General features: G+C 41.7%; 3 protein-coding genes across 3 annotated transcripts; 2 read left to right on the top strand and 1 right to left on the bottom strand.

Annotated features, from left to right (window-relative positions):
* Positions 1-8,595: 8,595 nt before the first annotated feature.
* On the top strand, positions 8,596-63,944 carry LOC128071109 (leucine--tRNA ligase, cytoplasmic-like). Its single transcript, XM_052664072.1, has 31 exons — positions 8,596-8,708; positions 10,705-10,792; positions 11,187-11,267; positions 13,317-13,454; positions 16,718-16,879; positions 17,516-17,628; positions 18,290-18,353; positions 19,943-20,010; positions 20,114-20,339; positions 23,260-23,347; positions 23,431-23,507; positions 24,735-24,788; positions 25,872-26,012; positions 29,233-29,310; positions 32,908-32,993; positions 33,088-33,153; positions 33,383-33,465; positions 33,863-34,001; positions 34,917-35,129; positions 36,525-36,582; positions 38,608-38,671; positions 42,628-42,811; positions 46,704-46,794; positions 48,032-48,172; positions 49,183-49,323; positions 49,560-49,670; positions 51,814-51,924; positions 54,735-54,839; positions 56,814-56,909; positions 58,296-58,428; positions 63,553-63,944. The coding sequence occupies exons 2-31, from the start codon at positions 10,742-10,744 to the stop codon at positions 63,756-63,758; spliced, it is 3,369 nt and encodes a 1,122-aa protein (XP_052520032.1). The 5' UTR covers positions 8,596-8,708; positions 10,705-10,741; the 3' UTR covers positions 63,759-63,944.
* A 10,097-nt stretch (positions 63,945-74,041) lies between these two features.
* LOC128071111 (PLAC8-like protein 1) lies at positions 74,042-96,627 on the top strand. Its single transcript, XM_052664074.1, has 4 exons — positions 74,042-74,166; positions 81,361-81,497; positions 95,089-95,225; positions 96,487-96,627. The coding sequence occupies exons 1-4, from the start codon at positions 74,042-74,044 to the stop codon at positions 96,625-96,627; spliced, it is 540 nt and encodes a 179-aa protein (XP_052520034.1).
* A 21,256-nt stretch (positions 96,628-117,883) lies between these two features.
* On the bottom strand, positions 117,884-249,074 carry LOC128071110 (E3 ubiquitin-protein ligase SH3RF2). Its single transcript, XM_052664073.1, has 10 exons — positions 248,978-249,074; positions 247,381-247,870; positions 183,306-183,575; positions 179,489-179,584; positions 169,492-169,815; positions 133,103-133,194; positions 131,472-131,642; positions 123,981-124,231; positions 120,144-120,502; positions 117,884-118,147 (listed from the first exon to the last, which is right to left on the bottom strand). The coding sequence occupies exons 2-10, from the start codon at positions 247,756-247,758 to the stop codon at positions 117,884-117,886; spliced, it is 2,205 nt and encodes a 734-aa protein (XP_052520033.1). The 5' UTR covers positions 247,759-247,870; positions 248,978-249,074.
* Positions 249,075-267,286: the final 18,212 nt, after the last annotated feature.

Raw genomic sequence — 267,286 nt, 5'->3', positions numbered from 1 at the left:
TATGCTTATGGAAATTGTCCTATAGAAAGGGAAAATGGATATAGAAGAGAGCAGTGATCTTCTTGTATAGAATAGAGGAAGTGAGATCAGATCTACTAAGAAGTAGAATTTTAATTCATTTGGTCCCGTTCTGGAGCTCATTCTCTTAATCATTGTACTATCACAATTGTAAACTAATGGGGAAATTTCTTTTGCAAGCTCACTCCTATAATGAAAGTTTTCTAACTCTGATAGAACCCTTATAATAGTAAAGTGTATAAGGTAATAAACATGGAGTAGCATGGATGTTCTTGCCTGGAGAATCCCAGGGACGGGGTAGCCTGGTGGGCTGCCGTCTATGGGGTCGCATAGAGTTGGACACGACTGAAGTGACTTAGCAGTAGCAGTACAGCAGCATGGATGTAAAATTAGTTTTTACTTTATAATTGAATGTGTGAAGAGTAAGCAATATAATTTTCTTCATATCATAGAAATATTTTATAGAACTTTTGACACTTTTAATCCCTTTTAGTTACATGTCAGAAGACTTTTAGAGGGGACCAGGGGATGTGATGTAATAAAGATAATAGTCAACTTTAAAATTATTTTTAAACTTTTCATTTGGAAAATTTAAGTAGTGAACAAAGTAGAGATAATAATAGTATTATGTATTTCCATGTACCCATCACCCAACTTCAGTAATTGACAGTTTAGAGCCAGTCTTGTTTCTGTTGTATCTTTCCCGGAACCTCCACTTCCCCGTCTTAAGATTCATTTTAAGCAAATTTAAGGCACTGTATGATTTCATCCATACATATTTTAGTAAGTTTTAAAAAATATAATGAAAAATTCTCTTAAGACATAACCACAATCCCATTTTGACATGCAACAAGAAGTACCTGATGTCCAGTTGTCTCTGTGTGATAATGGTTAGCATTATTGAGCATTTACCATGGGTCTGGTAATATGCTAGGACTTCCCTGGTGGCTCAGACGGTAAAGCGTCTGCCTACAACGTGGGAGACCAGGGTTCGATCCCTGGGTCAGGAAGATCCTCTGGAGAAGGAAATGGCAACCCACTCCAGTACTCTTGCCTGGAAACTCCCATGGATGGAGGAGCATGGTACGCTGCAGTTCATGAGGTTGCAAAGAGCTGGACACGACTGAGCAACTTCACTCCCTTCACTCTGGTACTATGCTGGGCTTCCCAATTTGCATTAGTGGTGAAGAACCCATCTGCCAATGCAGGTAGATGTGGAGAGATGTGGGTTCGATCCCTGGGTTCCGAAGATCCTCTGGAGGAGGGCACGGCAACCCACTCCAGTATTGTTGCCTGGATAATCCCATGGACAGAGGAGCCTGGCAGGCTATAGTCCGTAGGGTCGCACAGAGTCTGACACAACTGAAGCTACTTAGTGTGCATGCACACTGGTACTATACTAAGTCCTTCATGTGTATTATATCTTTTAATCCTTATAATAATAGTAGAAGGTAGATATAATTATTACCTGTTAACCTCATTTTATAGATACGCAGAGAAATGGAGGGTTAAAGAGGTTAAGGGTCTTGTCTAGGTTCTATAGCCAATGGCGCTAGGCTATGGCCAGAGTACTAAGAGAAGGCAGAAATAAGACTGAGAAGATGAGAGTTTTTGTCCAGTCTGACCATTTGCTGGCATGATGATCCCCGAGCTTCAGATTCGTCATCTTTGAAATAGTAATCCCTGGTCTGCCCATTTCTTAGGGTGATTGTTGCCCATCTCTTAGGGTTGTTGTTAATATCAAAGAAGTTAGGGTTCAGTTCAGTTGCTCAGTTGTGTCCGACTCTTTGCGACCCCATGAATTGCAGCACACCAGGCCTCCCAGTCCATCACCAACTCCTGGAGTTTACCCAAATTCATGTCCATTGAGTCGGTGATGCCATCCAGCCATCTCATCCTCTGTTGTCCCCTTCTCCTCCTGCCCCCAATCCCTCCCAGCATCAGGGTCTTTTCCAGTGAGTCAGCTCTTCGCATGAGGTGGCCAAAGTATTGGAGTTTCAGCTTCAGCATCTGTCCTTCCAATGTGCATAAAAGTTTTAATAATTGCACAATGCTATACATGTATGACAAAGTTTATTAGCTAGTTCAGTGGTTCTTTACTGGAGGTGATTTTGTCCCACAGAGAACAGTTGGTCTGGAGACTCTAGATCAGGACAGTTGGAGGTATGCTACTGGCAGCTAGTGGGTAGGAGCTAGGGGTGTTCCTAAATATCTGGCAGTGCACATGCCAGTCTCTGAAAACAGAATTATTTGGCCCCAAACGTCAGTAGAGCTGAAGTTTAGGAACTTTGCTCTCATTAAATAGCCAATTGTTGGAAATTCCCTGATGGTCCAATGGTTAGGACTCTGTGCTTTCAGTGCAGGGGCCAAGAGTTTGATCCCTGGTTAGGGAACTAAAATCCAACAGGCTACGCAGCATGGCCAAAAAACCCCAAACAAAACTGAAAAAAACCCAGTTGTTTAGTTGAGTAACCAACGAAGAAACTAAGACTCAGCTTGATCAATGACTTGCTCAAAGTAATACAGCAAGTTGGTGATGGAGCCAATATCAGATTTCATTACAATTGACCTTGGTGGTTTTGAGAAACAAGGTTTTCTGAAAAGCAGAGACCTCAAAGAAGAGCTTTCCTACATTTATCATTCTCAGTACAGTGAAAAGAAACAGTACTAAGCAATTTATGAAGACTGTTGCTTTCATGCCCTTCTTTAAAGTGGGTGACATGGTCATTTTTAGGCAAAAAATATTTGTCATATGACTTCTGTGTCTGTTAGCATTGTATGTGGTGCTGAGGTGAGCATAAAAGTTCTAAAAGATGCTGTCTGCCAGAAGTTCACAACCCAGTTGGGTAAATGTCAGGAATTATTCGGTTGCATGCAGTGGAAGCCAACTTAAGTTGATTTAAGGAGAGAGGAATTTAGTAATGATACACTGGGATTTCATATGACCCATGACCCTAGCATAGGAAGTACAACTAGGCTTCATGAGGTCTTAGATACTTTTCCTTTGTGAGCTGCTTCCTTTGTAAAAAAAAAAAAAAAAAAAGTAATTATATTTGACAATTGTGTTGGTATAAAGACACATATGAATATTACATATTAAAGAGTTTTCTTCTATCCCCAAATTTATTTTTTCTCCTGATTTTAAAAGATACTAAAATATTTTGATGAGCCCCTAGAAGTATTATGGGCCCTATGCAGTGTGCCTGTTCCATCTATAGGTTAAATGGCTGTTAGGAGTTATACAGGCAGTTTTAAGGGCTGGGCGGAAGAGATTTACTTTCTTTTGCTGAAAACTGCTTTGGCAGAACCCAGAAGCATAGTTCCTGTCTGAATTCTCCTGGAACCATATGCTTAACTGCCTCTGATGCACTACCCTAAATAAGACTAGGCTTCTGTTGCTGAAGAAGAATGGGAAGGAATGGATATTGCATAGGCAAACTGCTGTCTCTGCCATAGCTTTTTTTCAAATGGTAGTCCTTGTATGTTGGAATTGAAAATTGGTCAGCATGTATAGGAATAGAGAGACTTAAAGGTTACTTGTTAAAAAGAGGATTTTGCAGTAAGAGGGGGCAAAGGAGCTGAGGTCTAGATGAAGTCTTTTAGAAGTCCTTCAGAAAAGACTGAATCCATGGAGGCCCTTATTCTTTCTTGGAAAAAGAAATTTCCAACTATGTAATACATACACACTTAATTTTATGGAAATTCTTAGGAAAGACTTCAGATTGTTTAGCATCTTAATTCAAAAATGCAACCCAGTTCTTAGTCTTATTTTCTATGGCCACAGTGTGCAAAAGCTGGCAATGTGTTGCTCACTTCTCCTTTCATTTTACTGTATTTTGTTTATTTGGTTGTGCCGGATGTTTGTTTCGGTGTGCGGGGTCTAGTTCCCTGAGCAGGGACCAAGCCCTGGCCGCCTACATTGGGAGGGCAGCATCTTAACCACTGGACCACCCGAGAAGTTCCTCACTTCTCTCTCTTTTTTTCCTCACTTCTCTTTTTAAATCTTTAAATTTTTGACAGGTACTTGTGAGCCTGTTATAAGCTCATTACTTCATGGCAAATAGAGGGGGAAAAGGTGGAAGTAGTGACAGATTTCCTCTTCTTGGGCTCTAAAGTCACTGCGGATGGTGACTGTAGCTATGAAGTCAGAAGACGTTTGCTTCTTGGCAGGAAAGCTGTAACAAACCTAGATGGTGTGTTGAAAAGCAGGGACATACTCTGCTGACAAAGGTCCATATAGTCAAGGCTGTGGTTTTCTCAGTGGTCATGTTCAGTTGTAGAAGTGAAGTGAAGGGTTAGTCACTCAGTCGTGTCCGACTCTTTGCAACCCCGTGGACTGTAGCCCACCAGACTTCTGTCCATGGAATTCTCCAGGCAAAAATACTAGAGTGGATTGCCATTCCCTTCTCCAGGGCTGTTTCCAACATAGGGATTGAACCCCAGAGTCCTGCACTGCAGGCAGATTCTTTACCATCTGAGCCACATGGGAAGCCCCACAGTTGTGAGAGCTGGACTGTGAAGAAGGTGGAGCACCAAAGAATTGATGCCTTCGAACCATGGTGCTGGAGAAGACTCCTGAGAGCCCCTTGGACAGCAGGGAGATCAAACCAGTCAATTCTAAAGGAAATCAGTCCTGAATATTCATTGGAAGCACTGATGCTGAAGCTGAAACTCCAGCATTTTGGTCATCTGATAAAAACAACTGACCCATTGGAAAGTCCCTGATGCTGGGAAAGATTGAGGGCAGAAGAAGAAGGCATCAGAGGATGAGATGGCTGGATGGGCATGAACTTGGGCAAGCTTCGGGAGATGGTAAGGGACAGGGAGACCTGGTGTGCTGTAGTCCATGGGGTTGTAGAGTCAGACCCGACAAGTGATTGAACAAACAAAATATAAGCTTAGATGTTGAGGATATAATGAGAGATGAGACACAGTCCCCACTGTGAATAAACTTAGAGTTGTGAGAAAGATAGATATGATACTGTGTGATGAGTGCTATCATAGAGGTAATACTGATAGGTAGGGACATAATAAGAATAGTACTTGATCCACTCTTGGGGATTCAAAGTAGGTGATTAGCTGAAAACTGAAGGATGAGCTAGTTAGGCAAAAAAGATTGGTGAGGAATGAGGGTGGAGAGAATAGCTTGAACAAAGGCCCAGAGGGGACGGAGGAAGTGTGACACACTTGGAAAAGTGCAGGTGGCTTGATAGGCCTGGAGTGATGGTGAGAGGGAAGAGGAAGGGACCTGGCAAGGATGAGATAAGAAGGGCCCTAAGTGCCAGGGTTACGAGCCTGGACTTTCTCCAGAGAGCAGTAGAGAACATCTGAAAGGGAATTGCATTGATCGTATTTGTATTTTGATATAATTTCCACGCATGGCAGTTATGATCTGGTCAGAATTTATAGAAATTAAAAAATTGCTTATTTTTATTTTCCTTTGGTTATTAAACTTACGTCCATGATGTTTCAAGCATGGAATTGTTTCTTATTTCCTTTTTGCCTTTGTGGCAAGGTCCTTTTAATCCATCACTGTACCTCCTCCTAGTAATTTGACATTTCATCTTTTCTGTTGCTTGTTCTCTCCTGTCTTAAACTTACTTAAAAAAATTAAAAGGAATAATAAATCATCCTTTGATTTAAAATGTAGAAAACTGAGGGAATTCCCTGATGGTCCAGTGGTTAGGACTCTGTGATTTCAGTGCCGAGAGCTGGAGTTTCATCCCCGGTCAGGGAACTAAGATCCTACAGGCAGTGAGGCACAGCCAAATGAAAAAAAGAAAAAAATATATATAAAGTTAAATAGTAAAACAGAATTGACAAATTTATGGTAGATTTATACTGAATCTTACCTAATTTTAATACTCTTATTTTTATCATACAATACAGAAGGTATATTTAAGATAGTTATTGAAGAAATAGTAGTACTTTTTTTTTAATTGCCCAGAAGTACTGTTTGCATCATTACTTCAAATTTATGTAACCATTAAAAAAAATAGCTGTCTAAAAATAGCAGCATATCTGTGAGCATATCTGTGATTCAAGTAGAAAGCATGTTTTGAGTTGTTGGGTGGAAGTACAGAGGGAGACATGACATGACTTGGCAAGGTTACCTGCCTAGTAGGTTGTAGAAGTAGATGTAGAGCCCAGGCATTTTCTCATTTAAAAACGATGCAGCATCTGGAAACGTTAGCATATAAGAAGGGGATGAAAATCTAATTTTGTTCAGGTAATTTTGTATAAGAAAATAGAACTCTAGACACTAATATTAAGTTTTCAAAACGGAATTAGATTTGTGTATGGTATCCAGCTTTCACACTTGGCAGTTGCATGAGTGCTGTGTTCTTCAGCACACCTGCTTTTAGCAGCTAATTCTTTTTCACAGAGTCACAGACTGAGAGGGAAGTTATAGCCCTTCTTTTTCAGAGTTGGAGTGATCATGTGTATTTTTTCTGTTTATTTTCATCCAAGGGTGGCATAAGGAATGATGGGAATGTTGCCAGATAGATCCAATATGCTGAAGGCATGCTTGCCATTTTGTTTCTTTTCTTTTTATTAAATATTTACTGATTTATTATAACAGATATGACTCAGAAACAACCAAACTGAAGAGGGGTGGAGGGCAAAGTGTGGTTGGGGACAGATAATTCAAAGAGCTTCCATGTCCTCTTCAGGCGGCCTCTCTCCCAATACCTCTACACGTTGACCATCCAGGAAGATCATCAAGTCTCCCCATTGAAGAGTTTTTATAGATCTTAATCTTCAGCACCTCCTTCTGCTTCCCCTTGTTAGAGATCAGTAGCCTGAATTTCTAAACCTCTAACTACTTGATATTTTTGATGATCAGCCCCATCTTAAGGCTATCTTAGGGTCTCAATCACCCCATTAGCACAAACTCAGGTTGTTCAAAAGCAGCTCGTTAGGAATAGCAAAAGATACTCCCATCACTCCGGAAATTCTGAGAGTTTTAGGAGCTCTGGCCAAGAACACAGGACAAACCACCAAATGTATTTCTTAATATGCCCCACTTTGTATCCTCTGTCTAGTAATCATTTTTGGTTTAAAGGCTATATTTCCTAATATCAATATAGTTACATCAGCTTTCAGTTAATTCAGTTCAGTTCAGTTCAGTCGCTCAGTCGTGTCTGACTCTTTGCGACCCCATGAATCGCAGTATGCCAGGCCTCCCTGTCCATCACTAACTTCAGAGTTCACTCAGACTCAGGTCCATCGAGTCGGTGATGCCATCCAGCCATCTTATCCTCTGTCGTCCCCTTCTCCTCCTGCCCCCAATTGCTCCCAGCATCAGAGTCTTTTCCAATGAGTCAACTCTTCACATGAGGTGGCCAAAGTATTGGAGCTTCAGCTTTAGCATCATTCCTTCCAAAGAACACCCAGGACTGATCTCCTTTAGGATGCACTGTTTGGATCTCCTTGCAGTCCATGGGACTCTCAAGACTCTTCTCCAACACCACAGTTCAAAAGCATCAGTTCTTCGGCACTCAGCTTTCTTCACAGTCCAACTCTCACACTGATACATGACCACTGGAGAAACCATAGCCTTGACTAGACAAACCTTTGTTGGCAAAGTAATGTCTCTGCTTTTTAATATGCTATCTAAGTTTGTCATAACTTTCCTTCCAAGGAGTTATTAAGTCTTTTAATTTCATGGCTACAGTCACCATCTGCAGTGATTTTGGCGCCCCCCAAAATAAAGTCTGACACTGTTTCCACTGTTTCCCCATCTATTTCCCATGAAGTGATGGGACCAGATGCCATGAACTTCATTTTCTGAATGTTGAGCTTTAAGCCAACTTTTTCACTCTCCGCTTTCACTTTCATCAAGAGTTCCTCTTCACTTTCTGCCATAAGGGTGGTGTCATCTGCATATCTGAGGTTATTGATATTTCTCCCAGCAATCTTGATTCCAGCTTGTGCTTCTTCCAGCCCAGCATTTTTCATTCAGTTAATTAGTATTAATTAATTAACCAGTTTTTAGTTAGTACTTGCCTAGCATATTTTCTTTTAATTAATAATATTGTTGTATAATTTTTGTTTCATTTAAATTTCATACTAATAGCCTGCTAACCATTTTGGGGAGAAGTTCTTCATCAGCTTTCTTGGGAAAAAAAAAAAACCATGTAGATGACTAATCCTCCTGCAGCCTGTATCTGCTGGGCCTCACCGTCCTCCTATGGTGGCAATAATTGTAGCTGAACAAGCAGACACTGTTCTATCCTATGCTTTTTTTAAGTATTCACCTATTTTAACTAAATAGGAATATTTGAAATCAGTGTTTTATTTATTGTAGTATCTAATTAAAAAGAATTTCAAAGCTTTTTTATGTATTTAAGTAAGTCTTTAATCATCCCTTTGAATTTGAAGTGGATAACCCTATCAGGTCATGATAACCCTAATTTTTAATCTTAACTCATTTAAATTTCAAGATAACCATGGAAAGATTATCAGTAAATGGCTCACTTCTGTGTGAACCCAGATCTTTTTTAGCTTTTTTTAAACAAGTTTACTGAAATATAGAGTGGATTATTCTGTATCTGTTGTGTCTAATAGGAAAGAAAAGGAACAGCCAAAGTGGACTTTTTGAAGAAGATTGAGAAAGAAGTCCAACAAAAATGGGATGCCAAGAAGGTGTTTGAGGTCAACGCGTCTAATTTAGAGAAACAGACCAGGTGAGCAATCATTTGTGAGGTTCTTCATGTTATACTTCCAGAACCATTGGCTCAGAAACTGCTGTGTGGCAGGAATAAAGCAGATTGTATTTATAATGGCTGAAACAGGCTGAAGGAGGTGACTTCCATTTTCTCTATTTCAAATTAGCATCCTCTTTCCTGTGGAATTCTTTAAGGATTTTTTCCTATGTAAAAGTTTTTTAAAAAACTATTATTTCTCATAGTTAGACAAAGGAGAATGTTTTTAAGTTTTGTCTTTGCTGACTGATAAAAGGATGTCGTTCTGTTACAGAGAATCATATTATAGTGATAATTATCTCCAAAGGCACAGAATATACATTTTGAAGGGTTTCTGTAATCTTATTTTATAAATGTATATTGCCTTGATGTTAAGAATTGACAATAACATAATTAAATGGTATTGGGGAAGAAACAAAAAGTAACTGCTGCTATACAGTACCATGGTAAATATGTGCATCAATTATAAGTTGAGTTGCAATTTCAGATATGTTGGAATGTAGCAAAATGTGCTTCTTAGAATTGAGGATATACGTGGACAATAACAATAATAGTAGTTATTATTGAACACGTGTTGTTCAAATGCCAAGGCAGTAGGAAATATACTTTTTTTAAACTGTGTGTTCTTGTTTAATCTTAATAATGCTTTAAGTTTGCCAATATTTTAATTCTTGTTTTATTGATGAGTATACTAAGACCAGAGAGGTTAAGTAACCGGCTTAAGGTTGCATAGCTAGGAATTAATTGACAGGGCTTGGACTTCTTATCAGGACTTTCTAATTCCAAAGTCTATCTTTGCTGTTAAGCTGCACTCCAATGGAATTCTTTTTCTAAGAGAGGAGAAGGATTTGCTCTAAGACAAAGTTTCTGATGTTATACTTTATTTTTTCCAATTTTTTGAAAAAAATTTATTTGTTTATTTGGCTGTGTTGGGTCTTAGTTGCGGCGCCCGGGATCTTCGCTCTTTGTTGCTGCATATGATCTCTTAATTGAGGCTTGTGGGGTCTGGTTCCCTGACTGGACATGGAACCTGAGTCCCCTGCATTGGGAGCATAGAGTTTCTCTAGTGTTATAATTTAAACTAGAATTTGAAGCTTCTGTTTGGTTCTAGAATTTTGGTCAACTCTAAAGTAATTTAAAATAATCTAACATGAATTTGAAAGCTCTTTTGCTCAGTGAAAGAAAATGAACTGAAGAAATTTAGAAATATAACATTGAGTGAAAAAAGAGAATTGAGGAATCTGTGAAGTAGACCGTATTTAAAATAAAGCTCACAAGTGAGTGAAACTAAATGATGTTTAAGGGCATAGACATATGTGCAACTTATTAAAAAACAAAGGAATGTCAAAAGTAAATTTCAAGATAAGGTGATTTCTGGCGGGAGGATGGGGAGGAGCACACAGGTAGCTTCAGTGAATTTCTAAGTTGGATAGGGTGCTTACAGGTGTTCATTGTGTTTTATAACTTACATATGTCTGCTTGATATACTTGATTCATTAAAAAAAGGACTAAAACATAATTAAGCAGCTTTTAAAAGGTGCTTTTTTAAGTGAATTTGCCACATACGTATTTTGAGGATGTTTTATTTTACTTGAGGGACTTCAAATTGCTTTATGTATAGTGAAAGCATATCTCATTTAATCAGTAAAACATTAAGGTTTTCTATTAATTTTTTTTTGTATATCTTTTTTATTCAGTGTTTTAGCTTAAGTTAAACCCTTCAGTATTTGCTACAAGGATATTTATTTCTTTAATAGCCACCTATAAATATCTTATTTTTTTCTAAATCAAAAATATATTTCAATTATAGAGACCTTTTAATTTCTGGATTTATAAATTTAATTTTCGGTATATTTTAAATAACTAAAAGTTAAGCAAGTTACTTACAGTAAAGTGTTCTCTTGACCACACCCTTAATTGTTAAAGGAATTTAACATTTTCTTTTTTGTACTTTCTTTCTTACATGATTGTTTTGCAGCAAGGACAAGTACTTTGTAACCTTTCCGTATCCATATATGAATGGGCGCCTTCACTTGGGACACACATTTTCTTTATCTAAATGTGAGGTAAAGCTTCTTTTTTGTTTAATATAATGGAATGGAGGGTCTTTAATGAATACTCTTTTGAAGAAAATGACATCTATAGAATTTATTTCCTGTTAAGGGAACTTAGAGTTCCTTAATTTTAAGCATGGTTTTTATATTTAAATAATTTAAGTTTTCTATTTTCACATGCTGTATGTGTGTGTGCACAGTGTTCTAGGTATGTGTATATGTTCAAAAGTAATTCTTAGGTTGGTGAAGACATAGAAAAAAAGTGTAACTCTGGAATGACTAGAACATCTAACTGGTGCTCTAAAGGAAGATGGGAAGAGGAAAACAAAACTAATTGTGAAAAGTCAGAATTTTGTATTCATCTAGCATTTAAATTTGTAGTTTAAAATTGATTTTCTCTCTGTAGTTTGCAGTTGGGTACCAGAGACTGAAAGGGAAGACTTGCCTGTTTCCTTTTGGTTTACACTGTACTGGAATGCCCATTAAGGTAAGATTGCTTGGGGATTGTTGTGTACTCTTTTTAGCCTAGAGCAAATAGTAATATCCAATTCAAGAATTTGAAATAGGGTTTTCAAATACATACTTCTGTACTATGTTAAAGTATTTTTTTGAAATGAATTGAATTTATTATAGTAAAATTAATTTTTAGAAAACATTTGAAGAAGTGCTTAAAGGGCAAACATTAAGGTCTGAGTGATTTCTAACTTATTTTGATATCTTTTGGTTACCTTATATATTCACATTTCTGTTTTAGAATTAGATAATGACTACTAACAAGTACAGTGGACACTGTTTTGTGCATTCATGGCATATATAGGCTGTTGGTCTAAAATAATGAACAGTTCTATTTCAGTCATTTTAGTAAGTGTCTTAAATTTGTCATAAATTTATATTAAAAATAATTTTTAATATAAAATGGGCAAGAAAAACACATTTGAAAGGATTCCCTAAATCCTTGGGAGTTGGGAAATTTAACTTCTTTTTATGCGCCAGTCTTTTATTTTGAAAAATGTCCTACCTATAGGGAAGGTAAAAGGACGGTACAGTGAACAGCCAGATACCCTTCACTTACAGTTACCAAATATTAACATTTGCACAGTTGCTCTAGTTCTGTCTCTCAGCATACAATACATGCATGCTTTTTTCTTTCTTCGTCTATGAACTCATTGAAAGTAAGTTGGCAGACTTCATGGCGTGTCACCCCTAAACACTCCAGCTTTTATCTGTTGAGAACAAAGCCATTCTTCTACATTGTCACTATCCCATTATCCTCTCCAAGAAATTAATCATTGATGTAATATTATCATTATCTAATCTATAGTCAAATCTCCCTAGCTGTCCCAAAATGTCTTTTCTGACAGGTTTATACTTTTTATGCTTCCTACTGTCTGACATCAAAAGCCGTATGTCAACTTGTATCATTTTAGTAATATTAATAATGTCCATGTTTCTTCATTCTAAAGTTAACTTTTCTCTTTTTTCATTAAGAAGTCATTTATGGAATGATACCTTAAGACCCTTTGAATATCTGGTTACCCAATAACTCAGTGGTTTTAGCATCCTTTCATGATCCTTGTCTTTCAGTAGTTGAATTTGTGGTTGTAAAATGATGACTTTCTAGTTGTCTTGTTTTTTCCCGTTTATTAACTGAAATTCTTCTTTTTAGAAGCATCCCTTCCCTTTTTGAAGATTCACAACTCTATATTTGTATTTTTTTTTAAACTTTAACACTGTATGCTGCTGCTAAGTCGCTTCAGTCGTGTCCGACTCTGTGCGACCCCATAGATGGCAGCCCACCAAACTCCCCCATTCCTGGGATTCTCCAGGCAAGAACACTGGAGTGGGTTGCCATTTCCTTCTCCAATGCGTGAAAGTGAAGTCGCTCAGTCGGGTCCAACTCTTATTGACCCCATGGACTGTAGCCTACCAGGCTCCATCCATGGGATTTTCCAGGCAAGAGTACTGGAGTGGGGTGCCATTGCCTTCTCCATTAACACTGTATACGTGGTGTCATCTTTGTTTGTGACAGTGAACTCATTATACGGTACACTTGAAAAGAGCTGAAGTTGAGAATGTAGGTTCATGTTATAATTTCTGTAGCTCACTAGCTTTATAACCTTGGATAAATCACTTCATCTTTCAGTGTCTGTTTTCTAGCATATTATCTCTCATCCTACCTACCTAGTAGCCTTGTGATGATAAATAATATAGTATATGTGACAGTAATCTTTAAATTGAGAAATGTAGTTTTTAGAGTTGTTTTCAATATGATAATAATATATCTTTATTCTTGTACTTCTGACGCCTAACATAAATTATATTGCATTGAGTCATTGCCAAGTAAATGAAGTAAATTAGTGAATTTTTAGGTACATGATTTGTATCATGAGTTTTCTGTAATGATCTACACATCTATAGATGTATTGCTAAAAAGTTCAGAGTCAGTATTAGTTGGCCATGGAAACAACAAAAAGACTCAAAGTGTTCTACCTTGGAATTTTTAACTTTACTGCCTCTAATGTTGTGTTTTTTGTAGGCATGTGCTGATAAATTGAAAAGAGAAGTAGAACTTTATGGTTGCCCCCCTGATTTTCCAGATGAGGAAGAGGAAGAGGAAGAAATCAATGTTAAAACAGAAGATATAATAATTAAGGATAAAGCTAAAGGAAAAAAGGTTTGGTAACTTGATGATACTTATTTTGGTTGAAGTTTTATTTATATTTGTCAGATTTATATGTACATTCCCAGAGTAACAATATAGTAGTGTCTGACACATAAAGTGTAGTCACTAATTTTTAAAAAGTAATGAAGCAAAAATATCTTTCTCACCTTTTGATTGCCTTTTCCCCCCTTTTTACTTTATTTTGAAATAATTTTAGACTTACAGAATTGCAAGATTGCATAGGGTTTGTTTACATCTTATATAACCATAGTACAGTCCTCAAATCTAAGAAACCAACATTTGAACAATACTGTTTGAGAAACTACCAACTTCATTTGGTTTCACCAGTTTTTCCTTAGCATTCTTTTTTGTTCTAAGATCCTATCCAAAATCCCATCTTGTATTTGCTTGTCATGTCTCTTCTGTCTTGTCTTCCTGATCTTAGCACTTCTGAAAAGGACTGGTCAGATAACTTATAAAGTATCTCTTGTTTTAGGCTTGTCTAATGCTTTCTCATGAGTAGATTGAGAGGTGTTGTATCTTCAGTGAATCCAATCAAGGAGTATAAGATATTGATATGTCTTATTACTGGTGATGTTAACCTTGATCATTTGGTTTAGGTGGTATCTGTCAGGTTTCCTACTGTGAAGATTTCATTTTTCCCTTTGTGATTCATGTATGGTTTGGGAGAGATACTTCGAGACTATGGGAATAACATCTTGTTTTTTTAAAAAATATATATTTCCTCACTAATTTTAGCATTCATCAGTGGATCTTGCCTGCACTGGTTATTGCTGTTTTGTTCTAATGTTGATTTTTTGTTTCCCTCATCCTTCTACACTTATTATGTGGAGTTCTTCTGTTTCTTCTTCATTTACTTATTTCTTTTTTGTATCAGTGTGGATTCATGCATATTTATTTATTCTTTGAGTTATAATCTAATACTATTGGTTTTTGTTGTTGTTGTTGCTGAGTTATTGTTATTGCTCAGATTGTTCTAGCATTGGCCATTAAGGGAATCTTTAGGTTGGCTCCTTTGTCCACTTGACATGCGCTCATCTTTTCTTTTATTCCTTTTTTTTTTTTTTCTGAGCACTTCTGTACTTTCAGGTGCCACAAGATGCTGCAAGCTCATTTTCTCTTCTCCCTATTTTAGCCCTGGAGTTAGCCACTTTTCCAAGGAGTCCTTTTTCCTTTTATTGAAAAATGGTACTTAGAAACTAAATTCTGAGTGCTAGGTATGCTCATTGTTTCTAGGTCTTCTCTGTAGAAAGAGCAAGGAAATATGTGTATGTCTACTGCTAAGTCACTTCAGTTGTGTCCAACTCTGTGCGACCCCACAGACGGCAGCCCATGAGGTTCCACCGTCCCTTAGATGCTCCAGGCAAGAACACTGGAATGGGTTGCCATTTCCTTCTCCAATGTATGAAAGTGAAAAGTGAAAGTGAAGTTGCTTAGTCGTGTCTGACTCTTAGCGACCCCATGGACTGTAGCCCACCAGGCTCCTCCATCCATGGGATTTTCCAGGCAAGAGTGCTGGAGTAGGGTGCCATTGCGTATGTATGTGTCTGTATTTACTTCTTTGTATTTTTTTAAAATGAGGTTTTTTCTTTTTTTTTTTTAATGTAAACACTTTATTTATTTTTGGCCATACCAACCAGGAATCTTAGTTCCCTGACCAAGGATCAAACCCACACCCACAGCAATGAAAGAGCCAGATCTTAACTACTGGATTGACCAGGAATTCCTATATTTTTTCTTTATTTAAAATATTTTTTCCTTTTCTGTTATGGTTTTTTTTTTTTTTTGCAGCATATTGAATATAGTTCCTTGTGCTATATAGTAGGACCTTGTTGTTTACTCATCTGTGTATAATAATTTAAATCTGCTGATCCCAAACTCCTAAACAACCCCTCTCCCACTCCCCTTGTCTTTGGCAATCACAGATCTATTCTCTATATCTTTGAGTCTATTTCTGTTTCAAAGGTAAGTTCATTTGTGTCATATTTTAGATTATCCACATATAAGTGATATCATATAGCATTTGTTGTTCTCTTTCTGTCTCTATTTTTTCTAAGTGCATACTGATGCCTCTGGCTCTATTTTAGCACCACAGGGCTCATTCTAGCATTCTTCCTTTGCTTATTTGTGACTCCTTTCTCCAACAGTAGGGAACCTAGCTCTCATTATTTACAGCATATCTGTTATTTGTTCAGTTGTCTACCAGTAGTTACAGAACAGTTTTACCAACTAAAATACATTGGTTGGGTATAGTTCATTTTGTCTTTAGAATCTAGTCAACACGCTATTCCCTACTCCAGTACTCTTGCCTGGAAAATCCCATGGGTGGAGGAGCCTGGTGGGCTGCAGTCCACGGGATCGCTAACAGTCAGACACGACTGAGCGAGTTCACTTTCACTTTTCACTTTCCTGCACTGGAGAAGGAAATGGCAACCCATTCCAGTGTTCTTGCCTGGAGAATCCCAGGGACGGCGGAGCCTGGTGGGCTGCCATCTCTGGGGTCGCACAGAGTCGGACATGACTGAAGCAACTTAGCAGCAGCAGCAACACGCTATTTTCCGGTTACTTCTAAAGTTCTTTCTTTCCTACCCCTTTAGTGTGGTTATAGCGTGCATTTGTAATACAGTTAGATAACTTTGTCACAGTCTGCTTTCTATCTTGAGTTCCTCCAACATCCTGGTCAGTTTTTTTTTTTTTAATTTACATAAAGTAAAATTCACTCTTTGGAATATATCATTGCCTTGGTTTGACAAATGCACAGAGTCTTGTTTCTGCCACCACGGTACATAGAGATCGGTTTCCTTAGTCCCGAGATTCCTCCTCCTACCTTTTTATAGTTTTATGGTCCAACACCTTTGCCCACCTTCAGTCCCTGGCATGTGGTTACTTTTTTGATATTGATAAATGTTGGAAAAGGAGGAAACTCTAGTTAGTGGTTTATTCATAACTAAAAAAGATTCATGTGGTATTTGAAAAAAGGAAATAGAGAAGGTTTGGTGCTAAGAACTTATCTTTGTGATGATAATTTTTTTATGGTTCCATCCATTTACTTACCTTTGGTGTCAGAATACAGGTTTGGCATATAAAACAGTACATCCAGATTCTGCAGTATTCCTATATGTCAGTAATATTGTTTTAGAGTTTAAAAAAACTACCAAATAGGATCATTCATTTAAAATTATTATGGTTCTGGAGTTTGTTAACTGGTTGTTAGTTGTTCTTTAATGGAGTTTGGTTTTGCTGGTTATTTTCAGAGTAAAGCGGCTGCTAAAGCTGGATCTTCTAAATACCAGTGGGACATTATGAAGTCCCTCGGCCTTTCTGATGATGAGATAGTCAGATTTTCTGAAGCAGAACATTGGCTTGAATATTTCCCACCACTGGCTGTCCAGGATCTGAAGAGAATGGGTTTGAAGGTATGCTGGTCACCTCTGTAGTTTAAGGCAATGTGAAGAACACAGTTTTATTCGTGTGACTATACAAGATTTGGACCGCCTCTTGATTTAGAATAATATATTCCATCAGTATTCCACGAGTGGCTTGGTACTGTTATTTTCTGATTAGAACCACATGGGCCTTGAGGTAAGCAATGAAGTACTTTAATGTTTGTTGTTTTGGAATATATATAGATATACTAGCAATTAGTAAAAAGGAGTACTGTTCAAGTGAAGAAACCCACAACATTGTAAATTAACTGTATTTCAATAAAATAAAAAAAAAGAGATTTGAAGAAACCCAAGTGTAGCTTGAATATTTAGGGACACAAAAAGATGTTGTTTCAGTGTTCCTTCTTAATTTATTATAATTCCTATGTGTTTAATATGTAAATATATATGTTTAAAAGCTTACCTATTAAGCATAAATTAATGTGATAATTGTGACATATATTTAATAGATGGAACTTGAAGTTTTTTGGTTTGCTTTTGACATTTGATATAATTCTACATTGAAAAGTTAGGAGTAGGCGAGTAAATAATTGATTCATGGGAATTCCTTTTTATAGAGACTATATAAATTTCTAAAAAATTACCATTTCCTTTCTCCTCCTGTAGGTAGATTGGCGCCGGTCCTTCATCACCACTGATGTTAATCCTTACTATGATTCATTTGTCAGGTGGCAGTTTCTAACATTAAAAGAAAGAAGCAGAATTAAGTTTGGGAAGCGGTGAGTTTGTTGTCCTTCAGTTTAATAAAGCAAAATCATATAATTCCTGTATTGTAATTCTCTGTGCCCAGAGCCTACTTTTTTCCATTATCTTTTCTCTTTTTATAATTCCTCTTTTTGTTCTCTTATTTCTTTTGGTTTCCTTTTTGTCTGGCCAGTGTCTTAATTTCTTTGAGCTGCTTAGTGTTTGTGACAAGTAGAACCTGGGAGAATAGGGGGTCTCACTAAAGATTCTACTTTTATCGTCTCAGGAAAGATTCTCTTAAGTATTCTAGCCAAGTAGAAAAATAATTGTATTTGTGTTTTAGTTTATCCTTTTTCTCTATAAATTGTTCTGTAAAGTTCTCCCTTGATCATATGGGCTCATTAAAAGGTATTTGCATTTCAAAAGCTTATTTATATTCTACAGTCTTCTGTTTCATACCACAAAGCCAAGATCAGTGAATATTTTTCAGTGGTATTACCTTTGATGAAGGCAAAAAGCTTTCATTGAGTAACTGTGTTGGCAACAAAATTTCCCATAAAAGCATAAGAATGATATAGACATTTATTCAGAAGTTTTAGTTAGAAGAAATATTGTGAGATGTTAGGAACAACACTGACAAATCCATTAGGATAAAACTTGTACAGTGTAATGTTTGTCATTTATTTTTTATTTTAGGTATACCATTTATTCTCCAAAAGATGGACAGCCTTGCATGGATCATGACAGACAAACTGGGGAGGTAATTATTTGTGACATAGAATATTTATTGTAATAATTCTTAATGTGGTCACAGAGTTTAAGAAATAAATCAGAAACCTAAAAATAGCTTTATTCCAGTATTGAGGTGTAAGTCATGATACTCTGGTGGCTGTTAAAGAGGGAGGCAGATTGTCATCATAGGTACCTGTATCTTCTCTAGAACCTTTTCTAGAACTTTGGTGGTAGGTTTAGCTGCATCAACTTGTGCTGGAAAAGCACATTCTTGGATTTTTTGTTTTTTTTTTGGTCACTCAGCTTGGCTTGCAGGATTCCCAGATCAGGGATTGAACCTGGGCCCTTGGCAGTGAAAGCGTGGTGTCCTAACCACTACACTGCCAGAGAATTCCTAGAGAAGTAGATTCTTGAACCTCACCCCTAAATTGCTGAATCAGAAGCTCTGAGGGTGGAGACCAGGAATCTGTCTTTTAATGTGTTCTCTGTGTGATTCATATGCCTGCTCATGTTTGAGAAACACCACTTGGAGAGTGCATGGTTCTAAAAAGAGACCATGAGGAAAGATAATGAGATATGTGGTTCACTCATGTACACAGATTCCATTTATACTTGCTTTGGTCACATGCCTGCTTATTTTCAAAGTACTTCAAGTCATGCATGACATCAGTTCATTCTGCATTCCTGGAAGACACATTAGTGACATTGTTCCCTGTAATACTTGGATGAGGCAAGGGTAAATCATTCGTCTAAATCCTTGGCAGAGTAAATCAACAACAGTGAACTTTGTAGTCCCTATGAGTGTGTCATTCTCTGTTACCACCTTTGAACACATTCATAGGCTAGTGACTACCTTTCAAAATCAGCCTTCAATTATGATATAACTTATCTGACAGAAGTGAGAGTTGATCAAAATTTTGAAAGATTTGAGAGCCTTCAGAAGGCTAGTGTTAAGCTTTAATATAGTCAATGATAGCAATATCTTAAGTTTCAATAGTACATTATAGTTTTTCAAAGCATTTTGTCATTATCATTATGTGTCATTATCTTATGTGTTCCTCAGGACAGTGCTGTGTTAGGCACAGCACAGTTTTTTATTTTTTAAATTTTTAATTAATTAATTTTATTTTTTATGAAGAAATGAAGGTTCAGAGTGATTGTGACTCCTTGTGGCAGGCCACAAGTGAGGGCCCAAGCTAGGTTTTGAATACACATCATTTGATCCCTGGTCCATCGTATGTCTGTGATGACTGCTCTGTAGGATTGATATTGATTGTATCTTCTAACTCCCATTTTGGCAAACACTGTTTTGGCTGATTAATCCAAGTCACTCTCCCCTTGTTCTTCCCTCTCGAGAGAGCTCTTAGCAAACCTTACTCAGTAGTCTGGACCTCCTTGACCAGTTCTGTCTGGTGTGGGGTAGGATGGTGGTCTCTCAAGTCATTTCTTACACATTAGGCTTCCATGTGGTCAACACACCACTGACAGTCTTTTCATTGGAAGGAAGAATTATTCTAGCAGTGCAAGAACCCATCTTAGAAATTTGAATCAGATCTCTTGCATAGATTAGTAGGTTTAATCCAACTCTTTCCTCTTTCAAATTTTTATTTTGTTTAGGGTGTTGGACCTCAGGAATATACTTTAATCAAGTTGAAAGTGCTTGAGCCATACCCATCCAAATTAAGGTAGGTTTGTCAAAGAATTGTGGCTTCATCTTTTTGAAACATCAGATAGTTGTGATAGAATCCACAACATATTTTGTGTAAATGTGTGTTTTTTTCTTCTTAGTGGCTTGAAAGGGAAAAATATCTTCTTGGTAGCTGCTACTCTCAGACCTGAGACTATGTTTGGACAAACAAACTGTTGGGTTCGCCCTGATATGAAGTACATTGGATTTGAGACAATGAATGGCGATATATTCATCTGCACCCAAAGAGCTGCAAGAAATATGTCATACCAGGGCTTTACCAAGGACAATGGAGTGGTACCTGTTGTTAAAGAGTTAATGGGAGAGGTAAGTTGGGTAGTGGAATTTATTTTAGGGCATGCATTTAGAGGAAAATGTCAGAAATGAAATTTGAGAAAAGAATGTTTAAAAAAACATTTTAGTTGAGGTATATGTACAGTCAAGTGTGTAAGTCGTAAGTGTGTATTTTGGTATGTCTTCAAATGTTATGCACCACTTAAATCAAGGGATGTACAGTTGGAGCATTCCAGAAGGCACTCTCCTGTCCATTTCACATCCTTGCTTCTGCAGAGGTAACCACTAACATGACTTAAGTCACCAAAGATGAGTCGCTCTTCATGAACTTTACATAGTGAAATTGTATAGTCTGTACTCTTTTATGTCTAGCTTCTTTGGCTCAATGTGATGCCTGTGAGATTCACCCATGTATATGTAGTAGTAGTTTGTTCTTTTTGTTTGCTTTTTAATTGCTGCGGTATATTCATTGTGTGACCACATCAGTAAAACAGCATTTTTATTTATGTATTTATTAGAAAATATTTTTTTTTGACCATACTATGTGGCTTGTGGGATCTTAGTTCCCTGACCAGGGATTAAGCCCCAGGCCCCTGGCGGAGGAAGCATGGAGTCCTAACCACTGGATTGTCGGGGAATTCCCTAAAATAGCATTTTTGAATCTTATGTTTCTGCTCAGTAATTATCTGATTGAAAAATACAGTTCTCCTCAAGAGATTTAGTATATAGCTGCAGTAGACATTATATTACTCCTTTTGAAAAATGGGTCATTTTTGCTGTGCGTGGGCATTCTCTAGCTGCAGTGAGCAGGGGCTGCTCTCTAGTTGTGGTGCTCAGACTGCTCACTGCGGTGGCTTCTCTTGTTGCAGAGCATAGGCTCTAGACACATGGGCTTCAGTAGATGTGGCACATGGGCTTAGTTGCTCCATGGCATGTGGGATCTTCCCTGATAAGGGATTGAACCTGTGTCTGCTGTATTGGCAGGTGAATTCTTAACACTGAACTACCAGGAAACTCCCGATACTACTTTTTTAATATGATTACCCGTGTTCCTGGTATGCAGTAGCAGCTGCTTTTTTTCTGGAAAGGAAGTCTTGATCTTAACTAAATTCCCGATGGCTCAGCCAGTAAAGAATCTGCCTACAATGCAGGAGACCCAGGAGACTTGGGCTGGATCCTTGGGTCGGGAAGATTCCCTGGAGGAAGAGATGGCAACCCACTCTAGTATTCTGGCCTGGAGAATCCCATGCACAGAGGAGCCTGGTGGGCCTCAGTCCGTGGGGTCGCACAGAGTTGGATATGACTGTGCATGAGCACGTGTAGTATCCTTAGAGTTTATTTTACTTAGGTTTATTTTACTTATTTACTAGGGTGTTTTATTCCCTTTGGTTAAGTGCTGATCTTTGGTATCTTAATAAAAAATCTTTTAAAAGAAAAAGATGAGTAGAATACCATCTCAATTCTCCTTTTGAATTGGACTTTTATTTCTTATTTTGTAAATTTATTTTTTGTCTAGATTACTAAATATTCATAAGACTCAAAATTTAAAAGACAAAAAGAAGGGATTCCCTGGTTGCCCAGTGGTTAGGACTCTGTGATTTCACTGCCAAGGACACATGTTCCATCCCTGGTTGGGGAACTGAGATTCTGCAGGCTGTGCAGCCAAAAAAAAAAAGAAAAGGTACACAAAATACTCCCAATCACTCAGTTCTCTCTTCCATAAGCAGTCAGTGAAACCAGTGTCTTGTGAATCCTTCCAGAAGTATTTCATGTATATACGAGCAAATACATACATATATATTCTTTAGCCCTCTTTTTTTACACACAAATGGCACTGTATTTCATCACATTGTTCAGTGTTTTACTTTCTTTTTTACTTAGCTATTTCTTGGTAATAAACATCTTGTTCTCATTCTTTCTTTTTTTTGGCTATGCCATGTGGCTTTTAGGATCTTAATTCCCTCACCAGGGGTTGAACCTGGGCTCTTGGCAGTGAAAGTAGAGTCCTAACCACTGGACTGCCAAGGAATTCCTTTTGTTCTTATTTTTTACTGTTACACAGTATTCCATTGTTTGGCTGTGCCACAAATTATTTAATGACTCTGTATAATGGATATTTGAATAGCTTCATCTGTTATAAGCAGTCCTGCCACATCTCATTAGTTCCTAATGTTAGAGTTCCGTCTGAGAGGTTTTGGGGAACAGTATTAATGACAAAAGTTTTTTTTTTCTTGCTCTTACATGCAACTTCTTTCCTTGTTAATTTGAGCAGATTCTGGTATGAGGGAAATGGGTGATATAATTTTAAAAATAGCTTTAAACTGTTAATGATATTTAGCCTTTATCAGTATGGCTCCTAATTCTATAAGCAACTTATGTATATGGGTAAAGGAAACTATATGGAATTGAAAAGTGCATTTCTGTAGCATCTTTTTTTTTTTATTTTAAAGAGAAACTAGATATGTCTTCTTAACTGTCTTTTTAATTATTGTTTAAAATAGAAACACAGAGACATAATATTCTATCTTGCTGATGTCTCATATTTAATTAAGTGATTAAAAAAAAATCATTTAAAGTCTTAGTTGTTTCCAGGTTTTGCTAATGTAGTTAACACAGCATTGGGCAGATTCTCAAAGAATCTTTTGAGGTAAATTCCTAGAATTGGATTGCTGGGTCCAAGCTGTGTGAACATTTTTGTGACTCTTGCTGTGGATTCCTATATTGTTTTCCTCAAGGAGTGCAAAGTTAGAAGCAATGTTAGTGTACTAATTTCCTCACAACATTACAAGATTTGGGCTTTATAATTATTTTCAGTTATTTCTAGTCTAGTAGGTAAAAAAGAATGAGTATTGCTGATTACTAGCTTCTCATGGCTTGAAATATAAACATAGTTTTAAAATTTAATGATTAGAATAAATTACTTCCTCTTTATACTGATCTTTTTCTTACATAGGATATTCTTGGTGCATCACTTTCTGCACCTTTAACATCTTACAAGGTGATCTATGTTCTCCCAATGCTCACCATCAAGGAGGATAAAGGTAAAGAATTTACTTCTTTGTAGAAATTCTTTGGTGGACACATTCTGGTTGTTATTAGTTAATTCCACATTTTCCTTTACAAGGCACTGGTGTGGTCACAAGTGTTCCTTCTGACTCTCCTGATGATTTTGCTGCCCTCAGAGACTTGAAGAAAAAGCAGGTAAGTTTCTGTGTTTCATGTTCACATTTCCTCTTTCTCATCGCATTTGTTAGGCACCACTGAACTATTGGATTAGGCTGAAAAACTATGCAGATATCTTTTTTAATGCTATCTTTAACCTGTTTCTTGATACTTATATGTTTTCCTGTGACTTGAATTTTAAAAATAATATTTCATAGAACCTTGTTTTTTTTTTGGCTGTCTCACGAGGCATGCGGGATCTTAGTTCCCCAACTAGGGATTGAACCTGCGCCCTCTGCTGTGGAGGCGTGATGTCTTAACCACTGGACAGCCAGGGAAGTCCCCGTAGAATCTTTTTTAAGACTTTTTTTTTTAGGGCAGTTTTAGGTTCATAATAAAAATAGAGAGGAAGGCACAGAGATTCCCATGTAATACCCCCTGCTTCAACACCTGCATAGCCTCCCCCATTGTTAGTGTCACTCACTGGAGTGGTACGTTTTTATCAAAGGTGAACCTACATTGACGTCATAACTGCCCAGAGTCCATAGTTTACCTTAGGGTTCATTCTTGGTGTTGTACATTCTGTGGGTTTATGCAAACATTTAATGACATGTGTCCATCATTATGATACACAGAGTATTTTCGCTGCCTTAAAAATCCTCTGTGCTCTTGTTCATCTCTCTTCCTCCCACTCCTGGCAACCACTGATCTTTTTAATTGTCACCATAGTTCTACGTTTCCCAAAAGTCGTGTAATAGTTGGATTCATATGGTATGTAGCTTTCTTAGACTTTCTTTCAGTTAGTAATAAGCATTTTGGTTTCTCATGTCTTTTCATAGCATGATAGCTTGTTTCTTTTTAGCACTGAATAATATTCTGTTGTCTGGATGTATGTTTATTCATTCACCTGCTGAAGAGCAACCTGATTGCTAACAAGAGAAAGTTTTGTAAAAACAAGTTTTCTGATACTTGCATTTTCATTGCAACTGGAATGTGAACTTCATTTTAAGTGATATGTGTGTGTCTGTGTGAACTTTTGCTTTTGACTGTATAGTTTCATCATTTACGCTATTCAGTCTAACTTAAGCTGTTTAGTTTTTAAAAGTCATACATCCCTTCTTGAGATTTTTTTCTATAAAATTAAAAAATTGGTCGTTATGGAGAGAAGAAGAAAAATACTTCAAGAAAATTTTAGAGGGTACTTCTCATAATGATAATACCAGAAAAATATTGATCATTAGTGTTAACTTTTTTCTGTTTTTGTAGGCTTTACGAGTGAAGTACGGCATTAGAGATGACATGGTCTTGCCATTTGAACCTGTGAGTACATAGATGATTCGGGATATTAATGTCCATCTTTTCATTAGAGGAAGAAAAGAGCTAACACTCGTAACAGAATTAAATAATTGGTTCAGTTCAGTTCAGTCTGTTAGTCGTGTCCGATTCTTTGTGACCCCATGGACAGCAGCACGCCAGGCCTCCCTGTCCATCACCAACTCACAGAGAATGAAAATAAGAGGGAGTTTAAGAGTTTACTTACTTTAATTTGATATCTGCTGTGATGGATAAGAGCAAACAAAAAACTTTAACAGTAGGCATTTTCTTAGCTCTTGGCACCTGCAGTTCAAGAACAAACAAATAGTTTGCCTTTTAGTATCACGAATTCTGTAGTAACTTATTTTCTAATGTGGCAAATTTCCAGGCTTCTAAAGATAAAATTTTGCCATGTTACACATGAATGTTTATGTTTTCATGTTAGTGTCTTTAGAAATGTAAATTACTAGTTAATAATTTTCATGGAGACTCCAGAAGACTTAATATAAATCAGAAAAAAGACCATCCATAAATTTAGTTGTTTACCTGATTTCGCTGGCTTCCCAGGTGTCGCTAGTGGTAAAGAATCTGCCTGCCAATGCAGGATACATAAGAGACTAGGGTTCAATCCCTGGGTCTGGAAGATCCCCTGGAATAGGAAATGGCAACCTACTCCAGTATTCTTGCCTGGAGAATCCCCTGGAGAGAGAAGCCTGGCAGGCTACAGTCCATAGGGTTGCAGAATGTTTGACATGACTAAAATGATTTAGCACACATGCATGCATCATTTTGCCAGTTTTGAACATTATTCAGTAAATTATATGCCCAGTGAGGGCTTGAGAGCTGTGGAAGCTATATGTGTAGTGAGGAAAGGACACTGTGGGGGTTGGTGCAGAGAATTTGGGTGGTTCCCATGGACAGTAGGAAGATAGATTCACATCTGGATGTTTTCCCTAATGTGTGGAGCTGACCTAATGATATATAAAATCTCATATGACTTCATTGGACAGTGGAGGCAAAGGACTATGCCCATAAGGCTGTTTTTATGTTCATTCAGTGTGAATAGTTTCACATTTCTCTTTTTTGCAGGTGCCAGTCATTGAAATCCCAGATTTTGGAAAGCTTTCTGCCGTAACTATCTGTGATGAGTTGAAAATTCAGAGCCAGAATGACCGAGAAAAACTTGCAGAAGCAAAGGAGAAATTGTACCTAAGGGGTTTTTATGATGGTGTAAGTAATATTTTTGTTATCATTTTTGTTTGATTTACGTACTCCATGATCTTTGATTTCCTTCTTAGTGATTTAGGAAAAAATATAGAAAAATTTAATATTATTTCAGCTGTGTCCTGATTTGAGAGGGATTACTATAAGATATGAACAAAGCTAGTGGAGGTGATGGAATTCCAGTTGAGCTGTTTCAAATCCTAAAAGATGATCCTGTGAAAGTGCTGCACTCAATATGCCAGCAAATTTGGAAAACTCAGCAGTGGCCACAGGACTGGAAAAGGTCAGTTTTCATTCCAGTCCTAAAGAAAGGCAATGTCAAAGAATGTTCAAACTACTGCACAATTGTACTCATCTCACACACTAGCAAAGTAATGCTCAAAATTCTCTAAGCGAGGCTTCAATAGTGTATGAACTGAGAGTTTCCACACATTCAGTCTGGATTTAGAAAAGGCAGAGGAACCAGAGATCAAATTGCCAACATTCCTTGGATCACTGAAAAAGCAAGAAACTTCCAGAAAAACATCTATTTCTGCTTTATTGACTATGCCAAAGCCTTTGACTGTGGATCACCACAAACTGGAAAATTCTTCTAGAGATGGGAATACCAGACCACCTGACCTGCCTCCTGAGAAATCTGTATGCAGGTCAAGAAGCAACAGTTACAACTAGACATGGAACAATGGACTGGTTCCAGATTGGGAAAAGAATACGTCAAGGTGGCATACTGTCACTCTGCTTATTTAACTTATATTCAGAGAACATCATGTAAAATGCCGGGCTGAATGGAACACAGGCTAGAATCAAGATTGTCAGGAGAAATATCAATAACCTCAGATATGAAGATGACACCACCCTTATGGCAGAAAGTGAAGAGGTACTAAAGAGCCTCTTGATGAAAGTGAAAGAGGAGAGTGAAAAAGTTGGCTTAAAACTCAGCATTCAGAAAACTGAGATCATGGCATCAGGTCCCATCATTTCATGGCAAATAGATGGGGAAACAATGGAAACAGTGACAGACTTTATTTTCTTGGGCTGCAAAATCACTGCAGATGTTAACTGCAGCCATGAAATTAAAAGATGCTTGCTCCTTGGAAGAAAAGTTGTGACCAACCTAGACAGCATATTAAAAATCAGAGACATTACTTTGCCAACAAAGGTCCATCTAGTCAAAGCTATAGTTTTTCTGGTAGTCATGTATGGATGTGAGAGTTGGACCATAAAGAAAGCTGAACGCCAAAGAATTGATGCTTTTGAACTGTGGTGTTGGAGAAGACTCTTGAGAGTCCCTTGGACTGCAAGGAGATCCAACCAATCCATCCTAAAGGAAATCAGTCCTGAATATTCATTGGAAGGACTGATGCTGAAGGTGAACTCCAGTACTTTGGCCACCTGATGCAAAGCACTGACTTGTTAGAAAAGACCCTAGTGCTGGAAAAGATTGAAGGCAGGAGGAGAAGGGGATGACAGAGGATGAGATGGTTGGATAGCATCACTGACTTGATGGACGTGAATTTGAGTAAACTCCAGGAATTGGTGATGGACAGGGAAGCCTGGCGTGCTGCAGTCCATGGGGTCGCAAAGAGTCAGACATGGCTGAGCAACTGAACTGAACTGATTATAAGATTATGTTCTTCTCTTTCCAAATTTCTTTTTTTAAATCTATTTTGGTCCAATAGTATTACAGAAGTTCCATTTTTGTGCCCCTAATCTCTGAGTGAATTTCTCAAGAACATTTTTAAGGTTAGTTCGTCTTATTATGCAATACACGCCAAAGGTTTATTGCATGGACAATACCCGGTCCCTTTGTTCTCTTAATGAGATGAAATTTTAAATAAGCAGTTTCATTCAGTTCATTAATTTACTTGTTAATACAACTACTGCATGCCATCTTAGCACCATTTTTGAGCCTCTCTTTTCTCCTTACTGTACATATATTAATGTGGCTTACATTTCCATGGAAAGAAGGCGAGGCTAGTGAAAGTAAAAACCCAGTCAAGTTGTTAGTAACTTGAGGTTGAAATGAAGATTTTTAAGGCTGTAAATGAGAATGTTTTTTACTTTTGCTTTCTATTTCTCTGTATGACCAAATATTGTTTATATGTTTTCTTTAAAACTCAACTCATCCATGTTTTAGATGACACTAAAAGCCAACACTAATATAGCACTTACATATTCACTTATTTATATCTCAAAATGACCTTGCAAAGTAGGCACTTATTCCCATTTAACAGATAAGGAAATTGAGGTACTAAGACACTAAGTAATTTACCCAGTATCAGCCAGATAGCCAGGTCAAAGCAGAGCTGGAACTGAAACTAGGCAACTTGGCTCTAAGATTTGTGCTGTTAACCCCTGTGCCATGATAATCAATAATCTATAATTTCATAATGATGAATTAAATAGATGTGGAGCATTTTGGCACGTTAGAGGATTGGAGGTGAAAATAGAAAACATGTCTTTCCACTTAAGGTAGAAAGTATTGGGAATTCCCTGGTGATCCTGTGCTTAGTACTCTGCATTCTCATTGCTGAAGGCCCAAGTTTGATCCCTGGATTGGGAACTAAAATCCTACAAGCTGTGAGGTATGGCCAAAAAACCCCCAAAATCTCAAAAAGATAAAACCTATTTGAAAGAGTCAACAGGAATCAGATAGATGGAGGTCAGTATCAGTCGGAAGGGAATGGTGTCTTAGCTCTGTGACAGCAATGGGCAAGGCAATACTTTGCCTGAGAATTAAATCTCCCCATTACATAAAAGGCAGAGTTGAGAAACCGTAGGCCTTCCTCTCAGAGCCAAGTTTATCACATGGCCAGGCAAAGGAGAATCCTTGCTGGCAACAGATGGAGTTGAAAAGAGAAACCTAATTGGGGCTGAGCTGCATTGGTTCTGTTCCTTCCCCCAAAGCCTTCGGGAGTGATGTGAGTTAGGGCAGAGGAATTCTCTCCACATGGAAACCTAAGAAGTGGGAAGGAAGGAAGTGAACTTTTCTTTCTAATCATGTTCATAATACATATCCTGGTTACACTAAAAGAAAAACAAGTGTGTTATAAGTATTAATTGTCCAAGCTGTGCCAAAATAAAGATGTATGGTTATAAATATGATAAATTTCACACTAAAAATATCTTGGTTGTTTGTGGAGGTAAGTTTAGGTAGGAGAAAGTTGAAGGGGGGACCCAAAGCAAATTTTAATTGTATGTGTTTTTACACTTCTTATCCTTCTAGGTAATGTTGGTGGATGGATTTAAAGGACAGAAGGTCCAAGACGTAAAGAAGACTATTAGAAACAAGATGATCGACACTGTATGTAATAGACTGTCCCCTGAAGGCTGTTTTAGAAGCGCTTTTGGTTCATAGACTTTACAATGTTAATTAGCAATTTTCTGTAGTAGAACCTGGAGCTGTATTAAAGACATACTTTTATTTACATATAAAATTGAAGACCTGTTTAATAATAGCAATTCATTTAACCTGAACATCCCACCTGTGATGTTGATGAAGGTAATGGTCTAAAGTTGGCATGTGTAGATTACATACAGTGAACTTTAATGATGCTTTCTGGCAGTGACCATTTGCAGGAGTGGTAGTTAACAATTCTTTCTGTAGTGCTTTACTTTTTGCTTTCATCCTTTTGCCCCTCTTCACTTTTGTTTAATTTTTTTTGTTGTTGAGTTACTTAGCTGCTGAACTTTTGAAATTGAATTTTTGTTTTTGATAGTTACATATCCCTGTAATACAGAGAGACTGTGGACTGTAAGACTTGTTAAAAAAAGGCAGCAGTTTCCTCTCCATTCATCCACAGCCTCTTAAATTTCTATTGCTTGGACAGGCTTACTTTCATCTGTTTTGTTATTTATTTTAGTATCTCCACCTCTCTTACAGATCTCTAATCTAAATGCTTGAAGTGTAATTTAAAATTTTTTCAGTTTTAGGCATTAGCCATTGATTTCCTGCTATGAAAGATCACGATTTAACTCTTCTCCAACCTGTGTCTTCCCCTCTAACCTCACATTTGTATATACTTCTTCACCCCACATCTTCCTAGTATAGGTATATTATAACTTAGGTTAGAGAGGTAGTCAGTGTGTTGAGACATGGCTGATCCATAATGTAGTGTACAATGAGAATTTCTCTTCCTCAGCTTTTGATTTTCCTTGGAGTTAATAATTGTCTTTTTTTTCTTTCTCTACCTTTTTTATTTTTAAATATAATTATAGACACTTCATCCCCAAACTCTGTCCAACTGTTTATTTTTCTTTTCTATACTTTCAAACATATCAGTGTGCTATTGTTTACATCTTAGAGAAAGCTCTCTCAGAGCCTTCCAGCCTGTTGTAGTCATCTGGACTGGTTGCTTACTGTAGGCGTGCACAAATGTCATCTGGGATGTTCCTCCACTGTTACTTAGGATTTCCTTTGTTTTTCTTGAGTTGAATCTCCTTGACCCCATGGCTGCTTCTTTCTTATTTACTTTCTTGCTTTGTTGAAGCTCTGCCTCTAGAAATGTTCCTGGAAAAGGGTGCTTGGAAGGTAAATTTTGTGACCTTCTATATCTGAAATATCTTTATTCTGTCCTCATACTTGAATGCTTGGATGTAGGATTCTGGGTTAGAAATAATTTTCCCTTAAAAATTTGAAGGCCATTACCCATGGTGTTCTGGTTTGGTGATGCTGTTAAGAAGGCCAAAACTGGTATGGCATGATCTATGTCTCCCCTCCCTCCCCAAGTGTATAGAATCCTCTCTTGAAATTTCATGATGATTTATTTGGTGTAGATTAGTTTTCATTCATTCTTCTGGGTGTAGGATTGGCTCCTTCAGTCTGGAAACTTTTTGTTCTTCAATTCTGGGAAAATTAACTTTTTGTTTAGTTGTTTTATCCCTTCTTATTTTTTATTTTTGTTTTCAGAATTCTTACTACTCAGATATTGGCTCTATTAGACTCTGGAAGTTCTTTTGCTTTTCCTTCTGGGGGAGTCCCTCAACTTTTTCTTCCTATGAGTTTTTGTGCATTTGTTTACTGTGTGTTTTTTATATCAGCTCCACATGTGCTTGTGCATGTATGTATAAATAAATATTCCTAAAAAATCACTAGATTTTTTTCTTTGTGTAGAAAATTTCAAACATAAAAAAGTAGAGTAGTGTAATGAATTCCTGTATACCTCTTACTCAGCTTAAGCATTTACCAACTCAGAGCCAGTTTAAGGACTTACGTTTGTTATCTGATCTTTCGTGATAGGATGCTGCAATTCTTATTTCATGAATATGAAATTTTAATTTCTTATTAGTCTGAGGAAGGCTATTGATTTTTAAGAGTGCATGCAAAAAGATGATTGGAACCTTTTTGGATATAGGTAGGACTTGTCACTGGGAGAGATCTGGAAGGTCCATTTGGGCCAGAGGGAAGCCCTGATGTTAGCCTTGTTGTTAATGAGGGCTTTGTGGTTTGTTAGGTTCCCCTCAGAAGATTCTTCAGTTTCTGGCTTAAAGGGTCTAAGCTAAGTGAACATTCTGGGAGCTAACGTGAAGGAAGATTGCTAGAGTGGGTATCAGTACCCATGTGCTGACTTTCCCTTAATCCCCCTCTTTTCACTATGAAACCCATTCCCTCAGCTTTGTCCTCCGGTTGGGAAACTGTGTTGTCCTCTCTGGAGCGTAAACCCTCATTGCTCTGCAGGCACAGGGAGAGGCAGCTACTGGTTTCCATAGTGTGGGATTAGGGTATCTGGTTCTAACTTCTTTAAAAGACTTCAGTTAGTCTTTCTCTTTCCAGCCTCATGTTACCTCCTTTTCCAGAACTGTCTTGTGCCACAAATCTTGAGTCTTTTGGAGGTTCTGTAATGCAAGTGAAGTGAAGTGAAAGTTGCTCAGTCGTGTCTGACTCTTTGCAACCCTATAGACTATCCAGTCCGTGGAATTCTCCAGGCCAGAATACAGGAGTGGGTAGCCTTTCCCTTCTCCGGGGGTTCTTCCCAACCCAGGGATTGAACCCAGGTCCCCTGCATTGCAGGCAGATTCTTCACCAACTGAGCCACAAGAATTCAGCTTTCTCTCCTGTGGGCTTAGGATTCAGCTAGCTTCCTTTGGTCCACTAATACAATTGTCAGTCATTCTGCTTTTTAGTTTCCAAAATTTGGTTGATGTTATTTCTCTCCCATTCTTGTCTTTATAACTTCATACCATTAAAAAGAAAACCTCTTTGTTGTCATTTGTTCCAATTTCGAGAAGGAGCAGAGTTAATTGAATGTCTGTTTTTAATTTAGCATTGTTAAACCAAAGTCCTACCTGTTTCAGTATGAAGAACTTGCATTAAGTACACAGAGCAGTGAATCATTTTATGAATAACAATGCTGAATCTTATTTTAAAAAACTATCCTAATAAGCTTGGGATTGTAACACCTTAAGAGATAATTGTTTTAATATTAAAAAAAATAAAATTTATGGTCAGTTTTCTAGTGGGAATTTTTCACGATACTATAAATCTTTAGTAATATTATTTTCCATATCTAGTTTTCATGCATGTGTTTTTTTAAAGGCAGTTCCATGCATTTAGTTTCCAATTTTTATGTTTTTCTTATAACAAAAATAGAAGGCTGCTATAGCCTTCAAACCATAGTAGTAGAAGCTGTCAAACATTTTTTACTCTGCAAAGGAATAAGCTGTACCTAGGGAAGGTGATCCACCTGATTAATAAAGATGCAGGCCTTTTCAGAAACAAGTGGTATACAGAAAGAAAGGCAAGTAACTTCTACTCTGGGAAGAGGGAGGACATAGTGAAAACTTGCAATTTAGTTATTGGTGGTAGAGCATTTATTTTTTTAAGTTACTTCTTTTCTTATCCTTGAGGAATAGAGATTGCTTTGACATAGTATCTGACATATTTTTATTTACTTTCATCTAGGGAGATGCATATATTTACATGGAACCAGAGAAACAAGTTATGTCCAGGTCTTCAGATGAATGCGTTGTGGCCCTGTGTGACCAGTGGTTAGTTTCTTTTATAGATAGCAAGCAGAAATTTTTTCCCGTCACTTTGCTTATCCTTGACTTTTTTTTTTTTAATCAATTTGTCCACTCCCAGGTACTTGGATTATGGAGAACAGAACTGGAAAAAACAGACATCCCAATGCTTAAAGAACCTGGAAACGTAAGATGGGAGAAGGTGCTGGGGAAGGGGAAGTGTTAGTTGCTCAGTCATGTCCAACTCTGTGAGTCTGGACTGTAGCCTGCTAGGCTCCTCCTTCCATGGAATTCTTCAGGCAAGAATACTAGAGTGGGTTGCCATTCCCTTCTCCAAGGGGAAGGGGAAGGAGATGAGAAACGAGGAAGACAGTGAAGCTGAAGAGGAGAAACACTTTATATTCTGCTCTGTCCAGGTACTGTGAGGAGACTAGGAGGAATTTTGAAGCAACCTTAGATTGGCTGCAGGAGCACGCTTGCTCGAGAACTTACGGCTTAGGTAAGCAAACTTCAGGTTTCCGTGTGAATGACTTTTCCGGTTACATAGCAGGTTAACCCTTTGCCATTTTCCCTTCTCTTCTATTGTTTTTCTGAGCTGGAAGTGAGAGGTTTTTGGTTAGAGGGTGAGAGAAACTAGGATCTGGTCCCCCCTCCTATTCACCTGATGGTAGAAGTATCTAACCCATATAGTTTTATGGTGCAGTTATTTTTAATAGAAAATTTCTAGTGCTTCACCATTAAAAAAAAAATTTATCAGTTTCTATTATTCAAGTAAATTTAAGAACCTACAGAAGTAGCTTTGTCAGTGCTAGAGACCTGGTTTTGAAAATGTGAATTCTGGGAATGAAGTGTCTCTTAGATTCATCTTACGCGAATTTTCTTCCTTTTACTTGTAGGTACTCGTTTGCCGTGGGATGAGCAGTGGCTGATTGAATCGCTCTCTGACTCTACTATTTACATGGCCTTTTACACAGTTGCACACCTGCTGCAGGGAGGTAACTTGCGTGGGCAAGCAGAGTCTCCGTTGGGCATCAGGTTGGTAAATGGATAGAGGAAGAAAGGTGATTTGTTAGCATGAGATACCATCTTTTGATTTATATATTGAAAATGCTTTTTTAAAAAAAAATTAATTTATTTTTGGATGCATTTGATCTCAGTTGAGGCAATATCTTTGTTGTGGCGTTCCGGATCTTTAGATGCAGTGCAAGGACTTTTCAGTGCTCAAGCTTTCTCTCTAATTGTGGTGTGCAGGCTTCAGAGCGCATGGGTTCTATAGTTGCAGAATGTGGTCTTATTTGCCCCTTGGCAAGTGGGATCTTAGTTCCCCAACCAGGGATTGAATCCATGTCCCCTGCATTGGAAGGCAGATTCTTAACCCCTGGACCACCAGAGAAGTCCCTGAAAATACTTTCTAATTATTAGTTTTTATAAGAATTCATTTAGTGGAATTTTGTTATGATGGTTTTGCTGTTGAATTGAGAAAAAGTAATAAATAACCCCTCTGTTACTCACTCTTTATCCTTATGGGAGTCTCTTGTTCTCATTTGTTACTGTAGAACATTGAGAAAATGATTTCTGGGACTTCACTGGTGGTCCAGGAGTTAAGAATCTACCTTGAAATGCACGGGATGCAGGTTTAATCCCTAGTCGGGGAACTAAGATCCTACATGCTGAGGAGCAACTAAGGCCGAGTTGTGCAACTACTGAGCCTGTGTGCCACAACTAAAGAGTCTGTGTACTGAAATGAAAGATCTGGCACGATGCAATGACAATCCCCCATGCCACAGCTAAGACTCAGCACGGCCAAATAAATGAATAAACAGAATAAATACTTAAAAAAAAAAAAAAGATTTCTACTTTATGGTTGGATTAGAATGCTGTTTTTTTTCAAAGAAACTATATATATATATGTTCTATTGTTGTTTATTCGTTACTTTTATTTTAATACAGACCACAGCAAATGACCAAGGGGGTTTGGGATTATATTTTCTTCAAGGAAGCTCCATTTCCTAAGACTCAGATCCCAAAGGAAAAATTAGATCAGTTAAAGCAGGAATTTGAGTTCTGGTATCCTGTGGATCTTCGAGCCTCTGGCAAGGATCTTATTCCAAATCATCTTTCATATTTCCTTTATAATCATGTGGCTATGTGGCCAGAAGAATGGTGAGTGCTAAAAAAGATGTAAACTAAACGTATTGATTATTGACAAGGGTTCCTTGTGGCTTCAAATATACTGATGTTATTATAGAGGGTAAGGTTAGATTTGCCAATACATTCTTTCTCTTACATTAAATGTACAGAAGGAGAAAGCACACCTTCTCCTATTATATCCAGAAATTCTCGTACCTGCTTTGGGCTGCCAAAGCATTTCACATTTCAGATACTTTGATGGTCAGTCAGTAATATGCTTGACCTATTACATGACTCATTTGACCTGTTAAGATGCTGAAATAACAGGCAATTTCAAACAGAGCCTAGGTCATTAGAATGGGAAGGAAACATCCCTTTAGAGCTGAGAGCCCCAAGTTTCCAGTATTAAGTCATGATGTTCTGACTAGAATCTGGATCAGAGATGCATTTTTAATACAATGTGCTCAAGAGTATTCCTTCTGTCATCTTCCCTTTTGACCCAGACATGTCCCTGTGTCTTTCTCTCCTGTCTTCAAGTAGCTGGAGAAACAAACCCCTCCCACTATTCAAATTTTATTTTGCAGAACCGAAGCAATCTCATGGAACTTCTTGTATTTAGGGTGAGATTGCATTTAGAATGAGATTACATTTTCTTTCTCAAGAATAAAAGAGAGATTTTGAAGAAGAGGAATAAAATAAATCTGATGTGGTTCTTGTCATTCAGTTAGTTTTCTCTGTTGGTTTAAATGTGTTTTTGGAGAAATCAGGTGTCTTAGAAGTACTTGTTAGTAACATGGTTGAATATTTATCCCATTGCATCAAGTTTTGGACATATATGAGGGTGTTAAAATTATAGATAAGTGATAGCTTCAGGTGCTTATGTTACCACTGTTATAATCACTTTTAGTAACTCATGTGATTTTCACTGCAACTTTTCATGGAAGATGATCTATCCCTGGTGGCACAGTGGGAAAGAATCCACCTGCAATGCAGGAGATGTGGGTTCAATCCCTGGGTCGGGAAGATCCCCTGGAGAAGAAAATAACAACCCATTTCAGTATTCCTGCCTGGGAAATCCCATGGACAGAGGACCCTGACGGGCTGCAGTCCATGGGGTTGCAAAAGAGTCAGACACAGCTTAGTGACTAAACAACAAAGATCTTTTTATATCTCTATATATAGCCCGACCTGTATTTTTAAGATAGTTCATAGTATTTCATCGTATGATTGCACCATAATTTATAAACCAGTCCTTTTACTAATGGATACTTGTTTTCATTTGTTTCCTGTTATAAACAGGACTCAATAAATATCCCTGCACATTTGCCTTAAGAAATGTTTATGACTGTTAGCATTTACCTCAAGTTTTTAAGGCTAAACCATAATCTTTAAATTTTATTTTCTATCTTTAAACATTTACCTGTCAAGTGATAAATGGCCTGTAGCTGTGAGAGCGAATGGACATCTCCTCCTCAACTCTGAGAAGGTAATGCTTATTACCTCTTGAAACGTTAGAATTCTGCAGAAATGTTTTTCAGATTTAGGATGTTGTACTTTCTTAAAGAAATAAAGAATATGAAAATCAGAGAGTTAAAAATCTTGCATTTAAAAGTTTTAGTACTACCAATGTAAATTAAAGATTTATCTTTAAAATTGAGTTTAAGTGGAGTAGATGGTATTAATTGAGAGGTGGAATGAAGAAAACTTTCCTATATAATAATTGTCTTAGAGTGACAGAGTGACGGATTGTTATCAGAGAAGAGAGACAGAGAAAGGGACAGGAAATATAAAGATTTTAGCTTTGTGATCCTACAATATCTTTCTCATTAAGTTGAGAAAATAATTTGGTGGTTTTTTGTTTTTTACTGTGACTAGCCTCTAAATTAGAATAATAGAATTCTGGAGCCTGTAGTATTCTTAAGTGTTATTTAATGCTTCTTTCCAGACAGTATCTCTCTCCCTATACTACTGCAACTTCCCCTATTGCTACTAATATACTACAGTTACACTAGTAGTATCATAGTAGTATAATGATAGTACATATATTAATATATATGATTTTTTTAATGCTTCATAAGTATCTGATTATTCAGTATCCTCAACAGGAGTTATACCAACCTCTTGACAAGCCCTTTTGTGCCCCTATAATGCCTTTGTGCACATGAGAAAGGGGCACGCTTCCTCAACTAAACAAAAAAATTAAATTGCAATGTTATATATTTCTCATTAATAACAATTCTAACAAGTTGGACCTGGTCCAACCATTGAATCTTGATATATCTGATGGAATATTAATGATTAAAGAATATTCATTGCTGTATCATAATGAAAATAGTTATAGATTTAAACAAATAGCAGATGAGATGAATTGCAAAATGAGATATTTTTTTAACCAGTGCCCTAACAGGGAATAAAAAAAGTTCATTTAGGATAACTTGTACATTAGGCTGAAAAATAGCTACTTTATAGATTTTGTTAAATCAGCAAGGACTTTTGATTGTTGAACTCATTTTTTCTTTGTAGGCCAAAGTGGAACTGTATATGTATTTACATATATATGTGTGTGCATGTGTGTATATGAGAGTACAAATATAAATCCTGCTATTAATATAACATGTTTCCTTTGGTCTCCACATTGTTGTGTTATGTATACACTGTATGTTCCTGGTAGAGGGCTTTCCTGGTGGCTCAGACAGTAAAGAATCTGCTTGCAATTCAGGACATCCCATATTCAATCCCTGGATCAGGAAGATCTGCTGGAGAAGGGAATGGCTACCCACTCCACTATTCTTGCCTGGAGAATTCCATGGACAGAGGAGCCATAGGGTCGCAAAGAGTTGGACATGACTGAGCGACTAACACTTTCACTTAAGTTTCATACTCATTTTATTACAAGATTTTACTGCTCTGTAGTAGAAACTTGATAGAATGGCCACTTCTCTTTGGTGTTAGCAAAGTTACCAAGCACAGCAGTTTTTTAAACAATAAAGATTGGTGGGCTGTGCACAGTGCCTACTTACTTGTGCTGCCCTGAGGCAGAGCACAACTTGAGTAAGCAACTGTTGTGACCCTAATGATAAGAAGTTTCCTAAAGTCCTAATTTTGACCTAGTGAGCTTGTCCATTCATTTCTGAATGACTCTAATTGTTACAAAGCTCTTATAACCAGCTGAAGTGTTCCATAGTTATAGTGTAATCATTGCACAGGTCTAAACCAATTCCCAAGCAACAGTGTCAGTTAATGGAAAGAGCCATGGACTGAGTGTCACACAGGAGATGTTGTCCTGGCTTTGTCACTGACAAGATTAGTTACTCAGGCAAGTCATTGTATTGACTGGATTTCAGTTTTTTCCTCTGTAAAATAAGTGTAAGGTGTCTTTTCCTTTGCATGTTTCTAATCCTTTTTATCTTTATCTAATTATAGCCTGCTCATTTAATTTGATGTGGCTGATCTGGTTTATTTTATTTATATATACTCTTACTAAAGCCTTATCATTGACTTTCTTTTTCAGATGTCAAAATCCACAGGCAACTTCCTCACTTTGTCCCAAGCTGTTGATAAATACTCAGCTGATGGTGAGTATAGGTTTTTGTCCTTGCTGCTGTTTAGTGTCCCCAGTTCTCCTCAGACTGCAGAAGACAGTTAGCATTCTTGTTTCAGTTTCATTGCTTTTCTCTTTAGCTTTTACCAGTACTTTAAAATATTCATGTTTTCTTTGTGTACAAGCGACATAATTTTTAAAATGTAAGAATTGCTAATATCTGTTTAGAAACAAATTTAAGCTAAGATTATTAGAGTCTTCTTTCAAAGGAAACTCACTGTTAGTGCGGCCTGATTTGTTCCTAATTTCATGCTGGGGTAAGTTGCTTCAGTCATGTCTAACTCTTGGCGACCCTATGGATTGTAACCACCAGGCTCCTCTGTCAGTGGAGTTCTCTAGGCAAGAGTACTGGAGTGGATTGCCATGCCCTCCGCCAGGGGATCTTCCCAACTCAGGGACTGAGCTCACATCTTTTATGTCTCCTGCATTGGCAGGTGGGCTCTTTACCAGTAGTGCCACCTGCAAACCCAATTTCATGCTATTTCTAAAATTAAATAGTTGGTTTGTAGAGACGTTAAGACATATTTGTTTGAAAAATATGTTTCCCTGACTTCATTGCTATTTCATTTAATCATTACTTTGTCAGGAGAAAAAATGTACTCTCTAACCTGCAGGAGCCAGTCCTTCCTTATGTAACCTAGCCTTTGGTCAGCATGGCACTTCTTTTTGTTGATCAAGGCTACCACAGTTTGAGACTGTACTGAAAGGGATAGGGAAGAACTAACTAACCTAAGTTGCTTAGAAAAACAGTATTTTGACAACATAGTAAGACGAAAAGAACTCTACACAATAGTAGTTAGTTTTTTTTTTAAAAGAAGTGTATATTAGCAGTTCTGGAACTTTTGTATGTTTACTGGGATTGAACAAATATTGTTGGTGAGAGCTCAGTGTCAGAAGCTATAAATAAGTTAAGAGGAAATGCTCAAATGAACTCCCTGGTGTTGGATTGAAATTGGCAGTATCAGCATAAACTCATGGGTTTTACTTTTTATACAGACAGACATAAAAATAAACATAGGGATTTCCCTGGTAGTCCAGTGGCTAAAACTTTCTGCTCCCAATGGAGGGGACTCCAGTTCAATCCCTGGTCAGGGAATTGGATCTTAAATGCCGCAGTGGAGACTGAAGTCCCGCATGCTGAAACTAAGACCCAGTGCAGCCAAATAACATAAATATTTTAAAAATAAATAAAAATAAACATAGATTTATGTGTGGGTTAGTATACATGCATTTATTTCCTAGTTTTGTTGAGAGCCTGTGGATACTGAAACACTTGTTAACGGTGAAACACCTGGCATTCAGATCTTGGTTTCTAAATACCATTCTCTAGTAAAAGGAACTAGGGTCCTAGGAGCAGGGATTGATTTGAGGTCTGGAGTAGGGAAAATACAAAATGCACATGGAATATTTTATGATGCCAGAAAATGAGAAAATGTTTCAGAAAGGATGGGGACAGTTTCAAAGGGCACAGGAGCCAGCTTGAAGGGGCTCCCAATTGCCCAAGCAAGAACTTTTTAAGAGACAAAGTAAATAATATAGTATTGAATTATAACCCCTTGCATAAATTAAATATTCATGAACCCTTAGGGATATATAGTAATTATTGAATAAGTAAGTTGGGGAGTAGGGACTGTTCTTCTTTTCAGAAGAATTCCAACTAATAAATGTGGAAGAATTGAGTGAAATATAAAATCATCATTAGAGAAATATCATAGTAATATTGTCACAGACAAGATCCATCAGTTCAGTTCAGTTCAGTCACGTCCAACTCTTTGCGACCTCATGGACTGCAGCATGCCAGGCTTCCTTGTCCATCGCCAACTCCTGGAGCCTCTTCAGACTCATGTCCATCTAGTTGGTGAAGCCATCCAACCATATCATCCCCTGTTATCCCCTTCTCCTCCTGTCATCAGTCTTTCCCAGTATCAGGGTCTTTTCAAATGAGTCAGTTCTTCGCATCAGGTGGCCAAAGTAGAGTTTCAGCTTCAGCATCAGTCCTTCCAGTGAATATTCAGGACTGATTTCCTTTAGGATGGACTGGTTTGATCTCCTTGCAGTCCAAGGGACTCTCAAGGGTCTTCTCCAACACCACAGTTCAAAAGAATCAGTTCTTCGGCTCTCAGCTTTCTTTACAGTCCAACTCTCACATCCATACATGACTACTAGAAAAACCGTAGCTTTGACTAGACGGACCTTTGTTGGCAAAGTAATGTCTCTGCTTTTTAATATGCTGTCTGCTGCTGCTGCTGCTAAGTCACTTCAGTTGTGTCCGACTCTGCAACCTCACAGACAGCAGCCCCCCAGGCTCCTCTGTCCCTGGGATTCTCCAGGCAAGAACACTGGAGTGGGTTGCCATTTCCGTCTCCAGTGCATGAAAGTGAAAAGTGAGAGTGAAGTTGCTCAGTTGTGTCTGACTCTTTGCGACCCCATGGACTGCAGCCTACCAGGCTCCTCCATCCGTGGGATTTTCCAGGCAAGAGTACTGGAGTGGGTTGCCATTTCCTTCTCCAGTATGCTGTCTCGGTTGATCATAACTTTTCTTCCAAGAAGCGTCCTTTAATTTCATGGCTGCAATCACCATCTACAGTGATTTTGGAGCCCACAGAAATAGTCTGTCACTGTTTCCATTGTTTTCCTATCTATTTGCCATAAAGTGATGGGACTTGATTCCATGATCTTAGTTTTCTGAATGTTGAGCTTTAAGCCAACTTTTTGACTCTCCTCTTTCCCTATCATCAAGAGGCTCTTTAATTCTTCACTTTCTGCCATAAGGGTGGTGTCATCTGCATATCTGAGGTTACAACAAGATCCATCAGTGGTTGCCAAAATCAATGGATGAAAGTTTAGGAAAAAAAAAAAAAGGTTATTTGCATATTCTCAGAGTATTTATCCCAAGACACTTCTTTATCACAAAGGGAAAAATATTAACTTTACAGTGGAGAGACTTGGCAGACACTACCTGACCACATGAGGAGGGTTTGCAATAGCAATAGTAAATCATGTCAATATCATGTACCTCCTGATAATGATGCACTGAGAAGACATACAGCACCACTCTTGTGATATTCTTGCCAGAGGTTCATAACCTCCATCTAATCATGCGAAAACATCAGATAAACCCAAGTTGGGGGAAATTCTGTTAAATTCCTGACTACCCATCAGTAGTCAAGGTCCAGGACAGACTGAGAAATGGTCACGATTTGAAGAGACCAAGGAAATAAAACAATCAAATGCAAGGTGGGATTCTGGATTGAATCCTAGAACAGAAAAAGGATATTAGAGAAAAGGCTGGTGAAATTTTGAATTAAGTCTGTAGTTCAGTTTAAGTTTCCTCTTTTATAGCAGTATAGTCTTCCATTGCAAGGATGTCCTGTAATTTAATTGGTTAGACTCTTACAGATGGGTGGGTTGTTTTTGTTTTTTTAAAAAATATTTTAGGATGGAAGATTTTGTTTTAAAAATTGTATTTTGTTAATAAGAAACCTGGAAGAATCTGCTTTTAGAAGTAAGAAAATATGTATTTGTGCACACAAGGCACCACTCTATTTTCTTATGCATTAAAATAATCATAATATTTTGCTGCCTTTAAATGAGGCTGAGATGTTGATAGGGATATCTTTCCCAAGTTTATCATTTTTTCCTCTGCCTCATTAAAGATCACTTTATCTCATTAGCACAACATGCCTGAGAAGAAACGCATATTGATGCTGAGTGTCTGCAAATCAATATAGAAATTCAAATATTTTAACAATATCATTATGGATTCTGCTTTTGGTGATCTTTATTTTTGCTGTTGATCCATGCAGTGGTTTAAAGCACTTGCTGTTTCTTAATTTATATGTGGGCTTGGCAGTGTACCCACCTGGGCACATAGTTTATATTCAGTAACTACATTTTTAAATTATCAATTAATTTTTTTTCTTCTTCAAGGAATGCGCTTGGCTCTAGCTGATGCTGGTGACACTGTTGAAGATGCTAACTTTGTGGAAGCCATGGCAGATGCAGGTATTCTCCGCCTATATACCTGGGTGGAATGGGTGAAAGAAATGGTTGCTAACTGGGATAGCCTAAGAAGTGGTCCTGCCAATACCTTCAATGATAAAGTTTTTGCCAGGTAATGTATAGTCCCCAACCACTTTTACTTTAAAGACTTGCTTAGTCCTGGTGTATTTTTAAATTTTCTTTTTTTTTTAACACTTAAAATAAATTTAGATGTTAATAATAGCAACTCTTCATTGAAAGCTTACTTGTGCTGGGAACTATGCTAAGTACTTTGGATCCATTATCTGATTTTAGCCTTATAGCAATTTTATATAATGAAAATATTATTAGCCTTCTTTCTTTCTTTCTTTGGCAGCGTCAGGTCTTAGTTGTGGCATGTGGGATCTTTAATTGCAGGATTTTTTATTAACAGTTGCAGCATGCTAACTCTTAGTTGCAGCATGTGGGATCTTGTTCCCTGACTAGGGACCGAACCTGAGCCCCCTGCATTGGGAGTGCACGGTCTTAGCCACTAGACCACCAGGGAAATAATGGTTCAGTTCAGTTCAGTCGCTCAGTCGTGTCTGACTCTGCGACCCCATGGACTGCAGCACGCCAGGCCTCCCTATCCATCACCAACTCCTGGAGTTTACGCAAACTCATGTGCATTGAGTTGGTGATGCCGTCCAACCATCTCATCCTCTGTTCTCCCCTTCTCCTCCTGGCTTCAGTATTTTCCAGCATCAGGGACTTTTCCAAGGAGTCAGTTCTTCGCATCAGGTGGCCAAAGTATTGGAGTTTCAGTTTCAACATCAGTCCTTCTAATAAATATTCAGGACTGATTTCCTTTAGGATGGACTGGTTGGATCTCCTTGCAGTCCAAGGGACTCTCAAGAGTCTTCTCCAACACCACAGTTCAAAAGCATCAATTCTTTGGCGCTCAGCTTTCTTTACAGTCCAACTCTCACATCCATACATGACTACTGGAAAAATCATAGCCTTGACTAGACGGGACCTTTGTTGGCAAAGTAATGTCTCTGCTTTTTAATATACTGTCTAGGTTGGTCATAACTTGTCTTCCAAGGAGCAAGTGTCTTTTAATTTCATGGCTGCAGTCACCATCTGCAGTGATCTTGGAGCCCACAAAAAAAAGTCTCTCATTGTTTCCATTTTTTTCCCGTCTATTTCCCATGAAGTGGTGGGATCAGATGCCATGATCTTAATTTTCTGAATGTTGAGTTTTACCAATTTTTTCACTCTCTTTCACTTTCATCAAGAGGCTCTTTAGTTCTTCTTCACTTTCTGCCATAAGGGTGGTGTCATCTGCATATCTGAGGTTATTGATATTTCTCCCGGCAATATGATTCCAGCTTGTGCTTCATCCAGCCCAGCATTTCTCACAATGTACTCTGCATATAAGTTAAATAAGCAGAGTGATAATATATAGCCTTGACGTACCCCTTTCCTGATTTGGAACCAGTCTGTTGTTCCATGTACAGTTCTAACTGTTGCTTCTGGACCTGCATGCAGATTTCTCAGGAGGCAGGTCAGATAGTCTGGTATTCCCATCTCTTTAAGAATTTTCCACAGTTTGTGGTGATCCACACAGTCAAAGGCTTTGGCGTAGTCAAAGCAGAAGTACATATTTCTGTTGTTTTTTCAATGATCCGGTGGATGTTGGCAATTTGCTTTCTGGTTCCTCTGGCTTTTCTAGATCCAGTTTGAACATCTGGAATTTCATGATTCATGTACTGTTGAAGTCTGGCTTGGAGAATTTTGAGCATTACTTTGCTAGCGTGTGAGATGAGTGCAATTGTGCGGTAGTTTGAGCATTCTTTGGCATTGCCTTTCTTTGGGATTGGAATGAAAACTGACCTTTTCTAATCCTGTGGCCACTGCTGAGTTTTCCAAATTTGCTGGCATATTGGCATATTTCCAAATTTTCTGGCTAGGGGAGTCCTAGCTCTATTTTATAATTAAATAAATTGAAGCCTAGAAAAATTTTAATTTTTCATTAAATGCCTCAAAGCTAGTCATTTCAGACTTGGGATTTGAATTTGTTTCTGTCTCCAAAGCCTATTTTCATGACCATTGCACCATGCTGTCTTGCATTAGAGGAGGATGGAATGGTTAAAGGAAAAGTAGCTTAAAAGAAAAGAATTGTCTTTTTTTCCTGCTTCATTCATAAGATATATATCAGTCTGTTTGTATCAGGAACCATCCTAAGCGCCAGTGTTGCAAAGATGAATTAAGACTTGATCATTCATTGTAGGAGGAGAGAAAAACACTTCTCTGACCAATTACAATAGTAGGAATAGAGGGAAATTAGAGGAGGTGGTATGTGAGTTCTGAGTTTCTTAAAAAATAAACTGAAATTTTGAGGGAGAGGAGAAATCCATGCAAAGAGTGTGGTATTTCTTTGAAGTATAGTGTGTGGAGGGCAGAAGTAGAAGATCAGACAAATTGGGGCCACATTAGGCCCAATTCTGAAGGGCCTGAGGTAGCATAAGGAATATCTTTTTTATTCCGGTGTCCATTGTTTAAAATGCAACAATTAAACCTGACTATAGTCTTATTAAAAGTATTTTCATATTGCACTTTTGACTTCATAATCAAATTTATTGTGTTCTCATAAATAGGATCTCTAAGCAGTGTCAGATGACAGTACTCAAGTAGATAGACAGTGGGAGGCTATAATAGTTTTAAGGAACACAAAGATGGTTTTGTGATAGAGCAGTATGAAATGTTTCAGGCATTGTTCTCATATTCAGTTCAGTTCAGTCGCTCAGGCGTGTCCGACTCTGCGACCCCATGAATCACAGCACGCCAGGCCTCCCTGTCCATCACCAACTCCCAGAGTTTACCCATACTCATGTCCATCAAGTTGGTGATGCCATCCAGCCATCTCATCCTCTGTTGTCCCCTTCTCCTCCTGCCCCCAATCCCTCCCAGCATCAGAGTCTTTTCCAATGAGTCAACTCTTCGCATCAGGTGGCCAAAGTACTGGGATTTCAGCTTCAACCTCAGTCCTTCCAATGAACACCCAGGACTGATCTCCTTTAGGATGCGCTGATTGGATCTCCTTACAGTCCAAGGGACTCTCAAGAGTCTTCTCCAACACCATAGTTCAAAAGCCTCAATTCTTTGGCACTCAGCTTCCTTCACAGTCCAACTTTCACATTCATACATGACTACTGGAAAAACCATAGCCTTGACTAGACAGACTTTTGTTGGCAAAGTAATGTCTCTGCTTTTGAATATGCTATCTAGGTTGGTCATAACTTTCCTTCCAAGGAGTAAGCATCTTTTAATTTCATGGCTGCAATCACCATCTGCAGTGATTTTGGAGCAAAAAAAAATAAAGTCAGCCACTGTTTCCACTGTTTCCCCATCTATTTCCCATGAAGTGATGAGACCAGATGCCATGATCTTCATTTTCTGAATGTTGAGCTTTAAGCCAACTTTTTCACTCTCCTCTTTCACTTTCATCAAGAGGCTTTTTAGCTCCTCTTCACTTTCTGCCATAAGGGTGGTGTCATCTGCATATCTGAAGTGACTGATATTTCTCCTGGCAGTCTTGATTCCAGCCTGTGGTTCTTCCAGCCCAGCGTTTCTCATGATGTAATCTGTACGTAAGTTAAACAAGCAGGGTGACAATATACAGGCTTGACGCACTCCTTTTCCTATTTGGAACCAGTCTGTTGTGCCATGTCCAGTTTTAACTGTTGCTTCTGGTCTGGTATTCCCATCTCTTTCAGAATTTTCCACAGTTTATTGTGATCCACACAGTCAAAGGCTTTGGCATAGTCAATAAAGCAGAAATAGATGTTTTTCTGGAACTCTCTTCCTTTTTCGATGATCCAGCGGATGTTGGGAATTTGATCTCTGGTTCCTCTGCCTTTTCTAAAACCAGGTTGAACATCTGGAAGTTCACAGTTCACGTATTGCTAATATATGTGGAAGTTTTTTTTATACCTATATACACTTGCCTTTAAACTCAGTTACCTTTTTTCCATACTCCGTAGTGAAATGAATGCAGGAATTATAAAGACAGATCAAAACTATGAAAAGATGATGTTTAAAGAAGCTTTGAAAACAGGTTTTTTTGAGTTTCAGGTAAGCTGTTAATTTTCATAGCATAAAATATTCAATGTAAATATTGTACATTTCTTCTTTTTCCTCCCGCTATAGCATAATGACTCATCTTTTAAATGGACAGTGAAAACTTGTAAAGTCTTCAATAAATTATGATTTTAAGTAGTTTTCTTGGGTACTTTTTCTATTATGTTCCTTTATATAAATAATTCCTTAATATAAAGAATTCTGTTCCTAGTTGAGCTGTGAGTTAATTGAGGTTAAATCTGAAACTTAGTCATGTTTTCCAGAAAAGCATTTTTAAATTGATTAAAAAAAAAAAAGGCCTAATTGTAAACTAATTGCTGGTAAGTTTGAAAGCAAATGTTTTCTGAGATTTTCCACAAGGTGTCAGTATATCCTCAAGTTTGACAGTCCAAGTGGTTGAAGTAAAAACGTAGGTTTTCTCAGTTTTGTAGAATATCACTTTGGGATTTATGTAATTTGGTTTCCAGAAATGTGGTTAAATAAGGATAAGTGCTGAGCATATCAGTGTATCATATTTATAGGCTTTTTAGTACTTAATATTTGTTACTTAGAGCATTCACCTTAGTACCCAGTTTAAATTGTTCAATTTTTATGTCCATTACAAAATGTCTTTTTCAGATATTTCTTTTGGGAATTAGTAATATAAAAGTGCAATATTCTTTTGTTAGGATTGATAAATTTTTTTTTTTTCTGAAAAACGGGGTTAATCAAACATTTATTTGATCTTGTAATTAAGAGATTTCCTAATCATAAAAACAAAAGAATGGAACAATCAAAAAAAATACTGATGAATCTGGCAACACAGGTAAGAAAATCACAACTGAAATCATCTTAAAAATACACAATTGGAAAATTACTTACAGTCTGTATTTTAGTATTTTTGACACATCAAAAAAAAAAATACAGATATCCAAAGAAAAATAACCAAAGGATGTGAACAAACAGTCCCTCTAAAGAATCCTAAATGGCTAAGAAGTGCTTAAAAACTGTTTAATAGTAAAGGTCATCAAAGATGTACAGATTTAAACAATTTATTGTTATGGACCTAAGGATTGATACACATTTATTTTCAGAATCTTAAAAAGAAAGCAAAACCTTTTCAGAAATTATGAAATTTTTAAAGACTAAGTACTTAAAAATGCATTAAAATAGAGATATTGAACTTTTTTCCTTTAATTTTATTTCAAAGAAGTAGGGGGAGAGAAATGATAAAGAATTCCAAATTTTGTAGGCCGCAAAAGATAAGTACCGCGAATTGGCCATAGAAGGGATGCACCGAGACCTCGTGTTCCGGTTTATTGAAGTTCAGACGCTTCTCTTGGCTCCATTCTGCCCGCATTTGTGTGAGCACATCTGGACACTCCTGGGAAAGGTAGCGTTCTGCATTTAAGATGTTCTGTGTGGTTTTGATTTTTGTCTCATTAAATAATGTTACTTAAAAGAAAAAGACTGAAAATGAGTACTGTTAAATATAATGTTGGGTTCATCATCTTATAATTATTACAGCAGCTTAAATTAAAGCTGTCTCCTTTTTAGATAGAAACATCATATATGAGTCTTTATATACACACTATGTATAATTTACTTTATGTGTGTTGTTTATCACCTTCTTATTAGGAAATATTATAATACATTTGAATACATTCAAATATATATTTTAATATATGTATAACTAATAATGTTTTTCTAGCTGTTTGTTTTTAAGGTGAAAATATTGAAAGATATATATAACTGTTATGAACTGCTTATAAACAAAGGTAGAAGTGTATATTTGCATAAATATTCTTATATTTATAAAATATAAAAAAATTTATATAAAATTCCTGGCATATATAGGGCTGCATATTCAGGGATATTATATTAGCATTCTTACTGTGAAGGTAAATTTAATTATTTCTCTCAGGCTTGCAGATAAACAGATTGGTTGGTTTAATAACTCCTTTCCAGCCTTATTAGCCAAGCTCTTCTGTGTTTTTCACTGTGTGAAGAATGCAAAAACGTGTTCATGAAATATATTCCAAATAGCCATACTTTCAGTACTAGATGTATTAATAGGGTAAAAACTGAGAGTGTGTGTAATTTATATAATAATGATTAAATTTAGGCAAATTAGCATTACATAATTTTCTTTGAAAGTGAGCATATGTGTGTGGGTATTAATATGCTTGTACAAATGGATGCTAATTAAGGATGTAGAGTCAGACTTCACAGCTTGAATTCTAGGGAACATTAGATCAGGGGCTGAAAGTGTGTTCTATGTAGTCAGGTTTGAACTTTGAGCACACAGTTACAGATGGTAGCCTTGGTATGAAACTGTAACCAAGAATCATAAAATAGTTCTGTTGTCTAATCTCAGTGAACCTTTTGTTTTTTTTTTTCAAGCCTGACTCAATTATGACTGCTTCATGGCCTCTGGCAGGTCCTGTGGATGAAAGCTTGATACGTTCCTCACAGTATCTCATGGAAGTAGCACATGACCTTAGGCTGCGACTCAAGAACTATATGATGCCTGCTAAAGGGAAGGTGAAGTCATTTTTTTAAGAGTCATTACTTAAAAGTTATTGGTCAAATAACATCTAATAGTGATGAAGATAAAGACAACTTTCATTAAAATGTATAGGGCTATTTTCATTATTAATGCAGTTCTATAATTGATTTTTTTTAATGTTAAAGGAAGTAGTGGTATACACTGGAAGTTTATTTCATTTTTGGTGTATATAAAAATAAGTAGATGTTTTTTCCTTTCTTCTGCCCTATAGAAGACTGACAAGCAGCCCCCTGAAAAGCCTTCACATTGCACCATCTATGTAGCAAAGAACTATCCGTCTTGGCAACACATCACCCTGTCAGTTCTACGTGATCACTTTGAGGTAATTCTCTCAGTAGACATTCCCCCTCCAAGCAGTGTTGTGTACTGCTTATACTGTTTTTGTTTTCAGGATGTTGGCAATGTCTAGGGGAAGGAAGAACAGCGTCTTCGTTTAATTACCTTTAGATGTGGAGTGTCCTTTGTGGCTCTTAAATGGATGCTGAGGGAAAAACTGTTTCATTTCTGAAACTTTCATACAAAAATACTGGATCTAGTAGTATGTAATAAGAGATGTGGAACTTTTTCATATATTGGTTAAAATTATGAAGCAAAAGAACTAAGTTTGCCTTTTGGTTTCATTGTACCTTGAACACTGGGATTCATGAAATCTTAACATTATGATGTTTGAAGCTTGATGCTTGAGTAATTTAAAAGAAAGTGGCCAGTTTGATAACTACCAGTAGAAATGGAGAGTTTGGTGTTTCCTTTTTTTTTTTTAAGACTGTCAGGTAAATCGCTATTACATATGATAGTTATATTTGAAGGAAACTCAATATTTAAACTTAATTCTAGGTTTTCCTAAAGAAAAAAATTTACCTACCTTTTTCCTTTCATGTTCAAAATATGGAAACAAATTTATATGTTGTGGAATTTTTGTCTAGGTTATAAAGAATAGTTATTGGTGGACAGAAACCATTAAGGTACACTTGAGAAAGAGACAAAATAGGGATTATGGCCAAAGCATAAAGTGATAATATAAAGGAGAAGTCCATAGCTTTGATTTTCTAGACCTTTATTGCAATTTTGTCTCACTACTTTTCATAGTTGCCCAAGAAATACTTATGAGAATTTTTAGATTTGTAAGACTTGATGGAAAGAGAAGAGCAAGTGTTTTCGTAATCTTTGTGAACCTGACTTTATGGGGAAGTATTTCTTCCCTTGATTGTATATAATAGAAAGAGAAAGTAGCTCTTAGAGTCTGCTTATAGATTTTTGACTTATGGTAAATAAAAGAGTAAAAGCTACTTTGGTAGTCAGAAAAATGAAATTGTGCCTCAGTGGTTTATATATTCATTATCAGCATTTTCAAGGAAACAGCAGAAGAATTCAATATGGTATGGAATATCCCAGGTATTAAAAAAGACCCATCACCACTGTTCTTTTAGAAGTTATACTTTAATTTATATTCATTGACTAGATTATATAGTTTGGACTCAACATCAGAATGACCAGCTTCCTTTAAAATTATCATTTGTTTTTATCCTAAAGAACTCAAAGAGTGTCAGTTTATAATCCAGAGGAATGTTCTTATGTTTAGTATGACACTTATTCAGTGACATAGGGAAAAGGAATGTGTCTCACCCTCTCCTTTTCTCTTCCTTATGTATTTCAAAGCAACATTTTTGCCAGTGGAGAAAATATTTTTTCCTGTGTACTCTAGTAAAGGTTAGAATTGAATGTCAATAGATTATTGGAAATCTTACTATATGTTATTTTTCTTTTAGATTTATTCCCAACCCTTGGCTTTGGTGCAGTGCTTTTATATTAAGGAGAAAACAGGTCATCCAAAACTCTGAAAAGGCCACTTGCTTTATTACTCCTCTGTTGATGTTTGTACGAGTGAATTTAAATTTAGGCAGCACATTTGGGACGGTGTGCATATTAGTGCTTATAATACTTTTAGGTAGATAGAAATTATTATTATTATTATAAAGAAATTATATTCTTTTTTCACATTTGTGGTAATAGTTTATAAGAAGAGTGCTCAAAAACACAAATTATATATATCTTGTATGATAGTTGTATAATCTTCATTTTGCTTGACTAATGAATTGCTTTTAGAAGTTAAAAGACAAATGAGATCTTTATAGACCATTTTATCACCAGGTAGGACTAATGTTATGATCCTAAAAGTGTCATTAACATAAGGAAAAATTCAATACTTTGCATGACGCACTTGCTTTTCTCCTCTGTCCTAAAACACATGTGTCCTTTGAATTTAGAGGAAACAGGAGACTCTTTTCTGTATTATTCATTTACCTTTCACTTCCCGATGATGCTGGAGTGTGCCCCCTTTTCTGCTCTTCTCTATCAGGCTGGTGGCCACTGTTTCATTTCTGGCCAGTTTCTTATAGGCATATCTACTATCTTACATTATTTTAAAAATATTTTCCCTCATATTCCTCTCCCACTCTTTTTTTTAGAACAACAGTGGAAAATTGCCTGATAACAAAGTCATTGCTGGTGAACTAGGCAGTTTGCCAGAACTGAAGAAATATATGAAGAAAGTGATGCCATTTGTCGCCATGATTAAGGTAAGCTGTGGATCTTGTGCAGCTGTGATCACATGGGTAATGATGGTTAGCTAGGATCGTAGAAGGAAGAGGAAAACTCTGGGCAAGATCTCTCTCCGGAAATCTGCTGAAATGACTTTTCAGTCAGTGGTTGTGGCAATGAATGATTATATTTGGGTTTTACCTGTGAAATTGCTGAGTGTGTTAAAATATGTATTGTGAAAGAAAAATTGGTTTAGAATTACTGCACTAAATGATTCTCTTCATGTTCTACCTGCCCTTCTTTTCAGTTTGAGGAGGAAGCATATTCTTTGGCTTCCATTAGGGTCTTTTTACTAGATCCTATTACTGGAAACAGGATTCTACGTTTGTATAGGTTTAACTTATTAACAGGGTAAATGTTGTTTGTAGCGGTTAGACTAGGGTTTCTCATTAATGGCTCTATTTGTATTTTAGGTTGGATAGTTCTTGGAAGGCTGTTCTCCTGTGCACTATAGGATGTTTAACAGTGTCTTGACTTCTACCCACTGGATGCCAGTAGAATTTCTCCCTCCCCAACTCAAGTTATGACACTTAAATGTCTCCAGACATTGGAGACATTTATTTCCTGGTTGTCTGCTCCCCAATTCCAGCTTCCCCATTGAGGGCTTCCCTTGTAGCTCATTTGGTAAAGAATCTGCCTGCCATGCAAGAGACCTGGGTTTGGTTCCTGGGTCAGGAAGATCCCCTGGAGAAGGAAATGGCAACCCACTCCAGTATCCTTGCCTGAAGAATCCCATAGACAGGAACTTGGCAGGCTACAATATGAGGTCGCAAGAGTCAGACACGACTGAGCAACTTAGCACACACACATTGAAAACCTTTGGGTTAAACTCTTAGCTTTCTTCATATAGATAGCTGATCTATTGGATTTCTTGACAGAGAAACAGAAACAAAACTGAATGTTGCTTAAGATCCCAGACTCTGGGGGCAGACAGATCTTGGCCCCAATCCTATTTTCTGTTACTTCTTAGTTTGGAGGCCTTAGACAAATCACTTGAATTCTCTGGGCCACAGGTTTTTCATCCATAAAATAGGAAATTAATAGAATCTACCTTTTAGGAGTGCTGTGAGGAGTAAATGAGTTAATACATATAACACATTTTAATACTACTTGTCAAAAAGTAAGCTCAGTAAATTAAAAAAAAAAGTTAATCAGTGTCTTCCGCCCTATTAAGCATGTAATGATTATTATGCTTTAGATTAATTCTTCAACCTTGGAGGCTATAGATGCCTTCCTGATAAGAAAGCAAAACTCAGAGCTTGTCCTGTATTAGGGTGAATTGCTTCTAGGAGAATTAAAAGGCTTTCCTAAGGACACATAGTCAACTGTCTGAACCTTATGGTATTTGAAGTTTCAGAAATAATTGAGAATCTTGGCTTGACCTACACTAATCAAGTTATGTTTGTGGGTATACTCATAATTCATTGGTTTTCAGCTAGTGCCATCGGTCCAATGTCAGATCCATTGTCAATATGGGAATCAACAAAATATCAACAAATATCAACAAAAAATCAACAAAATATTGTTCATTGCACAGGCGATAAATTTTGGTGACATGCTTTACAGAATCCAGTAAAACCGATTTTAAATAATGTTAGATTCAAGGGTTGGCTTTTCGAAAAACCAGTGTTAGAATTTTCAAGTAGTAAAATATTTTTTCAGTAATGATGATTTACCAGGCAAATTAGTGGTTTGTAACTTTGAAAAGTATTTAATAAATCTGGGAATAAGAATAGTTTTCTAGCACTTTATGGGAAAAGAAACAACTTGGATGATAAATGAAGGTAGTGAGCATCAAGAATCGTGTCAGGTCACTTTCATATAAATAAAGGAAATATGTTCTAGTCAGGTTAGCTATATTTGTGCATTTGAGCATAGTTCTTGAAGGTTGCATCTTGAGCAGCAAATACTTTATTTAATGTTAAAGAAAATTAAGAATAAGGAATTTTTTTTTAAAGAAATGGTTTTTATGTTTTAGGATTATCCGAGTACCCATTTAAATCAAGGTTTTAAGATATTTTAAAATTTATAGGGATTTTTTTGTTTGGTTATATACTTATTTATTTCATTTTGGCACCCTTATTATTTTTTTAATATTTATTTTTAATTGATCAATGATTGGTTTATAATATTGGTTTGATTTCTGTCATATATCAACATGAATCAACCATAGGTGCACATATATACCTCCCTCTTAAGTCTCTCTCCCGCCTCCCACCCATTCCCACCCCTCTAGGTTATCACAGAGCCCCAGTTTGAGTTCCCTGAGTCATAAAGCAAATTCCCATTGGCTCTCTATTTACATATGTTTGTATATGCAACCATGCTACTCTATGTCTGGTTATTATTAATTTACTGTTCCTTGAAATAGTCTTTGATGTGGTACCTTAGAAACTTTTAATTTACTTTTTTTTTTTTTAGTTAACTGAGCAATATTTTAACACACTTGTTTGATTCCTTGTCAAAGCAAGTTCTTTGGATCTGCTTGTTAAGTCAGGCTAAATAAACAATGATGAAATCATATTTCTTTTATAAATCTGAAAACCTGTCCTCTAGTCTTTTCCGTGCTGTCTTAATCTTATCATACTTTAAATTATAATTACTCTCAGCTAGTAATTTCATTAGTGAGCAAACATAGATAAGGGAAACCATGAGTCCAAGGCCTTTCCTTTAACTGTTCAAATTTGAAGATTTTATCACTTGAGAGACTGATTGCTTTGGCGGAAACATGTTCTTTTCAACATATTCTTAATGTGATTTTGCTTTTCAAAACCACTTTGGCTGTTAGGAAAATCTGGAGAAGATGGGACCTCGTGTTCTGGATTTGCAATTAGAATTTGATGAACAGGCAGTGCTCATGGAGAACATAGTCTACCTGACCAACTCTCTTGAGGTAAGAGGGGCCTGGGGTTATAATAACTAACTGACTATAGTAAACAATCCAGTTCTGTTGTTTTATAATAAGCCTTTTTAAAAACTTCATCTTCTATGTTTAGTACCCTTGCCAAATATATTGTAGGGGGCAAGAGAATGGGTAGTACAGGAGTTACCGGAAGAAGAAATTATCTGTTACCTTATTTCACTTATCAATTATTCTGTATCTAAAATACTAACTGTATATGCCCAAGTTTTCTCTTCAAAATGAGGAAGAGACCTTATAGTCATATACTTTCAAAATCTCTTATATTATGGAACGCTCTGAATTGCTTCTTTTTCCCACTTCCCTTTAAGACCTCAGATTGACAGATTTGGATTAAAATCCTTGATTCATGATATATCATCAGTGGTCCATGTTTGGCCCTTTTTTCCCCCTAGTTAGTAATACATGAACATCCTTGAATCTACTGCCCAACTCAGGAAACAGAACACTACCAGTAGCTTTCACATATTTGAGTTTCTCCCCATCCCATCTTCATGCACCAGGGACAGTTTAATATATAGATTCTAAAAATGCTGTCTCTCATTCAACTTAGGAAGAAGGAAAGATAATTATCTATAGAAAATTGTGTTAGAGGACTCAGAAAGTGGTTCTAAGAATAATGAAAACCTGGTGGCTCAGATGATAAAGAATCCACCTGCAATGCAGGAGACCTGCGTTCGTTCCCTGGTTTGGGAAGATCCCCTGGAGGAGGGCATGGCAACCTACTCCAGTATTCTTGCCTGGAGAATCCCCGTGGACAGAGGAGCCTGGCAGGCTAAGTCCATGGGGTCTCAAAAGAGTCCGACACAACTGAGCAACTAAGCACAAAAACAGAACAGGTTTATATTTCAAAAAAATTGTTTTATGAAATATGGGAATGAAAGAAACAATCATTTCTAAGTAAATATTTTATGTCATGTAATTATAAGTGTGTGGGTTTCCCAAAGAATCTGTCTGCTAAACAGGAGACACAGTTTCGATCCCTGAGTCAGGAAGATCCCCTGGAGAAGGAAATGGCAACCTACTCCAGTATTCTTGCCTGGGAAATCGCATGGACATAGGAGCCTGGCAGCCTACAGTCCAAGAGGTTGCAAAGAGTCAGACATGATTTAATCACTAAACAACAGAAACAACAATTATAAATGCATAATTAAGTATTAGTAGACATCTATTTTATGTATTTCTAAATGTTCATATGTATTCATGGAAATAAAACACTGCTTGGATATTTTCATTGGGACAGTGGGAACACTTTTTATTTAGGGTCATCTTATATTCATATATATATGCAATTTGCTACATATATTGAGCTTTTCCGGGCTTCCCTGGTAGCTCAGCTGGTAAAGAATCTGCCTGCAATGCGGGAGACCCTGGTTTGATTCCTGGGTTGGGAAGATCCAGTGGAGAAGGAATCGGCGACTCACTCCCATATTCTTCGGCTTCCCTGGTGGCTCAGCTGTTAAAGAATGTGCCTGCAATGTGGGAGACCTGAGTTCGATCTCTAAGTTGGGAAGATCCCCTGGAGAAGGGAATGGCTACCCACTCCAGTATTCTGGCCTGGAGAATTCCATGGACTCTATAGTCTATGGGGTTGCTAAGAATTGGACACGATTGAGCTACTTTCACTTTGAGCTTTTCCATTTATTTGAGTGAAAGCCTTTTATCCTCTTTATTGTTTTCTTGTAGGCAGCAGGTAAATGTCAGATTTCCATATAGAAGATGGTAAACATGATTATATAAATAACATACTATGAGACATCCAAGATGAGTGTTAAATAATTGATTATAGATTTCATTTAATGTTTATATGGAAAATAATAAAATTGCATAGATCATTTCATATCAAGTGGAGAACCTAGTTTTGCTGTTTGGTGAAATGAGGTGATGATTAATTTCAATCATATTAAGTGATACTAATGACTTCCATTTTTTCCCCTCTCTATTTAGCTAGAACATATAGAAGTCAAATTTGCCTCTGAAGCAGAAGATAAAGTCAGGGAAGATTGCTGTCCTGGGAAACCACTTAATGTTTTTAGAACGGAAGTAAGTTGAAAGAATCTCACTAAATCATTACATTTTAAAGCTGGAAGAGACCTTACAGAGCTTTACATCTAAACCCATCATGTTGAAGATGGAAGCAAAGTGAGGTCCAGAGAAGTTAAATGATTAGTTTGACTTAGGCCACATAGTTGGTCAGGAGTGGGACTGGGTTTCAGATCCTCTAATTCCCTAGTTAGTCCAGTCCTCACTTTTCCTTACTCTCCTGTTACGGTTAGCATCAGATATTGCTTGTGATTTTAAAAATAAGAATATGATTTTCAAAACGTGACTTAAAAAAAGATAGTGGACATTGAAATGTGAGACTTTTAAACAGAGAGAGGGAGCTTTCATATTTCGGATGAGTTTTGGTTTGATAATGTTATTTAATTTAAGACTTTTGGCTTCTGGCATAAACCAGACTGATGAATCATTTCATATTTTGCTTGTAATGCTTTTTATTAACTCTTAAAGAATCCATTCAGAATGGCAGCATTTGGTAAAGTCTGGTGGAGTGCCATTGTGAGACTGCATGAAATGCCCTACTTTTCTTAATAAGCAGAAGAATTAACATAGATCCTGCTACTCTTACCACATTTCATCAAAGACCCAGCAAACAGAAAAGGTCTCTTTTGAAAGAATGAGGTAATGATGATCATGCAGACCTCCTGAGTTTATCATCAGATTATAAATAGTCTCATTACATTAAGATATGGTGGCTTCAAAAGTATAGTCATTTGAGCCATGGAGACAGGTACATGAAATAGTGTTCCCTATACAAATGTGTTTATTTCAAGCTACTTTCAAGCATTCCCTTAAGCTACTATGTATTTACGTTTCATAACGCTCAGTTAACTTCTTTCACTTAAAATAATGAGTATTGTCTTTAACTATATAGCTTATACAATGTGGAAAGTAGTATGATATAGAACTGAGTTTATGCTCAGTAATGTGAGGCTCTGTCTCTTTGTAGCTATGTGACCTTGGGCTGCTTTATTAATCTTTCTGGTTTTCAGCTTTTTATCTGTGAAAAGAGGTCTTAAGGAACTGCTTTTCAGGATATAGGGATGATGTCTATAAAGTACCATCATCTGGTACCTAGTAGGAATTCAGTAAACGGTGGTAGTTGTGGAAGAGAAAATAGAATCGTTGTTACTATCCATCATCAGTACAGATATGTGTACTCATAGTCACTCTTATGCAGGCATTTGGTTATAAGCATGAGCTTTTGTACATCTTTTCCTTCATACTTGAGTATCCTTTGATCTTGATTTTAAAATATCAGAATTAAGTCTGTATTTCTTGGACATTAAAAGTCTAGCAGACACTCCTCTCTCAGCAGTATTCAGATTTGATTTCTAATTAATAGTCATTTTCTCTTTATTTTCTTAGCCTGGTGTATTAGTTTCCCTACTGAATCCTCAACCATTCAGTGGCCACTTCTCAACCAAAATTGAAATCAGGCAAGGAGATAACCGTGATTCTATACTCAGGCGTTTAATGAAAGTGGACCGAGGAATCAAAGGTAAATGGCTTCCCTGAAGTGCACGTTTGGCACTAGCTCATGGATTTGTGAGTTCTAAGCAGCAGGAAGAAGGAAGAGTAACTGGCTTGCTTAGGGACAGTCATGTAATGTGGAAAGAATATTGGACACAGAATTAGGACACCTATCTTCTCTTTTGGGACCTTGTGACTAGGTAGCTTGGTGACTTGGACATGTCACTGAAGCTCTAAATTGATTTCTCTTTTCATAAAATGAGCACTGGATTACGTGGTTTTCCAGGATTCCATCTAGCTTTATTTTGAAAAATATTGATTGATTGGTTTGGCTGCTCCAGGTCTTAGTTGCACTATGTGGGATTTTAATTCCCTGACCAGGGATTGGACCTGGGCCCCCTGCATTGGGAGCATAGTCTTAGCCACTGGACCAGCAGGGAAGTACCAGGATTCCATGTAGCTTTAAAATTATAACAAGCAATTTCCATCTCTCAGGGATATTCAGAATTAAGCAACATATTCCCTTAATATTCCAAATTAACCTGCTTGACTGAATCTGTTCCTGGGGAAGGAAGAGAAAAATAATAAAATTTTTTGTGTGTCTGTCATGTGTTCGGAGAAGGTGATGGCACCGCACTCCAGTACTCTTGCCTGGAAAATCCCATGGATGGAGGAGCCTGGTGGGCTGCAGTCCATGGGGTTGCGAAGAGTCAGACACAACTGAGTGACTTCACTTTCACTTTTCACTTTCATGCATTGGAGAAGGAAATGGCATCCCACTCCAGTGTTCTTGCCTGGAGAATCCCAGGGACAGGGAGCCTGGTGGGCTGCCGTCTATGGGGTTGCACAGAGTCGGACACGACTGAAGTGACTTAGCAGTAGCAGTCATGTGTTAGTCATTTAATCCTTTTACAACTGTCTAACATTGAGGGTGTTATTTCCCTTTTGCAGATGATGAAGTAGAGGTTTGCATGGCTAAATAACTTACAAAGTTCATACAGCTAGTAAATCTTGAAGCTGGAATTCAAACAATTCAAACATAGGTCTTTGTCTGCAAAGCTCATATTCTTTCTTTTAGACAATATGCCTCTGGGTAAAATATGTAAATAGTCTTAATTTATTAGCAAGATTAAGTCTATATCTTTTATGATTAGATTTGATATAATAATTTGTAGTTCTTTTTTAAAATCACTCAGCTGATCTTATGCGTGGAGGGAGTTAGTGTGTTTCTAAATTATTTTTCTTCCAAATTACGAAGACAAATTAATGTTGAGATTCCCTGTTTTGCATGATCTCTCCCTTCTCTTCTTGGTGGCAATCAAGAGTTGATTGGGCCACATACCATCAGTATAAAAATTTCCTGAAAAGATTTAAAGATCCCATACAGTGACCTAGTTTTTCAAACTGTATTCAGGGTAACAATATTCCATTTACATAGAAGACTTAAAATAGCCCTGTTTCATTCTGCCGTGCATTTTTTGTTCTCTCGAAATTTTTGAGAGACTATTGTAGAGATAAAGTATGTGTAGAGATAAAGTACCTACTCCTTGTAGGTACTAAGGGTTTTGGGGAGTCCACAAAGTACTGTTCACTAGGAGACTGCATCTCCTGAAGGAGTAGGGGACTTAACTACTGGAGTACATAGTCTCTAAGGAGAAGCTGCTGATACAGTAAGAGAGGTGCAGGTACGACTTGCAGCAGAGAGAAAGGCGAGCTTATTTATTTCCAGCTGTGGTGATCAGGGCTGGTCTGATGGAGAAAACATCGTTTGGATGGGCCCTGTGAGGGTGAAGGGAACGTGCATGAGGGAAATGCTGATAACTTGTTTCACTGTGTACCAGCAATATGTTGCTGCTGCTGCTAAGTCGCTTCAGTCGTGTCCAACTCTGTGCGACCCCATAGACGGCAGCCCACCAGGCTCCCCGTCCCTGGGATTCTCCAGGCAAGAACACTGGAGTGCGTTACCATTTCCTTCTCCAATGCATGAAAGTGAAAAGTGAAAATGAAGTCGCTCAGTCATGTCCGACCCCCGGTGACCCCATGGACTGCAGCCCACCAGGCTCCTCCATCCATGGGATTTTCCAGGCAAGAGTACTGGAGTGGGGTGCCATTGCCTTCTCCAAGCAATATGTTAGGACTGGGAATTTTTGTTTTTTGTAGACATTTTAAAAAATTGAAAAAATTGCAGTAAAATATGCAAACCATAAAATTGAACACCTTAATCATTTTTCTGAGTGTGTAGTTCATTAGCATTAAATACATTCATATTGATGTGCAACCGTCACACTATCCATTTCTAGAACTTTTTCATCATCCCAAACTGAAACTCTATCCATTAAACAATAACTTCCCAGTCTTCCTCCTTCTAATCCCTGGCAAGAGCTCTTTTATTCTGTGTATTTGACTCTCCTAGTTACCTGTATAAGTGGAATCATACAATATTGTCCTTTCGTGTCTGTCTTATTTCACTTAGCAAAATGTTTTCAAGGTTTATCTATGTAGACATTTAGCATGTTCCCTCAATAAACCAGGTACTGTAGAATGATAGTGCCATTCTTGCAACTTATAGGCCACAAAAAGCAGAACTTGAAAATTTTGAAGTGTGAACATACAGGAAGCCATTTTGTGGCCTTCCTTTTTGCTGTTTTATGTTGCATATATTGGTCATGAGAAAATTTTGTAATGGGAAGAACTCTTAACTCTGAAGAACAATATAATAGCTTCTAAAGAAAATAGGTATTTGTGTGCACCCACTGGATAGGATAATTATGAGGTTGTAGTGCATAAGAGGCTTTATTCGTGTATTGGAAATTGGATTATATAATATGTTAAACCTGATTTACCTTTAAATACTCTCAGATACAGCACTGACTAGGTTCTTCGGAACTGTACCGATGTGTTTTGTTCAGCTTGTCTTTTCTCACTGAGCTTCTGGCATAATTCTTACTTCCTTTGTTATTCTAGCTGTGAATAATGTTATCATAAAGTGCTTTAAGTTTGATATTAGTAGCTGCTGTGAATTTTGGAAAATAGATAGAGAAATATTAGGGGGAGTTTGCAATTGATATTCCTCCAAGTATCTACAGAAGAGCTCTAAACTTAAGACTTTTCCAAAAGCCCTCAGGATACTTTGATATCTAAGAGAACTGAGTATGTGAAATGAGAAAGGAGTGAAATTCAATAACATACTTCTCTGTCTGCTATGATAGCCAGCAAGTTGTCCAATTAGTGCCAGTTGTATTGAGGGTGATTATGATCTAGGTCCAGGAGGAACTAGGAACTAAAATCATCATTTCACTCCACAAAGGCTGTGGAGTAACTATTTGATGATAATAACTTTAAATCACTCAAAACTCATGCCACATATGAACTAATAATTTGGAGGTGAAAAGCTCCATTTTGCATTATCAATCCCTAGGGACTTTCAATCATTCTCATCTTTTCTCTAAGTGCCTTAAATCTTGTGTAGTTGCAGACTTAAATTTCAACATTTTCAATGATAAGACAGGTCTGGGATAAGAAAAGATAGTAAAGCCACTAAGAAAGCCCCAAGAATTTTTATTTGCAGTGATGAAGTACATGGGGAAACATCAAAGCAGATGTGTTTTGTCACTTAGGAGCCTGATTGGGTATTAAGGCTTCTTTGAAATAGTTTAATTCCGAATTGCTTGGAATGATGAGGGAGGTCTGTTTCAGAGAGATTGAGACAGAAAGACAGAGGCATATCTGCAGTAAAAGGCCTTGTTCATAAAATCTGCTGGCAGGACTTGTCATTGCTTCCGTAAGAAAATAATTTGATACCACTGATGTGCATGTTGAATTACAATAGCTATTAAAGTGAATTGTATTCTTCCACTCAAATAAGACCATGGCTGTCATGAAAACTCGGCCTGCTTCTTTCTCATTTTAATTTTCAGGGCTTGTGCTGTATCTGGGGATAGATTATATGGCCTCTGCAGAACCTCTGTAAAGACTCTTAGGCAGGATTGCCTTCATGGTAGTTGCAGGTAATTGCTCTGTAAACCCTCAGATCCCTACTCTAAGCTTGTCATCCTTTAGTCTTTGTTTCCCAAGGATAATAGAAGGCCTGGATAACTTGTACTCCTCAAATAGCTGCCAGCTGCATTAATGTCTCCTTTTATCTTTTTTTAAAAATCTTATCCCTCTCATGCTAAGAGTCATAGTCTTAAGGCAGCATGAGGGAGTATGGCTTATGGACCACCCAGCAATCTACTTTAGAAAAGGGTGGGAAATAAGTCAGAAGGTATCTTCAGTTTCCATAGATAAGTTAAGCATAAACTAGCCATGCTACGCTTAGAATGAGCAATAAGCCCAGAATCAGCATTTGTAGTTATTTATGGTGTTTTTCCACCTTGTAAAATAAAACCATTTGATGTTGAAAAGTCTCAGAATTGCTGAAATAAATACATTTCTTTTGGGCTCAGTTGTTGGCAGGATTGTTGCATCATAAATTTGTTCAAGGGACAAGCGCTTTCTTTGCCAGGAGCTGTCTTATCATCTTGGTGCAAGAGCAGATCAGGAAAATCTCAAGCAGGGGAGGGTTGGAGCTCATCCAGAAGCTCAAAATTCTAAAGTCTGTGCCCTTTCCCCCTGTTCTCCTTTCGTTGTCTCTCATCAGCTTGTTAATACACTTTTCATCATTTAAGCAAAATAAGAATCTGATAATGCTGTTTCTTAGGGCAGTAATTCTGTTTCCAAAATTATCTTCCAAAAGAAAGCTACAATTCTTGCACTTTAAAATATTCCAAGAAGCAAGACAAGAAAAGGAAAAAAAAACTTTTAGGTTTTTTAATGTTCTGAAAAATGGTTAATTGAAGTGTATTAAAAGTGATTTGAGAGAGCATGTAGGATAATGCTCAAAAATATACTCAGTCCCTCCCCTTGGTTTATAATTCCAGAAGATGTGTTATACAGAAGTTCTGCCAGTTTTTGATCTGGGTGAAAGCTGACAGAGGATGAAGATTTGTTAGATTTATGTTTGCTTTCTGAGTTTGGGTCCTGTTTAATAACCTGATGAAAATATTTTTTAAGATATAATGAGTGTGTTTAAAACATGAATTATGAGACTCAGCCATGGGTTTGCGCTAGTGACTGTAATTAATGTTCGTATTGCTACTTTATTTTGCTGTAGACGTTTCCAAAGTGAAACTGATGAGATTTGACGATCCAGTGTTGGGGCCTCGGCGAGTTCCTGTCCTGGGAAAAGAGCACACTGAAAAGACCCCCATTTCTGAGCATGCTGTTTTCCATGTGGATCTCATGAACAAGAAAATTCATCTTACTGAAAATGGGCTACGGGCAGATATTGGTGATACAATGATCTATTTAGTTCATTAAACAAAGGCACAGGAGATTTATCCTGGTTTCTGAGGATATTACTGCTATGATTGTGCCTGTAGGTAGGCTCCGAGAACCTTAGGCTGGACCTAAATAGATTTAATTTCTGACCATCAGATTCTGCATGTACTCGTAACTATACCAAATTTTCTTCAATTCTTGGACCTAATAAATTTTTTTTCCTTATTGAGGCCTCAAATAGAAATAGTTTGTACCATACTTTGTTTTTGTTTTTGTTTTTTTAACAGATGTTTGCTGTTTCCCAGAAGCTTGTGAGTACTTCAGGTTAATGCAAAAGTGTCAGTATGCTTCTTGTATGAGGTGTACTTCATGTTATTTATGAGGGGTAAGGAGTAGCTAGCAACTTTTTTATTACATCCATTATGGAGTTAGCTGTTTTTCTTTTTTAAAAAGAAGAGTAATTAGATAATCAGTTTTGATTTTAAAAAGAACTCTCATGATGATTTTAAAAGAACAAATGAGAATATTTTGATTTGATTGTGATCACTCAGTATTTTGTATAAAGAACAAATAGGTCTTAAAATAATTTTTTTTAGCTTTGATATATTCAGTTAGCCACCAGTAATATTTTCTCAAGGCTAGTATTGATAATTTATAAATAGTTATTTGATTATACTAAATTTAGGTGTTTTAAAGGAGAGGATTTTTTCCGCCCTCAGAAATCTGCATCTATCAGATTTGCTTTTAGTTCAGTTGTGTTTAAAGATCAAGCCAACAGTGTTGCATATTTATTTTTTTATTCTTTCTGGAATGTCTTTAGATATTGTCTGTGTCATCTCTTTTCATATGAGGAAAAAATATTAGATATTGACTGATAGCAATAAAAAATTTGCATTTCTTGAAGGATTTCATGTGGAGAAAGACCAATTCTGATAATCCTAGGAAACCTGAATTCTAACTTTCAGATCATGTGAAGAGATTTTATTGAGCTTCCTTAGTTTGCTTCATACAATTTGAGATTACAGGGCCTAGCTGAATTCTTTATTACAGAGTCATTAAGACAAATCATAGAATGTTAGAACTGAACTATCCTTCAGAGAGCATCAAGTACATATCATTGTTTATCTGCTAGGAGCAGGCAGCATAGCAGAGTAGATAAGATTACATGCTCTGAGGTCAGACTAGCTAAGTTAGATTTCCATTTCTTCCACTTGCTACTTGTGTCCTTTTGGCCAGTTACTCAACCCATTTCTACATCTATAAAATGAAACTAATAATGTACCTACTTTCTAGGCTTATTGTGAGATACTCAGAGGAAACAATGTAGGAAAATCTTACATATATATTAATAGTGTAGTACCTGCCAAGTGGTAAACCTTCTGAAATGCTGCTGCTGACCTTCAATGATTGGTACTGAATACTACTATACTACTATATCAGGTTATAGTAGTAGTAGTGATAATATACTTAGGACTAATAGGATTATTGTGGCTAATAATCATATCATATTTGTTTGGTTCTTTTGGGGCAACTAATTCGTTTGCCCTCCATTCGATTCTTTTGTTGCTTCCTCAATCTGCATAGCTATAGTTACTCCCTAAATCAAAGTAAGTAATCCTTCCTGAGGCCTAAACAAAGGCTACTTGGGTTTAACTTGGCAAATTAAATGAAATGTGCTTGGTCAAAAAAAGAAAAAGGAAAATAATTTTAGTATTGTGAGTAATTGTGCCTGTTTTAATAAGTGAGCCTATGAACCTATGCTTCCTTGGATTACAGGTGAGTTGGGATTCATGGATTCTCTGTTCCCTCAGTCTCAATTCCAGTCTCTCTCTCTTAGAATAGATGTCTTGCTAGACTGAATATGTTTTTTGTGTTTAAAGATATGTAAGTTTTGTATAAGGAAGCCTCTAAATGTAAGCCTATAATTTTATTTGATGTGCAACTGAAAAAAACAGCAATTAATTGAAATACTGAGGGAAAAACAAGTTGCATTGGGTTTATTGTATTAATATCATAGGAGCTGGTTACCTTCCTAAAATGAACAATGAAACAGAATTCATCAACAAAGCAAAAACCTATGTAATCACCTCACAGTCAAGGAATAGCACGATGCCAGCACCTCAGAAGCCTCCACGCATAAAGACAGACTTACGGCCCAGTGTATGAACAGTCTTTATACATGTTCCATGTGAGATTTTAAAGAATGTTTATTCTGCAGTTGTGGAGTTCTACATAGTGCATTAGGTCATAGATGCAGATTGAATTGTCCAAATCTGTATCCTACCTTCTGTTTTCTTAGTGTACTCTCCATTTTGGAGACGTATTAAATCTCACGACCCCGGATTAATACATTTCTCCTCTAGTTCAGACAACTTTTGGTTTATATATAATATTTTATGCTGTGTTTGATGCTAAATATATTTTGATCTATATAAAACAGTTTTTGTTTTATATATATTATGATGCTTCTGATGTTATTCAGAAGATTGAATAACATCAGTCTTCTTTTGGTTAGTGTTCATATAGAATATCTTTTTCTATCCATTTACTTTTAACCTTCCATAGCTTTATTTTATTTTTACATTTTATTTTGCCAAATTTTAAACCTATCTAAAAGTTAATCAGCCAGTAAACACCCATATACCTATCAGTGAGATTTATCAGTTATTAACATTTTGTTTCATTTGTGCTCTCTCTTTAAACTTACATTTTAAAAATTTTATTTTGGAATAGTTTTAGCTTTATAGAAAAGTTGCATCTAATGTATGGAAGGGAGAAGGCGGTGGCAACCCACTCCAGTACTCTCTCTTGCCTGGAACTCCCATGGATGGAGGAGCCTGGTGGGCTGCAGTCTATGGGGTCGCTAAGAGTTGGGCGCGACTAAGCGACTTCACTTTCAGTTTTCACTTTCATGCATTGGAGAAGGAAATGGCAACCCACTCCAGTGTTCTTGCCTGGAGAATCCCAGGGACAGAGGAGCCTAGTGGGTTGCCATCTATGGGGTCTCACAGAGTCGGACACGACTGAAGTGACTTAGCAGCAGCAGCCGCAGCAATGTATGGAAAGTTCCAGTACACCCTTCATTAGTTTCCCCTAATGTTAACATTTTATGTAACCTTGATTCAGTTGTCAAAAATAAGTAATATTGGTACACTGCTATTAACTAAAGGCTTCATTAGGACTTTACCAGTTTTTCCACTAATGTCTTTTTGCTATTATAGGATCCTATCCGTGATACCACCTTGCACTTAGAATAGACTTTTTAAAAAATTTGAGCCATTTGACAGTAAGTTGCAGAAACCATGACAATTCATTTTTCAGTACTTTAGCATGGCACCCCTAAGAACTAGGACATTTTCCTGTGTAAAACACAATATACACATATCTTGCCCGAGAAATGTAACATTGGACATATATTTTATATGCACAGTATAGTTTAGCAATATTAGGTAATAAGCATTCCTAATACAGGAATAATAAAATTTCCAAAATATCTCATCAATAAACTTTTTTCAGGATCTATTCAGAGAGTAGGCATTACATTTTGTGTTCATGTCTCTTGATCTCTTTCGCACTACGACAGTTTCTCGGCTTTTCTTTTTTAGTCTTTTGTCACAGTAAAATTTTTGATGGGACTCTATGCCAGTTGTTATTAAGCTTGCCTCACAATCTAGATTTGTCTATTTTCTCCTGGTTGAATTCAGATTTAAGTCTTGGCAAGAGTACTACATGAGTAATATTTCCCATTGCATAATGTATTCATGATTGCTGGATTCATATATTGTTGGCATATTCCTATTACTGATGATGCTAAGTTTGATCATTGATTAAAGTAGCATCTTCAGATTTCTCAACTGAAAAAGTGATTTTTCCCTTTTATAATTAATAAATATTTTAAAACTTATGTGAATATCCTGTTTGCTGGCAAACTTTCAGGAAGTGGTTGCACTCATGTATCATTTTTCTGCCAGTAACTACACTGGTATGAGAGTTCTTAATTTTTATGATTTTTTTCTCCATTTATTAGGTATCATTCTTCTGTAAAGAAGAGATTTCCCCTTTGTTTCCAATTTTTGTCTTTCTTCATTCTTTACAAACCGCTATGGACTGATGGATTCTTTTTTCATATATGCCATAACATATTACTATCATTATGCTTTGACTGCCCAAATTTTCCTGAGTTATTACCCAGTGGGAGCCCCTTCAAGCTGGTTCCTGTGTCCTTTTGCTGTCTCCTCATCAGTCTTGGAACATTTCTTTGGTTACCGGTACAAGAAGTTTCCAGCTCACCGTGTATTGTCCTGTCCCAGAGCAGAAATCAGTTTTTTTTCTCCTGGGAGCCCTGCTTCTTTTTAATGGAGAATGGTATTAAGAAATCAAGATCTGGGTATTTTGTGTGCTCATTGCTCCTAAATTTTTTTTTTTTTAGGACTTTCCAGTGGACAGAGCTAAGAAATATATGTATACATATTTTTAAAATCATAGTTTTATCTAACGTGACAATTCTTCCTTGCCTTCTTCCTGAAAATATTTGTATTTTCTCACAGAGTGAGAACTCTGGCTCCCAAGAACCTCAGTATATTTACTCATTTGGTCTGTTAATAATTTTAAAATTACCAATCCAGGGCTACTATGAACAACAAGTTTACTAAGTAGAGTTCAATATAGATTTTTTTTGAAAAATTTTGCAGTTGTTTACGTCCTTAAAATGTTCCATACTAAAACATATAGACAAAGCATATAGACAAAGTTCAAATGTTACCTGAATGAATTGCTTTTCATTTGTGGTTTTAATACAGTCATTTGTTTCTCTTTTCATTCAATTTTATGCTTTGTTTTTTCCCTTTTTATTTATTTTTTGAGTAATTAAAATACTTCAGTTCAGTTCAGTCGCTCAGTCGTGTCCGACTCTTTGCAACCCCATGAACTGCAGCACGCCAGGCCTCCCTGTCCATCACCAACTCCTGGAGTTCACTCAAACTCATGTCCATCGAGTCAGTGATGCCATCCAGCCATCTCATCCTCTATTGTCCCCTTCTCCTCCTGCCCCCAATCCCTCCCAGCATCAGAGTCTTTTCCAGTGAGTCAGCTCTTCGCACGAGGTGGCCAAAGTACTGGAGTTTCAGCTTTGGCATCATTCCTTCCAAAGAGCACCCAGGACTGATCTCCTTTAGGATGGACTGGTTGGATCTCCTTGCAGTCCAAGGGACTCTCAAGGGTCTTTTCCAACACCACAGTTCAAAAGCATCAGTTCTTCTGTGCTCAGCTTTCTTCACAAATACTTAACACTGTTCAAAAGCCAAAATTACAACCATTCAGAGAATTTTTACTTTTTTGCACCACCTTCCCATATTCTATAGCTAACCATTTCATTAGTTTCTAGATTATCTTTCCTGTGTTTCTTTATCCAAAAGCAAGCAAATGTTTATTTTTATGTACTTCCTCTTTTCTCATTAAAAAGTATGTATTGTTTTATACCTTGCTTTTTAAACAACTTTATTTTTTGATTTATATATATGTAAATATTTTTCTATTTTAGTTCATGGAGATCTCTTTCTTTCTTTGTCCTCCTCCTTTTCTTCCTTTGTCCCCTTCTGTCCCTCCTCTTCTTTCCTCTGTGTTGTAGTATTGTAAAGGTGTACCATAATTCATTCAACTAGTCTCTTATGGAGGGGCATTTCGGTTGTTTATAAATTTCTGATGTTTCATAGAATCTGTATAGAATTATATAGTGACAAACTGAGGATATGTAGTTTTGTATTTGTGGAAGTGTATCTTAATAAATTTAGAGAAGTGAGCGTGTACATTCAAGAGTAAATGTATATATAGTGTTGTTAGCAGATAATTTGGGCCGAGGGTACAGCAGGTGTGAAAGCTCTGAGGCAGGGGCATGCAGCGTGTTCTAGGAATAGAAAAGAGGCCACATGAAGAACAGGCCTCGGGAGAACAAGTGCCGTGGCCATAGCCCATACACCAGTGGCAGAGCTGAGTTAGAGTCCTGGCCTCCCTGTCTCCAGTCTGTTGAAGCACGCGTATTAGACAAGGGACAGAGGAGCCTGTTGGGCTGTCTTCTGTGGGGTCGCACAGAGTCGGACACGACTGCCACGACACAGCAGCAGCAGCAGCAGCAGGCATGAGAGACAAGAATACATTTGACCAAGGCCAGCGGTATCAGGGCTGTTAGGTCAGAAGAGGGAAAAATTGGTTGGATTTGAGTCAGATAAGACTTCGCAGATGAGGTGGGACATGAAGGGCGATTAGGATTGGAGCAGCAGCTAGGAGAGAGCAGAGCCGTGTTTCTAGCTTTTAGAACTATGTGTGGATGGGGTGAAAGCAAATGCATGGCTTGTTTGGGAGATGATGCTGGGAATGGAGTGTTTATCTTGGCAGAATGAGAGAGAAATTGGAAATAGATAAGTTAGCAGTAAATTGGGCCTTGTAATGATTCTTGGATTCTAGGCAGATGTTCGAAGTTGATTTAATTACCTCAAGAATCATTGCGAATTTCTGAGGTGGGAATAAGATGACATGTTCCTTCATGTGTTTTACAGTTTGTGGTAGTTGTGTCTGTTTTTCTTTTGAGAAATTCATTCACTTAGTCGTTCTAGTGACTGTTTACTAGTTATCTATGTGCCTGGTTCTCAGTGTTAGCTGATACTTTGTTATGCTGTTTTCTGTTAGTTTCTTTGGACATTACTTCACCTCTGTCTTAGAGAATACTGAGTTCCCACCCAAGATTTGTAGCATCAATTAAGTTTTCTAATTGCTCACTGCTCTCCTTAGAACTTAATTGGTTTTAAGGTAGGGAGGAAAAACCTTGCACACTTGAAAAACAAACAGGATAGGACATGATCCTTGCTGCCAAGTAAGGGCTTGAGGAATGTGACAAAGGAGTACGTCATGTCTCTTCACTTTGGAGAAGTAAGTGGTAGTTTGTTGTATCCCTTGTTTTCCTTATACTGGAGTTAGGTCTAGAACTGTGCTGTCCAGCCATGTGTCTATAGAGGACTTGAAATGTGAGTAGTCTGAATTGAGCCGTGAGGTAAAAGCAGAGAATACACTTCAGGTTTCAAAGACTTACTGTGATGAAAAGAACATAGCATACCTCAGTAATAATTTTCTTTTATGTTGATTATATGCTGAAATAATAATTTGAATAAATTGGATTAAATAAAATATATTAAAGTTAATGTCATTGATTTTGTTTTACTTTTTTAAAAAGGGCTACTGGGAAACTTTAAATTGCATAGGTGACTTGCATTTTATTTCTGTTGGACAGCATGGTCTGTAGATAATGAGGTTTAGGTTAAACATTACTTCCTGTTGTCCCACTCTTAGTAATGCTAAATTTTATAATTTTTTAAACCCTTCATTTTAAGGATACATTTTGATTTTGATCACTTGCAGAACTTTCCATTGTAAAGGTATATATTTTTAAAGTCACTTACAGAATTTTTCTTGTAAAGGTACATTTTGAGTATTTCTCCAGAGTTAAGATTGGTTATTTCTTTTACAAATGCAAATCTGTAGAGTGATGATTTGGCATCTTGGGAATATCCTATTCTCAATTATTTATCTCACGGTTTTACTACCCCAGTGCTTTCCTGAATAAATTATGTTGGAGACTGTGAAAATGGTGATTTTCTATTGCCAAAATATTACTAAACCAAACGTGGGTTTGCTTGTGCAGCAAAGCCAATTTACTGACACTGGGTTGCGGTGAAGGGAAGTACAGCATTTATTTGTGTGGTGCCAAGCAGGGTTAATGGGCTTTGCTGCTGGCTCAGATGCTAAAGAATGTGCCTGCAGTGCAGGAGAACCAGGTTCAACCCCTGGATCGGGAAGATCACCTGGAGAAAGGAATGGCAACCCACTCCAGTATTCTTGCCTAGAGAATCCTATGGACAGAGGAGCCGGGTGGGCTATAGTCCATGGGTTCACAGAGTCGGACACGACCGAGTGATTAACACACAGGTAGGGATAATGAACAGGCAGCTTGTGCTCAAAAGACTGGAACTCTGATGGCTTTTAAGTAAGAGTTTTTACAGACAACATTTGGGGTGAGGGTTGTAGCTCCTTCACTTTCTTCTCATTGGTTGATGGTGAAATAACAGGCTAGCGTTTTGGGAATCTTAATCATCAGCTTTCTCGTTCCAGCTAGTTTCAGGTTTCTGTGCTTATGATTAGTAGATAATCACTATCTTCTACCAGGTTGTGGTGGGGGCTTAGTTTCTGCAGAAAAACTTGAAGATATGCATCAGATTGTTAGGTATATCCTTTGAGGAGCTAGGCCTCTGTTTTCTCACTGAACTGTTTGCTTTTCCTTCGTTTTTGCATTCCCTCACTTCCCTAATTAGTAATTGCTTTAGTCTACTTAGTGGGAAGGCCTAGGAGACTAAAGGCATTTACTGCAAATAAAAAAAAAACAGGGAACATGGAGGGATTTCTGTACCTGAGAGGCCCCTGCAATATCCTGCTCAATTTCAGTTACCCCCTTCTTTGATACACCTTAATCCTGAGGGGAAGAGGGGCTGAACAAGAAAAAAAAAGGCTTTTTTATAGCATGGTAAGTCATGAACTCAGCAAGGGAACTCTGTTTTAGGGGACTGGGTTTCAGCTGTCATTTCTTTTCCATAAATAGTTGTCATTCTTCTATAAAGAAGAACATTCTTTTTTCTTCTTTCTCTTTTTCATTTATTTTTTGGGTAAAAGAGCTGTGTGGCATGTGGATTGGTCACTTTATTCAACAAATGCTGTGCTGTGCTCAATCACTCAGTTGTGTCCAACTCTTTGCAACCCCATGAACTGCAGCCCACCAGGCTCCTCTGTCCATGGGGATTCTCCAGGCAAGAATACTGGATTGCAATGCCCTTCTCCAGGGAATCTTCCCAACTCAGTGATCCGAACCCAGATCTTCCACACTGTAGGCAGATTCTTTACTGACTGAGCCACCAGGGAAGCCCTATACAATAGATGTTTGATGAGAGAAGCTGGGACAAATTAAATTTTAAAATATGGAATTAGCTTATGTTGCTCATTCTTCAAAGGAATCTTATTCTAAATCTTTTTGCAACACTAGTACTCATTTCTTAATTTCTGTTACTCTTATAACCTTGAATTTTCATAGATAGCACATTTATTCAACAAATTATGGAGTGCTTATTAATATTGTTTTAGACAGCTGTGTTAAGCACTTGAAATAGAGTGGTAAGCAACATGGCTGTCCTTCATGTAGGATTCATCCTTAGAGTTAACAAGACAATGAGAGCCGCCCGGACCTAGTGAATGAAGGCAGTCATGAAGCTATATCTGAAGTATGTTGATTAGGAGGGATTATATAGGCTTTTGCTAACAACTGTGTTCATGTAAATGCTTTGAAGTTCAGAACCCTTCCTTATGGTCATTCTTTATGGTTCTGATGGGAAGAAGGTACAGTGTAGTTGGCTGCTGTTTTCTTTCTAGTGTAACACTGAATTGTGATTGCAGACCTTTCCCCTCAGTGTGCAATTTTCTTGAATTTTTCTTCTCCAGGAACATTTTTCTAGTGTTTCTGGTGTCCATGTCTCTATACGGTGTGCTTCAGAGGCTCCTAAGACCATGAAGAAGCAGAACAGTAGGGAGGCAATCACTAGCCAAGCCCTGCCTTGTTCACTAGATTGCATTTGGGCCACGTAGGGAAGAGGCAGTACCATTCTCCTGCTGTAATCAAAGAAGTCCATGGAAGAGTAGGAGACTTCTAGAAATTGTGAAAATCCTTAGAGGCTTGGGACAACTTAGCATAGCTTAAACTTTAGAAAACCATCTTTTGTTACGTGGTTTCAAGCATGATCTCTGGGCTTAAATACCTTCTGTCTCTGTTCTCAGGTTCTGGGACTCATGTCTTGCTGAATTGGACCAGCAGCCTTGGGGATGGTGAGAGGCCCCTCCCTATCGCTTCTCAGCTACAAGGCATGGCTGAAATCTGTAGCCTCTGAGTCCCCTAAGGAAAGGGCAAGTGATGCTTAGCTAGATAAATGTTTGCTAGTTATCTCTTAAAGGGATTTTTCCACCGAAGAGAAGTTTTCTTTTTATTTAACTGACACTATATCTTCAGCAGTATCTCCTTTCATGTTAGTAAGATGGCCTTGCCCACAGTTAGGTGTGTACCTGTCTTTAAAAAAATAAGATGTCTGTCAGTTACACTGCTATGACCTCAGGTTCCAGAATATCAAGGCAACATTCTTTAGGTGTTTCATTTTGGATTGAACCAAAGTTTAGAATCAATCAGCTTATTGTTGAAGGGAAAAAGGATACCCCAAGTGACAAGAAAATACCTATTAACTATGGATTGGTTTGGAAATTACTTCTCTAAGTTTCCTGAGGATGTTTCCTTTCTCAACACACATGCACCTCTGTTGCTTTCACTCGTATCATCTAAGGATGAACAACATTTTATCTCCAACTTGAGGTACGAAGTAGGGTGATTTTACCCCCAACTTTTGCTCTTTGGTTGGAATATCAAATCAATCTCTTATAGGGAGCCAGGAAAAAGAAAACTGGGCTCAGGAAGAAAGTAGCTGCTATCATTTCCCATGTGTACCTGAAAGGGGGGAAACTGACTAGTTTTTCCTGGCCTTGCTTGGCTGGTGAAAAAAGAGCTGACTTGGATGAAAGGGTGTCCGTATATTCTTAACTTAAAATGATGAACTCTGATCAAGCGAAACTTTATTTCTGGTGACTGCCAGTAATTTCCACCCTTTTGAAATCAAAACTCAAGAGTCTTGACTTTAGTGAAGAGTTTGAAATAATCAAGGAGGCCTCAGTGGAAGGCAGAATAAATTCCACGTGCTGCAAGTCTCAATAAGGAGATGGTGACATGAACACCCTCTGCCCCCAACCCCCAGTCAAAGCATCAGATGTGTGGGGACATGCAGTGGGGAGTGCATTTAGCTGCCAAGAGAGGTGAAAGAGTGAGGGTGAAATGGGGAAAGGCTGTGTATGTCATCCAGCTCTCAGCACTCACTTATTAGGAGCTGATAATGAGAATGACTGGAGTCAGCCTCCTGCCTTCCACCAGCTGAAGCCCCTCTCTGCTTCTTTCCCTTTCGGTGACCAACCCTCTTGGTCTGCCTGGGACTCTCCATCCTGGGAAAACCCTTAGGCCAGGGCAGACTGGAATGATTAGTCCCCCTGATTGAATTTTGAGGTATTTGGGTAGCACACGTGACCACTGAGAAACTGCCCCGGGTCTGCTTCCTCTGTTACTAGTTTCTCAGAGAACAGTATATACGTGCAAGATCCTTAATTTAAATAATAACAGTAGCTGCTATCTACTATATGCCAAGTACCTGGTGTTTAATCTTCAGTGCAACTATGTAAGTAGGATATTTTAAACCCAGTTTAATGCAAGAGGAGACCAGAGCTAAGGGCTGGGGCAGTTTGTGTTTTCCAAGGTCAAACAACTAGGATGCAGCTGAACCACATTTGACTTTGTCTAAATCTAAGCTCTGTTCCCTTTGCACTAGTTGAAGAAGTTGCTGGATTTGATGGCAAACGGTTAGCTGCTCAGGTTGAGAAACTCTGACCATCAGCTTTACCCACTGCTTCCAAACTCATTCCTCTTAATGGTAGTATAAGATTCTACCTATAGAATATAGAGTAATATACAGAGATAAAAGCTGGGCATGTGTGTGTGCTTAGTCATGTCCAATTCTTTGCAAACCTTTAGACTGTGGCCCTCCAGGCTCCTCAGTCCATGGGATTCTCCAGGCAAGAATATTGGAGGGGATTGCTATGCCTTCCTCCAGAGGAACTTCCTGAGCCAGGATCTGAACCCATGTCTCCTGTGTCTTTTGCATTAGCTGGTGGGTTCTTTTCCTGCTGAGCCATTGTGTGTGTGTGTGCTCAGTCGCATCCAACTCTTTGTGACCCTATGGACCATAGCCCATCAGGCTCCTCTGTCCACGGGACTCTCCAGGCAAGAATACTGGAGTGGGTTGCCATGTCCTCCTCCAGGGGATCTTCCCGACCCAGGGGTCTAACCCTTGTCTCCTATGAATCTTCCATTGGCAGGTGGGTTCTTTACCGCTAGCGCCACCTAGGAAGACTGGGGAAGCCCAAAATCTGTGCAGTTCAGTTCAGTTGCTCAGTTATGTCTGACTCTTTGTGACCCCATGGACTGCAGCATGCCAGGCTTCCCTGTCCATCATCAATTCCCAGAGTTTACTCAAACTCATGTCCATTGAGTTGGTGATGCCATCCAACCACCTCCTCCTCTGTCTTCCCCTTCTCCTCCCGTCATCTGTCTTTCCCAGCATCAGGGTCTTTTCAGATGAGTCAGTTCTTCACATCAGGTGGCCAAAGTATTGGAGTTTCAGCTTCAGCATCAGTCCTTCCAGTGAATATTCAGGACTGATTTCTTTTACGATGGACTGGTTGGATCTCCTTGCAGTCCAAGGGACTCTCAAGAGTCTTCTCCAACAGTTCAAAAGCATCAGTTCTTTGGCGCTCAGCTTTCTATTTATAGTCCAACTCTTGCATCCATACATGACTACTGGAAAAACCATAGCTTTGACTAGATGGACCTTTGTTCGCAAAGTAATGTCTGTTTTTTAATATGCTGTCTAGTTTGGTCATAACTTTTCTTCTAAGGAGTAAGCGTCTTTTAATTTCATGGGTGCAGTCACCGTCTGCAGTGATTTTGGAGCCCCCCAAAATAAAGTCTGTCACTGTTTACCCTGTTTCCCCATATAATTGCCTTGAAGTGATGGGACTAGATGCCATGATTTTAGTTTTCTGAATGTTGAGTCTTAAGCCAAGTTTTTCACTTCAGTCGTGTCCAAAATCTGCAGGAAGCTACAATAACTACTTTAGTTTGATGCCTGTAGCAGCCCCTGAATAACTATTCAATTTTTAAAGGAACTACGAAGTAACTGGCACATAGTGGATGCTCAGTTAAGGGTAGCTATGGTTATTTTAATTTTGACACATGAGCTGTTATCTTGAACTGAAATGTTTTAGCTAATGCATGTCAATTCAAACATAAAAATGGCCAAAGATTCAGAATATCCAAGGAAAGAAAATAATACAATTCTTCAGTTCAAAATTAAGCAAACACATACATACAAAACCCAGTCTTTTCCCCCCCACCAAGGAAAAGCTATCTCAGTTATTTGATTTGGAATAGAGGAGAGGCTTCCTTGCCGTAATGGGGTGTTACACATATAATCTGAGGTAGAAGCAGAAAATTCTCTTCTAGGGCTCCAAGCTATAAGTACATTTCTGAGGCAAATCTAATCTAGGGGCTCAGCTCTAAGAAATTCCTTTACTAAAATCATTGGAAATTCTTAGTGTAGTAATGGAAGTCCCAACTTGTAGGGATCACGTTAAGAGGTAAATGCACTGGGTTGTGTGGAGGCATATAAGAAGCTTTTAGGCTACTCTCAATAAAATCTTGATGTTTTTATGTAATCAGTTCACACCTGAGAGTTGTGCCTTTACTAGAGGATGAAACACAGTTATGGTCACATAATTTATAGCTATATTTGAGGAGGACTCATATAACAGATGTAACTTGTTGAAGGTAAAAGAGGAGAGTGAAAAGGCTGGTTTATGACTCAACATTCAAAAAACTAAGATCATGGCATCCAGTCCCATCACTTTAGGGAAAATAGAAGGGGAAAAAGTAGAAGCAGTGATAGATTTTCTTTTCTTCAGCTCCAAAATCACTGTGGACAATGACTGCAGCCATGAAATTAAGACATTTACTCCTTTGGAAGGAAAGGTAGGACAAACCTACACAGCATATTGAAAAGCAGACATTACTTTGCCAACAAAGGCCCATCTAGTCAAAGCTATGGTTTTTCCAGTAGTCATGTACAGCTGCGAGAGTTGGACCATAAAGCAGGTTGAAGGCCGAAGAATTGATGTTTTTGAACTGCGATGTTGGAGAAGACTCTTGAGAGTCCCTTGGATTGCAAGGAGATCAAACCAGTCAATCCTAAAGGAAATCAATCCTGAATATTCATTGGAAGGACTGATGCTGAAGCTGAAGCTCCAACACTTTGGCCACCTGATGTGAAAAGCCAACTCATTCAAAAAGACCCTGACGCTGAGAAAGACTGAAGGCAGGAGGAGAAGGGGATGACAGGATGAGATGGTTAAATAGCATCACCGACTCAATGGACATGAAATTAAAGGAAACTCTGGGAGATAGTGAAGGACAGGGAAACCTGGCGTGCTGTAGTCCATGGGGTCGCAAAGAGTTGGACACGACTGAGCATCTGAACAATAATAACAATATATAACAGAAGAGATACGTGAATTCAGTTTTATCCAATTCAGCGAATGTTGTGTACCCACTAAGTTTCGAGGAATGTGCTAGAGCCTGGGGATACAGGGAGAAAGCACAGGTGCCCCCTGACTGCAGGGAGTTCACATGGAAGCAGAGGAGATAAGATACATATAGAGGTAGTTTTTCTAGGGCCAATCTGAAAGCTTCATAGGGCCTTAGTCTGCTCACTTTCATAGCAAAATACCACAGACTGGGTAGCTCACAGAACAGATACTTTTCACAGGGCCAGAGGCTGGAAGTCTAAAATCAGGGTGCTAGCATGGTTGTGTCCTCATGAAGACTCTTCCTGGTTTGCAGCCTTCTCATTGTGTTTTTACATGGCCTTTCCTCTCTTATAAGCCAGTAGTCCTTATGGACCAGTATCCCACCTCTATTCCTCATTTAACCTTAATTGTCTCCTCAAAGCCCTGTCTCAAAATGTGGTCACATTGGAGGCTAGTTAGGTCTTCAGCATATGAATTTGGGGGGATATGATTCAGTCTATAACAATAGGCCCTAACCCATATCACAACAAATATATTAAAATGCACCCATACCAAATGTTATACCCATTATTATTATTATTTTGCTGCATAGTAAGTGAAAGAATTTTTATAATTCTGCTTTTGAAATTATTGGGCTCTGAGTAATTTATGATTGGCTGCTACTGCTTACAGAGAAGGCAGTGGCACCCTACTCCAGTATTCTTGCCTGGAAAATCCCATGGACGGAGGAGCCTGGTGGACTGCAGTCCATGGGGTCGCTAGGAGTTGGACACGACTGAGCAGCTTCACTTTCACTTTTCACTTTAATGCATTGGAGAAGGAAATGGCAACCCACTCCAGTGTCCTTGCCTGGAGAATCCCAGGGACAGGGGAGCCTGGTGGGCTGCCGTCTCGGGTCGCACAGAGTCGGACACGACTGAAGAGACTTAGCAGCAGCAGCAGCTACTGCTTAGCAGTCAGTCATTCTTGGATTTCTTTTTTTTTTTTACAAAATTAGAAAATCATCAATTGTTTTCAAATGTAGTGAGATACTACGTCTGAATTCCAAATTTGACCTTAATGAGATAGATATGATACTAGATTTTTATGTTTAATTGAGCATTTACTAATTTATACTTTGCAGTTTTTATATTTTGTAGCCAATATATTTTTTCCAGGTCTTAAACACTTCTGTAGGCTCTTGTAAAGCTTGCTAGGCCCTATGCCTTGTCTATAATGTCAAATGGACGAAAGGGTGAGATGTCTCTTAGCTCTGCTTCACACTCCTAGGTAGGTCACTCCTAACTTCCTTTGCTCTTCCAAACTGGTGTGGCGTTCCCAGCTGACGTGTCTCGCTGGCACTATAGCCTGGCTGGTTCCGAGCACCCTTATCCCTTCCACCCTACCTCATAGTCTTGTTTTCCTTGCCATCTCTGGTACATTGACATCACCATCTACCTGGTAGGAGACTCAGAAGCCATTGCAGTGATCATAAGTCTCCCAAGTCCACCTGTTTCAGGTTTCAAGCTGTTATGAGGATGACTACATGGAAATTGCCTGGAAACATTGAATATCAATTTCTATGCGTCGTCCCTAGAGTCCTGTGTAGTGGTCTTGGGGCTTGGGTATAATAGGGCTTGGGAATTATTTTTTTTTTAACAAGCTTGGAAATGACTCTGATGCGGGAGGGATTGGGTGCAGGAGGAGAAGGTACAACAGAGGATGAGATGGCTGGATGGCATCACTGACTCGACAGACAAGAGTTTGGGTGAACTCCGGGAGTTGGTGATAGACAGGGAGGCCTGGCGTGCTGCAATTCATGGGGTCGCAAAGAGTCAGACATGACTGAACTACTGAACTGAACTGAATGTGCTGTAAGGTTTGAGAAGGTTTGGACTTGGGCAATATTGGTGAAATGAAAAAAGAGATGTGGATCTTTATAACAAGAACAATGTCCCTATATTATGATAACATGAAATCCCATTGGCTTTAATGTTCCAAATCAGAGGTTCTCAAAGGACTCCCCAGCTGTTTCCAAAATGCCCCCAGAGTGTTGCCTTAAGGATGTTCAGGAGCATTCTCTCCTGGCCTCTAGTCTTAGTGTTCCAGAATAGGAAATGGCAGCCCACTCCAGTATTCTTCCCTGGGAAACCCCACGAACAGAGGAGCCTGGCAGGCTATAGTCTGTGGGGTCACAAAGAGTCAGCCATGATTTAGCGACTGAGCATGCACGCCCTGTAGCAACAGCTATTATAGGAAGAAATTCTGCTGTCTCTTTATTTTCTCTCGAGTATGAGGCAGGCTCTGTATTTCTTCATAACACATCAGCAGAGACCAAGTGCAAACTCATAATGAAGCTTGCTAAAAGAGCAGAGGGAAAAAATAGCTCCTATTATGTATAGGCTTAGATGCATTTTCAGCCCCTCTACCCTACTCTTTACCTGCCCCTTCCAAGGCCAGACGACAGCTTATCCTTCACTCTAGTACTCATTCCAGATATATCCCTATGGTAAGAGTTCAGGCAAAACTAACTTTCAGTCCAAGAAAGAGACAGAAATTTTTTCTCACCTCGCTGTTGAAGCCTGTCCCCTGGGCCTGGTTTTTTATTTCAGAATGATTGAGCAGAGTATCTGTGCCCTTCAGGGGAAATCAAACCAAAGCTGTACTTTGTGGCTGCACTAGGACAATCCTACATACAGTAGTATGGTATTGAGATATATTCTAAAGCCGAGATTATTCACTTAAATGATACCATCTGTTCAGTAGCCTCGTCCAGATTTAGATGTATGTACACTTAGTCTAATTCTTTGTCTTTTCAATAAAGGTTCAAAATCCTTGCAATATAGTCTTACTCATGGTCACCTAGTCACACATGCTGTGGGCACAGTAAATGAATTATGTGCCCTTCAGTTGATATAATAACTGTATATGGTAGTTTTTTCTTCTTAAATTTTAACAAACAGAAAGCAGAGAGGTTAAGCAGCTTAACCAAGGTCAAACTTCCAGGAAGGGGCACACTGAGGTTTGAGCTGAGGCCCCTTGGTTCCAAATCTGTGAATCTAACTATTATGAAACACAGAGAATTGCTGAGGTAGTAGACTGAATATTGAGTTTGAATAATGGGACTTGGAATAGTAATGCATTAATTAAAATGGGGCAAAAAATCAGAAGAGGTGGTGTGATGGAGGAGGAGGGAGGGAGATGGTAAGGTCAGCTTGGGCTATGGAACAAGAGCCACTGGGGATCATTGGGTCCTTGTCTCTTGGTCACTCTGTCCTGGCTTGATGAGTATATTTCTGAATCATCTTCTTTGTTTCCAAGTTAATCACCATCCTTGACTCTCCAGGAGCTGTGCACCAGCCCAGGCTGTGGTGAAGCAGCCTTTCCGGGGAGCCAGCAGCAGGACAGCAATCACATCCATTGTCCAGACTGGTGGGGACTGGAGCACTGGCCTCTTCAGTGTCTGCAGAGATAGGAGAATCTGTATGTTTTTTTCTCTTCCTTTAAGTTCTTTACTATTTTCTTTCCTGAGACACCAGTAGGTAGAAAAACTATGTTAGGTGCAAGGACAGAAATTAAATGGTTTCAGACTAACTGGACTAATATTCTAGTGACTCAGATATACTCCTTGGCAGGAAGAATTTTGCTTTCAGTGATGTGGATGTTTTGAAAGAGTAAGTGGTGACTTAAAAGATTTTTTAAGTGACAAAATCCACTGTAAACAAAGATGCACAAAATGGGCTCCTTTGTCTGCGGCTGATGGAGCATAAATTATTACAGGTTTCTTGGTGAATGGCTAGTAATACCTGTAAAAACAACCTCAAGTGTAATGTAGCCTTTGGCCTAGTAATTACATTTTTAGGCATTTAGTCTAAGGAAACAAATCATGTGCAAGGTTTTAGCAATATCATTAAAATTGGCAGCACTGGTTATTGTAGCAACAATCTAGAACAAACCAAGTATTCAATGGGGGCTTCCATACCATGAATTATACAGCCATTAAAAGTCATATTGTAGAATGATACTTAACTGAAATGGAAAAATGTTGGGATACATTTTTAAGTTAAAGAATCAGATTGTAAAACCATACATATTAGACATTATTTGGAGGAGGATATTTAGAGAAATATCTGGAAGGATACAAATACAAATACTTATAGCAGTTGTCTCCAGATGGTATGCTAATGAATAATTTTTCTTTTTGCTTATTTCTAGTATTTCTGTGAGGAAAGTGTATTACTCTCATAACAGTAAGACCAATCATAAAAAGAAGCTCCCTTTGTTGACTGAAATCTTCAGATGCTGGTTTAGCTGTGAAGAAGCACCAGCAGCACTGTCCTGTACTGCATGATTTTCCCCTGGGTTAAAGTTCAGAGCACATGGATTCTATTTCTACCTTAGGACATTCTGACTGGTCTCTGGTACCACCTGTCAGTATCCTTTTCCAGGACCTGATGCTCTTGCCCTAAGGAGTAACTTGGTCACAGAATCTTCTTTTTTTAGGGGGTGGTTGCCTTTCTGATGGATGAGGGCTAGTTTCTTAAGTTCAATAGACTTTAATATTTTCAAAGAATATGGCTTCCCACCCTGTAGAGGCTCTGACAAGATCTGAATTTGTCCTAAAGCCTCACAGGATGTATCAACCAGAGAGCTCTGAGCCATTATCCAATCCAAGGCTTATTCAGCTGGGTCTGGCTGAGTCAAAAGCTCTAAACCATTTCTGGTGTTCTGATCATCCAAGCCTGAGCCTTCACTGTTTGCCTGGGCCTCACAGCCAAGAGACCTCCCAGCTCTAAACCATACCTTCTGTTGCTATCCCTTTGACCATCTGACCCAGAGCCCAGCAGATTTCTTCCTGCCACTGCTACGCATGTGAACTCCTGACCAGACAATTATGGCAGCTGTTCTCTGATTCTCTTAGGATTCTTCCTGGTTCTTGTCCACACTCTCTGATTTTGGTTGTTACCCAGTGTTGTAGTTACAGAGAAGGCAGAATAACCATAGGGAGATATGGAGACTGTACCCCAATTTGGGAACTGGACGATTTTCTTTTCATAGCTTGTAGCTGGTGATTGGGAGTTGGGGTATCAATGCATTTCCAAGTAGAGCAAAGCTTGAAATATAATGTAGTGGTTAGGAGAACACATTTGTGTTGGGTATAGTCCTCGCCTTGAATCTTAACTCTGCTTCTTACTGGCAATTTGACTTTGAACAAATTCTCAGAGTCTTCATTTTTCCACCTCTAAAATGAGGGTAAATAAATGTGTCCACCTTAAAGATTGTCAAGATTAAAGCAGATAATGCATAGAACCTACTCAAGAACACTGGTCTGGGAACACAACTGGATCAGAGTCTTTTTTGGTTGCCTACTATATTGGGTTAAACACTGTCCCCTCAAAATTCCTGTTCACCTATAGGCTCTGCATGTGGCCTTATTTGGAAACAGTCTTGCATTGTTGTCAAGTTAAAAAGAGGTTATGCTAGATTAGGGTGGGCTCTAATCCAATGACTGGTATTCTTAAGGAAATTTGGACACACACACAGCAAAGATTGCCATGTGAAGACAGGCACAGATTAAATAATGCATCTATAAACCAGACACGGTCAGGGAGCGCCAGCAACTACCAAAAGTTTGGAGACAAGCATGGAAAAGACTTTCCCCAGAGCTTCTGGAGGATCAACTCTGCCAACACATTGACTTCAGACTTCTAGCCTCCAGATTCTCCAGTGAGAAAATACTTTCTATTGTTTGAGACATCCAGTCTGTGGTATTTTGTTATGGCAGCCCTAGGAAATTAATACTGAAGCAAACAATGAATTTCATTAGGAGGCTATGGGGCAATTCACAAAATCAGGAAATAAATGAAAACCTGTGCTTACGAGGGACAAGATGCATTATCAGGAGATAGTTGACAAACTGGTCAACTCCAAACATTTTAATCCTTATGCTTTCCTGTCTGAGAATTACTCTGTCAGCAATGGAGCCCAATTTGCCTAGCCTAAGTCATACCTGCTGCTTGACCAGCCCAGGGCATTTTGAGTGACAGTTCTCCCACTACGGCTGGCAATAGTGAAGGGGTATTTTCCCAAATTCACTGCTGGGGTGTGTTATCATGAACACCCCCCTCCCCACTGCAATAATACACAGTAAAGACCTTAGTAGATCTCAAGTATTAATATTGTTAGTATAAATTTTTATCTTCCAGCATGTTGAGAGCAAAGAGTAGAATCAGGAGACTTAGACTGCTGCTGCTGCTGCTAAGTCGCTTCAGTCGTGTCCGACTCTGCGACCCCACAGACGGCAGCCCACTAGGCTCCTCTGTCCCTAGATTCTCCAGACTAGCTGCTGCCTAATTCCAAGAGTACTTTAAAAAAGTTGATCAAAGAAAGGACACTCCACCACCCCCTCTGCCTTAAACATTGTTTCACTGCTTAGCTCTGCACCCCACCCCCAACAATGTTCTGGAGATCCAGAACACTGGGTCTTCTGGGTCCCTGCTTGTCCATTTGAGAGCCCATTCTAGGGCCAGGGAGGAAGGAAGGACATGTGAAGAATACAGTATTCTTTAGAGTTGGACGTCACCTGCACAGGAGAGACCATGGATATTATAGTACCAGGTGATCGTGAATGTTCTGTGTCCTAACTGATCTTCCCTGGATGGGCCTCTGCTTCATGACTGCTCATAGTGTCTCTAAGCTCATTGTCTCACCAGAAAATTTAAAGGCAGTAGGACTTTATACGCTGGTTGTCTGCACCACAGTTCCCAGGACACAGCTGGAGCACTAGTGCCATGAGTGGTGGATTTTTTTCCTTCTTTGTCTAAAAGGGCTACTTCAACCACAAAGTTTTATTTCAAGCAAATCACTGTGACAGTAGTTGTGGCAAACTTGGAAACAAAATGGAGATCTTCTTTCCATGACTTTGTTTCACATCAGGTTCCCACCCTGGGAACCGTTTTTTGCATTAAATGTTGAGAATGACTGCTACAATTTGTCATCCATTAAGCAAAGGGTACATTATGAGCAGTGATGATTTCCATTTATTTCTGACATTTTGATTCTTCATTTAATTGCGATTCTATTTTTTAAACTGCCTCCCTCTTCCCACCTCGGCTCTTTCATCTGAATTCACACCGCACAGGGATTAGAAATAGGTGCTTCTATGTCCTTTGAAGATGTGGCTTCTGAAAGCTCAGATGAGAAGATGAAGCCAAGATGAAATAAGTGGCTGTGAAATGGCTTCACGGGTGAAAGGCTGGCTGTTCCAGCTGGGGATGTTTGTGATGTTGTCTCAGAGGAGGTTGATGTGGAAGGTGTAATCAACCTGGGTTTATAATTCAGCCGGTATTTACCTATGTATAGTCATGTGATAGGTGTTACAGACATAATAGTGAACAAGACAGAGATGGTTTCTGAGAGGAGATGGGCAATAAGCAAACAGACAAATAATTGTAGTGGGGCTAAGTGCCATGGAGGAAATAAACAGGGTGTTTTGAAAGGAAATTATAGGGGTTAAGTAAAGGATGGCAACTCTGGGGAACTGACTTAAGCTGATTTCTGAAAGATGGTAAACAGCCAGCCACTAAAACCACCTTCCCTGTGGAGGCACCATAAGTGTCAGGCAGCAAAGAGATTTGTGTGGACGAGGAATCATCAGATGCCCAAGATGGGGAGGGGGAAACAGGCCAGGAATTTCTCTTTGGTTTTCTGGAAGAGGAAGAGGCATGAAAAGGCCCCAGACTTGGAGTCACATCCCTGAACTGTATTTTGGGTACACTGTATACCATCTGCAAGCAGTCACAACTGGTCATGCTCACTGGTCTTGCCCAGCAGAGATCTGACAAACAGGAGGTGCTTATGAATATTTCCTGAACGACAGACACATCAATGAATGAATTTTAACCTGTATTCTCACTTGTTTCCTTCTTTACTGCACTTCCCTGAAACAATCATACAAACAGAATCAGAAGGGATATTGAGGTCACCTGGTCTGGGCCCTCACCAGCTTGTCTAAGTTCCCGCTACAGGAGGCCTGGCAAGGACCTGACAGCCTTGGCTTTCTGAACATTTCTAGGGAGGAGGGCTCCTCTCCCTTGGAGCCTGCTCAGTGCTTAAAAAATGGTTTTAAATAGATTACCAGGCACATGATACAAAATTCAAAAGTACCTGTCCCTTTAGTATATGAAGAGCAGGAAGTCCATCCCTGTTCTCCCGTGCTGCCCAGTTGTTCCCAGAGCCCATCACTCTTACCTGAGCCCCAATGTAGTCTGTAAAGATATAAACCATTTTAGTGAAGATAGATTAATTTTTTAATTAGAAAAGTATCATATAATCATAGGAATAAAGAAAAATATAAAAGGCTATAAAGGAAGAAAGCAGTACCCTATAATTCCAGCCACCAGAGATAAACAGTGTTAATATTTAAGTATCTATCCTTCCAGATTTTTCCTGTATATGTGGTATATATAATTGATGCAAATAATGGAATTATAAACACGCAGTTCTGTGTTTTTATTTGGTTTTAATTTAACAATATAGGTGATCAGGCCATATCAGCTCTTCTGGAGCTAATATTTTAAATGGCTGCATAGATTCCATTGTATGAAAGTACCACAATTCATTTATCCACAGTTCTTACTAGCAGACCTTTTTGTGGTTTCCAGATGTTTTGCTATTCAAACCAGTGCTCTGTGAGTATACTCGTATCGGCGCCATATGTGTGTCCACTGACCTGTCGGGTAATTGCTGAGGAGTAAAGAGATGGCAAGAATACACAGAAGAACTGTTCAAGAAAGATCTTCACGACCCGGATAATCACGATGGTATGATCACTCATCTAGAGCCAGACATGCTGGAATGTGAAGTCAAGTGGGCCTTAGAAAGCATCACTACAAACACAGCTAGTGGAGGTGATGGAATTCCAGTTGAGCTATTTCAAATCCTGAAAGATGATGCTGTGAAAGTGCTGCACTCAATATGCCAAATTTGGAAAACTCAGCAGTGGCCACAGGACTGGAAAAGGTCAGTTTTCATTCCAATCCCAAAGAAAGGCAATGCCAAAGAATGCTCAAACTACCACACAATTGCACTCATCTCACATGCTAGTAAAGTAATGCTCAAAATTCTCCAAGCCAGACTTCAGCAATACGTGAACCGTGAACTTCCAGATGTGCAAGCTGGTTTTAGAAAAGGCAGAAGAACCAGAGATCAGATTGCCAACATCTGCTGGATCATGGAAAAAGCAAGAGAGTTCCAGAAAAACATCTATTTCTGCTTTATTGACTATGCCAAAGCCTTTGACTGTGTGGATCACAATAAACTGTGGAAAATTCTTCCAGAGATGGAAATACCAGACCACCTGACCTGCCTCTTGAGAAATCTGTATGCAGGCCAGGAAGCAACAGTTAGAACTGGACATGGAACAACAGACTGGCTCCAAATAGGAAAAGGAGTACGTCAAGGCTGTATATTGTCACCCTGCTTATTTAACTTATATGCAGAGTACATCATGAGAAACGCTGGACTGGAAGAAACAAGCTGGAATCAAGATTGCTGGGAGAAATATCAATCACCTCAGATACACAGATGACACCACCCTATGGCAGAGAGTGAAGAGGAGCTAAAAAGCCTCTTGATGAAAGTGAAAGAGGAGAGTGAAAAAGTTGGCTTAAAGCTCAACATTCAGAAAACAAAGATCATGGCATCTGGTCCCATCACTTCATGGGAAATAGATGGGAAACAGTGAAAACAGTGTCAGACTTTATTTTTTTTTGCTCCAAGATCACTGCAGATGGTGACTGCAGCCATGAAATTAAAAGATGCTTCCTCCTTGGAAGAAAAGTCATGAGCAACCTAGATAGTATATTCAAAAGCAGAGACATTACTTTGCCGACTAAGGTCCGTCTAGTCAAGGCTATCGTTTTTCCAGTGGTCATGTATGGATGTGAGAGTTGGACTGTGAAGAAGGCTGAGTGCCAAAGAATTGATGCTTTTGAACTGTGGTGTTGGAGAAGACTCTTGAGAGTCCCTTGGACTTCAAGGAGATCCAACCAGTCCATTCTAAAGGAGAGCAACCCTAGGATTTCTTAGGAAGGAATGATGCTAAAGCTGAAGCTCCAGTACTTTGGCCACCTCATGCGAAGAGCTGACTAATTGGAAAAGACTCTGATGCTGGCAGGGATTGGGGGTAGGAGAAGAAGGGGACGACAGAGGATGAGATGGCTGGATAGCATCACTGACTCGATGGACATGAATCTGAGTGAAGTCCGGGAGTTGGTGATGGACAGGGAAGCCTGGCATGCTGCAATTCATGGGGTCGCAAAAAGTCGGACATGACTGAGCGACTGAACTGAACTGAAACCTGCTGGTCAGAGCACATGTCCCATTTTACGTCTCCACGGATGCTGCCAAACAGCTCTCCGTTTAGAAGCTGTACTAATTTACACTCCCACCTGCCTCAATGTATGAGCAAGCTCTATTCCTTTTTTAAGCATCTTTTTCTGTTAGGTGATTCTGCCTTTTTGTAATAACTGATCTGAAATGTGCCTCACTGTAGTTTCCACCCACTTTTCCTGCTTCTGCTCCCTGGGGCTCCACATGGTTCTCTGTGGCTCCTTTTTATCTTGACTCCCTCTGTGAGTTAGAGGGATGAATAGTGAGCCACATTCCATGCTTGAGGGTGGAGTTCATGTCAGAGAACAGGCCAGGAATATTTAGGCGATGGGAGCTGACATAACCCACAGGCCTTTGAGTGTAAGAGGAAGAGGCTGCATTTATGGCTTGGATCTTTCTTGACCCTGAGTTTCTTAAAAAAAAAAAAAAAAAAAATATATATATATATATATACATACATATCTATATATGTATGTATTGGAATATATGGGGCTTCCCTTGTGGCTCAGATGGTAAAGCGTCTGCCTACAATGTGGGAGACCGGGGTTCGATCCCTGGGTCGGGGACTTCCCCTGGAGAAGGAAATGGCAACCCACTCCAGTATTCTTGCCTGGAAAATCCCATGGATTGGAATATATGTGTGTGTGTGTCTGTATATATATATATACACACACACACATGCATACACAAATAACATGAATATGCTTATTTTATTAAAAAATGGAACATTACAGAAAACAACCATGTCACTCTTTTTCATTTACATATGCATCTATTAGTAATATATACTACTGCTTTGTAGCTCTTTAAACAAAGCATAAATGGTATTATGCTATAATATTATTATGCAGTTTGATTTTTTTAGCTCAAAATATATCTTAGAGATTTATCTCTGTTGTTACTTAATTTATCTTTCACTGCATTCTTAATCATTCCCTAGTATGATTTACATCATCATGATCTATTTATGCTTTTGTCTATCAATATACACGTTTTACATTTTAAGTCACAAATAATGCAGCACTGGATATCCTTGTACCTGCCTCTTTGTGTACATGTGTCAGCATTACTTTTATACGTGGAATTACTGGATCCCAGAGTATTTAAAAATTTTACTTGATTCAGCCAAGTTGCTTTTGAAAGTGTGCCAATTTCCACTCCCATCTGTGTGGGGAGTACCTATTTCTTACAGTGTCCCACATTTGATATTAAAAAATTAAGAAAAATTTGGCACTCTTATTGGTAATAAATGGTTTCTGATTGTCAATATGCAATTCCCTGATTACTAATGATGTTGAACAACTTGTCATGTTTGTTATTGGCCATTTGTGTTTCTTGTTGAGTGAATTACCTATTCATGTCTTATGTTCGTTTTCTTTTGTTTAATCCTTTATATATTGATTTGTAGGATTTCTCTGTATATTCTGGATACTAAACCTTGGTCTATGATATAGGTAGCAGAATTTCCTCCGAGAGTCTCCTTCAGACAAAGGATTCCATCATCCTGCCCTGAGCAAAGATCTTTCATTTCCTAAAGAAGCTGCATAATTTCAGCCTGTCCCACAGGAAAAAATACCAAGTGGTGGTAGTGAGGGCACTGTCTTGGAACACACAACTCCACAGTTGTTTACTAGATAAATACATAAAACGTGAGATCATATGGCATATGTGTTATGTGTAGTAGTTGAGACTTTGGCGTCAGACTTATTTGAGTTTAAACGTGGCCTCTGCATCTTCCTAATAAATGTATGAACTTGGGCAAATAGCTTCAATCCTCTGGGCTTTAGATTGCTCATCTGTAAAATGGGCCTAGTAAGAGTAAATTTCATAGGATTGTTGTGAGAATTAAGTGAGTTAATACATGTAAAGTACTTTTAGCAGGGCTTGGCACATGGTAAAATCTGTGTAATTACCAGCTATTATGTAATAAAACTTTGGCTTTTATAGTGCTTTGTTTTTATTATATCTGGCTTCTGTCCCAAGGTAATTGAATTTTGGGTGTGTTTCCTCAGTATCTATTACTGCCTCATAATGAACACTAAGATAACGTGGCTATACAATGGGAAGGCTTAAAAATAAAATTAACAGCATGTGTTATTTAAAAAGACATATGAGTCATAAAAATAAGGTACAAGAATTCCAGTGCACAAAACAACATCTTTACAAAAGGCTTATGAAGGATGGTGGGCATTTCTTTGTCAGTTAAAGTGGTACGGTGCAGGCAATTGTATAAACACAATTTATTACTCACTTAGCTTGCCAGCTTTATAATTATGCAACTTTGATTAATTTTTTATTTGCAGAGATACACACTACTGTATTTTGTAACTGATGCATAAAATTAGTTTTGGTTGACTTCTATGTACTGTGATTTCAAAGTTCCCTAAATCAGGGCTGCATACCATATTACCACTCTGAACTTACGGTAAGTTCTTGGGCCACTTGTTATCCCTTGACCTGTTCGTACCAGTTGTCAGTGCTGTGTGGGGCTTGCTGATCTTGCTAGGAGTAATGATCTTTTTAACTGTGGGCTGAAACATCCTAGACTTAATCAAGGCTGAATTTAGTGTTTGCTTTGGGCCAAGTGATGACTGCAATACATAATCTAGCAATTATCTCAAGATTCCTGATGAAAGAGAGGAAATAGACATTCTGTTCCTGGAAGGTAGGCTGCTCCTCATCCTCCTCCCATTCCAGCCTCATGCCCGTTGTGTGCATGTGCTCCCTCACCCCTTACATGAAATGGAGGAAGTCCAGAATCCAGGCACATCCCCTGGAGGTTATAAGATAAAACAGCATTCCTAGATTTCTGCTTCTTTGTCACTGAAACTAGGAGTGGGATTCTGTACTCCTGACTGTTGAAGAAGGAGGGAGGGATGAAGAGTCAGAGACTGGTCTTTGACAGGGCATTTTTAAAAATTAATTTATTTTAATTGGAAGCTAATTACTTTACAATATTGTAGTGGATTTTGCCATACATTGACATGAATCAGCCATAGGTGTACATGTGTTCCCCATCCTGAACCCCTCCTCCCACCTCCCTCCCCATCCCATCCTGGGTCATCCCAGTGCACTAGCCCTGAGTACCCTGTCTCATGCATCGAACCTGGACTGGCGATCTGTTTCACATATGATAATATACATGTTTCAATGCTATTCTCTCAGATCATCCCACCCTTACCTTCTCCCACAGAGTCCAAAAGACTGTTCTGTACATCTGTGTCTCTTTTGCTGTCTCACATAGAGGGTTATCGTTACCATCTTTCTAATTCCGTATATATGCGTTAGTATACTATATTGGTGTTTTTCTTCCTGGTTTATTTCACTCTATAAAATAGGCTCCAAGTTTCATCCACCTCATTAGAACTGATTCAAATGTGTTCTTTTTAATGGCTGAGTAATACTCCATTGTGTATATGTACCACAGCTTTCTTATCCATTCGTCTGCTGATGGACATCTAGCTTGCTTCCATGTCCTGGCTATTATAAACAGTACTGTGATGAACATTGGGGTACACTTGTCTCTTTCAATTCTGGATTCCTCAGTGTGTATGCCCAGCAATGGGACTGCTGTGTCATATGGCAGTTCTATTTCCAGGTTTTTAAGGAATCTCCATACTGTTCTCCACAGTGGCTGTACTAGTTTGCATTCCCACCAACAGTGTAAGAGGGTCCCTTTTCCCCACACCCTCTCCAGCATTTATCATTTGTAGATTTTTGGATAGTAGCCATTCTGACCAGCATAAGATGGTATCTCATTGTGGATTTGATTTGCATTTCTCTGATAATGAGTGATGTTGAGCATCTTTTCATGTGTTTGTTAGCCATCTGTATGTCTTCTTTGGAGAAATGTCTGTTTAGTCCTTTGGCCCATTTTTTGGTTGGGTCATTTATTTTTCTGAAATTGAGCTTCAGGAGTTGCTTGTATATTTTTGAGATTAGTTGTCAGTTGCTTCATTTGCTATTATTTTCTCCCATTCTGAAGGCTGTCTTTTCACCTTGCTTATAGTTTCCTTCGTTGTGCAAAAGGTTTTAAATTTAATTAGGTCCCATTTGTTTATTTTTGCTTTTATTCCCATTACTATGGGAGGTGGGTCATAGAGGATCCTGCTCTATGATTTATGTTGGAGAGTGTTTTGCCTATGTTTTCCTCTAGGAGTTTTATAGTTTCTGGTCTTACGTTTAGATCTTTAATCCATTTTGAGGGTTTTTTTTTTTTTTTTTTTTTTTCTGTGCATGGTGTTAGAAAGTGTTCTAGTTTCATTCTTTTACAAGTGGTTGACCAGTTTTCCCAGCACCACTTATTAAAGAGATTGTCTTTTCTCCATTGTATATTCTTGCCTCGTTTGTCAAAGATCAAGTGTCCATGTTGCTGCTGCTGCTAAGTCGCTTCAGTCATGTCTGACTCTGTGCGGCCCCATAGATGGCAGCCCACCAGGCTCTGCTGTCCCTGGGATTCTCCAGGCAAGAACACTGGAGTGGGTTGCCATTTCCTTCTCCAATGCAAGAAAGTGAAACATGAAAGTGAAGTCGCTCAGTCATGTTTGACTCTTCACAACCCCATGGACTGCAGCCCTCCAAAGTTCCTCTGTCCATGGGGTTTTCCAGGCAAGAAAGGAGTGGGTTGCCATTGCCTTCTCTGAAGGTGTCCATAGGTGTGTGGTTTTATCTCTGGGCTTTCTATTTTGTTCCATTGATCTATATTTCTGTCTTTGTGCCAGTACCATACTGTCTTGATGACTGTAGCTTTGTAGTATAGCCTGAAGTCAGGCAGGTTGATTCCTCCAGTTCCATTCTTCTTTCTCAAGATTGCTTTGGCTATTCCAGGTTTTTTTGTATTTCCATACAAATTGTGAAATTATTTGTTCTAGTTCTGTGAAAAATACCGTTGGTAGCTTGATAGGGATTATATTGAATCTATAGATTGCTTTGGGTAGCATTCTCATTTTCACTATATTGATTCTTCTAGTATGCTAGTGACATGGTATGTGAGCCTTTGTGTCTGTTGCACTAGAAGGCTATGAACACTACCATGTCACACTCAGTAGAGTGAATAAGATAAAAAAAGACTGATGATAGCAAATGTTGGTGAGGCTGTGGAACAACAAACTCTCATATGTTGCTGGTGGGAATATAAAGTGGCACAAATACTTTGAAGAACTCTTTGTGAATTTCTGGTAAGATTAAATTTACATCTACCCCATGACCTAGCAATTCCACCTGCAGGAATCCACCCAAGTGAAATGGAAATGTCTGTCCACATAAATACTTGCATATGAATGTTCAAAGTACTTAACCATAATAGCAAAAAATGGAATTATCAGTTGGAAAATAGATAAATGATTTATAGAATATTTATACATTGGAGTTACTCCTCAACAATAAAAAGAACAAAGTACAGATGCCTATAACAACATAGATGAATTTCAAGAAACATGCGGTTGAACAAAAGACAGTTACAAAAGTAAACATGATCCATTTATATGAAGTTCACAAAGAGGTAATACCCCTTAATGGGAATAGAAATCAGAATAGTGATCATGACTGGAGTGGGGTGGGAGGACTGGGATCATTTGGGAAGGGACACAAGGGAGCTCTCTGGGGTGAGGGCAGTGTTCTACATGTTTGGGTACTTCAGTGAATGTGATTGTCACAACTCATCCAACTCAAAGTTTATGGTCTGTGGATTTTCTTGTATATAAATTATGCCTCAATTACGTATTTATTGAATACATTTTTAAAAGTTATGGTTAATTTTTTTTTTCTCTTTCACAGTTCAGATTACTTGTATTCATCAAGGTTGTGATCTTTTGCTGTGATGTTAACATCTTAATCATTTACCAGGGATTTATAACCTGCGGTCCAATGATAGCTTTCAATGGATCCTTGAACCCTGTGAAACTGAGTGCACAATTTTGCATTTCTGTGTGCATGTATTTTTCTTTCCCCTTAAAAGTTCATAGCTATCACCGTATACTCAAAAGGGTCCATGACCCCAAAATGTATTTAAAACAGAATCTCTGTATTAATGGCTCATGCAGGATGTGTAGGGAATGGTATCAGTAAGTTAAAGATGAATGAATGAATAAATGATCAACTGTTTCCAGTACATGTTTGAGGAACCAAGCTTCTACTAGTTTACAGATTAAAACTGGCAGATGTCAGTGGCTCCATGAAACTGCAAACATTAGAGAAACCTTCAGGCCTGAGATACAGAATAAAGTCCTGATAAGAATAGTAGGCAGAATCAGTGTATCATAAAAGAGCTTTCAATCACATATATAAAAAAGATGCCTGCTATTCAAAAGTATTATATACTGTGTCTATTTTAAATATTGAAATTAGATAGATGAGCATAATAGAAACAACACGTTTCAACTATAAAAATTATTTAATACTTTACTCTTGACAGTAAAAACAATTACTGTAGTGAATGTTAACAGAATTGTAGCAGGTTCAGCTTCACAAGTGTTTAACAAAAGAAGACAATTTTGATGTGGCTCAGTTATGGCAATTTTCATACACTGAGTTTTGAGAATTGGTTATTCATCCTCAATCCCTGATTGTAGGGAGACAAAGCAGCATTAAATTGATGGCATAGGGTTGTAAATGCTCTTTGAGATGTGAAGTGACTCCAGGCACCTCTGAGCACCTTGACTTGCTTTTATGTGGTTATTGACAGGTTTCTGTGGCCTCTTTTGTCCCATATGTCTTGAGTGCGACATCGCCAGGCATTATGGAGAGTGTTTTTGTTGGCCACTGTTACCTGGGTCCACCTTGGCGCTGAGAATTGGCACCAGAGAGAGACTTAAAATACGGGTAAGTGTGTTTGGATGTATATGTATATGAGAACCTGGATGGATGCCTTTCAAACCTGTGATTATTTTTATAAATGAGGTGTGGGTGAGGATATTAAAAACACCATACATAGTGGAAGGCTTTGGGAAAGGAAAGGGAAGAAATTTCTCATTTCACTTGTTACTAGGATGTATATTAAACCAAAGTGCCACATTTTGAAGGGTATTTCCAAGGGAGACCTATTATAATTAGATTGTTGGCCAGTGAGCCACTTCTGTTTCTCTCTTGTTACATCAAGATAAGACAGTTGTTGTTGTTTAGTTACCCAGTTGTGTCTGACTCTTTGCGACCCTATAGACTGCAGCATGCTAGGCCTCCCTGATCCTCACCATCTCCCAAAGTTTGCCCAAGTTCATGTCCATTGCTTCGGTGATACCATCCAGCCATCTAATCTTCTGTCATCTCCTCCTCCTGCCCTCAATCTTTCCAATGATGACAGGTCGACATGCAACAAATTTGAAGGATAAACTTGGGATAATCTCACTTAAAATGTAGGCTCTCTGGCATATACAGAATTCACTTAGGGGATTCCCTGAGGACACTTCAAAGAACCAGAAAATTTCTAGTGTGGTTGAGACTGAGGTACAAGGAAAGTCTGAGGACAGACAAGTCATACCTACTCAGATGTGTACAGATAAAAAGGCATCTTTTTATCTGTTCTTGTGGAATGATCCCTAAGATGTATATTTAGCAAAAGAATATATATATATGTAAAATGTAATATGTACATATCTTTACATATCTGTATGCCTAGACTTAGAATTTATCTGGAAGTCTATATAAGGACTGCCCACAATGGTTGTGTCCTGACAGGTAACTGGGTGGCCAGGGGGGGTTACTTTTTACTTCCTCTCCCTTCTTACTGTGGGAATTTTGGATCATGTACACTTATTACTCCAGATAAGTAAATAAAATAATTATAAATATTAAGTTCTAAGAGAAAAAAGAGATGTTGACAGAGAATTTTCTGTTAGTGAGACAGTGTTTTTCAAGTATGAAGTCCTGAGGGCCGGTCTCTGAATTGCAAGGATTGGTTAGCAGTCGAGGTGCTTGGCACCCGAGTAAGCCCAGTGGAGTTGTGTCCATGAGCAATGACTTCAGGGTGGTGGTGGGTCTTGGGAGCAGTGGGTGGGATGGGCCAGGAGGTAACACTGCGGAGGCCCCCAGGTCGCGAAACTGAGCCTGTGTGACGGCACCAGAACACACACGGTTTCTCCCCTAGGGCACCCTGTGTGAGGACTGGCTGGCAGTGCACTGTTGCTGGCCTTGCTCCATCTGCCAGGTGGCCCAGGAACTCAAGGTGAGAACCTCCCAACTCTATGAAATCTATATGGCCCCTTCAACCAAAGAAACTGTTATTTGATAGAGCAAGAAAACTTCTCCTTTCTCACTTCCCCACACCCTCCTCTTAAATCCCTCTTGGTGGAGAGATTGTTCTTAAGTTTTCACTGAAGTAGCATGAAAGTAAATGGTTTCCCACTACTGTGTTTACTGTTGTCCTTTCTTCACACATACCCCCTGCTGAAGACACTTATTGGTCTGAAGTTGCTGTCCCAGCTCGGCCATGTTAGGCAGGTTAGAGAGGTAAATTTGTGCCCTCCACACCCTGCCTGGAGTTTGGAAGGTTGAATTGGCCCCCCTCACCCCCAACCATCTTCCCCTTTCACAAGGGATGTCTGGGAAGCTGGAAGAATTGTTATATGGCTTTCTTATGCTAAGCCTCTTTTCCCAAAGTATCAATGATGGGGCAGAAGATGGTTAATTACATTTTAATGTTATATTTTCTTATTTTTAAATTTTTATTGGAGTATGGTTGATTTACAGTGCTGTGTTAGTTTCAGGTGTACAGCAAAGTGAATCACATAGGATCTGGACTGGGCCCTAAATACCACTGTAATACAGGAGCATTGCCCTTCCTTTGTCCTGACTCCTTCAATCCTGATTGCACAAAGGAGAGAGCCTCAGCTTGTTGCTGAATATGACCAACTCTCCACCATGTGTAAATCTTTAGCTCCAGACTCAAGGCCTTTAGGTGGGCAGCTGTTGAATTGTTCCCCTCCCCCAACACCTTCCTACCAAAGATATGTTTAAGTCCTAACTCCTGGTATATGTGAATGTGCCCTCATTTGGAAATAGTCTTGCAAATGTAATTAAGATGAGTCATTAGGGTGGGCCCTAACCCAATATGGCTATTGTCCTTACAAGAGGAGATGAGACACAAAGGTAGAGACACACAGAGAGAAAGCTGTGTGAAGGCAGAGACTGGAGTGATGCTACCACAAACCAAGGAATGCCTGGGGGTACCTGAAGGTAGGAGTTGTTGTTCAGTCGCTCAGTTGTGTCCAGCTCTTTGCCACCCCATGGACTGCAGCACACCAGGCTTCCCTGTCCTTCACTGTCTCCTGGAGTTTGCTCAAACTCATGTCCATCGAGTTGGTGATGCCATCCAACCATCTCATCCTCTGTTGCCCCCTTCTCCTCATGTCCTCAATCTTTCCCAGCATCAGTGTCTTTTCTGATCAGTCAGCCCTTCACATCAGTTGGCCAAAGTATTGGAGCTTCAGCTTTAGCATCACCTCTTCTAGAGGTTTCAGAGGGAGCACTGCCCAGCCAACATCTTGATTTTGGACTTCCAGCCTCCAGAACTGTGAGAGGATAAATTTGTGTTGTTCTAAGCCATCCAGTTTGTGGTTCTTTGTTACAGCAGCTGTAGGAAACTAGTTCACTCACCATCTACCACGTGAGTAGAATACTCTTGTTTTTGTTAGCATGGCAGCATAGAGCAGTGCTGAGGACCCTGGGGTCTGAAGCTGAACTGCCTCCTTCATTTACTAATTGTGTAACTACAGGCAAATTTGCGAATCTGTCAGTACCTTAGTGTCTTCCTCTGTAAAATAACAGTACTAACTTCACAGGGTTGTGAGGATTTTAACAAGTCAAGACACTTAGCTCAATGTTCAGAAAGGAGCAAGGACTTGGTAAATATTAGCTACTATTACTATTTACTATTACCTTATATTCATAGTAAATGATATACTTTTCCATTTACAGTTGGGATATAAAGTTTTCTATCAAGTTTTAGATTAAAATTAAGTTAATTAGAAGAAGAACATTAAGTAAATGATAATATAAATGGTTGGTGGATAGGGCAAATATTATGAAGGTGGTAAAACATGAATTGAGCACATGTATGTGTCAGGCACTATTCAAAGCACTCTACATATTTTAGGACATTTAATCCTTAATATTCCTCAGGAAACTGCTATTATAGTTCCATTTTCCAGACAAGAACCACAGAGACGTTAAGTAACTTGCCCAAGGCCACACAGCTAGCAGGTGACAGGCAGTCAGACTCTTGAGGCTGTGCATTAAGCAAGCAGAGAAGGTTTCTGGCCAAGAGGCTGTCTTGGTCCCCTTGTGGTTTTACAAACTGGGATTTGTTCTAAGGAGGTGAACTCAGCCTGGTGAGTGTGGAAAGGAAGTGTCACTCACTCTGCCCCCAGTCATCCCCACTGAAAATAGTCAATTCCTATCTGACAAAGTCGCTCCTCTCCTCCCAGCCCTGCTTTTGGATGTCCAGGGAAGCTGCCAGCAGCCAAAGCCCTTTGGGAACAATAAAAGGCTCAGTGTTGACATTTAATACATGATAAAGTACTCCCCTCTCCAAGTCAGCTACTGAAAAAAAAAACAGGCCTGAGGGATGAGTCTATTAAGTGAAAAATAAACCTCTTTTATTGTTTTGACCGAAAACACATACTGCGTTTCACAAGCTTATAGCTGGGAACAATATGAAATTTTGGCAAAGGAGACTGGGGTGACCTCTCCACTCTCACATGATGACCCCTCACTGTGTGAAGAGCAGATGGCAGATCATGCACTGGCTACTGGCCGAGGGCTTCTCTCAGCTGTGGTCAGAGGTGGTTAGAGGTGTGAGTGAACCTCTCCACAAGGAAGCCCCCCTCCACTTCCACCACTTTCCCTTTGCTTCTTCTAATCAGCCCGGGCGGTAGAGCAAACTTAACACTTCTTTAGAGCCACAAATCCAAGAAAGTAAAACTTTGGGCTCTAAAAGCATTGCCAGTGAATCATGGAATATCAAACGGAATTAATACATGGACGGTTCTTTGACAATGGATGGTGGAGAGTTGTCTTGAAGCAAGGTGGCTTAAGGGCCATGACTTCTGATTTCCCCTAGAACTTGTCAAGTCCATGAAGAAAGAAATTAACAAAAATCTGTGCTTCCTTCCCAGGAGAAAAGTTATCCAACATCCAGTGTTTAAGTGAGAGACAACAGCCTTGATCTTGAGCTGTCTATTTCCTCGGACTTACGAGACACTGTCAGTGGTACAAATCTGAGTTACCCAACCGTGGACGCTTCTTCTATGTATTTTTCCTCTCACTAGAAAATTCCTTTTGATTTTCTAAGATACAAAATGTGGAAAGGATCTCTGATAACTCCTTGTGGGCAAACAATACCCATACATAAGCAACAGACATTTCAAAGTAATCCATTCAGATCATTATAAATTACAAAACCAGAAAATAAACACATGAAACCCCACCACACCTTTTGGCTTTCTAGTGGCATGTACTAACAAAGAAATAAGCTGCCAGCCCTGTAACTCTCTATGTTTTAGAACAAAGATATGAAAAGTGTCCCTGGCTCTATAAAATAATTTTTATAATATATTTTACATGTCTAAGGTTTATTTATACAATTGTCCATAATGACTAACATGTAATACCCCTTCTATAAACATTATTCACATACATATTACCTCATAAAGATTCTCTTTTGGTCTATTAAAAAACACTGTACTGAAAAAACAAGCAGAGACACAAGAGTCTATAGATTATCTGCTGATATTTCCATGGAAAGGTGAAATTTTCTCTTCTGTTTTCTCTTTCTTCTTTTTTCCTCTAAATAATACCCTCTCCCCGACCCAATATAAGAAGCAATAATTCCAGAAGATGAAACTCAGAACTAATGATTAGCAAACTATTCTCAGGTGCATTTCTGGCCTGACCTCATTCTAATCACTCAAATTCATCTGAATCTGCCTCCTCATACCTCTACCACTTTTGACTCATGGCCATTTGAAATCTATATTCTGAAGCTGACAGTCCAGAGATGAAAACTTTAGGGAATGGGGAAGCTTTTCTTAAGCTTCTAATTTGGCTGGGAATAAATCAGGTTCTTTAATTTGTGCTTTGGGGAAAAAAAAATTTGTTTTACTGGCTAAGCAGGTTCAAAGGAAAAGCTAAATCTTCATGAAACCCTCCATGAAACTGTAAGCTGTGAAAAGATTCCAAAGATGAAAAAAGCAGCATGTATAAATATTGGGAGTGGTGCTTTCTTGCTGTTCTAAATGTGAGAGGCAGAGGCCAGTCTGCTGCTGCTGCTGCTGCTGCTAAGTCGCTTCAGTCGTGTCCGACCCTGTGTGACCCCATAGACAGCAGCCCACCAGGCTCGCCTGTCCCTGGGATTCTCCAGGCAAGAACACTGGAGTGGGTTGCTATTTCCTTTTCCAATGCATGAAAGTGAAAAGTGAAAGTGAGCTCAGTCGTGTCCGACTCTTAGCATCCCATGGACTGCAGCCTACCAAGCTCCTCAATCCATGGGATTTTCCAGGCAAGAGTACTGGAGTGGGTTGCCAGTGCCTTCTCCAAGGCCAGTCTAAGAAGAAGCAAATCTGAACAAGAGAGCCTTGAGGACATATTTATAATTAGCCAACGTGAACTAATGGTTCCTGGGAATTAAAAGTTGTATTGTTTTCCCCAATCCAGTTTATACAACTTGCTTTTGAGTGGACAGCTTACCTATACCTAACGTTTTGGTATATCATCTACAAAGTTAAAATTCCTCCCAACTCTGACATTCTATGAGTGCCCTGAAAAGTGAAGTCATTGAAACCTATCTATAGGTGAGCTGGAGGGCTTCATGGCTGTAACAAGTAGATTCCAGAATCTGAAGGCAGCATCTCCATATTCATTGCTTCCAACGCTAAAGAGCAGCCAACCAAACCCACATTGACACCAGAGAAAATGGAACCAACATTTAGTCATGGTCGTTGAGAGGAAAGAGATGACTGACAACTGGTGGCACCCTCACAGACCATGTGTGAGAAGATGTCATCACTGCATTAGCCTTTCTGTGGTCTCATTGTGCCTCTTGCCTCCTCCCTTACCGTTTGGCAGATAAAGCCAATGCTGTGGGGCTTCTAACAAAAACTCTCTGGATCAGAGATTGTCAGGGTGAAAAGACAGAATGGAATTGGAATGGAAAAGAATGCAGATGTAGTGGAGTGATGCAGCGTGTGTGGTCAAGGGAGGAGGTGAAGGCTGGGGACATTGTGAAGAAGCCCTGGCCTCTCTGGCTTGAACACCTGAGAGGAGATTATGATACCACCCCCCTGCATTGGTCTAAACCGAGCTGGAAGCAACAGGCCAGACACAACTCTGGGAGGCATTTGATGTCTGGTCTTTTCTTTTGTCGGTTAGGTGCCAAGGTGTGAGAAATTGGCAAGAGGAAATTTGGCTTTGACAGCAGAACAGAAAAACAGGAGGGCCAAGGGTCTTGTGTAACCTGTAATGTCTCATGGCTCCTGTGTTTCCTCCAGCCTGGCCCACCACCCATTGATATTGTGGGAAGACAGATTTACTTTTTCTCCTATTCTCCTTCTGTCTTGGAGACCAGCCTATTGGTATTCCTGTACCGTCCCTGATGTCCAAGGAGTATCACATGGCCCAGAACTCTGCACTGAGGAGTTTCCATCCAAGCAGACGGTTTGTTCTCTTCAGCATCCCGTTATTACTACTCCTCCAAGGAAGATTTCCAAGGCGGGATCTGTGAAGGTGAAAAGGATTTCAGAATCTATTGTGTGTAAATGTAGCCCGGTTCCAACTACAGTTCTTTAACATTCTTAAGTTGTTTGGGCAGTAATATGTCTTTTAATTTCACAAGAGAGATATGGTGTTGTCCATTCATCATATCAGGAGACACATACTCTCTATTTTCCCATTTTTGTGGATGCCAACTTGATCTTTGGGTTAAGGTGGTTGTTTACCAGCATTCTCCACTATCAAGTTGCTATTTTCCACTTTGATTAATAAGCATCTTTGGAGGAGATACTCTGAGCTCTTCAGGCTTTTACCTACTACTTTTAATATCCATGGGTGACTCTTGCCCAAGCCAGTGGCTACTGTAGTGGTTACCAAATGGTGATTTTAATAAAATTCCATCATTCCTTCTATATTTTGTAGCTGGACTCTACTGTCAGGAAGAGTTTCTCCTTCTCTCTCATAGTATAGACTCAAGGATTCCTATTTGATTACTTGTAAGGATTATTATCCATTACTGCCAAAAATGAACAATCTGAATCTATTGATGAAGAAATACCAGGCAAACCCTAATTGAGAGACATTCTGTAAAATAAATGGCCTATGTTCTTTGAAATGCCAGGATCATAGCAGACAATGACTCAAGGAACTGTTCCAGATGAAAAGAAACTAAAGAGACAAATGTGTGGTCCTGGATAGGATCCTAGACAGGACATTAAAACCTTTCTTCTCCGTAAAGGAATAGGACAATTGGATAAGAGCTGTAGATTAGTTAATAGTGCCATATCAATGTTAATTTCTTGATTTTGGAATAATATTGTGGTTAGGTAACATCCCTGTTTTTAGAAAATATACACTGAAATATTTTAGGGGACAATGAACATTTTTAGCTTGCTCTCAAATGGTTAGGAAAGATTATATATATAATTTATATTAAATTTTAATTTGACATTTAATTAGTATATATGTATATACATATTTAAAAGAGAGAGGGTCAAAACATACATAGGAAAATGTTAATATCTAGGGAACCTAGTAATGAAGGGTATACAGGAATCCCTTGTACATTTTTAGCAACACTTATAGATATCTGAAATTATTTCAAATAACTTAAAATTCACAAGGCCTCAGAATTTCTCCAAAGCCTGAAATATTGTATTTTGATTTCCAAACTCAACCTGCATCCCTATTACCCCCACACATGTAGCCAATGTCCTCCCCTCCCTGTGTGTCCCTTGGGGCCTCTTCTCTTCCTGAGCACATTCAGGAGGAAGTGCAGCCAACACTTCCGGCTTTCCCTTGTCCAGGTGAGGGCAGGCGGTTTGGATGGGCATCACAGGAGCTGGCTGCTCTCTACGACTTTGCTGCCAGTGCTTGGCTCTTGGCCCTTCTCAACGCAAATGAAGTCCCAACCGACTATGCTGAAGGGGCACAGGAGAAAACTAAGAGGGTAATGGGAAAGTGGTCCCAGAACATTGAGAAAGACTTGTTTTCTAAAAGACCCAGGCTCAGGATTTGTCCACAAGTCAGTTCCATGAAAACCTAGTAGAACAGGACATAAGTAGGAGAGGGAATTTTCCATCTCCTGTCCAATGTCTTTCCTTTGGAGCCTGATTTCTTTTCTATCCAAGGACTCCTGCTGATTTAACAGGCCAGTTTTCTCCTTGGGGAAACTTTAGTGATGATCACAGCCTCATTCTTTTCAGGGTGACATGGGACAGTTGGATCTTGCAAGCAAAGTTTACGGGAAACAGCAATCTGGGGAGTCTGACTCGAACTCCCAACTCTCGAAAGGCCAAACTATGATTTGTTGTTACAGAGACAGAGTGTACTGAAGGAGGCTGAGCTTTCAAGCAGGCAGCCACATCTGGGCTAACCACTGAGCTTTTATACCCTCTCAGGGCCTGCCAGTGAATTGCAGGACTTACTCCTTTGTTGATGTGCTTCACTCACCATAACAGCAGGTAAGAGCCATGAGGGGCTAAATGGGACTGCTTCTTATTCAGAGGGAGAAGCAGGCATAAATACAGAGTCTGCCTCCCATCAAGATAATCAGTTACACAGGATCTGGAGTTAACGCTGTCTCCATTGTCCACCCCCAAACGTGGGCAGGAGTTTCAGCCTGCTGTTCACAACTTTTATTTATTATTTAAAATTTTTTATTATTATCTTTTTTGGCCATGCCATACAGCAAGCGGGATCTTAGTTCTCTGACCAGGGGTCAAACTCATGCCCCCTTCATTGGAAGCACAGAGTTTTAACCATTGGATCACCAAGTAACTTCACAACTTTTAGTCCTTAAAAGGGAAAGTGCCTGTGTTAGTCATATCCTGCTTCTTTTATCTTTGCCTAAGTGGGTACTGGCTCTGAAGCTGGGCACCTGCCTTTGGAAATGGGTCAACCCATAGCTATCACAGTGGGCCCAGAAATGACGGCTTTGGTCTGCACATCAGGCCTGACATCAGCACCTGGGGGCATATCCCTCTGAGACTGCAGGCAAGGTGATTTGCGTCGACTGCTTCTTGATCTCAAGGGAGTAGTAGCGGTTTGTTAGCTCTTTAAGTACCTTTATTGTGATGTAGCATTTCTAAGAGTCAGCACAGGGACAGGCTAGTGATAGGAAATAACTGCCAGTCAAGGGCTGACTGCCACATGAATCTGACCTTCCAGGTTGTGCTAAGTGATATAGAAAGAACTTCAACTCTAGGATCCACTGACATCTTAATAGACACCTCAAAATCCCATCAGTGGCAGGAGGTGTGAATTTACCTGTGGCTGGCATTGTGCTATACTGGGTAGCAGCTCATATCAGTCCTGTATCTACAGGCCAGGGGCTTTAGGATTAGGCAGGTGATGATTCTTTGTTTATTAAGTGATCAGGGGACAGGTCTACCTGAAGTAGAAAACCCTGATGTCTGCAGGAAAACTTTGGTGTCTCATCTTAAATGAGGTGGCAAGTAGCTTCCAGTGAACACTAGAGTCCAATTGCCTGGATTTATTCCCAAGCTCCACCAAGTCCCAGCTGTGTGACCCCATGGGAACTATTTAATCTCTCTAGGTCTTAGTTTCCTTATCTGTAAAATGGGCACAGTGATAGTGTTTACTTTGTCTGGTTATGGTGAGATTTTAAAATCAGTCAATATATCTTTTTCTTCTCTCATTGCCATGGCTAAGACTTCCAGAACTATGCTGAGTAAGAGTGGTGAGAGTGGGCACCCTTGTCTTGTTCTAGAAAAATGGTGCTGATGAACCTATTTCCAGGGTAGAAATAGAAATGCAGATGTGGAGAATGGACTTGTGGACACAGTGGGGAAAGAAGGTGGGATGAAATGAGAGAGTAGGATTGACATATACACTACTGTGTGTAAAACAGATAGCTGATGGGAGCTCAGCTCTGTGCTCTCTGATGTCCTAGAGGGCTGGGATAGGGAGGTGGGAGGCTCAAGAAAGAGGGGACATATGTATACACGCAGTTGATTCACACTGTTGTACAGCAGCAACCAACACAACATTGTAAAGTAATTATCTTCCCATTAAAATAAACAAAAGATGAAAATTTAAAAATATCAGTCAATATAAGTAAAGCACATAAAAGAGTGTCTGGCACAAGGCAGCGGGTCTGTCTCTCATTATTGGCTCAAAAGCATTGCTATAAATTAAGCGACCTCTTCAAGGTTATGTATTAAAATCCTGCTTCTTGATTATCTCAAAGAACGGAAAACCATACAGGTGGATACAGACCATTAAACTGGCTCATGATCACACTCATTACTGGAGTTTCTTTTGCCTTAAAAACCTAAATAGAGTTATTAAAATCTTATATCCTAATCAACAAAATGAGGATAACAATAGCTCAGTATTTATTATACTTTATATGATAGTCATGAGATGGCCTCTATTATTCTTCTCACTATATAGATGAGAAAACTGGGACTCAGAGAGGTGAAATGACTTACCCAGAGTGACATAGTGAGTCACATTTGAGGTACAATGGGTGTTCTGATTCTATAGCCTGGGCTGTTCATTGCTATCCCAGAGAGAGGAGAGCGGAAGAGGGTGAAGGAGCTGGGGGTGGGGAGGGGGAAGGAGGAAGGGAGGGAAGGGGAAAGGGAGGCTGGCAACTGATAATAAGTATTCTCGGAATGAGTACGTGGGCATGGGAATTCAATAAACGTATCCTAATGATAACAAAGGAGATGACATTTTATGCCTTGTCTACATAATTCCAAACAACCATTTGACCACTTAGAAAAATGAGATTGCTTTTTGCATGCTGCAGAGTCGTGGCTTTAAAGAGCTGCGAGGGCCAGTCCCTTTGGAAGGTGAGTTTTTATGATCCTGCAGTCCTGGAATGCTAATACCTGATCCAAGCCCCTTGTTTGAGGGATGAAATGGGGCCGAAGAAAAGGGAAGCAAATTGCCTCTAAGTTAGTGGCATCTCCTTTAAGTTCATTCTTCCTGTGAAGATCCTTCTTGGCAGGAAAAGGGAGGATTCATTTATTCTCCAGTTGTTCATTCAACACATAATTGATTGATGACCAAAAATGTTTGATAAATGAATGTATTTTCTTGACACCTTGAGCTTGTTCCTGTTCATCTCGTCACTGTGCATGTCTGAGTTTTCAGTCTTCGAATCTCGGTTCAAAGCTGGCCTCCTTGGAGAAACCTTTGTTGTCCACTCTACCTAATGTCACTCATACCTTCCAGTCATTGTCTGTCCCACCAGCTTGTTTCCTTCATAGCATCTGTCATATAGAAATAATCCTGTGTGTTTAATCATTTTCCATTTATTGCCCTTCATGGAGGCAGGACCATTACTTGCTTTGCTTTGTTCACTGTTGTGAACTGTATGGAACAAAACCTCACACACAGTAGATGCTCAATATTTGTTGAATGAAGATGAATGAATAAGTGAATGAGGTGACATTGATTTCTACCCAGGAAGAAAACATTCTGTGACTTTAAATGGAGATGGAGTGAGAGCTGGGATGTTGGCCTGGAGCCCCTTGGTCATAATGGCATGTCCAGCAGGGGTTTAACTAATCAGCACATACATTTCCTGAATTACAAAGTGTGCCAGGGACATTTAATTTCTGTTAATTGGCACTGAGGAGGAGGGGTTGTTATTGAAATCACCAGCCAGCTGGAAGCATGTCTGTGTCAGACCTGTTTGCAAATCAGAATGGACATTTCATAAACCTTGTCAACCTTGTGAGGCTGCAAGTCCCCAGAGGGGCCACACCAAGGTGCTCACTAGCTGCATTCAGGGTCATACACAACCTTAAACCTCAGACCTTCAACAGATGGGAGGTAAGGTGTAGGGACAACCAGAAGACAAAGGACTGATGAGGGTTATGGCATGAGATGCTTTTAAAAATAACTGTCATATTGCCTCAACCCTGGCACCATTCACCAGCTGATCTGAAAAGTGAAAAGAACAAAGACGCTGAGATTTTCTAGTCTTGCAGAGCCAGCCCCACTGCTTCCTTTATGTGACCTTAGACAAGTGATTGATCCTCAGAGCCTCAGATCTGATCTACAATAGGGGACAATAACACCCAACTCATGGGATTGTTGTGAAGGTTAAGTGTGAAAAGGCATGTGTAAATAGTCATGACAGCTAACGTCACAGAGTGTTTTCTATGAGCTGGGCATTGTGCTAGTGACTTCACGCCCCTTATCTCATTTAATCCCCACCAAACCATCAAAGAAAGCACAATTAGAACCTGCATTTTACAAACAAGGGGACCAGAGGTTGGGAAGATTAAATGACTTTTCCGTGGTAATACAGGGAAGAGACGCAGAGTCTGGATTTGAATCCAGGTCACCTGCTTCACTATGTTTGTAACCTCCCTGTAACAAGCCTCTAAGGCAGTGGCCCCCAGCCTTTTTTGATAGCAGGGACCAGTTTCGTGGAAGACAATTTTTCCACGATTTAGGTGCAGGGGGATCATTTTGGGATGAGTCAAGTGCATTACATCTATTGTGCACTTCATTTCCGTTATTATTTGGGTTTCCTGGTGGCTCAGCTTGGAAAGAGTCCGTCTGCAGTGTGGGAGACCTGAGTTCAATCCCTGAGTTGGGAAGATCCCCTGAAGAAGGGAACTGGCTACCCACTCCAGTATTCTGGCCTGGAGAATGCCATGGACTATAGAGTCCATGGGGTCACAAAGAGTCGGACATGACTGAGTGACTTTCACTTTTATTTCCACTATTATTACATCAGCTCCACCTCAGATCATCAGGCATTAGAGGTTGGGGACCCCTGCCCTAAGGGATTAGACCAATGCCTCGCATTTAGTGCACGTGTAATGAATGGCAGCTAGAAGGATCTTTTCTTATTCTAGCATTTCTCCTGATCTTGCATCACGTCTTTGTCATAACTGCAAAATTCACTGCTAGGGTCCCTTTTGCACACCAGCACCTGGCCTATGTCTTACTTCATCTTCCCAATGACTTTGTGAAGTGCTGATTATTGTTTTCACACTTCAGATGAGTAAAGAAAGTCCCAGAGAGGTTAGTTAACTTGGTTCAAGATTAGACAACCACAAAGTGGTAGGGCCAGGATCTGAGCCCAGGGACATATGATTCTAAAACCCAGGTGGTTTCCTCTCTATGTAATAGCCATTTTCCATGCTACCGTCTTTCAGAATCTCTTTCTGCTCAGTGGAGCTCTCCTGACAACTAAAACATTCCTTCTAGGACTTCCCTGCTGGTCCAGTGGTTAAGATTTTGCCTTCCAATGCAGGGGGTGTGGGTTCGATTCCTGGTTGGGTAGCTAAGATCCCATATGCCTTGTTGGCAAAAAACTGAAAACACAGAACAGAAGCAATATTGTAGTAAATATATGATTTTGCTCAGTTGTGTCTGACTCTTTGCGACCCTATGGACTGTAGCCTGCCAGGTTCCTCTGTCCATGGGATTTTCCAGGCAAGAATACTGGAGTGGATTGCCATTTCCTTCTTCAGGGGAGCTTTCCAACCCAGGGATCAAATCCTGGTCTCCCTGATTGCAGGCAGACTACTGTCTGAGCCACCAGGGAAGCAATAAAAATAAAAAATGGTTCATATTAAAAAAATAAAAACAAACCAAAAACCCCACTTCTTTATCACTCCTTTCTCGCACATCTGTGTGTTTGATCGAGACTAGCTCTTTCTTATACTCCATTTCTGAATTGTGCCTCTATGTATGTATGGGTAATAGCTACTGTTTATTGAATAGTTTGATGTACTGCATACCACAGTCGGGGCTGTACATGCAGGATCTTGTTTAATCCTTCTGAGAATCCTATGAGGTGGAGATTCTGATTCCCATTTTATAGATGAAAAAGCAGGTTTAGGGAGGTGGTGTAACTTTTCCAAGTTGCTTTAGTCATTTGCCAAAGGAAACATAACTAGTAAGTGACAAGCTGGGGCCAAACCCCAGATAATCTGATTCCAAAACCCACCACTCTAGCTATTATGTTTTGTTGTTTCTCCATATCTTGTTAAGTTCCAGTGGGTTGGGAACACAGCTAGAATAGTTACCCCCAAATCCCTGTTGACTGATGTTTTAAAATTTAGTTCTTTACTGGAGGTTTCCATGAAGAAGGTCCAAGCTATCAAATATGCCAACATCTAAATTGAATGTAAGCTTAAAAAAGAATTCAGTTTATAAATAGAACATGCAGGATGGAGTATTTGGAAATGTGGTTCTGATATCTAAAAGAAGCCTTCCCTTCCATATAGTATGATCCCCTCTGTTTGACCGCTCTGTCCTTTGTCATGGAAGCTGTTGCCATCACTCTTGAGTAGTGACTACCATGTCTTCCTCAGGGAGTGTGGTCCTTTGGGTCTCTTCTAGACAGAGAAGAAAAACATCTCCCAATGACCAGGCAAGAATGGGGTGGGAATCTAGGTATGATCCTTTGAAGGTGATATTTATTTGAATTCTTCTTTGGTCCTTCAGGTGTTTTTGCTGCCTCCTTATGTTTTGATTCAAGCTTGCTTTTGCTAATTTGTGAGTCTCCTGACTGCAAATAGTTCTCACAATCCACTTGGATGGTCCAGGGAGGAGTCCTTGTTTTCATGGGAAAGGTGTTAGGATGGCTCTGGCCTCTAGGACATGTGTGGGCTACAGCAGTCAAACTCTGACATTGCAGATGGCCTTCATCAAGTCAGTCGGTCACACTAGCATGGTTTCTAACAGCATTAACCAAGGATACACAGAGTGGCCTTTGCAAATGTGTTTTGCCTTTCTCTCCGGGTCTTGGCTGGCATCGATTTAGTCTTTACCAGACTGCAGCTCTTGTCCATCCAGCAGTGACCCTATTTGCATAATTAGCTTGCATCTGTGGGTGTGTATTTACTCCCCCAAAGCAATTGCCTTTGAACTTTGGATAAATATCAGCATGGAACACTGGAAGATGTCAGCTCTCTGAGCCCTCTTGTTCCCACAGAGAAGATGAAAGTGGGGGTCATTTTGGAAATCATAACCCCCTTCTTCTGAACTGTATATTATTTAGAGTGAGGACAGGCAAAACCAGAAATAGACTTGTGAAGAGGGAGAGACCTAGAGACCACAGAATGATCATCATGTTCTGATGTCAATGATCCAGAACCACATTGCAAGCTTTGGTTCTTTTTCAAGTTGGCTGTGCCTGGCCGCCCTTGCAACAGGGGTAGATGTGCTTCTCAGATATCTCTGTACAGAATATTCTCAGTCACCTTCTTTCCCACCCCTACTTCTTGGTTGGTAAGACCCATAGACTAATTCTCTGGGAGGGCTTCACCCCGAGTTAAACCATCCCCCCACTCCCATCTCCATCTTCATCCCTGTGGTTTCTGCAGAACACACACATTTTGCATCCTCTCCAACTTCAACATGTTGTGTGTTTACAGTTGCCACTGAAGAAGAGGGACATGATGACTTCTTTTTTTTTTTTTTTTTAATGGATCTTTCTGAGTCAGGGATTGAACTTGTGTCTCCTGCATTGGCAGGCAGATTCTTTACCACTGAGCCACCAGGGATGCTTGGGACATGGTGACTTTAGATTAAGGTTTGGATTTAAGAGTTCTGGGTTCTAGTCCTTGTTACCTTGGACAGATCGTTTGACCTCTGGGCCATAATTCTACTCTCTAAAATGGAATAACAGCAGTACCTGCCATCATAGGGTTGGGTAGGATTGAATGGCATGCCACATGTACAGTGCTTGGTACACAGCAGGTGCTCAGTAAATGGTAACAATTATCACTGGATGAGAGTTAGTAGTCTCCCTTCCATTTCAAACTCATTATGTGACCTTAGTCAAGTTGCTGAAACATCCTGAGTCTCAGTTTCTTGATCTGTAGTCTGTGGACAAAGATAATTTTTCTCTGAGCATTTCATGAAGTTCTTGGAAGGATTTGGCAGCAGCAGCAAGATGTGTTTTAGTTTCAGAATCTGAGAAGCTACTCTGGTTTCTGCAGTTGGCTACCCAGAGGCTCCAGGCAAGGTGCAGAGGAGAGCTGTGTTGAAAACCCTATATTCAAGGAATGTAGGCACAGTCACAGCCCATATTTTCCTTATTCAGGAGCAACAGGGTCTCCTAAAGCAGCTGTACTAGGAAGAATTCTTGTAAAAACCCCTTTAAACTCGAATGCCTCAAAACCAGACATGCCAGTGCATCAAAATCTCAAATCCCAGGAATAAATCAAAGCGTTTGAGTCCCAATGACAGTAACCAGATGGGAGTTTAAATATTCAGGCTGGGTGTGTATGGCCTCAGGTTGCAATATCTTCTTTGACTAGTGTTTACTGAGTACCTCTATGAGCTGTGCTGAAAGTTCCATATGGTACATGAGTGGGATATAAACATGGGAATGATAAACATGGGATTCAGGATAGAGGTTGTGAGGGAAGTGGGAGGTGGGGAAGGAAGGAATGAAACTGGGAGAAGCACACAGCAAGTTTCAATTATTTTTTAAAAAGCTAGGTGGTAGATATATGATTACTGGTTTCATGATCCTATATAATTATGTCTATAGGACATTTCGGAGAAGGCGCTGGCAGTACTCTTGCCTAGAAAATCCCATGGACAGAGGAGCCTGGTAGGCCACAGTCCATGGGGTCGCTAAGAGTCGGACATGACTGAGCAAACTGAGCGACTTCACTTTCACTTTTCACTTTCATGCATTGGAGGAGGCAATGGCAACCCACTCCAGTGTTCTTGCCTGGAGAATCCCAGGGACGGGGGAGCCTGGTGGGCTGCCGTCTATGGGGTCGCACAGAGTCGGACATGACTGAAGCGACTTACCAGCATAGGACATTTAATTATAAAAGGGGAGAAAAGCAGACAGGAGCCCAGATTCAGAAAAGAAGTAGTAAGAAACACCATTCTGTGGGGGCCATCTGTATTTTATCTATCCTGTTTACTCTATCCTCGTTGCCTCTCATAGAGCCTGGGCCAGGGTGCGTGGTGAATTAACTGCTGTTGGATGGATCGATGGGTGAATCTGCAATGCTCCTCCATGTCCTCCATCCCATCATCTTTGATCCCACCTCTGCTGCCTTCCATTTGTCAAAGTGTAGGTCGATCAGCGGAAGGGCTTCCTGGGAACATTGTGTTTCTACTCTGGTCTAGGACACGATACTACAGCTTGGCAAACAGCAGATGGCTTGATCATCATTTAACATTGTTCTATTTCAGGCAAAACGTCCTTGTGAGCTTTACGCTCAATGACGCCAACCTGCTGTAAGGCTCTCTGGAGTTAATTCCCCAACTTGGTCCTGCCTGTTGAGTGACTGTCTTTCATGGTCACCTAAGAGGTTTCTGCAAGTGCTAACATTCCCTTCACTCAACCTGAGGGGGAACTGGGGCCTTCACTCTCAAGACATAAGCGAGAGAAGCCTCAGTGGCAGCAGCTGCTGCCCCGGGAGGGCCCAGCTTGTTAAGCACGTGCTCCCAGCTGGCGAGGCCCTTGTTATCCTGCCTGTTTCAGCTGCTTGCTCCCCGGGAAGGGAGTCGGACTCTGTGGGGCCGGCCTGTGTGAAGAGGCAGTGAGAGGATCAAGATGGGGGCCTGTTCATCTTGTTGAAGTCAAGTACATGCTTCCTTACCTGCCTGTATGAGACCAGAGGAGCTGGGACACTGAAGTTTATCATTTACACCTAGGAAACTCTTAGCTGAAAAAGACAGGTAAACAGGCATGGAAACACCTGTCCTCCAAGTCAGCTCCTTGCTTCAGCTGAGGGCCTACAAAGGTAAATGTTAAGGGCTGAACAGTGGCCAGGATGGGGGCCAGGAAGAATGTTGGGCTTGATAGTAGTGCTCTCAACTTCTGAGTGACCTCTCTGGGCCTTACTCTGTACAACAGGGTAACAGTCCAGACATTTCAGAATCATTATGACATAGTGAAAGTGTTAGTTGCTCAGTCGTGTCTGACTTTTTGTGACCCTAGGCTCCTCTGTCCGTGGGATGTCCCAGGCAAGAATACTGGAGTGGGTAGCCATTCCCTTCTCCAGGGGATCTTCCCAACCAGGGGTAAAACCCAGGTCTCCTGCACTGCAGGCAGTCTTTACTGTCTGAGCCACCAGGGAACCCCAGTATGTCATAGGTATTAGCTAATCAGAATGAAGAAGGGTTTCATTGCTGCGGGTCTCAACTGCAGCTGGCCTTAGCTTTTGGACAGGACAGCGATGGGGAGGACCTGGAGAAAGAGCCAGGGTGTGAGAGTGGGGAGAGCCCTGGGGAGCTCAGAGAATCTACTATTCACCTATCAGTACAGGACGCTTTCAATATATTGACAACCAGTGTGACCATATTCCTGCTGAATTTCAGAGCCAAATGTCAGCACTGCTATACCATTTAAGAAAGGTGAACTTTCTCTCATTTGTTATGTACCTCTGAATCACCTGGGGAGCTTGTTGAAAACACATATGCCTAGTCCCCACCCCAAAACTACTGAACAGCATCCTGTAGGGCCCTGGCAGGGACCATTATGCTCCTGAGACCTGTGTGCCTGGATCAGCTGATATCTGGGGACCCAGCTCTATGTAGAAGGGGTTTAAGATGCTTCTGAGATGAAGTGGAACATAGTCTGGAGGGGAACACACAGGTGCAGGTACGTGAGTGAGTGAAGCAGGCTGCTGGGGTCAAGGCAAATTGAAGAGCACGTGTCCATTTCACTGAAATCTTGACCTTGACGCAGCTCCCTCTGGATGGGTGCCCATCAGGAATGTGGGCCTGATGTAGACGGACTTTCTGAAAGTCCCAGGGAAGCTGAAAATCTGTGAGTCAGAAGTCAGTGTTTAGTTCGGCCTCTCACTGAGTCATAGGTGGGACCACTGCTTTAAGATCTTCCTGCAGAAGCTCTGTCTATGGGAGTGGGCGGGGGAGGAAGTGTAGATGGTCCCATGCCAGCCGGGAAGGAGACAGGCTTTAAGTGAGGACCTTGATGCTGTTTGTGTGTGCGTGCTTGGTCGTGTCTGACTCTGTGCAACCCCACGGGCTGTAGCTCACCAGGCTCTTCTGTCCATGGGATTCTCCAGGCAGGAATATGGGAGTGGGTGCCATGCCTTCCTCCAGGGGATCTTCCTGACCCAGGAATTGAAGGTCTCATGTTTCCTGCACTGGCAGGCAGTTTTCTTTACCACTAGCTGCTTACGGCAACCATTTCCTCAAGTGTGGTCCTCAGAGTCTGTCCTCAACTGGTTGTGCCCCTCCTTCATCTCTCAGGTGTCCCCCCTCTGTTCCTGCCCCAGCACAGCCTGCCTATAGCAGCCTTCCTTGCACTGAGGTGTCAGGGCTGATCACAGGGTGAAGGTGGACCTCTTCTAGGGACTCTGAGTCTTGGCTGAGGGTATAGAGTTCTCACAGGAATGTCTGGCTTCAGACGTGAGGTGTTCCACACCCACCTGGGATCCCTGGAATGTTCCACACAGGAGTGGATTCTTTGTGCTTGGGGACAAGAGAACTTGACTTGGTTGCTACATTTAAACCCATTGCCAGTGCTTCTTACCCCGCTTGGACACCCTTTCTCTCATCCTTTTGCCTGCCTGACTCTTTCCTGTCCTTCAGGACTCAGCTTAGACTGTGTCTTGACCTCCATGACTAGGTTACTTGGGCTCCTTTTAGCACCACAGCCCTGGGCAGGCCCTTATTTAGACTTTCTTGCCTGGAATTTCAATAGCCCACTTCCTTAAAAACATTCAAGGCTAACCTTTTTCAGGTATTCACTATGTACCAGCATGACTTCAGTCACTTTACGTTACCTCAGTTAACCCTCACAGTTACCCAGTGAGGCTGGCACTATTATCATGGCTTTTAAGAAGGCAGGGCCTAGAGAAGTCAGGTAGCTTGCCCAGCATCACACAGCTAGCACGTGGCAAATGAGGACTGGAGCTAGTCTGTGTGCAGCAGAGCCGGCAACTGTGGCCGCCGCACTGTGCCTCCTCTCTATGGTCTGAAGGCGGTGAGCTGCCACCAAGGCTGGTCTTTTGGTTCATTGAGCACAGTCCCGATTGGGCTCTGAAGTTAGATAGCTTGAACTCAGGGTGAGGGCAGCTTGCAAGCTCGCTCTGCCACTGTCTGCGGTTACCCTCCAAGCCTCGGCTCCCCAGGCTCTATAACTGGAAGAGTTACATTTGCCTTATAAGGTTATGGCGGACATTATAGCAGAGGATGTAGTGTCCAACAGGGTGATGGAACAAATGACAGGGAGTGGCAGCGAGTTCAGCTTTACCACCCTTTTCAAATCCTCAGGTGACTCGGCAGAGCTGGGATTTGTTTGGGAGGGTGTTTGCTGCTGAGCAGGGGAAAGGGGGCTGGATGGAATGGGAGTGGCCAGTCTGGCATTGCTTACAATTCTCAGAAAGGTTACTCTATAGAGATTGTGGGCAATGGAATGAATATTCTGTTTCATTTGGAGGGCATGGATTGTGTCTTCATTACACTCAAACCTGCTTTTCAGCCACATCAGTTAAAAAGTAACTGGCTCCAGTGCTACTGAGGCACAGAGTAAATATTTGGTTGTCTGGGCAGGTCACGTCTGCTGCTCTGGGGGCAGATTGCTAAACTCATTGAGAGTACTTTTTGGGGTAAATACGAGGGGTAGGTACTCATATTTTGACAAATCATACGATGCCTGCCTGCCTTGGTGACTTTTCTCCATTTCTCTGTCTGGATGACTATTTCCACCTCACTGAATCATGCAGTTGGGGTGACGATTTTGTGGAGTAGACATGGGTCAGTATCTCACAGAAGCACCAGAACGTGTTGCCACACTGGCCCTAGCGACCCCAAAGGTCTGACATGTGCAGTAGTTCTTGGCAGAATGATGGTTTTGTTTGTGTTTTATGAAGGTCTGGAAAAGTCTGGATAATTCAATTTGCCAAGTGTGTGGTTGGTATGTAAAAGATAAATGTTTTTAATCCCAGTATCTTTAAGAACTGTCCAGGGAGAAGGTCTAATTAGACTTGACTATTTTTTTTTTTTAATGATATCCAGGCTTAGTAGTAAATGGCATTCATGCACTGAAGTGCCCACATTGATGGGCATGCAATAAATGTTAAATCACAATAATTAAGTTTAATGAGAATTAATGGTTTGTCTTACAGCATTGTCTCTGCTCCCTGGGCTGCCCTTTAGCCTTGTTTACAAGGCTCTGCCTGGCTGTCCCACTCAGTCAGCCCCCATCTTAGTGGGATTACCTAGCTTTGCAGACTCCGCCCTTCTTTCCCCACCTGCCAAGAATGTCAAGGTTGATCTTCTCTTTGGTCTTCTTCCCTGACTCATTCCCTAACCCTCTGTCTTTCTCTCTCATTCTCATCATCTCCTCCTTCTTATTCCCTTTCCTCTCCAACTTTATTTGTCCAGTCCCTTTTTACAGACACTTTCCTCTAGAAGAGACCCCCACCCAGCTCTGGATTGCCACCCTCCCCATAACATTGTTACCTTATCCTGCAACCCAGGGAAACATCTAGTCTGCCCCAAATAGAAGAAATCAGTGGAAGTAAAGACTGTTTGCAGTGCAAACAGAATGAATATCTAAACTCAAACCCCTTATGAAGTTGTTTCTAAGCATGTTGTGTTTTCTTGGGGAAGTCAGTCTAGAGCCAAGGATGAACGATGGTCCATAGTATCATACAGGACCCTCTCCATAAGTACATGCTTCTTGCTTATCTACTGTGTAGGACTGTATGTGGGCAAACAAATTGAGAAGCTTCAAGTATGACAGCAGTCAGCTTTCTCTCTGACCTTGTCTGGAGCAAAGCCAGGGAGCTGGCTCTCTTTGGTTTAGAGGGTTCTTAGAATGTTCACAGCATTCGTCTCATACCTTTCCCAGAAGTTCTCCCTTGGCAGCCAGGATTGTGACTCAATGGAGGGGAAAAATATACAGTGCCTACTAGTGGTCTGGCAGAAGCTGTTCTAAGATGTTGAGGTCAAAGAAGTAACGCCAGCATTCTACCACTGTGATCCCCCGGCTGAACCCCGCTTTAGAGCATCATAGAAATTCTACACAGAGCACAGGGAATGAGGGGCGCACATTCCACACTGGGACGAGAGTGGGCAGGATGAGCTCCCATTCCTTGGTCTGGGCAGTCGTCTTGAGACATAGAATCATTACGTCTGCAAGGTCACCTAGTCTACCTTCCTAGCCAAGGCAGGAATCTGCACTCCCACCTGTCCTTTCCTGGAGCTAAACAAGGCAGAACAGGACCCATGCTCAAGTCCCCAAAGAACAGCAGGACGCCCTCAGTGGAGGCATACTATATTTAAATGCAATTCACCTCTTTGGGGTCTAGGAAAAGCCGCCTGTAGATTCATTTGCTGGGAAACGTGGTCTGCGTGGCTGAGGCAGTGGACGCCGGGGTCACAGTTTTGCTAAAAGCTGACTTCCTCCGGAGGTCTGTCTGCTGTCCAGAGTGGCAGCCACTTCGGTGGGCGAACAGGATGGTCATCTCCGGGCCCAAGGGGGCTGCCTCAGGCTGGGACCCCTTTGGGGTGGCTGGCTGTTCAGGCTTCCCGGAGGTGTGGTGTTTGGCGGGAGGAGGACTGTAGTTCTGAAATCTCACAGTTTTGACTTGCTGTAAAACAGGAGAACAAAGGGACATGGCTGAGGTGTGAGAACTGTGCTGTTTCCCCCGGGACTTGGCTCACGTTGTTCCTTTACCCTGTCCCTTCTGGGAATGCCTCATTCATGTGTTCCTCCAGCAAATACTTGTGTCTGCATGAGAGTCCACCAGGGATCACCACTCTGTCAAGTGCTATGTACAAATCCAAGAGTGAACAGAACTTCCCTGACAGATGACAGTGAGAACCAGTGCTTCCGTGGGGAAGAATAAGATGCTAAGGGAGTGGGTAGGAGTATCCAATTGAAGCTGGAATGGGACTTGTCAGGCAGGGCCTCCTAAAGGCGGAGTTATTTCAATCAAGAACTGAAGAATGGGGATTATCTAGGAGAAATAGAAGGGGCAATCACCGACCTAAGAACAGGGTCCTAGGCAAGAGGGTATGATCCTTTAGAGAAAATATAAGAAGTTCACCTCCCCTCTCTCTTCTCCACCTGCCAGTAAGGCCTGTCTTGAGGCCCACCTCTTCCCTGAGGCCTACCTGCTGACTGCGTCAAGTTCTGTGATTAACTTATAAATCCTCAAAGCAGAGCCAGCAAACTAGACACCGCTGACTACACTTTGTCTACAGAAGGTTTAAGAGTTTTAGCTGCTAACATGAAAAATTGGGAGACTGCATATATAAAAGTCAGGATTTCATCTGTCTCTTATGATATAGCTCAGGTGCACCGGGGCCAGGGCCCCATTCTGCCAACAGTTGGCTGGTGCTGATCAGCAGCTCCCTGTCTGTGTGGGAGTCACCATCTCACATTTGCATAAGCCTTTCCTCTCTCCCTTCTTTCCTAGCCTGTTACAGGATCTGTCTGGTACAATCAGTGTTTACCTTGGCCATTGCCTGTCTTTTGTTTGTTTCTTTAGTCGCTAAGTCGTGTCTGACTCTTTTGCGACCCCATGGACTGTAGCCTGCCAGGCTCCTCTGTCCATGGGATTCTCCAGGCAAGAATACTGGAGTGGGCTGCCATTCCCTTCTCCAGGGGATCTTCCTGAACCAGGGACTGAACCTACATCACCTGCATTGTAGGCAGATTATTGCTGAGCCACCAGGGAAGTCCCAAAACGAAACAGTAACAGTCACCTAATTTTCTTGTTACCTCCTCCATCCCACCATCCTTCTTTCCTCAAAGATATTACTGAGAACATAAAACGTTTACAAAAATTCTTATGTCTTCTTATGGAAAAGCCACAGAACCACAAAGGTCCTGATAATGGTCAATTGAGTAGTTACAGCTCTGTGTGACCTTGACAAGTCACTTACACTCTGCTGTGTCTCAGTTACCTCCTCCATACTGTGAACAGGTACACATTATTCCCTGTGTAAGCACTTTACTCATCTCATATAATTTCCACTCCGGTCCTGTGAGGCTATGACTCTTCTTACTGCCATTTTACGGATTAAGCAAAAAATCTCAGAAAGGTGAAATGTTTTAACCGGAGCCACCAGCTAGCAAGCAGCAGAGCTGGAATTCAAAACAACATTGTATCTGAGGCCAAAGCCATGCTTTTTCAAGTCACCCCTGGGCCTTGAAAGTAGGATGTATGAGATATTCTGGAAGCATCAAGGAGGTTCAGTAACATGTCCAGGGAGGATGGAGGTGGTATAAGGATGTGGAGGGGGGTTGTGTGTGAGGATTCCTTTGATTCCTCATCCATTCAAAGTTGAAATCTCAGGAGCTGAGACACTGTGCAAAGTTAGGGGTCTAAAGAGTCAGGCCCTCCTCACGTCACCTCATGGTCATGCATACATGTTCAGTGTGTCTAAATCTTTGTGACCCCCATGGACCGTAGCCTGCCAAGCTCCTCTGTTCATAGAACATTCCAGGCAAGAATACTGGAGTGGGTTGCCATTTCCTCCTCCAGGGGATCTTCCCAACCCAGGGACTGAACACACGTCTCTTGTGTCTCCTGCACTGGCGGGAGGATTCTTTACCGCTGCCATGTCACCTACTCCTACCTTCTCGCTGCTGTTTCTTGAGTTTTCTGGTTTCACCAGGATGGAGGGCGGGGCAGATGCAGGCGGTTTGGGGAGAGGCTCACTCTTGACGGGAATTTCTTTGCCTTCCATGATGAGGGAGCTGGCTGCCGTGTGGATCCTGGTGTCGCTGCCCCTGCTGACGCACGTGAGGGCAGGCTCCCCGGTGGGAGTGGGCTTGGGTCCCAGCTCTGCCGCCACCGTGGAGGCTGAGGAGGGGGCCCCCTGTGGCTGGTAGAACTGGAACTGTTGAGGCTGGACCACCATGGTGGGGCTGTGTCTGAAGGAGCCCACCACGAGGGTGGGGATCCCCGACTGGACGGGTCTCTGCAGAGATCCATCTGAGAATTATAAGACAGAGATATCAGCCCTGGGGCGGCTGACAGCAGCTGGGGGTGGAGGGGGGCCACTGAGTAGGCAGTACGTCCTGATATCCCAGAATAGTTAAGTGCTTTCCCAATTTGACTGTGCTCACATTCTCCCAGGGTCTTTCAAAGGTGACCTTATTCTTTTTTTAGTGCTGCTTGCCAGTGCTGGCAGCCAATGACTGGCTAGGTGAGTGTTGGTGGGGGGTGGTGTCAGAAGGTGTATTACCTCCATTCGTCCTCTGTCTGTCTCTCTGTCTCTCTGTCTCTCTTTCACACACACACACACACACACACACACACACACACACACACACACACACAGATATGAAGAAGACAGTCCTAAAGAGAGGGCTTCACAGTGAGAAGAGAACAGAAATGTCATGCAGACCAAAGAGGACACAAAAGCAGAGACAAAGCAAGAGACAGCAGACACAGACTCACAAGAATGAGTCAGCTGAGAGGCATGAGCAGGAGGGAGAGTGAGGAGAGAGGGGAGGGGACTCTGACCAACTTCTTGAAGAAAATTCTGATGGAAGCATTATGCCTGTGGTATGGGGACCTCTGCTCTTCATCGGGTCTGTGGGGAGGAAGGCTGAGTGGGATTTAGAGACCATGTCTACTGGGCAAATGTGACAGTAGTTGGAAGCAAATCTGGAAAGGCTATTTCCGAGTTAGGGTTGGGAACAGATGAGCTTCGGCAAGTCCCATGACACAAGCTCTGGAATCTGATCTCTTCTCAAGGAGCCAGGGGCTGGTCAGTCACATCACCTTCCTGCTCCTCGGCCCCTCTGGTTGTAAACTGGAGCTAACAACAGTACCTCATGGGCTGAGGTGAGATTATATTTTATGATGCATGCAAAGTGTTAGGATAGTGCCTGGAACATAATAAATGCCCCCATGTTTGAAAACTTTTTTTTTCTTTTCTAGGTAAAGGAGAAGCAAACTGTAAAAATGCATGCATGGTCTAGGAGTTTGATTTTGCCCCTTTCACTTCCCTGAGCTCATTCCCCCCTCCTTTTTTTTTTTGCTTTTAACTGAGATGAGCCTCCTCTGTAAAAGGAAGCCATTCCTTCCCCTCAAATTCTCTAGAACACAGGAGCTCCCCACCCCTTGAGAACATGTCCTATGGGTGATCTGGATAATCAGCAAGTTATTGTACTCTGAGGTGGGGAGTAGGAGAGACACCCTGAGCCACATTGTGGGTCATTTCTCCATAAGGGTCTCCCAGCATTTGCAGCCATAGCAGAGATGTTAGTCCTCTGTGACACTCTACGGACACATGTGTGAATCAAAGTTACGTGTGTCTGGCACAGAGGGCCCATCCAAGGCCATGTTCTGTGTCGTGACTCTTCATCAGGATGGGTGTGAACATGAAAAGCAGACACTCACTCAAGAGCGTCGGTATTCTCAGCCACCGCTGGCAAGCCAGCCACCGCTTACACGAGTCTGACCTTTCAATGTCGACATTTATTTTCCCACTGACAGCCCTGTGAGGTGCATATAGTCAATTCTCTGTCATTTCTCTTTGCTTTGGGGAGATTGATAGCTTGACCAGCCTCACCTTGGGGAAAGGGAGAGAGAGAAAGCTTCGGGGACCTAGAAAAGTCAAAGCCATGCTGGGCAGACCTGTCCTTGCTGTGCTGTGCTTAGTCACTCAGTTGTGTCTGACTCTTTGCAACCCCATGGACTGTAGTCCACCAAGCACTTCTGTCCACAGAGATTCTCCAGGCAAGAATACTGGAGGGTGTTGCCATACCCTCCTCCAGGGGATCTTCCCGACCCAGGGATCGAATCCAGGTCTCCCACATTGCAGGTGGATTCTTTACTGTCTGAGCCATCAAGGAAGCCCAGACCTGTCCTTAGGCTCTTGGAAATGAGTGAAAAATCAGTTTATTGCCATATCTGTTTATCTTATGGGTTCCTAATTTCCAAGAGGTTGGAGCTTATTACATGTGCACACAATGCAATCGGTCAAAACTCCAAGTTGATCAAGACAGATGTAAGGAAGAGAGGAAGTGTCCAAAAGGAAGTGGGAAACATTGCCATGGGGATGTTCTTCTTGGCATTCATAAGTGTGAACATTTCAGCACTACGTGAAATGATACATTCACATTATGGGTGGACCTAACATGATCTGCTGAATTGTAACAGCTATGATAATACTTATAAGACACTAATGCTATAAAAATAGCTAACATTTCTTGAGTGCTTATTGTGTGCCAGGCACCGTATCATTACTATTAAATGGATTCTTTTATTACTCTGATGAGGTAGGTGCTATTTTTATTTTCATTTTTCAAATGAGGAAACTGAAGACCCAAGAAGTAAGTAACTTTCCCAAGGCTATTGTGGTGGGATTACTTATTGTGTGTGTTGCAGGGAGAGGGGGGAGGATGGCACTGGAGGGTGCAGGAGGGAGGCACGAGTGGCTCAAATTAAAACAGGCAAGACTGCTGAGATTAGTAGCCAAGCAAGCGACTAGAAAGCACTGAGAAAGAGTAGAACTAAGATAACTGCTTTAATTTTCTGAGGGCATTTTCCTGTGTGGCATATTGCCCCAATGCGAATCCTTTGCTCTGACTAGTACTGCATGTTCACCTTTATTTTTTTAAGATCGAAGGAGGGATGGCAGAGCCCAGGCTAAGTCAGGGGATGTTGAACAAATCAAGTTAGCTTAGCTTAGCTTGTTGTCATCTTCTAGAGAGGTGTACAAATATAGAGGTTTGATGTCTTATAGAACAATGGGTCTCAGAAACTTTTTAGAACCTCCCAAAATGAAGTCTTATGCAGAGTTTCAATATATTAGAAGATAAAAGCACAGCTTTTAAGATGAAGGAAGTTATGTAGCTGCCATGCACGCAAGGTGGATGTTATATAAAAATAAAAGCAAGGTGCAGAACAGTGTATTAGATTACACGGTATGCATGTACATAGATGAGAACTTGGGACTGGGGGTGAAGGATTGGAAGGATATATTTGTACAATATAGTGTAATTTTGTATAATATAATTTTTAAACTTGTACATATATTAGTTAAACAAAGTGGGATTCAGGGGCTTTTAGCATCAACTCCTCTTTTCCTCCTCCCCTGCATCCTTCATTTCCCTTTTGGTACCCCCGAGGGTTTCCACGGAGCACAGTTTGAGAAACACTGATCCAGCAAGTGCTTTGGTCATTCTGTCTTAGTAAGAACCAGCATCCAGCCTAGGCCATGTTCTAATTACACGTTGGTACTCAGGGCTGGTATCATCCCAATCAGTGTGTGTGTATGTAGTGACTGAGGGCTGTGACCCTCTTGCTTAATCTAATAAAACAATTTGATATTTGGGAAATGTAAAGCAACCTTAAAGCAAAGATCCTTGTTTTTGCAAAACAAAACAAAACAAAACCCCCAAACCACTCTGTTTGCCCAGAGTGAGATCGCCCCCATCCCTCAGGTCTAGGCACGTACCTCTCTGCCACCACTTATTCTTTCTCATGCTACCTCGTCCTTTGCGGAGAGAGCCCTGCCCTAGGGTCCCCAGGCTGGCTGGGCTTCGCACAGGGTTGACTATGGCCGTGGGCACGAAGACAGACTTGAAGGGCCGGCTCTGCCGGGGATCACTTTCTGAAATACTGCCTTGGGAGGACACAGAGGAGGTGGATAACGTCCATGTGGTGTAGAGACCAGGACTTCGGGAGTCTGGAACGCTAGATGTCTTTCTGGTTGTGCAATTTTTTTTTTTTTAAAGAAATAGAAAAAGAAAAAATTCAGTCAAGAGTCCAGCCATATACCACAGTCAGCTCCCAACCATATACCACATGTGGCCTCTCCTCACCTACTCCTACCCATATATACATACCACACAGAGTCTTAAATAGATAGGCCTCAGCTCCCACACCTGGAATAACTGTGTGGGTACTCTAAGGGAGGGACGAGGTCTCCTACTAAGGCCTGGTGGGACAAGAAGATTTGAATTTCATCTTCTTTCACTCCAGCTCTGATCACTCTTCACCCCATGTTCCTTCAGCCCTGAGTTTAGAGCATAATACCTTGTATGTGCTCATCTCACTTTGGAGGGGCAGTTTCTTGTTTGTTCAGTGACTTGTCCACTAGATTCTACTCTTTGGAGGCAGAGATTTTATATGACTTATTTTATATCTTCTGTGTTCTGCATATATTATTAAAGTGTTGAAAGGCTGCCATAATGCACTTAGCACTGAAGCCAGCCATTCTGTGTCACACATTTTGAGCACTTAGGCTCAGATGGTAAAGAATCTGCTTGCAATGCAGGAGACCTGGCCTCGATTCCTGGCTTGAGATGATCCCCTGGAGAAGGGAAGGCTGCCCACTCCAGAATTCTTGTCTGGAAAATTCCAGAGGAGCCTGGCGGGCTCCACGGGGAGTCCATGGGGTTACAGAGAGTCGGACATGACTGAGTGACTAATACTTTCACTTTCACTGTATGTCTGGCATTGGCCAAGTCCTTTGCCCACATTATCTCATGCGTCCTTCACAGCAGCCTTCTGAGTTAGCAACTATAAATACTACTGTTTTGTAGATTTAAAAAATATAGATTTACTGGTAGTTGAGATTTGAACTCAGGTCCAGGCTGGCCCTTGTCACCCACGCTCTTATCACTGAGAGATACACTACCTTCTGGCTAGTCAGAGCATTCATCATTTGGAAAACCCTGTATCCTGCTTGAAATAAACAAACCAAAGGAGCTGGTAGGCCCAACACATGCCTCCACAAAACCTAATCCTTCAGCCTTAGGCTCTAATTTTTTTTTTTTTTAGGCTTTAATTTTTAAGAATAGTATTTAAATTTTGAAAACAGCAATCTCTTGCCCATCGCTTTCCAGCCTGCAGCTCCCTGAACCCCGTGGGGAATGGCTGTCACTTTACACGTTCCTCTTGTCCTCGTCCCATCCTACCCCAACATCATAGCCCCAGTGGAGTAGCTCTTCAATCACCTTGTCACTCTGTTGATTCAGTAACCTCTGCTAATTCCCTGGAGGTAACCAACTCAACCAAGGTCCTGGCACAAAGATGTCCCCATGTAGTTTCCTCCCTGTCAATGCCTCCAGGTTTCTCTTTAGGTAATTTCCTCTTATTTCTCCTTTTTCTCTCCCTCTTTTGCTTAAAAAATTGTATGTAGTCTAATAATGAGCCACCAGTGTTGCACAAGATGGGAAAGGCACCACTTAATGTGGCCAGCTCTGCCCATGAAGCATATGCAGCCACACGCCCTGGGGACAGATGCTTGTGGTGAGGGGGTTTCTGTCCACAGCTTTCATTTTCCTCTGGTCTCTGGGGATGCAGTCAGGGAAGCGGAGTGGGCTGGCCACCAGTCCGAGCTCAGACTGCATTCTGGAGATGAGGGCTGAGCCGAGAGCACTCCCCAGCGCTGGCTTTCATGGCAGTGTCTGCACCTGCCTGTGTTTTAAACAAAGACCTCAAAGTGTAGGATGCTGCAAAATGGACCAGCAACAGGGAAGACAGGCTCCAAAATGGTTGGCAGTGGCAGCGGCAGCAAGTACAGAAAAGTTAATGAGGCCTGAGCCAGGCTTATTTGACTAGTCCTTTCTTTGGACAATTGTTTATAGACTGAGGTGCAACCTCATTTTTCTGGGCCCAGATGAGGCTGGATTCCAGAAACTCCTAAATTTCAAGTCCCCTTCCCAACACTGAACCCTTCTATGTTTTTTGGCAAAAAGATCAACATGGGCTTCCCTGGTGGCTCAGGGGCAACAAATCTGCCTGCCAGTGCAGGAGACATGGGTTTGATCCCTGGTCCACGAGGGAACAACTGAGCCCAAGTGCCACAACTGCTGAACCAGTGTTCTGGAGCCCAGGAGCTGCAACGACTAAAGCCTGAGCACCCTAGAGCCTGTGCTTTGCAACGAGAGGCCACTGCAATGCGAAGCCCATGCGCCACAAATAGAGAGTGGCTCCTGCTCACTGCAACAAGAAAAAAGCCCAAGTAGCAATGAAGAAGACCCAGAGACCCAGCACAGCCAGAAAAAAAAAAAAAAACCACTCAGCACTTACCCAGCATGTTCTTCTAACATCAAAATGCTGTGCTAACATACATTCATTAATCCCCATGACACCCGAGATCTGCAGACGTTATGATCCCTGTTTTCTAGATGGAGAGACTGAAAGGCATTCTGGGTTTAAGGGGGAGGTGAGCATGTTGCCTCTGATTTGCCCCACTGTACTGCTTTGAGTGTGTCCCCCTTTCTACCTGAGATATAAGCCCTTAAGAACTTGTGTAGTACATGAAAGGGGCCTGACACATGTGCCCTCTACCCTGCTCAGTACTGGCAGTAGCCTCTTGGTAAGGCAAAAGCTTGCACTGTGACAGTCTTTATACAGTTCTGTGTAGCAAGTTAAAGGACAGTGAGTGGTGGCCCACCTGTCACTTTTCTCTACCCCTTAGGCAATGGGATGGCATATGAGTCTGGTGAAGGCTGCCTGAAAGAGAAATATCCCAGCTTACTGGGCAGAAAGGCGTTTATTGGGAGGACAGAAAGGAGTGGAAAGAGCGTGGAAACAGGATCCTAGGGAGGCTGCTGAGAGTGGGAGGCAGGAGTCTGAGGTGGGGAGTGTCTGATCAGGGGCTGCTGCTTGAGTGCTCGCCATGAACGGTCTTCAACTTGGCCCATGTACTTTCCTCCCTTGTTCCTTCCTTGTTCCCGTTTCCAAGTTCTGAGAGGCTAAGCCTGTCCCCCTCAGCTGTGGTGATGAGCTGAGGAGGTTGGGGAGGATGGGGAGGGGAGAGGGAGAGTGAAGAGGAGGAGAAGGAATGGGGAGCAGCTGGTTTCTGCAGCCTCTAAAATGGGAGGAAACATGCCTCCATTGAGACTGGGTGTGGAGGAGGAAACCCAAAAGCATGTAGGTGCTGCTACAAAGGGCCTGAATGAAAACATGACAAGTGTTGTGTACCCCCGACCCACGGGCTATCTCTGGGATCTGGGGAATAGGTCGTGGTGGCAGAGATCTAGGTGTGGTCAGCATAGCTGGACAGGCTGGCGTTACCCTCTAGCAGAGTGCTGGAGCTTCACACACCCCAGCAGCCTCTCCTCTTTCGGTAATTAAAAGGCTCACTTGCTGAACCGTAAATCGAAACCCTGGCATTTTGGTCAACTCTGGTCTCTCAGTTGATCCCCAGACTCTGTCTGGCTCAGTGCATTAGGAGATGATGCTGATTAAGAGCAAAGGTTCAAATCTCAGGGGGCACCTCACACCTTGGAGGTCTGGCTGTCTTAGAAAAGGCAGTCCTGTACACCATGGGGGCTGGAGGTAGTGCAGAGCCATCCCTGCAAACACACAATGAAAATGGGGGGAGAACCTCTCACTCACACAGAACCAAAGAGCAGAAAGTGACCTCGCACATGTAGTCCAACCCACTCAGTCGCAGAAACTCCACTGACAAAGGTTGGCCTCATTTAGCCCTGAGAACTGGGAGGAACCAAGCCTCCCACAGTGAGAAGGGTTGTTAAGAACAAGGGTGAGCTGCCCCTAGATAGACAAATTGAGCATGTCATCTGCATCCAAGGTTTTGGGGATGGAAACTTTCTCTGCATCTGGGAGGCTGTCAGAGGAAACATACACACAGAGAAAGCATTGATCTGGTGTCAACTAATAGCCCTAAGGAGATTATACTGTGACAGTGACTTTCCTTTCTGGAAATGCTGATTTCCTGGAAGCAAACACACACATCAGCATCAGCATCAGCAGCATCTCAATATATGCACATAATCAGGTTTCTATGAGCCAGGGGTGGGGAGGGACTCATGGCCACCTACGGTGCTGCTGAACATCTATCCACCATCAGACACACTGCCACCTCAGATAGAGTGAGTCGAGAAGCTCATCATTTGCCCAAGAATAGATCTACCTTGGAGAAAAGCCAAGGAGAGAATGGGAAGCTGGAGCCTTGAACTACATTGGAACAGAGTCCCATGTGCATTCTAGTTAGGGTGACCTTAAGTCCAGATTTTCCAGGGAGAGTCTCAGTTTACACCTGCACTCCTGGTAGTGTCCCTCTTCTATCTCAAAAGTGTCCTAGTTTGGATGATGAATTATACAGTGACTCTTACTTTAATGGTTTTTTTATGGAATAATCAGGACTTTAGGCTAAGGCCTGATGCAAATGCCCCACTAGAGTAGTAGAGATGGCCCTAGAGAGTTCACGATAGTTTCTTCCAGGGAAGACTATTCATGTGTTAAGGTAGGTCTTTGCTCTTCTCTGTCACTTCTGAACTATCCTCCCACTCTCCTCAAGACTTCCCAGCTTGGACTCACAAGAACAGACTCTACCATTTCCTACTCTGCCTTGTTGCAGACATCACTTTCCCTGTTTCCTTGAGGAACTGAGCTCCCGGCTCACCGTCATTCTCTCCACCACAACGGATCTTACCTCGATGATTTCATCTAGTCTTTGGGCTTTCATCTTAAGCCTAGACTTCTTTCTTAAATGCTAGATGTGTATAGACGCAACCATTTACTAGGAATACTAAGGCATCTGAGACAATGTGCTGCAAACCAGGCTTTTGCTTCCCCTCACTAACACCTCAAAACCTGTTTGTTCCTCTTTTGGATTTCAACTCCATCTCAGTAAAAGGCAACCTTGTCTTCAGTTACTCAGGATTCACTTTGAATCCTCTCTTTTTACACCCAGAATTGGATTTGTCAGAAAATCCTATTGTTTCTACCTTTAGAATAAACCACAATCTAACCACTGCCCCCTCCCTCCCTCCACAGCCAGCACCTTTGTTCATTTCACCGTCAACACCGCCCCCCTTCCCGCCCTAGCTCCCCCCAACCCCGACCCCCCGGATTCTTACCATATCCGCTTAACCAGTCTCTCTGCTTCCACCTTTCTACAGTTTACTCTCAACCCAGCAACCAGAGGGGTTCTAATTACAATGCAAGTTAGATCATGTCACACTTCTGCTCCAAGCCCTATAACATGGTTGAAGTCACATTCCTCATTATGACTGAGCAAATTCTGAATCTGAATCCCTGTCACCACTCTGGCCTCATCTTGTAGGAGCCCCCTCCCTTCCCTAATCCAGCCCCTCGGCCTTCAGGTCAGGGTGCTCCTTCCCCAGGGCCTTTGATCTGTCCTCGCTGTTCCCTGGGCCTGGAATGCGCTTCCCTGGAATGCGCTTCCCGCACCCCTCTGTTCTTCCTTCTCACCGCTCAGCCAGCCCACCCCCGACCAGACTATTAACATTGTAGTCACCCCTACATAAATTCTATCCCCCTTTCCTGACTGATTTTTTCTCCTTAGACCTTATCATCAGCACACCACTTATATTCCTTACACGTCCTTTCTGTCCATCCCACCAGAGTATAAGCTCCAGTGGGCAGAGATTTCTGTGTATTTTGTTCACTGGTGTTTCTCCAGTATCTAGAAGGGTGCCTAACCTACTGTGCTCAGTATATATTTGCTGACTAAATGGATTAAAGCATCAGTTATAGGCATCCTTAGTTTGCCTTTGGGGATTTTGCAAATTTCTAACAAATTCCAAAAACCACCGAAGGGAGTAACTATGACCTTCTATTCCAACTTTCTGGCATGCAAAGAAATCTTTTTGCCTGGATCTATTGGTACCCACACTTTGCCTGTATTCTATCTAGAAAGGGGATCCGCCACCTCAATAAAAGCAAGCGCAGTCTTTTATTGAACCAGAATCTTCTAAGTTGTATTCACTGGTTCACTGTCCCCTGAGGGAACAAGCCTGCTTCCTGATCTACACCGTCTATTATGGTCTCTCTGACCCTTGTCTTCTGCACTCAAACAATCCTAGTGTCTTTCTAGGTTTATCCAGTGATGTAGCTTCTATTTTCTCACCATTGCAGCCCTCCTCTGGACACACTGCCCACCTACAGGAAGGTCCCCCAAACTGGCCACATATGACTCCTGCTCTAACCCCTATAGAGAACAATGGGATTATCCCTTTCCTTGGAGTTATGACTCTCTGGTATGTCATAAAGGTAGTGTTTATGTGTGGTAAGGGGCTTGGTACCTTGTGATAGGCTTTGCCTGGACTTATAGGGGGTGGAGGTAGCACCTGGACGTATAGGAGGAGCCATGGATAGTTTTGGGGGCCTGTGTGTACTTGTGGTTGTATGAGGTGGCTGAACAAACTGTGCAGCAGTGCAACTGATGAATGTGCCAGAGAATGAAAAAGGTTGGGAAAGCTGTTTGGAAAGAAGACCTGCAGGGTAACTAGCACATGAGTGGGGTGTTGGATGTATGGGTAGTGGTCGGAGTCACGAAAACCTTGCCTAATGGCACCACATCCTGGGAAGTCTCCTAAGGTGCTCCCATAGGTCTTCTGATCTTTGGGCTTTCCCATTGTTCTATGATTATGGAGTGTCTGGGTGAAGACAGTGAAGAGTGATTTGTGGGGGCTGTACAGTAGAACTGAAGTCTAGTTCCTGAGCAGGCTGGTTAACTGCACATCACGTTCATCATCTGTAAAATAACACCCACCTACTGGGATACTCGAGCATGCTGCTGCTGCTGCTGCTAAGTCACTTCAGTCGTGTCCGACTCTGTGTGACCCCATAGATGGCAGCCCACCAGGCTCCCCTGTCCGTGGGATTCTCCAGGCAAGAACACTGGAGTGGGTTGCCATTTCCTTCTCCAATGCATGAAAGTGAAAAGTGAAAGTGAAGTCACTCAGTTGTGTCCGACTGGAGCATAGCCAAAGAGTTAAAAGATGCAAAAGTATCAATACTTGTAAAATGTGAAGAGCTATTTAAAAGATAACTATTTTACTTTTTTTTTTTTTTTTAAATTAACCATTAGGAGGATAGTGAAGCAAAAATTGTTTCTTGGCCCACGCTCTGAAAGGATTGAGTCTTTCAGCCATTCCACTCAGAGATGGACTCTTGCCTAGATGATCCAACCCTCTGATTCCTGAGATTGGAGAGGACGCACCTGAAAATGGGGATGACATAGTTGTTGGGGAAGATGCCAACTCGCCCGGTCACCAAGGAGACGCCCCTGAGCCAGCCGTCCTGGTACTTGCCCAGGACCCTGACACCCTCTCCCTTCTGTAGGTCCAGTTCATCAGGTCCATGGGCTGAGTAGGAGTGCAGAGCTACAAACCTGGGGAAACACAGGGAACTGGTGAAGGACGCTGGTGAGTGTGCCTAATGGAACCAGCAAAGGGTGAAGGGAGAGGAAAACTCAGAGTCCATGACCCAGTGGTTAGCACTAAACATCTTTTAAGAATTGAAACCTCACTATGTAAGGCAGATAGAAATGGTGGAATCTTACTGCAGTTGCAGTGGAGGGCCCCAAATCCCTGCCCCCTCCATCTTCTCCCTCCTGCATAGAGTACTCTGAAGCTCCAGGTCACTCACTGAGGTCACATCAGTATTTTGACATTGGGGAAACCGGCTGAGAACAGAGAAAGGAGTTGGTGACCAGGAATCAGTGGCAGAGTTGGGTCGAAAGCCTGAAAGTGATGGTTTTATATAGGATGCTTGTTCACACTGCTTAGAGTACCCTCAAGACAGTGGTCACAGCCATCAAGGTTCAGGGAACCGAGGGGTCAGCATAGAAGCCTCTCTGATCCATTCTCTCTCCTGAGGGTAGTGACGTGTCTGACTCACAAGATGCTAGCTTAATGTAGGCAGGAGATGGACATGGGGTAGTGGGAGGCAAGGGTTAATTTCAGTGTTTCAGCACACAGTGGAATGAATATTGGCTGCACTGTGGGATGGAGGAAGATGGGCTTGAAACGTGGCAGAAATGTTCTTGGGTTGGAGCAGTGACTTTCCACTCTGAAGTCCACATAGTAGCTTGGGTAGATAACATCCAGGTATGAGCTGGGAGATAAAGACCCTGGGGAGTAGTTAGGCTTTGGAAGGAGAATAATTACCCAACTAAAGGCATTAAAAATAACCCACTTTGCTTTCCCAGATTTGGCATTAAAAGTGTATGGCTTCGAGCTGGATAGACGCTAAAGCAGCAGTTCCCAATCTTTTTGGCGCCAGTGGGATGGTTTCAGGATGATTCAAGTACATGTTCAAGTGCACAAAGTACATTTATTGTGCACTTTATCTCTGTCATTATTATACCAGCTCCACCTCAGATCATCAGCATTAGAGCCCAGAGGTTGGGGACAACTGCTCTAAGGACTTTGAGGCACTGAAAGGTTTTATCAAAGGGGCTAGGAGAATGTTCTCATCTGCAAGATTTCTTTCCCTCCTGAAATGTTATATTTATTTCTCACTGATACAGCAGCATCTACTGATGACCAAGCATTGTGAATCTAAAGAAAAACAACAGAAATCACTCAGTACCCAATCTCCCTGTAAGGTTTTGGTACATAATCTAGTCTCTTTCTGCTTTTGTAAAATAATGGGCCAGGATGATGTAGTTCGGTAATTTGTAATTTTCATCATTTCCTTTGGACATTGTAAAGGAAGGGAAGCTGTTGTTTCTCTGCATGGGATGGTTAGGGATGGGGATGCTTGATGACAGAGGGATGGCAAAGATGACTGTTCTGTGCCAGGACCAGGAGTGGAGGGTTGAACTCTTTTCTTTTTTTTTTTACTCACATGTTAGCTGAGAGGTGTTGCTGGGAGCCAGGAAGACTGACAATGGCTGTGGAATGTCCTGGGGAGGCAGGTGCAGGGGGATAGGTGCTGACCTGCAGAAACAGCAAGCATTAGGAGCCAGACCCACAGCAGAGCTGCTGCATTCTAATGCAACTAAAAACCAACAGGCACACCCAGCACCACCCATCGTGTGTCTTTTTCTCTGTGGTTTGTGGCCGTGGGCAGAGCAGAGTGGTGGTGGATTGGTTTATGGACTGTTGGGGTGGTATGCCAGGGTCACATTCCAAAAGACTGCTCAGATAAGGCTTGGGATGAAGGCTCGCTCAATTTACAGTCAACAGAGCACTGTCAGGCTCTTCTTTATGTTCCCCCAGCCCCTCCCCACCCATTTCCTAGAGCACTCACCTCCCTCTAAGAAAACCTGTTCTCGAAAAATGATAGGATGGCTAATGTTGAGAACACTCACCAGGCAGTTTTAAGTGCTTCGTAAGTATCAGCTAGTTTAATCCTTATTAAAGGAACTATTATTATCCCTATTTTTGGATGAGGAACTGAGGGAAAGAGAAAAATCACTCAACTAGAATGAACCGACATTGAAAACCAGGTACTCCAGGTCCTGAGCCCATACTCTCACTAATGTTAGTATTAATACACACACACACACACACACACACACACACACACCGGTTTATCCTGTGACTTAGTGATGGTGAATCTGCAACCTCTTCACTTTTCCAGGCTGAAAGAGGGAGCAAAAATTCTAAAAGCATCTGGAAACTGCCAACTATCCTGAGGCTTCTCTTATTATCTAATGTTTTACCTTGCTTATTTTCTTCTCAGCACATATCACAGACCGTGATTGTTTCCTTGTTTATTTACTGACCATCCCCCATCACTAGACTACAAGTTCATGAGGAAGGGACTATGTCTTGTTTATCTTGTGTTTCTTATATGCTTAATATGTTACTTGTAACTTAATGAATGAATGAAAACATCTTTCTACCCACTACACCAAATATTAATGAAATCTCAACTATTTCCATGCCATCCAGAGTAAACACATTCAACCAGTCTTCAGTTATCTACCTTTTAGTGATGGTAGCTACATATATGTGCCTTTTTAGGACTGTGCTTTGTGGGTACAACTATTATTTGCATAATGTGTGTTTGAGCAGTTGTGAATCCATTACTGAGTATGTGTGTACAAGTGTGTATGTTTATTCAGAACCTGTGACAATTGTATGTACATGTTTGATGGCACTGGTCTATTGTATATCTTATTGTGTTCATGCATGTGGATCAGATAAGCATGTATGCTATGTGTGACATATGTATGTATGGTTGTGAACGTCTATCTGGAATTCTGTATATATGTCTATGAACTCTAGAGGTGTGTGCAAGAAGGCATGGAAATAGTTTTGTGTGTGTGTCTGTGTCAATGATTGTATAAATATATGTATGGTTGTGTATGTGTGTGTGATGTTTCAATTCAGTTATAGGATCAGAAAACCATTCCAGTTAGATAGTAAGAAGGGTTGGCAAGACTATGCTGCTGCTGCTAAGTTGCTTCAGTCGTGTCCAACTCTGTGCGACCCCATAGACGGCAGCCCACCAGGCTCCCCCGTCCCTGAGATTCTCCAGGCAAGAACACTGGAGTGGGTTGCCATTCCCTTCTCCAATGCATGAAAATGAAAAGTGAAAGTGAAGTCGCTCAGTCATGTCTGACCCTCAGCGACCCCATGGACTGCAGCCTAGCAGGGTCCTCCATCCATGGGATTTTCCAGGCAAGAGTACTGGAGTGGGGTGCCTTTGCCTTCTCCATGGCAAGAGTATAGAGAAATCTAAACCCTCATACAGTGTTGGTGGAAATGTAAAATGGTTCCAGCTGTTTGGAAAATAGTTTTGCAGCCCCTCAGATAACTCGTAGAGTTACCATATGATTCGCTAAGTCTGACATCCAAGAGAAATGAAAACATACAACCACACTAAAGCTTGTATTTGAATCTTACAGCAGTATTATTTATAATAGACAAAAGGTGGAAATAACCTAAATGTCTATTGGTTGAAGAATGAATAAAGAAAACATGGTGTATCTATACAATGGAATAATATTTTACAGTGGAAGATTATTCAACCACAAAAGAAATAAAGTATTGATATATGCCATAACATGGATAAACTGTGAAAACATTATGCCGATTGAAAAAAGCAAGACACAAGAAACATTACATAGTTCTATTTATATATCTTAAATGAGTTAAATGTAAAATATATTTTATGGTATGTGAAATATGATATTGTATATAAAATATATTTTAATAAGCTTTTTAAAAAGTCCCAAACCATATGATTATCTTAATAGATGTACGAAAAGCTTTTTATAAAATTTGACATCATTATGAGAAAAACTCTCCAGAGAGCAGGCATAGAAGGAACATACCTCAACATAATAAAGGCCAGATATGACAAACCCATAGCTAGCATCATATTTAATGGTGAAAAGCTGGAAGTATTTCCTCTAAGATCAGGAATAAGACAAGGAGGTCCATTCTCACCACTTCTGTTCAACACAGTTTTGGAAGTCCTAGCCACAGCAACCAGAGAAAAAAAGAAATAACAGGAGTCCAAATTGGAAAGGAAGAAGTAAAACTGTTACTGTCTGCAGGTGACATGATACTATACATGGAAAATCCTCAAGACACCACCAGAAAAACTACTATAGCTCAGAGCTCATCAAGAACTCTAGTAGTAAAGTTGCAGGATACAAAATTCATATACAGAATTTGTTGCATTTCTATACACTAACAATGAAAGATCAGAAGAAGAAATTTAGGAAAAAGTCCAACTTGGCAGGGAATCAATATTATTAAAATGACCATACTACCTAAGGTAACCCACAGATTCACTGCAATCCCTATCAAAATATCAAAGGAATTTTTTTTTTTTACAGACCTAAAATAATTTAAAAATCTGTATGGAAACACAAAAGACTCCAAATAGCCAAAACAATCTTGAGAAAGAAGAACAGAGCTAGAGGGATGACAATCCTTGACCTCAGATTACAGTACAAAGTTACAGTAAAAAAAACCGGTACTGGCACAAAAACAGACACATAGATCAATGGAACAGGTTTGAGAGCCCAGAAAAAAATCTACGTACTTATATTCAATTAGTCTATGACAAAAGAATCAAGAATATACAATGGAGAAAAGACAGTCTTTTCAATAAATGATGCTGAGAAAACTGGACAGCTACATGTAAAAGAAATTAGAACATTGTCAAATACCATGTACAAAAATAAACTCAAAAAGGATTAAAGACTTAAATGTAACACTGGATACGATAAAACTTAGAGTAAAATATAGACAGAAAACTCTTTGATATAAATTGTAGCAATATTTTTGAATCTGTCTCCTAAAGTAAAGGAGATAAAAGCAAAAATAAACAAGTGGGACCTAGTTAAAAAAAGTTTTTGCACAGCAAAGGTTAACCATTGACAAAATAAAAAGACAGCCTACTGAATGGGAGAAGGTATCAGTAAATTATATGACCAGTAAGAGATTAATATTCAACATATATAAATACCCCACATAACTCAACATTAAAAAAACAAAATGATATGATTTAAAAATGGACAGAAGAATGGAATCGACATTAAATGCGATGGTAAACAGGCACATGAAAAGATGCTCAATGCTGCTAATCATTAGGGAAATGCAAATCAAAACCACAATGACATGTCGCCTCATACCAGCCAGAATGGATGACTATCATCAAAATGAACACAAATAACAAATGTTGGTGAGAACAGGAAGAAAAGGAAACCCTCATACACTGTTGGTGGGAATGTAAACTGCTGAAGCCACTGTGGAAAACAGTATGGAAGTTTCTAAATTTTTAAAATTAAAAATTTTTTAAATTTTAATTTTTAAAAATTTAAAAATAGAACTACCAAATGATCCAGAAATTTGACTCCTGAGTGCATGTCCAAAAAATCTAAAAACATTAATTTGAAAAGATACATGCACCCTGATGCTTATGGCAGCATATTTTATAATTGCCAAGATATGGAAGCAATGTAAGTGTACATCAACAGATGAATGGATAATGAAGATATGGTACATATACACACACAATGGAATATTACTCAGCCATAAAAATAACAAAATTTTGCTATTTGTAGCAACATGGATGGACTTGGAGGGCATTATGCTTCGTGAAATAAGAAAGAGAAAGACAAATACTGTATGATATTGCTTACTACCCTTTTCCCAGTATAACTCTATTATTCAAATCTCATCACTGCTACTGCTTTCTTGTGATTTTTTTTTTTTTGGGAAAATGTATGTATGCATATACCAACATCATATATCTATACCTGTTTATTATTTAATTTATGGAAAAATGCCACATTATGGACACTATTCTATTGTTTTTTCCGTGTATCAATACATTTTTAAGATTTGGGGGGCTTCCCTGGTTTCTCATTGGTAAAGAATCTGTCTGTAGCACAGGAGATGTGGAAGATCCCCTGGAGAAGGAAACTGCAACCTACTCCAGTATTGTTGCCTGGAAAATCCTATGGACAGAGGAGCCTGGTAGGTGACAGCCTATGGGGTTGCAAAAGAGTTGGGACATGACTTGGTGACTAACAACAACAATAAACAGTGGAATCTAAAAAATACAACAAACTAGTGAATATAACAAAAAGAGAGCAGACTCACAGATACAGGGAACAAACTTGGGGCTACCAGTGTGAACAGTGGGGAGGGACAATATAGGGGTCGGGGAGTGGGAGGTACAAGTTATTGGGGTATAAGATAGTCTACAAGGATGTATTTACAACATAGGGGATACAGCCAATATTTTGTAATAACTGTAAGTGGAATATGACCTTTAAAATTTTATTAAAAAAAAGAAAAAACCCAGACCATTCCTTGGTCATCCATCTGAAAGTCTCTAATACTTCATAAAGTGTTGTGAACTTTGCAATCAAACATTGTCATACTGGTTCCCTCAAACAAGCTGCCGGCTTTGGGTTAGGCTGCTCCTCCCTTGCGACTGGGCAAGATATAATCCTTCTGGGATTGGGAGATATGCCAAGGGAGAGCCACATTATGTGAACAACTAATCTTATGTTTGTGAAGGCTGTTGGATCACTGATTAAGCAGGATGAACTTCACATAACACCTGTGACTTTCCATTGTTATGCTTGAGTAAAAAGTCCTATCATCCATAAGCACTATTAATCATTTAGGGAGGAGGAAGATGCCAAAATGCAAAGAAAACCATCCTTCCATTACACCTAAAGAAGTTATCTTTTTACTTCTCTAGGTCTTCAGCTGGAGAGATGGGTATTTCGCTCCTAATTGGAACAGGGAAACCTGCCAGAACTGAAATCACTGGGTTTGTGTTGGATTTCTTTCTAAGGTGAAATGGGAAGGGAGGCCAGATTTTCAGTTTGAGGTGTCAGGGAGGAGAAGGGAAAATACAAATGGGGAAGGAGGGAGAAAGGGAGATGGTGGACAGCTCTGAGAGTGGGGCAGAGAGTCAGAAACTGGGACAAAGACACATGGGGGAAAGAGAAAGATCCAGGGGGACAGAGGAAGGAAGAAGAAAGGGGAGATTAAGACTGGGGAAACTCTTATAACTCATTCAGAAGACAACCCAATTAAAAGATGGGCAAAAGGGACTTCCCTGGTGGTCCAGCGGTTAAGAATCCATCTTGCAATGCAAGAAATGTGGTCTTGATCCCTGGTTGGAAAACTAAGACCCACATGCCTCGGAGCAACTAAGCCCATGGGCTGCAACTACTGAGCTGGCGTGCCACAACCAGAGAGTCCATTCGATGCAATGAAAGATTCTGCATGATACAACAAAGACTCTACATGCCCACAACTAAGACCTGCTGCAGCCAAATGAATTTTTTAAAATGGGCAAAGGACATCACAAAAGAAGATAATATCAAGTGGCTAGTAAGCACATGGAAAAATGTTCAACATCAACAATAATCAGGAAAATGCAAATTAAAACCATGAGATACTACTACACACCTATGAGAATGGCTGAAATTAAAAAGACTGACCATACCAAGTGTCAGTGAGGATGTGGAACAACTAGAATTCTTATCTGCTCCTGGTGGGTGCCACAGGACAATGAATTGGCCATTTTTAGTAAAGTGAAGTGAAGTGAAGTTGCTCAGTCGTGTCTGACTCTTTGCGACCCCATGGACTGTAGCCCACCAGGCTCCTCTGTCCACGGCATTCTCCAGGCAAGAATACTGGAGTGGGTTACCATTTCCTTCTCCAGGGGATCTTCCTGACCCAGGGATCAAACGCAGGTCTCCTGCATTGCAGGCAGACGCTTTAACCTCTGAGCCACCAGGGAAGCCTTAAAACATATTTACCACACTGCAATCCTACTCACAGGTTTTTACTTAAGAGAAATGCAAACTTATGTCCACACAAGGACTTGTACAGGAATGTTCATAGCAACTTTACTTGTTTTAGCCAGAAGCTGAAAACAACCTGAATGCCAATCAACTGGTGAATGAACAAACTGTGGTACAAACACAATGGAAACCCCCTCAGCAATACATGCAATGATGTGGATGAATCTTAACATCATCCTAAGTAAAAGCAGCAGGACACACAAAACTACATATTCTGTAGTGACAGGTTAAAAATTGCCAAGAGCCAGGGATGGGGAGAGATGATTCATTGCAAAGGGGCACAAGGAAACTTTTGAGGGTGATAGAAAGATTCTGTACCTCGGTTTCAGTAGTCATCACATGCCGTTTAACATCTGCCAAGTCATTGAGCTGTATAGTTAAAATCGTTGAACTTTACTGTATGTATCTATAACTCAATAAAGCTGTTAAAAAATATGACTATATTATCTAGCTTGCAGGAAGTGACCTTAGCTTGACCCAGCCCAAATGCTGGAATTAGCAAAGGATATAGGGGTGACAGGTTAACCTAACAGTGGGCTAGTGATCCTCATATGTCAGGGGGCCACCTGAAAATGGGCAAACTCAAATGTGGATACCTAGGGATCAGACAGAGGTTCCATCAGTAAGGTGAAAACAAAAATGAGTGAATGAATGGAGTAAGAGCAAGATAAAACCAGGGAGGAAGGACAGCCAGGACAAGACAGAGACGAAGGCCCCACCCGGTAAATGAAGACAGCCGGGTAGATGGCCAGCTTCTGAGGAAGGCAGGTCTGTTCCTGTCAGTGGTATTCAAGACACAGGCCCAGCCTGTCTGAATGAAAGGGCCTCTGGTGGGTGGGTGGTTTCCTGAGGTCACCTATGACCTCAGGTCCCCGTGCCACAAAGGGTTTGTGAGGCTACCTTTGTGGTCTTCTAGGCTCTGGTGCTTCCTGGGGTAGGATCCGGGGATCTGAGCAGGATGAGAGAAAGTGCTGGTATTCGAGAATGTGGGTGGGAATTTCTGCAATGATCTAAAAGCATTTTTTCCTTCTTTTGAAGGAAGTGATTCATTGAAAAGAAGTCTTTATCAGGAGCAGAGGAATGCACAGCTGTGTGGCCGCTGGGCGTTTTCAGGTGTTAAGTAAGGGAGGAGAGGGGGCTCGGGCCTGGCGGGAGCTGCTGCAGCATTCCGCTGGCCCTGGCCTCCCAAATCTGGGACTCGGCACCCTCGCCCAGCCCTCTGGAGGCAGCTCTAGCCTACTTAGGCATTTGACTTTGCGGCTCGAGCATTTTCTAGCATATGTAATCTTGGGCAAGGATAAATTTCTGTGGCCCCTCCATTTCCTCATCTGTAAAATGGGGGCAATAATGGTATTTCTCTCCTAGAGTTGTTATGAGGATTGAATAAAAGAACTCATGTGTATTATTTAGCACAGTGTAAGTGCTGAATCAGTTCAGTTCAGTCGCTCAGTTGTGTCCAACTCTTTTCAACCCCATGAATCACAGCACACCAGGCCTCCCTGTCCATCACCATCTCCCGGGGTTCACTCAAAGTCATGTCATCGAGTCGGTGATGCCATCCAGCCATCTCAACCTCTGTCGTCCCCTTCTCCTCCTGCCCCCAATCCCTCCCAGCATCAGGGTCTTTTCCGATGAGTCAACTCTTTGCATGAGGTGGCCAAAGTACATATTGCTTATTTAAAAAAAAATTTTTTTAAATTGAAACAGAGTTGATTTACAATGTTGTGTTAGTTTCAGGTACACAGCAAAGTGATTCAGTCATGTGTTAGTCACTCAGTTGTGTCTGACTCTTTGTGACTCCATGGACTGTAGCCAGGCTCCTCTGTCTATGGGATTCCCTTTTTCATGGGATCTTCCCAACCCAGGGATCGAACAGGGGTCTGCTGCATTGCAGGCAGATTCTTTACTGTCTGAGCCATCAGGGAATCCCTATCCAGTTATATATAGATATAAATACATAGATAAAAATACACATGTGGGTGTGCTCAGTCACTAAGCTGTGTTTGACTCTTAGTGACCACATGGACTGTAGCCTGCCAGGCTCCTCTGTCTATGGGATTTTCCAGGCAAAAATTCTAGAGTGGGTTGTCATTTCCTCCTCCAGGGGATCTTCCCGACACAGGGATTGAACCCACATCTCCTGTGTCTCCTTCATTGGCAGGCAGTCTTTACCACTGTGCCACCTACAAGTATTCTTTAAAATTCTCTTCCATTATAGGTTATTACAAGATGTTGTATAGAGTTCCTTGTTCTATACAGTGGGTCCTTGTTTTCTGTTTTATATATAGTAGGGTGTATATTTTAATTAAATATTACTTATTTTGGTCTACTAGGAGATTAGCTGCTGTGCAGGGTGTGGGTGGTGTGGGTGGAGCACCTTCTTTTATGTGTCAGCCCTGTGAGGTCTTGGACTGAGAGCAGGACCCAAGAATGAGGTGGGGATGGGAGTAAGCAGGCCTCCTTTCTTCTCTTCTAGAGGAGCTTTCAGGTCCCTGGCTTTCCAAAATATGTTTGCTGTCCCCCAACCCCACCCCTGCTGTGGTACTCAGCTGTCTCTTCCGGGGTGCATGCCTCTCAGGAGTTTGCAGGGCATGGGGTGCTGTCCTCCTCAACAGAGCGTGAGCCAGCCCCTGTGGTCCAGCATCTCAGGACGCCCAGGAACGAATAAGGGCCTGAACCTATGGAGTGTTCACTCAGGGCTCGAAGAAGGGCTGCCTTTTACAGACAGAAAATAAGTATTGTATGGTAGTTTCTATACCACCACTATCGATAATCTAGAGTTGACCACTGAACTTTATAGAGTTAAAAATTCATTCTCTTCTTTTATTACGAGAGACTTGAGCCATATTCAGCAGTTGCAGTGTGTGGGCCTTATTTGTTCCTCAGCGTTGGAGCTAATGGAACAACCAAGACACACAGAGTTCCTTCCTCAGGTGGACCTCACCCAGTATACCAGGGAAGGAACTTAAACCCACAGTTACATAAACATAGCACATGTTGGCATGAGGGATAGGGTGGGGCTCAAAGTGCTCTGGAAGCTGCTGGGAGAGGCTTGCCTTGATCTCCAAGAGGTATTTCACTCACATGCTGCGATTCCAATACTAACTTGTGATACACAGGCCTCATTTTTGTCATCCTCATTTCTACAGATAAGCTGAGATGGAAAGATTATGTGATTTTTCAGGCCAGCAAGTGGGTGGTTAAGTTGACACCAGGAGCCCTTTTAAGTGCTGATCAAGGTTAGCACTTGGGGCTTCCCTGGTGGCTTAGCTGGTAAAGAATCCGCCTGTAATGAGGGAGACCTGGGTTTGACCCCTGGATTGGGAAGATCCCCTGGAGAAAGGAAAGGCTACCCACTCCAGTATTCTGGCCTGGAGAATTCCATGGACTATTCCATGGGGTCGCAAAGAGTCAGACACGATTAAGCAACTTTCACTTTCAAGGTTAGCACTTAACTCCATGTGCCCAGAGAGCTGACGTCTGTGAGGCATGCTTGGGTATCCCAGGAAAGGCCTTCTAGCTAAATTCTAGCGTTCTTTTTTTTTTAAGAAAAATAATTGTATTTATTTATTTGTTGGCTGTGCTGAGTCTTCATTGCCATGTGGGCTCTTCTCCAGTTCTGGCAAACAGGGGCTACTGTCCGGCTGCGGTGCGTGGGCTTCTCATCTCAGTGGCTTCTCTTGTAAAGCACAGGCTCTAGAGCACGAGCGTTTCAGTAGCTGCAGCATGTAAGCACAATACTTGAGGCTCTCAGGCTCTAGAACATAGGCTCAGAAGTTGTGGCGTATGGGCTTATTTCCTCTGTGGCATGTGGGATCTTCTCAGACCAGGGATTGAATCTGGATCTCCTGAATTGGTAAGAGTATTCTTCACCACTGAGCCACCAGGGAAGCCCTCAAAGTTCTGTTTTCAGGGTCACAGGTATGTCATGTTCCTGATGACCACTGTTCCTGGCCAGTGTGCCCTGTAATATACGATAGATCTGGAGACAGGTGGACTATGAAGTGCTTTTTTGTTTGTTTGTTTTTCTTCTTCATTCCCTGGCAGAAGCGAGATCCTTGCAGAGTCAGAACTTCGTTTACCAGACTGCTCCCCTTCCTTCCCTAAGCTGGTCTCAGAGCCAGCCCAGCCTGCAATCCTTCCCTGTTCTGGATGAGCAGGGAGCAGCTGCCCAGTGCTATGATCTGCCCTGAGAGTAAAAGCATTGTCTGAGAAACGAAATTCACTCAGGAGCTGGCAGCAGGTTACTTTAGGTCCACCTCAAAATGTATCTTCTACGGGACTTCCCTGGTGATCCAATGGTTAAGATTCCTTGCCCCCAATGCAGGGGGCGAGCGTTTGATCCCTGGTCAGGGAACTAAGATCCCACATTGCTGTGAGACATGGCAAAAAATTAAAAAAAATAAAAATAAAAATGTCTTCTAAAGTACATAGTGAGGTCAGTAGGGGTAATCCTGTGTAATGCTGTGAAGACAACTCCATTTCCATCTTCCAGGGAGTCATTGAAGCTTAGAATATTCTCTGTGATCTGGCTCCTGCCCCTTCTGCAGCCTCACCTTCCTCCCATCCCCCTCCCTCCTTCACTTCCTTCAGCCGTGGATCTTTTTTCAGCTCCTTGAGCAGATCACACTGTTTCTGTCACCCCTCCCCTTTCCACACCCCCATCCCACCTCTCCTCTGTTATGTTCCCTTGTTACTGACATTAAAAAATTATATATATATGTACACTATGCATAGAAATGTATATAAAATTTTTTTGTTATTTAAAGAAGAATAAGAAAACTAACATCTGCATACACCACCACCCAACTCACAAAACCGAGTAAAAACAGGAATCGAACACTGTGCTTAGAGGCCCTCTGCATATTCCTCTATAATCAGATCTCTTTCCTCCTCCCAGAACTGACAATGCAGAAATTTAGCTAATGGTTCCAGCACTTTTCTGTGCAACTTTTAGCATGTTGTTGAGGTTTGCCTGTTTCTCTGAACACAGGGCATATGGACGCACGTTGCGTGTGTTCTTCTGTGACCTGCGTTTTTCTGCTTTAGGTTTTTGTGGTTGGTTTTCACTGCTGTCCCACATTTTATCATATACACCTACCACCATCTAATCATCCTATCATTTATGTGGCATTTGAGTGATGTTCAGTTCAGGGCTGTCCTGAATGATGTTGCTAGGAGCATTCTTGTGTATGCCCCTGTGCACACGTACAAGAGTTCCCCTAGGATCTATGCCTGTGTGTGGAATTGATGAGCTGTATAGGAGCCTGCTCAGTTTTATTAGGTAATAACAAACTGGTTCCCAGCGTGGCTGTAACAATTTACACCTCCACCAGCAGTGAATGACAATTCCTGTTACCCCAGTGTGTGGGAATGCTGAGCTTTTTAATACCTGTCTGTGGTGGGTGTGAAATGATATCTCATTGTGGTTTCAAATGAATTTCTCGGAGTAATAATGAGCTTGGGTTCCTTTTTGAATGTTTATGGGCCATTCTTGTTTCTTGTATGAAATGCCTGTTCATTTTCTTTGTCTATGTTCCCTTCTCTTGAGTTGTTTTCTTAAGTTATGGAGTTCTAATATTTTGGATATGAATTTTTTGTAGCTTGCATTTTTTTACTCTGTGGTGTCCTTTGAAGAGCTGAAGTTTTTATTTTTAAGAAAGTCAAATTTACAATATATTCCCTTATGGTTTATACTTTTGAAGAATCTTGAATACGATTTTTTTTTATCCCAAGGTCATAAAGATATACTTCTATATTGTCTTCTAAAAGTTTTATAGTTTTGTCTTTCCCATTTAAGTCTTTAACCCACCTGGAATTGATTTTTTGACAAGGGAGGAATCCAATTTCATCTTTTTCCACATGGATACCCAATTAACCCAGCACCATAGTTCATTCTTCCCTTCTGATCTGCAAAGCCTGCTCTGTCATAAATCAAGTCTTCATGCTGTATCTGTTTCTAGGTTCTCCAGTATGTTCCATTGGTTTAATAGAATCTTTATGCTAAATCCAGGCCATCTTAATTACTATAGATTTAAAATAAAATTTGATATGATAGGGTAGGTCCCATTCTTCACCCTAACCAAATTCCATCTTCTTTCTTAGAAGTATCTTAGTCATTGGCTTTTTGTCTTTCCATTTGAATTTTAGAATCACATTTTGACTTCCACACAAAGAACCCACTGGGATTTGAATTTGTAAAAAAATTTGGGGAGAATCAACATCCTAAAAACCGTGAGTCCTTTTATCCAAGAGCACAATTCTTCATTTATTTTAGGTCTTCTTTACAATTTTATTTAAGTATAGCTGGTTTACAATCTTGTGTTAATTTCTGCTGTTTAGCAAAGTGATTCAGTTATACATATATGCATTCTGTTTCATATTCTTTTCCATTATTATCACAGAATACCAAATATATTACAGTTCCCAGTGCTATACAGTAGGACCTTGTTGTTTATCTGTTCTGTATTTTGCACTGGCTAATCTCAAACTCCCAGTCCTTCCCTCTGCCAACCTTCTTTAGGTCTTAATGTCTTTTGGTAAAGTTTTATACATTTTCTCCAAAAAGGGCCTGCATATGTTTTGTTGGACTTATAAACTGAGTTGTTATGGTAAATGATATATACCTTTAAAAAAAATATTTTTCTGTGTTTTTCTTTTTAAAATACAGAAATGCAGTGAACTTTTTTGTATTAATTTGTATGTAGTAACTTTGCTAAGTTCTTATTTATTTCTAATATACTTTTCTAGATTATTTTGAATTTTCTATATAGACAGTAATATCATCTACAAATAATGACAGCTATGTTTCTTCTTTTCAAATATTTAGCCTTTTACTTTTTTTCCCTATCTTCCTTCCTATCTTTCGTTTTTTTTCCAGGTGCTCTGGGAGGGCCTGTGTTGAGGTAAAACATAATGGACATTTTATTCTTTTTCCTAATCTTACAGAGAATGCCTTCAACATTTTACCATTATGTATGATATTTGCTGTAGACTATATAAATTCCATTTATCATGTTCCCTTTTACTTCTAGCTTGCTAAGATTTTTAAAATATGCATAATGAATAGCTATAGAAATTTTATCAAACCCTTTTCTATATCTATTGAAAAGGTCTTTTTTTCCCTTTAATTTGTTAACGAGATAGATTATACCAACTAATTTTGTAACATTAAACTAACCCATCAGTCTATGGAAAACGCCAACTTAATCATCAGTTCAGTTCAGTTCAGTTCAGTCGCTCAGTTGTGTCCAACTCTTTGCGACCCCATGAATCGCAGCACACCAGGCCCCCCTGTCCATCACCATCTCCTGGAGTTCACTCAGACTCACGTCCATCGAGTCAGTGATGCCATCCAGCCATCTCATCCTGGGTCGTCCCCTTCTCCTCCTGCCCCCAATCCCTCCCAGCATCAGAGTTTTTTCCAATGAGTCAACTCTTCACATGAGGTGGCCAAAGTACTGGAGCTTCAGCTTTAGCATCATTCCTTCCAAAGAAATCCCAGGGTTGATCTCCTTCAGAATGGACTGGTTGGATCCCCTTGCAGTCCAAGGGATCCTCAAGAGTCTTCTCCAACACCACAGTTCAAAAGCATCAATTCTTCGGCGCTCAGCCTTCTTCACAGTCCAATTCTCACATCCATACATGACCACAGGAAAAACCATAGCCTTGACTAGGCGGACCTTAGTCGGCAAAGTAATGTCTCTGCTTTTAAATATACTATCTATGTTGGTCATAACTTTCCTTCCAAGGAGGAAGCATCTTTTAATTTCATGGCTGCAGTCACCATCTGCAGTGATTTTGGAGCCCCCAAAAATAAAGTCTGACACTGTTTCTACTGTTTCCCCATCTCATGGTATATTCTATTTCCAGACATTTTTGGGTTTGCTTTGCTAATGGACACTTGAGGGGTTTTGCATCTATGTTTATGAGTTAGGTAAAACTCAAATTTTCCTTTCTTATGTTGTTGTTTTCTGGTTTTTGAAATTATGAATATCTCAGCCTCATGAGATGAGTTGGGATATATTTTCTTTTCTTCCCTTCTTTAGAAGAGTTTGTAAAAAGTGAAACTATCCCCTCCTTGAAAGTGTGAAAAAACTCACATGTAAACCTGTCTGGGCCTGGGGTTTTCTTTGTGGGAAGATTTTAAATTTCTTTAATGGTTATAATGCGATTCTAGAGGGTTGCCCAGAGCTATGTCCCAGATGTAAAATATTTTTCATAAACCTTGCTTGCTGAAGATAAATTCCTGCTTAATTTATTTGACTACTGGCCTCTGCTGGGGCTTCCCTTGTGGCTCAGCTGGTAAAGAATCTGCCTGCAATGTGGGAGACCTGGGTTTGATCCCTGGGTTGGGAAGATCCCCTAAAGAAGGGAAAGGTTACCCACTCCAGTATTCTGGCCTACCGAATTCCATGGACTGTATAGTCCATGAGGTCACGAAGAGTCGGACATGACTGAGCAACTTTCACTTTCACTGGCCTCTGCTGGGGAGAAATGTGGTATTGGAATATCTGTATAGAAGCTTGGAAAACCACAGCTGATGTGGTCCCCGCCCCGCACTGTCAGTTCAAGCCCTTAGCATCTCCAGGGTACTACCTCATTACTCAAGAAGAACCCCACGGGGACAGTCACTGATTCGGTGGATTTCTGTATAACTCCTTGAGACACTATGAAGCTATAGCTAAGAGAATGGACTTTAGGGCTGTCTGAACTGAGTTTTAAATTTGGCAGTCTAACAGACTGTATGAGGCTCAGACATATTTCCTCCCAGCCTTAGTTTCCTCATCTATAAAAAGGGGCAATAACAGTACCTACGTCATCAGATTCTCATAAGGATTCAATTGGAACGTGCATGCAAAGTACTTTGCACAATGTTGGGCTCATATGAAAAACCCGCCAAACTGTAACATTGCTACTATTATGAGAAGGGAGACATACAAAGCAGATGTGTGAGAAGAAGCGGAAGACAGGATTTTCTCTATGTTGGTAGGTGCCAGGGACTGGGGAGTGGGAGGTAAAGAGTGGGGAGGGAGATGGGGAGTTAGTTTCTAATGGGGACAGTTTCAGTTTAGGAAGGTAAAAAATTGGGGGGATAGATGATGGTGAGATTTGCATAATGGTGTGAATGTACTTGATGTCACTGAACTGTACAGTTAAATATGGTTAAAACAGTATGTTTTCTATTATGTGACTCTTACCCCTTTACCACCATAAAAAACATCAAAAAAGAAGAAGAAAATGGAACTTTCTCAATGAGAATGGATTTTACGGAGGAAATATTCTTTCTCTGGGACTCAAGGGCCAGCTTCGATAGTCCAGATTGCCTTTGAGAAAGACCCAGTGACGGCCGACTTGCCTTGTACGTGGGACATGTATTCAGGAGTCTCTTTCCTGACACTGGACTGGGCTCTTCTCATGCATGCTGAGGTTCCAGTGAAGGAGGGCTCTGGCACCTCTCCACAGCTGGACTTTGCATAGACTTCTTGAGAAAATGCAAAAACAACCTAGAGGGGTGGGATGGGGAGAGGAGTGGGATGGGGAGGGAGGTGGAGGAGAAATTTAAGAAGAGAGGGAACATAGGTATATCTATGGCTGATTCATGTTGATGTATGGCAGAAACACAGAGAAGGCAATGGCACCCCACTCCAGTACTCTTGCCTGGAAAATCCCATGGACAGAGGAGCCTGGAAGGCTGTAGTCCATGGGGTCACTGAGGGTCGGACACGACTGAGCAACTTCACTTTCATTTTTCACTTTCATGCATTGGAGAAGGAGATGGCAACCCATATCCAGTGTTCTTGCCTGGAGAATCCCAGGGACGGGGGAGCCTGGTGGGCTGCTGTCTATGGGGTCGCACAGAGTCAGACATGACTGAAGTGACAGCAGCATGGCAGAAACATCACAATATTGTAATTATCTTCCAATGAAAAATAAAATAAAATTTAAAACAAACAAAAAACCCCACATCTCAAACCAGAAAGGCAAAATCCTCTTTTTTAAGTTGAGTCCTCTGTTTGGGCAAAGAATGTCCCCAGCTCCACTACTCCCCCTTCCATTTTTGACCTCATGTCCTCCTGAGCCCAACAGCTTGCTGCCTGCAAGGCAGGATTTTAGTACCAAAGTGGAGTCTGATGACTTGAGTGCCATCAATGCCTTTTGAAATGCTGGGCTATACCAAAACCTTAATTACAGCTCTTGCCCTCCTAGTCATAACACTCCATTTGAAGAAGTAACTGCTTGGCAATAATTATAATAAAATCTTCTCACTGGGCTTCCTTAGGGGCTATAAAAATCTAAACAAGCAAAGTTCCTCTTGAGCCTGCTGTGGGTCCTCTCATGGCCTTTATTCACAGGAGATGCTTGTCAGGCACCTACTGAGTACCAAACTTTGTGCCAGGTCCTGGAGATGGATGACAAAGGCCACTGCTCACCAGGATGGCACATACTGAATGAGAACTCTTCTGTCTGTCCTACACCTGGGTCCAGCCTTCACATCTTTCAAACAAGAGCATCCCAAAGAGGAGCAATTTCTGAATATCTAGAAATTCACATGTTCACCCTGCCTCTGACACAGACACCATGTCTTAGAAAGTGGCTTTTTATGATGGAGAGAATGGAGCAGACAGTTATTTGTTGAAATAAGAAAAAGAGACCCACAAGGAGAGCTAGACGGAGAAAGTAGCAGACGAAGACCAGTCAAGAGATAACCTGGCATCATTGTACAAAACGTGGGTTCTGAATGCAGATTTTCCTAGGTATAGCTCCCCACTTTATTACTCTCTCAGCATGTGACCCTGGGGAAGTTATTTTACCAGCCTGGCCCTAAATTCCTTCACCTGTTTTAGGTGAGGGTTAATAGGATTTTTTCTAAGGATTGTCAGTGTTTATAGGTTTACTTTGGGGGACTCAGTTGGAGAAGGAAATTGAAGCAGGACTTTAAAGGAAAGTTAATGGTTAAAAAAAATTTCCTTCTAAAGAATTTAGTGAAGGGAATTCCCTGGTGTTCAGGTGGTTAGGGCTTGGTGCTTTCACTGCCAAGGGCCTGGGTTCAATCCCTGGTTGGGGAAATAGCATCCCACAGGTGGTGTGGTACAGCCGAAAGGAAAAAAAAAAAAAAAATCTATGAGCCCAGGAATCATGTGACAATGTCAAGTTCTCTTGGCAGCTTCAGAAAGCTAATTACTTGCCACATATCCATTGTCTCATTATTTTTAAAATTTCTCAAAGGATATCATAGCAACCCTAATGGATATTTTTAAGAAGAGAAAACAGTTAATCACTCACTACCCCTCCACGTTATTGAAGTAGTTGTCTTTGCTGCTTCTGAGTAATTAAGTCCCCTTAGTAAATGAAGGATTTACAGTCTTAGAAACTATAGGATCTAGAGCTGTCATGGTACCTGGAACACTGCCTGATGTATTTTGGTTGACAAGTCTGTGTTCCTCTTCTGGATTATTGTTACAGGAGACACTTGGGAGACCTCTGATGTGGTTGTCACCTAACAATTTTTCCTTCCCATGGGGTTGATAGAATGTGGTTGTAAAGTCCACCGAGAGCCAGAGGTCCTTTCTTGAGACAAGCTCAGGAATCTACAGTGAGTGAAAAGAACATGTAGGAATTCCAGAGCAGGAACTTATAGCCTCTTTCTGGACAGCGTGCTTGTTGGCTTTATAAGATTCTGTAGAAATCAGGAGAAACTTTCTACTACAAGTTTAACACTACTTGTCAACTTAGATCTCAGTAGTTCTGCTTGTCTGCCCAGAGGGCTTAGTCTGTGGTGCTTCCACTGACTTTGGCGCAATTCTGTGTGTCCTGAGTGGACCACACCAGCTTTTAACCCCAGGCTGTTTGCACAACTGATGGGCCTCACCTTTCAGGGCACTGCATCCAACAGGAAATAAAGGGAGAGCACAACCTTTCAGACAAATTCCATTTCCAGGTATCATATTTTCATCTCACTGTGGTTGGAAGGAATGAAATCATGGACTTGCACTAAGAAGGAGGCCCTTGCTTAGAACAACTGTCAACTTATTGGTTTTCCCAGCCTGTAGAACAGTGGCTTAGCACTCAATAAACGTCTGCTGAGTCTGCTTCCAGAAAGGTCCATGTCTGAACCATCTGGGAGAGATGTGAAGACACCAGCCTCCCAACTCTCTTTTCTGTTGGCATTTAGAATTTGTTAAAACCAAACAAAAGAGCCATATATATTTTTTGGTGTGTGAGGGGAAAGTTTTACTTTTTGTTCTTTATCTTCTCTTGATGTTCCTTAGCTCAGCCTCTTCTCACAAACTGAGTCTCAGCGTCCATGGAATCGGACTAACAGGCATTTGAGGATGAATGTCTGATGCCTTTTGATTGTTAAGCATTCTGAGTGTTTCCAGCCTTGAGTGAGGCAATGAGAGATGGGTTGAAAAGAAGGCACAGTCTTTGCCCTGAAGGAGTGTCTAATCTCACTGAGATAAGATAGAGAACACCACAGCAGATCTTGGAAATCACAACAACCTAAAGTGCTAATATTTAAATTGCTTCCTAGGGATCACCCATTCCTAAGCACCCTATTAGCTCAAGTCCTCTTCACAACACACCAAAAGGCTAAGTATTAGGCTGGTTTTGTGGTTTTTGCTTTGTTGAAATTTGCTGTTTGATATTGGAATACATTCTTAAATAAGTGCAATATTGTTATATGTCATTTTAATGGGCATTTCTCGCTTCATGTTTCTGCTAATGACTTATTACTTGCTATTTATTTTATATTTATTTTAGAGTATGGTAATGATGTTAGACAAAAAGCAGATTTGAGCGATTTTCTTTTTGAGTTCAAAATGGGTCGTAAAGTAGCAGAGACAACTTGCAAAATCAACAGTGCAGCTGGTCTAGGAACTGTTAATGGATGTACAGTGCAGTGGTGCTTCAAGAAGTTTTGCAAAGAAGACGAGAGCTTTGAAGATGAGGAGCACAGTGGCCAGCCATCAAAAGTTGATAACAACTAATTGAGAGCAATCATTGAAGCTGGTCCTCTAACATCTACATAAGAAGTTGTTGAAGAACTCAACATTGACCATTATGCTCATTAGGCATTTGAAGCAAATTGGAAAGGTGAAAAAGTTCGATATGTCAGTGCCTCATGAGCTGACTACAAATCAAAAAGCTACCGTTTTGAAGTGTCATATTCTGTTATTCTATGCAACAACAGTGAACCATTTCTAGATCAAGTTGTGACGTGTGCTGAAAAGTGGATTTTATATATAACAACCGGTGATGACCAGCTCAGTTTGCTGGAGTGAGAAGAAGCTCCAAAGAGCTTCCAAAAGCCAAATTCGCACCAAAGACAAGGTCATGGTCACTGTTTGGTGGTCTGTTTCCGCTTTCTGAATCCCTGTGAAACCATTATATCTGAGAAGTATATGAAATATACTTCAGGTTGATGAAACAGACCGAAAACTGCAATGCCTGCAGCTGGCATTAGTTGACAGAAAGGGCCCAGTTCTTCCCCACAACAACCGGCAACCACATGTTGTACAATCAACACTTCAAAAGTTGGATGAATTGGGCTACAGAGTTTTGTCTCATCCACCATATTCATCTGTGAAAGTGTTAGTCACTCAGTCCTGTCAGACTCTGTGACCCCATAAACTGTAGCACACCAGGCTCCTCTGTCCATGGAATTCTCCAGGAAAGAATACTGGAGTGGATAGCCATTCCCTTCTCCAGAGGATCTTCTTGACCCAGGGATTGAACCTGGGTCTCCTGCATTGCAGGCAGATTCTTTACCGTCTGAACCACCAGAGAAAACCTATCACCTGACCACTTGACAACTGACTACCACTTCTTCAAGTATCTTGACAACTTTTTGCAGGCAAAATGCTTCCGCAACCAGCAGGAGGCAGAAAATGCTTTCCAAGATTTCCGTGAATCCCAAAGCATGGATTTTTATGCTATAGGAATAAGCAAATTTATTTCTAGTTGGCAAAAATATGTTGATTGTAGTGATTCCTATTTTGGATTAATAAAGATGTGTTTGAGCCTAGTTATAATGATTTAAAGTTCACAGTCCAAAACCTCAATTACTTTTGCACCAACCTAATACTATTATTATCATCACCAGTCCCATTTTACAGATGAAAGTCAAGGTAAAAATCCATTAAAGAAATTTGACCAAGGCCATAGAACTGGCAAGTGAGCAGAGCTGGGGTTCAAACCTAAACATCCAGACTTGAGAGCTAGCACTCTCAGAGCTCCCTACATAGTGTTCAAAGCAGCGTGTGCAGTTGGGAGGTTGGATCAAGAGGCTGTCAGGGCTGGAGGGTCCTCAGAGTGCACTAGTCAGTGAGGGCTGGAGCCCTCAGACCTGCCCTCTCCAGATGTCTATACCTTATCTGCTGGGCTGAGCCAGGACAAGTTTGCCTGTTTTCTGGGAACCCTGCAAGCATGACTGAGAACAGATCTCCGAGTGCTTTCTCTCCCAGGGTTTCATGGCACACAATTATGGCTTTCATAAGGCATAGGCGGTGGGACATCAAGGCAGACTTTGGCTTTGTGTGGAGGCTTGGCAAAGCCTGAGGGGGAGGAATGGCTGCATTTGAATAGTCACACTTGATGCTCAGATGGCCTCTGGCCAAAACAGGGATGTCACCACACCCAGTGTCACTTTATCCTGATCATGAGCCAGATGGAATGGCTGTCCCTTATGTAATAGTCAAAGCTATATATATATTTTTACAGTTGTGGTAAGGGGACTGAGGTTCTTATTAACTATATTTGAACCTTGGAAAACCTGAAGCCCAATACCCTTGGCTTTATTTATTAATATTTTTCTTTATTTGACTCTGCCAGGTCTTAGTTGTGGCATGCAAACTCTTAGTGGTAGCATAAGGGATTTAGTTCCCTGACCAGGGATTGAACCCCGGCCCCCTGTATTGGCAGCCTGGAATCTCAGCCACTGGACCACTGGGGAAGTCCCTCCTCTTGGCTTTACAACTCTAGTATATGAGGGCTGCAGCTTCCTTGGTAGCTCAGATGGTAAACAATCTGCCTGCCAAGCAGGATACTCAGGTTTGATCCCTGGGTCAGGAGGATCCCCTGGAGAAGGAAATGGGAACCCACTCCAGTATTCTTGCCTGGAGAGTCCCACGGACAGAGGAGCCTGTCGGGCCACAGTCCATGGGGTCATAAAAGAGTTGAACATGACTTAGCGACTAACCAGGGACAACAACATACGAGAGCTGCAAGGGACTGTGGAAATAGTCTGACCTAACCTCCTGAGCCTCTGAAGGGGAAATGGCATGCTGAAGGTCACATGTGGAATTTGGTGGCAGAGTCAGGTCAAGTCCCCACTGTGAGAAGGGATCCTGTGATGGTAGCTGGTTCAAGTGGTTGGTTTACATGGTTTGTTTTCCAGACTATGTTTCATTCATTTTGCCAAGTATTTATTGAGACTTCCCTGTACCTGGCTCTGACCTCAGAGAGTTTATATTCTAATGAGGGAGCAGACAAAACAATAAACACAAAAATGGAAAACGAGGCAAGAGACTCAAATATATGTGCTAGGAAGGAAACAGAATAATGGGAGGGGCTGGCACTGAAGAGGTTGGTTTTGATTCCAGTCTTCCCACCTGGTTAGGATGATCTTGGCTATGAATGTCATCCAAATTGACACGCTGCCCACCCTTTGCACCTGGAAAGTGTGCCTTCGTGGGGCCCTCAGCTTTGGGGTAGGCCCTGTCCCCTGCAGTGCACAGAAGGGTTGGGGTGGAGGACACATCCTCCGGAGGCATATTTTTTCCATATATGGGAGGCCACAGTCTGGGAGGCAGTTGTCTGGCCCCACGCCCAGGGGCGCAGGTGTTTTTGTCCTCTGACAGAAGCCCTAGACACTAAAGCACTAAAGCATGGGCACACCCTCAGCAAGGGAGGGGGTTGATTAAGTGCTAAATCCCCAGGGCTGGCAGGGCGTGAGCAAGCAAGGCACAATGGGATCAGTGGAGCTGGGCGGTAACACCCTTCATCCTCTTTATGTGGCATTTGTAGGGAGCCCATCACCTACTTTCACTTATACCCTTATTTCTCCTTTTCTTTTTGGCTGTGCCATGTGGGGTCTTAGCTCCCTGACTAGGAATCGAACCTGTGCATTCTGCAGTGGAAGTGTGCAGCCTTAACCACTGGACTGCCAGGGAAGTCCTACACTTAGTTCTTTGTTCAGTTCCTCACTCTTACAAGCATTCCCTCACTGACACTTCCTCACTGATACTCTCCTTCCTTTCATCCAACCCCCCAATCACTTGATCATTCCTTCATTCATCCAGTTCTCGATCTCTTATTTACATTTATTGACTCAGACACCTGGGTACACCCACTGGGTTTCACTCACTTCTTCACTCCACATCAACTAACATTTCCTAAACACGTCCACATGCTGGGCTCAACTAGAATTAACCCTGGAGGGGGACAGGAGGCCCCAGTTACCTTATGGTTAAGGAGATTAGGGTAAGAAGACAGCAGTTTCATAAATGCCAAAACAAGATGTGAGGTGACAGCCATACACCCAGAGGCAGAGATGAATGGCTGAGGGGGTTCAACCAGCTGGTGCCTCTGGTGTCTCCCAGGCTTCTGTGCTGCCTCTTCCCTTGTGTGACCAGGTATACACGTTCTCACCAAGGCCTTAGGACCTCAGAACTCCTTAGGAATAGTGTTAGTGTTAATTGTATCCGACTCTTGGCGATCCTATGGACTGTAGTCTGTCAGGCTCCTCTGTCCATGGGATTCTCCAGGCCAGAATACTGGAGGGGACAATACAGAAAGAACGAGTGGGGCTGTGAGCCAATATGACTTTATTCTGGGGGATTTCCCTGCTGGTCCAGTGGTAAGACTCTGCACTCCTAATGCAGGGCATTGGGGCTGGGTTTGAGCCCTTGTCAGAGAACTAGATTTTGCAATGCCTCACAGCATGGCCAGAAAGTTTAAAAAAAAGACAAAAAAACTTTAGTTTTGGATGCTGGAAATGGAATTTCATTTAGTTTTTACACATCATGGAGTACTCTTCTTTTGAGCCTCTCTTATCCCCAACCAATTAAACCTGCAAAAATCTTTCGCAGCTATGGGCCATACACAACCAGGCTGAAGGCAGCATCTGGCCAGTGGCCTGTAGTTTGCTATTTAAACTGCTCCCCCAAATAAATGAATAGTGGATAATTTCCAGGTGTCAATAGCAGAAATAGTTTGTAGAGTATAGTCCTTCTCTGGCGACTGAGAGATGAGGGCCCAGCAAGGGCCTAATCTTAGGCATGGGGAATATGACTTTGAACATCAAGGGCAGACATTCTCCAATCTCATTCACGTTCTGCCCACTTGAAAGGAATGCAAGAAAATGACTGAAAAATCATGAATGCTCTCTATGACCTGGTATACACTGCTTCAAATATATTAAGGATTGGTCTTCCCAAGGCTTGCCCAGGACTTGGCACATAACAGGAAGTCAGCAAATCTTTATCGAATGAATGGCTGTCTGGCACGTGGTGGGCATGTCATGTTTGTGAATAGAATGGGGAAGGCAAAGTGCCTTCCCTAATCAGTGGCAGCTCAGGTCAAGGTCAAGGCCAAGGCAGTGGGCAGAGCAGATAGCTCAGTTAGGCAGCTTGAACTAAGCCCAGTGGAGGGAAGGGTCTGTTCCTGTGACTCTGCCCCCTCTTGTCCTCAGAGTTGCCTTCGACTCAGCCGTGAGAAAGCACATTGCCCTCGCTGACGTGTCTGGAAACAGACAACCTGGTGTTTGCAATGTTCTCTGCACCTGTAAGCAGGTTTTAGTATATGCATTAGCTGCGCAATTCGCCACCAGGGCTGGATTGTTTAGGAATGGGAAGAGAGGGAGAAGGATGGATATGGCATCTTCCAAAGCTTGTGCTTTGAAAATACAATAAACAACTTTTTTCTATGAAAAAAAGATGGCTAATTTCCCCCAGAAGTTTCTCTTTCCTTTTCTTTTTTGAGTACATGATTACTCACTGAAAATAAAATTCCTCAAGCATTAACAAAGGACTGTGATAGAAGCTTTTATTTTGTTTTCCTTTGAGAGAAGTTTGTTAAGAGCAGGCTCCTTGTGCCTTCTGTGGAAACCCTCACTTACGGAGAAGGCTTGATTTTCAGCTATGACTTGAGAAAACATGAAAGCAGCTAATTTGCTGAAAAACCCCAGATGTACCTCTAGTCCAGTACAACTGCAGATCATGCCAGCTAGGATGATTACAGAGTCACAGAATCGTGGATTATGGGCCTGTACATGGATGGCAAATACATGGCACACCTGCCTCCTTTTCCTACTCCTGGGCCCATGATAGACATTACTAATCAATCCCATCATTCCATCCCATTGAGCCTGGTTGCTGCCCTCGCTTTGCTCTCAAACTGTCCCTGCGAATGATCAAGTGAGTGTATGAGAAGTCCCACTCCTGCCACCTGGGTGGGGAAAGAGTATGGGCTTGGAAGAGAGTCAGACCCAAATCTTGAAATGTACTTGCTGCATAGTATTTAGCTAATTACTTAGCCTCTCTAGGTCACAGTTCCTCCATCTAACATGGAAGTAATTACATCTCTTCACAGTCCTCCCAGAGCTGGTCTGTATATAAGACCCTGGCACTGGGCCTGACACCTGCTACTCATGACACAAATTAGCTCCTTCCCCTCCGAGCTGAGCAGAGTGGAAAGTGGACCTGTCCCAACAATCCAGTCAATACGCAGGTTCCCTTGAGCCTCTCCATCCCGGGCACATGAGTCTCCAATTGCACGTGTCCAGTGATGGCACTGGCAAGTCTACCTCTCCTGCCTTTGGAAAGTTCCAGTTTCCTCCAAAGCTGTTATATTCTTGGCATCTGTTTGGGAAGAAAGGGCTGCTATTCAGAAAGGGTGTTTGCCTTGCACAGACCTCATGTTAGCTGCCATTAAAGGAAAAAAAAATTTAATTTTGTTTTATTTTTTGGCCAACATCACTGTGGGTCTAGTTCCCCAGCCAGGAATTGAACTTGTGCCCCCTAAATTGGAAGCACAGAGTCTTAACCACTGGGCCACCAGGGAAGTCCCCTTTGCTGCTATTTATTCTGCATGTACTGTATGCCAGGCCCTGGGCTATGTCCTGCACATCAGCGGTCCACAGTTGGGGCTGATTTTGACCCTCGGGGACATTTGACAATGTCTGGAGGCATTTTTTTGTTGCCACAACCGGGTGGTGGGTGCTCCTGGCATCTAGTAGGTAGAAGCCAAGGCTGCTGCTAAACACCCTGTGATGCAGAGGACAGTCCCCACAACAAAAAGTTATCTAGCTCCAAATGTCAGCAGGGCTGAGGTTGAGAAATCCTTCTGTAAATATCTCATTCACTTTCCTAACAGGTCTGTGTGAAAGGTGCTCTTACTGAGTCCTTGCAAGTTTGAGCCACATGGACAAGGTCCCTGTGCCATTAAGGACTGTCCATGATCCCACATTTCTCTATACAACCCTCCTTGTCCCTCCTTATACCCCGCTTTTCTCTCTCTTGTCCTTCTATTTTATTTTTCCTCTCTTATTTTTTCTTCTTGCTGAATTCTGTCAGAGTGTGTGTGTGTGTGTGTGTCTATGTATGCTGCAGACCCCGGTGGCCTTGGGGATCAGTTACTCTTGCTCCCGGCTCCCAGAGCTATAGCGTCTGTGTTAAACTGTCTGCAGTGCAGGCTGGGCCACTCCTTTTTTCACCCAGGCAGGGCTGGGGCCCCAGGATTAATTGGGCAGAATGATGATGTAAAGTTTAAGCTCTTGTTGGAGAAATGCTGAATCAAAGAAGCAAGCCAGGTTAATTACTAAAGTTGCTTTGGTCACCAGAAACAAGAATGGCTTTTCCCCAGGGACCTCAGGGACCTCACAGGGCACCAAGAGCTGCTGTTTCCTGGTGTAACTTCAGGATAAAGTCACTGGGGCCAAGGAGAGGGACTCAATTCAACTTCTCCTTTCCCTTGGCCTACTCTCTTTATCCTTTAGGTCTCCACCTGAAGGTCACAGCCTCAGGGAAGCCTTTTAATAGGCTTCCCTGACCATGCGGAGTCTCTTCACTCCCCATTCTTCAACTTCACAGCACTTTGCACATCTATAACCATGTAATCAGGTATTTATAGTATTTTGATCAGTATTTGTCTTTCCTGCTGGTCTGGAGTGTCCATGAGCATAGGGACCATATCTATCTGGTCCACTATATTGCCTGTGCCCAGTGCCCAACTGCTGCTTCACTGGTGGACCATGAGGCACTTGGGCAACCAGATCAGGTAAGGATGTGGCTTAGAGAAAAAGCTGAAAGGTACCAACAGAAGATGGTGGAAACAAGACCTTGCCTCAGTCTCCACCCTGGTCTCCTCCTTTGTCCAGTCTTTTCTCCTGGCTTTTCTCCTATGGGTTCCCCTTGGAGTTACAGTTGAGAGGCTGAGCTGAGCAAGTACAATTGCCCCAGGGGCCCCTGGATACAAGCCCAAAGCCATACTCCTTCCCTACTTCCACAATTGTCATTGCTTCTCAATGAAACACAGGGACTTTTGGAAGCCTCTGCACTCCCAGGCAGGCTCTGACAGAGCATCCTTCTGAAGCGTGCTGCTGGTGAACGGCACGCTCTGCACAGGCCAGCCCCGGGGCACGGGCATGGGGACCTGACCCAACGTTAATCACACAGTGAACATTTATTGAGCCATTTACCTCTGCCAAACCCTGGCCATTAGCTCATGTACACGCATCACCTCATTTTATCCTCACAGCAATCTTAAGAGGTTTTTTTTTTTAAAAAAAGAATCAAAGAATCACTACACCAGTTCCATTTTACAGATGAAAAAACAGAGGCCCAGAGAGATTAAGTAACTTGCCTGATGTTATGCTGCTCAGTAAGAAGCAGAATGAGAGCTGATTGACCCCCAAAGCCCTTACTTTCATCCTCTCACTATACTACTTCTTCCTAAAGTGCCAAGCAGCTCTTTGTTAATGAGCTCTTAGAGAACTCTACCTGACATTACTGGGCCAGAGAACGCTTTGCAGTAGCTGGAAGGGAAACAGGACTCTTGTGTAAAAGAGGGACAACCGGAGGAACCACAACCATGACCATCATTAACTAAATAATAGGAACAGTTCTTTGGGTGCCATTTACCTTTTGAGTGTGCTATTCACTAACACAGCAACAGAATCCTCAGGTCTGTTTGATTATTCCACCTAGAAGATGAGAAAGCTGGGACCTAGAGAGGCAAAATGCTTGCCCCAGGGCCATGTGGCTGGATGGGAGGGAGCCCTTGGGTCAGACTCTTAGGCCTAACTGGCGACGCAGCGGCACGTCAGGGGGTGACAGCATGAGTGCTGTGCCGAGAGCTGCTGCTGCAGCCTGGACGACCTGGCTCAAGGGTGAGGCATTAAATGCTGTAGTAAAAGGACTTTTCGTTTGGTCTTAAACTGCACTTAGTTTATTTCATTTCGGGGAAAGACATTGACTCTTATGGAATCACCTCTTCCTACCAATTTTCTTACATATAAAATGAGACAAGATCACTCTCATGTCAGTCAGGAGTTGTGAAAAATATACCTTAGGGAATTCAGAGGAAGGGTCACATAGATCTTGGAAGATGTCTGGCTCATTGCCTGGTTTAAGCCAGGGGTTCTCCTCAATCACACCAAATGATGCTATGTTCTAAACCAGGGGTCCTCAGCCTCCATAATCGAATGCCTGATGATCTGAGATGAAGCTGATGTAATAATAATAGAAATAAAGTGCCTAATAAAAGTAATGTGCTTGAAGCATCCTGAAACTATCCCACCTGCCTCCTGCCTCCGACATCTGTGAAAAACTGTCTTCCACGAAACCGGTCCCTGGTGCCCGAAAGGTTGAGGACCGCTGTTCAAAACGCTCTGCTCGGAAGCAGGCAGGTAAAAACAATGGCGGCAGCTTAGTGGGTTATGGCTCATCCCTGAAAAGACCCTGGGTGGAAGGACCTACCCATTTTGCAGATGAGGACTAGAGGCTCGGTGGGAAAAGGTGCTTAGTTCATTGTCACTTAATCATTAGGAGGTAAGGCCATGGCATGAACCTTTGAGAAGGACTCAGAGCCCTTCTATTCATACTAAGAGCCTTTCCTCTATAGGGAAACATAAAAACCACCCCAAATCTAACAGTCTCCATAGGCTCCTTCAGCATTTTCAGCACTGGGTTTCTAACAATCTACAATGGGAGAGATTTCTCCTTGGCTCTCATGAGATCCTTCCTGTGCTGATTTATGTTTTCCCTCTTGCAGACGCATGAACACAAAACCAGTCTCTAAACCCACGTTTGGAAACATAAAGTCATCTCCTTATCCCCACAGCAACCCGGAAGTCCTTTCTTCCAGGCAGACCAAACCCAGTCTTAGCCCAGCTGTGAGGGCTGATCCTCAGGAGGGTGAACACATGGCTGCAGAGGCCGAGTTGAGAAGGTGGCCCGAGGGCAGTGATAAGGCTGTAAACAAGGAGACTGGCACAGGCAGGCGGGGAGATTAGCCTAGCTGGCAGCGACCAGTGGAAAAAGGGGTAGTAGTTCAGGGGTAGCAAACATGCCAGAAAAGAGAAGGTGCTGAGAAATGAGTCCTGTCTTTGAACCAGGGGAACGCCCGGGAACAAACAAGGAAGACAGAGAAAGACAAACATGGAGCAGGTGGTAGAGAATAAATACATAGTGGTTAACTTTGGATTCCCCAGTAGACGCTGAGGGCCTACGATATACAAGTTTGGAGATCACTGTGAGATGATTTATTTAAAAGTCACAGGATAGGATCTTACACATCATCAGCTCTTAGAAAGTAGTAATCATTCTTAAAGAAGCATTGTAATTTAAAATTCAGGAGGGCTGACAGATTTAGAATGTTACCTTTTTGCAACCCCCAATAAATGGTCATGAATGGCTTCTCATGAATGGAGGCAGGGAGTGTGTTGACACTGGATAGCCATAACCAGTCATACCCAGAATGTGGAAAATGTAACAAGACAAATGACTTGGCTCTTTTGTACATGTCCATAGCAAAGGATAAATAAGAGACAGAGAGAGAGAGAGAATAAAAGCAAGAGGATCTGAGAGAGAGAGAGTGGATAAAAGCAAGAGGACCTGTAGGATAAAAGAAATCTAACAGACACATCAACCCAATGCAAGGTGTTTACATCATTCAGATGCCATTGAAACAAACTATCTTGTAAGAAAACCATGTATAAAGCAAATATAGAAATTGGAACATGGGCTGAATAATGCTTTAAAGAAATTACTGTGATAATGGGATTGTGCTTATGTTAAACTCTTAGGGAAAAATACTGATATTTTTAAAGAGACACTGAGATGTTTACGGATGAAATAATATGATATCTGAGTTTTGGTTTAAAACAATTGATGGGGGAGCAGGCTCATGAGTGAGGATATGGCTGAAATAAGATTGATCCAGGAGTGGATAATTGCTGAAACAGGGTGATATGTACAGGAGGGTTCATTGTGTTCTTTTTTTAACGTTTGTATATTTTTGAAATTTCCTGTTACAGAAAAGTTCCAAAAATTTACAGGAGAGTGATTTAAGAGAAATCTAGCAACTAACTACTAAGAAATTTTGACTGCTAACATTTTTGAGAGTAATAAAAATGGAAGCCAAACACTTTATATCCGTTTTACATCTTTTGATTTTCCCAACAACTTTGTGAGGTAGGAGTTCTTCCTCTTTTCTTGATGGAAACTGAATGAAGCTTAGAGTGGCTCCTGACTTGTCTGAAGTCTCACCACTGGGATGGGTGAGAGGTGTCTGGGTCTAAGGCTGGAGGGGTTTCCCCTACGTGACACTGCTTCTCTAGGTGGCTCCTAACTGTTCTTTACCCAGGGATCTGGCAAAGCAGAGGGTGGCAGAGGCCCTCTGGTTCTACTCTGTGTCTTTTTTTTTTTTTTTTTTGCTTTCAGATGTCTGCCAGGGAAGTTCTGCTAAGGCATTAACTGATAATGTATGAGCACAGTTTAAGGGGCTGTCTTCACCTAAGGGGTGTGCTCTTGACAATTTAATAAAGATATCTCAAGCACCTGTTAGGTTCCATAGAAGGTACTTTGGGACAGATAATGAAGACATGATACAGAACATTTGAGGGGCCAAGTGTCCATTTAATGGAGCCTCCCCACCTTCCACCCATGACTCTTTGTAGCCAGTTTGGCCAGTTCAAGAGAGCTCCGACAGCATCATTAGTGAGTAGGGATTTGCTGTGTGAAAATTTTAAAGACAAAAGAAATTTGTATTGGGAGATATCAAAATAAGAATATAAGCATAGGGTTAAGCTTATTTCTGTAAATTACCTTAGATGGAGGATTAGCTAAGAATCTTAAACATATATTAGCACTGAGACTGTGTCCAAAGAAAGAAAAAGATCTTACTACTCAGTAAAAAGCATCTCTCATGGCCATCCTGGGTACTGGAAATTCGGGTAGGGAGACTTCTCCAAAAGGTGGAGACAAAGGGACGTAGGAGACCTGGACTTAGAGCTGAAGCTCCCAGAGACGGCTTCATTCAGGATACTTCAGATATTAGATCGAAAGGAAAGTCAGCTTTATAGACCTCAGAATTCCCTAAGGCGCACGATAGCTCATCTTCCCAGGAGCCAGGGAAACGATGCTTAGACTGGCTGTTCCCGGCCTGGGATGGGATGTAGGAGGCCTGGGTGTGGGAAGCGCACAGCAAGGAATGACTTCAGTGACCTGCCTTCCCCTCTCTGTCTTACCTCTTTTGTTTTCTGGGGAATCAGAAGAGTGGAAGGGGACTGGTAGTTACTGGGTTGGCAAAAATTCCCTGAATGAACTTTTTGGCCAACCTGATATTTAAGTAAATTAGAGGCCTCTGTCTTTGTTTTTGATTCTTGAGGCAAAATATGCTATTAGAAAACTTATTGGGGTTTTGGAATGTCAACAGTAACATAAATGAATAAAACTCCAATTCTGCCCCTAAGAAGTTTTCAATCTAGTGAACCTTTAAGATATACATGAGGTACTTCCAGCACAGAGAACACAACTGTAGACAATATGATGTGAACACAGGGGAAGAATGAATTCTGCAGAAGAGGAGTGGCAGGAGTCTCCTTGAAGAAATAGTATGCATACAGGGCTTGGGGTATGGATGTGTTTGTGACAGGCAATTGCACCAAAAATAAATTCTAGGAGGAGCAACATTTATTTATTTCACAAACATTATTCATTGCTCAGAATAATGCAGGCACTATGCTGGGTACAAGGACAAAAAGCCAAGAGGTGGCCCAGTATCTACTGTGCTCATGAATGTTGAGGAGATCACTGCAACTTTTGTGTGTATATGCTCATGTGTGGATTTCCCAGGTGGCACTAGTGGTAAAGACCCCACCTGCCAATGCAGGAGACGTAAGAGACTTGAGTTTGACCCATAGGTCAGGAAGATCCCCTGGAGGAGGGCATGGCAACCCACTCGAGTATTCTTGCCTGGAGAATCCCATGGACAGAGAAGCCTGACAGGCTACAGTCCAGAAGGTTGCAAAGAGTTGGACACGACTGAAGTGACTTAGCATGCAGGTCTGCATGCTCATGTGTGCACGTATAGGGGAGAAGCGGGGAGGCTGGAAGACTATAGTCAGATCAGGGAGGGTCTGGAGTGCCCTTAACTATTTAGGAGAGAGAGCACAGATCTGCCCTCAAATCCTGGGTCTTTCCAGCTTTAAGGCTTTGAAAAAGTTTCCAGATTTTTCTGTCCCATAGTTTGGGCTGTTTGGTAAAATGGGCATATGAACACCTACTCTGAAGAGTTGTGAGAAGAGTCATAATGTCTGTACATCATCTCTTATAGTTTCTTTCTTCTTTTCTTTTTTTCTTGAGAGTTATGTCTTATTTGGCAAACATTTTTAGGGCTGAAGCAGCATCTCAAGTAACCCTGAGAGAATTGCTCTGAGGAGGCAAGGGAAAAAGTTTTATAGTTTCTGACTTTCAGTGGCCACTTAATTAATGCCAGTATTACTGCCTCTGAAGACTGTAGGGAGCAGGAGATGCAAGAGATGCAGGTTCAGTTTCTGGGTGAGGAAGATCCCCTGGAGGAGGGCATGGAAACCCACTCCTTCACTGGGAGGAGAAGCAGTGTATCAGATTTGGGTTTTCAAGAGTATGGAGGCCACAACGGGGAGAATGAAGCTAACAAATGCCCTCTTATCTGTGTCCGTAGCACTTCACACGTGTCTTAGTTCTGCATGTAGTTACTCTGGACTTCTGCTTTCTAAACTATACTGCCTCCCATCTTTATAGATTTTTGCCATATCTACTTCCCACTTGTACCTTGTTAACATACTGTTCTTTAAAAAAAAAGCTTTAAAATTTTAATACAGCAAAATTTTTTCATAGACTTCTGTGAACATAAAACTGGCATCTCTTACGTGATACAGAAGATAACCATCCAACAACATGATAAAAGCACACAGCGTTATGAAGTTCAGACATGGGCAACTGGTGCCTGAAGCCTTGCTCTCTCTTCCTGATTCAAGGAGATTAGTACCCTGGTACAGGATGTTCCAGAAAGACCAGCACCAAACTGAGACTTTCTGATATCACCAAAAGGCTTGGGGAAAACTGGAAAGGGAATACCTGTCGCTATGACGGTTCTTGGTTGCAAAATTCCAAGTATCTTCATGACTGAGGTCAGTGCCAACAGGGTCTTCATCTCATTTCAGGAAGTCCTAACTCCACTACAATCATTTATGTTTTATATCCCTGCTAGACTGTGAATTCCTTGGGGACAAAAACTTACTCCTGCTGCCTTTAGTGCCGTGAATAAAACATGGGCACAGTTGGTAGTTCATAAAGGAACAAAGTGATATTAAATGAAGACCTTCTTGAGGGGCAGAAGGCTTAGGGCAAATTCTTTACTGAGGGGTGGGCAGGTAAGAGAATAATGGAAGGCCTTGGAGTCTACAGGGAGTCAAATGAAGATAAGCAAGAAAAGGGAGGCTGAAGACTTTCAAGATAATCAACATTGATGTAATGGTTTTGCCTGATGACATCTTTGCTGATGGCATAGTGGGGTGACAAGAGTCCATGAGCCAGAGTCACATGATTCTAGGGTCAATACAGACTCTTACTGGTCACTAATTACATGAACTTTGGCCAAACCATTTTTCTTTTGGGGCCTTAATTACTTTGCTATAAAGTGGTAAGAATACGTCTCCTACAAAGGCTCTTACCGTATTTTAGAATGCAGGGCAGCACTCAGGAGACTGGCAAGAAAGAAAACCCCTCCCTCCTCCTGTCCTTCCTTCCTTCTTCCCCTCCCTCCTTCCTTCCTCCCCTCCTTCCCTCCCTCCTTCCTATCCTTTTACTTTCAATAAATGTCTGAGATTATTATTGCTGTTCTTATTGTTTTGGTATAGAATACCTAGGACTTGCTATGGTTACTAGTACACTGTAAGCACTCAACAGATGTCTACTGGCTGGAAGAGTTACAATGACCTGTGGTCTTTCTATGGAAAACAATTCCTCCTCCCGTCTTCCCTCTCTATGTATATGTCACTACTATCTGCCCAGATGTTTAAGTCAAATGTCTTGATTCCTTGATTTACTGAGAACCTACTAGGGACTATGTACCACAGATGGTGCTGGGATGTGGAAGGAAGGAGGGGCTTGAGAAGCCAGATCCAGTCACAGCTCTGAAGGACATTAGAGGCAAAGGAAATAGGAGACCTTGTCACTGGCTCAACTTGCTCCTCATCTTTAGATATAGCTCTTAGGTGGGACATTTTACAAGGGTGTTTTTGACAATATCTGGGCAAATGTAGAAATACTGATAATCCCACACCATCTGAATCTAGAAAAGGCTATCAGAACTGTGCAGTGGTTCCTTGGGGACAGGATATGCCAAAGCTACACTTTGGAATTCTCACCATTTGTGAAAATTAAGAAGAAATACTGTTGGATTGATCAAAAAGTTCAGTTGGGGTTTTTCATAAGATGGTACAGAAACCTGAATGAACTTTTTGGCCACCTAATACCTGGGCTTCTCAGGTGGCATCAGAGGTAAAGAATCCACCTACCACTGCAGGAGACGCAAGAGATGCAGGTTCAATTTCTGGGTGAGGAAGATCCCCCGGAGGAGGGCATGGCAACCCGCTCCAGTATTCTTGCCTGGAAAATTCCCTGGACAGAGGAGCCTGGCGGGCTACAGTCCATGGAGTTGCAAAGAGTCCGAGACAATTGACAGCGTGTTAGTTTTTAGTTAATACTTGTTTGGAATCCTGCTAGGATTCTCTACTTTGGTCTAGCCTCTCTGTCTATGAGGTAAATTGACCAGGAAAAAGAACTTAAAAAGCACATGAAAAGTGACTCTTGGCTAAATCCTTTGGAAAGCTAACTTATAGCTGAGTGAGCTAGCCTAGGTCTCCCTAGCCTAGCTAGCCTAGGATGTGGGCTGTGCTTCCTATACCTATGTCTGTATAGAAAGGACGGTTTCAGAAAATTCTGCTGGTCTTTCACTTAAGTGTGTCACTAGGTCCCCACGTTGGAGAATGTGTGTGTGTGTGTATAGGGAGTGTTGAACTTTGGGCACAAACTGTGTGTGTACTTGTAAAAAAGTATTTGGAATGTGTGTGTAGGAAGTGAAGGAAATTCATGTTTTTTTTTTTTAATGAAGGAAGAGTGTATAAGCAGGGGAGAGTGTAACTGTATGTGTGTGCGGTATGTATGTAATGCAAGTGGCGGGCAGAATGACATCCACAGCCAGCCCTCTAGAGATGCAGACGTGGCATAAAGCCTGAAGTGCTGTTGGAAGTGATTGTTTTCCTTTTAGACCAGCTCACAGGTCTTTGAGGAGCCCTTGACTTTCTCCTCCTCCTTGTCTTGTTAATAACGGATTAGAGTCCAATTAAGTCATTTAATCCCAAGGTAGAGAATCATGTTTAAAAACAAGATTTACAGCTTAAAAAAAAATTGCAGGTTGAGGTTTGTCCTTTCAAGTTGCCACCTGCATGGTTCCAAAGAGTGTTTATAGCAGAATACCTGACATGCAGTTCTTAATTACTTTTCCTCATATCTCCGGTCCTTCATCTTTTAAAGCATCCTTCAACCTAAATAGCCTCATGCTGTTAGAAGTATGTCTGCGTGGCCGGGTGGTCAGGATTGCTTTTTGGCTTATCTCCCTACAGTAGGCAATTCAGGGGCCAGGCTTAATAATAACTGGTAATATTAATAATAATAGTATTAAGAGCTAATGCTTATTGGGTACTCAGTGTGTGCCAGGCACGGTACTAAGCACTTTATATATATTATCTTATTAAACGAGTCATAGGAACACACCACGGCTGGCTTCATGAGTGTGTGACATGTGTAGTCACATGGGGCTCTCTCATCCAAAGGGCCCTTCACTCGGTTTGATGCTCTGCTGTTGCCATCTTGAAATTCTTAATCATTTTTGACCTGCATTTTCACTTTTCATTGAGCCTTGTAAAGTATATAGCTAGTCCTGAAAACACCCAGTAACCCATAGTTTCTCTTTTTTTCTTTTCCTTCCCTTCCATGTGATGTCTGACACATTGCCAGAGGATGAAACAGTGAATGTCAGACTGTGATCCCAGAAACCATGCTATTATTGCTCAGGAGGGATCTTCTCTAAGGGGCAGGAACCATGCCATGGCTCTTTGCATGGGAAAGCAACCCCCTGCCTCTAAACCTGTCTTTTCATTTGTAAAGCAGGGGTAACAATAATAATAATAATACCTAGGTCATAGGCTGTTTCAAGGGTGAAATGAGATCATGTAAAGACAGCTCTGACATATAATACATATGACATTAGTTATCATTAACGCATTATAAGGGCTTAGAAGGTACTGAATATCCAGTATTGCCTGTGACATGGTGTGGACCACTTGCCCAACTCCAGAGTGGCCTTCTCCTGGGGGTTTGTTCCCTACCTGTCCCATGGAGCTGGGAGAAGCATCTGCTTTCTCCGCATGCTGGGTGATCACAGAGGGGTTGCTGGAGCTGATGAGCACTGGGGTGCTGATCTCCACCATGTGGCGCCCCGAGGGAGAATGCACCATCCTATTGAGGGTGTTCAAGGCTGTTGTGATGGAGAACTGGCTGGGCCCCTTCCTCCTGGATCCCGGGCCCCTTCGGAGGGTGGGCGCGTTGATTGCCTTGCCTCTGGAGGGGGAGGACACCAGGGACAGGTTTTTCATGTGGGATGATGGACGGCCTTTGTTCTTCTCTAGAAGGTGTCTTGCGGTGAGGTTTGGCTGAAAAGATGAAAGATCCAATACGAATTTAGTCATCCTGACCTCGTGTGAGCAGCTCTACCTTACCCAGGCTGGTCTGAAGCCAGCTCCAATGCCACCACGTCAAGTGTCACTCCTTGGACAGTTTCCGTCTTTTATCCATAAAGTCCCAATCTCTCTACTGTATCAATCTTTTCTCACAACTCTCTTGCAACGTAGGTACAACTCTACTGAGGGCTGAAGAATTTAAAACAAGCCATGATACCCTGCTCTGATTTGCCTATCTCTCTGAGCCTCATCGCAGCTTCCCTTACCTGGAAGACCCTTCCCTTTTCTTCTAGCTCCCCCTGAGTCGCCCCTCCCCCAACCTTGACTCAGCTGCTTGTCCTTCTCATTGTTCCCGAAGCCCCCATGCTTTCCCACTGTACACTGCAATCATTTGCCTTCCTTTCCTTCACTGGACTGTTAGCTACCTGAGGGCAGGGTGTTCTCTGCTGTATCCCAGGGTGGGTGTTCCATAAGTATTTGTGGAAGAATGGGTGGATGAAGTTGCTCAAGTTCACACGTTTGATAAGTTTGACCAGAATGTAAATCCATTCAGGACCCTGGATCATCTAAGGCTAAGACCATCTTTTACTGCTTCTTTTAAATACTTTGATCTCCATCCTCTCTTGTTCTATACCTCTTAGTGCTGGTACATCAGAAAAACAGACAGACAACCTTACCATGATTTGTGGTGTAAATATCTACCACTGTCTCGCATGTAAGCACTGTCTAGCAGGATTCCTGTAAACCTAACAGCAGCCCTTGCCATCGAGTTTCAGCTGGTTCTAGTACCGGCACCACCACTGACTGTACTGTATTTTTCGAATACTCTGCCTTTCAAGCAGCCCATGAGTTCATGTCCTTCAGAAATTGGAAATATGCTGACAAATGGGGTGGTGGGAATAAACTTTCCAGGACAGTTAAAAGTATCTTCATCATGATGCTTGTCACCAGTTGCTCTCTAAAATTGCACATCTCATTCTAATTCTGAAATTCAACGATAGAGGGAAAAGGGAATTTGCTCATTTAAGAAATGTTTTTTCATTAAGAAGTTTCTAATGAAAATGTTCAGATGATTAAGATGATTAATAGAGTTGAGATAGAGAATTTTAAAGAAGATGTAGTTTCTGTCTCCAGAAGCTTATACTATTGGGGAAAAAAATCATCAAGTGGGAAAGGGGCATTATTACTTTAAAGATAAGAGAGTTGAGACCCCAAAGGGGTGATTTATACATGGCAGAGCCAGCACATAAACAGCTAAACAAGAAAATATCAGGCAGGGACTTCCCTGGTGGTCCAGTGGCTAAAACGTCCTACTCCCAATGCAGAGGGCATGGGTTTCATTCCTGGTAATATTATAGGAGCTATTCATAGATCCTATAAGCAGCAACTAAGAGTTTGCCTGCCAAAACTAAAGATCCATGTGTCACCACTAAGACCCAGCACAACCAAATGAATAAATAAATAAAGTTCAGGCGGTAATAAATGCTCTGATGTGTCAGAGAGTGACAGGGGGAGGAGGCCCCAGATTTGGGGAGTTTGGTGAGGTGTCAAGGAAGACCTGCTGAGAAGGTGACATTCAAGCTAAGACACAGATGCCAAGAAGGAACCAGCCATGTAAAGGTGGGGATAAAAACACGCCAGGTAGCAGGGTAAGCTAGTGGAAAAATCCCCAAGAGGGGGCAAGCTCAGACTGTTTGAGAAAAAGACGTGAAAGAATCAGAAAGGAGAATGGTCTAGAAGGAGCGAGGAGCAGGTGGTAAAGAGGAGACCATGGAGACAGGCAGGAGCTGTATCACACCAGGCTGGGAGGCTTCAAGTTTATTCTAAGTGTTACAGGAAGCCTTTGGCAGGATTGGGGTAGAAGGGTGACATGATCTGATTTATGCCTTTATTTAAAAGCTCATGCTACGGTTTGGCAGTTTCTTACTTAGCATCTGACCCAGCAGTCCCACTCCTAGGTAATTGCCCAAGAGAAATGAAAACTTAGGCTCACTCAAAAACTGGCATGCAAGTGTTTATAGCTGCTTTAGTGTTAGCTGCCAAACAACTGGAAACAACCGCAGTGTCTTTCAGCTGGTGAGTGAGTAACTGACTCTGGCACATCCCTACCGTGGAATGTGACTTGACAATAAAAATGGATGAGCTTCATATACACCCAACAACATGGGTGAACCTCAGAGGTGCTATGCTAAGTGAAGGGAGCCAGACTCTGGAGGCTACATTCTTTTCTATTCCATTTCTATGACCTTCTGGAAAAGGAAAACTGCAGGGGCAGAACATAGATCAGTGGGGTTACCGGGAGCAGGAGTCAGGGAAGGAGCTGACTTCAAAGGGGCAGTCTGCCTTCGTATTTTTGGGGATGTGTAGGAACTATTTTACATCTTGATGGTGGTGTGGTTATACTGTATACATTTATCAGAAAAGCAGAAAGACCTATTAAGAGGCTGCTCCATTACTTAGTTAGAAAATGACTGTGGCTTTGACTAATAGATTGGAGACAAGTGGACAGATTCCAGGGCCTTTCAGGAGGCAGAGCCACAGGATTGGGAGTTTGACAGAAGCATGGGGTCGGGGAGAGGAAGTGGTTATTCATCATGTCCCACTTTCTGATTTGTGTGCCTAGGTCAGCAGTAGAGCCATTTGCTGGATCAAGTAACGTTTGCTGATGAGGAGCAATCATGATGTTGGGAGACAATGGTTAAGTTGTCCCTTAAAAGAGCACATTTTACTGTATATAAACAAAAATAAATGCATCAAAAGCTCATTCTGGCTGCTATTCAGAAGTGTCAGGCCAGAAGGAGGGTGATCAATTGGCAAATTACTGAAGTTACTTAGGGCAGTTCTAGTGGCAGCCTGGACCATGCCTCACTTCCCCCCAGAGCACACCTCCTGCTACTGTTCCCCCAGGAAGGGGATAACACACCCTCTGAGCTGAATGAGTAAAGTTCTTTCTGGTCATTCACAGCCACAATGAAATAAATATATATTTTTTCTGGTTCCACTTAATTTTTCTGTCCCTAGGTGAGCAACACTGTGAGTGTTTTCCATCAGCAACACAGACAAAGAGCCCCATGTGACTGTAGGTCTTCGCTGTCCTCTGCCAGTGTGATTAATAGCTCAGTCGGGGAAGGACTGCAGAGCTCTTCAATTTGCACTCACTCATTCAAAACAATATCCTTGAGGTTCATTGGGCTGAGCGAGGTTCACATGACCCAGGCAGGCCCCGCAGGAGGAGTCCTGACAAAAACTGGCATAAGCTTGGCATTTGTTTTAGCACCTTTTATCCAGGTGCAATTCAATAAGTCAAATGATACATTAACAAGAAAAATCCTGTTGATGCCAAAAACGCCCCACCTTGCTGCTCCCAGAAGGAAGCTCTCCTGCCTTCCAGTTGTTCTGCATGGCCTTGGTGGTTCAAAACTTATTTAAAGAGTTCTCAGCAAGTGCTGGTCTTAATGAAATGACTGGAGTCAACATTTAAGTGCTGCTTTAAAAAGCTCAATTTGGATTTCAAGTAATTTTTGAAAATCAGGTTCCCAGATTAGAGCAACCACTTGATTATCTTTCCCCCTCCTAGCAATTAGAAGAACAAATGAAGCGATGGCTAGTTTGATGATGATCGTGAGGGTTCTTGTAATCACTAATTTTAGAGGTGGAGTGGTGGGGAAAGTATCCAAATGAATAATCATTAAATGCAGACGTTTTGGGAAAGAAGGGTATCAGAAATGGGTAATAAAATCAATGATGCCTTGTTTTCCCATACTGATGAAGAAGCTTCTTGAAATAATACAAGGGACTATGCAAGCTCTAATCTACAAAAATTTAAGCACCTCCTATGCATCCAGCTAGGGATTAGTTGAGGGGCTTCCCTGGTAGCTCAACTGGTAAAGAATACACCTACAATGCAGGAGACTCCAGTTCAATTCCTGGGTTGGGAAGTTACCCTGGAGAAGGGATAGGCTACCCACTCCAGTATTCTTGGGCTTCCCTGCTGGCTCAGATGGTAAAGAATCAGCCTGCAATGCAGGAGAACTGGGTTTGATCCCTGGGTTGAGAAGATCCCCTGGAGGAGGGCATGGCAAACCACTCCAGTATTCTTGCCTAGAGAATCCCATGAACAGAGGAGCCTGGTGGGCTACAGTCCATGGGGTTGCAAAGAGTCGGACCTGACGGAGAAACTGAGCTCAGCACAGGGATTAGTTGTAGCTGATCTCTGTCCTTGGAGACATAACCATCATCTCCCAAACATCATAACTGCTCCTCTTCACCAAGTGCTGCCTCATCCAGCAGATGGCCCTACCACTGACCTAGGCACACAAAGCCAAAAGCGGGGTGTTATCTCTGACCACATCCTCTCCCTCGTCCCCTGCTCCTGTGGATCTACCTACTAACAGGTCCTGGAATCTGTCCACTGTTTCCAATCTGCTAGTCAAAGCCACAGTCATTTTCTAACTGAGTGATGGAGTAGCTCATGATCTTTCTGCTTTAAAAAAAAAAAAATTTTTTTTTTTTAAAATGCAGGATATCCATGCAGGATATCCTCCTCAAATCATTTTTCCCGCTGCATTCAGAGCAATCTTTAAGAAACCCCAATCTGGACTTCCCGGGTGGGTAAAGAATCCACCTGCCAGTGCAGGGCACATGGGTTTGATCCCTGCTCTGGGAGGACTCCGTACGCCATGGAGCAACCAAGCCTGTGTGCCACAGCTGCTGAGCCTGTGCTCTAGAACCCGTGAGCCGCAACTATCCAGTCCACGTGAAGCAACAAGTGAAGTCTGTGGGGCTAGATCCAGTGCTCCCCAACAAGAGAAGCCACCACAGTGAGAAGCCCCTCTCTCCACAGCTAGAGAAAGCCCATGTGCAGCACCGAAGGCCCAGCATAGCCAAAAAGTAAAAATAATAATCAAAAAAAGAAACCCAAACCTGGTGGAGTCACTGCCTCATTTTAAATATTTCAATTGTGCCCACTGATTTCTGGGTCAAGTTCAAACTTCTTATGATATGGCAGGAATGCTCAGCAAATATTCCATGTGGACCCCTATACTTCTCAGCTGGTTTCAGGACAGAAGGGACTATGTGACTCATTCAGGCCAATGAACCATGAGTAGGAGTGACCAACGTCACAGAGCTGAGGCCTTTGCTGGTATACAACTCCCTCTTCTTTACTCTTCCGCTGCCTTGAAACCTAGGAAGTCCATGTGTTCCAGATGGCATAGCTTTAAGATGGCCCAGCCTCATCCTGCAGCATTCCTCAATGACTCTGTGAGCACAGCCTCTCACCATTGCGTGGTGAGCAAGTAATATGGATTGGATATAGCTTTTCTTGTGAAGCCACTGAGATATGGGGGCTGTTGATTACCATGGCATAACCTGGCTCATCCTGACTAATTCAGGAAGGTTTACAAGGTCCCCTCTGGTCTGGTTCCCATTTGTTTCCCTGGTTTTGTTTTCCTGTCTCTCTCCTACTCTCTAAGCTTCAGCTCTAGTATTTTTTCGTTCTTTGGAGGCTACCACACTTCCTTATCCTGCAGGACATTTGCACATGTTACCTCCAGTCCCCAAAACTCTCTTTCCTCCATTCTTACCTAAACAACTCCTAATCATCTGTCAGATCTTGGCTTACAAGGCATCTGCCAACACCCTACTCAAGTAAGTTGCACATCATACCCTCTTCCCCCCAGTAATTCCCTCTCCTTCACATTTTGCATCATTCATCACACTTATAATTACTCATTAATGTCTCACCTTACAGTCCTTGAAATTAGGGACCCATATCTAACTTGTATCACTAGAACTTAGCACAAGACCTAACACAGCAGGCATTCAATGAAAAATTAGTTGAATGCTTGAATATATATTTAGGATGAGGGATGAGGTCATGTTGAAAGGATGGTTTTCTGAGTTTTTTTCCTGGTCAGTTGGAACATTTCCCAAATATTTTTTCATTCATTTGCTTGTGAAGCTAAAATTATTATTATTTAACAAAGTATCTGCTCTGTGTTGGGCTAGCCTGTGAAGTACAATCAGGTGTTCAGAGAAGAAAGAGACAGCTAAATGTTCCAACTAGTTACTGGAATTTTATGGAAAAATAGGTTTCTAGCTGAGCCTCATAAAATGAGTGAAATTGAACAAGTAGAGAACTGGGTGGGTATACCTGGATGGGGCTTCAACAAGAGAAAAAGCACTATCATTTGGTGGTGAGAGTAGGAGGCCCAGCCTCTCTGGGCCCTTCCTCTTTCCCTCCCTTCCATCTTTCCTTCCTTCCATACAGATTGAGTAGGGGGTGGTATAGAGGGAACCCCACAACTGGGCTGTGTTCTGGGCACTCCTTTCACAACCTGCTCTGGCTCTTCAAATGGAAATGCTGGTCACTTCTCTGCAACTCGGCCTCTGCTTTGTTTCACCCCACCCTACTAGAGGGCCAAGAGTACACCTTTTACTTCTTTTATAGCTCGGCACTGCTCACTTTTAAAGCTTTGTGCTTGGTAAGCACTCCACAAATGTAGTTAAACAATGAAATCTCTCTTTCAAATTGGTGATAACCTGCTTCAAGCTGGGGTGAGGCTGACAGCTAGAGAGGTTAGAGGCTATAGATGATATATTATCTGGAGAAACAGGGAGATAACCTAACAGGTGTTCGTTCTTTCTTTTAGAGTAGAAAAAAAAAAGAAGTAATATGGGCTAATTTCTGAAGATTTACAAAATACAGGGTGGGAGAAAAAAATGAAAATCATTTAGAATCATACCATCTGGTGATCACCACTGTTAATATCTTGGAACATATTCTTCCAGTCCTTTATCCATTTATGCACACACACACACATTTATAAAGCTAGTTTCATGCAGTTACTTTGCTTTTTTAAAACTGTGATGAAAAAATACATAGCAAATTTACTATAATCATCATCTTTAAGTATACAATTTGGTAATGTTAATTATAGTCACAGTCATATTGTTGAGAAACAGAACTCTAGAACTTCATTTTCTAAATCTGAAACTCTACAAGCATTAAAATTTATTTTAGTTAAGAATCCTAAGTGACCAGTGCAAAGAAATAGAGGAAAACAATAGAATGGGAAAGACTAGAGATCTCTTCAAGAAAATTAGAGATATCAAGGGAACATTTCATGCAAAGATGGGAACAATAAAGGAGAGAAATGCTATGGACCTACAGAAACAGAAGATAGTAAGAAGAGGTGGCAAGAATACACAGAAGAACTAAACAAAAGAGATCTTCACGACCCAGATAATCACGATGGTGTGATCACTCACCTAGAGCCAGACATCCTGGAGCGCAGAGACAAGTGGGTCTTAGGAAGCATCATTACGAACAAAGCTAGTGGAGGTGATGGAATTTCAGTTGAGCTATTTCAAATCCTAAAAGATGATGCTATTAAAGTGCTGCACTCAATATGCCAGCAAATTTGGAAAACTCAGCAGTGGCCACAGGACTGGAGAAGGTCAGTTTTTATTCCAATTCCAAAGAAAGGCAATGCCAAAGAAAGTTCAGTCTACCACACAATTGCACTCATGTCACACGCTAGCAAAAGTGAAGTGAAGTCACTCACTCGTGTCTGACTCTTTGCGACCCCATAGACTGTAGCCCACCAGGCTACTCAGTCCATGGAATTTTCCAGGCAAGATACTGGAGTGGGTTGCCATTTCCTTCTCTGGGGGATCTCCCCAACCCAGGGATCAAACCTGGGTCTCCCGCACTGCAGGCAGATGCTTAGCAAAGTAATGCTCAAAATTCTCCTAGCCAGGCTTCAACAGTACATGAATCTAGAACTTCCAGATGTTCAAGCTGGATTTAGAAAAGGCAGAGGAACCAGAGATCAAATTGGTAACATCTGTTGGATCATTGAAAAAGCAAGAGAGTTTCAGAAAAGCATCTACTTCTGCTTCACTAAGTATGCCGAAGCCTTTGACTGTATGGATCACAACAAACTGTGGAAAATTCTTAAAGAGATAATACCAGACCACTTTACCTGCCTCCTGAGAAATCTGTACACAGGTCAAGAAGCAACAGTTAGAACTGTACATGGAACAATGGACTGGTGCCAAATTGGGAAAGGAGTACATCAAGGCTGTATAATGTCACCTTGATTTATTTAACTTATATGTAGAGTACATCATGAGAAACTCTGGGCTGGATGAAGCACAAGCTGGAATCAAGATTGCTGGGAGAAATATCAATCACCTCAGATATGCAGATGACACCACCCTTATGGCAGAAAGTGAAGAAGAACTAAAAAGCCTCTTGATGAAAGTGAAAGAGGAGACTGAAAAGTTGGCTTAAAACTCAACATTCAGAAAACTAAGATCATGGCACCTGGTCCCATCACTTCATAGCAAATAGATGGGGAAACAATGGAAACAGTGACAGACTTTATTTTTTTGGGCTCCAAAATCACTGCAGATGGTGACTGCAGCCATGAAATTAAAAGATGCTTGCTCCTTGGAAGAAAAGCTATAACCAACCTAGACAGCATATTAAAAAGCAGAGACATTACTTTGCCGACAAAGGTCCGTCTAATCAAACCTATGGTTTTTCCAGTAGTCATGTATGGATGTGAGAATTGGACGTAAAGAAATCTGAGCACCGAAGAATTGATGCTTTTGAACTGTGGTGTTGGAGAAGACTCTTGAGAGTCCCTTGGACTGCAAGGAGATCCAATCAGTCCATCCTAAAGGAAATCAGTTCTGAATATTCATTGGAAGGGCTGATGCTGAAGCTGAAGCTCCAATAATTTGTCCACCTGCTGCAAAGAACTGACTCCTTGGAAAAGTCCCTGATGCTGGGAAAGATTGAAGGCAGGAGGAGAAGGGGACGACAGAAGATGAGATGGTTGGATGGTACCACCGAGTCAATGGATATGAGTTTGAGCAAGCTCTGGGAGTTGGTGATGGACAGGGAAGCCTGGTGTGTTGCAGTCCATAGGGCTGCAAAGAGTTGAACACAACTGAGCTACTGATATAACTGAACTGAACAATAAATCACAAACATCTTTCCATAATGCCAGATACTCCCTGATATTGAGTGTTATCTTTAAACATTTTATTTTTAGTGGGCTTGTATTTTTCCATCACCATAATTAAAAACTAAATCCATATTCTGACTTTTCACCACTATGCACAATGCTATGGTAAACATTTTTGTGCATTTTGTACATACTTCTTAGCACATTTGTTTTATTATTTCCTTATAATCAACTCTCATGGGTGGAATTCATGACTCACAGGAGATGTACATTTTCAATATTCTTGATAAGAGTTTGAGTCTGCAGATGAGAGATGACAGTGATTTGTACTCCCATCAGCAGAATGAAAAGGCCTATTTTCCCACACTGTTGCCAGAAATGGGTGTTTTGTAATAAAAAAAACTGTTTTTGGCCTCACAGCATGGCATATGGGACACTAGTTCCTGGACCAGGGATCAAACCTGTGCCCCCTGCACTGGAATCATGGAGTCTTAACCGCTGGACCAGCAGAGAAGTTCAGAAACGGGTATTATGGACTAGCATCTTTCAAGACTTTAGTTAGTTGTGAAATAAGCCTCATATCAAATAGAAAATTCTCTCAGGCATCACTGTAGTCCATGTATAATTCTAACCTCGCATCAGATGTAGATTTGATAGTCACGTACCTCCACAAACAAGATTGGGAAGATACCGACTTTATCTCCCAACTTGCCTTCTGCCCAGTTCTCATCCACTCGGCTGATCACAGTGATGATATCATCCTGAAAGAGAGAAAGTCTCTTGGTTAGCATTTACTCTCAGTTTTCTGGGAGGGAAAGCTTTCCATGGAGATCAGCTTGGAATCTCAGACAGTGTAAGGTGCAAGTAAGGTAACTCTTTCATAATCTATTTATAAAATCTCTCTGCTAAAATACTCTTTTCTCCATTAAGGGCAGTATTTGGGTCACTAAGACCAAAAGAGGAGTAGAAATAATCTGGAGTATCAAGGAAATCCATTAAGAAAACTTGGAAATGTCTCTAATTTTCCATCACCTGCAGAATCAGGGCTTTTCATTTAAATTAATCTGATGAGAAATCAACATGGAAGACGTAGGGAGACAGACTTAGCAAAAGGAAGAATGCATTGTATTCTGATTTTGAACACTTTTCAGAACATGTTCAATTTTTAATGTATCAAACACAAAATGGCTTTTTATTCAAGTTTTTATTATCAAAGGTTATATGGAGATTTGTAGAAACATTTGGAAACATAAATAGGCAAAATAAAGAATTCTATCACAATATAGATACAATCAGTGTTAACCTCTTGGTTAACATGTTTTTTCCCCAGGTTCTTTTATATGAAGATTAAAAAATATATAAATAAATATATAAAATTATAATATATTTTATATTTAATATAAAAATTAGAAATTAAAAATTTAAAAACTTTTTCAAAAACATGTATACAGGCATACAATAAAGCATAAATATTTTAGATGTAAAGCTTGATGAAGTTTTTAAGTTGAATATATCCACAAAGCCCCGATCTGGAGCAACAGAGATGAATATTTCCAGCACCTAGATGGCTCTCGTGCTTTTCCCTGACACCTAGCAAGAGGTTACCTCCACTCTGACTCTAGCATGTATATTCATTTGGCTTCTTTTGTATTCATTCAAATGAAGTCATATAGGATACGTTGTTTTTTTCCCTTAATATCATGTCAGGAACATCTTTCCATGTCCACACCTGTTCATCGATCTAAGTCTGAATATTCATCCATCTAAATCTGAATATTCATCCACTGATCTCTCTGATCTATGTCCCTTAGTAATGTAGATGAATCCAAATCTAAACTCATTATGGCACTGTACCGTTTCTTAGATTTCTTTGTCCTTATTATAATCTGCAATTACACATGTTTATGTTACGATTGCTATATTGTCTGTCTATCCCATCGAACCATAAACTCTGTGTCTGTAGGGCCTGGATCTATCTTGATCATTTTTGTCCCCAGGACCTTATACAGTGGCTTCCTTTTAGCAGTCAACCAATCAGTTTTTATATTTTTTTTTAATTGAGGTATAGTTGATGTGCAATATAAGTTTCAGGTGTACAACACAGTGATTCACAATTTTTAAACAGTATTTCTTGAGTGCATGCATGGGTGAATGAATGAATGCAAGTGTGAATAAACTGGAAAATTTACTGAGACAGAAAATACCAGGAAAAGAGTAGCTTTGGGAGAAAAGATCTTGAGTTTTTTTTTAGACATGCTGAATTTAGGAAGACCATGAGATTTCCCAGTGAAGTCTCAGCCTATGACAGCCTTCTGCCACTGTGCTGTGCTCAGTCGTGTCAGACTGTTTGTGACTCTGTGAACTATAGCCCGACAGGCTCTCTGTTCATTGGATTTTCTGGGCAAGAATACTGGAGCAGGCTACCATTTTCTCCTCCAAGGGATCTTCCCAACCCAAGGATCAAACCAGTGTCTCCTGAATTGGCAGACAGATTCTTTAATGATGAGCCGTTGGGGAAGCACTGATAATCTTCTGGGAGGGAGCAAATCGTCTCTTCTGAGTCCTTTGTCATAATTTCCCATTTATGTGTCTGCTCCTTCCACTAGACTGCTGGCTCCATGAAGATATGGACAATGACTCTTCACTGTATCTGCATAGACAGCCTGGTACATGGATGAATTCAATGAATGAGCAAGTTCTTGGGTAAGTGTCCCAGTTTGCAAATTCCCAGAGAGGGGACACAAAAGCAGATATGCTCCCTGCCTATATCTTCCTCTGGCTGTGTCCCCAGAGTTCAGTGTCTAATGCCAGGCATAAAGTAAATACTCAATAAACGCTTGTGGAATTGAACTGCTGTCCTCTGGCTGTAGCAAAAGTATAAAATGTGCAGGTCAGCTACTGAATGGTATGTTTTAGGGGACTCACTCTGAGGTGTGAAGACAATAACAAAGATCAGTATTTCATAATATGGAGGACAGTGAAGTTATCTGGTCTGAGGGAATCTGAAGCAAATCTCATTTCAGGGAGTGATGGAATAAAAATGTTTTACAAAACAAAAGACTTTTCCTGAACTTACTGTAGCAGTGTTACTTGCACTTGTATTTGACTTAAGTTGCAAAGAATAAAAATTACCCCAACTTTAGTTTCTATGAGAAAATGTGAATGTTTAGGGAATAATAAGTACTGAATTTTGTTGTTGCTCAGTTGCTACGTTGCTAACTCTTTGCAGCCCAATGGACTGCAGCATACCAGGCTTCCCTGTCCTCACTACCTCCCGGAGGTTGCTCAGATTTGAGACTTAGAGTACAGTTGACCCTCTGAATCCACGGACCCTGCATCCTCAGGACTCAGTGTGTCCTGGATCCACCCCCCTCACCCTGAATATACAGGGATGGCTATGGTCTAGACTTCAGCAGACTTGTTACTTGCAAATGGTGAAGAATCAGCCAATAAAAAAGAGAGGTAAAAAAAATCGTAGGGTAACTGATGTCCTTGGAAAATATATCTTGTAAGAGGTTATTTATGTGTAAAGATATAATTATGTTATTGTGTGTGTTTGGAGTGGTTTTTAGAAATGTACTTATTTATCTATGGTTGTGATGGGTCTTTGTTGCTACACACGGAGTTTCTCTAGTTGCAGAGAGTGAGGGTCATTCTTTGTTGTGGTGTGCAGGCTTCTCATTGCGGCGGCTTCTGATGTTGAGGAGCACAGGCTCTAGGCATGCAGGCTTCAGTAGTTGCTGTTTGGAGTGTTTTGAAGGCAATGTCTACAGACAAAATAGTGTTGTAAACAAGCAGTAGTGACCTTGGTCAGCAAGAATATCCTTACAGACACTCAATGAAGAGGTAAGATCCGTAATTCTAGAGAGCATGCTATTAAACTATGTTTACAATTTTCTGTCTAACCATCTGTTTCTCCCACTACTCTGCCCAAGCACAGATGCTGTGACTTGTTCATGCTGTCTCCCCAGTGTCTGAAAAGAACAGGTGGTCACAAGTGACTGCAGAATGAATGAATGAATGAGGGTATGGATACTTAGTTTCATAATTGCAATACAAATGTTTGAGGACCTCCATCAGACTCCTGTTAGATTTCTCTGGTGACTTCACCTCCATATAGTTTGAAGTATACAAACACATAACATATATAGGCACACGCTGTTCACTGATGTTTAGTCACTAAGTTGTGTCCGACTTTTTAAGACCCCATGGACTGTAGCCCACCAGGTTCCTCTGTCCATGGGATTCTCCAGGCAAGAATACTGGAGTGGGTTGCCATTTCCTCCTTCGGGAGATCTTCCTAAGCCAGGGATCAAACCTGTGTCTCCTGCATTGGCAGGTGGATTCTTTACCACTGAGCTACCAGGGAAGCCTGTATAACATGTAATTTTAAAAAATCAACAAATATTAAACAAACAACTTAAGTTCTGCCACAGCCTTTATGTGATCACTGGTGACTTTGGTGGCTTCTCAGATCCTCACCTTGAGGAAGGTCAGGCAGTCCTGGTTCTCACTCCTGTCCTTGTCACGAAGGTCGAAGTTGTAGAGGGCCCGGCACAGTGGGGGTGGCTGGGGCAGCTGCTTGATGACCTCCACGGAGCTGGCTGGGAAGACTCCACTGACTCCATTAATTTCCCCCTGGTACCAGTTCTCATCCAGCTGTCTTCGGAGGAGGATGACATCTCCCTTATTAAACCTCAGGTCACCAGGATTCTGCCCTCGGTAGTTGCATAAGGCCTTCGCTCGAGGCACCTGCAGTGACACAGATCAAGAAAATATGTATGGCTTAGAGGCTGGAGGGACCAAGGGGGTCACATTAGTTACTAAGTACAGAGTACTTTCCATGCACTAAGTGCCATAGGTGGATTACCTTGTTTAACCTTTGAGACAGACAGTATTATCCCCGTTTCTAAGGTGGAGTGACTGAGGCACAGGGGTGTAGTAACTCACTTAAGGTGGCACAGCTGGGAAATGGTGATATGGGGTTGAACTCAGACAATCTGATTTTAGAGACCCTGTTCTTAATCACTATGCAGGGAGCAGGACTTTGAACTTGACTCTGCAACTATGGGAACTTGGGTAAGACTGTGACTCTTGCTAGGAATACTGATTTTGAATTCTGGCTTCACCTCTTTGCTCTTGTGTGACTACAGTCAAGTTATTTCATCTTTCTTAAACCATGTTCACTTATAAGATGAAGTGATAACAATATCTACCTTATTAGAGTTGCTGTGAGGACTAAAGGATATTAATGATGCATTTGTGTATTACTTCATATTGTGCACAGAATGTGCTCAACAGATGACACTTCTTAGAATGATCATCTGTAATGTAGGGCTAATGATATCAGTTCTACCTACTCCTCAGTGTTAATGGGAAGAAAACTGAGGTGAAAACTCCCTGAAAATAGAAAGTGCTATGTGAGAATGATACACCATAATTTGTCTCCAGCCTTGTCTAGAAACTGAAAACCCCCTGTGTGTTTGTGTCTTTAGCAAGCACAACTAAGACAAATTAACAATCAGAAATCAATCATCACTTAAAAATAATCAGCAAAAGAATTGTTATTTGTCAAATCAGTTGTCAGTCTAAACAATTATTTCAGTCAAATGCATTTTTTTCCTAATTGAAACTGGTTTCTCCACAGAGAAACAGTCTCACTCTGGTCTTGCTTGAAGTCAGTTTGACAAATGGAAAGTTCTAGTACCTTGGGTTTTATAGAAAGCCCTTCAGTGTTACCTCTAATTGTATTGTGTTTTGTGTTTTCCTCAGTCATCGGGTGGAGTAGCCCCTTGGCTGGGGACAGTCTTGCTATTTATGAGGGGGAGGTAAGGAGACATTAATTCAGTTCTTCAAGGACCTTCTGAGTCTTCAATGTTCATTTAGAAATGAACTGCAAACAGCTTAGGGATCGAGATAAGACCCGAACAGCACCGTATTGCTAATGGGATGGCAGACCAGTGCTTTTCTGCTGGTCCCTGGGGAGACAGACAACCACAGGAACACAGCTCATTTGGTGGGTAAATGAGCTGAGATGTATGTATTAGGAGGTTTAACACAGTGTTGTGTATAAACAGAAACAGCTGAATAAATTATGATACACCCATACAATGGAAAACCCTGCAATCATTAAAGTTGATGATGTTGATCTATAATTAACAACATAAGAGTTACTCATACTGTTAAGTATAACAGAAGAGATTAAAAACAGTTATGTATGCTAGGCTTTCTTTATAAATATATATATATATATATATATATATATATATATATATATATATATATTTACCTGAGGAAAATGCTAGATGGCTATACACTAACATTTGAAAAGTGGTTATTTCTAAATGGTGAGATTTTTGAATATTAAAAAAAAAGTTTAAGTGCTTTGCTGTGTTTTCTAAATTTTCTATAATGAAGTAATTGTGTTGTCTATTAAAATTGGATGGTAAAAAGAAAATGAATGAAGCTGGGGGATGAGAAATGAAAGGTATGGGAGGAATTTAGGAGGAAAATAAGCCAAGCTAAGTAGGATTAACAAACCATGGAACTACCTTTTGGAGAAGCTGTTCCCTTACATGAGAAGTAAGCAGGTGCAAGCAGAATGAGAGCAGAGGATTTCTGGGGAATGATCTAAATATGTTAGACTCCCAGGGTGAGTTATATCAGGGAGTAATAGTTGTCAGTCTCTATGCCTTCTCTCAGTTTTATGTTATAATATAAATCACATTTTTCTGGGTACGTCAGTATTTGGCATACATAGGTCACATTTACCAGCCTCTGCTGAAGCTGAAACTCCAATACTTTGGCCACTTGATTCGAAGAATTGACTCACTGGAAAAGACCCTAATGCTGGGAAAGACTGAAGACAGGAGAAGAAGGGGATGACAGAGGATGAGATGGTTGGATGGCATCACCAACTCAATGGACATGAGTTTGAGCAAGCTCCGGGAGTTGGGGATGGACATGGAAACCTGGCACGCTGCAGTCTATGGGGTCGCAATGAGTCAGACATGACTGAGTGACTGAACTGAACTCAACTGGCAGCTACATCTGGCCGAAAGGATATAAGTACATTTTAGGAAATGTCCTTACTGAGAAGGACTGACTTTCTTTTCCTTCCCTCCATTTTGTTATGGGGAATGTGGACATGATTGCTGGAGCTCTAGCTGCCACTTTGAACAATGAGGATGAAAGTCTCACCTAAAAAGGGGGGGGAAGTAGTCTGCATTGTAGAACTACTAGGCAAGTCCTGGATTACTTTACTTCCCAATTTTTATCTGAAAGCTAAATGAACTTCCATCTTGCCTAATACACTGTCATTTTTGATTCATAAAAGGAAAGGAAAGCAAAGGAAGGAGGAATGAAAAGTTAGGGGGAAAAAGAATTTAAGCCCTTTTGACTTTGCATAATAAGATGATATCAACATCTAATATTTATTCAGTGTTTCTTCCTATGTACCAGATACTGTGCTAAGCACTCCACAATATCTTTTATTTAATTCTCACCACCTGTGATTAGAAAACTGGGGATTAGAGAAGTTAAAAATTTGCCTAAGTTCATGAACTGTTTAGCTGCATTTTTATGACACTTTCCCCTTCGTCCCAGTTTGATGCCTCTGGTCTGAGTTACATTTTATTCTAACTAAAATAGGAGCAATGGAGATTCAATGTAGGTGTTGTAAATGGCCAAGTTGCTTTTTTCCTTTCTTTTCTGGAAGACATTCCTATACAAGTGGCTTATATATTTTAATCACCACGGAGCAAGTATATTAAACTGAAACTGCACAAACTGCTTAAATCTCTTTGAAGAGACATAAACTTTGAAACCCTGAGATAGTACTAATTGTCTGACCATCTCCATCTTATCTCCATATCCCCTCAGTAGAGATAAAGGATTGTGGAAGCAGGTTGCAAATTCTACTTTTAACATGAAAATATTTTTCATCACCTTTTCTCTTCATTCTCCCCTTTTATTCTCAGTTCTACATTCATATTTTTCGGAAACATTGGCTTCTATGTTGTAAAGGTGGTGGAGGTGGGGGTGGGGATGAGGAAGAAGAAAGAGAGAGAATCTGAAGAGGGAAAGGAAATGAACGAACACTTATTGTGGTTCTGACAAGCCATAGAAATTTGTCTTATTGCCCTGCTGCGGGCTTCTCAGGTGGCTCAGTGGTAGAGTCCACCTGCAGTGTAGAAGACATAGGAGATGTGGGTTTGATCCCTGGGTTGGGAAGATCCCCTGGAGAAGGAAATGGCAACCCACTCTAGCTTTCTTGCCTGGAAAATCCCATGGACAGAGGAGATGGCAGGTAACCTACCATCCATGGGGTTGCAACAGAGTCAGACAGGCCTTAGCAACTAAACAACAAGAATAATTGCACTTTCCATGTACTATCTCATTCATATGATCTCAAAGCCTGTGAAACAGTTTTATCTTAATTTTATCAATGAAGAAACAGAAGTTCTGAGCTGTTCAACGTTCAGGCAAAGTCACACAGCCAATGACCAGCAGCCCTGAGACTGACTTCCATTCATTTGACCTCAAAGCCCTGACTTCTGTTTCATCTTCCTGAAATCACCTAGTATGTCATCCATCATAAAATTCATTTGGGGTATTGTTTTATAATCAAAATCTTGCTGCTGGTAGCATTAGCATGATTTGCTTGCTGCTGGTAGCATTAGCATGAATTATTGAACTCCAGAGCCCTCATGTAAAAGTTAAGCACCTGGAGAGACTCAGCTTGTTGATTCTATCTGGTCCTCAAAGGTTCTCTCAAGGGGAAATGACTCCAAGTTCCACATCAGCCATCACCCGGTTTATTGCCGGAAACAGCTTTTACTACCCTGACTGTTTCCTGTCTTGACAGGTGCAAGTGGGAGGGGCGATGAGGATAAAGTGAGTGTGGAGGTTTCAGTCAGGTCATAACCAAATGTTTTTCCTGGTGCTTTTCAAAAACCCAGATAATCCAATGGAAGGCTGAGTGTGTGGCTAACAAGCTATCCTTGTCTGAGATTGAAAAGGCTTAATAAGTCTATGTGCCAGTCTATTAATCTGTCACCTCAGCAGGGTCTGAAAGCCTTGAGGGCCATCTTTTGAGGGAAGATAAAGCACAGGACACTGAAATAAGGAAACAGGGACATGTAGAGATATTCATGGTAAAATTATGTTGTAGTATTTATGTGTGTTACTAGTAAAATGGCAAGCGTCCCTTCTCTGAGGATCCACCTGTTTGGATCCATCTTCTCAGAGGCATGTCATTCACTCTGGCCACACCACATACACATGGGTATGTGGCCCAGGCTGGCCACTAATAAACTGAGCAAGGCCCTGTGGGGGCCTTTCTGGGGACAGAACTAACCCCTATCCAGTGCCATGTTCTCTGCTTTTTGTTTATATGAAAAAAGTTTTAGCCTCCGAAGGCTTCCCTGAGTTTCAGAAAACAATTTAAGATGAGAAAATGCAGAAATAAGGACAGCCAAGTAAGACACAATAAATAGTTTAGCCATAATACAAAGTCAAGGACCTTTCGTTTCTCATCAAGGATGATAGATAATATTCTGAGCCATGTCCTTGAGTTGTTTTATAGATACTAAAATCCCCATCAGGTGAAAAAAGTGATGACCACATACAGGTAGAACCCAGACCAGTCAAAACCAAAAGGTTGATGCTGTTAACTCACTAAATACCACCCAGTTACCTCTCCACCAACCAACCAGAAAAATATCCATGAGCTGATCAGGCATCCTGCAACCCTCTCCTTCAGCTTGCCTTTAAAATCCCTTCCCTGAAATCCTTTGGGGAGTTTGGGTGTTTTGAGCATTAGCCACCCATTCTCCCTGCTTGGTGTTCTGCAATTAATGCTGCACTTTCCTCACCACAACTGATGTCAGTAGATTGGGTTTACCATGTGGGTGAGTGGACCCAAGTTTGGCTCAGTAACAGAATGCCCAAATCCTCCTGGTATAATGCTGGTACAGGGCAGGCATGTGCTCCAAACTGGGTCAGTTAGAATCTTCTTTGATGTGTGATATATAGACACCCAAGAAGAGAGTGTTTCTTTTGGATCATGAGCCTGGAGGTGGTGAGCCTTGGACTACCAGTGATGATATTTCCCAGACACCAGACACACCTTCCTGAATGAAGGTGCAGAAGGCATAAGAACTAGCGATATCATAAGATAAATAGGTATTGATGGATAGAGCCTTGGCAATAAAATGTGAATGTCTACATCCAGCTTTGCCTGAAGGATACACAGTTAAATGAGATGATATTCTCAATGTACTGTTTATTATTGAAATTGCCTGGAATCGTTTTCTGACCCCTGAAACTGAAAAAGTCTTGATTAATACATATTATAACCCTATAGACAGTGAAACTGCAAAACAGGGAAATAATCAAATGGCAGAATTCAAAAACAGCAGCAGGTCTATCTGCCAACAAGCTCTGAGCTTATTTCCAACTGGAAAATGAAGGAGGCAGGTGGATTGATAACAGGGTAAGAGAAAGGCAGCCCAGATTGAATGGAACCATCACAGGAATGCAGACAAGGGAAAAAGCTTTGCTGCAGTGAGCGTTCAGCCTGCTCCTGGGTAACGAGCTGTTTACCATGCATGAGTGGCACTCCCCACTTGTTTAGAAAGAGGCTGGCCTGGTTCTCTACTCCTGGCATTGGGTGGGGCCAAATCCAACACGCTGACCTAGCTGCTTACCTCCCTGCGGTGGTCACAAGGTGGCCCGTCACGGGAGAATGGAGCCAAGAGAAAACATTCTGGCCTTTGGCTCAAGTTATCAGTCACCAGGCTATGAATTCCCTACCGGATAATTTAGGGTTCATGTCTGAAACACCTCTGAAATTCTATCTCTGAGGCCTGGACACAAGCAGGTGTTTAATAAATGCTTGGTGAATGAATGCATTTGTGAATTAATCCAGAAAAATCCAGGAATTGCCATTCTTGGAGGAAAAGAATGCATATTAGATTACTAATTATAACTGATAATAATTATTTGAAAGATCTATTTGCATGAGCTAGAAAATTAAAAAAAAAGGAGAATTAGGTCCTATTTTCCAAATTGCCCTGAATTTTAACCATTTAGTGCTACACATACTCAGAAAGGGTTCCATACTCAAATAGGCTCAGGAATCACTGAGTTGATACAGGCTTGTTTGCTGGCAGGCTTCTCAGAGGCTCCACTCCGCTAGTGTGACTTTGTGTTGCCATCTGAACCACTTTGCAAGATTGGCAGGCCAGGCCTGGGGAATGCTGGGTAAAGTAAACGTTACTTCCCCGGTGACTTCACTCTGCTCGTGAGGCAAAGGGTCAAGCTGACTGGCCTGGGTCCTCACTTCCTAGTTGCTTTCTTGGCCAACTGAGCCATCCTGCCTCCTTCCCTCATGGTGACAATCCTTTTGGAGCAGATAGCGGAGGCAAGGGAGTATATTTTAGAAAGTGCTGGCTGGCCCTTGTGCTCATGTACCTCTGGTGAGGAGGGAGACCCCCACCCTCCCAGCACTCACTCAACAACATCATATCTGGCTGGCCTTGATAAGTCCCAGACCATCTGTTGCTGGGGGCTTGAGATCACCAGAAGGTCTGAATCTGGACATTCCTATCTGAGGCCAGGCTTATGAGACATACTGTGAGAATTTGTTTTTATCGTAGAGAATTTTACTTGTTCAGGGAGTGGTACTAGGGTGCAATGGAACACAGATGTCAAAGTGAAGGAAGATGTTGGTTTGCATTCTGGCTTTGGTAACTGTGGCCAAATCACTTAGCCTTCTTGACTCTTAGTATGGATCATTCATAAATTGGGGCTAATACTAATACTTCTTGTGCAGTAAACTCAGCAAATCTGTGTTAGCCAAACTGCAGATTCCAGTGGAAGATTTGGCCCATTCACCTGAGACATAACCTCTAAGCTCCTAGAAAATCCTGCCTGACGAGAGGAACTGTTTGCTTGGAGCCTTGGGACATAGCAGATAGTCTAAGTGAGCAATGCGATTTATGTTGGGGAGAGGCTGAGTTATGCAGTAAAACCTTGACCTCTGGAGGGGCTAGAGACTAAGGCCAGCTGCATGGGAAGCCAGTCACACCTACCTGACTGACCCCCAGTAAGAACCCTGGACATCGAGTCTTCGGCAAGCTTCCTTGGTTGGCAATACTTCATGTGTGTTGTCATGCACTGTTACAGGGAGAAATGAGTGCTGTCTGTGAAACTCATCTGGGAGAGGATGACTAAAAGCTGTGGCAGGTCTCTCCTGGATTCTATTCTATGTGCTTTTCTTTTTTTTGTTGTTTCTGACTTTAGTCTGTATCCTTTCACTGTAATAAACTGTAACTGCATATAAGGGGGTTCTCTGATGGCTTAGATGGAAAAGAATCTGACGGCAATGCGGGAGACCCACGTTCGATCCCTGAATCGGGAAGATCCCCTGCAGAAGGGAATGGCCACCCACTCCAGTATTCTTGCCTGGGAAATCCCATGGACAGAGGAGCCTGGTGGGGTATGTATAACAGATTTGCTCAGTTCTGTGAGCCTGTCTAGGGAATCACTGAATCCTGGGGATTCTTGGGGATCCTGAACACACTTTCTCATGGGTTTGCTGAGAAGCCTAATGAGATAAGTTATGCAGAATACTTAGTAAAATTCTTAGCAAATAAGTATTAAAATAGAATGCTTAGATATTTTTTGCCCAGTGGAGGAGAGGGGAGTAATCAGTTTGCTGTTATACATTCTGGACTGGCTTTTCCAGCCCTATGTCTCACTCTTTCTTTCAATAAGTATTTAAAAAAAAATATTCATTTGGTTACACCAGCTCTTAGTTGTGGCACATGGAATCTTTCAGTTGTGGCTTGTGAACTCTCAGTTGCAACATGCAAACTCTTAGTTGCAGCATGTGGGATCCAGTTTCCTGACCATGGACTGAACCCGGGCTCCTTGTATTGGGAGCACAGAGTCTTAGCCACTGGGCCACCAGGGAAGTCCCTTAGGTGTTTTTGAGTGCCAACTATGCCAGGTGTTGTCTAGTTGTAGGGGGAAACAAAGATCAAACTTATAAGTAAACAATTATGTATATAACTAGAAGTTGGAGTGTCATAGAGGAAAATAGGGAGGTGAGAGAACCTGAGGAATAAAAGAACCAGTACAAGGAAGGTTCTTATTATTGGTTCTATAGCTAAACATCTCCATTGTAAAGCAATTATCTTCCAACTTAAAAAAGTCTCTTCTGTCCTATGACTTCTGTCATGTATCTCTACCCTCTTTCCCTGAAGTCTTCTGTCTCAGGCCTCTCCTGCTTCTGGGCAGAGAGCTGGGAGGGCATAGACCCACAGACCCACATGTACCTTCTTTCTCTCCAGCCACTGTGAGTCAGTGGACGTGGCATTTCTTCCTTCCGTCTGAATCAAATATCAATAAGGTACCCGGAACATGCCAGCCTTCTTTCCCCTGGTCCCTCCTGCTTTCTTCCTGAGTTATCAGGGGTCCTAAAGCAGGAATTAAATTAAATTCACCCATTCCAGTCCATTTTAGTTCACTGATTCCTAAAATATTGATGTTCACTCTTGCCATCTCCTCTTTGACCACTTCTGATTTACCTTGATTCATGGATCTAACATTCCACGTCCCTATGCAATATAGCTCTTTACAGCATCAGACTTTACTTTCATCACCAGTCACATCCACAACTGGGTATTGTTTTCGCTTTGGCTCCATCTCTTCATTCTTTCTGGAGTTGTTTCTCCACTGATCTCCAGGAACATATTGGGCACCTGCCGACCTGGGGAGTTCATCTTTCAGTGTCATATCTTTTTGCCTTTTTATACTGTTCATGGGGTTCTCAAGGCAACAATACTGAAGTGGTTTGCCATTCCCTTCTCCAGTGGACCATGTTTTGTCAGAATTCTCCACAATGACTCGTCTGTCTTGGGTGGCCCTACACAAATGGCTCATAGTTTCATTGAGTTAGACAGGGCTGTGGTCCATATGGGGGCTTCCCTGATAGCTCAGTTGGTAAAGAATCCACCTGCAATGCAGGAGACCCTGGTTCGGTTCCTGGGTTGGGAAAATCCCGTGCAGGAGGATATGGCAACCCACTCCAGTATTCTTGCCAGAGAATCCCCATGGACAGAGGAGCCTGGCCGGCTACAGTCCATGGGGTTGCAAAGAATCAGATATGACTGAGCAACTAAACACAGCACAGTAAAGCAGAAAAAGGGGGAAGAAAGCAGGAGTTCACAGCAGTGGTCAGAGAGAGAACCACTCACGACCAGCAGCCTCTTTTCAGGGTCACTATTAGCATGCTTTCATTTTTCCTCCCAAACATTTCTCTGAGATTGCTTTGGAGGTGATTTCATCCCCCCAGCATAGGAAGTAATCCCCGACACATTCATAGCCAGCTTGGGGTTGCTTTTGAGATGAGCCAGGTGTCTGGTCCTGAAGCTGTTGGTGGCCTTGTCTTCCTCCAGGAGGGCACAGGGAACCCTGAAGGAAGGGCAGGAGGTGTGTGGGAGCCTGAAGGACAAAGGGAGGAGCCACCTCACCCATTCTGGGGGGCCATTCTGCCCTCATTCATTTTTCCCATTCCCCGAGAGAGCTTTTCCTAAAGGTGTGGTGCTTAGTTTATGAGTGTCTTTCCATATGGTTTGAGAAACTGAGCCCAAGCCACCACACAGAGGGAGGAAAGATGAGTCAAATGACCCTCCCACAATCACTGCCACTTCTCCCCTTGGGGGGAAAGCTCTGCTCCCATGTACACTGGCTTTCTCCCCCAAGTTCTTTCTATCTTTTTACCTCCGCGTGGAGGTTTCTGGAGTGGAAGGAGGAATGACGCACTTAAACAGCACGGTGTTTCTGATCATGGAGCCATCGGGTCTGAGCACTGGAGGTAGCGCAAGATGAGACACACAACTTACAGACTTGGTTCTCAAAGCACTGAACCTCTCTGGGCCTCAGTTTCCTTAACTGCAAAGCGAAGAAGGTGAATTTTATCTTTCCTTCCAATGCTCATGATAATGGGAAATTAGGTGGATGATTAAAGCCCCAGGAGGATCTCTATTTTTTAATTTTTAATAAAAAAGGATCTCCTTTTTAATTAAACTTTTAATTTTGTATTGGAGTATGGCTGATTAACAATGTTGTGATAGTTTCAGGTGGACAGCAAAGGGACTCAGCCATACATATATACATATCCATTATCCCCCAAACTCCCTCCCATTTGAGCTGTCACATGACATTGAGCAGAGTTCCCTGTTAGGGGAACTATTTTAGAATATACCAGAATATTCCAGAAATAGGGCAATGGATGAGACAAAACCAAATTGGCAAAATGTTGCTAGCCATTGAGGAGTCCTGGGTAGAGGCGCTTTGTCCCACCACTCTCTCTGCTCTCTCTCCTCCGGAGAATGGGTGCTGAGCAAAGGTGCCACACAGGACAGGATGTGATGAGCAATGAAGGGATGTGAGCGCCCCAGACCCTCAGGGAGAGTGACTTTGGCAAGCAGAGCTGAAGTGGCTGGGCTTGTCTTCTGCTGTTCAAAAGTTACACCTGGGTTTCAAATGCTTTACTTAGTCTCCCTGCTTTCAGCCTCAGGTGTTTTTGTGTATGTGTGCCCACTCAGACTTACTGGCATCTTAATCTGGTGATAACCCAAAGAAAAAGTCTGTATGGCCTTTGCTGAAAATAGAAAGCCCTGGAAGTTAGCAATCTCCTCTCTCAGTTCAGCTGTCCCTGAGACAAGACTGTCACCACCAGGACCTTCTGCACCTCTGCAGTCATGTCTGCCTCTTTGAAATAAATATTCACAGCATCCCTCTCCTTTTCATCAAATGGAGCAGATGTGACCTTAGAGGAGAGTACCCTGCTTGCCTACAGAGCTGGACCTGATGTTAGGAGTGAGTGACTGGACATCAGAGAAATACTAAAGACCCACAAGTCGTCTGTCACACTCGGCCCTGGATCATTGGAGTGGGAAGCTTGAATTTAGGGAAATCCTCTGAAAGTCCCTGAGAAATAGAAACTGCTTCTGAGGGCTAAGCCATAGAAGTAGTCCAGCAGTTATTTGCAGTCATGTTCCCAGTAAGATAAAGCCTGTAGTCTTCCTAGGAATATGAGATGTTGCAGAATACATGGATGGTTGTTTTTTTTCCATAAGGTCTTATCAAATAGATGCCAATATCTTTGGCATGGAGTCTCTGTCTTCTGCATCTCGGTCTTTGGGAAGCCTTTGCTGTCTCATCCCACAAGGCTGAGTTGAGCCTCCTTTCCTGTGAGCCACTGCACCCTACACTTCCCCTGGCACAACACTCATCACCTTGTATCATAACTGCTGGTTTACTTGTCTGCTTGTCCACCAGATTTGAACTCTGCCTCAGCACGGTCTACAATTTGTCCATCTTTGTACTACTCTTGGCCTTCCCAGGTGTCACTAGAGGTGAAGAACCCCCCTGCCAATGCGGTAGATGTGAACGATGCAGGTTTGATCCCTGGGTTGGAAGGTCCCCTGGAGGAAGGCATGACGGCCCACTCCAGTATTCTTGCCTAGAGAATTTCATGAATGGAAGAGCCTGGTGGGCTACTGTCCACAGAGTCACAGAGTCAGACATGACTGAAGCAACATGGTGTGTGCAAAGCAGCCACACCTGACAAAGCAATGCCATCAACTTATTATTCAACACAAATGTACTGAAAACCTACAGTATGTTAGGCAGATGCTGTCTCTGCATTTACGGGACTTACATTCTAGAGGCACGTAGTAACTCAATACTTGTATTTGTTGAATGAAAGCATTTGTTGAATGAATGAAAGAATGAATATTAAGCCACACCATTGCCACTTAAATTCAACTTCATCTTTGATATTTTGCTGTTTCTGCTCCTGCCATAAAATTCTAGCAGGCCCAACTAGTTATTTTTCAGGATTGAAAAGTATCCAGGCATGCTAGCCACAGACAAAAACAGTATTTCTCTAGGTCATCCTTAAAAAAAGGCCCCATTACTTGAAATGAGCTTTGAGCTGTGTCTGCATCCCCATTTCGCCAATGTATACCTGCCTTGGAGCCTGCTACTGCTAAAGACTTTTTCTTGCCCACACGTCCTTTTCATCAAGGGTCTAATCTCTGCTGCAGGAAGCCATGATGAGTGACAAAAAATGCCAGCTGGCAGCCCCAGGAAAGGGAGCAGAAGGGAGCAAGGAGGTATCTTTTTCTGCCTATTCAGAACATTGAAGTCCAATTTCTTGCTGGCCACATGAGCCAAAGACAGCGGCTTCCAGCAGCTGTTGATCTGAGAGGCTCCAGTCCCAGCCCTGTGACCCGGGCGTCACTGGCACTCCTCATGCATGTCTGAGAGCAGGTTGGCATGAAAGAGTGGCCCTGCTGTTCTCTTCCCTGAGGGCTGGCTTTGGTGGGCCTGCTTCAGATGGCAGAAAAAAGAGAGACCCACTCTGTGAAGAATCTTTCTTGTTGTGGATGGACATTCCTTGATAATTGCTGCCCCAGGTTTCCTCCTCTTCCTATCCCTTTCCTCCTCATCTTGGTGGTGTGCTGGTTAACAAGCTCTCCAACAAAGAGGAAAAGATGGCTCTGATTTGTAGTGTTTGCCAATTGCCATGATGTAAATACACTACCTGGGCTACCAACCTGGTGTCACTGAACATGGAGTTGGAAGGACAGGAGACATGTGTTATTGCCTTTCATGGGCCCAGAGGAGCTGAGTTAAATGCCATGACATAGCCTGATGCCGTGACATAGCTCTCTAATTCACACTGGCTCCAGGGGTGAAAGACTGTATAGACAAGTACAGCTGTCTTTCTGCAACTGGGACTTTGGGATATGGGTGGTAAAGCACTTCTGCATCTGTTAGGTCATTGGGCTCTAACCATCATGCTGCAGGGGTAGAGTTATGCTTATTTGGTGGAGGAAGAAATCGAGGTGCAGGAAGCTAGGACCTGCCTCAGCTCCCAAAGCTGGGATTTGCTCAGTCCCTGTCTCTCCACTCCTCACCCTGGTCATTCTCCTCCCATACTGACCACTGCGGCCCAACCACGCATCTTCCTGTGCTGCCAATGCCTCGTGCACACTTACTTCTAATGTTCTTCCAGGATGTTCTTTCAGCATCCCACCCTCCTCTTCTCCTGCCCAACTGCTACTTCACTTTCAGGTCTCAGCTTATACAGTGTGTCCCTGAAAGTCCACATCAGGGGCAGGGATCTCTTCCAGGTACTTTAATGACACTCCCTAGTACCACCCCCATCATGGGGTTGTTCAAATGGCTTGTTTATGGATCTGCGTCCTCCAAGACTGTAAACTTGGGGAGGGCAGAAACTTTTTTTAAAGTTTTTGTTTTTTATTGGCATGCCATTGATTAAAAATGCTGTGATAGTTTCAGGTGTACAGCAAAGTGATTCAGTTAGACATGTGTCTTTTCTTTTTCAAATTCTTTTCCCATTTAGGTTGTTACATAGTATCGAGCCGACTTCCCTGTGCTGTCCAGTAGGTGCTTGTTGGTTATCCATTTTAAATATAGCAGTGTGTACACGTCCATCCCACACTGAGGGCAGAAACTTTTATTGAGTTCACCATTGATCCTAGTGCCAAACACAGTCTATGGCCAATAAGTAGTTTTAGAATGAATGAACCCATGAACGACGGTCTCCCAACCCTACACTCACAGCATGCTCTGCTTTCTGTACTATTTCCTATCAGGATCCCCAGAGAATCCCTTTTCTCATAGATTGGTTGAGGTTTTCTCAGGATTCTGGCATGGGGTTTCTTCTAGAATGCCCAGCCAGGCAGACTGCTCATCTCCATAGCAGCCGCTCCCCTCCCCTGCCTCGTGGTGGCCCCCCTCCCTGCCCCGGGCTCTGCCAAGTGTCACTGAAACAAGCTGAGAAACCTGTTTGGTGTGCTCTGAAATGTGCTCATTACACACATGCCAAGACAAAGACACAAGGCAGGAAGAAGATTCCAGACAGAAGCACCTGCCCCTCTGGGAAAGGAGGAATGGTTGGGAGTATTCTGGAACCAGCATGCCCTATAACTGCAAGCCTGAGCCTTCCGTGTTAGCGGTGATTCCCTCAATTTCCTTCTGAGGAGGCAGGGAGGGGTCAGGGCTGCTAGTGCGCTGGGAGCTGCTGACCTTTTAGCGTCACGGAATCTCATACGTAGCTCCATGTCTCATTGCAAACATATGATCATTGTCTGTAGACACAGATGGCTGCCACTTAAAACAGGTGGGGGTGGTCTGGCGCGTGAGTGACTTCTCTTATATTACCAAAGCCTGCCTAGTAATGCAAGCTTTGGGGTGGTCATCTTTATCTCGAGCACAAATGAGGAAAAAATAATCAAACAGTCATAGAGGATATGATGATGTATCTAGAAGCATTCTGTCCAAACGGCTGTCTGTGATGATGGAAACGTGTACTGTCTAATACAGTATCCACCAGCCACACATGATTACTGAGTACTTGCCATATGGCTATTGTTAAGGAGGAACTGGATTTTAGATTTTATTTATTTTTAATTCATATAAATGTAAATAGCTACATGTGGCTAGTGGCTATTATACTGGACAGCACAGCTCTGGATATAACAGTTAAAAAAAATACAGAAAGGGGAATTCCCCGGTGGTCCAGTGGTTAGGACTCTGCGCTTCACTGTGGAGGGAACAATCTTGATGCTGGTTGGCGAACTAGGATCCCACAAGCTGCGTGGTATGGCCAAAAAAAGAAAAAAAAAAAGAGAGAGAGAGAGAGTGAGAAATACAAAGAACTGAAGAACATATTATATGACACAACAAGGATGCAATAAGAAAAATTCAAAAAGTGGGAAACTATATGACAAATGACCGAATTCCTCTAATGAGAGATAAGAGAAAGTGTTGTGTGTGTGTATGAAATAGAGAGAGTAAAGGACATGTAAAACGCAAGTCAATCAAGTGGTAATGTGTGGTCATTGGTGGATCCAGATTCAAACAATACAATCATTGAAAACTTCTGAGACACAAGAAGCTCAACCCAGTGCTCTGTGACAACCTAGAGGGGTGGAATGGGGTGGGAGGTGGGAGAGAGGTTCAAGAGGGAGGGGACACATATACCTATGGCTGATTCATGTTGATATATGACAGAAACCAACAGAATATTGTAACACAATTATCCTTCAATTACAGATAAATAAAAACAAAGTTCTGAGACAATTGGGGAAATCTGAACACTAATTGGATTTTTGATGATACCAAAGAATTTTTAGATGTGATAATGGTATTGAGGCTATGTTTACAAAAAAGAATCCTTATTTTTTAAAGGTACCTATTTAGATGTGCACAGATAGTAGAAGATGATACATGAGTTTTATCTCAATTTAATCTAGTGGGAGGGGAAAGCAGGGTATAAATGAAATAAGACTGGATAATTGTGGAAGCCAAGTGATAGTTACACAGCAGTTCAGAATTATTATTTTGTGGTTTTTGTATTAAGAAACTTTCATAACAAAAACTTTTAGAGGTCTAAACAGCAAAGTGATTCAGTTATACATTTATACATATATATATATAAACATACATGCATATATATTCTTTTTTATATTTTTTCCATGATGGTTTATCAAGGGATATTGAATCTAGTTCTCTGTGCTATAGAGTAGGACCTTGTTGTTTATGCATCCTCCATATAAGAGCTTCCATGTGCTGACCCCATATCCCCACTCCGTTCCTCCCCCAGCCCTCCCCGTTGGCAGCCACAAGCCTGCCCTCTATGTCCCTGAGTCTGTTTCTGTCTCACAGATAGGTTCATTTGTGTCATATTTTAGACTCCACTATAAGTGACATTATATGGTGTTTGTTTTTCTCTTTCTGACTTCACTTACTATGATAATCCCCAGTTGGATCGTGTTGCGGCAAATGGCATCATTTCATTCTTTTTTTATGGCTGAGCAGTATTCCCTTGCGTGTGTGCACCACATCTTCTCTGTTCACCTGCCAGTGGACACTGAGGTTGTTTCCATCTCTTGACTATTGTGAATAGTGCTGCTATGAACACAGGGGTGCATGTATCTTTTTAAATTAGAATCTTGTCTGGATGCCCAGAAATGGGATTGCTGGATCATATGGTAGCTCTATTTTTAGTTTTCTGAGGAACCTCCATACTGTTCTCCATAGTACCAGCTTACAATCCCACCAACAATGTAGGGGTTCCCTTTTCTCCACACTCTCTCTAGCATTTATAGTTGTCAGAATTTTTGATGATGGCCATTCTGACTGGTGTGAGGTGTACCTCATTGTTGTTTTGATTTGCATTTCTCTGATAATGAGCAATATTGTGCACCTTTACATGAGGCACTTTCTTTTCGAATACCTTCTCAATTTCACATTGAGAAGTCAATTTGGATACACTGATCAAAATTTAAACTGGGTGGGTTTTTTTTTTTTAACCCAGAAATCCTAGTTCTAGGAATTTTTCCTTCAGACATATGCAACAATTTATAAAAGATTATGGAGAGGGGAGTAATTTATAAGAGTGAAGAACTGGAAATAGTCTAAATGTCCTTCAGTCATGAAGTGGTTAAATAAATGCTGGCATTTAGCCAGGGAGGAGTGCTAAATAGCTTGAGAGAGGATGCAACAGATTGGTATGGACCACCATCAGAGAGATGTCCATGATATGTTTTTAGGTTAAAAAGAAAAGAAAATTGCAAAAAAAAAAAAAAAGTGTGTACTATGTGTACATATGTGTACTATGATCCAATAGAAAACTACATATTTGCTGCTGTTTAGTCACTAAGTTGTGTCTGAATCTTTTGCAACCCCATGGATGTAGCCCACCAGGCTCCTCTGTCCATGGGATTTCCCAGGCAAGAATATTGGAGTGGGTTGCCATCTCCTCCAGGGGATCTTGGCAACTGGAACTGAACTTGCATCTCCTCTGTGGGCAGGTGAATTCTTTGGCCACTGAGCCACAAGGGAAGCCCTCACATGTGTAGGTATATATATTTTATCAGTGTGTAAGCACAGAAAAAGCCTGGGGGAAAACTATACGAAATTGGGGAGGGGAGGAGCTTAAATAAGTACCACGACTAATACACAGCTGGCTTTTCCATTAGACAACCTGGCTGCTCTGGTCTGAATGTTGTGTCCCTTGAATATTTTTATGTTAAAATCCTAGCCCCCAAAGATGATAGAATTAGGATGTGGGGCTTAGCAAGGTGCTTGGATCTTGTAGATGGAGTCTTCATGAACAAGATTAGTGTTTTTGTAAAAACGACTCCACAGAACTCCCTAGCTCTTCTGCCATATGAGGCAGAAGGGAGAAGACATGAACTGTGAACCAGGAAGCGGGCTCTCACCAGAACAAGACCATGCTGGTGCCTTGATTGTAAACTTCCCAGCCTCCAGCACTGTGGGAAAGAAATTTCTGTGCTTTATAAGCTACCTGGTCTGTGGTATTTGCTACAGCAGCCTGAATGCCCTGACACTGGCCCTTCCTCCCAGAAGAAAGTGAATGCAGCGTCTGTTTCTTTGGTTAAGTTCAGTGGTTCAGACTCCGTGTTTCCAATGCAAGGGGGCATGTGTTCAATCCCTGGCCAGGGAACTAAAATCCCACATCTGTGCAGCACAGCCAAAAAAAAAAAAAAGTTTGTTTTTATGGTGATAATAGCTACCAGTTACCGAGTGACATCCTGGGCCTAGCATGGTGCTAAGAAGTCTATATACATGTCTGTCACCTACAGGCTCTGCAGTCAAGCTCAGATTCTCCCACTTGCTAAGTGTGGGACCATGGACACTTCAGCTCTTTCCTCATAAATAAAATAGAAAGGAAAATAGTACCCAACTCATGGTTATGAGAATTCAGTGACATAAGGCATGCTAAGTGCCTGCACATATAAGTATCTCATTATTGTCTTTCTTCAGCATTTCAACAAGTCTACAAGGTAAATACTAAATTCATCCACTTGACAGATGAGAAAACTGAGTCTTAGAGGCAGTGGTGTGCTGGCACCAGCTTGCATGGGTTTATGAGAGCTAATTGTTACATTTTCACGAATTGTTTGAGTTGGTTGACCATCATGAAGGTAGCTTGAAATTAGCTGAGATGGGAGTATTTATACCATGGAAATCAGCAAAAACTGCATTCCCACTGAGCTGTTTGTTAAACATTTACCAGCACCCTATCACTCAGGGCAGTTAAATCACTTGTGTCTAAACCCCATGGCTGGTAAAAGGCAGAGCCTGGATTTGAGCCCTGCTCTACTCAGCTCCAAAGATCTTAATGCTTAGATATGGTTTGTTTGAGTAAATCTCTCCTTACAAGTGAGAATTCTCATGTCCTGGACAAAGCTAGTAGGATCATGCTCTTCAATATCATGTCCCTAGAGACGAGGTTCTCAAATTTTAGAGCACCTGAGATTCGCCTGAAGGGCTTGTTGAAACACAGATTGCTGGTGATCTCAGAATTTCTTATGTATATTGGGGTGGGGTGCAATAATTTGCATCGCTAACCAGTTCCCAGGTGATGCTGATGCTGCTGGTCTGGGGACCACTTGTGGGGAACTACGGTTCTGGCGCAAACTCTAAAGCTTTGTGCTGTGTATCTTGCAATCATCCTAGTGGTTTGACCAACTCTTCTCTGATCAAAAGATGGGAGAACTTCTGTACTGGTTCCAGTTCCTGAGCTTTCTACAGGAGACCATTTTGGCAAGAGGTTTAGCCTCTCAGCAGTCTGAGCAGAAGGAGACAGGAACCAAATCTTGGTGCCTCTCTCTCCGGTTGGCCCCATTTAGCTCTGGCTGGTATCCCAGGAGCCTGAGCTGCTCCCCACACACAGCGGGAGGCCAAAAAAAAAAAAAAAAAAGGAACATTTGAAAGTCTATCTTTAAAGCCTGGCAGAAAGTGAGTTGCCCTATAATTACACCAAGTGAACTAGTTACAACTTCTCTCGTATTGATGTAGGATTATTATGAGATTGCTCACACAGCCCTGTGGAATTCAACTAACGAATTTAGAGATATTTTGTTAAACCACGCTTCTCTTCTAACCACTTTCTGCCTCTTAAATATGATAGAACACAAAACCAGGAAGGCAAATGAAGCAAATCCTGAATTAATGTTCCTCATCAGAACGTGATTGCTGCTTTTAGAACAGCGTAACTTTCCTAACCTAATGTTCTGACTTAAGTATCTCATTTTTTTTTGGTAAATGGAGAAAAAGCAAAAGAGCACTGAGGGACTTTCCTGGCGGAACAGTGGTTAAAACTTTGCCTTCCAATGCAGGGGGTTTGGATTTGATCCCTGGTTGGGGAGCTAAGATTTCACACATGCCTCACTCTAAAAAACCAGAACATTAATAACAGAAGCAATACTGTAACAAATTCAATAAAGACTTTAAAAATGGTCTACATTTAAAAAATCTCGAAAAAAAAAGAGGGCATGGAGATACATCTAAAAAGTCACCTGCGGACATCACTTCAAAGGAATATAGAGGAACTGGGATGTGGATCTGGCTGCCCCAGGTTTGCATAGATTTAATCCATTCTCCCTGCAACAGTCTTCTGTGGAAATTCCAGCCAATTGTGCAGAGAAGGAAATAGGTGTGGCCGATATACTGAGCGGCCACTTTTGCAGTCTTGGGCTTGGGAAACTCTCTTGCCTTAAAATGTACTGCGGGCTTATACTATTTGGATCTGCTTTGAAGTAAGAAATCGGGGGACGTGAATCTAGGAATATGAGTTCTTTAATTTTTAAATTTTATATTGGAGTATAGTTGCTTGACAATGTTGTGTTAATCTCAGGTGTACAGCAAGGTGACCTAGCCATACATAAACATATCTCTGTCCTTTTTCAGGGGAATAAGAATTCTTGCCAGCAGTTAGGATTCCAATTTCTTGGTAGGCACTAAATCTTATTAATCTTTGTAGCTCCATATTCCTGAGTACATAGAGTTCAATACACTCAGCAAATGCTTATGAATGACAGAATGCTATTGTGGAAAGAACAGGGGCTTTAGAGTCAGAGCGACTTGCATTCAAATCCCAGCTCCATCTCTGACTCTCTGTGTCACTTGAAGCAAGTCATTTAGCCTCTTTGACACTTGGCTTCCTCATCTGTAAAATGGGTGTCAAGCAGTCCACGAGATTTACAGAGTGTTTTTGTGCGTGCTGATACATTTTTGGACACTGGGGCTACGTCAGTAAAGCAGTCAGAATTTCTGTCCTCAAGATGTATTAGAACTCCTGTCTCAACCTGCCTCTCACAAAGCCCACATATGAGACAAGGGTCCGAGTTTCTGGTTTCAAATCCTGCCTCAACTCCACTACCTAGCTGTGACATCTCAGCAAGTGAGTGGTAATAGGACTAGCCATGTGGAGATGCTGTCAAGACCCCTGCACCACATATCCACGTGTAGCCTGTGTGTATATTTGGGCAGGTAAGTTACACTTAGAGGCCTGCCCTCCTGCCAAGCAGCTGATACGGTCAAATGTCAAGGGTGGATAAGCAGAGGTTGGATTCAGCCCACGATACCTCTTTGGCTCGGTTCCATGTGCAAATACACATAAAGCTCCTACAAGAAATTCCCTGGTGGTCCGGGAGATAGGACTCCACACTTTCACTGCTGAGGGCCTGGCTTGCGTTCAATATCTGGTTGGGGAACTAAGACTCCATAAGCTGCAAGGTGCGGCCAAAAAAAAATCTCCTAGAATGGCACCTGGCTATCTTTAATCAATAAATGCTATCTTTTATTACTGTGGGTGTATGATGAGACTTTTTTTCCTTTTGAACTTTTTATCTTGTATTGTGGTACAGCCGATTAATAATGTTGCGATAGTTTCAGGTGAACAGCGAAGAAATTCAGCCATACATGTACGTGTATCCATTCTCCACTGAATGCCCCTCCCCTCCGGGCTGCCACATAACATTGAGCAGAGTTCCCTGTGCCTGTAGGGTAGGACCTTGTTGGTTATCCATTTTAAATACAGCAGTGTGTACATGTCAATCGCAAACTCCCTAACTATCCCTTCCTCTATCAACCATAAGTTTGTTTGTAAGTCTGGAATCTCTTTCTGTTGTGTAAGTTCATTTGTATCATTTCTTTTTAGATTCTACATATAAAAGATGAGGTGTATGATGAGACTTTAATGTATGTAAGGCATCTATAGTATATAGTTGGTATTCAATAGCTGTTAATTCCCTTCCTTGAGTCTGTGGAAAAATAATACACATATATGTCAGAACAAAGTATAGGTGGCCAGCAACCATTAGCTACCGTGTCTTTTCTTTTATTATAGTAGGTGCGGGAGGTAGTTTGACCTAAGAAAAAGAGCTCTGGGCTAGCAGTCAGAAGACCCGAGGGACTTCTCTACTGGTCTGGTGGCTAAGACTCCAAGCTACCAAAGCAGGAGGCCTGGGTGCAATCCCTGGTCAGGGAACTAGATCCCATATGCCACAACTGAGAGTTTGCATGCTAAGAGTTCACTAAAGATCCTGCATGCTGCAACTAAGACCTGGTGCAGCCAAATTAAAAACAAAAACAAAACTTGGGTTCTGGCTTCCATTCACTCCTTGCTTGCCTCTAATTGTTCAACTGACGTTCACTAAGCCTCAGTTTTCTCATCTGTCACTGAGATGAGGGTGTGGGTTGGTCCAGGTCGTGCACTGCTCTTATGACATGAATGCACTTCACTGTAACGAGTTCTTGCCCCGTGCAGTGTGTGTATAGACAAAAGGGTACGTGCCAGACTCTGCAACGTGGTGAGTGGGTGAGTCTTTGAGTGACTTTCTGTTCTAACACGCTCTATTATTAAACACTAACTGAGATGACAGGACTTGCCCAGAATCACACGGTGGGTCGGCTCTACATGGTTTCAAATGACCTGAGCTTAGAGAACCATGGGGAAGACTGGGTGGAGAGCCTAGCTGTCAACTGGATGGCCGAGGCATGTGCGCCTCTCTTTGATGTCCTAGGCTTGCCTGGGCTGACTGGGTTACAGTGGCGATATCACTTCGGCTCAGTTTGGTCTAAGAGTCTATCCAGCTCAGATACTTTATCAGTCAGTGACTAATATCTTTCACTTCTCATTGACTTTTCCAGTTAGAACAAGACTATTCAAATTCCCAGTCGGGCATGAATGAGGCAATCTTTCTCTCAATTTGGGGAGTGAAACTGCAGCATGATGGTTTCTAAGCAGTTAGTCATTTTCATCTTTAGGCATGTGCATGTCAATTGAAAAATTCCCTTTTGTTTTCCCTCCTTAACTCAGTCTGTAAAGGAGTGAATGAAAGTCATTATTTATCATCGAGTGTTTACTGTGGATCAGGAACCAGGCTAAAGCACCTTTAGATACAATATCTCATTCAGTCTTGACAACCAGCCTATTAGGCATTTTTTTTTTCAGCTGTGCTGTGCAGCATGTGGTATCTTATGTTCCCCAACCAAGAACTGAACCTGTGCCCCCTGCACTGGGAGCATGGGGTCTTAACTGCTAGACTGCCGGGGAAGTCCTGAGGCAGTTATTACTGATGTTTTACAGGCAAAGAAATTTGAAGCTCAGAGAGGAGGCATTGGCTGCCTAAGGTCACACAGCTGATAAACAGGTGGTGGAGTCTGAGGACGAAGCCCGGCCTCTTGCATCCTACATTTATTAATGATCCCTCTTCAGGTAGTGTTATAGGAGCGGCTTCTTGGTTGTACTTGCTGGATATTCCAGGTCAATTAACTCCACAAATATTACTAAATCCGTCACATGCAAAGGAAAGTTCTTTGTTGCTGTGCATGTCACGTGTCACAGTCTTGCTCAAGCTGCACAGTATTTGTATACGTTGTTCACTGCAGGTGTGGAACTTTTCAACATCCTTCATTCCTTATTGAGTGTCTGCTATAAGTTACATTTACTGGTTAGTTAGTACTACATCCTAAGGCAGCATCTCACCTGAGTCTCATAACAGTCCACGAGGTAGGTCCTCTTGTCCCAACCCTCAGAAAAGGGACGTGAGGCCCCGAGCAACGCCACAGATTGTGAGTGGCAGGGGCCAGGTATGAGGACAAAATGTCTTCTGTTTCCTTGGTCTCTCTGCTGAGGGCGCAGCGTAAAGTCTGAACTCAGTTCAAATTTAAGGCTTGGTCAGACTCCCACAGGGTTGACTGTGAACCGTAAAGTCATTGGTTTTACTCATCTCTCCCTCTGGGCAGGAGGGGACCAGCTGGGGTCTTTGTCAAGTCAAACAGTGCAGGCAGTGGGGGTGGGGGTTGGGGTTAATCATACTGCCAGCCCCAAACTGATGCAGGGGGTCTGTGTCTAAACCCTTCCTTTCCCTCACATTGCTGGCTGAGAGTCATCTGTCTGTGGGAGGAGGCTTCCTGTGCTGCCTAGAGCTGCTCCGTGCAGACATCGGAGAGGAGTCAGGGCTGTACAATGTTCAGCCTTCCTTCTTGGAGCAAGGGTTGGAAAATACTAGTTCCAAGGACTGACGCTGAGTAGCACTTTTGGAGCAATTGAGTTACAGTGACTGTTGGAAAACTGAGCTCCAGTGTCACCTGGGAAGGATGGAGCGCCCAGGAATAGAACAGGACATTGCAAATGAGCCGTGAAAAACAAGCCCAGGCTCTGGCCCAGCCACCTGGGCCCAGATGTGCTTCTGTAGAAATTTGGCAGAAGGTGGGTACAGGATACTGCCTGGATGAGCTGGCATCTCCAAGGTCCCAGACTACAGCGCTTCATTCCAGGTTCTGAAAAACCCAGGTGGGCCAGAAAAGGGTTCAGAAGCTGAGACTCATCAATGGTCCTATCAGCTTCAGTTCAAGTTCACGTTTTTCTAACTGGCTGCTTCCTGCTGAAACCAATCCAATATATTATAGACCTAAGATTTCCTTATTGATTGCCAATTCTTTTAGGAACAAATTTGCATTTACTTGGAAACCCTTTTCTCTCTTATTTCTTTTTTCTCTCTTTTATTTTCTTTTTCTCTCCCATTCTCGGCTCTCTTAAAACATAGAATAGTAGTTATAAACTTGGACAGTGGCATCTATCTAGTAGAAATGATTGTAAATTCTGTAAATTGTAAATTCTTTTTACACTAGGTGAACTTGAGAAATGGACTTGATTTCAACCCTAGTTTTCTCTTTTGCAAAATGGGAATGTTAGTAACACCTACTGCACATGGGGATAAAATGAACGTAAAGATGACTGGCACAGGACCTTGCACATAATACATGGGTAATAAATGTTATGCATGCTCACTCAGTTGTGTCTGATTCTTTGAGACTCCTGGTGGCTTCCCTCTTTACGATCAGGGCTTCTGTGGTAGCTTAGCTGGTAAAGAATCCGCCTGCAATGCAGGAGACCACAGTTCGATTCCTGGGTTGGGAAGATCCACTGGAGAAGGGATAGGCTACCCACTCCAGTATTCTGGCCTGGAGAATTCCATGGACTGTATAGTCCATGGGCTCGTAAAGAGTCAGACATGACTGAGCGACTTTCACTTCACTTTACTTTGTGACCCCACAGACTGTACCCCACCAGCTCCTCTGTCCATGGAATTCTCCAGGCAAGAATACTGGAGTGGGTTGCCATTTCCTCCTCCAGGGGATCTTTCCGACCCAGTGATGGAATCCATGTCTCTTGTGTTTTCTGCATAGGTAGGCAGATTTTTTTGTTTGTTTGTTTTTTTACCACTAGTGCTACCTGGGAAGCTCAATATGGCTTAAAGGCCACTGTCAACTTCTTTAGCTTCATTGTTGCTCTTTCTTTCTCTGTTGTTCCTAGATCTCTCGTTTCAGAACCTTCCTGCTACAGGAATATGTTGTTCCTATGCCCTGAACCCTCTTTGCCATGTTCTTTAACTGGCTGTCTCTTATCCATTTTTCAAGTCTCAGCTGAGGTGTCATTCATTCAAAGCCTTTCTTGACTTCCAAGCACAGGTCAAGTTTCTCTCCAGGGGACCTTGCCTTCTCCAACCATAGCTCTTAAGATACTACATTTTAACTGTGTGTTCACACGCCTGTCTCACTCCAGTGAAGTGTGAGTTCCTTAAGGCCAAGGTTCATAGCTTGGTTCCTCTGTATCCCTCACACCTTGCTGTGTGCTTACCACTGAGATTAGAGCAGCAAGTAGGACCAAGGTTCACCCCCATGGAGCTCAAACGAGGACCAGGGTAATGGACAATGCCAGGCCCAGCTCCTCTCAAAATCTCTCAACCAAATGGGCCAGGTGATTTGCCACGGCAGTAGATCATCCGAGGTAAAGATAATACATGCAGCCTCTGTAACTCCCAGAAGGGGACAAAGGATGTAGGGGCAGCTGCAGAGCAGGTGTTTCCTGCTGGCGTCATGTGGCCCCAGATACTCACATGTTGAGGCAGTGCCCAGGTTAGGAGAGGACTTTGCATCTAGGCCATTGCCCTGTCTACAGCTGTGGACAGTCACTGGTGATTACCTTGTGAATAGCACCCTGGAGCCTGATCTGCAGGGAGCAAGTCAAGTATTTGGGGTGGTAGTCATGGTGATGGGGGGACTCCACATCCTCCACATCCTTTACATCTGCACTCCCTTTGGAGGCAGCACACCAGCTGGTCCTGAAGAGTAGAAATGGAGCCTCTGCTATTCTGCTGGGATGCTCAAGGAGTTCCTGTTTTCTCTACCTAATATGATTAAGAATGTGACCTCTCTCTTCCTTCTTTCCTCCCTCCCTCCCTCTTTCGGTATTATTAGTTTTATTTATTTATTTTCCAGAGGAATTGATGCAAGCAAAATAAGTTAAATAACATGCTCAAGGTCATCAGATGAATGAATGGCCTTCTGCTGCTGCTGCTAAGTCGCTTCAGGCATGCCCAACTCTGTGCAACCCCATAGATGGCAGCCCACCAGGCTCCTCTGTCCCTGGGATTCTCCAGGCAAGAACACTGGAGTGGGTTGCCAGAATGAATGGTCTAGTAAGGACTAAAACAAAGTCTCTCTGGCTCTAAATTCCAAGAAGTATATTCACTGAAGAGAGAAAGTAGGTTCACATCCCAGTTTTTCCACTCCTAGCTGAGTGACCTTGGCCCAGTCTCTTCCTCCTTATAATGAGGATGATAACAATATCACCAACCTCATGTAGTTGTTGTGGGGCTAAAAGAACTAGTCCATATACAATGCTCAGATTTGTTAAATGCTCAAATTTGTTAGACATCATCATTGTTACTTTCACTTTTTGGCTATTCCAGGTCTTGTGTTTTGTCTTGTGTCTTAACTGTGTGGATGGGTCTTAATCTGACCATTCTGGATTGACAGTCTTATGTACCAACACTGCCGGGATCAGCTAAGACCATGTGATGTTTGTTTTTGTCCTCACCACAACACCTAGCACGTGGCTGGACACAGTGGACGTCTTGATCAGTCATTCAAGCCTGGATGCTTGCTTCCCCCATCCTAGAAAACAGCATGGTGTTGAGGAATAAACACAGGCTTTAGAGCTATTTGCTGGCTGGGAGACTTCAGAAAAACAACCCATCTTAATTTCCAGTTTCCACATCAGTCAAGTGGAAAGAATAACCCCCACCCTGTATAGTCCCTGTAGAGGTGAAATGACACATGTGAGGAGCCCCGCATGCACTCATCCCCTCTCCTCCTCCCTCAACCAGCTCCTGCAACTAGCACAGTTACCTCCTGATGCTGGGGTCCAGAGGGAAGGAGAGAGGCAGACTGCTACTTACTGGCTTGTTGCTTCATTTACTTACAAACAAATAAAGCCTGCTTGTCTGCTTTTGACTGGTAGGAAGAGTTTCCAAGCCCAAAGGCTTAGTTTGTATGGCTTCTTGCAGAGTTTTCAAGTCCAGACACAGTCATGCAAATAATATTCATAGGCTGTTTGGGGCTGAATTTCTAAGTTCTTACAAGACAAAGCAGAGCCCTGATCTAAGAAGAACCAGCCTAATGCAAAGGAAACCTCAAAACTTGAGACTATTTAGGGTTGGAAGTCCTTGGAACTGGATTCTCATTAATATTCCTTATGACTCAGAAATGAGTCAAAGCTTTGTAAAGATTGATTTCCCTCCTTTTCAAATGCTCTGAGAATAATGTGGAGATCAAACTGCATTTCTAAGCATGTCAGGGAAAATTACACATTTGTTAATTGTCAGAACATCTGAAAATCACCAAGTTCACTTCTCTCTTAAAAAAAATTCTCAAAGCTCTTAATTCCCAGGGGGTTGGGAAAAACTGAAAGAATAGTTTTCTCATGCTGACTTCCATTTCATTTGCTAGAGTAAGATGGGACCCATTCAACACTCAATAGGAAGGAAAACAAACATAGCACAGTGGTCAAGAGTCCTGGGTGGGCAAATCTGATTAAAAACGCATAGAGAAGCTGAATACACTTTTCCAAAGAAGATATACAGATGGCCAACAGGCACGTGAAACGAGGCTTAACATCACTAATCGTCAGGAGAATGCAATTCAAAACCACAGTGAGATGTCAGTTCACATCTGTCAGAATGACTATTATCAAAAAGACAACAAATAATAAGTGTTGGCAAGGATAAGGAGAAAAGGGAACCCTCACATACTGTTGGTGCCGCCACTATGGAAGAAGGTATGGAGATGCTTCACAAAAATTAAAAACAAAACTAACCATATAACCCAGCTATTCCACTTCTGGGTATTTATACAAAGAATATGAAAATAGTAATCCAAAAATTTATTTGTACCCCATGTTCACTGTGGCAGTATTTATAACACATGAGATATGGGAATAACCTAAGTGCCCATCAACGAATGAATGGATAAAGAAGGAAAAAAGATATGGCTGTGTACACACACAAAGACACACATACAATGGAATACTACTCAGCCATACAAAAGATGAAATCTTGCCATTTGCAACAACGTGGATGGACCTTGAGGGTGTTATGCTAAGTGAAATAATTCAGACAGATACAGACAAATACTGTATGACTTCATGCCTATGTGGAATAAAAAAAGCTATTAACAAACCGAAATAAAGTCAATGAAAAAAACAAACACATAGACACAGGGTAGTTGCTACCAGAGGGGAAGGGATGGGTAGTGGGGGAAGAGAGTGAAATGGGTAAAACGGATCAACTGGTGACAGATGGACAGTAAGCTTTTGGTGGTGAGCACATTGTAGGTTATACAGAAGGAATATAATATTGTATACATGAAACATATAATGTTATAAATCAATGTTACTTCAAAAAACAAACAAGCCACTACGAGGGAATGGAAGAATGCTTGTTTGGGCTCAGACTATATCAAATGCCAACTCAGCCCTTACTGGCAGTAGAAATCTGGGCAAGCAAGCTATTTAATGTTTCTTTTATTTTTCTTCAGGCAATACATGTTGATTTTCAAATTTATATGTAAACATGTAATTCAGGGAAACATTGAAAAATTAGAGAAATTTTAGAGACTAGACTTCTCAGATACTTATATACTCTATGAAGTCTTTATAATAAAAGTGTGGCATAAAATAAAGTCCATAATATGACACACTTCAATTAATATGAGATAATGGTGACATTGCAATTCATTAGAGAAAAAATAAATTTATTTTTATTTTTTAAAATTAAGTTAAAATGTAATAAAATGTTGGAGAAGTATTTCAAATATTTAATTTTTCTTGAATCTCAGTTTCCAGGATATAAAATGGGATGATGTTGGTACAGTTACCCAAGGTTTCTGTGAGAATTAAATGAGTTAATACATGTAAAGCCCTGAGAGAAAGGGTTTGGTCATCATTCAGTTCAGTTCAGTTCAGTTCAGTCGCTCAGTCATGTCTGACTCTTTGTGACCCCGTGAATCGCAGCACGCCAGGCCTCCCTGTCCATCACCAACTCCCGGAGTTCACTCAGACTCACGTTCATCGAGTCTGTGATGCCATCCAGCCATCTCATCCTGGGTCATCCCCTTCTCCTCCTGCCCTCAATCCCTCCCAGCATCAGAGTCTTTTCCAATGAGTCAACTCTTCACATGAGGTGGCAAACTACTGGAGCTTCAGCTTTAGCATCATTCCTTCCAAAGAAATCCCAGGGTTGATTTCCTTCAGAATGGACTGGTTGGATCTCCTTGCAGTCCAAGGGACTCTCAAGAGTCTTCTCCAACACCACAGTTCAAAAGCATCAATTCTTTGGCGCTCAGCCTTCTTCACAGTCCAACTCTCACATCCATACATGACCACAGGAAAAACCATAGCCTTGACTAGATGGACCTTAGTCGGCAAAGTAATGTCTCTGCTTTTGAATATACTATCTAGGTTGGTCATGACTTTTCTTCCAAGGAGTAAGCATCTTTTAATTTCATGGCTGCAGTCACCATCTGCAGTGATTTTGGAGCAAAAAAAAATAAAGTCAGCCACTGTTTCCACTGTTTCCCCATCTATTTCCCATGAAGTGATGGGATCGGATGCCATGATCTTCGTTTTCTGAATGTTGAGCTTTAAGCCAACTTTTTCACTCTCCACTTTCACTTTCATCAAGAGGCTTTTTAGCTCCTCTTCACTTTCTGCCATAAGGGTGGTGTCATCTGCATATCTGAGGTTACTGATATTTCTTCCGGCAATCTTGATTCCAGCTTGTGCTTCTTCCAGCTCAGCGTTTCTCATGATGTACTCTGCATAGAACTTAAATAAGCAGGGTGACAATATACAGCCTTGACGTACTCCTTTTCCTATTTGGAACCAGTCTGTTGTTCCATGTCCAGTTGTTTCCTGGCCTGCATACAGATTTCTCAAGAGGCGGGTCAGGTGGTCTGGTACTCCCATCTCTTTCAGAATTTTCCACAGTTTATTGTGATCCGCACAGTCAAAGGCTTTGGTATAGTCAATAAAGCAGAAATAGATGTTTTTCTGGAACTCTCTTGCTTTTTCCATGATCCAGCGGATGTTGGCAATTTGATCTCTGGTTCCTCTGCCTTTTCTAAAACCAGCTTGAACATGATTAGCCATTATTATTATTAGGCAGAATGAGTAGGTTCTTTGCACATGAATCTCTTCTTTCTTGTTAAGCAGAGTATTTTCAGATTAAAGGGGTAGGGAGAGAACAAGTCCTAGAAGAATATGCTCACGATATGTGATGCTACAGGATGACTCTGGTCATTCAAAATCCTGGGAACCACACACACATGTTGGCGGGTATACTGACCACCCCATCCTGATCTGCCTGGTGTTCTTTGACAACTCACAGCTGGGATCCTTCTTTCCTCTAAGCTGGTTTATCCCCTCACCTCTGTAGCTGCTACAAAAACCAGGGAGAGAAACAGGAGGTGCTGGAATCTGCCTTCCAGCCCTTTCCATCACCACTTAGCTACATGACAACCTGGAGTCCTTCTGATCTAATTCATCCATGATTGAAATTGTTTCTCATCTCCTTCTCTTCCATCCTTTCCTTCTACTTCCCACAATTCCTATTTCTGTGAATTCCCATTGCATTGTTAGCCCTACACTGCCTACTTGATGATGCCATTCAGCCTTGAATTTTTTTCTCTAGTTTTTCCATAAATAAGTCTTTTCTTCCAGCAAAATTCTAAATTCAAGGGCAAGAGTTGTGCTTCCTTCTTCTTCATAACCCATATGGGGTTTAGCTCTCACTAGATTTTTTTCACAGTATGCATTTTTAACTTGATGTACAGTTGATGTGTAATCTTATCCCAGTTATAGGTGTACAACATACTGATTTGTAATTTTAAAGGTTACACTCCATTTATAGTTATTATAAAATATTGGGTATATTCCTGAGTTGTACAATATATTCTTGTAGCTTATTTTATACTGAATAGTTTGTACCTTTTAATCCACTACTCACATATTGCATCTCCCCCTTTCCCATTGGTAACCACTGTGTGTGTGTGTGTGTGTGTGTGTGTGTGTGTGTGTGTGTGTGAAGTCGCTTCAGTTGTGGCTGACTCTTTGTGACCATATGGACTGTAGCCCACCAGGCTCCTCTGTCCATGGGGTTCTCCAGCAAAGAAAACTGGAGTGGATTGCCATGCCCTCCTCCAGGGGATCTTCCTGACTCAGGGATGGAACCTGCACCTTTTATGTCTCCTGCATTGGCAGGTGGATTCTTTACCACTAGTGCCACTGGGGAGCCCTAGTAACCACTAGTTAGTTCTCTCTGTCTGTGAGTCTGCTTCTTTTTTGTTTTATTCACTAGCTTGCTGTTTTTTTTCAGATTCCATATATAACTGATATCATGTAGTACTTGCCTTTTTTTTATCTGTTTGACTTATTTCACATGGTATAATACCCTCCAAGTCCAACTGTATTGCTGCAAATGGCAACATGTGTTATTTTTTATGGCTGAGTAGTATTCCATTGTATATACATACATCACATCTTCTTTATCCATTCATCTTTTATGGATACTTAGGTTAGCTTATAAATAATGCTGCTATGAACACTGAGGTGCATCTATCTTTTTGAAATAGTGTTTTCATTATACCGAGGAGTGGGATAGATGGATCATATGGTAAACACTCTTTAGTTTTTCTGAGGAACTTCCATACTGTTTCAATAGCGGTCACACCAATTTATATTCCCACCAACAGTGTATGAGGGTTCCCTTTTCACCATACCCTCATCAACATTTAATTATGTTATTTTTGATGACAGACATTCTGACAGTGCACTGTACATTTTTAATAAACACTTGATGGCTTGATTTATCTGTTTGGCAGCAGCATGTAAATATTTACATATCCTGGATCTAGAAAATTTGTTCTAGATTACAAAATACATTCAAATATGTTCTAGTCTGGCTGGATATCTGGCTGAACTTGAGAACAAATTCAGGTACCTCTATGCTGCTCCTAACAGTTCTTTAAAATATATGTGATTAAGAAGAAATAAATCTTATCTATAAAAAATCTAGAAACTTCCCTGGGGGTCCATTGGTTAAGACTTTGCCTTCCAATGCAGGGGGTGCGGGTTCGATTCCTGGCGGAGGAGCTAAGATTCTACATGCCTCCTGGCCAAAAAACAAAACATGAAATAGAAGCAGTATTATAACAAATTCAATAAAGACTTAAAATTAAAAAAAAAAACTAGACATTATAAACTGTATTAAGAGGATATAGCTCCCTTTTTTGCTCTCTCCTCTGTTCTACTTCCTGGACAGTAGTGTAGTGTTACTTGTTTAGTCATGTCTGAATCTTTGCAACACCATGGACTATAGCCTACCAGGCTCCTCTGTCCATGGAATTCTTCAGGCAATAATACTGGAGTGGGTAGCCATTTCCTTCTCCAGGGGATCTTTCCAACCCAGGGATAGAAACTGGGTCTCCTGCATTGCAGGCAGACTGTAGTTTGATGTCTATGATTCTGGATTTGCACTATTCAATATGGTAGCCACATGTGGCTACTGAGCACTTACCACGTGGCTAGTCAAATTGAATGTGCTGCAGGTACACACTAGATTTCAAAGACTTAGTGTGCAGAAAGAATGAAAAGATCTTATAATTTTTATATTGATTACATGTGAAATGATATATTTTGATGTATTAGATTAACTAAAATACATGATTAAAAATTAATGTGGCCACAAGCAAAGCTAAATTATATACATGGCTCACATTATATTAGAGAATAATGCTCTAGGATTTTTTTCTATGCATATACACACCCATATACAAGCACAAACATATGTAAACATAATTTTAACAAAATATCCATATAGCACATATAGATATGCTCTACATCTTGCTTTTGTTCATTTAGTTATACTTTGGGACAGGCTTTATTAGTATATTTAGATCTATCTTCATTTTAAAAAATGGCAATACATATTCTGCTGTATAGATAGATCACCTTTTATTTGATCATTTCTCACAACTGGGGCTGTTTCCAGTGTTTTCTTTTATAAGCAATGATGCAGAGCTTGAGCATCTATACACAAATATTGTTAAGCACTTCACTAATATTTCACAAGTGAGATTATTAAATTAATAAGTACACATATCTCAAATTTTGATAGATTAAGCCAAGTTTAAACAGTCTTGAGAATCTGATGAAGGTATGGACTCTCTCTCCAGGAAATTGCACACAGGCAGACATGTGTATGGTTTTCCACAGAGTGTCAGGAATTCAAGGATCTCCTGAAATCAAAGTTAAGAAGTACATGTACACACTGCTCTATGGAAAATGTTAACCAACAAGTTCCAACTGTATAGCACAGGTATCTCTGCTCAGTGTTATGTGGCAGCCTGGGTGGGAGGGGAGTTTGGGGGAGAATGGATGCATGTATATGTATGGCTGAGTCCCTTTGCTGTTCACCTGAAATTATCACAACGTTGCTCATCGGCTATACTCCAATATAAAATAAGATATGTCAATGTATGGCAAAACCAATACAGTATTGTAAAGTAAAATAAAGTAAAAATAAAAATTTAAAAAATAAAATAAAATAAAATACAAACAAAACCCCAACAACGACAAAACAAAGTTAAGGAGTCTACTGCTGGTGAAATAACTTGCCATAAATTCAGCTTCTAGGAGTCCTGACTATTGACTAGAAGAGAGAAACAAGCCCACAGTGGTCCAAAGTCCACACCCTGTTGGTAGGCAGACCTGGGTTCAGAGCCCCACTCTGAGGCTGATACCTTGAACTCACACAGCCTCAGTCTCCTCCACCGTGAAGCAGAGGAACACAGCCTACCTCACGAGGTCTGACAGGCACTAAACAAACATTATTTCTCTTTTGGCACTTCTGCCGAAGGATTTTACCTTGAGGCATCTTTGTTCCACTGACAGTTTACAGACTGCTTTCAGTGCTTGGTACCTGGTCAGTGACCAACTTGAACAGGAATCGTAAAAAGGAGAATTAGAAGAGTGAATTCATATCTATGTTGAGTTTACTTAAAGGCTGGGCACCTTTTCTCTACACAAAATTATTGTTTTGAAGCAGTTGCCTAAGTAGGAACCATTTAAAACAGTATTTAGCTCAAACTAGGGCTCCTGTTCCAGTATCAGGGTTCCAACTGGCAGATTTTCGCCTAAAGGATAAGAGCTAAAGGGTAAAAAGAAAAGGCCCTTTGAAGGATCTTTGGTCCCTGTTTATGAAGTCATTAATTCTATTTGCTTCATAAGGACCCATCTTATCATCTCTTCACTCCCACCCATGAAGTCTGGATTATTCTGAGTGTAAGAACCACATCTCCTCTGTCTCTTGGGTCTGTACTGAACTGAACTGAACTGTGAACTAGAACCCCTGTCAAGAGGTCCTCAATAGAGAGAAGAGAGGTTTGTTTATTTTTTTTTTCAATCATTCTGAAAATTGGTCTGAAAATTATGCAAGCAACAATAGTTAACATTTGCTGAGCATTTCAGTTCAGTTCAGTTCAGTTCAGTTGCTTAGTCGTGTCAGACTCTTTGCGACCCCATGAATCGCAGCACGCCAGGCCTCCCTGTCCATCACCAACTCCCGGAGTTCACTCAGATTCATGTCCATCGAGTCAGTGATGCCATCCAGCCATCTCATCCTCTGTAGTCCCCTTCTCCTCTTGCCCCCAATCCCTCCCATCATCAGAGTCTTTTCCAATGAGTCAACTCTTCACATGAGGTGGCCAACGTACTGGAGTTTCAGCTTTAGCATCATTCCTTCCAAAGAAATCCCAGGGCTGATCTCCTTCAGAATGGACTGGTTGGATCTCCTGCAGTCCAAGGGACTCTCAAGAGTCTTCTCCAACATCACACTTCAAAAGCATCAATTCTTCGGCACTCAGCCTTCTTCACAGTCCAACTCTCACATCCATACATGACAACTGGAAAAACCATAGCCTTTTGACTAGACGGACCTTAGCCAGCAAAGTAATGTCTCTGCTTTGGAATATGCTATCTAGGTTGCATTTACGTGTCAAACGTTGCTATAAACCATCGCATACGTTGCCTTCCTTTCTTCTTACAACCTCAAGGTACAGGTGTTATTGATTCCACTTTAAAGGTGAAGGAATTGAGTCCCAAAATAGGTCTCAGCTAGATCACTTCTCTGTCTCGCTTCCATTGTCTTCTCTCTCTGCCTTGCCCTCCTCACAGTGTGCCTACTTCCGCTTTGCCCTCACCAGTCCTTCACACAAACACAGCCAGGATGATCCTTAGGAAACCTAAATTAGATCATATCCTTTCCATCTGAAACTTTTCAGTGGCTTCTCATAGCCTTTAAAATCTGACTGGGCCCCTGCCTTCCTCTCCCCTTGTGACTCCCTGCCCCTTCTGTACAATGCCTGAGGGTGGGTCCTCTAATAGCTCACTTTCTCTTCTGCCGGGACTTCTGCACAAGCTACACCCTTGCCTCAGATACTCCTGCCCAGCTCTTTAGTGGGGTCATCCCAACTGATCCTTCACTCCCTTGGGAAGTAACTTTTTCTCATCTCTGATTCTCATTTTAAGAAAGACTCCTTCATCAACTTCTTTTAATTAAAAAAAAGTATTGAAAAAGACCCTGATGCTGGGAAAGACCAAGGGCAAAAGGAGAACGGATGACAGACGACAAGACAGTTGGATGGTATCACCAACTCAATGGACACAAGTTTGAGCAGACTCTGGGTAATAATGAGGGACAGGGAAGCCTGGTGTGCTGCAGTTCACGGGGTCACAAACAGTCAGACATGACTTAGTGACTGAATAACAACATCAACTCCTGTCTAAAATGTCCCTCCCCAAGAGTAGGCTAGATCTTTTGGACCTTTTTCATCTTATTACCAGACACACCTTAGAATGTTACATGTGTCTATGTGTTTTACTGCTTAGCATCTCTGATGCATTGGCACGCTCTCTGAGAGTGGAAGCTGCATCTCCATTTCTCTCCACTGCGCCCCTCCACACCTTGCAGTGTGTCTGGCATATGGTGGCTGACAAATATCCGTTGAAAGGATGAATGACGCTTAGAGTGGCTCATATCAACACTGATTACCTCGCCTCTTTTCAACTTTGAAAACCCCAAAATGCCCACTGTATTGCTCTCTGTGCAAAAGGCAATGTTTGTTGAAATGAATACAATTGAGTTTCAACTTTCTTTTCTTTCTGGCAGCTTAACAGAAGACTGCCATCATCCTAGTCCAAAATGGTGATGGCTCAAGATAGCAAAATGATGATTGCTCAGAATAGTCTTAGGATGATGTGTAACACAGAGTCAATTGACCATTGACTGTTGGTCTAATACAGCCCCAGATAAACAAGTGAACTCACATCACTCTTCATTTGATAACTACCTACAGAATCAAACAGAAACCGAGGGTAAACACCTCTGACAAAACAGAGCACTGCCATTTCTAGGAGAAAACCTGAAAAATTGCAATTGGCTAAAGTAGGGCTCTTCTAGCTTTTGCTTTTTGAAAAACCTGTCAGAAATAACAAAAGCCTCGAAAATGAGTTGGCCATTTAATTATTCTCGGCACGTACAAGAAAATGTGCTTCTACTGAGCGTTTTTTGTGAGAACAAAGTGGAACTGTGAAGTAGATCACTTAAGAGCCCATAGTCAAAATTGACACGGCACGCATCTATAACATGCTCGCCTCTGGTTTTGTTGTAAATAGAATTGAACTAGAACTGCAGTTTTCATACTTTCTAATGATATGGTGACACGGCAATAAAAACCCAAAACAATTAAGGGGGACTCCAAGGAATCAAAGAGCTGGGGATGAGGGAGAGGGTTGAGAGGGTCACCTGATGTTACTTAATTCAGCCCCTGTGTTCAGGGGGCTTGAAAGGTAGATACAAGTGAAGATAGGAGGGGGTTTGGTGTTTAATCAGCCTGACAGGACTAAACAGTTTAGTAGTTTTTCATTATATGAAAACAAATTCTCTTATGCAATAGTTTAAGGTATTGTGCTCCATTTGTTTCCTTTTTCTTCCGTCCTTCCTCTCTTTCTTCCTTTCTTTCTTTTGTGTTCAATGTTCAACTTTATACCTCCCAGTATACAGTTTTTCATTTCTTACCCAGCTGAGCTTAATCCTTCATTCTTTGGACCTCTTTTTTATTGGGTAGTTGCTGCTGCTAAGTCGCTTCAGTCGTGTCCGACTCTGTGTGACCCCATAGACGGCAGCCCACCAGGCTCCTCCGTTCCTGGGATTCTCCAGGCAAGAACACTGGAGTGGGTTGCCATTTCCTTCTCCAATGCAGGAAAGTGAAAAGTGAAAACGAAGTCGCTCAGTTGTGTCTGACTTCTAGTGACTGCATGGACTGCAGCCTACCAGGCTCCTCTGTCCATGGGATTTTCCAGGCAAGAGTACTGGAGTGGGTTGCCATTGCCTTCTCCATTTTATTGGGTAAGGGGAAGGTTTATGCCAGCCCACAGCTAACTCTATTAAGTCATTCATTTTTTGTTTATCCATCCATCCATGCATCCAGTATTTATTTTGTGCAAGCTATAAAAGAAAGAAATAATTGAGCAACATAGTCATTGCCTTCAAGAAACTGAGTCCAGGAGGAGAAAAAGGCAAGAAATAACCATCAGAAAAGGAGACAAGTGTTATGGTCAGGGAAGCATGGAGTCCCAAGGGGATTCTGACTTAGCCTCTTTTCTTCCTCTTCTGTTGCCTGCTTATCTTTTTCAAGTATTTTCTGAGTTTTAATCTGGCAGCAGAGGTGGTGGGGTCAGTGTGTACAGTAAAACCATGCATATATAGGATACATGGAGGCAGGACAAAGTGAGTGCCAGGTGAGGCTTGCTATAGGAACTGAAGAGGGAGACAGAATCTCAGGCAGGGACAAATAAATGTGAGACCAGATACTGTAAAGCTAGAGGAAAACATAGACCTCTTTAACATAAATCACAGCAATTTTTATTTTTTTAGATCCATCTACTAGAATAATGGAAACACAAGTAAAAATAAGCAAATGGGACCTAATTAAACTTAAAAGTTTCTGCACAGCAAAGAAAACCATAAATTAGACAAAAAGACAACCTTCTGAATGGTAGAAAATATTTGTAAACTTTGTAACTGACCAGAGATTAACTTCCAAAATATACAAACAGCTTATACTGGTTAATATTTAAAAAAATCCCCACAAACAGCCCGATCAAAAAATAAGCAGAAGACCTAAACAGACATCTCTCCAAAGAAGACATGCAGATGTCCAGCAGGCACATGTAAGGGTACTCAACATCACTAATTAGTACAGAAGTGCAAATCAAAACAATGAAGTATCACCTTACACCAGTCAGAATGGCCATCATCAAAAAGTCATTTACAAATAACAATGCTGGGGAGAGGGTCTGGAGAAACGGGAACTCTCCCACGCTACTGGTAGGAGTGCCAGTTAGTATGGAGAACAGTATGGCGGTTCCTTAAAAAGCTAAAAATAGAGTTACCATATGATCCGGCAATCCCATGCTTAGGCACATATTCTGAAAAGACAAAGGCTCTAATTCAAAAAGATATACACATCCCAATGTTCATAGCACAACTATTCACAATAACTAAGAAATGGAAGAACTTAAATATTCATTATCAGATGAATAGACAAGGAAGATGTGATGTGTGTGTGTAAACATACACACACACACCCCAGAATATTACTCACCCCCCCAAAAAAATGAAGAAATGTCATTTGCAGCATCATGGATAGATTTAGAGATTGTCATACTAAGCGAAGTATGAGAAAGACAAATATCATATGATATCTCTTACACATGGAATAAAAAAAAAATGACACAGAGGAACTTACTTACAGAACAGAAATAGACTAACAGACATAGAAAACAAACTTTTGGTTACCGAAGGAGAAGAGGGTTGGGGAGGGATAAATGAGGTGTATGAAATTAACAAATATATACAACCACATATAAAAGGGTTTTCTTTTCTTTTCTCCTTTTACAGTGGAATGTATATATATATATTCTTTTTCAGATTCTTTTTCACTATAGGTTATTAGGAGATACTGAATCTATTTCTCTGTGCTATACAGTAGCATCTTGTTGATCTGTCTTATAGCACCTGTTATTTGTAGACTTTTTGATGATGGCCATTCTGACCCGTGTGAGGTGATACTTCATTGTTATATATATGGAATCATTTTGCTGTAAATCTGAAAACATTATAAATCAACTATACTTCAATTAAAACAAATTAAGAAAAAGAAGAAGTAGCATTTGAACAGGAGCCTTAAAAAGTGTGGGCAGGATTTTGGTGTGCTCAACTGTGGGGTGGTAAAAAGGGTGGATGGAAAGTCAGACAGTTCAGGGATATAATAAAACATTGGGAGGTACTTGGTGTTTTGGTTTGTTTTTGCTTTTAACTGCCATGAATAAATGCCATGCATATAGTTAATCCTAAATAATACTAAAGATGTGCCCAGGATTTAGGTGTATTCTTACTGAGATGTTTGCACAGGCTCTTCTCCTTCTGTGAGCTACCTTCCCTTTATTCCCTAATAATTCTGCCCCTGTTGTGCAGATGGCTGACCCCACCCTGCTCTCTGTGGCCACGTGACCTCGTCCTGACCAATCAGAGTATTCCTTACATCTCATCCACAGCAATTCCTCAGAGGGTCACATAAGACCCAAGGCAAGCTAATCAGCATCTCTGGTATAGAATTGTCAAGGAGAATACCCTCAGTTTCTGTAAGAGTAACAGCCTTAAGAATGTTATAGAGTTTGGCTGCCAATATCTTTCTCCTGGAAAGAACTTTTCTAACAGTGAAAAAGACAGTGGCAGGTAGGGCAGAGACAGAGAGCTATGGAATTCAGATTGCCATGAACCCACCAACCTTGCCACTCCTAAGATTTATTCTTCAAATCTCCACGAAACAACACATCCGCTAGTCACTCTCTTCCATGTTTTTTTTTTTTTTTTTGCTTAACTTAGTTTGGCAAGGAGTTTTGCAAATTGCAACTGAAAACATCCTCACACATAGAGCTGATAAACTATGTTGACACAAGGGAAATTTTCTTGGATAAGCTGGTCTAAACAGTAATAATAAAAATTGACATTTCAGGTTGACATCTGGTTTGGCCAACTTTTCATGCTTGATAAGTTGATGGCTTCAATCAGCAACTTCAGTTAAAATGATAAAAACCACTGTGGTTCTAAGACAAGGCTAAGTAGATGCCCTGACTTTGAATTCTTTACACCAGAATCACCAAGTTCTTTTAACTGTGAATCACCATTATTATTTGTGTATTTTAGGGTCTTGATTCCTTTCATTCCAGAGAATTCTGAAATAGTTCCCTATCTGCACCTAGGATTTTCTGAGTGTTTACTTCATCTGCCTCTGAAAGGTTATCTCTTTCTCTGGCTCCCTCCTTCCCCACAGGGAGAAAGAGGCAGGATGGTCTGGGGAAGAGTCATCGAGCTTTCCTGAGAAATGAAAAAATTCTAATGACTCAATACATGCTGGTTTCTACTACCAAATTAGGGAAAGACTGTCACAAGTGATAACTAAAGATAACCCTCTAAGGATTTTTCCGTACTACACTCTTCTGAATTGACATGAAGCAAAAAAAAAAAAAAAAAAAAAGGATGGACGCAGATGCAGGAATACAGTGGTTCCTGAAAAATCCTACTGTCTTCAAAAACCATACCAGTTTACCCTCTTCATTTTATCTCCACAGGCAACTTTCCAAGAGTCAAAGCTGGGTAATGCTCGCTGTTGGAGGATGTGTTAGCAAAGCTAATTTCAGCATCTGTATAAAATTTTCCATCAGTGGCGTGCTGCTATCAAATATCACGCTACCTGTGAAAGCTCTTTGAGGGACTGCACTTTAACTTCCTGCCTTGTTTTCAATGAAACCAAGAATTGTATTTGTCATCTGCCTTGCCTATTGGACTCTTTTTGATCCCAGTTTTGACCCTACTAATGTATCTTTAAGTGCCAATAGCAATTTTACATGCTGTTCATGTTCTTCCTAGGTAAGAATCTCATCTTCTATTTCAGCAGACTTCCATTGGTAAAAATGCCAGGTTTCCATTTATCAGAAATATTGTATCCCGCTTTCTCCCTCTGCAAGAAGAAATCAGACAGCCATGAACATTAGACACAAATGAGGTATGTCTGCCTGCCCACCTTTAAACAAAAGTCAGGGAAGAAACACTTTAGATACAAGGAAACCAGGGGAACACAGGACTTTAATTTCATTTTAGCTTAGTCAGTATCAGACACAAAGGAGTCTTGGGATTTGGAATCAGGTCTTATTTGTTAAAGTTTCAGGATTATTTCAGTCCAACAGGTATTTACTATGTGCCAGGCAAAGAGCTGGACACGACTAGTGAGCACTCATGCACACAGGCACTGAGCAAGGAGGTGCTGGAAAAGAGCTTTCTTTCTTTCTGGGGTCGTGGAGCTAGAGCGATGTAGCTCTCAGCTGTCTGCTGTCACGTTTCTTGTAGTATGTGGTCGTGATTCTTTTGAGTGCCATGTATCTGAACTCCCTTTCTGTGTTTAGAAAGTCACCCTTCTTATGAATTTTAGTGCATGGGAGAAACTGCCTCAAAATTACGAAGCTGTAAATGCCAGCTTTATCGGTACCACTTTCAACAAGGGGCCAGGCTCTGTCAGTGACAGAGATCTGACTTGGACTTCAAACTGGGAGTGAGTGACACAAGAAGGCACCCAGGGAAGACTCATCTGCACTTCCGTGGGAAGGCGGTGGGGATAATACAAAGGTGACCTCCACCTGCAGTAGTAGGAGGAGGGCCCTGGTGGGCGCAGGGCGAGATTGTGTTCAGTGTCTGCAACGTCCGCCCCGGAAGTCAGCACTTGGTCATTTGAGGTGGTGTTCCTGGCAAAGTGGCCTCAAGTCAGTCTCTGCAGCCTTTCCGGAAATTCTGTGAATTCAGTAATCCTGCCCCTTCTTACTTTTATTCCTACTACCTCTACACTTCGTTGCTGTTTAGTTGCTCAGTCGTGTCCGACTCTCTGTGACCCCATGGACTGTAGCCTGCCAGGCTCCTCTGTCCATGGGATTTTCCAGGCAAGAATACTGGAGTGGGTTGCCATGCCCTTCTCCAGGGGAGCTTCCCGACCCAGGGATAGAACTCTAGTCTTCCGCATTGGCAGGCGGATTCTTTACCACTGAACCAGCAGGGAAGTACACTATTATTACTACTACGATTATTATTTGCGGTGGATTCTCTTGTTTGCAACTAAGAACCCTGGCGGACGCACCTTCTTCCACCCACATTACAGAGAATGTTCTTTGTAACTGGGGAGAATAATGCCGTTATAGGGAAAGGAGTGGAGTTATGATATAGGAGTGATCTGGCAGGACAATCTGGGTCTTTTGAGGTCCTGAGACCAGTTTTCTGAACTTCCCGTTTCATGAGTTAACAAACTCCCACTTCTGTTTGAGCTCATTTGAGGTGGGTTTCTGTCACTTGCAAGTAAAAGAGTTCAGATGAACACAGATGAAAGCAAATGAATATTATGTGTCAGGAGGCTCAAAAAGATTCATCCCCTTTGAGCCAGTAATCACTTTTCTATTTTTTGGAAATAATTTAAAATGTTTAAAAGACAAAACCAAAATAGTGGTTGCTATTAGGGGAATGGTTGCATAAGAAAGGGCTTTCAGAGAACAGTACCCACGAAACTGAGCCACTTGATGCCAATGCCAGGCTCACCTCTTTCTTACCTTTTGTTTCACATAGGAAAGATTTTTCTTTCACTGCCATCCAATCTTGCTCTATGTCTCTCTGTGTAGTTTGTCCCTTGTTCTTTCCCCCAAGTCTTTAGAAACTGCCTCTTGAGGCTCCAAATGGGTGTAAACTGTAAGACCGTGGAAATGTTTACATGCTTTTCAGCCCAAACTGCAGCTGAGGGCCAGAGGTCTCAAAGTGCCCTTACCAGGCCACGCTGCAAAACTACACATGATCTGAATGTGCTCACGTTTCTAAAGGAGTGCTTTATGCTGAAATCTGTTTTGGAGGCCTCCAATCCAAGTCCAGCAAACTCATTACAATGGCCTGTGCAAGAGGCAAGGCAGTTAAAATACAGGGTGCTCAAGCCAAGATTCAGAAAGCCTGGCCTTGCTCCTGGTGTCTATTCACAGGTAAACTGTGTAGCCTTGGCTAGTCTTTTCTTCTTGCTAAGCCTCAGACTCCATATTTGTATAGGAAGACACTGTGGCAGCTGGTTTCTTATGATCCTTTTCAGCTCTCAGCACCTGTGCTTTATGACTCCTTACAAGGTGGCATTTTAAAAGAAAGCCTGAGATAAACTTGGGTTAAGAGCGCCTTTTATGTAACACCCAGTCTCAGTCAGGCCTGAGGCACAGTCATGGGAGGAATTTGTTTGGATGGGTTTCTCCTTTAAAGGAATCTGTCTTTCTGAGTCCTCAGAGACAAGTCTCCTGAAACAGCAGCTAAGGATGCAAGACTGACATGGCCCCAATTCTGCTCCTGGCTGGAGGCACCCAGGGAGCTGGTCAGAGTTGGCTCTGGACAACCCAGTGATTCAGATTTTGTTGTTATTGTTCAGACACTAAGTTGTGTCCGACTCTTTGCGACCCCATGAACTGAAGTACGCCAGGCTCCCCTGTCCTTCATTTAATATCAAGAACAGCCATTTGACACAACATTGTAAATCAACTATCAGTCAGTTCAGTTCAGTCGCTTAGTTGTGTCTGACTCTTTGTGACCCCCTGAATCGCAGCACGCCAGGCCTCCCTGTCCATCACCAACTCCCGGAGTTCACTCAGACTCACGTCCATCGAGTCCGTGATGCCATCCAGCCATCTCATCCTCTGTCGTCCCCTTCTCCTGCCCCCAATCCCTCCCAGCATCAGAGTCTTTTCCAATGAGTCAACTCTTCGCATGAGGTGGCCAAAGTACTGGAGTTTCAGCTTTAGCATCATTCCTTCCAAAGAAATCCCAGGGCTGATCTCCTTCAGAATGGACTGGTTAGATCTCCTTGCAGTCCAAGGGACTCTCAAGAGTCTTCTCCAACACCACAGTTCAAAAGCATCAATTCTTTGGTGCTCAGCTTTCTTCACAGTCCAACTCTCACATCCATACATGACCACTAAAAAACCATAGACTTGACTAGATGGACCTTTGTTGGAAAAGTAATGTCCCTGCTTTTTAATATGCTGTCTAGGTTGGTCATAACTTTCCTTCCAAGGAGTAAGCGTCTTTTAATTTCATGGTTGTAATCACCATCTGCAGTGATTTTGGAGCCCAGAAAAATAAAGTCTGACACTGTTTCCACTGTTTCCCCATCCATTTCCCATGAAGTGATGGGACCAGATGCCATGATCTTCGTTTTCTGAATGTTGAGCTTTAAGCCAACTTTTCACTCTCCACTTTCACTTTCATCATGAGGATCTTTAGTTCTTCTTCACTTTCTGCCATAAGGGTGGTGTCATCTGCATACCTGAGATGACTGATATTTCTCCCGGCAATCTTGATTCCAGCTTGTGCTTCTTCCAGCCCAGCATTTCTCATGATGTACTCTGCATATAAGTTAAATAAGCAGGGTGACAATATACAGCCTTGATGTACTCCTTTTCCTATTTGGAACCAGTCTGTTGTTCCATGTCCAGTTCTAACTGTTGCTTCCTGACCTGCATAGAGGTTTCTCAAGAGGCGGGTCAGGTGGTCTGGTACTCCCATCTCTTTCAGAATTTTCCACAGTTTATTGTGATCCACATAGTCAAAGGCTGTGGCATAGCCAATAAAGCAGAAATAGCTGTTTTTCTGGAACTCTCTTGATTTTCCAGTGAATCAGCGGATGTTGGCAATTTGATCTCTGGTTCCTCTGCCTTTCTAAAACCAGCTTGAACATCTGGAAGTTCACGGTTCATGTATTGCTGAAGCCTGGCTTGGAGAATTTTGAACATTACTTTACTAGCGTGTGAGATGAGTGCAATTGTGTGGTAGTTTGAGCATTCTTTTGCATTGCTTTTCTTTGGGATTGGAATGAAAACTGACCTTTTCCAGTCCTGTGGCCACTGCTGAGTGTTCCAAATTTGCTGACATATTGAGTGCAGCACTTTCACAGCATCATTTTTCAGGATTTGAAATAGCTCAACTGGAATTCCATCACCTCCACTAGCTTTGTTCGTAGTGATGCTTTCTAAGGCCCACTTGACTTCACATTCCAGGATGTTTGGCTCTAGGTGAGTGATCATACCATCATGATTATCTGGGTCATGAAGATCTTTTTTGTACAGTTCTTCTGTGTATTCTTGCCACCTCTTCTTAATTTCTTCTGCTTCTGTTAGGTCCATACCATTTCTGTCCTTTATTGAGCCCATCTTTGCATGAAATGTTCCCTTTATATCTCTAATTTTCTTGAAGAGATTTCTAGTCTTTCCCATTCTATTGTTTTCCTCTATTTCTTTTCATTGATCACTGAGGAAAGCTTTCTAATCTCTCCTTGCTATTCTTTGGAACTCTGCATTCAGATGCTTATATCTTTCCTTTTCTCCATTGCTTTTCACGTCCCTTCATTTCACAGCTATTTGTAATGCCTCCTCAGACAGCCATTTTGCTTTTTTGAATTTCTTTTTCCTGGGGATGGTCTTGATTCCTGTCTCCTGTACAATGTCACGAACCTCCATCCATAGTTCATCAGGTACTCTGTCAGATCTAGTCCCTTAAATCTATTTCTTACCTCCACTGTATAGTCATAATGGATTTGATTTAGATCATACCTGAATAGTCTAGTGGTTTTCTCCACTTCTTCAATTTCAGTCTAAATTTGGCCATAAGGAGTTCATGATCTGAGCCATAGCCAGCTCCCAGTCTTGTTTTTGCTGACTGTATAGAGCTTCTCCATCTTTGGCTGCAAAGAATATAATCAATCTGATTTCAGTGTTGACCATCTGGTGATGTCCATGTGTAGAGTATTCTCTTGTGTTGTTGGGAGAGGGGTTTGTTATGTGACAGTAGAGCATCTTAAAGTCACCAGCTATGACTACATCCGTCTTCCCTGGTGGCTCAGATGGTAAAGCGTCTGCTTGCAATGCGGGAGACCCTGGTTCGATTCCTGGGTTGGGAAGATCTCCTGGAGAAGGAAATGGCAACCCACTCCAGTACTCTTGCCTGGAGAATCCCACGGATGGAGGAGCCTGGTAGGCTACAGTCCATGGGGTCACAAAGAGTCGGACACGACTGAGCGACTTCACTTTCACATGACTACACCCAGCTTTGTCTCTTGATCTCTGTGAGACCCTAAGTAAATCATTCTTTCTGAGCCTCAGTCTCCCTACCTGTAAAATGGGATGAAGGTAAATGGTATCTGTCTCACACAGAAGTTGCAAGAATTAAATGGAAGTGCTTCACATAGTGAGTTTTCAGTGAGGTTAGTGACACATCAAGGGTCCAGTTTGCATGCCCAAATCCATCAAGTTCCATTGTTTCTACTTCCAAGTGTATTATCAAACCCATCCACTTCTCTCCATCAAACATACCATCTTAGTCCAGGTCACACATCCAGAAGACTTGAAATTGATCTTCTATTCAATTGGCTAAAAAAGTTCACTTGGCTTCCTCCATAACATTATACAGAAAATCCTAAATGAACTTTTTGGTCAACCCAATACTTCTATTCTTGTTCCCCAGAAATTCACTTCCCACCCAAGAGCCAAAGTAATATATTAAATTGAAAATCAGGTCAGATGGTGTCCCTGGTTTAGTCTTTCTCATTGTATCCAGGATCCAAGATCCATCTGCTTGACCATGGCTTTTTGGTCCCTATAGACCTTCCCTTGCAACCTTTTCTTATGCCTCTCACCTCACTGCTTATCATCCCTTAGCCAAGTGGGTGTTCGGTCAGTTCCCCAAACTCAGCGAGTTCCTTCTGGGATCAGGCTCATAATGTCCTCCATCACCAGAACCCATCCTCGCCTCATCACAGAGCTCCCTTCTCATCACTCAGATCTCCACACAAATGCCTCCCCTGATCAAGGATCTTCCCTTTCATCCTCTATTTCATATCCTTGTATAGATAAAAGTTAGTTTATACAGCAGACACTTAGCACAATTTGTGATTATTTTGGTTGTTTCGTGTGTATGTAAGTGACACAGTTAGTGCTCTGCCTTTATCTTCTCAGGTCCCATTCCCATTTCTCTGCAATTCAGCTTCATTTCCAATAGCCAGCACCTGCAGTTCTGTTGGAAGACTTCCTTTGAGCTTCTAGAACATACTGTGCCCCTTGGAGTAGCTCTTAACCAATGACTGACAGGTATAGGGGTTTAAATGCCCCAGATCTCTCACCTCTTGGCCACAATAATTCTAAGATCTGAGTTTTACACTGTTTCCCACAGTTTTTCCAAAGGGTTAAGCATCAGTAACCCATTGTGGTGAGTGGCTTCAAAACACACCTTAACTAGTCACCTCCCTTTCCTGTATGAGGTCCCCACGCCCTGATCAATGTCCTCACACATCCCAAATGATCTACGAGCACTTAACTCTTGTGTCAGAGTCTGATTCCTGGGGGAACCCAACTAAGACCATGGCTTTTTTGTTCTTTTATCGATCCCAGTAGAGTGTACATTTTATGTCTGTCTGTTCATGGTTATATCCTGTGGTCTAGTTTTCTGCCTGGTACATAGTGAGAACACCCAATATATAATTGTGTAATGAGTACCTACTAGTGGTACTACTACTGCAATGTAGCATTTTTTCCTTTCATTGAGTTTAGTTTATACCACTAACCTACCTTGCTTCCTTGGTGGCTCAGATGGTAAGGAATCTGCCTGCGATGCAAGAGACCCAGGTTTGATTCCTGGGTCAGGAAGATCCCCTGGAGAAGGGAATGGCAACCTACTCTAGTATCCTTGCCTGGAGAATTCCATGGACAGAGGAGCCTGGACAGCTACAGTCCATGGGGTTGCAAAGAGTCGGACACAACTGAGCGACTAACACACATATCTTGCACCCACATAATGTTACATGTTTCTTCCCAAATGTACAGAATAAAAAATATTTGTCTTCCATAGTGCTTTCAAGAGTAGCATTCCTGTTACAGTATTGATTTAGCAAGGTTTATTACAGCTGGAGGCTCTTTACTGGAAGAGATCTCAAGAGACATTCTCTAAGACTGTGTCATTGCTTCCTGAAATTCCAGTGTGGAGATACTTCAGAGATCTTTCATAAGACAGAACTGCTTACTTTTTAGATAGTTTGAGCAAAAGGCAACTGGATCCTGGACCAGGTGCTCCCAGTAGAATAAGTGGACAACTATGCAAAAACAGGGGCAATACTAATACTAAACAATAACAAAAACCACCAACACGTAGGAATGTAAATTTGTGTAGCCACTGTGGAGAATAGTGTGGAGGTTCCTCAAGAACCTGAAGATAGAACTACCACAAGATGCAACAATTCCATTCCTGGGCATACATGTGAAAAATACCCAAACCTGTAATTTGAAAAGATACATGCACCCCAATATTCCTAGCAGCACTATTTACACTTGCCAAGATACGGAAGCAACCCAAGTGCCCATCAACAGGTGAATGAATGAAGAAGATGTGGTATACATATATACAATGGAATATTATTCAGCCATGAAAAAGAATGAAATTTTGCCACTTGCAACAATGTGTAAGTTGTGTCCAACTCTTTTGCAACCCCATAGACTGTAGCCTTCCAGGCTCCTCTGTCCATGGGATTTCCCAGGCAACAATATTGGAGTGGATTGCCATTTCTTTCTCCAGGGGATCTTCCTGAGCCAGGGATTGAACCTGCACCTCCTGCATCAGCAGGTGAATTCTTCACCACTGAACCACCAGAGAAGCCTTGAAAAGGGAGAAATTTATGCATCTTTTCCTTTAAAACACAAATTCAAATACTTCTGAATCATTTCCATATTCTGTAAAATCTCTGATACAGTGGAATTCAGAGACTCAGAGAATCTGACTTTTTCTTTACCCATAGTAACTGCTAACATTTAGTAAGCACTCGGATGCATTTCATGTCACAGGGCTGGTTCTCAGCTAAGCCAGGATTAAAAGCTGACTTTCCTGAATTTCAGGCTCTATTTTTCCTTATCTATAATAGACCATTTTGCCTGTCCTGATGACAGGTTTCTGAAAGGAATGGAGCATAAATATTTTGTTCTAACTCTATTTAACTTTGAGAAAAGCAGACCAGCTTTGGATCAAAACCTGACATGTCTCCTGATAACACATCTCCCCAAGGTTGCTCCTCCCACCCCCACTACTCCCACACACTTGTTTCCTTGATCAACTTCTCCCTTTCCTCCTCCTTCCTCCCTGGTTTTTGTTGCCCCGTCTACATCTCCCATGCGTCTGTTCTGCCTTTCTCTATCCCTACCTTTCTCTTTTCTCTGACTCCATTTCCCCCTCTCTGGTCTCCCTCTCTATTCCCCCACTTAGACTCCCTTCTGCTACTTAAACCCTTCAATTTATGACCAAGTGGCATCCAGTTAAGACACAGCTTATCATGCACATGGAGCTGGATTGGTTAGAGATCACCTCGTACTCTGGAAGTCTGTCAACCACTTTAGAATGGTGGTGTTGGTGCCAACAGAAAGTGACCAGCAATGGCAGATGGCGTAGGGCTCCCTGGGGTGCCCAAGGGAGCACCATGCTTGTTCTGGACACCCTAACTGATCTTGTTAAGAGCCCAGCCGTTGGATGTAGGCAAACCTGGTTCAAATCCTGCCTCTTCTTTCATCCGTAAAATGAGAAAGCATCATGGACCTCCAGAGGTTGTTGGGAGAATTCAAGAAAACCATACTTACTTCACAGTGTCTTGCACACGGTGTGTGGTGTGTGATGGTCATAGTTATTAAGGTGCTGATGAGCAATGTCCACCTCCCCCTCTGGCTTCTCTCTCTTTTGGTCCCACCCTCCTTGCCCAGGCCATCAGGACGAGCATTCCATGTGATGAAATTTGCCTGATTCTCTAGGTTGTGGGACAGCAAGTAAAACAGAGAAGTTAGAAAACCCAGGACCTGTCTCAACCGCAAAGTTCTATGATTGTGAATTAAAAAAAAAACTTAAGTTATTCAAAAACTTAAGAAAATGAAAAAATAAATAGAAACATGCATGCATGCTAAGCACTTCAGTCATGTCTGACTCTTTGTGACTCCATGGGCTGTAGGCAGCCAGGCTCCTCTGTGCCTGGGATTTCCCAGGCAAGAATGCTGGAGTGGGTTGCCATGCCTTCCCCAGGGATCTTCCCAACCAGGGATCGAACTTGTGTCTTTTATGTCTCCTGTTTTTGCAGGCGGGTATTTTACCTCTAGCACCACCTGGGAAGCCCCCAAAAGAAATGTATTTAATAGCAAATTCTTTTCCTTGCTCATGCAAAGGGAAGTAAAAGGAGTAGATGGAAAGTGTTCCTTTTGTGAAAATACAGGCCCCTGCATCCTGGGCCCTTTTTATGATCTCTCAAGAAAAAGAAAACACTGCCATCTCCTTCTGTTCTTCAATCATCCTATTCCTTCTTCCTTCCAGCATGCAACCAAATCTCCTTAGATTTCCCTCATCCACAAAAGTTCACCACTCTGAGGAGAAACTTGAAATCCAGAAGATTACCTCTCCTGCTTCTCCAGAGGGCCAGAAAGAGAAGTTTTCTCTTTTGCCCCTCCCTTTCTCTGCCATTTCCATATACTGAAGAAAAGCCCCAAATAAGATTTATGGCAGCCCTGCCATTCTCCTATCTAGGCAGCTCGTTAATGTCACAGCCAAGCACCCAATCTGAGCACAGCTCTGCAGAGATCTATTCCTGCTTCATGCCCACTGACTCTGCTGCATTGCCTTGGCAACCAATTAAAATACTCCTATGTGTGTGGCGATATCATCCTTAATTCTGCAAAACCAGGGGAACCTACTCAGAGGAATGCACTTGCCAGTTGTGGTATTCTCTCTATCTAGCTCCATACTGGTCTGACTTATTTTTTTCACCTCTGAATCCCCTGCAAGCACTTATGTGCCATTCCTAACACACCTGGCCTTGAGTCAGGAAACACCCTGGTCAACAAGACAGGGGCTGAAAGGGATACAGGGGATGAGATAGAGGGGATGTCTCCTTTCCTCTTGTCTCAGGGGAAAACACCAGGGCCTTGAAGATGCTGAATCTAACTGCAGTTTCTTGCATTATCACCAACACTATGCATTCAGTACTTCAATATATATTGAATGCTGGTTGCATTTCAGGCACTCTGCTGGGTACAGAGAAGATAAGACACCCCCTTAACCTCAGGAGCTTACATATGCTGGGAGGCTGGAGGGTAGCCTCTGAGAGCCTGAGGAGGAACCCGTGGCCGACTGGCTTGGGACTTGGGACAGAGGCCTGACTTCCTGGAGGAGTGAAAGGGACACTGAGATGGGCTGCAGCTATGTGGCTATGTGGACCAATTTCCCAGTTAGGCAAGTGGTTCCACACTTGCCTTCTCCAACACTGGCAGGTGGCTGATAACCTTAAACGGGGGTGGTTTGCATCAGGCACCCTGGGAAATATTTGCCTTATTTCTCCTTAGCTTCTCAGGGAAGGTTAACAGTGAATAATCCAAGCTCTCTCATCAATCCTCTTGGCTTTCCATGTTGTGAGTGTGAATGGCAGCCAAAAGGCATATTTTTTCAAACCAGCGGTGTGGGGACCATGATGCCAGGACTCCCCACCCAGTGTACAAGCCTCTTAGTGTATTTTGAGCTTTGCTGTCCTCAGTGTCATGGGTTGCTGTGAATGGTCAAGAATAAGAGTAGCTGCAGGGACTTCCCTGGTGGTCCAGTGGCTAAGACTCCATACTCCCAATGCAGGGTCTGGAGTTCAATCCCTGGTCAGGGAACTAGACCCCACATACCACATCTAAAGTGTTCACATGCAGCAGCTAAAAACCCCAGGTGCCACAACTAAGACCCAGTGCAGCCAAATAAATAAATAAAAAAAATTAAAAAGAAACAAAAGACCAGCTACATTTAGGTCTTCCCTGGTGGCTCAGTGGTAAAGAATCCGCCTGCCAATGCAAAAGATGCGGGTTTATCCCTGGGTCAGGAAGATCCCCTGGAGAAGGGAATGGCAACCCACTCCAGTATTCTTGCCTGGAGAGTCCCATGGACAGAGGAGCCCGGTGGGCTACAGTGCATGGGATTGCAAAGAGTCAGACATGACTGAGTGACTAGACAACACGCTGCATTAAAAAAATAAAATAAAATGCAACCTCAACAACTGCCCTGAACACAAACACAGGATTGCTCAGTTTTGATCTGCAGTCATTTCCTCCCATTGTGTTTTCTTATATGAACTCTTCTTGAGCACAAACCTCGTGTGTGTGAAGTAGACAAAATGGTAGCAGTCATCTCAGATTTGTAGAGTTAAATGAGATTCTGTAGATTCTGTAGTAAAGAGTGCTTTACCCAGTGCCTGACACAGTAAGTCCTTTGTTTTAACACTTATTACCTGCCTCGTAATTATTACCTCAAGTGGCTGCCTCCCAAAAGTCCATGAGCTCTTTAAGGCAGGGTTTCAGCCATTTTGGTGAATTACTCAGTTTTCCTGGGTCTCTTCCATGTGTACATGTTAATAAGAATCATATATTATTTGCTTTTGTTCTTCACTAGAGCCTGGCATTGGGTCTTACTCATAAAAGGCATCCTGTATATGCTTGCTGATTGAATGAGGCATAGGAAATAATAATAATGCCTCACAATTATTATCAGGAAGTAGTATGTGTCACGCCCTGTGCTAAGAACTTTACAAGAATTGTCTTGACTTATCCTCCAAATGAAGCCACGATCACTGTGACCCCCATGTCTTCAATGCAGTAAAACAGCAGGCTGACCGCAATAAGCGTGGTAGTGCTTTACAAGCTAACCTGCCTGGGTGAGTGCAAGCAGACAGCTCACCCTTACTAGGAGCTCACCTCGTCCAGACCCTGTGCTAAGCACTTTCCAGGAACTGCCTTCTTGAATCCTCCCAAGAACCCCAGGAGCTAAGTTTCCTATTGTCATCTTGTAACAATGATGCTCAGAGCTACTAAACGACTTGACCAGAAGCATACAGCCAGCACACATGAATGGAGAGCCTTGGTTCTGAATCACAGCATTATCTTGTTTGCTTATCTCATTGGAAGTCTAAGGTCAGAAGCAGCAGAAAACTAGAATAGATATTTAAAAATGACATTAAAAGACTTATTCCTCTTACCCACAAAGAAGTTTAAAAATATACATGTGAATATCTATTTGTCTATCTATCTACACACACACACACACACACACACAGACACACACACACACACACACACACACACATACACACCAGGAGGCAATGAGGAGCTATTAACTGGTACCGAGTTTCAGTATGGGATGACGAAAATTTCTGGAGACAGATGGATAGTGGTGACGGGTGCACAACAACATAAATATCCTTAATGTGATGCCCTATACACACAAAAATGCTAAAGATGCCAGTTTTATGTTCTCTATATTATACACATGTGTGACATAGGTTTGTCAGCCTGAGAGGTGCAGGAGCCGTGTTCCTACCTGAAATGCTGCTTCCCTCATGGAGGAGGCCAGGCCAATTTAGTACATTACTCACTGGCAAATTCTTCTGATGCTCCGTCCTTTCTGTCACTGGGGCTAAGTATAAATTAACTCACTATGAATATTTTTCCCACCATCAGAGCAGTACATAGCATTTGTGGATTCCAATACAGGAATTTGGTCATATATGGAAACACATTTCCTCTCTTCTTAGGGTTAACAATTCATGAGCTAAGTGGCTTTGAACTTGGCCCACTATGTTTTCTGCGCGGTATGGTCTGTCCGTCACCCCAAAGGTATTTAATAAGGTGATTCACCTCCAGAATATTTCATCCACCACGTGGCTTTATGCCTAATATAATATGCTGCTCATTCCTCATAGAGCTTTGTCATGGCTCAATTCAGGAAGAGTTCATTTCCATATTATGAGGGGTTATTATTCCATGACTCCATAAAGTCTACCAAAAACATGAATGTGTTCATTCATTAATTCAAAAAACATTTGAGGGTTCCTAATCTGGGCCAGGCTGTAGGTATGTGCTCCAAGCATGGTACTGAGACCCAGACCAGGACAAGTTGCCTGTTGTGCTGGTGCTTGGATAAAATATTGGAAAAATGGCAGAGATCTAAAGTGAACTCAGCTGCTATTTGAGTCCTGGACTCTGAGCCCATGAGCATTCCTGCTGTGAACTTTCAATGGTGTGAGCTTTCAAGATGGAGCCTGGCACATAGCAGGCACCTAGAAGCAGTCTGTTGAATGCCCTGGCTTCTGAGCCAGGCATCGGGAGCAGTGTGACCCTGGCGGCTGACACAGACCCAAGTTGCAGGAAGCAGCTCATGACGAATAGACTTGTCTTTCCCTGCCCCGTGCTCCCCCATTGCTGCGGATGTGCTGGCCAGTGCTCCTGCATGCTGGGGTTATCAGGTAACCTGACCATTTCAATGAAAAAGAGTGGTCCGTCTGCCAGTGAAGTGGGAACTGCTCCTCAGTTTACCCAGGGAGCTTGGCCATCTCTTCAGAGCAGAGATATCTTGTTTGGCTGCTCTGAATCCATCAGGTAGATACAACCCATAGGCCACGTGATTATGTGGAAGCAGACACAGAGAGACTTAATTACAGAGTAACTGACATGTGCCTTCCTAGTGGTGGTTTTGAAGCAGATAACCAGTCATGCCAACTCCTCTCCACCTTTTTCTCCCTCTCTTCCAACTTCCATTCTGTTCAAGATATCCCATCTTCCATAGCCCTCACGTGCCCAGACTAGACCCTGCCTTTTCATTCTCTGACTGTGTCCTTCCTACCATTAAAATGTCCATATTTTTTAAAGGATGTTTCTTTCCCTTAACCTGAACCACCTCCTCATCTGACATTTTCATAAACCAATATCTTTTGAGTCTGACTTCTTTGTCTTAATCACTTTATTCGGTTATATATATATATACCAAAAATGTACTCTTTTTAAGTGTATGATTTGATGAATTTAGACAAACCTATATAACACCACATAAAACATTTGCATTACCCAAAAAGCACTATAGTTTGCCATTTCTGGAATTTTATATAAATGGAATCAGACAATATGTACTCTTCAGTAAGACAGTCCTTTTTTCATATCTTAACATTTCTAAAATTGGATGTATCTTACAGTGAACATCTAATATAGTAGTGCTTTTTAAATTCCCTTTATGGCTATAACTAAATAATGTATCTTATAGTAGATAATATCTTTGAATCAGGGATATGTATGTATATATTTATACACATATGCTTAATACATGTATCTAATTAGTTGGTTTTTTCTTTGGAGGGAATGATGCTGAAGCTGAAACTCCAGTACTTTGGCCACCTCATGCAAAGAGTTGACTCATTGGAAAAGACTCTGATGCTGGGAGGGATTGGGGGCAGGAGGAAGAGGGGATGACAGAGGATGAGATGGCTGGATGGCATCACTGACTCGATGGACGTGAGTCTGAGTGAACTCCGGGAGTTGGTGATGGACAGGGAAGCCTGGCGTGCTGCGATTCATGGGGTCGCAAAGAGTCGGACATGAGTGAGTGACTGAACTGAACTGAACTGACCATCAGACAGTAAGCACTGGGAAGGTAGAATCTTTACTTTCTTGTGTAGATTCCCAAAGTACCTATGGCTGACTACTGACAGAAGCTAGGGGACTTCGTTGATGGTCCAGTAGTTAAGATTCTGTACTTCCAATGCAAGGGATGTGGGTTTGATCCCTGGTGGGTGAACTAAGACTCCATATAATGTGTGTCATGACCAAAAAATAAAATGATAGGAGCTAAATAAATACTGCAGAAACTGGTGGTAGCAAGTTTCAAACAAACAGTTTTCCAAAAATATCTTCTAAGGACAAAAACTTGCCTACAACTCTTCTTGGAATGCATCAATAGTCTCTAATTATAATAGGGATTTTCTTTGAGGGCTCAGCTATCTCTGCATTAGTACAAGACAACATTTCCCAAAATTTGTTCTGTGGACAATTAATATAACTCAAGGCACTAATAAAAGTCTTAGGGTTACCACTGTCACAGGAATTTGGGAAACGTTTCTTATCATTGTCTGCTCCTTGGAGATTCACCATTCTTTAGCACTAAAAGGACGGAAAAGTCCTGCAGCAAAGATAAAAGGTTTAACTCTGTTTCAACCTCAGGTTTCTTTGACTCTGGAGCTTTATGGAACCTCCATTAATCACTTGCATAATACAGTTTGTCAAAGACAGATCTAAGACATAAGCATAGATTTGAAAATGAGAAAGAGGAACTTCCCTGGTGGTCCAGTGGTTGAAAATCTGCTTTCCAATGCAGGGGACACAGGTTTGATCCTTGGTCCAGGAACTAAAATCCCATATGCCACAGGGCAACTAAGCCTGAGCACCACAGCTACTAAGCCTAGGTGTTCTAGAGCCCATGCTCTATAGCAAAAAAAGCCCCTGTGCGATGCAACTTAGAGAAATCCTGTGTGCCCAATGAAGGGCCTGCACACCTCAACAAAGACCCAGAGCAGTCAAAATAAAATAATAAAAATAAACTAAATTAAATAAATGAAAAAGGGGGAAGATATTGAGATCGAAGAGAACCATATATGAGCTGGTCCCTGCTCAGCCAAAAGCTATGCAGTGGCATCTGGAATGAGATAGATGGGGATGCTGTTTGCGTGTCAAGGGCTGAACAAGCACTTTCCCTTGTTCCATACTGTCTTCATAGTATGAAGGGACACGTGGGCAGACAACCTTTCCTAAGAGGCATCGAAACAACACAAAGTATGCACTGCCTAATCCCTTAGGTGACACGCCCCAGTGCACATGATGGATAATTGAGGTTGAGTAAGGAGAACCTTCCGCCCCAGCCATCTGCTTGGGCCATCTCCACCAGGGGATGCACTGCTGTTTGTCTACTGGCCGGATACCTCTAACTGATGAGAAAACTGAAGCAGTTAATAGAATAGTTTGCTAGAACAGAGAGAAGCCCACCCACAGGAATTACCCTGATTGCTTAAATGATGGCAAAATCCTTCTCCACAATAGCACTGACCCAATATACACAGACACGAAGGGACATCAGAGCAGGCCAGGTGAAAATCATGTAGAGACTCAAAGAAATGTACAAGAGCTTCCTTTCATTTTTAAAAATATTATTTTAAACATTGGCATACAGTAAAATTGACTTTTTCCCCTCCTGGCATATATTCATATGAATGTTAACACATATATAGATTCATTTAACTGTCACCACAAACAGGATACAGGATAGTCCCTTCATCCCATAAAACTCCCTCACGCTATCCTTTATAAATCTTCTCCCAACCCATAACCCCTGGTCACCACTGAAAACCACACTTTTTCATCACTGTAGTTTTGTCCCTTTGCTTTTGGGCTACACCACTTGGCATGTGGGATCTTAGTTCTCCAACCAGGGATCGAACCCAGGCCACCTGCATTGGGAGCATGGAGTCTTAACGATCGGACCGCCAGGGAAGTCCCTAGTTTTGTCTTTTCACGAACCCCTTTTTCTTTTGTTATCCCCTTCGCTTAATTTTTGAACAGAGGTCTCTGTATGTTTATGTGTGGGTACAAAGAGCTCCAAATCCAGTGCTCCAAACTTTGTCCTTTATTGTTACCATTTTGTTATTTAACATTCACCATAGTATACTAAGCATTTTACATACATCATCTCATTGTAGCCTTATGACATATGTACACCGTTAATATCACCATTGTACAAATATGGAAACTGGGGATCAGAGAGGTTAAGTGATTTGCTTGAGGCCTCACAACTCAAAACTAATTGAATACTAGCACAAACTCAGCTCTGTTTGACCACAGTCCTTAAACAGTAATCAGTGAAATGGGGAGGACTGTAACTAAGAAGGTGGTATATTGACAGAGGTTGGGGGTCAAGTCAGTTTGGAGCCATATGGTTTTGTGAAAGGTTTGCAAATGTGGGAGGAGACGGAGAACTATCTGGGTCTCCTGACTTCTCAAACTTGGCTCCTCCACTTGCCACATCCAGGCCTCGCTGACCCAGTGCCATATGCCTGCTATCTTCAGGGGCTTAGGATGGTTTTAACTGCCTTGCAAATTTAGCAGAGATGACCATGTGTGTCCCAGCACTGCTGTAGGACACAGCAGCTGAGACCCAGGAAAGGGCCTGGATGCCCTTTGTTTTCTCCCCAGCCTCAGTTCCCCCCTGTGCCTTTGACCTCATTTTTCCATCTCAGCTGCTTGCCACACCAGCTGAAGAAGTTTCTAGGACACAGCCACCTGGTCTGTGTGCTGGAGGTGGCAGGTGTGTTCTCGCTGAGGTAGGGCGAGCAAGATAGGAATGTGTGTGGTTGGCATGATGTTTAACAAAGAAGGGAGAGAGTCTGGCCCTGCAAGACCCAGGATGGCGACATTTGTGTTGGGGATAGAAAGATGCAGGGGAAAGGAAAGACAGATGCTGAGGAGGCGTTGGCAATGCTGGGAAGCTGGACCAGGTTGCTGCTCTGTGTATGGTGTTTTGCTGAGCTCGCCATTTGCAGAAGAGAAGCTGGCAAGTATTGTTTTCTCCTAGAATCCATTCCTAGCTCCTAAAGGGTCTTGGAAATGAGCTACCAAGCCAGCTCATGCTGGGAGGAATCACACACCTGAATTATGGCCTCACATCCTTTGGAGACACACATACCAACCAAAAATCAGGGTACCAAAGACCGTCTCTGGGGGACACTTGATTAACAGGAGATGGTGCATAATTTAGTGTGGAAAGTCTCGAGTTGCTTTAATAACAATAACAATACCAGCTAAAATTTATTGAGCACATAATATGAACCAGTCATGGTGCTGCAAGCTAAGTGACATGAATTGTTTCATTTATTTCTCCCCAAAAACCCTCAGCCAAAGCCTTTGATTGTGTGGATCACAATAAACTGTGGAAAATTCTGAAAGAGATGGGAATATCAGACCACCTGACCTGCCTCTTGAGAAATCTGTATGCAGATCAGGAAGCAACAGTTAGAACTGGACATGGAACAACAGACTGGTTCCAAATAGGAAAAGGAGTACGTTAAGGCTGTATATTGTCACCCTGCTTATTTAACTTCTATGCAGAGTACATCGTGAGAAACGCTGGACTGGAAGAAACACAAGCTGGAATTGAGATTTCTGGGAGAAATATCAATCACCTCAGATACACAGATGACACCACCCTTATGGCAGAAAGTGAAGAGGAGCTAAAAAGCCTCTTGATGAAAGTGAAAGTGGAGAGTGAAAAAGTTGGCTTAAAGCTCAACATTCAGAAAACGAAGATCATGGCATCCGGTCCCATCACTTCATGGGAAATAGATGGGGAAACAGTGGAAACAGTGTCAGACTTTATTTTTCTGGGCTCCAAAATCACTGCATATGGTGACTGCAGCCATGAAATTAAAAGATGCTTCCTCCTTGGAAGAAAAATTATGACCAACCTAGATAGCATATTCAAAAGCAGAGACATTACTTTGCCGACTAAGGTCCGTCTAGTCAAGGCTATGGTTTTTCCTGTGGTCATGTATGGATGTGAGAGTTGGACTGTGAAGAAGGCTGAGCACCGAAGAATTGATGCGTTTGAACTGTGGTGTTAGAGAAGACTCTTGAGAGTCCCTTGGACTGCAAGGAGATCCAACCAGTCCATTCTGAAGGAGATCAGCCCTGGGATTTCTTTGGAAGGAATGATGCTAAAGCTGAAGCTCCAGTAGTTTGCCACCTCATGTGAAGAGTTGACTCATTGGAAAAGACTCTGATGCTGGCAGGGATTGGGGGCAGGAGGGGAAGGGGATGACCGAGGATGAGACGGCTGGATGGCATCACTGACTCGATGGACGTGAGTCTGAGTGAAGTCCGGGAGTTGTTGATGGACAGGGAGGCCTGGCGTGCTGCGATTCATGGGGTCGCAAAGAGTTGGACACGACTGAGTGACTGAACTGACTGAACAACCCTCAGAGGTAGGTACTGCTATTATCTCCAGGTTTCAGAAGGGGAATTGGAGGCTGGTCCTGAGGTTCATCCAAAGTATGCAACTATCGAGAGGCAGAATCAGAATCCGAATTGTGGCTTTTTCAATGCCTAACTTTGCAAGTTTTTAGCTTCACTGCTTTCCTCCCTGTTCTAAATCAGAAATATTATTAAAGGGTAGTGGAGGAAGGAGGAAGAGCGATCAGCAATTCAGAAGCCTATAATCTTCTCAAAGACTTGCAAAGTTCCTTTGGCTCGGCCACAATATGGGAAGGAATAAGAACCAGTGACATCAGCACTGACATGGGTCCTCCAGGAGTCTGTTGATCTTACCTATTGGCTTGAAATAATTGCATGCTGTAGAAACCTACAGCCATTTCTCAAGTTTTCTTTTTACACAACTGGCTTGGGAGGGTTTTAGACAGGTAGGCACAATGGACTATTTTTGTTTTTCTCTCTTGGGTTGGCACGATGAAGTGTGGCTCTTGGTTCCACCCTGGCATACTGGCTAGCACAGAAAGTACCAGACCCCTTTGAGCCAACAGAAAGATCTCAATGAGCTTGTTTTTTAGATGAGGCAAGGTGAGCAGAACAGACTGTGGACTTAAAAAGCTCCTGAACAGGAAATTAAATGAACTCTTTGAGACTGTCACCTTAACACTGAGTCCTCTGGAAGAGGTATTTTGCAAAATGGTACCCCATGACAACAGGTTGTTTATGCCCGATTAGTAGAGTACTTTATACTTATTTTTACACTGGCCTGGACTCTTTGTAGACTCAAGTTCAATAATAACACCTATTACACTCTCCTGCAAGGACTATCACTCCTGCTGTGTTTTGTAGAATGTCTCATGCACGACAGGGCACAATAAACAGTCAATAATAATGTTTACTATGATAACGATCTTCCAAATGCCTTTCATCTAAGGATCTCAAAGTGCCTTGAAAACACTCATTAGTTAAGCCTCACCATGGCTCTCCACTCTTATAATACATTTTCCCATTTTACAGAATTTTAAATTGAGACCCAGCAAGCTGAAGTGGCTTGCCCACAGTCATATGGTCAGTTTAAATGAATGATAATGATGATGCTTTGCATTTACCCAGCATAGGTTTTCTAAAGTGATATGAGTATGTTGTAAAGATAATGTTTACACTATCCTGGAGGGAGAAGGGTAGCAAATATTATTAAGAGTTGACTGGGTTGGGTAAACTGAGGCCAAGAGGGCAAGTATCTTGATGAGGGTTTGACTGAGGATGTAAGGCCACACCTCCACCTCTCAGAACAGTGTGTAGACTCTCAGATAATCTGCAATTATCTGAACCCAGGGATGCACCATTGCTTTAACACTTCAGGAGAGTCAGCTAGATTTGGGGGGAGTAAAACAGGATGCAGAATTGGAGCTGTATTTACATCCAGGAATAGTTTGTTCACATCCCCACTGAGAGAGTCAAAAGGTATGAAATGAGCCACATGGAGAAAGGTGGGCTCAGGAAAGGGAGGAAATGGGTGAGGGTGTGGAGTGGCCCCTGGCTCTGCCCTCTCACAGAGCATCTTCACTAAACCAGGTGCTGCTGGAAAGCAGGTGCCCTCAACGGCTTGGTTTGTTTTAGCCTCATGGCAGGACTCGGTCCAGTGCAGCTCAGAGGATGGGCACAACCCCGTCACCCGCCCCTTGGTCTGAAGTGATGGGTCCTCGTGAAAGACTTCCAGGGACATGCAGGTTCTTACTGGCTGTCTCTTATTCCTATAAGAGAATAAGAGCTCTAGTTCCTGTAGCTCCCCATTGCCAGGAGGGACCTGGGAATTTGCTGTGATTCAAGAAGTAGGTAGCTGTGGATCCATCTGTTGCTACCTTTTCTTAGCAACATAGCCACATCAAAAAGAAGAAAGCATGCACAAAAATATGCGAAGATCATAGGGGACTTGCCTCCTCCCAGTCTCCCAGCACTCTCTGAGTGATGGATGATACTCCGCCCTGCAGGGAGGCAAGTCGGACTTTGCAGGGTGAGGGAGGAGAGAGGTTGCTGGGTCTCAGGAATTCAAAGGGAGATCTGCTGACCCGAGGTTCAGCCTGATGCTCTGTAAACACAGCCTGCCTGAGAAAGCTGGAGCCCCTACCCCTCCTCTTCCAAGCCTGTGGATTCTGATTGTTGACTAGACCCAGGGCTAACAAGGAGCCTTAAAGGAGGGCACCAAGCCCTTTTGTGGAATGTGCTCTCACACAATGGCAACAAAAAGTCTGCTGTGAAGAAATCTCCCTGAAGCCCGGTTTCTTCCTGCTCTCCTTTTGGAAAGTTTCCACACTACCCTGCTGCATGGGTGGCTTAAGGGTGCAGGGAGCCCAAGGAGTAATAGGCTGTTGAGAAGAATATTTTGGAAACTTGTCCTGAATGCACTCCCGAGCCTATTGTCCTTCGTTGGGAAGGAGTCCGGGGAAGACCCTCCCACCCTCTGCTACTCTTCACAGCAGGGAGTCATGGTTAAAGTCGTGGTTAACTGCCAGGGTTAAAGCTTGCTTTATGTGGCAGTTCACAGAATTTCTGAGTATGCCAACCACCCACCCATGGTGTGCCATGCCCACTTGGACACACTGACTCTGGGGATGACAGCCAATAATCCTCCTGGAGCCACAGGACCATGATCTTCTCTTGAGTTATCCCCTTCCCCAGCTTCCCAGAATGAGGCTCACAGGCAGGTCATATAAAGTCCCGAGGATGTGCCCACAAGGCTGGACAGGATGATTCACGTTGTCCAAACACAAAATGCATTACTGGGTGATCTCCTGTGGCTCACCTAGAGGCTCTGATGTGCATTTTCTGTATGGTTTATTCGTTTTGTAAAGTAAGACACATCTTCGGGGCTCCTGTACATGTCGGTTGTACTTCACAGCCCAGCCTTTCCTGTCAATCACTCCACCCACATAGATGCTTCCTTCCTGATCGAACTTTGTGCGTCCAGTGTCTTGATAACTTTGAGTGATTGTGAACGAGCATTGTCATCATGGCACTTTATGACTGGGAGTGGAAAGATGGATTTGGGTAAAATGCAAACAAAACCTGACATTTAGTAACTTATCTGAGATTGCAAAAGTGACAAGCTGTTGGATTTGTTTTTCTTTTTCTCATCCTCTGTGCATTTCCCATGCCCTGGTTTGGCCTCAGAACAGCAGAAATGAAAGACCAAGAATATAATCAAAGGACTTCCCAGGTGGTCCAGTGGTTCAGAATCCGCTTGCCAATTCAGGGAATACGGGTTGGATCCCTGGTCCTGGAAGATCCCACATGGCAGTAGTAACTAGGCTGTGTACCACAACTACTGACGCAGGCTCTAAGCCCGTGCTTCCAAACAAGAGCAGCCACTGCAATGAGAAGCCTGCACACCACAAGAAAGACCCAGTGCAGTAAAAAATAAACACATAAATAAATAAACAGTCAAGAAGGCTTTCCATGTTCTACCACCTTCTGGACCAGAAGCAGGGAGGACCTGGGTAGCTTTAAGAATTTTAAGAGTTCCTGATTGGACTGGATAGGCTCAGGGTTCCACTGAGTCTCAGTACGACAATCACCACCCACAGAAACTTATCCTCAGGGAATCCTCGGCAGCGGCTCTTTGAAACAGAGCTAAAAGAAGAGAAGCCCCAGCTGCTGGCGCGCACAAACCCAACCTCCAAGGAAACACGAAGGAACAGATGAGATCTTTCTTACCCCATCCATGTGGATTCTGACGTTAGGCACCAGCCGGAAAGGACTGCACTGCGGACCTCTGGGGTGAGTCCTGCTCCTCCTGCCGTCCTGCGGGGTCAGCACGCCAGGCCGGCGGAAGGACCCCCCTCTCCCCGAGCCCTGTCCGGCCCGCACGCCGTCCAGGAGGCGCACGAGCAGCAGGTTGGCTGGCAGCGCCTCGATGCTGCAGAACACCAGGGTCCTGCACTCAGGGCACCTCAGCTCCTTGTGGGCCTTGAAAATCCTCTGGAGACATGGCTTGCAGAAGGTGTGCTGGCAAGGGAGAACTTTGGCGGTGACATCGAGCTTTTCAAGGCACACGGGACACTCCAGAAGATCAAGTAACGTCACGTCATCCATTTTATTTTAAAACTCCAGTCCTGACCTGGAGGGGCAGAGTCCACATGGTCTGGTCAGCTGAGCCAGTGGGGCAGAGACGGGGCTTCTTGAGAGCGTCAGGATGCCCGCTTGTCTGAAGGAGAAAGGAAGACGGAAAAAATTGTGATTGCCTTCAGAGGTATATCCCACCTACAGGAGGCAGAGCCTCATAAGGCGGTTCGCAGGGACTTTTGTTTCCGCACCCAAGTTTCAGATGACTCATTCTGATTCAGTGCTAGCAGGTAGAGACCTCGACTCCTGCCTGCTGGAGGACGCGAGGGAGCAGCTAATACAGCTTCTGACTGCTTGCCGGACTAACTTACTCATTGCCTCTCCGTGAGCAAGGCGACAGAAGGGAGACAGAACTGACCCGGGGCTCCAAGGAGGAAGCTTTCCAGCACTCCGTCTGGATCTCAAATGAAAGGCCCCTCAGGATGTAATTTCCCTGAAGCTATTTTCTCTCTTTCTCTTCTTTAAGTGTATCTGTTATCTGCATCACACTGATAACAAGCTGTTTACATAAGTGTATGGGAATCTCCCGTAGTTGTAGAATTCTGTCCTTCACAGTACATCTTCCCCCTTTATTTTGTTCTAGCAATGTACAATTTCTACGAGAACCTAATTTTCAAAAATTGTTTTGCCTCAACTCCAGGCTGTGGAGCTTGAAAGTTTTTTCTTTCTTTTCGTTCCTCTTTTTTTCCCGCCTTCTTACCTTGATTATCTTAGCCTCAGAGACACTATCCCTCCCATAGATAAAGTTGCACAGCCTGTTTTGTTACTTTGACAACTGTTCTGTTTCAACTGAAGCAGATAGGAATTTGGGATTGTGGTCACAGCCTGCAAGAACCAAGATGGGGCAGCCAATACAGGGGTGTGTGTGTGTGTGTGTGTGTGTGTGTGTGTGTGTGCGCGCGCGCGCGCGTGCGTGTGTGTATTCTGAAAATTATCCTTGTTCCAGAAACAGTTTCCTTGTGGGTGTCTTAGAAGTCCCCCTCTTAAGGAAAGTGGCTTGGGAACAGGTCCCGGTCCCTCTCAGCTCCAGGGCTTAGGGGAACGCTAGCGGGAGGGTTGGCACGAGCCAGTGGCCCCACTGGTGGAGACAGGCAGACAGGACAAGCCAGGCTGGGAGAAGGCGCCCGGCCTTCTGAGACAGCTCCAAAGATGTCAGCACGCGGAGGTGTGCGGGGTGGGGGCCACTAACCTTGAGCTTGCCACCCGGGTCTGAGTTCAGCTCAGCACTGTCCTCGATGCTCCGCCAGGCTCCCTCCACCGGCTTCCGTTTCCCCTGGAGCTGCTGCTGCCGCTTTGAAAACTTTAACTCGAGTCTTAACTCATTTCAAGGATCGCCTTACCCAGCCCGGTTAACGCTTTCACCGCCGTTCTGCCCTTTGCGCTCTCACAGTCCGCTACCAATCGTTCCCTCCTTTGTGGGAGTCGATTTCAGGGAAAAGATTACAAGCGGGTAAAATACAAGTCAATTTCCTCTAAGGTTAAGTATTTACAAAGTTTATACTTCCCCTTCCTCATTTTCTGTCCTTTCCCGGAAATTGAAACACACTCAAGTTATGAACATGCCAAGGTGATTGTGTTTATTTCAAACCTTTATGAGGATTTCCTGAAAAGTTCAAGCGTATTAAGGTAGCTGTGAACACAAAGATAAACTGGTCACCTAAAAAGTACTGCTCTATAAAATCAGCCAGTCCTTGAACTGTGAGATTTGAGACGGACTTGAGCGATCTATTTGCTCAAACTTATGAAATTAAAAAAACGAAACAAAACAACAGTGTTGTGGTAGTCCAGACACATCCTTGAAAAATCAAAGGACAGGAGGGCTTTAAAAAAAAGGAAAGTAGAAATTACCTGGTGGTCTAGTGGTTGGAATTCTGAACTTTCTCTGCCAAGGGCTGGGTTTGGCCCCTGGTTGGGAAGCTAAAATCCCACAAGTCACCAAGCTATGTAGCATGGTCCAAATAATAATAATAAATTTAAAAAGGTAAAAAGAAAAAGTGATATTCCAGCTTCCCTTATCCTACTCACTGGAGCCTTTTATAGCCCCAAATAATGCTTATACTTCTATTTCTTGATTTATCAATAGTATATTTCATTTAACACTTTAACACTACACTACAAAGTTATCCAATAAAGTAAATAATAATAATCATCATTAATACCTAACAACAGAGTAGTGTAGCCCTTATCTGTGCCAAGTACTGTTGTAAATATTTTATCGTCATGAACTCATATAATCCTTCTATCAGCCCAATGATACACTGGCCTCTTACCCTCATTTTATGAAGAAGGGAACAGAGACCTGAGACATTAAATAAGTCATCCCAAGAGACACGGTGAGCAAGAGGCAGGTGATCTGTGGCCTTCACTACCATGTCCTGTGGTGATACAGCTTTAAGAGGAGGAGAGATGGTTGAGGTGAGCTGGACCTCATCTAAGACAGCAGAAAGTCAAGAGATAATGACGAAAGTGACCGATCAAACTCTTTGGCAGATGAGGCAGCTGAGAGATTCCTGAAGTTGGGAGATTCCTTGAAGTTGCCCAGTAAGCTAGGGGCAGCGCTGGGACTAGAGAGCGTGTCTTCTCTCTCAGACATAAGGCTGACAATTCCTTATCAGGCAGAAAGCAAACAGATTGTGGTGATTTGTTTGTTTTAGAAAGTTCTTCCGTGTCAGTTCTGAAAAAGCAAGCATGCTTGACGTTCGAAACAGGGGAGATCTTAGGGATGGAGCAGATGAAGTCATATCTCCCCCCAGGTGCAGAGTCCTAGTTTGGATCTGTGTCAGTTTCAGAGATCAGTTTCTTTTTTTTTTCCCCCTCTCCCTTTTATGGAGGGTGTTTTGAGCTTCAACACTACCACACCTTACTCTGTTACCTGTCTCCTTCAATTAATTTCCAGTTTAGATTTTGTGCTTATCAGGAAGCCCCTTGCCATTTGAGACCCTTTGCTGTCGCCGCTTGGTAAAGCTGATCTGCCTCCTCTGTGAGCGGCCCCTGTCCTTCCACCCTGCAGAGAGGGCCACTCCTGTGGGAACTCTACCTGCTCCCCTCTCCTGTTCTTGGACATCCTCTCTCTCTCTTACATACCCACATCGGCACCTTCACACACTGGCACACACATGCTTGCACAAGGACCAGTAATGTAACATTTATGTCCCAGAGCAGTGCAAAGCCTTTGAACAGACTATCTCCTTTTCCTGCCAACCACCCTTCAAGGCGGATGCTATAACTTTCCCAAAGTCACAGAGGTTGTGATCTAGGTTGGCCTAATCCCAGGGCCTAGATTCCTTATCATTATTGTTCCCCGTGTTATAAAGTTATGTATTTGCCCTAAGTACACCATGTATGTTTACTTAAGTGTTATGTGAAGATTCATACACAATATTATGGATGCCTCCTGTAACCTACCCCATCTGCAGATTCTCCCATCCCTGAGAACATTCCCTTTCAGGAAGTCAGAATAGATCCAGTGCTACTATATTTAACAATTATAATTTCTTCAGAATAAAATGGTGATGGTAGAATTTCCAACACTAATGTGGGGCAGAGAAAGTTTACACTGAACAGGAGTGGTGTTCTAGCACCTTTCAGGTCACACCCTGTAGGTGGTCCCTACTATCGCCCACCTACGAGGTTAGTCTTAGTGGAAATTCGAGGAGAAATTTTCTTTTGAAGCTTCTGAAGCAGGGGAAGAGTTTTCAATGGGGATTTCATCCTGGCTTACCCAAATGCAAACCTGGCGTCAGATCAACTGAACAAGCCGTCCTCCAAAACAAACAAAAAGGTGAACTCTGCAAGGCTTCCCAGACTCCAGGCTCAGGCCACCAACCACCCTCACCCCATCAGCACTCCTGTTTATATTTGTACGATTATGTACTGATTACAGACTGTGCTCTTTTTAAATATACCTGCTGTGTGATATTTACGAGTTTCTGCTGCTTGTATGTACAAGCATACCTTGATTTATGTTTTTTTTTTTTTAAATCTGATCGTAAATATTCCCCTGTGCAATATCCCTCAGTAGATTCCCATTGACCTTAGGATACAATCGAGATCTTTTTTCTGATCTGTCAGGCCAGACGTGATATGGTTCCTGCTCAGTCATTGACTTACGCCCATGTCTCCCCCTTCGCTCATCCACTTAGTCCCACTGGATTTTTCTTTTCACTCGGGATAGTTAAGTTTTTCTGCCATAGGGTATTTGTTCATATTTCTTCTTTCTGCCTGCAGCTTGCTTTCTAGTTGCTCTCTTCTAGTTACACTCCCACACTTTGTTTTCTTCACCTCCTCCTCTGCAAGTTTTAGCTTAAATGCTGCTTCCTCCAGGAAGCCTTCCTTGATTCTCATTACTAGAAACTTTATCATCCTATGCTTCATGACAGTTATCACAATTGTAATTCAGTAATTTTTGTAATAATTTATTGAATCCTTGATTCCTCCCAAGTAGACTGCAAGTTCCAAGAGAGCAAAGCACTTATAATAGACAAACTACTTTATCGCTTGTACTTAACATAGTCATTGGCATGTGGTTAATGCTTAATAAATGTTTTTTGGGTGAATTTATGAATGAATGGCATAATGTTTTTAAAAACTGTGTCTGAGCAGGGACTTCCCTGGTGGTCCAGTGGTTAAGACTCCACGCTTCTAATGCAACTGGTGTAGGTTTGATCCTTGGTCCAGAACTAAGATCCTGCATGCCTTGTGGTGTGGCCAGAAAAAAAAAAAATGTATCTGGGCTGTTGATAATAGTTTTATGTTGGAGACCTCTTGAATGTCACTTTGTTCTCTGCCTCACATCTCATACTAAGAAGTTTTGCAGATTCAAGTGGTTGCTACCTGGCACTGTCAGGACCCTGCCACGTACCTCCTGCTTCCCGCTCCAGAGCTTCTCTGATGTTGCAATATGGGATACCATAGGAACTTGTTCTCTAGTCACAAGTGCATGATCCAAAAGTGTGGACCACCTTTCACTAATGGTGAGTCTATGGTAAAGGCTTCTTCCTCTCATCCTTTGGAGTGAGAAGTCTTGAGATTTCATAAGACTCTTCAGAAGGTTCAGTGGCTTCCCAGGTGGCGATAGTTGTAAAGAAACCGCCTGTAGATGCAGGAGACATAACAGGTGAGGGTTCGCTCCCTGGGTCGTGAAGATCCCCTGGAGGAGGGCACAACAACCACTCCAATATTCTTGCCTGGAGAACTCCATGGACAGAGGAGCCTGGTGGGCTACAGTTCATGGAGCCCCATGAACTGCAAAGAGTCAGACATGACTGAAGTGACTAAGATGCATGTTCAGAAGGTTCTGTGGCATGAGTACCACTCACTCATTGGGTGGCTAATGCAATAATGCATCCTCGTATCATCTCTCCTTCATTCCCTGTATCACTCTTTCATCCCTAACCTTTGCTCCCAAATAAATTACCTTCAAACAAGCAAGTGTTTGTCTCAGGCTAAGATAGTGTCTTTCAAATTTAAAATTAAATCATGAAACAGGTGTACAGACAGTTTTGTCAATAAAATTGGTTTACTCATTGGAGTTATCATTTTAGAGATGTGCTCTTTTCATTTGATCTGTTCTTAACCCTTTGGAGGTCTTAGGAGCTTTTCCGTAAGGGGAGCCTGGTGGGCTGCCGTCTATGGGGTTGCACAGAGTAGGACAAGACTGAAGCAACTTAGCAGCAGCAGCAATCATTTGTAAACAAATCCATAAGTCCATTAAAGGAGTTCAGTTGCTGGAAATCTGAGGTATTATGTCAAGGGGTCATGAAGACTCTGTTGACTATCCCTGGACTCTTGTTGGCAGATGCCATGCTTTGTAATTCCCAGCTCTCTGTTCTCAGTACCTAGTATAAATTTGAATATAGGTTTTAAATATTTGAATGAAGCTCTATTATCTGTTTCCATGATGCTGAATTTGCCTTTTGTGATTTGGTTTTCTAATGGTATTGGGAAACCTTTGGAGCTATTCAAGGATCGGAGAAAAGTGGACATCTTTCAAAGAGTGGAAATGTGTAGGAAAGCAGAATGGCAGTGGTTGAATGGCTATTAGATGTTTTGTCTTTTTTTGAACTGAAATTTCCTTTCTAATCAGAAGGATGTCTGCAGGTCAGGAATACACTTTAGGGAATTCCTATGCAATCACCAGACCCACAGTGACCCAAAGTCCTGGCAAGGCTAAGAGTTACGCCAGATTTTCTTGAGATGACTGTGCATGCATGCGTGCTCAGTTGTGGCTGACTCTTTGCGACCCCATGAACTGTAGCCTGCCAGGCTCCTCTGTCTGTGGAATTTCCCAGTTAAGAATACTGGAGTGGGTTACCATGCCCTCCCCCAGGGGATCTTCCTGACCCAGGGAGCTAACCCGAGTCTCCTGCATCTCTTTCATTACAGGCAGATGCTTTACTGCTGAGCCTCTGGGAAAGCCCAGAGATGACTAATGGTCTTTAAACTTCAGGACAATGGTAGGAACCAGCAGTCACCTAGTCTGAATCCTTGCCCTGCCAGTACCTAGATGGATTACTTGGGCTGATTATTCCATTCTTCTATCCCTTGGATTCCTCATGTTTCCAATGAAGTTACTAATGAAACTTATCTCACTGAGTTGTTCTGAGGAGTCTGTGAAATGAGGTATTGAATAAGTGCTTAATAGCTATAGAATTGTCTTCACCTTTTTCACTTGTGTAGGCAGATCCTATAAGAGAACCAGGAGTCAGGCTGTTCTGCCTCTCTCCCAAGCTCAACTCTTAAAGAGAATACGCCAGGCCAAGTGACTGGTCAATTTCTTATTGACCAAAATGCTCTCACAGGACTTCCTAGTGATCCAATGGTTAAGACTCTGTGCTTCCACTGCGCGGGGTGCAGGTTGGATCGCTGGTTGGGGAACTAGTTGGGGAACTAGATCCCTGTTTGGTTGCTTTTAGTCATAATCACATTTTTTTTTTTACATCAAACCACTTTTTTGTTGAAATAAATTTATTTTAAAAGGGAGCTTCAAAAATACTATGTAAATGGAAAACCAGTTTCATCTGCTGCAATTTGAAGGCAAAAGTGCATTTCATTAAACTAATAAAATGCTATTGAATTCCAGTTGACTGATATTGCCTGCCTACCTCTGAACTTGCAGCCTAAACAGTTTGTTAAAGGGAGAATTAGCAAGTATGAGAGAGGCGCTGAAGAGCAGCCCTAAACTGAGGCTTTCTCCTAAATGCGCTCAAAGGCCTGAAAGAGAAATGGATGCTTTTCTCGCGGTGTGACTCACTGTTATGACTCTGTGTTGGGGCACCCCCGCTTTTTGAAACCACCCTAGTAAAGGAACTGGAGAGATGCAAAGAACCAAAAGAAGGACAGAATCCTACCCATTTTCTGTGCCATAAATGTTGATTCAACCACCTCTGCATTGGGTGAGAGAGTCTTACTTGCATTTCTTCCCCTTAATTTTTAATAAAAGACAATAGTCTACCACACATCATTGTATTCTTTCCTCTACAGAGGGTTGGAAAGGAGTTCTAAAGGCAGCTGTGTGAGAGTTTTAAAGGCATCTGTAGATGTAGGAAAGAGAGAATACATCTTGCCATTCTATTAATATTTAAAAAAATAATTCAGCTGTTTAAATCTGAGTCAAGTCTGTAGCCTAGTTATTGTATTGGGTTGGCCAAAAAGTTCATTCAGGTTTTTCCATACCATCTTACAGAAAAACCCAAATGAACTTTTTGACCTACCTAATATTATGCCAGTGTTCCTCTTTTTATACTGTATTGTTTTTATATATGATATTATCACTCAGGGAAGATTGGCGAAGGGTCCAAGGGATTTCCCCATACTACTTCCATGTTTGCAGCTTTTTGTGAGTCTATAATTATTTCAAAAAAAAAAAAAAAGAAAGAAAGAAAAAAAAATAAACCAGTAAAAAATTAGACACGGTTTTACAAATATGTCCCTATTTGACTCTGAAATACCACTTCTAGAAATTTATACTAATGGAACAGATATATACCCAAATATGTTCCTCATATAATTATTTGTGGTATTTTAAAACATCCTTAATGTCCAACAATAGGGTAATGGATAAATGGATAAATTAATAGTGGAGTAGATGGGTAGAAGATAGACACATACTAAAACTATTGAAAATTATAGTGGAGATGTATATTTAATGACATAAAGGACATACACAATTAAGTGATGATAGAAACTCACAAGCCATATGAGCCCAGGTTATGTAAAAATGTTAAATAGAAATATAATATTGAGACTAGAAGAACATATGCCCAAATGTCAGTGATAGTTACTTCTGCCCACTGGACTTATCAATTGATTTTAATTTTTTAATTTTGCTCAGGTGTGTTTGTAGTTTTTCTACAATGAACATATATTACTGGTGTAATAAAGTTTTCAAAGATAATAAAAATAGCTTAAATCACCATAGATTTACGAAAACATTTACAATAGTTAAATCCTATAACACTAATAGTCTATGAATTACAATGGATAAGATAGCCATTGAAAAGGAAAATGAATACCAAAGCTCTGAAATTGCTGTATGTAGACACATTAATCCGTAACAGATACTGTGACTTACAAAAGAAAAGGGCTGTGATCAGTTATTTCACTCAAAACCAGTCTTTCTCCTCTTCCTTTACAGTTTCCTTTCTGATGAAATCAGTAAATGTTTTGATTCAAAACCATAAGCAGGATCCAACCTTAATACTTATTAAACTCAGGGCAAGTCTGTGCAAGAGTTGACTCTTTGCCTGGGCTATTGGGTAACCACAATCTTGTCCTTTTGATCAGAGGTGGGAAAGTTGCAAAACTTAGTAATTTCCTGAATGCCCTGATTAGTCCTACATGCCTTTCTTCATAAGTAGGCCTTCTAGGATAATAGGAAAATACATGATAAACAGATACCTTCCTCTTTTTCTAAAAGAAAGGATTAGAATTATTTTGCTATAACTACTGTAAGTATTTGTCAAGTCAATTAGACATTTTTTGGGCCCTGTGATGTGCTGATTATTTATTAATTATCCAATATATAAAATGTTACTCACTCAGCCCTATAAATTATTTCTCTTCCAAATAATCCCTGTTTCATGGTGCAGGAACCATGTCTGTGTCGTTCATTTGTGCCTGGGACAAATAAATATTTGCTGACCGGTGAGGTTGAGTCATTTGTTCTTGGAATTCTTACTGCATTCCTAAGAAGAAAGCCTGACACTTGGAATCTGCAGACATGCTTTGAAACTCGCCTCTGTCACTAACAGCACTGTGTCCTCGGTGTTCACAAGTTCTAAGCTTCACCAATCCACAAAAGTGCTATCAGGAATACGTAACTGTCAGGAATGACATTAGGAATAAACTTCCTAATATGTGTGGGTAGCCCTTAGAATAGTCTAGTGCACAGTAGTTGCTTGAAAGATATTAGTCGACAGCAGCCAAACTCCTTACTTTGCCCTAGCTGTAACTGACTCTTTTCTGCCGTTGTTTCTAACTTACTATAGTGGTTAACAGCATAAGTTCTGAAGTCGAAAGGTCTATGCTATCTTTTATATTTTTAATTTTTACTGGAGTATAGTTGCTCTACAATGTTGTTTTAGTTTCTGCTGTATAGCAATGTGAATCAGCTATACACATACATATATATATATATATATATAGATCCCCTCTTTTTTCGGCTTTCCTTCCCGTTTAGGTCATCACAGAGCACTGAGTAGAGTTCCCTGCGCTATACAGCAGGTTCTCATTAGTCATTTATTTTATACACAATAGCATATATATGTCAATCCCAATCTCCCAATTCATCTCACCTTCTCTTCCCCCCTTGGTATCCATGCGTTTGTCCTCTACATCTGTGTCTCTATTTCTGCTTTGCAAATAAGTTTATCTGTGCCATTTTTTCTAAATTCCAGATATGTGATATGATACAATATTTGTTTTTCTTTCTGAAGTGCCATCTTATTAAATAAGAGGATGACTTAGAGAAAGTTACGGCTTCCCTGGTGACTCAGAGGTTAAAGCATCTGCCTGGAATGCTGGAGACCCGAGTTCGATCCCTGGGTTGGGAAGATCCCCTGGAGAAGGAAATGGCAACCCACTCCAGTACTCTTGCCTGGAGAATCCCATGGAGGGGGGAGCCTGGTAGGCTACAGTCCATGGGGTCGCAAAGAGTTGGACAGGACTGAGTGACTTCATTTCACTTCACTTCACTTAAAGTGCTAATATTTAGGAGCTTCCCTGGTGGCTCAGAGGTTAAAGCGTTTGCCTGCAATGCGGGAGACCTGGGAGACCAGGGTTCGATCCCTGGGTTGGGAAGATTCCCCTGGAGAAGGAAATGGCAACTCACTACAGTATTCTTGCCTGGAGAATCCCACGGAGGACGGTGGGCTACAGTCCACGGGGTCACAAAGAGTCGGACATGGCTGAGCGACTTCACTTAGAAAAAGTTGATTAAACATCATATAATTGGTTTTCTCACCTGTAAAACAGGGATGATAATAATAGTGCTCACTCCATAGGATCGCTGTAAGCATTCCCTGAGAAGATGCTTATAAAATGCTTCAAAGAGTGTGATACAGAGTTGGGGCTAAGTAAAGGTTAGCCATTATCCTCTTACCAGACCTCTTATTATTTATCATGTTGTATCTAAAGTACAGCTTAACACTGAGCCCAACTTCTGGCTTCTTTTCTGAAGGAGTTATTCATTCCGATTTGGTCATTACGTGATTATCAACTCACAGAGTAGCTGCCCAGTGGCTTATGTGGTCTTGGGCATTGTAGCATCTTATACACTTTAAGAGGGAGTGGAGGTGGCCATTGTGTTAGAATAAATACTAACAATAAACATTATTTTGTGACAGACTCTATGCAAAGAACTGTAGCCCTGTCCTTACCCCAGTCTTAATAGATGAGGAGACAGGCTTAGAGAGGTTTTTGTTTGGCCCCAGCTAGTGCTTGGGGGGACGTCAGGACTTATGTCCAGGCAATCTCTACTGTTAATCTCCAAGTCATCCCACTTGCTGCATTTATCACATAAAGAGAGACTATTTTAGTCAAATCCTTGTTGTAATTTTGATCCTAGATTTTAATCTTTAGTTCCCCTCAGTAAAGCTCAAAACTTGGAAACATACACAACCTTCACACAGTAATAGCAGGGTAATATACAAGGAACAGAAATGGAAATAAGCCTGAAACATAAAGAGAGAAAGTATAGGGAGTATTTTTTTTTAATAGATAAAACAACAAGAAGTATCAAAGAACTAAATAAAAACTAATCAATATATTTGTAGAAAAATTTCTTTGATTTTACTGTTTAAATAGCCAGGACATGGAAGCAGCCTAAATGCCCATTGACAGATGAGTGGATAAAGATGTGGTACATATATACAATGGAATATTACTCAGCCATAGCAAGGAAATAATTGGGTCACTTCTAATGATGTGGATGAACCTAGAGTCTGTCGTGCAGAGTGAAGTAAGAGAGAGAAAAACAAGTATGGTATATTAACACATACATGTGGAATCTAGAAAATAATACAGATGAGCCTATTTGCAGGGCAGGGGTAGAGATGCGGATGGAGAAAACAGACATGGGGGCATGGTGGGGGAGGGAAGGGTGCGACTAACTGGGGTTCTAGGGCTGACATACGCACACTCCATGCGTAAACAGCTGGCTAATGGGCAGCTGCCGTGCAGCACCGGGAGCGCAGCTCAGGGCTCTGTGATGACCTAGAGGGCGGGGTGGGGGTGGGTGGGTGAGAGGAAGGCTCAAGAAGAAGAGGGTATGACCTGTATGCAGGTCAGGAAGCACCCATTAGAACTGGACATGGGACAACAGACTGACTCCAAATAGGAAAAGGAGTACGTCAAGGCTGTATATCGTCACCCTGCTTATTTAACTTCTATGCAGAGTACATCATGAGAAATGCTGGGCTGGAAGAAGCGCAAGCTGGAATCAAGACTGCCAGGAGAAATATCAATCACCTCAGATGTGCAGATGACACCACCCTTATGGCAGAAAGTGAAGAGGAACTAAAAAGCTTCTTGATGAAAGTGAAAGAGGAGAGTGAAAAAGTTGGCTTAAAGCTCAACATTCAGAAAATGAAGATCATGGCATCTGGTCCCATCGCTTCATGGGAAATAGATGGAGAAACAGTGGAAACAGTGAGAGACTTTATTTTTTGGGGCTCCAGAATCACTGCAGATGGTGATTGCAGCCATGAAATTAAAAGATGCTCACTCCTTGGAAAGAAAGTTATGACCAACCTAGATAGCATATTAAAAAGCAGAGACATTACTTTGTTCACAAAGGTCCATCTAGTTAAGGCTATGGTTTTTCCAGTGGTCATGTATGGATGTGAGAGTTGGACTGTGAAGAAAGCTGAGCGCCGAAGAATTGATGCTTTTGAACTGTGGTGTTGGAGAAGACTCTTGAGAGTCCCTTGGATTGCAAGGAGATCCAACCAGTCCATCCTAAAGAAGATCAGTCCTGGGTGTTCTTTGGAAGGACTGATGCTAAAGCTGAAACTCTAATACTTTGGCTACCTCATGTGAAGAGTTGACTCATTGGAAAAGACTCTGATGCTGAGAGGAATTGGGGGCAGGAAGAGAAGAAGATGACAGAGGATGAGATGGCTGGATGGCATCACTGACTCAATGGACGTGAGTCTGAGTGAACTCCAAAAGTTGGTGATGGACAGGGAGGCCTGGCGTGCTGCGATTCATGGGGTCACAAAGAGTCGGACGTGACAGAGCCACTGTACTGAACTGAACTGATAGCTGGTTCACTTTGTGGTACAGCAGAAATTAGCACAACATTGTAAAGCAGCTGTACACCAATGAAAAATGAAAAAAATTCCTTTGGCTTATAACAACAAATGGAGAATCCCATAAATATAACCAGAATTATTACATCATTTTGTTTTCATGCCCAGTTTATGAGGTGACTGTGAAATAATTTTTAGCTAGAACCCTAAAATATATTTGTCCTGCTGCATCTGCATTTTCCATTTGCAATATTATCTTTGTGGTGATCATCTGTGGGTAGATCAGGAGTATAAGAGCGTGGTTATTCAAGAAGAGGGCTCACATGCTGGACAGTTCATCTCTTTTTTAAAAATTTACTTATTGACGTAGAGTTGATTTACCAAGTATTAAATTAATTTCTGCTGTATAGCAAGGTGATTCAGTTAGACACATATTTATATTCTTTTTCTTCATGATTTATCACAAGATAGTGAATATATTTCCCTGTGCTATACACTAGGACCTTGCTGCTTACCCATTCTGTGTATAATAGTTTGCATCTGCTGATCTCAAACTTCCAGTCCATCCCTCACTTCTTCTCCCTCCCCGCTTGGCAACTACAAGTCTGTTCTCTATGTTTGTGAGTTGGGAAACTCATCTCTGATCCCTCTCTCCAGTCTCAACCACTCCTTGCCTCTTGCTTGGGGACAAAATATGGCTTGGATTCTAACCCAACTTCAGTATTTTGTCCTTATGTATTGACATTTTAAATATGCATTATTCTCTTTCACTAATTTCACATTTTCAAGTTTATTCGACAAAAATGCCCAGGACTTCCCTGGTGGTCCAATGGTTAAGTGTATGCCTGCCAATGCAGGGGTCACGGGTTCAATCCCTGGTCCCAGAAGATTCCACCTGCAAGCGGCAACTGAGCCTGTGTACCACAACTACTAGAGCCAGTGCTCCACAGAGCCCGGGCCCGACAACAGGAGCAACCACCGGAATGAGAAGCCCCTGCTCCACAACTAGAGAGTAGCTCCCGATCGCCACAACTAGAGAAAGCCCGCGTGCAGAAACGAAGACCCGGTACAGCCGAAAAGAGTACACTTTGTATTATCTTGTAAATAAATACAATTTTAAAAAATGAAAAATGCCCAAATATACAAAGATACAGACAAGGGTTTTTACTGTTATTTTTTGTTTGTAACTGAAGATAAATGGGGCTAACCTAAATAACTGTCAGGAAGGGACCATAAAGTGGTCATTCAGAGGAATGTATAGGTAGAGTTGTGTGTATTGATCTGGATATACTAAAAGAGAGAAAATTATAGGCAGTGCCTCTTAATACTCATATTATGGAAGGGTTTCATAAGGATTGACATTAATGATTGCAAACTCAAATGCGTATGAGGGCCAGACTGGTTTTATAAATGGGTCAGGTAGGGACTGTAACAACCTTGAGAGCACACCCTGTGTGGAAGTAACTGGTACTACTCAGTTTCAGATAGTCATTACTGGGAGGGTGGTGGATTTTTGAATTTTCCAAGAGAAGCTGTAAGTGATGGTATTTTTCATGCTACTGTGTGATACTCTATTTCCCTCTCACCCACCTTCAAATCTCCACAAAAATATCTCAGATACAAGAACCTTTTGATGTTTAATTCATGGCAACTAATTGAAATATTTAAAAAAATACTGCACGAGGTCATCTGTAAACTGGATTTGCCTTGCAGGCTTATGGCACATCAATCTCTAAAATCCTCTTGCATGCGTGCATGCTTAGTTGCTCAGTCGTGTCCGGCTCTCTGTGGTCCTGTGGACTACAGCCTGCCAGGCCCTTCTGTCCATGGAATTCTCCAGGCAAGAATACTGGAGTGGGTTGCCATCCGTTCTCTAGGGGATCTTCCTGACCCAGGAATCAAACCTGGGTCTTCTGTATTGCAGGAAGATTCTTTACCAGCTGAGCCACCAGGGAAGCCCCACCAGTGGCTATCTCTGAAGAATTATATTATGGGCCAACATCCGAGCACAGTTTTCCACGTTCTACACATTGCTCTGTGTTTAAGGGTTTTTAGGACTGTTCCAGAACCAGTTTATTGGTCAAGGTGAGTGGGTAAGGGGCCTGTACCCTTGAGGAGCAAGGGCTAGGGCCTCTGCAGTGACCTGGAAATCCACGTCCTTGGACAGGTCTTGGAGATAAGACTTAGACTGCTTCAAGGTAGAGGAGAGGAAGTGGTTTTTGGAAATGTGCAGGTTCAAGGTATGCCCCAGTGAGGAGATGCCCCCTGAATGGATCAGATCTGCCCCCTGAATGGATCTCCTCCCGTGAGGAGGCTCATGGGAACAACCTTGACCACCAGGAGCCTCTTGATGGACAGCTGGTCCCATGGCCATGACTCGCCTGCAAGAGACCTATGGGGTGTAGATGGTAAGTGTCTGCTTCCTGCTTCCTTCCATGAAGATGTTCAGATCTGCCACATAGCTCCCCCTACCCCACCTGCAAGGCAACTCAGCACAGCCCCATGTAGCTAGGGTTTGACAGTATTATTGGTTGTCCGGATAGTGTTCCATCCCCTGCTTCTGACCCCACCAGCCATGGGCCCCTCAGGCAGAAGGCAGTCTGCTGGAAGACTTGGTATGAAGCCATGGTCTGGCGTAGAGAGCTGGTGCACACAGGGTGCTGGGTAGCTCTTGAACTTGCAACTGCACACATCCTCCCCCTTCCCATCAGATGGGCTGTAGAGCAGTGAAGCTTTCTTGTTTCTTTACTGCTTTTATGATAAATACAAACATGCCTACTTCACTGGCCTTATGCTAGAAAGGTCTGAACCAGAATGAGTTTCCAGACCATTTTAGACTGGAACCAGTTCCCGGATTTTGGTCCAGCTTTGGTTGTATTACTGACAGTAAGAATCTCGAGTCTGGTGGATACCCTTGGGCTTATCCACATAATGATGATGGACTTGTCTGGATACTGCTTTGGACTAGGGTTTCTACAGCCTCGAGGTACTTCTGGTCATGTTGGACTGTATGAGTCCTCGATGGTGGAAGCAGCATTTTAAGAATGTTGGGATAGAATGATTGTCTCTGTCATTTCCATGGTGTGCCCAGAGCTTGTGAGACAAAGGATATCTAAGTGATCATCTGTCATTCCTTTACTCTTTCATTCAACAAAGATGTTCTGGGAATTCCCTGGTGGTCCAGTGGTTAAAATTTGGGGCTTCCATTTTAGCAGGTGTTAGGATTGATCCTTGGTCTGGGAACTAAGATCCTGCATGCTGCGTGGTGAGGTCAAAAAAAAAAAAAAAGAAAGAAAGAATAGCTCAGGCTCTGCTGCCACCAACATAGATGCATCTTCTGAGTGCTTCCCATGTGTCTGGCCCTGTGTTGTACCCCTGTGAAAGTGAGGTATTTGCGCGTAGCTCCCAGCTTAGGAGGTGACATCAAATCAAACAGACTGAAGAGTCCTGTGGTGAGGGTCAGCACACGGTGCCTCGGGAGACCCCAGTGGAAGTTGGGGAAGACTTCCCTCAAGAGGTGGCACCTGGGCTAAGTTGGGAGAGATGAGCAGGAGGAGTTAGCCTGGTAAAGGAATGGAGGGGGCTGTTGAGAGACCCACAGGCGTAAAGGCATGAAGGCAGGAGAGGACTTGGAATCTTCTGGGATCAGCCTATACTCCGTAGAGCCTGAGTACTGGGTTTGCGGCAGGAGATGTCAGGCTTTCGGGCCAGCGTGGACAGCTACCTGATCGCAGACACTTGACACAGCAGCCTGGAATCCTGGACCCCAACCTGAAAGCACCTGAAAGTCAATGATCGGTTTTTAGCTAGGGAGATTGGGGGCTGTTTTATATCAATATCTGGAGTAGAAAATGGTGCCTTACTCCAGCATTCTTGCTTTGGAAATCCCATGGACAGAGGAGCCTGGCAGACTACAGTTCATGGGGCTGCAAAGAGTCAGACATGACTGAGCTCAGCACACATATATCAATATATTTCTGTCAACAAATATTTTCACCCAGAGTTTTCATTTTATGTTCCCTTGATTCTGTGAACCAAGAGGGAGGGGGTGGAAATACTGTGTGTTTTTCTGAAGTGAAAAGAAAGAGCCATGTGTTAAAAAAGAAATAACATGCTACAAAATGATGGGTGAGAAACAGTAGGTTTTTTACCTTCCTGCGCTGCTTGATTTTAGACATTTCATGACATGTTGTACATTGTCTGCAAGTTAATTAAGCCATCGACTTGGAAGGTTGCTGGTAAATTCCAAACCAGTTTCGAGGGTGTGTATATATTCTGTGTGGGGAGCTGGTTAAAGGCATCCTAAACATTATGATAATCCTCGCTGAGTATTGCTAGAATTTCTACTGGCAATTCACCCATTTCTGGCATCATTACCCACAAAAGGCTTGGCTTCCCTGGAAAGGTAGATGAATACTCAGTTAATAGTAAGAGAATAAGCATGTTTAACTTGGTAAGAACTTGACTTCCCTGTCCCACAAGGGGAAAGGGAAAAGTTGGTGGTTTTGAGAGAGAAGGGAGGGAAGGGAGGAGCAGCCCGGGGTGGCTGGTGACGCTGTGAAAGCCCCACAATTGCTGTCGAGGTGGTTTTTCACCCCTGGAGCAGGGTGATCTCATTCGTTGCTCCCTATGCACTCAACCCTGGCTTTCTGCTCTTTTTGCCATGAGGACACCTGCATCTGCTGAATGTGTAAGTGTGCCTCAGGGAGGCTGTGAGGATTCTTAGAGGCAGACTAAGCAGGATTCAGGTGCTACTCTGCAACTTACTTAGCTGTGAGAGCCTGGGAAAGTGGCTTATCCTACTTGACCTCATTTCAGAATGCCTATCTAGCCTGGTCTTCTGTGACAATGGAGTGAAATGAGATGTTTGGGTACAATGACTGGCACATAACTGATGTTCAATAGATGTTCACTTCTTTCCTGACCCTTGACTGAAACTGTTGGGTTGCCCAAAAATTTCATTAAGCTTTTTCTGTCAGATGGTAGGGAAAAACCCAAATGAACTTGGGGACCAACACAATACTTTTTATTGGTTTCCATAGGAATAACCATTTGAATCCCAGACTCTCTCCCTGCTGACTTTTCACCAGTGAGGAAACACATGTTTAGAGAAGTGGGAACCTGGGGAAGGGAACACCCTGTATTCCAATCCTGCTGTTACTACTCACTTGGGACAGGTCGCTGGATATTTTTGAGACTTAGGTTTCTTCTCTGTAAAACGGGAACAGCGATGCCCAACACTTCCTACATCTTCCGTGGTCATTGTAAGGACTCAGTGAGGTGAGCCAGGATTCCCAAAACTTACAGCATCAGAATCACCCAGTGAAAGTGAAAGTCGCTCAGTTGTGTCCAACTCTTAGTGACCCCATGGACTGTATAGTCCATGGAATTCTCCAGGCCAGAATACTGGAGCGGGTAACCTTTTCTTTCTCCAGGGGATCTTCCCAACCCAGGGATCCAAGCCCAGGTCTCTCTCATTGCAGGTGGATTCTTTACCAGCTGAGTCATAAGAGAAGCCCCAGAATCACACAGTCACTTTGTTAAAACAGATTGCTGGACTACTTCCGCAGGAGTTCTGATTCTTAAGTCTTGGGGGAGGCTGAGAAATTGCATTTCTAACCAATTCCCAGGTAGGGCTGGTATGGTGGTTTCAGGCTACACTTTGATGACAGGACAGGCTGTCAATACCAGATGGAAGTAAGCTACTATTATTCTTTGCTTTTTTTTTTTGAGTAGGGGTCATAATGTAGTCTGAATTTTGTAATAAGGAGTTCATAATCTGAGCCACAGTCATCTCGGTATTGTTTTTGCTGACTGTATAGAGCTTCTCCATCTTCGGCTGCAAAGAACATAATCAATCTGATTTTGGTATTGAACATCTGGTGATGTCCATGTGTAGAGTCATCTCTTTTGTTGTTGGAAGAAGGTGTTTGCTATGGCCAATGCAGAATTTAATTTCACACTTAAATTGAAGAAAATAGGTAAAATCACTAGGCCACTCAGGTATGACCTAAATCAAATCCCTTATAATTATACAGTGGAAGTGACAAATAGATTCAAGGGATTAGATCTGATAGAGGGCCTGAAGAACTATGGAAGGAGGTTTGTAACATTGTACAGGAGGCAGTGATCAAAACCATCCCCAGAAAAATAAACACAAAAAGGCAAAATGCTTGTCTGAGGAGGCCTTACAAATAGCTGAGAAAAGAAAGAAGCAAAAGGCAAAGGAGAAAAGGAAAGCTATACCCATCTGAATGAAGAGTTCCAAAGAATAGCAAAGAGAGATAAAGAAGCCTTCCTCAATGAACAATGGAAAGAAATAGAGGAAAACAATAGAATGGGAAAGACTAGAAATCTCTTCAAGAAAATTAGAGATACCAAGGGAACATTTCATGCAAATTTAGCCCAATAAAGGACAGAAATGGTATGGCCCTAACAGAACAGAAGATACTAAGAAGAGGTGGCAAGAACACACAGAAGAACTATACAAAAAAACTCTTAATGACCTGGATAACCACGACGGTGTGATCACTCACCTAGAGCCAGACATCCTAGAATGTGAAGTCAAGTGGGTCTTAGAAAGCATCACTATGAACAAAGGTAGTGGAGGTGATAGAATTCCAGCTGAGCTATTTCAAATCCTAAAAGATGATGCTGTGAAAGTGCTACATTCAATATGCCAGCAAATTTGGAAAACTCAGCAGTGGCCACAGGACTGGTAAAGGTGTTTTCATCCCAATCCCAAAGAA

Source organism: Budorcas taxicolor, unplaced genomic scaffold, assembly GCF_023091745.1.
Source record: "Budorcas taxicolor isolate Tak-1 unplaced genomic scaffold, Takin1.1 scaffold152, whole genome shotgun sequence".
In the NCBI taxonomy this organism is placed as follows: domain Eukaryota; kingdom Metazoa; phylum Chordata; class Mammalia; order Artiodactyla; family Bovidae; genus Budorcas; species Budorcas taxicolor.
This window is presented reverse-complemented; position numbering and strand designations above follow the sequence as displayed.

Excerpts from the sequence above, each read along its gene's own strand:
- LOC128071109 (XM_052664072.1), top strand. The coding sequence starts at position 10,742 with ATGAATGGGCGCCTTCACTTGGGACACACATTTTCTTTATCTAAATGT. Across the intron at positions 18,354-19,942 it reads ATGACAGACAAACTGGGGAG|GGTGTTGGACCTCAGGAATA; the intron begins GTAATTATTTGT and ends TATTTTGTTTAG. Across the intron at positions 56,910-58,295 it reads TTAATGTTTTTAGAACGGAA|CCTGGTGTATTAGTTTCCCT; the intron begins GTAAGTTGAAAG and ends TTATTTTCTTAG.
- LOC128071111 (XM_052664074.1), top strand. The coding sequence starts at position 74,042 with ATGGATTGGTTTGGAAATTACTTCTCTAAGTTTCCTGAGGATGTTTCC. Across the intron at positions 74,167-81,360 it reads CATTTTATCTCCAACTTGAG|GAGCTGTGCACCAGCCCAGG; the intron begins GTACGAAGTAGG and ends TTGACTCTCCAG. Across the intron at positions 81,498-95,088 it reads CTGCAGAGATAGGAGAATCT|GTTTCTGTGGCCTCTTTTGT; the intron begins GTATGTTTTTTT and ends GGTTATTGACAG.
- LOC128071110 (XM_052664073.1), bottom strand. The coding sequence starts at position 247,758 with ATGGATGACGTGACGTTACTTGATCTTCTGGAGTGTCCCGTGTGCCTT. Across the intron at positions 169,816-179,488 it reads TCCCAATCTTGTTTGTGGAG|CCAAACCTCACCGCAAGACA; the intron begins GTACGTGACTAT and ends TCATCTTTTCAG. Across the intron at positions 133,195-169,491 it reads CTCCCAGCTCCATGGGACAG|GTCAGCACCTATCCCCCTGC; the intron begins GTAGGGAACAAA and ends CTGTTTCTGCAG.